The following is a 226,718-nucleotide window of genomic DNA, read 5'->3' as shown; positions in this document are numbered from 1 at the left end:
ACGTTGCTACGCTGTCAAGAGGGAAAGCCTGCAGCTGAAAGGATCAGATCCAGGTGATTTAGGAAGCTGAAATTCAAGCGAGCTCAAGCCCAGGAGGTCCCTTATCACCACGAAGTAGATTCTTGAAGACCCCGAGGGAAACAACTTCCTTAAGTCTTTCCTGTCCCCAGTTAGGGCCTCTATTTCCCAACATGTAAACCTTCGCGGTGCCCAGGACAACCGTTGAACAGGAATCGGCTCCCGGTCGTTCACAACCTCCCGCCCCACACCACCAGGGTTTAAGGCTTCAAAACCGCCATCTCTCCTCTGTCTCCATGTAACATTCTGGCTCACCCCGAGCAGCCCAAGGGTCACTCCCATCAAGTTCCTACTCAAATGGGACCTTGCAGGGTCCCATCACCTGCGCTGGGAAGTCAGCTTTGGTAGAGCAAAGGCCTGATGTGTAGGGCTGGCTCCTGGCAGGAATCAAGCCTTTCCAGAGGGAATAGAGTGTCAGTAGCACTGGAGAGCAGCAGAAGGCCTGTGGAGATGAGGTTTTCTGAACTTGCCACCCAGATGGAGGAAGGGGCCTGCTGGAGATTCCCAGGGGAAGGCCCGCTCATGCAAAGTCAAGGCAGGCAGGAAGTGCGGCCAGCTGCTGCCCTCAGCAGCTTCCTAGCTCAGAAAGCTGAGCTGCTGGAGCAAATGAGGAAGTCTCACTCCCACCCCAGTCCAGGGTTTTAGAAATAGCTTGCTGCAACCACATTCAAGTGTAATTAAAAACCTTTCAGTTGAGTGGTGAGGTTTTTGGTTGTCAAATGATCCTTCAGTGCTGAAGTATCGTCCTTAGCAGTTCTCAACTAGTTGGGCACCCCGCTGCACTGCCGACACCACCCTTGGGGTCAGCGCTGCCGCCCACGGACTGGGCAGTCCCTAGGACCTCTTTAATGGTTCCAGAGAATTCTCTAGCTCAAGACTGGAGCTCAGTCAGGCACTGTTGACTATCTCATCAAAAGTGAAGATTTGGGTTGGACTTTACGTTTTTCTGCTTCTGTCTCTTGGCAGTTCCTTGAGTGCTCTGATCCGGGCAGCTGCAGAAGGTACGGCCGGGACCTGGGCTTACCCTCAACAGTTCTACGGTCATCCTCAGGCCCTGCCAATCACTGGCTACCTTGACAATGTCATCACCGACCTTTTTGGTGACAGGAGGGCGAACTGACAAGGGGCCAGGGCAGACGTGGTACCCCCACCAGAGCACCTCAGGTATAGGACTCTGATCTCGCTGGGGTTGAATTTAGGCAGCATGGTGGAGGTGGCTGCTGCGGGATGAACCCGGATTTGAAGGCAGGCACAGATGGGCCTCTGAGCAAAGAGCCAAGAGGGAGAGCGGTGAGGTTCTTTTTTTTTTAAGATTTATTTGAAACAGATAAAATGCGTGTGCAGAGGGAGAGAAACCCTCAAGCAGACTCCCGCTGAGCATGGAGCCCGGTGAGGGTCTCGATCCCACAACCAATATCATGACCTGAGCCAAAACTAAGAATTGGGACACCCAACTGAGCCACTCAGGCGCCCCGAGAGCAGTGAGTTCTTCAAAAACTACAACTATCACAGAGCAGATGACAGATCTGGTCCCCCGAGAGAGAGAGGTCTGAAGACTCTAGCAATGGGAAACTTTTTTTTTCTTGGGTGGGACCCAGTGTTCCCTACATCCAACCGGTTTCCCCGGGGCAAGAACGGACAATGTGGGAATCACCTGAATGTTTACCCGAAGCTCTGGATTTAGCACCACTCTGAGTAGGGAAGGCCCCGGCTCCCTTTCAGCTGCTCCTTGGGTGACAGTGCCACCTAGTGACCGAAGCATGCCCAGGGGCACACGGCGGCCACCCTTGGAAAGGAAGAGGCTCTAGTTCCTCATCAGTTGACACTCCCACCTCTCCCGTAATTCAGGCTCTAATCCCTGCCAGACAACCACCTCTGGGTCATTCGGCAAAAAAATTACAAGGACATGACAACGTATAACCACGCCCAACTGGCTTGTTTTATTGGAGAAGGGCACGTGGAATTAACAACGTGAAGACAGCTGGGACCAGAGGTCGGGGAAGAACAGCCTCCCCTCCCCACACATGCCCACTGCCCAAATAAAAAATAACCAACTATGGGAGAGCAGCTGAGACGGCGACTGAGGGCGGGGAAGGGAACAGGGAACCCGAGGGCAGCGGAAGAGACCATGCGTGTGCTGGGAGGGCCCAGAGGCAGCGGCGGTGCGAGTAACGCGAATACGAGTCTCTGTATCTTCCACATAGGTCTATATAAATATATAGAGAGAAGCTGTTCACTTTCCCCTGCTCTCCCCTCTGCTCCGCGCTGCTTGCCGCGGTCCCAGCTCCTCTTTCCACATGAGGGCAAAGGGAAGGGGATGATGAGCAAGTCATCACCGAATTGCGATCAGACCCACATCCATCAGCTTCTGGATCTTCTGTGCTATTACAGGATTCTTTAAGTGTCTAATGAACAAAAAGCAAAGTTATTAGAAACAAGACTTATTAACCTTATTTGCCCTCGGAGCAACGCCAACGCAAACCCCGCAAAAGGCCCAACAGAAGGCAGCCGAGCAGGAGTCCTGCCGAAGACCGCTTCGGGAAGGCCTCGCCCGCAGGCAGCACCGTGCCAGTCCTGCCCCGCGTTAACCCGCGGACACAGCTTGAAGCAGAGGTCGCTCTCCGAGCAAAACTGGTCTTTCCAAAACACACTGCTCAAGCGATCGTGGCTAACACAGCAACAGCCCCTCCAGCTCACCACCTGCGGCCCGCCTTTTCGGCCCTAAGCAAGCCATACAGTCACCCCCCTGCCCCTGACCTCGTGCCCCCTTGCTGCTCGCCTTCGCCTCTTCCATCTTCCCAACTCCACTTACTCGCTGAGCGCCTGGGGGTCCTTCTGCATCTGTTCCAGGATGAGCCGCATGGCTGGGTCACTCATTATCTGCTGCACCTCAGGGTCGGCCATGGCCCGTCGCTTCACGTCTTCGGGGCTGTCGTGGCGGTTGTACTGGGCCATCATACAGCGCTGGTAACCGTCCGCCGCCTCCTGCATCCCAGCAAAGGCCAAAAAGGAGGCGTTAGCATTGACCGGGTTCACTGCTTCAGCAAGACCAAGGTAAGAGAGGGAACTGAGAAGTGAGCAGACAGGCGGACAGAGAAACAGGCAGGAGAGAAGAGAGAAGAGGAAAGGAACATTGATTGAAAAGACCCAGAGGAGAAACAGACGCAGGGGAGAGGCCCCAGGAGGCCAGAAAGCAGCCCCACCTTACAGTTGGAGTCCAGATCTAGGGCCTTCTGGTAGACGTCCATGGCTTTCGTGTAGTCCTTCATCGCCTCCAGGGCGGCTGCTTTCCGGGTGTAGCCCTTGACTGCAGAGAAGTGGGAAAGGTGAGGCGTCATCAGAAGGCAGCTCTGCAGGCCACCACTTCCACCTTCTCACGGGGACCGCAACATCCGTCACCCCCGAAGACGCTAGCTCCTAAACGCTACCGGCCCGAGACACAGGAGCGCAAGCATGTCCTTCCCCACTCTCCATCTCTGCGCCAGTATCAAGGGACAGGGGACGGGCGGCAGAAAAGCACTTACTGAAGGTCGGCTCTAGCTGGATACATTCCTCACAGTCCTGGGAAGGAGAGAGGAGAGAAGAAAGTGAGGCTTGTTCCTTCAGATAAGCTATTTGAAAGCAGACTGGTCATTTCGAATGACCGAATGTTTCGCCCAGACCCGCGACAGTATCCTTGTCTTGCACCCCGAGCTTGTTAATTCGGGCACCCAGGCGCTTTCACAGAAGGCCCCGCAGAGGAGGGTAGAAGAGCAAGTCAACTGAAACCATGAGGGCTGACAAATCCAGACTACAGACCACCCCATGGAAAACAAGTGGCCCGGACTCTTCAAAAAGCTGAGGTTATGAAAAAGCCCACAGAAGGTGGGGAAACTTCTAGTTTGAGAAACAGAAGAGGACACACACGCCAAGCAGATGAAACACATGGGCCCCGATCCTGAGAGCTCTAACTCGCAGCGCTGGCTAAGGGGGAGTCCGAAGAGCCCCAGCACCCGGCCTTACGGCCTTCGTTCCTCTGTTATCAGGTGCTAACGACACATCAGGAAAAGCGCACTCAAGAGCTCAGACGTGGAGTGCTGCCACACGTATCCCACTTCCTTTCACAAATGGTTTGCCAAAAACACATCCATGCTTATCGCTCAAAGAGGTGGAGGACACACAGGTGTTCAAGTATTTTTGTTTGAAGCACTTACAAAATGGAAAATTCTGGAGGAAAAAAACACCACACACTATCATTTCATACCAGGCCCACTTCCCCACTATTCAGGCAAAAAGCTGGCCCAGAAACGTTTGGTTCGTAGCTAGGGAAGTACTGCCCTCCCTCATAGGGGACCGCTGAGGCTGTTCTTCACTTGGCAAACCGACCTGGCTTTCTTTGATGTCGCCCTTGTACCACAGCAGTGATGTCTCTAAGCCAGATACGGGCCCAGAAGAAAGTGGCATCAACAAAAAAAACTACGATGGACTCAGGTACTGGGGTCTCCACAAAGGTCACATTTTGTCACCTTCCCATAAGGCGGTCAAGACTTGGGGCGCCTGGGTGGCTCAGTCAGTTAAGCGTCTGCCTTCGGCTCAGGTCATCATCTCAGGGCCCTGGTCTCGAGCAGTACAGCTTCCTGCTCTGCAGGGAGTCCTGCTTCTTCCTCTGCCTCTCCCCCCTCAAATATATAAAAATTTTTGGTAAGATTTTATTTACTCATTTAAGAGAGAGACAGAAACAGCACAAGCAGGGGGAGAGGAAAAGGGAGAAGCAGACTCCCTGCTGAGCTGGAAGCCCGACAATGGAGCTCTGGGCTCGATCCCAAGACCTGGATATCATGACCTGAGCTGAAGGCAGACGCTTAACCATCGGAGCCACCCAGGCACCCCTCAAATATATAAATAAAATCTTACAAAAATTGTCCAGACTTGGACATTTTAAGTCATCTAAAGAACTGTTTAAAAATTGCCAATAGAAGTAACGGACAGCTTGCGTTCAAGAGAATGAACTCCCTTCTCAATGTCGACAGAATCACACCTGACCACATTCAACGCGACCGAGAACAGCACACCTGCTAACTGACCTCATCAAAAAGTGAGGGCAGATGGCAAAGCCGCTGTGGGAAATACCGCGGTTCCTCAAAAAATATACATATAAATACAAATTAAAAAATTAAACCTTGAACTACTCAGTGACAGCACTTCGCCTAAAAGAACTGAAGGTGGGGTCCCCCCAACAGATGCCTCAAGCCCCTGGCCATGGATGCAGGACCCCAGCAGCCACAAAGGGGAAACCACCAGGGCCGCTGACGGAGGACGGAGTGGGGTGGACAGGAGACGGCGTGTCCGTGTAACTGAACGGCACTCAAGCGTTCAGAAGGAAGACAACACGGCCGCCAGCTACCGCAGGAGCCCCCGAAGACATGGTGCTCAGGGAAATGAGCCTGACACGAGACACACATCGGGACAGAGCAGAACGGTGGCTGCTGGGGGCTGGCAGGAAGGGACCGGGGAGTCTGTTTAAAGGGTGCGGTTTCCATTTGGGAAGAGAAGGTTCTGGAGGTGGGTGGTGGTGAGGGCTGCACGCAGTGTGAACGCACTGGTTACCAGTGACCCGTACACTTAGAAGGTTAAAATAAAGAAGGGAAGGGGGAAGGAACAGCAACAGGAAGGAGAAAGAAGCCATCATCAGGAAAGGTGGAAAAGGATCCACTTTTCTTTTAAAGATTTTACTTCCTTGAGAGAGAGTAAGCGAGTGAGCAAGTGCACATGCACACAAGGGGCTGGGGGCACGGGGAGGCGTGGAGAGGAGGGCAGAGGGAGAAGACGACTCCACACCGAGCAGGGAGCCAACTCGGGGCTCGATCCCAGGACGCTGGGATCATGACCTGAGGCAAAGGCAGACGCTTAACCGACTGATCCACCCAGGCGCCCCCAGCATCCACTTTTCCAAATACTCCCGATCACTAATATAAACTCGACGGGCCAAGACGGAGCAGACTTCAGTCCTGTGTTTTACAACCTCACACATACACCACTGCCTCGACTCTAAAGTAAGAACATCAAGCGAGTGTTGATGCAAATTCGGAAAGAGGAAACACCGCATTCCTCACGTACAGGTTAATTACAACAGGGGCCGCCGCACATTCCCATCCCTGCCCACCTTGAGTGCCAGCTGGAACTCCAGGAGTTTGGTGTAGCAGGCAGCTCGATTGCTGTACAACTTGGCATCTTTTGGATTCCGTTTGATGGCTTCTGTATAATGTTTCATGGCCTGGGGATAGTCCCCTGGATAAGAAAAAGAGAAACTTTTTTAGAGAGCAAAAGGCCACCCTTCCCCGCACCCAGGACTACTGAGCACAGGGGCAGCCGAGGCACGGAGGACAGGTCTGGACCACTCTTATCCCAAAGCTCCGTCACCGTGGCTGTAGCGCACCTTTCTGAAAACACTCATTGCCTTTGTTCTTCTCCTCCAAGGCCAGGTCAGGGTTTATATAAGCCAGCCGCTCTTGCTCCTTCAGAATTTTCTCCGCCTAAGGAAAAATAATTCTTTGGATGATCATTTAAACTCTCATGAACATAAATATTGCACTAAAAAAATCCTGATACGGATTCGGATTTCCAGAAAGTACCGTGGGCAACACTTTAGCTTTTGTTCAAAGAGCATCCAACTCTTGATCTCAGGGTTGTGAGTGTAAGCCCCACGCTGCGCGCAGAGATTACTTAAAAAATTACACATTCCTCATTATCAAGGTACACTGTGGGCTGCCTGGGTGGCTCACTGGGTTAAGCGTCCAACTCTTGGTTTCAGCTTCGACTGGCTGTGGAGCCTGCTTAAGATTCTCTCTCCCCCGGTCCCTCCTACCTCCCCTCACTCAAAAACAAAACACAAAAAACACAAAAACCACACAAAACAAAAAAGACCAGTAAGGCCCTGAAAATGATCCACGTATCAATAACACAATTAATTTTCTGACCAGTCTTGGGGCACCTGGGTGGCTCAGTCGGTTAAGTGTCTGCCTTGTGGCTCAGGTCATGATCCCAGGGTCCTGGGATCGAACCCCGCCTGGGGCTCCCTGCTCAGCAGGGAGTCTGCTTCTCCCTTTCCCTCTGCATCTTTTTCCCATTTGTGTGGGTGCTAGCACTCTCTTAAATAAGTAAAATCTTTAAAAAAAGTCCGACCAATCTTTCCATGAATACCCCCCCCCCCACAGTTTATTTATGACACGGGCACAACACTTTGGTTGCGTAAGGTAAAAAAAAAAAAAAAAAAAAAACAAACCCTTTAAGTTACAGTAAGAACCATAACACTCAGTGCACTGACCCTCAGCAAAAGGTTAATAAAATCTTAGCCAATCAAAACTACAGCAAACTACCTGGGTTACTCCTTATGTGCTGTCAAGTGGCAAGAACGTTACGTAAAATGACCAAAAACACTACTTAAAAAAATGTAAGGTTCGCTATTAAGTAACTGCAACTATAAGGAATAAGAATTTAAGAAAACATCCCCATTCTTTCCCTACCCACCTGTTGGCATTTCTTGAGCACATCTGGGGTTCGGTGCTCTGCCAAAGACTTGTTATAGAAATGGATGGCATCCTTGTACTTTTCTTCTTTAAAGTAGGAGTTGCCAATTCGAGCGTAAGCTCTGACAAAAACAAGCAAAAAAGAATTTGCTAAGGGCAGGGCCTGGACTAGGTCAGCTCCCTGCAAAGACAAGACATCGGCAACTAGGAACAAGGCCCCCATCACTGCTGGGACACTACGCCCTCCAAACACCTTTTGTCTCGATGCCTGCCGCTTCCTCTCCAGCCCACTGTTAACAGCAGGTTGTGTGGCCAGCAACCCTCCTCCCCATGCAGGAAAATTTAAGTCTTGGACATCGACCCCTCCACACCACTCGAGGTACTGCCGAAGGTCGCGCGTACTTGGCAATCTGGCGATAGTCTTCTCGGTTTTCTCGCCCCACTTCGATGGCCTTCTCACAAAGCTCCCGGCATTTACTGTAGTCGCCCTTCTCGAAGTACACGGCTGCCAGGCAGGATGGTTAAGAAGAGTCAGCCCTTGTGTCTCCCCAAGACCGCCTGACAACGCACTTACCCCTTGGCCTGGACCTCACCTGCTTGATTGGTCATGTAAGTCATGTTGGTGGGGTCCAGGTCCTTGGCTCGGTCATAGTGCTTTAAGGCTGTGTCAAAGTCTTTCTTCTTGTAGGCCTCATTCCCCAACTCCTTCTCTTTCAGCGCCTGGTGAAGTGTGGAAGGAGTACTGAGCAAATCTAACCCAGATGGCAAAGAGAGCAAGAGCTTGTGACCTGTCCCAGGTCCCACACAGCACGTACGGCCAACAGGTCTCCACGTCTGCCAGCTTCTTCTCAACCAGCTATGGACTGAAAAATGAAAGGCTAACTACTGGAATGGAAAATTAAAAACTTTCATCTCCACTTCCTCTGAAATGCCCCCCTTTTCATCTACTCTCCTGGATTTTGTCAGAAAGCAGAGCGCTTCTTCAGGAGAGAGAAAATGCCTTTAGCCTGCACCAACCTCAAAGAGGACAGCAATTCTGTGCCTGGTTTTACTGGAAGAAGCTGTGCCAAGTCAGTTTCTGTCACGCGGCCATACTGGGGTCTCAGTTGGCAGGGAATAGCAGCAGAGGGGTGGGGAAAGGATTAGAAGGGGCTGGCCCGGTGGCAGGAGACTTCAGCATAGCTCACTACCACCCACATCATAGGGCCCTTTTCCAGCTTTGAGACACCCTGAACAACCAACGCTTACCCATCTGAAGGTGCTAAATTTGGCAACAATCTGCTGTTCCCATTTATAAGAAGGGAAATAAAATCGTGTAAGCACATGCCTCCTGCTCTGGATGGCTGCGTTGCTAAGTGGACAACTTTCAACTACACACCACATCCAACCAGAAAACAGGAGCCTAAATTAGATGGGTGTAGACAACATTCCTCTGGGTCCCAGCGAGGACAAGGATCACACTCATAAATTTACTGGCCTGCCCCAACCAACATGCATGCTGCAAGTCTCTGAGATACACCATTCTTACGAAATCGCTTGGCAAGTCAACCTTTTCAGGTTGGCAAGTCAACCTTTTAACATACTGACCGTTCTGATTAATGACGGCAACCGGACGCTCACAACAGTTACGGCCGCCCCGACCCACAGTGCTCCTGCCTGACGGGGACTTCCGGCTGACTGGGTTTAGGAATGTGTGACAATAAGGAGGAAAAACAAGACCTGCTTCTTATTCTCTGGAAGATCTTCCTCCATTGGCTCTGGCTTGGTGTCCTTCTTGGGAGGAGGCGGTGGGGGAGGTGTTCCAACTTCCTCCTCCTCATCCATACTGCCCAGATCGACTCCCAGCAGGACACTGAGAGTAGTCATGATCCGGGGATCTTGCAGTTTCCTAGCATGGGTAAAAGAAAGGGAAACAATTATTCTTCCCCACAACTGATTTTAAACCCCCACTGACGGCTAAACCTCAGATCCCTGTATATGAGAGCTGTCCTCCACAGAAAAATTGCTAGATTCTGCGCTATCCATAGGTAGCACTGGGGAATACCCGACCCTCGACAATCCATCTAAAATGAGGGAACAGCTGTCAGATTGATTCCTTGAAGGCAGCAGATACACAGGGGAATGAATTATAGATATTCTCCATCTCATCTCAGAAGTCACAGAGAGTCAGGTAGTCACAGATACCAGTACGACTTAAAAAACACATCTTTACACCTGACGCTCTTCTCAACCACAAGTTTCCACTCCGATGTACCAAGAGACAGCATCTGGTGTGCACGGAAAGGACAGGGTTGGTGCCAGATCAGAATTAGAGTAGAGCAGAGAACAGACATGGAGACTTAAGAAAGAAAATTCCAAATTATTCTGATGTATGTCCCCCTTGACTCTTTCTGGAAGCACAAACTACAAACCAACAAATACCTACCGCTAACTAGAGAAAAAGCAAAGGCAGAAACCCTGCCGTCTGAATGAGGGACCCCCTCCTTCCCCTATGCTGGGCCATAAAACCCCAGGAAGAAAGCACAACATTCACGTCCATTTCCAGAGACAAACCGTGCTGCCTTGACTTACGTGCCCAGGTCAGATGGCTTGTTTCGTAGTTGCTCGATCAGCTCCCGGTAGGTAGGATCAGCGAGCAGCGTCCTGGTCCTGGGATCACTCTCCAACTTCTGGTACAGATTGGGCATGTTGAAAGGGTTCATGAATTTCCGCTCTGCTCCGAACAAAGGAAAGCACGTTACTAGAAATCGGTGCCCTTGAGCCATGATGCCCCTGTATAGCCTAGAAGCCTGATATTTAGGCGGGGAGCCTCAAAGTTAACCCCCTTACAAAAAAAAGAAACCAACAGTGTATTGGTGCCTACCTGCCAACCGGGCCTCCATATTCTGTAAGCCCTCCTTAAGCTGAGGGTTATTTGCTTCATGTTTTAAACCCTCTTCATAGGTTCGCTTGGCTTCTTCAAATCGGTTTAAGAACTCAAGAGCCGCTGCTTTCCGCGAATAGCCCTTAAACCAGCAAAAAAGGATACAAAACAAAATAAAGGACGCCTAGAGGTAAGTCCAGAAGATGCACTCCAAGGAATCTGTTCTACATCTCATGGGACAAAACAGGTTATTCCCGCGAAGGCCAAAGAACAGGAGGAGGAGCACATAATGCCAAGATTGAGAACCAAGAATCCAGCCAAATATCAAAGATGCTCACCCTCCCCACATCAGTTTATCTTACGACCCAGGGCTGTCCCTTTCTTCGGCAGCATTTTCTCTCTCAGCAGTACAAGAGATAAGACCCGTCTCAACACTGGGTGGTATCTCAGACTTGGGAGAGCTGTGCCGTCAGTCTGAGGAACACACTCAGGAGGAGAACGGATGGGCAGTCAACGATTCGTGTACAGGGACACACCACTAGCTAGGCCAGGAGGGCCCACTATTTGGAAACGGCATACCGGAAGGCACTTCTGTAAGTCCCAAGAGCCCCGGCGCGCCCAAAGCTTACCTTGGCCCAGTCAGGTTTCAAGTCAACGGTTTTGCAGCCATCCTCGTAAGCCTTCTGGTAGTCGCCCTTCTTGGCGTAGGCCGCTGAGCGGTTGCTGTAGAGCACGTGGTTCTGGGGGTCTAGCTTAATGGCCTCAGAGTAGCATTGCAGCGCGTCATCGATGTTGCCCGCGCTCAGGGCCTTATTGCCCTTCTCTTTTAGCTCATTTACCTGAGGGGGAAAAAAAAGCCAATGTAGTTTTTCTCTCCATAACACACTTGCCTGGTCCCAGTTTTCTAAGTGACACTTCTACTTGTCTTCAGTTATTGACAAAAAAGTTACTTTACAAACCAAAAGAGAGAAATCATTAGTGAATTCATTTACCATCTCCCACACCTTTTGGAACCAACTAGAACACAGTAAGTAACCAGGAAAAAAAGCCTGATCCTTTGCTCTCCACCAGCTCCAGTGTGAATTAGAATTCCAGCCACTCTTCCAAAAGTCTCTATTTAGGGCTGATGAAGGACACACTCTAGGACACACTCAGGAAGTCCTTTCATAGAAAAACAAATTCATTTGCCATGATAAAGCCAAGAAGCCCAAAAGATAAACCAAACACAGGCCGCGTTGCTCCTCATGGAAGAGGGAGTCACGAAGGAAGTGAATGGCGTGCGCTCGGACACATGCTCCATCCACGACTACAGGCTTCCCGCCGGCTTCCCTGGGAGCAGCAGCATGCGCGCCCATGATCAGAGAAGAACCTATTTCCATTCACAGGTGTGCTGACAGGTCACAGCGCGGTAGGTCACTGCTCTGCCCCTTAGTGAGTAAAGGAGAGCTAGCCCCCCCAAACCAGTTTTTGCCACCGTAAAATATTATTATATGAAGTACGCACGAAAATGAAACACTATTTGTGGTTTAATCTCCCATCCTCTCAAATATTCAAAACATGGTACTAAATTAGAGAACTTCTCCTAACCAGGGATGCCCTATGAGAGAGAAAGGGCCGTATCTCAACTGCAAACACATTTGGTGAGATCAAGCATGTCATTCAAGTTACTAATCATTCTCTCTCTGAGTCTATCATCCAGCTGTGACCCAGTACATACTAACGCAAGTGATTCTGGAACCCTGAGGCACACCAATCAGGAACCTTCCCTCCATTAACTAGAGATATTAGAGACACAACCTTGAGAAGAAAAAAGTCAGAGAAAGACTGCCAAATCCAGCAAAGGATAAAAATCTTAGAACCCAGGAAGGAGACCCCAAAGCAAAAAGTTAAAAACTCAGCTGGTATCAAGATGCAGCTTAGAACTGCATGAAGTTCTTGCCTATCCTACAAAGCATCATTTGCCAAACTGAGTACTGCCCCGCAGTAGGTCAAGAATTCAAGTCTGTAGGTCGTGACCAGCACTTCAAAAGTAGAACAGAAAATACCAGCCCAGGACGCTCACAATGGCGAGCGCAATTTTGTTAAATGTGTTCCACGGCTGCATCTCTGCACTGGGTCTAATGTAAAAAGTACTTTACCCCAGGATTTATTTGAAAGGTACTAAAAACAATGTGTGGACCGTCCAATCTGTCCAACCTGAATACTTCTGAAAACTGAAATACAGCTCTCCCAGTTGAAAATGAAAACCAAAGGCAGAGGAGTCACATGGTGAATGGATTCAGGAGTACGTTCGGACACGCCCGAGTTAAAACGCCAGGCGCCGCCACGCCGGTCCCCAACGCAGCAGCCCTGAGTTCAGTCATTCATTCACAGAGTACCCGCACATCCGCTCCACCTACAATGGGCAGCTTGACTTCAAAAAGTTTTTTCCTATTTTGATAACAGAGGGACAAACCCCTTTCTTAAATTTATAAATAATGTTTTTCTCATTCCAGAAATCTTTTTCTTGTCCCTACCGGAGCCTTTTTAATCCCAGATACAATTTAATTATCCCACGTGAGCAAAAAATTTATCCATCCCTCCACTTCCACTCTTTTAATTTACTAAAAAGGCTCCAGATTTGATCAAAGCAGCAATGGCTTTACCTGAAGAAAGCAAAACTAGGCTTTGCAGATCACACGGAAAACAAGGGGCCAGTTTTTCCTCCCTGATGAATCGCTACACTTCAATGACAGCTTCTGACTGAATAAAAATCTCTCCAGGCCATTCAGAACCTCCAGGCCGCCGAGGATATAATGAAGCCGCTGAAAGCAATCAGCAGCAGCTACAAACTCGGTCCCCTAAAAATGCTGAGCCGAGACAAATAACTTACTTCTTGCTGCTTATCTACATAGCCTAGATTTTCTACAGCGACCAATTCCTCCTTGTGTAATCAGAACCCAACCTTCCAGAAATATAAGTATGCAGTTACTCTCGAATCACATACACACAAAACCGAAAAGAAAGAAGAAAGGGAGGGGCGGCACATACATCTGTAAGACACTGGTAGAGATGAAAACCGTTCCAAGGACTTTGCGGCACCGTCCCTTTCCTGCATCAGGCAAAGTCGGCCCGCCGCTTATCAAACCTTCACTCAAGGCTGTTCCATTCCGGCCCTTCCAGATGCAGAAGAGTAGTATTTCCCCCAACTGGCTACTTCCAGTGTATTCCCGTCCCTGGTCCCTGCATTCCTCCAAGTTAACTGTGGCCAAGTCCCGGGTGGCTTCTCCGTCGGCAATCCCCGCTCTCCCAGCTGGCGAGTCCCCCAGTGTGGACCCGGTCCCTCCCGCCTCTACCGAAGCCCCTCGCCCACCTCCATCCCTCCCAGCGCCCCCAGCAGTGTTCCCCCAGCCCCTCTCCGCTAAGCCGAGAGCCACCTCCCGGGAGGCCTCCGGGGCCCAGCCACGGCCTCTCTTCCCGCCGCGGGTCGGACTTAGGCCGAACTGTCGCCGGCCCCCCGGCCCTCCTCGCCGAGCCGTCAGGCGACGGACGCTGAGTGGACCGGGCGCTCCCCGCGGCCCAGCCTCACCACACTGCTCACCTCCCGCCCGGTGGGCCGCGGCCCTCACGCCCTCGCCGCCGCCGCTGCTCGGCCGGCCCCAGACCGCCGCCCGGCCGCCCCGGACGGCGCCCGGCCCCGCCCCACTCCTCCACCCGCGGCCGGACCTCGGCCGGTGTCCGAGTGGCCCCAGGGCCTCGGCCCGCCCCTCCCCCTTCACCTGCTCCATAGCCCGGCCCGGAACCCCGTTGAATCGACTCCGTCCGCTCCGCGTTCCCAACCGCACGCGCCGCCTTCTGGAACCTACTAGAAGCTGCCGGGACCCCCGGATCCCACCCCTTCCTCGCCTGCTCACTGGTTGTGCTCCCTGAAGGGGCTTTCTGTGCTTCCCTACTATTGGTTTGAAGTCTAGCCCATCATTTTTGCTTCTCTGTCATTGGGCAGTTGAGAGTAATTCCCTCAGCCCTGCCTCCCCCGCGCCTCCGGATTGGACTCCTCCCTACAAGCCCCACCCACCCCAGGCTCCACGATTGGACGGAGGGGCCAACTTCTGCGACAGGGATTGGCTACTTGGTCCGCCAATCGTGGCCTCGCTGGCCGCGCCCATTGGTCCCGTTCTTTCTGGAAATTTCCACCTCTCCCATTGGGTTGACGGACTCCGTGACCGCACCTCCTTCAGGTTAAAAAAAAATGTCGATTGGGCGGAGAGTCCCCGCCGCTGTGCTCTGATAGGTTTAAATGGCCGCCCGTCAAAAGGCAGTGTGGAGTTTTGCCTCTGCAGTGGTTTATGGGAATCGAAGGCCGCAGTCGCTCTCTGCCGCGGTGGTCGTGGACGCAGCGGGGCCGCCGGGCAGCCGGCCTCCGGGCCGCTTCCCGCCTCCGTGAGCCGCCAGTCGTTCGTCCCCGGCGGCACAGAGCCGCATGGGGGTCCCAGCCGGTAGGGGTGACGTCCGGTTGGCCCTCGGGAGCGCGTCCTGGCCTGGACGTCCCCAGAGCCCGCTTTCAGGCGCCGAGTGGTCAGAAATAGCGAAGGAGCTGGGCTTCGGGTGGTACAGACCGGGATCTCAACGTGGTGGGGCCCGTGACTCCCCGCGTCCCCTCGGTGGAGACGCACGTTCTCTGCGACCCCCTCGTGTCAAGCGTTTGGTCGTCTAGGGCCGTGGGAGGTTTCCCATCGTGCAGTCGCGTTTTTAGACTCCCAGTGAGGGGGAGCTGCCGCCATTACTCGGAGGTGCAGGGGTGGGACGGGGAACAAAGACTTGCCTGAGGTCCCTGCCCGCCTACTGGCGGTGGTGGCGGCCTGGGAGGGCCTCGCCGAGAGGCAGGGCACGTGCGAGAGCACCCGGGGATGCGAAAGGGCCGAGGGCGTGGAGGAGAGAAGCTGGTTTTCCCTCCTGGACCCGTGTGTGTTTCATGGAGCAGACAAGCCGCCTGCCAGGTCTGGAGAGGGCTTGGATGAGGGTCTTGGGGCCCCCGGTGTCCTTGCTATCCTCCCATCTGGGTAATTGCCATCCCTGCCCAGGGTTTTAAGTGCCCACTCCCTGGCAATAGCTTGTCTCCACAGCTTCCTTTTCCAGCCCCACTGTCCCTGATCCTTCTTCAGCACTGCGACCAGAGTCACTGTGGATCCCCGTCCCTTTCTGAAAGCTCTTGGAGGCTTTAGATTGGGCCTCAGGGCCCGTCTCATCTGGCAGGTCCATTTTACTCCCTCTTTCCCTGTCGTTCGTCTTCAGCACCAAACTCCAGCCTGCTGACATCTCTGTTCATTAAACGAGGTGGGCTCCTTCCCTGTGGGCCTGCCTACAAACTGATCACTCTGCTGGGTTCCCCCTTCCACCAACTCCGCCAGGTTAATTTGGTCTTTCAGGCTGCCCTTAGCAGCCAGGGTTCCTTAACAGTCTACCTCCAACGAGGACACTAAGTTCTACCCACCCGTTACTTGCTTTTTACTGCACTCTGGGCTATACTGTGTGGGCTTTTACTGCACTGTGTGTCCAATCACAAATTAAACCAGCAACTCTGGTATTGCCACATTTGTCAGGTCCACAGGGCCCTCGTGTCCGTTTTCCTTTATCCTTTTCTTCAAGGTGTGTTACACAGCGTCTGGCACACAGTAAGTGTTCATTAGTCTGTTAAGTATGATTGAGTGTGTCAGATGCGATGGTGGGCTCTGGAGAAAATGCAGTGAACAAACCCGACAAAAATCACCTGGTGCTCATTCTAGTGACGAGACAAGCCAAAAAAGTTTATAGGGTATATCTGCTGAAGTGTGGTGGAGAAAAATGAAGCAGAGAAAAGGTTAAGGAGTGTTGGGTGAGGGGCTGGTGTTGCATTTTTAATAAGCTGGCCTGGGCAAACCTCAGTGAAAAGCTAAGATTTGAGAAAAGACCTGAAGAAGTAGGGGAGTGAGATGAATGGAAAATCTGGGGAAGAGCCTTACAGAGGGAACAACACATGCAAAGGTCTTGGGGTGGGAGCTGCACTGGGGTGGCCAGGATGGTGGGAGTAGGGAGGGAGTGGGAGAGTGGGGCCAAGAGGAAGCAGGGGCCAGGTCAAAGCCAGGGCCAGGTCCTGCAGGCCAGAGGCCATTGTGTTCATGCCAGCACGTTTTGAACAGAAAAGGCACATGATCTGATGTAGTTTTATGAGGACCCCATTTGCCTGCAGTGTAGTTGACCTCTCAGGACGCTATTGCCGTCTTCCAAGAGAGCAGTGACAATGCTGTGGGCCAGAGTGGGAGCGGAGGAGGACTGAGAACAGTTGGGTTCCGACTTTTGGAGGAGCCAACAGGATCTGTTGATGCACTGGACTCAGAACAGGAAGGAAGGAGGTGATTTCCAGGCTTTTGGCCTCTCTTATTCATCTACTGAATTAAACCTGTCCAGAAGACCTTTCATTTCTCCTTGGTACCGTCTCCAGACCACCACACTCTTGCCAGTCCCACTGCTAACCCCCAGAGGAGCTCTTCCACCGTCTTCTGACAGCTTCTCTCCAGGCTTCTTCCCATTCCTCCCTCTCTGTAACCTGGTCTCATCATCACTGACATCTTTTATATAGTCCTGCTACATGTGACACACTACTCTGGACGCAGGGGCTCAGCAGAGAACAAGAAGGCTCAGAGAGTCAGCTTCTGCTGTCGTGGATTTTGTCTAGAAGACAAAAGAGATAGATAATAGTTCCCCTCATCAGCTGTGTGACTTCAACCTGCTTAGCCTCTGTGTTTCTGTTGTTTCCGTTTTAAAATGTGGGTGAAACAGTTTTGATGTCCGGGTAGCTGTGAGGATTAATTTGTTATTTGTAATGTACTTAGAACGCTGTCTACCTACAGAGTAAACACTATATGCATTTGTTAAATAAAAACATGCAGAAATGAAAATAACCCCAAAGAGTGGTGAGTGCTATTAAAAAAAAAGAAAAAAGAAAACAAAACAAAAGGTAAAGGGATAGAGGGGGAGCAGGGAGGGAAGGAGCTCCTAGAGGTGGGTGGTTAGTGAAGGCCCCTTATACCTGGAGTGAGAAGAAGCCAGCCAAGGACAGGGTTCCAGACAGGACAACAGAAAGCGCAAAGGCCCTGAAGTTAAAACGAGTTTGAAATTTTCAAGGAACCCAAAGAAGGTTCTTCTATGCTCTAGTGTCCTTGCCTATAAATGGGGATGATGACGTGCCAATGACTTCCCAAGGTTACTATGAGCGTTGAACAAGATCATCCATCCTCAAGTCTCGTCAGCCCCAAAACATAAAATTTGGAAAGCCCTCCTCTGAAGAAAGAAAAACACAAATTAAAAAAGATCTGGACCTTTAGAAGGGATGTGAATCGGGGACCCTAAAGCTTAAGCTTATTCAGGGTTACAGTAAAGCCACTCCTGGACATTCAGAAACGTTAACTCTTAGACTTCCCACCAACTTGGGCTTCTTCAAATCACTTTGTAGACTCTGAGCCCCCTGGAGTGGGACAGGGAGGCGGTGACGTGATGGCGGCCGGCCAGTGTCCCCTTCCCCAGATCCCTGGACCACAAGCAGAGGCGCCGCCGCGGAAGGTGCCCTGGCCCCTGCATTACGTGACAGTTCCCGAATGATTCATGCTGCTATTTCGGTCCTGCTGCTGTCAAGGGTGGGGAGCAAGATGGCCGAGGCTGTGTTTGGTGTCAATCTGAGGTCGTAGATCCTGGAGCAAATGAGAGACTGAAGGGGTAAATGTGTGTGACCAAATTCTCTGCAGAACAAACCCCTGGTTTTAAAGTTCCCCCTATATGAGAAAAAGGAAAGCAGCTGGAGCTCGGGAGACTCAGGGCGGGAGTGTGGAGCCTGGATTAGGGAGTGGTCGCGGCTCAGAACTCGTGTCTGTGGAACATGGAATTTCGTGCTGGTCAGAACTGTCGCTTTTGGAGTGGGATTTTAAGACAGCTTGGTTTTCCTTCTGCAAGTGATAGCAAATTTCCATTCTGGGTTCTGGAAAATTCCTAAAGAATATTTTCATTCCCACTTAACTGAGAGATTCTAACTACCTGCTATCCTGCTCAGGTAGCTGCTAAATCCTGGTTAGCAGGGAGAGTGTGGGGATGAGTAAAGTGCCATAGTGTTCTGTTCCTTCTGTTCCATTCAGAGAACTTGTACGGAGAGCCAGGCACTGCGCCAGATGCTTCAAGAAATAAAATGATGGTAATTATTATCTGATGATTATTCATTGGCGAGCCCCAGAGCCCAGCCTGGGACCTCACCATCCGCACTCCCTCCCAGGGTGATCTCAGTCAGTCTCGTAGCTATAAATACCACCTCAGGTGACTCCCACGTTTTTATCTTCAGCTCAGATCTTGCTCCCGAGTTCCAGACTTATCTACCCAGCTGTCTCCTTGATGTCTCCACTTGGATGGCTAATGGACTTCCCAATGCGTTCAGATCGGAGCTCCCAACAGTCTCCCCCCAGATTGTTCCTCCCTTGACTTCCTTCCCATCAGTGGCCTCCTTATTCTTGGACTGGTTCAGGCTGAAAACTTTGGAGGTTTCCTTCACCCCTGTCTTTCACAACCATATCCAGTCTGCCAGTGAATTCTGTGAGCAGGACACAGACCCACGGACTCTCCAGCCATCTTCTAGCTTGGACTGGGAAACTTTGAGTCAGTAGGCGACCAGAGTCAGAGGGGACAACTTTGCGAGATGCACGTGAAGACCCCCAGGCTGTGCTCACAGGCCATGAGAGGTGCAGGGTTGGGGTGGGGGTGGGAGGAGAGCTTCTTTGTATTTGGGGGACCACTGAGGTGAGCCCAGTGAGGACACTGACAACAGCCATGGTAGTGGATTGGAACTCTTCCTCGGGTTTAGGGCACCACACACTCCCCCCCCCCCCCCCACCTATCTGAGATCCCCTGGACGAGAATCCTAGCTGTAACTGGGGTAAGATTTCCTCACTGCTGGGTAGGATGGGGGCTTGGAGTCAGAATGAGTTGGTCCCAAGGTTCCGGTTCTCAACCTGGCCGATTTTGCCCTGAGAGAACATGAGGCAGTGTCTGGAGACATTTTCGATGGTCACAACTTGGGGGCCGGGAAGGCTGCTGAACATCTGATAACGTGCCTCCTACAGCTCCCTGCAGTTACGTGGTCCCAGATGAGTTGAGGCTGCGAAACCCTGACCTAAGGAAATGGATGACATCATATTTCTTGCACTACTAAGCTTGGCTGAGGCTTGAGAGTGAAACCTGCTACACGACAGGCAGGTTTAAATTGATCATGGGGGAGCGCCTGGGTGGCGCAGTCGTTAAGCGTCTGCCCTTGGCTCAGGGCGTGATCCCAGCGTTCTGGGATCGAGCCCCACATCAGTCTCCTCCGCTAGGAGCCTGCTTCTTCCTCTCCCACTTCCCCTGCTTGTGTTCCCTCTCTCGCTGGCTGTCTCTGTCAAATAAATAAATAAAACCTTAAAAAGAAATAAATTGATCATGGGGGCGCCTGGGTGGCTCAGGCCGGTAAGCGTCTGCTTTCGGCTCAGGTCAAGATCTTAGGGTCCTGCAATCGAGCCCCGTGTGGGACTCCCTGCTCAGTGGGGAGCCTGCTTCTCCTTCTCCCTCTGCCGCTCCCCCTGCTTGTGCTCTCTCTCTCAAATCAATAAATTAAAAAAAAAATTGGTCATGGCCCATCATATGATACGCAATGCTATGAGAAGGCCGTCAAGGGGCACTCTGGGAGATGAAAGATAAGTGCACGTTCACTGACACCCCCCTCATTGAAAGGGGGCCATGTCCACTCCCCTTAAATTTGGTGGCCTCTGAGATTACTTTGGCCAGTGGAATAACTCGAAGTGTCACTGGGCCAGTTTCTGAGCCTTATAAAACTGGCAGCTTCCTCCTCCTATCTTTCGGGACACTCCCTCTCGAAGCCCTGTGCTACCAAGTCAGAAGCCTGATTGCCCTGAGGCGGTCAGGTTGATGGGTTGAGGAACCCCAAGCTAGCCACACGGAGAGCCCCCGCTATTCAGCCAGTCTGGCCAAGATGAGGGAAGCCATCTTGGGCCCTTCAGCCCAGCCTCATCTCCTGCTGAATACCACTGAGCGACCGTAGTCAAGGCCACATGGAACACAAGAATCGTCCAGCTGAGCCCCGACCCACAAATCATGAGATACAATCAAAGAGCTGTTGTTTTCAGCCATCAAAACAACATAGGTTGTTACACAACAGACAACCAGAGGACTCACCCCCAAGGGCTGTTCCCACGCTTTCGTCTTTCCTGCTGAGGCTAGAAATCCTGCTGCTACAGTGCTTGTCCCATCCGCTTCCCCAGCTCTGTCCCAACTGCCCGTGCAAGTGCCATTGTCTCTAAGGCTGCCAAGAGGCACCCTTTAAAACTCAGCTGGCCCTCAACCTTGACCAACACCCTCCAGAAGTGCCCCAGTGTATGGAACCCAGATACCCCCGTGGCACTGGGTGCTGCCTCCCCCTTTCTCTCTGCCTCCCCATGCTTCAGCCATTCCAGCCCTTTGCTGCTCTTTGAACTCATTCTTTCTGCAGCTCTAGGCACTTCCTGAAATGACATGTACCTGCCGACTTGTTTGCCGTGTGTCTCCCACACTAGACGTTTCCACAGGGGCAGGGCCCGTGCTGTGTTCACTGCTGAGTGCAGTCCGGGCCGGGGATGTTGCATAGGCTTGTAAGCATGTGGCAAATGAGCAAATGAAACCTGTCCCTCTTCTGCTCCCCCTGCGTGTCCCTCAGCCTCTCCCAGAGGAGGGGCTCTCTGGTCTTTCCCCTGGACTTCCTCACCCCCAGTTCTGCTTACATTCCCTGGGCCAAGTGGTTGGTTCCCTTCAGAGCTAAATGTCACCACCTCACTACCTCCTTTCCACCACCCGTTTCTCGAGAACCTCCAAGTGGTGGAGAGGGTGAGTGTGGGGGAAACTGGCCCCTGCATACCCTGTTGATGGGAAGGTACACTTAGCAACATCTGTTTAAAATGCAAAAAGCAGGGGCGCCTGGGTGGCTCAGTTTTTGGGCGTCTGCCTTTGGCTCAGGGCGTGATCCTGGAGTCCTGGGATCGAGCCCCGCATCGGGCTCCTCTGCTGGAAGCCTGCTTCTTCCTCTCCCACTCCCCCTGCTTGTGTTCCCTCTCTCGCTGGCTGTCTCTCTTTCTGTCAAATAAATAAATAAAATCTTAAAAAAAATAAATAAAATGCAAAAAACAATTCCATTCTTGGGAATTTGTCCCACAGGTAACCTCAGCCTGGTGGCACAAGGATGTCTGTCACAGCCAAAGGAATGGCACCCATGTGCGTCCATGGAGGACGCCAGGAAACACCACGCTGCCTCTTGCTTCGGACTGAACTGTGTGCCCCAAATCCTCATGTTGAAGCCCTCAACCCCCAATGGGATGGTAGTGGAGGTGGAGACTTGGGAAGGCAGCTCAGGTTTAGATGAGGCCATGAGGGTGGGGCCCTTGTGAGAAGATTAGTGCCCTTATAACACCAAACACCAGAGAGCTTGTTTTCTCTCTACCTCGGAAAGACAAGCCAGCAAGCGAGGCAAGAAGGCAGCCATCTATGAGGCAGGTAAAGTGCCCTCCCAGAACCTGAGCACGCTGGCACCCTAATCTTGGACTCTCAGACTCCACAACGGTGAGAAAATAAATTTCTGCTGTTTAAGCCAAAAGGAAAAGAAAAGAAAAGAAACCATGAATGCTGTCTCCATAGGACGAAATATTTGTGAACATTAAAAAGAAGGTGCGGACTCTGGAAAACAGTATGGAGTTCCTTAAAAAAGCTAAAAATAGAGCTACCCTATGACCCAGCAATTGCACTGCTAGGTATTCACCCAAAGGACACAAACATAGTCATCTGAAGGGGCACCTGCACCCCAACATTTATAGCAGCCATGTCCACACTAGCCAAACTATGCAAAGAGCCCATGTGTCTGACAATCGACAGATGAATGGATAAAGATGTGGTGTGTGTGTGTGTGTATATATATATATATATATATATATATATATATATATATAGCATTACTCAGCCATTAAAAAAATGAAATCTTGCCATTTGCAACAATGTGGATGGAACTAGAGGGTATTATGCTAAGCAAAGTAAGTCAGTCAGAGAAGGACAATATCTCATGGTTTCACTCATATGTGGAATTTAAGAAACAAAATGGAGGATCATAGGGGAAGAGTGGGAAAAATAAAATAAGACAAAATCAGAGAGGGAGACAAACCATAAGAGACTTTTAACTCTAAGAAACAAACTGAGGGTTGCTGGAGGGGAGGGGGTGGGGGAATGGGGTAATGGGGGGGATGGGCATTAAGGAGGGCACGTGATGTGATGAGCACTGGGTGTGATATGCAACTGATGAATCACTCCCTACCTCTGAAATTAATAATACACTTTATGTTAATTAATTGAATTAAAATTAAATTTAATTTAATTTGAAAAAAAAAAGAAAGCTTGGGCAGATACTGACGGGGAAACATGCCCATGATGTACTATGGAATGAAGAAAGTTGTGGAACAGTGTGTATGGCCAAATGCTATTTTTGTAAAAAAAAGAAAGAAAGAAAAAGAAAGAAAGAAAGAAATTGTATGTGTATATCTTCACATATGATTATAAATGCACGGAAACAATCTAGAAGGATGCACAGCTGGCTACCAAAATTGATACATACCTCTGTGGATTAGGGCTGGGGAGAGGGTGTTGTATTAGCTTGCTAGGGCTGCCATACGTAAATCCCACGGATTCGGTGGCTTGAACAACAGAGATTTATTTTCTCGGCTCTACAAGTCCGAGATCAAGGTATTGGCAGATCTGGTTTCCCCTGGGGCGTCTTTCCTCAGCTTGCAGATGGCTGCCTTCTCGCTGTGTCCTCACGTGGGCTTTGTGTGTCTCTGCGGGTCCAGCTTCCTTCTTACAAGGACACTACTCAGATTGCGTGAGGGCTCACCCTAACTGCCTTGTGTTTTACTCAATCACTTGTTCAAAGGCCTTGTCTCTGAATACAATCACATGCTGAGGAGCCGAAAGTTGGGACTTCCACCTATGAATCTGGGGCTGGGGGGGACATGATTCAGCTCATAATAGGGCTTTCTTTTCATTGTGTTGTTTAAATTTGTCATAATCGGGGCGCCTGGATGCTTCAGCTCCTGGAGCCAGTGACTCTTGATCTCGGGGTTGTGGGTCTGAGCCCCAGGTTGGGTGTAGAGATTGCTTAAAAATACAATCTTAAAATAAAAACTTGTTGCAATAAACATTACTATTCGAGGTTTTTATATACTCAAGCTAAGTGTCCTCTGAACGTCCACCTTCTTCCCAGGCCTTTTCTGAAGTCGGAGGAGGGACAGCTAATGCCTGCCCGGCACTGGGCCCTTCCCCAGCGGAGGCCCAGCAGCCCTCTCTCAGGATCACGGACCTGGTCCTCAGACCCGCCCGGAGAGGAATCGGGGGAGGGGCGCCCTCTGCTGCCCAGGCCGGTGATTTACAGTTATGCGCGGGCCAGACACTTACTACCTCGTAACCCACTCTTCCCTTTCACGCCTCCCATTATAATGACAGTACAACACTGGCCAATGACACAGAGTAAAATGGAACACAGGCAGGTGATAAAGTAAAATATGAAGACTGCATTACAACCTGGGTGAAGGGAGGCTCAAAATTGCGATCACATAGTGAAGACGTCAGGGGGACCTGCCAGGCACAGGAGCTCACTCACCTGTGTTGAAGCAGTAAAAAGAAGGACCGTGTCCTGGTAAAAATGGGGTCAAGTTGAACACTGTGGGACTCTCAGGAAACAGAGACGCACTGGGCTCTGCAATTCGGCTCCTGGAGAGAGGAATGGGCTTGGGGGGGGGGGTCCCTTTAGACCTAGCAGAATTCTTCTGGGTCCCACTCTGCTCTTAAAATCTCTGACAGTAGCAGGAAACCTTCACTGTACTGTGGTCCCAAATCCCACTGCACCTCCAGCTCCGCTGTGATGGGGAATCCAGTCCTCTGGTGGCTTTGCAACCCTGAAAGGTGTGGAAACCAGCAAAGCAAACCCAGCATCTCGGTACCAGTTCAGGAATAAGTTTTGTGACATTGTGCTAGTATCAGAGTGTTTACTTAAGGTTTTCAGACACTTAAGTCAATCTGTCTTATTTGGTTTGTGGGTTTTTTTTTTTTAAAGATTTTATTTACTTATTTGAGAGAGCGAGAGAGAGCACAAACTTGGGGGGAAAGAGGGCAGGGAGAGGCAGAGGCAGAGGGAGAAGTAGACTCCCTGCTAAGCAGGAAGCCCGACGCGGGACTCGATCCCGACGCGGGACTCGATGCCAGGGCCCTGGGATCACAACCTGAGCGTCAGACAGAAGCCCAACTGACTGAGCCACCCAGGTACCTCTGTGTTTTTTTGTTTTTTTTTTTAAGTAATCTCCACGCCCAATGTGGGGCTGAAACTCACAACCCCGAGATCAAGAGTTGCATGCTCTTCCAACTGAGCCAGCCAGGCGCCCCTGATTTGTGAATGTAATTAGATAAAATGGCTGTAATAATTCCTCCCACCCCTGTATGCTGCCTTTGCAATGAGATTCGGCTGCTCCTCCTCCCATTAAGAGTTCGAGTCTCTTTCTTCCTGCCCTCGAATCTGGGCTGACCTTGTGACCCACGTCAAATGACAGAATGCAGTGGAAGTGATGCAGGGTGACTTCAGAGTCAGGCCTCAAGAGGCAGGGCAGCCTCTGTGGTCACCCTCTTGGAGCAAGTCCTTGAGACCAGCATGCCGTGAAGCTGCCCCCGTCTAGTGTATGGGAGGAAAAGAGGCCCATGGAGCAGAGCCCAAGGGCCTGGCTGACAGCCAGCACCAACTGCCAGTCATGGGACTGAGGCCATCCCGGGGGTCCCGGCCCCAGTTAGGTGGTCAGATGCCTGCAGCCACAGGAGGGACCCAGACAAGACCAGCAGATGAAACTTGCAGCTTTATCCCAGACCAAGCATTTTAACTCTTTTCCCTGGTTATTAGTTTAGGCCAGTAAGTTCTCATGGTTTATTACAGAGCAATAGACAACTGAGACAGTACAAAATGATCTAAGTTTATAAACAACATTTGAACTTTTAAGAGAATTGATTTACCATATTTACAAGTGTAATCTATTAGCATTTAAGAACTGCTCAGCTGGGGCGCCTGGGTGGCTCTGTTGGTTAAATGTTTGCCTTTGGCTCAGGTCATGATCCCAGGATCCCGGGATCCACGCATCGGGCTCCTTGCTGAGCCTGCTTCTCCTTCTCCCTCTGCCTGCCATCCCCTTGCTTGTGCTCTCTCTCTGTCAAATAAATACATAAAATTTAAAAAATATTGCTTAGCTGATTAGAAAAAAATATGCTTGGCTGGGGAGGACAGAATGAGGTGGGGGGCAAGAGTGTTCTCACCCCCCCACCCCCTCCCTGTTTGTAAAGAAAAAGGAATAAAAAAGAAGATAAAAGCCTGTAGGATGTTGAGTTTAAGGTGTTCGAGAAGACCAGCTATCTCATCTCTGTAACATGTAGTTTAAAATCTATTAGGAAATTTAATTACCTAGGTTTGTAATTGGCTTTCATTTTTAGAATTTAATCTGTTGAACCTATGAGTTAATTAAATATGCATCAAATAAGTGAAAGTAATTGTTCTTATTTTTATACAAAAATTAGCAGATTTATAAATAGAAAACTAGATTTGCAAGTTGCACTTGGATGTTTAAGAAAAACTAGTTCTTTCTTTTATTTATAAGTTTAATAAATGCAGTATTCATTTAAACACAAGCAGCAGTAGGTAGCTTTTCTCTGCACGAGAGCCCCTCTGCAACATTAGAAAGCCTCAGCTGACAGTCTCCGACCACGCTATAGCCCCTGCTGGAAGATTCGGCATTCCATAGGCTACCATAGTTTTGCTTCGGGGCATCCCTCTGCCTGGAATGACTTTGACCCACACATACACACCTTTGGAACCTGGCAACATTTTACCTTTTTCAAAAGATCCAACTCAGACTCTGTGAGGAGGTCCTGCCTTGCCCAGTCAGAGCTGTGCCTGCCTGCCCACATCCACCTGTGTGTGGGGCCCAGGCCTCTCTTAGACTAGACAGCAGAGGGCTGTGAGCTGGAACCTTCTCTCTCCTGGCGGCCATGTGAGAACAGAGATGAATCCCAGCAAAAGAATCAGACGGACTGGTACAGATGCCCAGAGTATGCAAGGGTGCTTCAGAGGTCTTGCTGTGGGGGATGTGGATTTCGTGCTCTGTGCAGAAAGGCAGCCTCCTGATTGGGCACCAAGACTTCCTATGGCTGGGGCCCCTGCCTTTCCCTTTATCCTCCTCCCCAGACCCTGCCAGGAGGGGTATAGTAGGCAGAATAATGGTCCCCCAAAGATGTCCACATCTTAGTCCCAGGAGCCTGCAGATTTAATATGTTACATTACGTGGCAAAGAGGAATCAGGGTTGCAGATGGAGTTAATGTCACTCATCAGTCAACTTTAAATCTGGAGGTTGTCACGGATTACCGTGGTGGGGCCAGCAGAATCACCAGGGTCCTTGAAAATGGATAGGGATGTGGAAGAGAGTCAGAGGCAAGGGCCGCTATGGAAAAATTGGTCGGGCAGATGCCAACATTGCTGGCTTGGAAAATGGAAGAAGGCTGCCATGAGCCAAGGAGTGTGCGGGTCTCTGAAAGCTGGAAAAGGCCAGAAAGAGCCTCCGGAAGGGAACGGAGCCTAGCCGACCCCTTGATTTTAGCCCCGTGAGACCCGTGTCAGGCTTCTGTCCGCTACAAAACTTCAAGATAATACATTTGTGTAATGGAAGCCACCACATTTGTGGTAACTTGTGACAGCAGCGATAAAACACACACAGGGTCATCCACACGCTTCATTTCCTCCATCAGTGACATCTGAGCAATTGCTTTGCAGACCACAGATAAGAAGCAACCAGGCCCAAATCTGGGCTCCGACCCTCACAGGCTGTGTTGTTGACCTCCGGCACGTTCCCGCCGCCCATCGTTACCATGGGGCAGAGCGGCCTCACCTGGCCGTTGGGAGCACGTCACGAGTTAACGAGTTAACGAAGGTGGAACAAATGCAAGTAGAGAGCTTAGTTCAGCCCCAGCTGGCAGCCAGTGTCCTGTAAATGGCTGCTGTCCTGGTTGTAGTTGGCAAGGTCCTTCTTGTCATGCTGAGTTATAGAAGTGGCACGTGGTGAAGTGACCTCCAACCTAAGGCCGGACTACCACATCCTGAACTCAGCTTGCTGACCCTTTTGAGGAGAGGGTGCAGGCCTTCCTGGTGGTCCTGGAATGTGGGGGACCCTTGGCCCTTCCTTCCTGGTCCCTGGCTTCTGGTTGTCCCTCTCCACCCTCATCCCAGGCTCATCAGTGCCCTCCTCCCTGTGGCGGGTCTGTGCTGGTTCTTTCTTGGACTTTCCCGTGGCGCCAGCTGCATCCACACTGGGCCCTCTGTGATCCTCCCCACAGCCCTGTCTCTGGTTATTGCCACACCCAGCACCAGAGAGGCCTGGATTACACGGCATGTCTGCAACCAGCCAGATCTGAGCCCTGTTGTTTTTTTTTTTTTAAGATCTTTATTTATTATTTATTTGAGAGAGAGGGAGAGGCAGGGAGAGAGCACAAGCATGGGGAGCTGCAGAGGGAGAAGCAGGCTCCCTGAGCAGGACGCAGGTATCACCACCTTAGCGGAACGCAGACGCTCAACCGACTGGGCCACCCAGCTGCCCCTGTCTTATTCTTAATTTACAGCTCAAAAAGTGAGTCTCAAGTGGCCTGTGTACCCCAGGGTGGCAAGCTGGTACTGGAATCTTCTCTGGGACCCAGGCTCCTCCTCAGGTTATAAAAATACCCACTATTGTATTTCTCAAATAATATTAATAATGTAGAAAAACATAAACATACTTATATTTAAAAATCTATCTTCATAGTCTCCATAAAAAATTACAGCAAAATATAAAGGAAAAAAAATCACGCCAATTCTTCCACCAGAGAACGCCTCTTGGAACTGAAATTTTCTGCCTTCAAATTCCACGGTTTGCACTCTTGCTTCCAGTCGCGTCCCCGCCCGCCCCCGGGGCTCAGCTGCTCAGGGAAAGTCGCCGAACCGGACGTACCCGATCGTTCGCGCTGCTTGTCACCTCCCCGGGACCCGCCGGCCGGGAGGGACCGCAGCTCCTGGGGACCGGGGGCGGGATGGGGTTGCGGGGTGACGCCGCGCCCGGCGCTCCGAGTTCTGTACGGAGCGCCGAACGCCCGGGACGCAGGGCAGAGGCGGGCCAGGGCCGCGCCGCGGGGAGGGCGGCTCCGCAGCCCGGGAAGTTGGCGCCGAGCCCCGAGGGGGCGCCAGGCAGCTTCGCGACCCTCGGAGAAGCCGGAGCCTCGCGTCCGACGCGATCCCGGGCGCCTGGAGCGGGCGGAGTCCGGGCGGGGCGCGCACGTGTGCATACGAGTGCGGGGGCCCATCCGGCGGCCGGGACTACAAGTTCCAGGGTGCCCAGCGGCGCGCTCGGGGTTTCTGGCCGCGCGGCCCGCCAGCTCGGAGCCGGTCGCCGCTAGCACACACCGCTCGGTCCCGAGCGGATCAGGGAGAGACGCCCAGCACCGTAAATAGAGTCCAAGTGGGCGGGGAACTGCCCCCCACCGCCCGCTCATGTCTTTGAGGAGCCAAGTGTCCGGCCGCCTGGCACAGCTGCGCGCGGCGGGGCAGCTGCTGTGCGTCCCGCGCCCCTGGCCCGGCCCCTCGGCGGGTGCCACGCGGACCCGCAGCAGTGCGTGCGGTTCCCCCGGCGTCCCCGGGCGCGGACAGCCCCGGCGCGCGGCCCCCAGCGGGAGTTGGGGCTTGGGGGGCGGCGGCGGTGGGGCGGAGAGGACCGCCGGGGTGCGCACCTGGGCCCCCCTGGCCATGGCGGCGAAGGTGGACCTGAGCACCTCCACCGACTGGAAGGAGGCAAAATGTAAGTGTAAGCAGGAGGGGGGCTCGAGGGGCGAGGGCGGCCCCCCGTGGGCCTTCCCCGGCTGGACAGCACCCCACCAGCAGCCTCTTCCACCCGAGAGACCTGAGGAAGTTCAGGCCTCACACGCCCGAGTGTGGACCCCTCCGCTCACAGCCACGCCCCCCGCGTGCCCAGCCCCACAAACCACTTCACTCCCTGCGAGGGCCAGGTCCCCTGTGGGGGGCAGTGTGAGGAGGACGCCCTTACCCCGCCGGCACGGGTCACAGGGCAGCCCCAGGGGTCATCCAGGACCTACCACCTCACTCCGTGGTGCAGGAGGGAAAGTGAGCTGAGAAGCCAAGGTCACTGAGAGTTTGTGGCAGAGCTGACGGTAGGCTCCTGTATTCCCCATGCTTTGTGCAGTAGGGTTTCTAAAGCGGTGGCATTTTAGGCAGAGTGGCAGGAAATGGACTGAGGGGACAGTTCTGGGTCTGGTGTCCCACCTGGTAGGATCAGATAGCCCCGCAGAGTGGCCTCTCTGGGCAGGCCAGTCCCACCTCCACCCCACCCCTGCCCTGAAGGCCTGCTTCTCTGGGCCGGTCATCTGGTGCCCTTTTGCCCTCATCCCTGGCCTCTGGCCACTTGTGAACAGTTTCTGCCCCATTCTGGGACACAGGGCTGAGGGGCTGCGGGGGCAGGGCAGAGACAGGGCATTACGTCTGTGCAAACAGTGACACCTTGCACCCCCAGGAATCAAGCCATTTCCTCCCACTCTGGGATGGGTCATGAGTCCTGGTCCGCCATGAGTCCCAGGGCTGGACTCTGGGCTCCCCCACAGAACAGGGAAGGGAGGGAATCCGGTCTGCAGAGCCCCAAATAGTCTGGCCGGCTGCTCAGCCAGCTGCCCCTGCCCTTCAGAGCGTGCTCCCAGAGCTCTGGTAACCATTCCTGGCTGGATCCCCTTTCAAAAGCACAGGGGAAGTGGCTCATTGGCTGGGCGTCTGTGGTGGAGTGGGTTCGGCCAATGGGGCTGGGAAGGCAGGCCTGGGTCTGGCCGGGAGGGTGGGGGTAAAGGGAAGGAGTCCTCAGAATTAGAGGTAGAGTTCAAGATGACTTTACCCCTGTATGAATGGTATTCCTTCCCCCAGATCTTCAAGCGTGGGCAGAAAGCACTTGACTTGACTTAATGCACACACAGAGAGTGCGTGTCATGCCCTCAGCCCAGGCCGTAGAACCCTGGTTAGGGCAGGGAGTGGGGGGCTGGCCGAGATTCCTGGCAGGGGGACTGTCCCCACAGGGAGCCTGCCTCCCCTTCTCTGTCAGGAGCAGAAAGCAGCTTGATGGGAAAAGAGCTAGGGACCCAGGGAGGCAAGGGACCCAGCCACGTGCTCCTGGATCTGTCACTGTTTCTAGGATCCAGCTCCCCACCCCCTCCCATTCCTTGGTGCCCCTGAAAACTTCCAGACCTGGTGAAGCTGACAGGCCAGGGATTCCCAGGCTACTGTGGTGTCTCTGCTTGGAGCTGGGATTTCCATTCATTCATCCATTTTTTTTTTAAAGTTTATTTATTTTGAAGTAATCCGTACACCAAACGTGGGGCTCGAACTCATGACACTGAGATCAAGAGTCACACGCTCTTCAGACTGAACCAGCCAGGCGCCCCTCATTCATTCATCTATTTTTACTGAGCGCCTTCTGTGTGGCCAGCACCGTTCTAGTGCTGGGATTCAGCCGTGCTTGAGACAGGCAAGGGGCCTGCCGTCATGGAGCTTCTTCTCTAGGGGAAGGAAACAGTGGAAAACGTGGTCAAGCCAGGGGGGCAGTGCCAGGCAAAGGCCAATGCTGTGAAGAAACCATAGCAGATGGGGCCGCCTGAGCTCCAGGATCCAGTCAGGGGGCAGTGTGAGGAGGGCGGCCTGGCGACCCTGGGTGTGAAGACCCCCGCAGGCTTGGCGGGGTGATCTGTGTGTTTCGGTGATCTATTGTTGAGTGACAAATCCCCCTCAGATTCAATGGCTTGAAACAGCACACGTTTAGGACCTCACAGTGTCTGAGGGTCAGGAACCTAGGAGTAGCTTAGCGGGGTGCTTCTGTTGGACTCGGCTACGGCTGGGGGGAGCCATTCCCAGGCCGCTCACTCCCGTGAAGTGGCTGTTGGTAAAGGCCTCAGACCCGCCCTGGGGGTCTGTCCACAGTGCTGCTTGAGTGTCCTCACAACATGGCGGCTGGTTTGCCCCCCCCCCCCCAGAGCACGTGACCCGAGAGAGGGAGCGGGAGGAGACCGAGCGAGAAGCCACAGTGCGTTTTTGGGACCTAGTGTTTAAAGTCCCACACCGTCTCTTCTGCTTTGTGCTGGGGCTTAGGATGGAGTCATGGAGTCTGGCTCACGTTCAAGGGGAGGGAAGCTACTCTCCACCTTTGGAAGGGAAGAGGATCAGAGAATTTGGGGCGTGTTTTTAAACTGGGGAGCTGCCTTCGCTGGACTCTGCTTCTGATTGGGCTCTAAGCTTTGGTCCTTGAAGACCCCCACAGAATTTTCTTCCTTCTGTTCGGTTTACACTTGGAGCTGACTGAGGGTGTGCAGTGAAGTACGTTAAGTAGACAGACCTCAGGTGTGCGTGTGGGCGGTATATTTGTACACACACATCCAGTTCTGGCCAATGGGTTGCCAGCACCCCAGACGGTTCCTTTGAGCCCCTTTGCAATCCGTACCTCTTACTGCTTCTCGAACTTTGTATGAACAGAGAGGCATACAGTGTGTCTAGCTCCTTTTACTCACAGTCGTGAGGGTGATGTGCATTATTGGGTGTACCAACAGTTTGCTCTTTTTATGGCTGTGTAATGTTCCACGGTGTGGCTGTACCACATTGTGTGTACTCGTTCTCCTGTTGATGGGCATTTCCTTTTCCAGTTTGGGGCTGTCGGGAATAAAGCTGCTCTGATTATTCCCGTCCATGGCTTTGATGGGCATGGGCTCACCTTTCTCTTGGGGATAGACGTAGGCTTCCAAATGCCTGTCTGTGCCCGGGATGATCCTCTCTCAAAGACTGGCACACAGTAACCAAACTCATAAGAGCCTGATGTAGGTCAGAAGATTGATGTGCAGCTCGCAGTGGGAAATATAGTGGTGGGTCTGGAAAGGGTGCCTGGGCAGGGCCTCCTCTCCCTGTGGAAAAGCCACGTGGAAGCCAAATCGTAGTCCTAAGTTTACTCGGCAGCATGTGTTCTCAGCTGGAGGGCTGGCTGAATGCTTTTGGAAGCGGATCCTGCTGCCCTGGGCAGGCTGGGCAAGCTTCTCTGCAAGGGGCAGACCTACCCACCAAGGATCCTCTTCCTTGGATGGCTGCTCAGTAGTTCAGTCCCGCTGCCCTGTTGAGTGCCTGCTCTGGATTCTGGGTGTAGAATGCCTCAGCTCCCGGCCCAGTGAGTCCTCTGGACACATGGCCGGATTCTGCCTTACTCTGGGCATTCCCTTTCTCCCTCTTAAGCTGACTGGCCACTCCTATAGACCCATTCTCCCTCTGGGGAAGTAAATACCACCAGGCTGGATCTTCCTGGCTAGAAGACAGTCAGTTCTTTGGGGAGATCTCCGTAGTGTCTGATTTACTGGCCAGAGGATTATTTCTCTAGCTGTCTCCGTGGTGGGGAGCCTCATTATCCCCGCAGGTGGTGCCTTTTTATCATAAGACTGTGGAAACAGTCATACTCTAAAGGCAGTTGGGCACGAGGGGACTTAAAGTTGGGCACTGGGGGGCATCTAGGGGCTGTGTCACCACGGGGGGAGGCACAGACCCTCCTTCTGACCTGCAGTGGGGGCAGAGCTGTCTGCTAAGAAGAGGATGGGCATTGGTGCCGTCAGACATGGGCCAGCCCCAGCACCACTGCTTCCCTGCTCCCTGAGCCTCAGTTTCCTCATCTGTGAAACGGGATGAACAGCACCTGATTTGTAGGTTGTGCTGGGATCACATCAGAAACCATTTTGTATACGGTGGTGTATAAAAGGCCTCTACAATGGGTCCCCAGTGACCTCCTTTCTTGTCACCCCTCGGGCCCCCTCCTCTCTCTGCGCTGTTTTGGCCACAGCAACACCGGGCTTGTGTAAACTTGTCTCCCTATGGTCTCAAATGCTGGAGCCCGTGACCTGAATATCCTGAGCCGCGTTTCCTCTCCCTGGTGCTATAAGCCAGGGCTCCTGTGTTCCAGCCTCCCTTTGCACTGGGCAGAGACGAGGACTCCTTTCAGCCCCCGTGGGGTTTCATGCAGAGAGGGTGGTTTCTCTGGTTTGATTACCGAACGGGGCGGTGGGGGGCACCTTGCAGGCTCACCTGGGGGGGGAAGGTCTCCTCCCACCTGCCTTCTGGGGAAGCAGCCTTGGCACGTCCCAGTGCGGGCGGAGGCAAGGGGGCCTAGGGAGAGCAGGAAAGCTCTGAGGTGCCTCATGCTCTGTCTCCCTGTGGCTTGGACCACGGACTTTGACGAGACCCCGCTCTCAGGGGGACGGTGAGCCCAGGTGATTAATGCCCCTGCCGCTGTGTTCCCAGAGCCCCGCTGTTATCAGCCCTCCCCTCCCCCCCCCCCGCCTTCTCCAGAGGAAGAGCCTCCCTGTGTGCCCGCCTGCCCTCACCTTTCTGAACACCGTCTAGCAAAGTGCCATAAAGACACTTCTTAAAACACATCATTGAATTCCCGTTCGCCCAGTGCACTTTATGGTCCTGGCGCAGCCCGCTTCCTCCAGCTCGGCTTTCGTGCCCAGGAGCTGCTGAAAGCTTCGTCCAGGGTCAGGCCTCCCCATCAAAATTTACTGCAAACATCTTTTTACAACACCTGTCTCACTGAGCCATGAAATACTCTCGCCTTTCCAAAAAAGAAAGAAAATTAAAACGTATGTTTTACATCTTTTATAAGAAAAATAAAACTCGCTTGTGCTTTAAGTCTGCATCTGTCCTTCTGGCAAAAGGAGGTAGAAAATGTTATAAATGCGTGGGGTCTATCTGACAGATGGAGCTGAGGCGATGAGGATGACCCTTGGTTCCTTGGAGCCAGGGAGAATCGTAATTGGCATCTCCTTCCCCATAAATCAGAGACCCGTGCAGTGTGTAGCTCCTCAGGGGTCAGTCAGGCCGCTGCCTCGCTCTGGAGATGAGGACATGGCGCCCCACATACTGGCTTCAAGACGTGTGTGCCTGGGGATCGTGAACTGGAAGGGACAGGCTGACAGATGTCCCCAAGGTCAGCGCCCAGTCAGCTGGTGGCAGAGCCAGGAGTTCTGGCTGTCTTCCTTCTCTGGGAAGTGGAGCCATCTTTTGGACTCTGCTGGAGAGAGGGGGCTGTGCAAGCTGTGGGCCACTCAGAGCAGCCCTCGGATCCTGGGGAGACAGCACAGGAGGGAGCCGTGAGCTGGGTCCCGTCCTGGCTTGCCTGTGGCCACGGCATACCTGTTTCTTCTGGAAGGCAAGGTGGTGACCTCCGCCGGATGGTGTCTGCTCAGGAACTGTAGCCATTTCCAGGCTCCCCAGACTAGTCCCATGGGGTGCCTGGGGCTTACCCCGCCGGAGGGACTCTGCGCACGGGAGTCCTGTGGGGCTGGCCTGGGTGCTGGCTGGCCAGTCCCTGCAGCGTCTCGGCAGGCATGTTCACTCTCCAGCCCTGGGTTCATCTGGCTGGGAGAACCCACACTTGGGCGTGCCAGGGCGCCTTAGGGGACTTATCTTTGGTCTCAATTGTGCGAGAGACAAATACAGGCACCCAAATAATTAAAAAAGCTCCTCTACCTACTTATGCCTCCTCTCCCCAATTTGGCCTTGTTTCACCTGGCCGTCTGAGTCTTTGCTCTCAGGAAGGACCGTGGATCTGCTGTATATCTTGCACTTTGCTGCCTCCGGATACTCTGACAGTCCCTTCTCATTCACGGCAAGGCTGCCCAGTTCCTCTTCTAGAGATGAGGAAACTGAGGCTCAGAGAGGGCGAGTGCCCTGCCCATGAACGCGATGTCAAGAGCTCGTGAGCCCAAACCTCGTGGGACCAGGGAGCAAGAGGGATTGAAACCACAGTAGCCGCCTGGACCAGCACGTTCCTTCCAAAGGCTCCGTTCCTCAGATGGGAGACAAGCCGAGGTGGCTGCCACAGCCTAGCTTCTGCTCTCGGGTCCAGCCGTTCTAGATTTCTCTCCATTTCCTCACTCACATGCTCTCTTCTACTTCAGGGCTTCTGCGTGTGTTGTGTCCTGCACCTGGACGACTCTGTTCTCTTGGCAGACATGCCCCCAACATTCAGGGCTCAGCTCAATCATTCATCGATTCATCCCGCAGATGCCCGTGGACGCTCACACATGCATGCACTGGGCCAGATGGTGGGAGTCCAACGTAAACACCACAGAGCCCCACGTGGCCAAGGCCAAGTGAGGAATAAAGCCTAGCCAGTAGGGGAGGGGCTGCTGTGGGAGTGGGGAAGGCCTGTAGAGGAAGGTCAGGCCGAGGGTAGGGCAGGTACAAAGGCCCTGAGGCAGGGAACACACCTGAAAGGGGACTAATATGCGTGGACTGCAGAGCTGTAGGAGGCAGAGCCTAGTTTGTGGGGAGACAAGCAGTGGAGGAGGCGAGGGGGAGAGGCAAGGGTGTCACGTGGGCCTCGTGGGACTCAGTAAGGGCTTGGACTTTGGGGGCGCCTGGGTGGCTCAGCTGGTGAAGTGTCTGCCTTCTGCTCAGGTCATGATCCCAGGGTGCTGGGATTGAGCCCCATGTTGGGTTCCTGCTCAGCAGGGAGCCTGCTTCTCCCTCTGCTGTCCCCCAGCTTGTGCTCTCTCGCTCTGTCAAATAAATAAATAAAATCTTAAAAAAAATAAAAAAAGGACTTGGACTTTGAACTGAGCTTTAAACAGAGCTTTATTTTTTTTTAATGTTTCAAATAATAGTTTTTTTTAATGATTTTTTATTATATTATGTTAGTCACCATACAGTACATCCCCGGTTTCCGATGTAAGGCTCGATGATTCATTAGTTGTGTATAACACCCAGTGCACCATGCAATACGTGCCCTCCTTACTACCCATCACCGGCCTATCCCATTCCCCCACCCCCCTCCCCTCTGAGGCCCTCAGTTTGTTTCTCATAGTCCATAGTCTCTCATGTTTCATTCCCCCTTCTGATTACCCCCCTTTCTTTATCCCTTTCTTCCCCTACTGATCATCCTAGTTCTTATGTTCCATAGATGAGAGAAATCGTATGATAGTTGTCTTTCTCTGCTTGACTTATTTCACTTAGCATTATCTCCTCCAGTGCCGTCCATGTTGCAGCAAATGTTGAGAATTCGTTCTTTCTGATGGCTGAGTAATATTCCATTGTATATATGGACCACAACTTCTTAATCCAGTCATCTGTTGAAGGGCATCTCGGCTCCTTCCACGATTTAGCTATTGTGGACATTGCTGCTATGAACATTGGGGTGCATATGGCCCTTCTCTTCACTACGTCTGTATCTTTGGGGTAAACACCCAGTAGTGCAATGGCTGGATCATAGGGTAGCTCAATTTTTAACTTTTTAAGGGACCTCCACACTGTTTTCCAGAGTGGCTGTACCAACTTGCATTCCCACCAACAATGTAGGAGGGATCCCCTTTCTCCACATCCTCTCCAACAATTGTTGTCTCTTGCCTTGTCTATTTTTGCCATTCTCACTGGCGTAAGGTGGTATCTCAGTGTGGTTTTGATTTGAATTTCCCTGATGGCTAATGATTTTGAACATTTTTTCATGTAAACAGAGCTTTAAATAGAGAGAATTCTGCCTCTAAGATTCCTAGGCTGCTGAGTGAGGCACAGAAGATTGGGTGGACATGGGGAGTCTGCTGGGTGTAGAAGCCTTCTAGGTGGTACTGGGGAGTGATGATAGTGGCTTGGCCCCTGGCAGGGGTGAGCAGAGGGCTTGGTTTTGGGGGGATCGTGGGGATAAATCCAACAGCCTGCAGATGGATGGAACTGGGGGACTAAGAGAAAGGATCTCCCTCCCTGTTTCGGGGTCCTAGCAGAGTCTGGGGCTGTTCATTGAGAAAAGAAAGAATGAAGGAGAGAGAAACCACATTTGTGGGGAAGGAGTCAGAAGTTCAGTTTTGCACACGAAGAGTTTGGGGTTGAGACTAGGCTGTGGGCCTTGGTCCGATGCTCTGCAGGGAGCTGAGGGGCTGGAGGTGTAGCCCCCGGACCCAGACCATCAGTTGAAAGAGGGTTTGGAATGCATGGGGCTGATGTGAAGACTAGGGGGAGGGTATAGATTAGGGAAAAGGGGAGGCAGCAAGGAGACAGGAGGGCCAGTGAGTGGGGTGAGATCCAGGAGAGGCGGGGTCCTGAGGGGGAAGAAGGGGTGGGGTGCGCTGAGTGCATAGGGGAGGACAGAAGGACCACTACATGGGGCCACGTGGCCGGTGTGGCGGTGTGGCGTCTCTGACCTTGGCCTTTGTGGAGAGGTGGGGCAAGACCGGTGAGGGCTTGGGGGAGCACGGGAGGGAGGGAGTGGGGGCAGTGGGGGAGGGAGACAGAGAGGAGGCCACAGCCGCGGGGTGCGGGGTGCCTGGTTGAGGGAGGCTTCATGACCTTGAGACATGAGAGGGTGTTTGAGGGCAGACAGGACAGTCGGTGGAGTTGGAGCTGTAGGAGTGAGTCCTCCGGGAAGTGAGCAGGCGGCCTGTGCCCAGGGAGGGAGGGCCAGGCATGGGCGGTGGTGTGGGGGGGTTCCCAGCTGGCGGGAGGAGGCAGCATCTCACTGGAAGACAAGTGGGGGAGGCTTGGGAAAGGGGAGAAGGGCAAGGGGAAGAACTCCCCAAGCAGCAGCTGGAGGTGCCTGGCAGATGGGGCCGCCATGGGAGGGGATCAGGAATTCAGAGGGAGCCTTCTGTTTGGTGATGGGATTTTTCTCTGGAGATTTGCAGCCTCTGGGGGCAGAGCCGAGAAGTTAGAGGTCCCTCCTCCAGCAAGCTGTCCCTCTGCCCCTCTGCTTGGTCAGGCCCTGGGACCTCCCCTTGCCTCCCACCTCCAGGCTTGGTGCCTGGCAGGTGCTCAGTAGATGTGCTGACTGTTCTGGATTCAGACTGCCGGGGAGAGGCAGAGGCTGGAAGGAGCCTGGCCTCCCCTCCATGGTCTCTGCGCTGTGGTACTGTCTGCCAGCAGCAGAGTGCTTCGCTGGGAACCCAGCTAAGCCTGTTCTGCTTCTCATTTAGAGATGAGGGAGCTTGCTTTATCACCCCCCCCCCCTTAGAGAAGAGGGTAGTGAAGGCTTGGGGAAGCACTCCAGCTCTTTCCAAATACCAACACCCTCCCCCAGCACACAAAGGAGCGTGAAAGTGGGAACCCTTGGCCTGTGACTCAGATTGTGCAAGGGGTCACATGTCCAGTGGGGAAGGTAGCCTCTTGAGAAGGGGGAGCAGGGAGATGGGCTGTGAGCATCAGGACACACTAGTGACAGAGGGGGCCATCCGCACTGGGTACCATCCACGGTAGGATAGCCTTCGCCTCTTAGAACGAAAATGGCGCTGCTTGGGGTGGGGGTAGTTTTTAATCTGTATCTGGTGAAAGCATTTTTTAAAAGTTATTTATTTATTTATTTATTTATTTTCGTAATTTATTTATTTGAGAGAGAGAGAGAACATGGATGTGGGAGGGGTTAGAGGGAAAGGGAGAAGCAGACTCCCTGCTGAGCAAGGAGTCTGGTGTGTTGCTTGATCCCCGGACTCCCAGGACTCCGGGATTATGACCTGAGCCGAAGGCAGACGCCCAACCGACTGAGCCACCCAGGCGCCCCTGTGTATTTTTAAGGGGAGTATAGTTGACATACAATACTGATTTTAGGTGTATGACATAGTGATTTGACATATACGTTCTAAAATGCTCACCACGGAAAGGGGTAGTCCCCATCTGTCACCACACATTGTTACTACAATATGATTGACTGTCTTCCCTGTGCTGCGCTTCTCATCCCGGTGACTGACTTACCTTCTAACTGGAAGTTTGCACCTCTTAGTCCCCTTCACCTGTTGTGCCCATCCCCGTGCCCCTTTGCCCTCCGGCAACTACCAGTTCATCCTCAAAACAGGCTGTTCCGGTTTTGTTTTTTAGATTCTACATGGAGGCGAAATCATGTGGTATTTGTCCTTTTTTGTCCGACTTATTTCACTTAGCATAACATTTTCTAGCTGCATCCGTGTTGTGGCAAATGGCAAGATTTCATTCTTCTTTATGGCTCAGTAATATATCCTCGTGCAGTCTGCCATGTCTTCTTCATCCGTTCATCTCTTGGTGGCCACCTTGGTTGCTTCCATCTCCCGGCGATTGCAAATAATGCTTCAGTGAACATAGGCGTGCGTGGATCTTTTTGAATTAGTGCTTTCATTTTCTTTGGGTAAATACCCAGAAGTGGAATTACTGGATAGTATGATATTTCTTTCTTTCTTTTTTTTTTTTTTAAAGTAATCTCTGCACCACTGTGGGGCTCAAACTCACAACCCCGAGGTAAAGGCCCCATGCTCCACCCGCTGAGCCAGCCAGGTGCCCCTGGTAGTTGTATTTTTAACTTTTTGGGGAACCTCCATACTGTTTTCCATAGGGGCAGCCCCTATTCACACTCCCAGCAGCAGTGCACGAGGTTCCCTTGTCTCCACATCCTCGCCAACCCTTGTTATTTCTTGTCTTTTTGATAGTGGCCATTCTGACAGGTGTGAGATGGTATCTCACTGTGGCTTTGATTTGCATGTCCCTGATGATGAGTGATGTTGGGCATCTTTTCATGTGTCTGTTGGCCATCTGGTTGTTTCCTTTGAAAAATGTCTATTCAGATCCCCTGTCCATTTTTTAATTGGATTGTTGGTGTTGAGTTGTATGAGTTTGATAAAAGCATTTTTTTAAAAAGATTTTATTTATTTATTTGAGAGAGAGAGAGAGCACGAGCAGGGGGAGGGGCAGAGGGAGAAGCAGACTCCCTGCTGAGTGGGGAGCCCGATGTGGGGCTCGATCCCAGGACCCCAGGATCATGACCTAAGCCGACGTCAGACGCTTAACCGACTGAGCCACCCAGGTGCCTCCTGTGAAAGCATCTTTAATCTGATTCAGGTGCCCCTGGGATGAAGTCAGTCCTTAACAGATTGGGTGGCTCCGCAGTGGGCCCCCTTCCTCACAGCATCGCGCCCACCCTGTGCCGGCCCTCAACCCCACACCCTGAATTTCACTCATCTAGGACCTTGAACATACTGTTCAGATGGTGAAACGCCCTTCCCTGCCCTGGCTACCTCCCATTTCTCTTCTGAGTCTCACTGCAGCCCCTGGTGGGGGAGTTCCTGCTGCCCCCCCCCCCCCAGCATCTGTCCGAGGAGCTTGGCTGGCTAGCCTGATTGTGGAACGCCCGCTCAGCCTCCATCTCCTCTGCTGGATTGTGGGTTCCCCAAGGGCCAGAACCACGTCTGCCTTATTAGTGAGTCTTATGTCCTTGTACCATATGCAGGACTTGCGCGTCGTAGGCGTTTGTGCGAGAGGGTGGGAAGCAGCGGCCAGAAAGTGTAATTCTGGCTTGAGCCACAGTTGACGCAGATTTGGGGTGCTACGAGCCTTTTATATTCATCCCAACCAGAATACTGGGCTGGACTGTGAGCCGGGCCCTTTCCCTGCTCCTCGTGCATCCTCGGGGATGGAGGCTTTGGGTGGACTGGATTCTGCAGGGCACAGGGCATGTGTGGAGGACCCACCTGTCTCTTGAACACCTGCGGTTTGAGGCCTTTTCCACAGCAGGCTCCAGGAGGCAAACCCTTCCTCTCCCACCACGTCCCCTAATTGCCCCCCTCCCCCTACCTCTGCACATTTTCTGATGCTTTTCGAGTTCCTTGGGTGTGGCCTTTGCTGTTTGTTACCCACCCCCCAACGAGTGGTCAGTGAGGTCCGCTCCATCTGGGCAGCATGTGGTCTAGGAGAGCAAGGCCAGGCTGAGAGCCTGGGTGCCTGGTGGCCTCGGGCCGGCAGAGGGAGCCCGTGAGCCAGAAGCCTGGACCGCCGTGCTTGTGGGAAGCCTTGGAAGGGGGCTCCGTGCCGCCCAAAGGGAAGACCAGGTCCAGGGAGCAGGGCCAGAGCAGGGAGACCAGGCGGGGTGGACCCAGAGTCTGTGAGCAAATGGGGGGCTTGGCTCCCTACTCACCAGCTGTGTGACCATCCATTTCCTCATCCGTAAGATGGGAACAATTCTCGCTGTTCCCTGGGTGCACACCAGGAGAAGCCAGCCGGGCATCTGTCTGTGGGGAACTCTCTGCCACTGCCGGGAGGGGGGGCGTGCGCGGTGGGGAGGGGAGGGTGGCTGCGAACAGGCACCAGATCTGCTTGGCTCTCTGGCTCTTTGAGGATGTTTGTCCTGTCCCCCGTGTCCTGCTGCCTACAAATAACCATGGTGATAAGGTCACCCACTGAGGATGGAACCGATAAGATAACTCGTCCAGTGCCACCAACCTGTTTTCCTTATATGCATTGAGTAAGCGTGAAATTATTCCGCAAGGGGCCTCTTAATCCCCATTCTATACATGAAGAAGTCAGGGGCCCAGAGGTGTGGACATAGCCAGAAAGTGGCAGAGTTGAGTTCTGAACTCAGGTCTGGGGTACCTGAGAGATGCCCTCTGTCTCCCTGGGCCTCAGTTCCCCTCCTGAACAAAGACGGCCGGACAGGAGGGTCTAGGGGCCTCCCGGCTCTAACACCCCCCCCCCCCGCGCCCAATATGCCTGTGGGAAGGGTGGACGTGGAGGGCTGGCTTGCATCCTTGGACGAGGTGAGAGTCCCGGTGAAGAAGGGAGAGATACAGGGGGTGGGGGAAGCCCCCAGACCGCTCTTCTCCCTGCCTGCCTTGACGCTCCTTCCTGCCTGCCCCACCCCACCCCTGTAGCGTTTCTGAAGGGCCTGAGTGACAAGCAGCGGGAGGAACATTACTTCTGCAAGGACTTCATCAGGCTGAAAAAGATCCCGACCTGGAAAGAGACGGCGAAAGGTAGGCCGTGCACCAGGGAGGGGCAGCTGGCAATTTGGTGGGTGTCCTCTTCAGACTCGTGTTGTGGGAGCGTCATACCAACCGGTCCAGGAAGAATGGCAGCAGCATTCAGGGGGTGCTTGCTGTGTGGGGGGCACTTTAATTACGAACCCGATCTGAGGAGGGTTCGGTTCTTATCCCCATTGTACTGTTGGGAAACTGAGCCCCAGAGTCACGACCGCACGGTTGTGGGGACCCCTGCGCATTGCCGGCCTGGCAACTCATCACCCGGGGCAAGTCACTTCACCTGCCTAGGCCTCAGTTTCCACGTCTGTAAAATGGGGATGGATAACTTTAATGCTGTACCTGTGCTTAAGCCGGGGGAGATTCAAGGGCCCACGTGCATGCCTCGAGGGAGAGGCGCCCACTCATCGTGGATGGCTGGTGCCCGCGTCACCAGTCCCCTGCCTCTGGAGGTGGAGGGGGTTGGTGGAGGCGCTCTGTAGTGAGGGCCTCTCTCTGACCCCCACCCCTTGGCTTCTGCTTGTCCAGGGGTGACCACGAAGGCGGAGGAGCCGAAGTACAAGAAGGATAAGCAGCTCAACGAGAAGGTCTCCCTGTTCCGCGGCGACATCACCAAGCTGGAGGTGGACGCCATCGTCAACGCCGGTGAGTGGGGGCTTCTGGCCGGCCGGAGCCAGAGACCTGGGTGGCTGCCTCGTCACCTTTGCTCCAGTCTGCTGTGCCAGGCATGGGTGGATGCCACCTGGCTCCGGTGAGGCTCGGGCGGCCGGATGAGGATGGCTTGCTGGCGCCACGGGAGCCCAGTGTGTTGGCTGCGCGACTCCTTTCCCTTGAAACCCTGACCTGCCGTGTTGGGGGTGCCTTGGCCGAGCTGCCTTGCAGCTCTGAGACCCATTAGCGGCCGGGAAGGGAGAGAGCTTGGCTGGAATTGCACTGGGCGGCCCTGCCAGGAAGGCGGAGGCCAGAACGGGGTGGTCTGACCTCAGGGGCTGCAGACGCCCCACCACTGCTCTCCCTCCTCTGTGTCCTGCCTGCTCTGCCCCCCTCCAGACCTGGAGCAGGCCAGGGAGTTTGTCAAGGGGAAGGGCGGCAGAGGCCCCCGTGCCCTGGGCTCAGCTTCCTGCTGTGGCTCTAGCAGGCTTGGTGATTTAGTGTGCCCAGTGGAGGAGCCTCCTGCTTCTCTCTCCTCCCGGGGGTGGGACGGAGGTGGTTGCTCTCCTCCCAGGCTATGGTTGTCTGGCCAAGGTCAGGAGTGGGGTGTCAAGGGCAGTCAAGTCCACCTGGTACACAGGCGGTTTGTGGGACAAGGACCCGTGGGGGCTGAATCCCAGCCCTTGTTCGCCTGCTTACCAAGCTTCACGGGGAGGAGGAGCTTCCTTAGAGAAACTTTTGGAGACGTGGGCAGAGCCTCTTATCCTGGGAAACCTTGCTGCGTGGCCACCTCCCCACCTGTCCAGTCTCAGGCTCCCCCCCGCCCCCCGCCTTTCCCTGAGCATCTCAGATCTCCTCCCCCTTGCCCCTGGGCTTGCAGCCATTGTGTCTGACCCCCGTGCTGGCTAGGGGCTGGTGTTGGTGTCCTTGTCATTGTTGAGTGCCCCTGGCACATGGCGGGCTGATGCTCTAAGAAGAGGTAAGGGGCTGGGCTTATGGGACCTGGGGAGAGGGAGCCACTCGGCCTGCTCCAGGCCTGCTTGTCGTGATTTGGGTTGCGTTTCTGCTGTGGCATTGCTCTGTGCATCTCTCTGCCTGTTTGTGAGGTCACACAGGTGTCCCCTTTCCCCCACATTGCCCGTCTCGGTGCACAGGTAACCAGTGACACAAAGGCAGGAGTTCCAACTTAGGGCAGAGGGAGCTCGGTCCCCTTTGGGTTTCTACTGGTGCTTCTGCTATGTTTCTCTTGGGGCCACTAGGACGGGATGGGGGGCTGCCAGCAGGCCTGCGTGTCCATCTGGGGGGACGTGGGGTTAAGACAAGCCCCGCTGGGTTGGCAGATGTCATAGTGACTTGGAGGAGAAGGGCCTTCTTGCTGCCTGGCCCCAGGAGGGGATGGTCTGGGGTGGAAGGATGAAGCCTTGGGGCCGTGGCTGAGGAGTCCGTCCCGCAGGCCTGTGGGGCTGCTCTGCTGTGTGCCTGTGGCCCTGCCCGTCACGGGCGGGGGTATGAGAGTATTGAGGGATCCTCTCATACCCCCACCCCTACTCTTCTTGATGAGCTGCTAAGTGGCCAGAGGGAGAAGTGGGGCATCGTATCAGCCCCTTCCCAGCCAGTTGGGTAGTTAACAGGCCAGGAGAGAGGGGTGGAGACCCAGGGAGGGTGTTGGTGGGATGCAGTTGGAGCAGGGCGGGGGCTCCGGAGGCTGCCTGTGGGGCTGTGGGCGTGATTCATGGCTTTTCTGAAGTGTCCTTGAGCCTGGCCAGACTCCTGAGTGCAGTGCCTGTCAGCCCCTCTCGCTCTCAGAAGAGCACTTTGGTCCTGGCTGCGTTCGGCGACACTGGGTTGGGGGTGGGAGCGTTCGCTGCCTCTCTCTGGGGACTCCTTCTCGGCGTAGGTGCCTGGGCTCCCGTCTTCCCTTCCGCAGGATGTGGGTGGTAGAAATCCCCCCCGCCGGGTTGTAGGGGGCATGAGGGACCTCAGCTCGTGAACGGCGATGCTCATGCAGGCCCTGGCATGAACCAAGGCCTCACCCCCTGTCTCTGTCGTTGGTGCTAGAACCGATGCCCCCCCCCGCCATCATCACTCTGGGTGTCAACCCAGTCCCAGGTATGCCGAGGGATGCCGGGCACCTCCCACAGAGGAGCAGTTTTCGTCGCTCCCTGCTTGCCTCAGTTTATCCAACACTTCCTGATGTGTTTTCCTGGGATCTCCCTTTTTTCTAGAGTCTCACAGCAGGGAGGACCCAGACCCTGCGTGGAACCACAGGGAATGGCCGAGGCAGGCCCCGGTCATGGGGCTCGCACAGAGCCGGCTTCCCCTCTGGGTCCTCCCTGCAGACCTTTTCCCGGTATCAGTGTTCCGGCGGCCTTGCCACTGGTCAGACCCCAGGGGTGTTTGGTGATCTTGGCCTGGAGCCCTACACTCAGTGTCCTCCGGCCTCCTCCCTGCCCCACCCCCCATGGCCTTGGCTCAGCCCCCGCCTGCCGCCCACCAGGGGGCAGCAGAGATCGCGGTTTTCGCGCCCGGTGGCGCCCGTAAATCAGCCTGTTTATTAGTAGAATAAAAGTCGCGGCAACGTGGGGCTTTTCGGGGCTGCATAAATCTGGTCTGTGCCTCGTGAAACCCATATGTGCTTAATTCATATGTAAAGTTTCAAGCAGGAAGAGAATACGTGTCCATTAAATTCTATTTGACTTGATTATAATCATTAGCCATGAATAATTGCTTCTCAGCGCCGACCGCGGAGCCACCACAATGGGGAAAAGGAGCGAGCAATTATAGCGGGGTGGGAATTTTTAAATTTTTATTTTTGAAGCGAAGGGCAATGTTGGTCCCGTGGGGAGCGGTGCGGGTAGGACTGGGCTGGGGACTTGAGGTCAGCTTTGGACTTCCTGGATTTTGTGTGTGTGTGGGGGGGGGGGGGGTGTCTTTTTTTGTCCCTATTGGCCAGATGGGGGCCCGCACAGGGAAGGTGCCATCGCTGGCTGGGCCTCTCTCCAGCTGCAGGGACTGTGGCGGGGAAGCTGGGAGGGACCTGTGAGGGAAAAGGGGGGTTGGGATCCCTAGAACTCCCACCATCCTGCAGAACTGTGGGCTTGGGGTGTCTCTGGCCTGGCTGCAGGCTCCCTTGCCACCCATTCAGAGGACCCTGGGGGATTGTTGGGGATGGCAGGGGCCAGGTGTCCCCCGTGCCTGCCCGCTTCCTTCCCTCCCCATGGAGCCACTCTGCCCATGGCCTCTCTCAGGACTTTGGGAAATCAGACTGTTTACCAACTGGTCCTCTGGCTTTTGAAGTCCAGGCCTGCTTTTTACCCCCCTCTGTTGGTATTTGAGACGTGATTGGAGCGTGTGTGTACTATGTGTGGTTTCTGTGATGGTGGGTGTGTGTGTGTGTTGTGATGAGAAGTATGTTGTGTAGTACGTGGCGGGGCGCTGGGGCAGAGAGTCCAGTGGGGGAATGCCGGGCAGGTGGATGCCAGGGCTGGAGGTCACAGGGGCAGGACCAACCCCCCCCCCCACGCACCCGGAGGCAGCGCAGGCAGCCCCGGGCCCTCCTTGGCTGTGTTTTTACGGGCTGCTGCCGAGGCTGCTTGCTCGGGCAGTACCCAGAGAGTCTCAGGCTCCCGCCATCTGGTAGCCGGCCATGGCTTCTACCCACGGGGGCACGCTGCATCCATCTTAATTAAATTGGGCTGCCATGCTGGCAAGATAAACCAGGGAGCCCCCTGCAGGCCCCTGTTCTGGAGCAGGAGATGCTCAGGGGCAGTGCCTGCTGCTCCAGGTTGGCCTACGGCGCCCCAGGCGGTGGCGGGGGAGAGCCGTGCCTGGCATCTCCTCCAGAGAAAGCTCAGGTCTGGGGGTCTCCACCCTGGGAGGGGGGGTGCCTCAGCTTGTGGAATGCTTCCATTTGCTCATTGCCGTTGGGGGGGATGACCTTGACTGGGCCACCTCCTTGCCCTTGAGGTTCCCAGCTCACCAGACCTGTGCCTGTGGGTTCCTAGTTTTCAGTAGACAGCTGAGTCCCGGGCAGGAAATGTCCCAGCACAAAGAAAGACCCCCATTCTTGGCCAGCCCCGGGGTCCGGCTGCCAGCTTTGGCCTTCAGGGCACAACGGGACGGAGCAGGGATGAGTGTGATGTTTTGTGCCGACAGAAGGAATCTTTCACTTCAAAGCCATCCCAGGCCAGTGAGTCAGGGCCGTGGGCACAGAGGCCAGGAGCGGATTGGAATCCCAGCATTCCTGCTGGTGGCACAGTGGCCTCTGGCCAGGCAGCTCGAAGCCTCTGTTTGCTCATCTGAAAAATGGACCATCCTTGGCCCCACTCCGGCTGGGCATGAGGAGGACACGAGTTCAGGCCCACCCAGTGCCGGGCCCAGGGCCTGGCACAGAGCGAGCCCCTAGTACATCGTTATCGGGAAGTCAAGAGCAAGAGCAGCTAAGTAGAATATAATGTGACAAAGCCCTGAGAGCGAGGTCTGAACAAAGTGCCACGCGACGCCGCAGGGACCAATTAATTCTGCCAGGAGGTGGCGGGAGGCAAGGCAGGTCAGTGAGGCCTTTGAGGGGCCTAGGCATGTGGGCCGGGACGTGCAGAACGGGTGGGAACCCATGTTTCACCGCGACACGCTGGCCTCACTGGGAGTTTTTAAGCCGCTTATTTATTTAAAATAAGGCATGAAGTGGCGCTCTGTTTCCTTAAGTCTTGGGTCTTTGATTTGTGAAAATCTGCCAGCCGCTTATGGCCCCCTCCTCCTAGTGAGCCAGCCACGTTCTCGCTTCATCCCTTCCTCCACTGCCTCGGGGCCGAGGAGCCCAGCCCCAGCCGTCCCTGGACCACCGCTCAGAGTCATGATTTAGAGACCGCCTTGATGGACTAGCAAGCAGGAGGGGCTGAGGGACGCCGGCTGCCTTGTGGGAAGTGATCTGACGCTAAACTGTCGCCGTAAATCGCTTTATCTGTCACTTCAGGTTTAAATGTGTTTGCTGAGGCTTGCCGGCTGCCTCCGACGGCAGGCAGCAACCTCTCTGCAGTGGGCAGGGAGGGCGGGTGCGGGATAGCCTGCGGGTAGCCGGGCTCTCGCTGGGCCCTGGGGCCCCTGGGGGCACACGGCGAGGACCCAGCACTCCCTCAGCGCCCACCCTGTGGCACTGACCTCGAGGCATCCTTCAGGCAGGCGGGACTGTGATCCCCATTCTCAGTGATCAGACCAAGACAGGTGACTGAGTCGGAATTTGAGCTTGTACGTGGCCTTTCCTTCATTCAGCAGACTGTGTGGCGGGCCTGTTTTGCACCAGGCATTGGGGAAGGCCCTGGGCTACAAAAGACATGCTCTCGAATCCCAAATGTGAGGTGAGACCCCTGAATGGGAAGGGATAGCAAAGTATGTGAGGGCGGTGAGTCCTGCCTGCAGGGCGGGGAGACAGTCAGGAAGGCTGCCTGGAGGAGGCAAAGTGGAGGTGGTGCTTGTGCTAAGAAGGGAGCGCAGACTTTCTCTACAATAAATGAATAAATCTTAAAAAAAAAAAAAAAGGGTGGGCGCCTAGGTGGCTCAGTCAGTTGGCCGGCCGGCTCTTGATTTCAGCTAATGTTATGATTTCAGGGGCCCTAGCCAGGCTCTGTACTCAGCGGGGATTCTGCTTGAGATTCTCTCTCTTTCTCTCCCTCCGTCCCTCCCCTGCTCACGTGCGCACTCTCTATGTCAAATAAATAAATAAATCTTAAAAAAAAAGGGGGGGGGCACTCAGAAGTTGGAGGAGGGCATTCCAGGGGCAGAGGGGGAGAGCCCTGGTAGGAAGGGGTGAGGCAGGGTCAGAGGGAACACTTGGGGAAGCTTTGAAGGGCTTGGAATGAGCCACGACCAGTCCTGAGCGAGGGTCTCCCTCCAGATCTAGGCTGTATGCATATCCCATGCCACCTCTCCTGGCCTCCTGGTGTTATATTAACCCACAGTGTCAGTAGGGGAAACTGAGGCTCAGAGATGTGAAGTAACTTGCTTAATGCCATACAGCTAACCAGTAGTGGTGCTGGAAGGGGAGATTTGCCAGACCCTAGAGCTTCCAGGAAATCCTTGTATTTTTTTTTTTAAGATTTTATTTATTTATTTGAGAGAGAGAGACAGAGAGAAAGAGCATGAGCAGGGGGGAGAGGGAGAAGCAGGTGCCCGATGTGGGGCTCGATCCCAGGACCCTGAGATCATGACCTGAGCCGAAGGCAGATGCTTAACTGGCTGAGCCACACGCAGGCGCCCTGGAAATCCTTGTATTTTTGAGGGTGGGTGGAAATACCTCGTCTTTGTTCCCTTTTCTTTTCTGGTCAAAGAGTAGGTATGCTGTCATCTGCTCTCCCTGCAGGGAAACTGAGAAGTGGGGTGGGTGCTTGGCACAGGGGGTGGTCAATGCAGAAAAGGTGGTCCTGACATCTCGGTCTGGGTTTGTTGGCCCTGCGATGGGCTGTAGCTCCTGTGGTCTGCTTGGTGGACCTGTTTCCCAGCCCCTGCCCCAGCTCACCCCACAGAGCCCCTGCTTCGAGGCTGGGGGCAGCTTGTTATTCAGTGTCTGGGCCAGGGGCGGCCCCCCACATCGCCTCGTTTCTGAGGCAGGCATTAGTATTTCCCCTGTGTTACAGGTCAGGAGACTGAGGCACACCTGGGGTCCTAGAGCTGATAAAAGACCAAGCGAGGAACCAAACCCTCACCTTTCAGACTTGGGGCTTAAGGGGGATGCTTAGAAGCTCCCCTTTTCTCAGAAGCCCCCTCTGCTTCTAGTCTGGGGGTGAGGGGCAGAGTAGATTGGAAGGCCAGCTGGGAGGCCTGGGGTCCAGTTGGCCCCCTCCCCAGGACACCCGAGACAGTGCCAAGGCCTAATTTCCACCACTGGAGGAGGAGGCCGGCTCGTTTCCACAAGGTCGAGAAGTGGTTACATAAATTCATAAATGATGGATCCCTCCTGAATTATTGAGATTCCCTCGAGGGCTCACAGGGCCTGGTCCAGCGAGCTGAGCTTGGCTAGTGGGCAGGCCTCGAGGACCCTGGAAAGGTCCTTCCACCCCAAGGTCTTCTGCCAAGTCTCCTGTGTATGAGCCAGATCCTTCCCGTCCTTCCACGGGGAACATCAAGGCGGACCATGGACCTTGGACCCAGTGACCCTTTGTCCTGGGTTTCAATGAAAGTTTGTTGAATAAATGATTGTTTTTTTTCTTTTTTAAAGATTTTTTATTTATTTATTTGACAGAGAGACAGCCAGCGAGAGAGGGAACACAAGCAGGGGGAGTGGGAGAGGAAGAAGCAGGCTCACAGCAGAGGAGCCTGATGTGGGGCTCGATCCCACAACGCCGGGATCACGCCCTGAGCTGAAGGCAGACGCTTAACCGCTGTGCCACCCAGGCGCCCCGAATAAATGATTGTTTGAATGCCTTTGAGAGTGGGTCAGACAGAGGGAGGGACTGGATGTGCCAGGGACCCCCTCTAGGCCTCCTCCTCCTGCCCCAGCCCAGACACCACTCTGCCCCTCCCGCTGGTCACAGATGCCAGGGCTGGAAGGGGCTGAGTGAGTACACAGTGTGGGCTGCTTGTGAGGTTCCTGGCTCTGTGTGAGGCTCTGGGTATACGAGACTCGATATGACCCGGTACCTGCCCTCAAGGCATTTGCAGGCTTGGACAGGAAAATGGGAGAGTATCTGAAGCCCAGAGGGGGACGGTGACCTGCTCAGGGTCACACAGCAGGAAAGTGGCAAAGCAGGCCTCCCTGACTCCCAGAGCTGGGCCCTTCTTCCTTGTCTTTTTGTCCTCCCCATCACGACAGACACAAGGTCAGGAGACATACGTTAGGGCTCTGCGGCCCGCCCACTCCCCGCTGAGCGGCCCCTCTCTGTCCTTGAGGCCGGCTGGCCCCAGCACTCGCACCTGTGTGCCTGCCTGTGTTCCCGGTGTGCTCTCGATCTTGAGCACTGAGCTGAGGAGGCCGGAGCTTGTGGGAATGTGTGTGTTTTGAAATTAATGGGGACCATTAAATTGGCCAAGCATGAAAAGGGCTGGATCTGCAGCCCTTGGCTTGCTCTACCAGAATGATCCGCCAGCGCCTTGGCAAGAGGCTGCCCAGCCGGCTTCAGCCATCTCCAGGAGGCTGTGGCTTGCCTGCCTGTTAATCGGATGGTACCCTGTGTCCCTAGAAGGTGAAGAGGTCTGGAGGCAGCACGTGGAAGCCACGGACCCTCCCCAGGGACTAGGGCCCCTTCCCGTCCTCTCCACACCCAGCTCTGTGCAGCCAGCGCTGTTTGCACGGTGATGGGTTGAAGCTGTTCCCTCTAGGCCCCCCGGGTGGGCTCATACCTACTCCCAGCCCTGACCCTGGGGCCTCCTGGCTGAGGCCTGGCCTGGCCCCGGTGTGGGGAGGTCTCTAGCATGTAACATGGACTGAAAGAGAGTCCAAAGCTCAGCCCTGTCTCCTCGCCCTCCACTTCCCAGATGGCCCCACCTGCTCTTGCGGCCCATGGGAGGGCACTGCAGGGGGAGTTGCCGGCCTGGGTATGGGTCTCGGCTCCACGGGGTGGAAGCTCTGGGACCTTGGGCCCGTCACGTAACCTCTGAACCTCAGTTTTCTTGTCTGTATCATGGGAAGAAGAGCACAGTAGGACCAGCCTCCTCGGGCTGTTGTGAGTTGGAAAGGAGGCAGCACAGTGTCTGGGATAAAGTAAACCCCCAGGAAATGCCAGCTCCCTGGCTGCTCGTCTGGGAGGGCTGTTCTGACCCGCAGGATGGGGCCTGCTGTGCTGCTCAGCGGGGCTGGGGACGGGATGGCTGAGGCTACCTCCTTCTTGTCCTTCCTGTGCTAAACTCCTTCCAGGACAGGGGTGGCTGAGGCAGGGGCCCTTCCTGATTTGGGGTTTCCTGACCGTAGGGTACAGGGCCAATGGGCCAGGCTCCCCCTCTCTTGTGGCAGGACCATCAGTGGGGAAGCGTGTGTGTTTTCCCTGGGAACAGCCTGTGCGGGGCCAGGCTTGGGGATGTTGTTCCCAGAGAGGCCGGTGACCGAAGTGCTGTCCCTGTCAGAGCTGGGTGGCCATGCTGAGCCGGACCTGGCAGAGCTGAAGCCACCCCGAGGGCCGCGCAGCCTCCAGCCTTCCCTTCCTCTCCCTCCTCAGGCTTCATGTGCTTCAGAAGCTCACCCTGCTGGTGGCCGCCTATGTGTGGCCCTGTCCCAGCCTCCCTTTCCCTGCTGGCTGGATCGATTGCCCGTCGAGAGGGTGCAGCTGCCCCTGCGGAGGGCGGCCAGGCTGGGGCTGGAGGCCAGGGCCGTGGTCACTCATGAAATAGACCAGGGTAAAATCCGGGTCCACGGACCACTTCTCCCAGCCTCTGTTCCCACAGGTGTGCCCCGTGGGAGGGGAGGAAAATGGATGAGCGCCTGTCATGCCCTAGGGGCTCGGGGAAAGGTGCTGGTTGTTCCTAGCAGTGAGATACCTTACTTCTCCACTAGACGGAGGTGGGGGAGCGCCTGGGGGGTGGGTGCCCACTGACCCCATGTCTCCATCCCCAGACAGGGCTCTGCACGCCGCGGTGCCCACCTGTGGCAGGGGTGGCCCAAGGATGCCTGCACGGTAGCTCCCTGATGACCGGTCGCGGCCAAGGTCCCCTAGGCGGAGGCAGGCTGCCCGGGCTGGGGGGACCCCTGCTCCCCGCATGTGCCCCCCCCAGGCCAGGGAGGCAACACAGCTATTTCTGTCCTCGTGGGGTGTCAGGAGACAGAAGCCAGTGAGGACTCAGGTTCGGGGGTGTGGAGCGGCGTCCCACAGGGCTCCCGGAGGGTGGCGGCCGGGGTGGATGCGGCTGGCCTCCCTCTGCCGGGGCGCCCAGCTGGCATCGCCCACTCCGCTTCGTTCAAACCCCACGCGCTGCACCCCGCTCCCAACAGCAACAAGTGGTCCTTGTGCGGCGGTCCCCACCCTCCTCCTCTCCATCGCTGCTTCCTCCCCCTCTTCGGACATTGTAATTGCCATAAAAATAGGAGCTTAGCTGCGGAGTAGCATGTGGGAAGAGAGAGGCCCGGCTGTCAGCCATTCCCCTGCCAGCAGGGCTCGCGTCTGTTTTATTATTGCCGCCTGGCTGTATTTCACGTACGGTTTAAACATCATCAAACACCACATCCCTTTTGAAAAGCAAGAGCTACCTTGCTGAGGATGTTGAGGAGAAACAGGAACATTAAAATCTACGAAGCAAATGGCCCAGAATTGACATTTGCAACGGGAGCTTTGCAGCTTTGACTGTCAAAGGAGCTAAATCGCGTCTGGCAGCCGGCGGGGAACTTTCCTGGTGAGGGTCACGGGAAGGTGGGGTGGGCTGTGGCTGAAGCCTTGGGACTTGGCAGAGAGGGGACCCAGGAGCCGTAGGAGGGGTCAGGGGGTGATGGAATTCTGTGGGTCACCTGACTGTCTTTCCCGCCTTCCAGGCCTTGACCTTGACTCAGCCTTGTCTTCCTGCTAACAGGGCAGGGAGGAAGCCCCCCCTGCCCCTCCCACCCACCAGGTGCACAGAGCAGAGTGCTGGGCTCTGGGGCTCAGGGGTGGAAATGGGGATGTGCCAGGGGACAGACCGGACAGGGCTGCCACAGCCACTTATGAGCTCTTGTGACCTTGACCAGGATACACCTCCCCTTTGAGCCTCAGTTTCCTCATCTGTAAACCCAGGAGAGTCACATCCCCGCTGAAGGTGATGGAGAGGATGGAGCAGGTGCATGTATGCAAATGTGACAAGTCGTTGGAACTCAATAAACGGTGGCTGTTATCACCGAGGAAGTGGGCGTTTGAGCTGGAATTGATTTTTTAAAAATGTTTAACCCACCTATTTCCACTGAAAAATAGATACAATAAAACTAGGAAACCGTTACAACAGAGATAAACAGAAACAAGGGACACAGGAGGACACTGAGCCCTGGGCTCTTGGCCATACCTGGAAGCCTTTGGCCTGGATGCCCTTGGTGCGTGCTTTCCACCCTGCTAGCCTCTGGCCCCCTGCCTGGTTGTGGGCCCCTGTTCAGCCCTAGCACCTGCCACTTGATGCTGGTGTCTGGTCTACCGAGAGACCACGATTCATGCCCACCCTTCTATTTCATGCTTTTGGGGGTTGCTTGGGGCAGCTTGGCTCCTGGCACCTACCCTGGCCCTGCCTGGATGACATCTCAAAACTAGGCTGAACAAGTCCATTGCTGCTGAATGTGAAACGGGGCTTTGAGCTTCCTGGCAGCCAGAGCAAGACGGGAAATAAGATTTATGTTCTGTAACTTCACACTTGGAATCAATTTATACTTTAGCCTAATGCCCCTTTCTACGCTCCCTTTTGCTCCATCCTCCCACTCTGTCACCCTTAATGGTGGCTCTTTATTTCCCCATGGACACTCCGTACCTTGCTCAAGAGCCCAGCCCCCAGCCTCGCTCTCCAAGTCTCTCTGATACGGCTTTGCTTCTGACTCAGAGGCCCCCTCTGCCCTCTTGTTTGTCACTGTCCATTCCCATGTCAGCCGGCCTGGCCTCTGGGCCTCCTGCCTTGCCCGGGCCCACTGGGTCTGTCTCTGCGATTTCTCTCAGATGAGCCAGTGACTAATAAGGGTTGCCCCCAGGGGGCCAGAAAAATCTTTCCCTCCTTAATATCAGAGTTTAAAAATGTGTCACCATCGATTTGAAGAGAAGACTTGTTCCCGCTGAGAAAAGCGGCCGGAGATTCGTCTCGCCTCCGGAATCACACGGGCAGCTGCATAAATTCCAGAGCCACCAAGTGCCCTCCATGCAAATGCTGCCTCGCAGCCCCACGGCCAGCCCCAGAGCCCCTCAGAGGCCACCCCCATGCTCCCATGGACTGGCACCCCGCTTTCCCGCCCCTCTGGTGCCCCGCAGAAACTCCGGGGCCCCTTTGCAGGGGGGTGTCCCTGGTTAGAAGATCCTCGCTTCTCTCCACATGCGGTAGTTAAGCCGGAGGCTTAGCTCATTCCACGTCGTGATGTGTTTTTGATCCTGGAGGAGAAAGAGGATGAGTGGCTTCTGAGAAGGGGCCCCCACAGGCCCAGGGGGTCCCTCGCTTCCCCCTGTCTGTGGATCTGTGGGTCGCACAATGGATCTTCCCTGAAGGTGGCTCTTTAATGCCTGAGCCCTGTCTCCCGCACTTGCTTCATCCTCACCTGGAAAGACCATTGGGGTCATTTGGTCCTTCCTGCTGCCTGCAGGTGGGCCCTCTCCTCTGCGTCTGCCCCTCTGTGCTCTGCCCTCATCCCTGACCTAGCTTCCTGCCCCCCCCCACCCCGCCCCAGCATCAGACAGTGGTCCCACCTTCACCCGGCAGCTCTCTGAGCCCAGGACGATCATCATCGTAACGATGAGGTGGGGGAGGGGGCTTTGGTATCCCCTCTTTTCAGGTTAAGCAGCTGCAGTACAGGGCTGTTGAGTGACTTGTCCGCAGGCTAGTCAGGAAGCTTGAATCAGAGCTCGCTCTGCATCCTGTTACTTTCCCCTGTGTCCCATCACCCTTGAATTAATGAGTGAGTGAATGAATGAAAGGGAATGGGCACGTGGTAGCCACTTAGAGTTCTGGGTATCTTTCTGGTTGGTGGGCATGTGGTTAGCCCAGGACAGAGGGTGTTTGGAGAGCTTGGCGAGGGGGAGAGCTGAGCTTTCCAGGCCCTCGTAGGGACCCCACCCACCTTGTTATCCAGGGGTCATGGTGGCTGCCTTTATGGTGGTATTGTTTGCCCTCCGGAAGGGCTCGCCCAAGCGTGGTGCAGAGCAGGATGCTGGGCTTGACCGCTCAGGCTGCACACCAGGCCACCCTCAGCAGGGGCGTTCTAGCCACTATAGCGGGGTGACCTTAGCCAGCTCTAGACCGTGGCCCGTAATCTGCAGTCTGGCACTTCTGCCAGGTCCTTCGTGGAGGATGAGCGAGCGGGTGGCGTGGGGTGCCATGGAGTCCTCCCAGACTTGTGGGGAGCTGGTGTAGCCATGGGCAGGGGTGTCAGAGAAGAGGTGAGCTGGCAGTTTGCAGCCGCCCCAGCTGCTGTGGGCCCCTCGGAACATGTGCCGAGTGGCCATTTACCACCTGGTTCGAGGAAGCGTGTAGGCTGGTCCCGTGCTGTGCCGGCCCCAGCTGCAGAAGGGGCCCCATGGGCGCTCCTGGCAGCCATTACTCCAGGAAAGGAGGGGCCTGATTTTTCCTGGATCCCTAAATGTTATTGCCTTTATAGGCTTTGGAAATCAAGCCTATATGGGCTGCGTTTTTTGTCCGCTGAGACGTGGAAGGCACTGGGGACAAAAGAAACCATGGGGTTGCAGGTCAGGTGGCAGAGGGCAAGGGGGCAGGGCTCAGAGGTGTCCTCTGGGCCTGGGTCACTCTTTAGGAACTGTCACAGCTGGAAGGGGTGCAGGGATGGGGTCTGCCAGAGGGGGCCCTGGAATTCTGGTGGGAGGGCCAGCCTGAGGCTTCAGGACCTGCCCCTTTGGTTGGATGGCCCCCACTGACCTGGCCTGGAATGGCAAAAGTCATCCTTCCCTCCTCCGTGCCTGGCTACACCTGCTGGCTCCCCTCGGTGCCATTAGGAGCACCCTGCCAGCCACTGGCAGTGTAGGCTTCTCAGTTTCAGTAAAAAATAAGCCCTTCGGGTTTTGCCAGCTGAGATGCAGGCCTGGCAGGGACTCCCACCTGCAGAAGGTGCTTCATCTTCTGACAAAGTTGGCCGTTTGGGAGCTGGATGAGTGTACAGAGTCAGGAGGCCCATCCAGAAACCAGGCGAATCTCCCTCCCTTGCCTGGGACCGAGAACCCTTGAGGGAGGCCCTGAGGGTCTGCCCCAGGAGAAGGCTGCTTCTCTGCTTCTCTCTGAATATGTGAAAAGCACCTACAAATCAATAAGAAAAATGGGGAAAAGATGGAGACTAGCAATTCCCGGTAGGAGAGAAACGAACGGCCAGTAAACAAGCGAGAAGATGCAGAGCTTCGCTAGTGATCAGGAAAAGGCTAATTGAAACGAGACACATCATTCCTCACCGCCAGAGAGGCAGAGGCTGGAAGTGCCGAATCTCGCAGGTGTGGCGCAGCGGCGGCAGGAGCCCGGCCCTGTCTGGGGCTCACCCCTGGCGGCTTGCACCAAACCAGCGCGTAGTAGGAGCGTGGGAATACTTGCTCCGAGCCAGAAAACACGGACAAGTCTCTGCTCCTGTTAAGTCTCAGTGGGGTCGTCACCACTGCCTTTGTGTCCCTGGCTCACCCTGCTTGCTGCTGGAGATGCTCCTGTGCGGGGTTGGCTCCCCCCCTCGCCTCCACCCTCTAGCTCCCTCATCCCGGGTCTTTGTGGGCCGGCCCCTAGTGGGGTGATGCTGCTTCCTGCTGCTCAGCAGAGCCTCTGGTTGCGGTGCTTTCTGCAGCCTCTCAGCCGGTACCAGGGCTATCCTGCATGACACGGTGGAGGGTACTCATGGGGACCCCCAGAGTTGGGCAGCTTTGGCTGTTATCATGGCCTCTTCCAACGCCCTTGGGGTCCTCAGCTTGGGAAGGGTCTTGCCCTAGGAGCGACCTTGGCTCTCTGGGCATCCTGCCTGGGTCACCCACATCATCTGGCCCCAGAACCTTGCCTGCCTTTTCTGGTTTCCTCTCCTACCCTCCCATGCTTTGGGGGCTCACGGCTGTGTGTGCTCTCACACCTGCTGGCCTCTGCACGGGCTCCTCCCCCCACCAGGAGCACCCGTTCTCCCACTTTCACTGGGCTGACGCTGGTCATGCTCCCGGTCCAGCTCAGATGTTACCTCCTCCAGGACCTTCCCCTGGCCTGGTTTAGACTTCCTGCCTGTGTGCGCTCTGTAGACGATGCTTCATTCAGCTTCGTGCTCATTCATTCATTCAGCAGGCGCTAGGTGCTGGGACTGCAAGGGAGATGTGGCTTAGGCGGCGGTCACCTGTGGTGACCCGACACTGGCTCTGACCTGTCCAGAGGGTCAAGAGAGGGAGCCTGCAGGAGCACCCCAGACCGGGGCCTGGGGTGGCTCAGCTTGCTGCATTGGGAGCAGGGAGGCCAGGGGGAAGCTGGGGGTGGCCCAGACGCCCTTTCTCAGCCTGCCCTGCGAGGGTGGCTCTTATCTGTAGAGCGCAGCGTAGCCGGACCACAGCAGAGCTGCCTTTGATGCAGAGTTGAAGGGGGAGAGCACGAGTCGTACTTCAAACGGCTTTGGTTCGGGGAATCTGGGTCTCCGAGTCCTTGAAGCATCCTCCCACCCACCCATCCCTTGTTCACCTCCCTGGGCAAAGCCGGCCAGCAGGAGAACCCGGGCCCAGGAGAGACAGCAGCCTAGAGCTTGGCTCCCAGGATCCTTCCCTTCCTCCAGAGGCCCAGGATCCTTCCCTTCTTCCAGAGGCCCAGCCTCCTACCAGGCTTTTCTTTCTGGTCCCCAGGCTGAAGCAGGCACAGCCCTCCTTCCTTCATTCAGACAGCATGGGTAATGAAGACCCAGTCCCTGCCTCTAAAAGGTGCTCAGTGTAGAGGCACCAGGGTTACAATCCAGGCTGTAAGTGCTTTGATGGGGAATCCAAAGCGCTATGGGCTGGTCAGGGAAGGCTTCCTGGAAGAGGCATGCATGGGGAGGCCTACTATCTGCTGTGATTTCTGGTGGGGGCTCACTTGTGCCTTTTCCTCCAGGCTCACAGACACCGCCCCTCCCCGACTCAGGCCTCCTCGAAGGGCCTTGTGGGCCAGAATTTGGGGCAGTGGGAAGAGCCTGGACAGACCTGGTTCCAATTGTAACCTCTCCCACTGTGGTCTTAGGCAAACTCCTTAGATCTGGACCTCAGTTTGCTCACTTGAAAATGGGGATAAGTGAGGATGGGACACAGTGACAGATGTCTGGTCCCTGGCACCGTCCGGCTGTGCTGCCTTACCTCTCACAGATGGGCGCCCCGTTAGGAAATCCCCCCTAATTATGAAGTTTCAGATCTGGGCGGCCACCCGGGAAGGAAGCAGATTCATTAGGAGACCCAGGCACACAGCCCGGCCGCGCCAAGCGTCTTTCCGCGCCAGCTCCCGAGGACCACGGCCTCGCCGAGAGCGCACATCCCGGGTCTTCCTGGTGACAGGTTCCATCTGCCAGCCCCTGGGGAGTCGCCGACTGGGGAGGGCCTGCTCAGGGACCCGCCATCCCCGGTGATGGGGCCCCCCCCAGCCCTTCACCCCAGGCTTGTAATCTCAGCTTTAAGGAGGATTCCAGTCCCTTTCTCCCGCCCCACCACAGCTAATCCATTTGCCAGGGCCCCGATCCAAGAGAAAGCTAATTAAAGAATTTCTGCTCTTGGCTCAGCCTGGACTTTGAAGATTCCCCTTGGTCTTCCTGGAGTATCTGGAAACAGGTGGAGAAGGGGGTGTCAGAAAGGGCTTCGGATAAGCCCCCAGTAGCCTGCATAATAGGCTTAATCCCCCCAAAGCCAGCAGGCATCGAACAACCCTCCACCCAGCACTGTGGAGAAGGGGCTCAGGGGAGGACTTGGGGCCCTTCGTGACCATGTGAGCCCCAGACCACAGAGGGCTCCCCGTCCTCGCTTCCTCGGAACGCGAGGCCGTGCTTTCCCCGAGTTTTGGGGGCCAGGGGAGGGGCAAGGCAGGGCAGGAGCCCCTCACTGCACGTGCTCCAGTGCCGTGAGGGGCACAGGTCAGTGAGACGGAGCCGGCCCTGCCTGTAGGCTGCTGCAGCCACTGGCCCTAGCTCAGGAACACTCAGAAACGTGGCTCCCTCCCTCCCTGCCCCTTCCCTCTGGCGCCGCCACATAGGGCAGGGATCTTTGGGTCCCGCTCACGGCAGTGTCTTCCACTTGGGCAGGGCCGGGCCCACAGTAGGTGCTCAATAAAGACTTGATCGTGGGGTCGGCTGTCAGGTCCGGAGACAGAGGTAGTCTCTGCTCTCACAGAGCTTATACAATTGTTGCCTACGGGGTATTTGGGGGATCACTGGGCTCCCAGATGTGGGGTGTGGCGTCTTAGAGCCTGTCTTCCTGTCACTCTGAGCTTTGGCCAAGCCTGGTGTGACCCTGGGGAGAGTCGGGGCCGTCTGCTGCCACTCCGGCCCGCACCCTCACCCCCTCACCCCCTCCCAGGCTCCTGCTCCCCATTTCCCTCTGCAGCGCTAGGGGGCAGGGAGCATTTAGACCCGCAATTCCCTGTGTAGGGACCTCGGGGGGCACTTGCCCACATCACGGAAATAAAAATGATAAAAACCTGCCACTGAATTCTGGGTGGCAGTAAATTACTTAACACCTGAAACAGGTTGAAATGTGGCCACTGTGGCTTTTAATAAGCCCATCTCTGATGCAGCCGCTTCCGCGAGGAGCCGGCCGGGTCTCTTCTTGAGGCATAATTTCATCGCGGCCCAGGCTTGGCAGCAGTGCAAATAAGATTTCACTTCCCCTGTAAATCTCTGAGGGGGAGCTCCAGGATTTCATTTGTGCTGTCAGTTAGTGGCTCAAGAGAGCCTATTTACTTTGCCGCGGGAGGAGAGGGTCCTTCAGAGGCGCTGGGTGGTGTGGCCGGCCAGTGGGGAGGCAGGTGCTGACAAGCAGGCCTGGGGCATGGCGGGGGGTGGGCGAGGCAGCCGGCGACAGGGCCGGGCCGGGAGCACGCTTGGTTTTGGGGACCCAAAAGTAGATGAGCAAGCTCCACCCAGACCTACTGAGGGAGTATTTTGGGGTTGGCTGGGTGTCGCCTGCTCCGTCTGGGACCTCCTAAGCAGGGTGCTGGGAACTGGCCACAGGACTTGGGTGTGGGGTGTGGTTTGGGGTTTGATTGCTTCTTCTCTGGGATACTTGGTGAGGCCCCAGAGCCCTCCTGGGAAGTGGGGACACAGGAAGAGGGAAGCTTCTGGAGCCTGGTGGTGGCCAGCTAAAGGCAGGATCCAGGTACAGGGGTAGTGGCCACCGTTTCTCTGTCCCATCTGACCAAACAGGTGGAGTTGGATGTAAGAAGCTGGGGCCCTGGGGGCGCCTGGGTGGCACAGTGGTTAAGCGTCTGCCTTCGGCTCAGGGTGTGATCCCGGCGTTCTGGGATCGAGCCCCACATCAGGCTCTTCCGCTATGAGCCTGCTTCTTCCTCTCCCACTCCCCCTGCCTGTGTTCCCTCTCTCGCTGGCTGTCTCTATCTCTGTCGAATAAATAAAATCTTTAAAAAAAAAAAAAAAAAAGAAGCCGGGGCCCTGGGTCTTGGGGTGCCCCTTGGGGTCTTATGCCATACCTGCCTCAGTGTATGTGAGTCCTGAGATGTCTTTGGGGAGGAGAGGTCCAGAAGCTGCTTGGCTGGGGCAGGGCAAGGCAGGTGCAGAAGTCGGGCGCGGGGTGGGGGGGGGCATCCCGTCTCCCAGGGTCTGTTCAGAGACATGATAGGGAGACGGGCTCTTCAGGGTCAGTGGGTCCCCTCCACCACCCAGAGCTCATACCCCTTGAGGGACCGGCTGCCAGCTCTGCCTGCTCTCCTGTGAGGACAGGGCTCACTGCCTCTCAGAACACCTACTCCTCGTCAGAAAGGGTTAGTTCTGTGTGGAAGGTCTTCTTTCCATTGACCTGAAAGACAGATCCTGGAGCCTCCCCCACAGGTCCTGGTGAGTCCCTCCTGTGACCCAGCCCTGTCTGGGTTTCCCACCTCGGAGGGCACTCATTAAAGCCTGAGGTGCCCCCTTGCCCTCACCCTGTCCTCCTGAAGCCAGAAGCTTGGGTCAGCCTGACAGTTGCCTCTAGCAGGTTTCAAAGAGCAGCTGCAGACTTCGGCTTGATCGGTCTCTGTTGGGGGGTGGTCTGGGGAATAGGCCGCATCCCCTTTGGATGCTTTTCCTCTGTGTTGCTGAGACACCTGAGCTTCCTTGCAGGAAATGCCAGGGAGCTCAGTTGGGGGGCAGGGTTGCTGAATAAACCCCGGGGCGTATGCCGGGGTTGGGGGCCTGCACTCCCTGGACAAGCGGAGGGGACCCTAGCATTCTGCACCCTCCAAGGAGGCTCCAGCACACATTAGCAGGGTCGATGCCGTCGTGATGGTAAAAGTAGGAGCAGTGAGCTCTTACCATGCACACATTTTACAGAGGGGAACACAGAGACGCAGGAGTAAGTGGTATAGCCCAGGAATCTAATCCACTTCTGAGGGATTCCAAGGCCCTGTCTGAGGAGCCCTCCAGAATAGCAGTGGCATTAATCCAGTTGTTCCCAAATGCATGTGACTATGAACTGTCCTTGGGCAGAAAGTTTATTAGCTCTAGGGGCTGAGGAACACAGTTTGGGAACCCTAACCTCCTGCCCCGGCTGGAAGAGAGCGCTGTGGGCGCGCGGGGTTTTGGCACTGCCATTGCTGTGTACAGAGTAAGATGAGCTGGGGGCAGGCCCATCTGTGCCTCATCCCCTGCCCCCAACTCCTCTGCCCCCCTTGGGAGGAAAAGTAAAACTGTCAGATTACTGGAACGCCGGTAAGTGCTGCCTCTCCTGGGACCCAGCATTGATCAATGGATCTGATGGTTGATTGATTTACTGGTGTTTATCGACTCATTCCTTCACTTCACATTTATGGATGCCTCCCTCCTGCATACCAGGCAAGTGCCCTCTGGGGACCTGAAAGGGTAGCTGGTGAGACCAGCCAGCAAGGGGGCCCCAGCGAGGGAGGTGCTGGAACTGGTCACCTGTGCAGTGTGGGGCCCAGCGTGGGGCTGGAGGGGACAGCGTTTCCAGACACGGTGCCCAAGTGGAACCTTCCAGAGCCTTCAAGGGCACCTGAGCCCAGAAATCAGCAAGACACAGACCAGGAGCCCGAGTCAGGGCAGGGCCTGCCTGGGGAATTACTGGTACGCGGTGTGGCTGGGGGCCAGGCCTTACTGTGCTTATGGAGGAAGCAGGGCCTTTGCAGTGGGAGGCCCAGAGCTGGACCTGTCTTCCTGACCCCTGCCTCAGGCCTTGTCTCTTGCTCTCGCTCCTCATCCAGGGAAACACCCTCAGTGGAGACATGGCTCCCCAGAGAATGGGCCTCACGTAGGAAAGGGCCGGGTGGCTCTCCTGCATACTGTGTGGGCTGGCACCTAAGCAGGGGTCGAAGAACAGACTCGGCCCTTGCCCAAAGGCCACAACATGTGCTGCTCTTTGGAGTGGTCTCTCTTGGCTGGCTCCTACCGAGGTGGGAGGTGAGGACTAAGAGATGAGGAGGACAGGGATGCCTGGGTCACCCTGGCCCAGCCACCCGCCACCAAGGCATGTCGAGAAGTAACTTTGCGTCCTTGGAATATGAGGAAAAACTCATTAACCCATATCCAGATACACAATCAGATCTAAGGCAGAAGTAATGAGTTCTTATTTTATGTTAAATTTAGCAGAAACTGCTATTGTTCTCATGGAAAAGAATCTTTTTTCCTTTCTCCCCTGTTGGGGTATGAGAGATCACATAAAGCTCTGAGAGTTGTGACTGTGGGGGTGCATCTCGGGGACAAGGGTCGTCTGGGCGGGTGGGGAAGAACCCAGGCTGGCGTTCGCCAGGTGCAGCAACAGCACGTGTCCCCAGCGCACATACCTAGGTGCCCACGTGGTGGCCAGAGCTCTTACGGGATAACCCACAGCTCCCATGAACACACGGCCACTCTTGGAGTCGGCCTTCAGTTGGCGGTCCACCTTCCCAGGGCCTGTGGGATGGGGTCAGAGGTCCCTTTGCCTGGTTGCAGATGCTGATTCTGAGCCTGACCATGCCCCAGGGGATTTACTGCAGAGTCTCCATCCCACCTGGCCAGCACTCTCTGCAGGGGGGGACCCCCACAGCAGAGCTGAACCTCAGATAAGGGGGGTGCCTGGGGAGGGGCTGCAGACAGCTGGCCCCTGGGACGCTGGACCCCGAGCCGAGTCAGCAGCCGAGATGACTGTAAAAGTTAAATCTTTCTATTTATTTCAAGAAAGGACAGGAAAGTGGACTTGGACATATTATATGAAAACAGACAAACAGAAAAAAGGACCAAATAGTTAATCACATTCATCTCAACATTGAAGTTTCAAGGCACCTACAGGAAGGAGGCCAAAGGGCGGTTCGCAGTGCACTTTGGTTTGTGTTGTCGTCGTGGTGGGTGTTTGTGTGTCTCGGTTTCCCGAAAACCCCTGTCTGGGGGTGAGGTTGGGGAGTGAGGCAGGCGGGCCTGGGTCTCGGACGGCAGCAGGCAGCAGCGCGAGGTGTCCCGTCACTCAGACCCCTAAGATTGCTTTACCCTTCAGAGAAAGAGGAGAAGAGACAAGGAGCAGGTGGCCGCGTGGCCTCCCGGGGCTGATTCTGCAGGTGAGGAAGGTGCGGCTGCAGCCGAACTCAGGGTGATGGCAGGAAGGCAGAAGGGGCCTCGGTCATGGGCCACCCTCCCTGTGCCCTCGTGTGGCTAGGAACGCGGCCTTCTGTAGCAGAGGGACCCCCCTCCCCCCGCCACCCTCCGGGGTCGGCCAAGGATCCCTCCCTGGCCTCCTCCTCCTCAGATCGCTGGAAATGGATCCCACGGAGGGAAGCGCCCGGTGGCTCCAGAAGTCTTTACAATACCAAATGGGATACGAACAACCTGTTACCATTGCTGTCGGTGGCTCTTAGAAAACATTCACTCTGCAGTGCTGATGCGTGGGGTTTCTTTTAGTTTACTTTTTTCCTTTACCTTCCTGTTCACACCTGCCTGGTGACATTCATAATTAGCAGGCGTCCGCTCCTGGCCAGCCGTACCGCGCAATGGCACCATAGCCTTGGCTCGCTTGTGTTCACAGCCCCGCAGCCTCCCCCAACCTCCAGCGCCATCTCTCTCCCTCTCAGACGACAAACTTCCAAGGCTGGGCTGTTTGGCTTCCTCCCCACGGCTCTCAGCATCTCTTCATGAGCTGGAAGGCACCAGGGCCCTCCATCCAAAGAATCCCCCCATGCTGCAGCCTGGCACTCGGCCCTGGACGCCAGGGTGGGTTTCTCAGCAGGGTTGGGTAAAAAAAAACAAAAAAACTAAGGCCAGTTTCAGGGTTGTGTGTCTTCCTCCTGGGTATCCAGAACCTTTTGATAACTGGAGCAGCCAGAGTTGGGTAGGACAGCTGCAAACACGTGCCCTGCGTGGGGCAGGAGAGAGGTGCCCTGGACGGCCGGGCTCCAGGGAGGTGAGCACGGCAGGCCTGTGTCTGTTTCAGCTTTGGTTGTCGGGCTCCAGTCGCACTGGTTTTCCCGTCCCGAGGAGAAACCTGGTTAGTTCCTCCAGGTGGGGTGGCTTGGGGGCAGGGAGTCCGGACGGGAGCTTCAGACAAGGTGAGACACCCAGGTCTCTGCCCTCCTTGTCACCCACGTGCGGCTCCGCTTGGAGAGAGGAAACTGAGTCACCCATGCTGGCTGTTAGAGCTCACCCAATGGCTAGATTTCCCCCTCAGGCTCACAGCTGGTGACCGGTGGGTCCAAGGGACAGCAGAGTGAGATGCTTCTAGGAGGAAAAGCTGTGGAGAGGGGCCCCTCCGCGTGCTGGCTGCCGGCAAGGCAGGTGCAGGTGGGAGAAAGGCCGTTGCCAACACATCCGGCTGGGCCCTGTACACGAGCCCAAGGGGGTAGATAGCAAACGGGGAGGACAAGAAGCAAAAGGAGGCTCTGAGAAGAGAAGACGGAGCACGTGCTCCCCCTGTGTGCCAGGTGCTGTGCTGGGCCTCAGTGACCCGGCACGGAGGAGTACGGGGACCTGGCATCTCGCCAGAGCGGCCGCTCACCCTGATGGCCATAAAAGAGAGTTAGAGGTGGTGACAGCAAGGACCTTCCTGCAAGGACTCTCCAGACTCCAGCTTTTGGGTTTTCAGGTGGGGGTGGGTGGCGGCGTGGGTAGGTGTGGGAAAGACAGGGGCGAGGGCACCGTGGTGGCCACAAGTGCCTTAGAGGCTCACTTTGCTAGGAAGGGGGGGCCCGGTAAGGCCTCCGCCCTCAGGACAAGCCAGGCATTTTAGTAACAGAGCAGGAGGGGCCGGTGACAATGGTCTCAAAAAGCCCAGGGCCTGCCAGGCTCTTGAGTGGGGAGCAGGGCAGAAGCTGCCCCCAGACTGAAGGTCAGCCCCCTGCACAGTGTCTTCAGAGGTGACGTAGAGAAAGGGCTGGCTTGGCCCCCACAGCATCAGGGGTTTGGGGGACACCTGCACCCCCACTTAGGGTGAGAAGCGGGCCTGACCGCAGTGACAAGAGAATTTCCGAAACAATATATTAAAAATGCAGAGGTGGGGGGAGTGAAGGGAGGTGGGGTGGGGGGGACTCAAGAGCCAAAGGGATCTTTTTGTGAGTGTTTTTAAAGAAGCAAGTGTGGGTGTTCCAGGCAACTACTTGGACCATTTCAAAAGAAATGGTAAATGCTTAAAAACACAGAGTGAAAAATGCCCCAGGCAGCCGTCAGCCTGGCTGGGAAGGATGGATGAAGCCGGCAGCACTGAGTGCGCTGAATGGGGAAGGGAGCCAGTGGTGGGACAGCGGAGGGCGCACAGTGGGCCAGGGGCCCCGGCTTGGAGAAGAGCTCCGGGGGGCGGGGGCAGCCTGGGACCAGCCGCAGGGGGCGGGTCACCCTCCAACCTCCAGGTCCGGACTCCAAGATGGAGCAACTGTGTGAGAACTTCCTCTCCCGGTGCCTCTTGGACAGAGTTTCGCAGCCTTTCTGGTGGCGCAAGCCGCTCCGACAGGGCTGGGTGGCCCGGCTGCGGGATGGCCCCGACCTGGGATTTTCAGGGGACGCTGGTCAGTTTGAGCAGCACAGTAAACATCTCTTGGTACGTTCCTTATAGGGTCCTGAGGAATGATAAAGTCAGGGTGGAAACCAGGGTCTTCTAGTCAAAGAACCAGGCCTTGGCTTAGGGAGGAAAATATTTGCCATATCCCCATCAAGTGCTTGAATGCTCCTAGTGACGGAGAGCTCACTGTCTTATTCCTCTGCTGGCCAAGTTTCTCTTCCCTTCTTCCCTGACCTTCAGTTTTCCCTTTGCGGTTGGCCCCGCTCCCCTTCCCTGGCTACAGGGAATGAATCACAGACCTACCCTGGGACAGAAAGGAAGCGGAAAAGCTCATGGCTCTGGAGTCTTACTCTCTAAGTAACTAGACCAACTACTTCACCTCGCTTTTCACCCCTGAAGGCAGATGGAATCTGGAGGGCAGGGGTGGAGTCTCTGCTGGGGGCGGGGACAGCTTCTGAATCACCTCTGTGGGCCGTGTAGCCTACCCTGTCCGGAGGCCCGAGCACAAGGCAGGCCATGAAGAACTGCGTTCCCTGAGCAGCGCTTGAGGCCAGTCTCTGTCCAACCCAGCCTGTTTCTGAGCACTCTGGTCTGTGTGGTGTCAGCCCTCGAAGACCCCCAGCTCCTCCTGGGGCTGTGCAGGGGCAGCCTGAGAGCCAGGCTGGAAAATCCCTGCTTTGCACACTGCCACTGGGGGCAGGTTCATAAAATGCGAAAAATCCCCCTTTCCCTTCACCTCCAAGGAGTTTTAATCTCTTCTAATCAATTTAGCAGACTCGCTTGGTTGTAAACGGTAATGATTTGCATTTTTGAGCCTTTTTATCCCTCCTTAAGAAAAAAGATGCCTCCTCTGTCTGCCTTCTGGAAGGCCTGTGCAGGGCTGTGAATTGCTTGTTAGCACTCACCCTGGCGCCCAGCCAGCGCGAGGCCTCCGCCTATCACCTGCACTGATCCGAGCACAGGCAGGGTAGAGGGGCGCGAAGGGCGCCCACAGCTGCCCCTGGCTGTGTTCCTGGCCCTGACAGCAGGTCCAGTCCTTGGGGACTCAGGTCATTGCACACCCCAAGGCCCCGCCTTCCGGCAAATGCCCTAGCTGTCTCCTAGTTGCCTCCCCAGCTCCGCTGCTCCCTGTCTGCTGCATCCAATTTTCCTTGTTGTATTTTTCATAAGCGCGAGGCTCAGAAGCCGAGTCCTCCTCCCTGGTGTGTTCGGCAGGAAGCAGATTTCCGGATTGGAGTGGGTTGGCTTTGGGACTTGGGCTGCCGTTGGTGGGGTTGGGGGGGGTGTCCTCTCCTCCTGCGTCAGCTCCAAGCAGGTGAAAGAGGGAGGCTCAGGTGTGTCCTGGGCACGCTGCCCGGCACTTCTCCAGGCCCATCAGCCACCTCAGGCCCCTCGGGGATCCTCACCTGGCCTGTCCCTCCCACTCTGGGCCCCGTCACCTGCCGTGGATCAGCTAGAACCTTCCAGAATCGGTGGAAGGGAGGAGCCCTTACTTGGCCGTTGGAGCACCCAGCTTTTCTTGGTGAAGCCTGACTCCTGCCTCAGCCCACTCTCCACTTTGCAGAAGAGGAAACAGAGGCTGTAGATTTACAAAACACACTTTCCCTCCACCTCTCTGGAAACCCTTCCTGACCCCTCCCCACTTTCTGCTTCTGGTAGGCATCCCTGAACCCCTAGGGGAAAGGGGAGGAGGGAGGGAGAAGAGACACAAGGCAGGCATGGGCCTGGCTGCCTCCCCCCCCCCCCCCCGCCCCCGCCCAGCCACCACCACCTTCCTAGCTGCTGTCCCCTCCCCTGCCAGTGTCACTCAGAGCCGGAAGGGACCAGTGATCCACCTCCTGCCCCCAAACCTGGCATCCCAGCCCTGGGTGGGGAGGCCCTCTAGTCAGCCACGTGGCCGCCATGTTCCTGTGGAGGCGGCCCAGGAAGCCGGAGCCAATTTAGAGAAGATGGAGGCTTCCTCAGGGAGGCCGCAGGAAAAGGGAAGGAGAAAAGGGAAGAAAAGAAGCTTTTGATGCACGTCATGTCTGCAGAATTGAGTATGACTAATTAATAGATTTTATTCTTAGTAATCTCTTAAGCATTCCATACGTTGGGCCCCACGCCTGAGCTGAGCTTACAAGAGGCCTCATTCGCAAAATGCAAATACCTCGCCTGGCCCTGCTGCCTCTCCTGCCTCGCCTTTTCTCCCCCGCCCCTTTTTTAGGGGAAATTTAAAGGAAAATTGCCATGTAATAGAAAGGAGATTCTAATCACTACATCTAATTACCACGAAGGGTAAACCACTTAACCAGAGAAGTGTCATGGGCTCTTTTTTTTTTTTTTGACTTAAAACCTGCTTTTTAAATGCCACAAAATGCACTCATCAATGCTGCGGCCAATGAGGTGGTTCTGGCTAGTTGGAGGCCGCAAGGGTCAGGTCGGCGCCCGCAGAAGGGAGATTCGAGACAGAAGTGGTAACCTGGGGCCTGGGCTTGTCCTCCCAGGCCCTGTGTCCTCACATGATGCTAGCGGCTGGGGGAGGCTGGGCTGTGTTATGTTATGAGGACACTCAGAGGAGTTGGACCAGGAGGGGACAGGGGTTCAGAGTGGACCTGGCTTCAGGCGCCCTCCTCCACTTGGGGGGCTGTGAGGTGGCAGACATTCGGGAGCTTGCTCTCAGAAAGGACTCTGGGAGGATATCTGATGCTGAGGTGAGGGAACGTGAGAGCAGGCCCCAAGGCCTGGCTGGTGAGTCTCCACTATGCTCAGCACTTGCAGGGCAGGAAAGTGCCTGCAGTGAGCCCTTGGCAAGCCCCTGCCTGAGCCCCCTGGGGAGCAGGAGGCCCACGTGTCCTCAGGCCCAGGTGGGACCGGCCTGTTTTGTGCTGTAGGGGAGGGAAGCTGATCACCCAGGCCTGAAGGCCTTTCTGATCTCACTGACTCAAGGGCCACCTGCCGCGTTCCCCAAATGCCTTCCTAACCTCTAAGGGCGTGATTTGACCTCCTCCTGGTGTGGTTGAAGGGAAAGGAGGCCCCAGAGTAAGATTGGGGGCCCAAGCATGCTGGCAGTGGGGACTCTGGGGCCATGGGGAGGCCAGGGCCTGGGACACTGGCAGAAGGCATGAGTGGTGCCGTGAGGGAGGGGACCTCACTTCTGAAACAGCAGGGACCTTGGGCTTCTGTCCCTTCCCCCTCTTCCTGAGCCAATGCCCCACATCCGCGTGCACCCTCTGCTCCTCCCCGAGCAGCCTGAAGACCTGTGTCAGGGGCGCTTGAGGCCAAAGGGAGGGCGACCTTCACAGAGACATGAAATTAAGGCTTGGAAAAATCTCTCTCCTGATCTCTTTGTATGAGAAAATGATTCAAGTGGGCCAAAGAAGGGGGGAAAGGCTTAGTTGCAAGTGGAGCGTGTCCATACCCTGTGCCTTTCCCTAGGGCTGGGGAGCCAGACTCCCCGTGGTGGGATGAGACCCTCCCTCTGGCCTGGCAAGGGAGGGCCGCGCCTCTCCTCCACCCCACACAGCTGTTGTGGCCATTCCTTTCAACTGCCTCTTCACTGAGGGGGCCGGTCACATCTTTTCACAACCCATGAGCGGCTGGCCCCTGGGCCTGTCCCGGCAGCCCCGAAACCGCCGGTCAGCATCCTCTTCCTGCCCTTGGCTTTTGTCAAAGCAGTTGCGGCCTTTTGAAACCACCAGCACCAGGAGCCGGACACGTCCTTGACCTCTCCTGCCCTCGGGCCAGCGTCTCTCCTCTGACACGGCTCTTCCCCGGCACAGCACCGGGGGCATGCTGACAGGTGGTGGCCGGAGCTCCCTGAGGGCGGGGGCATGGGAGACCGCGGAACCCTGGGTGCCACTCCTCCCTTCTCTCCAGCTTTGCTGTCATTCTTTCATTATCGTTTTAATCTCATGGCTCACCAGACCGCACTGCCAGTTGATAAATGATGGCAACCCGGGTTCCGGGAGGGGGGGCGGAAATAAAACCTGAATTCTTCCGAGGGCCGCGGTCAGTACCCTTTTGGAGCTGGCATTTCTGGAGGTCTGGTCTTCCCTCTCCAGAGCAGAGTGCCAGGGGTGGGTGCGGCCGTGTGCTCTGCGTTCGGGGGGCTGCTGTCTCCCAGGGCTCTTCTGAGAATGTTCATGTCTTTTTCTGGGCTTTGTTTGAGCAGCCATGGAAACCATTAGGTCTAATCAGCTGATAAAAAAAAAAAAAAAAAAAAAAGCCCCTGCGCCAATTACCTGTCCCGGGAGGAAGCACACAGCACAGAGGAAAGAGAAAGTCGCTGTTGAGGTGACTGCGTCTGTGTGTCTGGGGGACGGTGGGGAGAGAGACGAGGACACTGGCCATCAAAGAGCGCTTTTCTCTGTATCAGAAGAGTGCGGCCCGGCTCTGGCCAACCTGAGATAGGGTTGAACTGAGGGCGCCCCTGGCCCGGGGTCTCCCTGGCCACCCGACCGGGACAGATACACCTCCACCTTCAGAAACAGCATTGTCCCCCCACCCACCCCCACCCCCAACACGCTTTGTCTACTTACTCAATGATTTCTAGGAGAAAGCAACATTTTCGTGACTCTATTGTCTCAGGAAATTGTACGAACTGACCCCAGAAGTAGGAAGGACCAAATACGAGGCTCTGTCTACCCATCTGTATTGAGAGACACGACATAGAGATCGACAGGTAGATAGGCGCACGTCCGCGTGGCTGGGAAACCACAGCTCCCCCGGGGGCTTCCACGGAGCATGGCGCGCAGAACTGAGGAGGGTTGCGGTAGAGGAAAAAGAAAGTTTGCTTTTTAATTGACTACACCATTGTTCAAAGAATGCAGTGAAAGACGTGCTCTTTCTGCAAATCTGTAAAGGAAATGGTACGGAAAGAACCAGGGAAGAGGTTTCAGGACAATATCTCCATAGCGAAAAGATCTTTTCTTCCCCCTCTCCTTTGTGAGGAGCCTGAAACCCTTCCATCGTGTCGTTGTCGCCAGCGAGCAGCCGGCAGCGAGAGCTGCGTGGGGGCTTCGCGTGTTGGCTGTTCTCTCTGACGGTTCTTTTGTGACGGCCCTGAACAGAGCACGAGGCGTACGCAGGCGCTATACAGGTAGTATCTTTCCAGTTCAGGAAAAAAAAAAACAAAAACACCTGACCCAACCCTTCCTGCAATATTATTTTTAGTCCTTCCCTCCCCAACTGGCATAATTTGGTATAAATTATGTCTTCAGCAACGTCAAATCCCCCTCCTACCTTCTATTCTTTAAAAAAGAAAAATCTTTTTTTCAATGTTGTGTTCTATAAAATCGTCAACCCTTCCCCAACTTTGCTCTCTGCTGGGAAAGTCATCGTGGAATTCCTTTTCCTTGCGCTATGGGATGGCAGCAGGCTGGGCAGAGCCATGCCGTCGCCAGGCCGGGAGGCGGCGGGAGCTGGGGCGGAGGCGGCCCGCGCGGCTGGCATCATGTGTAGGTGTAATCTATGTCAGGGATGCCGCCGTCCCGGTAGCCGCGGGTGGTGCCGTAACCGATGGTGTGCGTGCCCTTACAGAGGCTGCTGCCGTTGGAGGGGAAGATGGTGTGGACCACGTACTCCTCTTTGGCGCGGTAAGGGTTGATGGGCAACATTTGGAGCCCGGGGCCCCGGATTTCCAGGATGGAGTTATCCTTCTTGGTCCCGGACTCCATATAGTCGTCCTTCTTCCGGCTGCCCCGATTGTAGGCCCGGTCCCGGGTCAGCAGCTCCCCAGCCCGGTGCACGTACCAGCAGATGGCCCCCAGGACCAGGAAGAGGAAGACGAGGGCCACGGCACCACCGATGATGCCCGCTAGGGGCAGGCCCGCCATGGGGTCTGCGTTCTGCTCCTGGTTCAGCGTGGTGGTGGGGCCGTAGCTATCTGCCGTCTCCGCCTTGGCGCACACGGGTGTCTCGTCAGCCACGTAGGTGTTGCCGGTCTCCATGGTGACCATGCAGATGATATAGGTGGACTTGGGCTCCAAAGCCGTCAGCAGGTACTCCGTCTTGTCCCCCTGCACCAGCGTCTCCGTGATGGAGCCCACGGCTGGGCTGTGGCCCAGGCGCAGCCAGCTGAGCCGGAAGGAGGAGGCGGGGAGCGTGGCCTTCCAGGTGATGCGGATGGAGTCGGCTGTCAGGGGCTTCACGTGGATGACCAGGGTCTTGGCGCCGTCGCCCGTGGCCATGGGGTAGTCAAGGTTGGAGTCGGGGAGGCGCAGCCCTGGCCTCTTGGCCTTGAGGGTGAAGAGTGAGCCCTGGGGTGTGGTGGCAGAGGCGTGGTTGCTGGCTGTGGTCTTGGCAGCAGCATTGGCCGCGCCTCCCTGTGACCCCGTCTCGAAGCACTCGTCCATCTCGCTGGTGATGTCCTTGATGGCCATGCCCCGGACCTTCTCGGGGCCCTGGCACATGAGGCCTCGCACGTTGACCACGGCCGCCCGTGCCTTCACCCAGTCCCGCAGCCACATGAGGTTACAGCCGCAGAACCAGGGGTTGTTCCGCAGGAGCAGCTGGGCCAGGTTCTCCAGGTCGTCAAACAGGCCACGGGGCAGCGTGGTGAGGTTGTTGTTGGACAGGTCCAGCCGTTCCAGCTCGCGCATCTTGGCCAGCGTGTTGTAGGGGATGTGGCTGATGGCGTTGTCCTGCAGGTACAGCTTCTGCAGGTGGGCGCTGGGCAGGTGGAGCGGGGGCGCGGCCAGGGAGTTGCGCACCAGCGAGAGCTCGGTGAGGTTCTGCAGGCGGCTGAACGTGTCGTCGGCGATGCGCTGGTTGGCCAGCAGGTTGCCGTCGAGGACCAGGCGCCGGAGGCTGTTGAGGCCCTTGAAGGCGTGCAGTGGGATGGTGGAGATGCGGTTGTCATCCAGCCGCAGCTCCTCCAGTGTGCGAGGCAGCCCTGAGGGGATGCTGCTCAGATGGTTCCGGCTCAGGAAGAGCAGCTTGAGCTGCTTGCTGTCGGCAAAGGCGTCCTCCTCGATGCTCACGGTGGACACGGAGTTGTCGTCCAGGTGCAGCTTCTCCAGCAGCGGGATGCGGGCCAGCGAGTCCCTGGCGATGGTGCGCACGTTGTTGTCCTGCAGGTGCAGCTCCCGCAGGGAGCGGGGCAGGTTGACGGGGAACTCGTCCAGGTCGTTCTCGTACAGGTAGATGACCTGCACGTTGACCTTGGTCTTGAGGTCCTGGGGGATGCCGGCGTTGTTGATCTGGTTGTTCTGCAGGTAGAGGGTGGTGGCGTCGTCGGGGATGTCGGCGGGGATGGAGGTGAGTCCCCGGTCGTTGCAGTAGATGAAGCCGTTGTCGCAGCGGCACACTGAGGGGCAGGTGGTGCTGTCGATGACCTCCGTCAGGAAGGCGATGAGCCCGTAGCAGAGGAAAAGCCAGTCCCGCAGGTCCATGGTGGCCGTGGTCATCACGACGGTGGCTGTGACAGTGGCAGCGGGTGTGGTGGTGGCGGGGGCAGTGGGGTGTGCCACCACCATGGTGGATGGCTGGGGGCGCCCGGCCCCACCTGATTTGGAGCCTCAACACCTGCAAGGAGCATAAGACACATGCGGTGAGCGCGAGTCCCGGCGCCCACCCGCCTGCCGCTGAGGGGTCGCTGCGGGGTCGCCACGGGGCAGAGGTCAAGCCTCGAGGCGCACGCCCTGCGGCCCCTTCTGTGCCAGCCTTACGTCACAGGCGATCCCTCGGGCTGAGGTCAGACTCTAACGACATCCAGCTGACGTGAAATCTCATCAGGAGCGAAGACGTCTGTGAATTAGGCGGCCACAGTCTCGGCCCTCCCGGACGGTGCTTTCGAGCCGCGGGTGAGGTTAATTTAGTGAGAGCCACACCGCGATTTCTGTTTCTTCTTTCGAGACTTCACGCTAAGCCCGTCTTTATGGCTAATGCTAAAAGTGGCTGGTCAATGTTGATGGGATGGATTTAAGGTGTGTTTTATGGATTCAGAGCCACCATTTCTCACTGGAACGGAAACTCGCATCCCTATCTGGCTCGTACCCAGGGTCTGAGGGAGAAGCTCGTTTCTGTGAGCTCACAAGGGGGTGGGGGATGTCAGTAGAACCCGCAGAAAAGAAGCCGCCGGATTGCCACTGGTGAGCAGTGGAGAGAGAGGAGCTTCATTGTCTAGTGTTAAAACATGTCCCATTTGTCCCTGGTGCATTTTATAGACAGAAGAATGAGGTGTCAATGGGGTCACGTTCTTGTGTGTTTACAGAAAACCCTTTTTGTCCGAGGTGCCCTCCCTAGCTCCGCATTACACGTTGTGTGGGAAATTATTCCACACCTTACCCCCTTCCCAAATCACGAAACTTTCAGCTATTTGGAAAAAAAAAAAACAAAAGAAAAAGAAAACATGTATCTGTTTTCTTGCATTTGAAGAAATAACACAAATAAAAGGAGGTCCATGCTGAGGGAATCAGCTGCAAGGTGTAATTTCAGTTTTCACAAATGGAAAAATTGCAGCGTAGATTTTTCTCATATTATTTTGCTGTTCATAGTGGTAAAAAATCAATTAAAGAGAAATGATCTTTCAGCCTCAGTTGGGGAGGTGTCTTCACGCAGCCGGCAAAGCTCTGCCATGTAACTCTAGTTCAGGAGGGCTTTTCAACAGTGGGACACAGTCATTGCCTCCCCGAGTCTGAGCCGAGGTCCCAGCCTAAAGCCGGCCCAGCCCGGCGTGCAGAGCAGAATCAGGACCTGGTCACCAAACGAGTCCATGGGGACCTCACTCTCATGCCCCGGGGACTGAATAAGCTTCTCCCTTGTCTGTCCCTCTCTACCCCGGAACCGCTCCTCTCCATCTAGCAAACTGCTCTTCACATGTCCCCTCCTCTGCTAGGCCTTCCCAGCAGACAGAGCCTCCCTCTGCTCCACCCACACATCCACTCATCTGCCCACTCGTCCATCCACACATCTGTCCGTCTAGCCGTCCAGCCAATGTTTGTGGAGCGCCCCCCACGTACCAGCCCGTGTTCTAGCCACTTGGGATCCCATTCTGGTGGGACAGTAGCTCACACTGTGATAAAGATTGCTCCTAGAGTTCCATGAGCATTTAAGCCATTTAATCCTTCCAGCAAACCTGACGTCAATGCCCTTCTTCTTCCCACTTAACAGATGAGAAAACTGAGGCTCCGAGGCATGAGTGTACTCAAGACCACTTGAGGAGAGGTGGGGAGGAGCCCAGGCCAGAACCTTGGCCACTAGGCTCGTGGTGCCCCATCTCGTGTCCATCTCTGAGGGCTGTGGATTGCATCGTTAGGGGGTTGTTATTTTAACATCCCTGACTAAATTTTAGGTACCCAAGGGCAGGGACTGTGGGCTTTGGAGGCCTGGTGTGGCTCAGCATCAGTGACCACCCGAGGTGCTGAGCAAGGCGGGAGTGCCTCCAGTCGCTCCCCTTACACACTCATGCCCCTTTTGCATGTATCGGGGCCTCTGGACAGACAGCCTCGCCGCCCCAGGGCCTCCTGGAACGAGCTCAGGCTTTCCCTAGGTTAACGCACCAGCCTCGCCTGCGGCCCGTGAGAGGCATGAAGCTTCATCCGTGAGGTGGACCCAAGGCAGCTCAGCGGCCGGCAGAGGACAGCTGCTAGCAGCTAAGTGAGGCCGAAGGGGAGGGGTGCACGGGGTCTGTGCACGGAGCCAGAGGGGACAAGGCCTTGTGGAAAGCCGGGAGAAAGAGGGCCTGATGAGACCCTGCCCAACACTCTGGGCTCCCGAAGCCAGCTTAGGCCCCCTTCTGTGAGCACCTCTAGCCTGAGGGCTGAGGACACTGCCTGCTTATTCCTGGCTGCTTCCTTGAGCTCGTCTCCCAGCCCTGGCTCTGGGTCCAGAGCCCACTCACAGCCCCTCCCTGTGGGACCTGGAGTGGGTCTTTGCGTCCTGCACTTGAGCTTGCTCTTGGGGGATTTAGCTGTCAGCTTTGTTTCCCTGACCCAGCTGCCCTGACCCGCTCCCGTCCTCTTAACCCCCCGCAGAGCCCCGCACCATGCTGGTCAGCCCTCCTTCCCTCAGTGTCAGCCAGAGCCACCCCGTAAAATCCGGCTGGAGCATGGGCATCCCAGGCTGCCTGGCCCTTACCCGACCGCTGATTCCCTCACCTCTCATCACATCCAGGACTGAGAAGGGCCCTGGCCCGAACTCTACAAGGAGACAGGCTCAAAATGGGGCCACTACATAGACCTGGACATGCCCTCCTTCGGAGAACAGCGATAAACCCAGGCACAAGGGGACCGACCAGCCAGGTCTCACCCAACCCCCTTCACAGATGCATTTGTACCTGTGCCGGCCCGTCACGTATCCAGGAAGGTTATGGAGCCTGCATATCCCGTCTCAAGATGCTTAGGAGCGAAGAGGCAGGGCTAGGGCAGGTGCAGGGGACAGGAAGGCGCAGGCCTGCTCAAAGGCCACCTTGCCTCGGTCTGAGGTCAAGTCGGAGTCCCTCTGTCCAGGGCCCCAGCATCTGGCCAGAGGACACACACCTTCTTTGACGTGTCAGCTGCTGAGACCTGGCACATGGGATGTGGGTGGCCACTGGGTTTGGCCGTTTGGGGATAATGTTCTGAGCAGGGGGGCAGACCTGTTAAGGCCAAAGCCAAGGCCAGCCACCACATTCTCTGGCACAGACATCAGTTCCCGGTGCCCGCTCAGCTCATGGCCACAGCCCTCAGCCTCCAGAGGCCGTGGCATCATAATAGAGTCTAAATTGCACCTTTCAGAGATGTCTGATGGATAACCAAGAAGCAGTTGGGAGGCAGGGACCCAAGGCCTTTCCCTTCCCCTGTCTGCGGGCCTCATCCATCTTGCTCGAGCTTCCCCTTGCCGCCCCTTCCCCAAGGCTGCAGCGCAGGGCCGGGTCTGGGGGTGGGGAGGAGGAGAGCATGCCTTCCTGGAGGACCCTTTAATTGCCCGGGTGCCAGGTGGCCTTTTTATTCCTCTGTTGTGTGTTCGACGGTTTATGTGGCAATCAAATTAAACCCGGGAAATCGCCCGTCTTCTACGGGGTCACTTGTTGTGTGGATTCCGCAGACTTCAGCATGATGGGACTTACAACCTGCTGGCTCCGTGACTGACAGCAGGATCCTTACCTGGGGGGCTGGGGAAGGGAGCAGGGAGGTGGCTCACGCTGGACGGATACAGACCCCCATTTGCCAAGGGGGACCCGGGGCATCATTCTCGGGGCTCTCCCTCAGTCACTAGCTCCTGTCATCTTCCAGGACAGAGAACCTGGGTTTGAGTCCTGCCTCTGCCACTTCCAGGCTCCCAACAGGGACTCCTTGTCAGTCGCTGTGATGCTGGGTCCCCTCCACCTCCACTTGTGCATCCCCAGTCCCACACCCCGAGCTATGGTGGAAACACTGATCCTACAGCTGGGCCCTCCTGTTGTGACCCCAGGCTGCGCCAGCCTCTCTCATGAGGAGTGGTCCAGGCCCAAGGAGGAGGTGTGAGTGGCTGGAGTCCATAGCTCAGCTCTTGCCTCGGTCCCCCTGGAACTCTGAGATGCAGCCCATCCCTTGTTCCTGAAATCCCTGACCTCCCTTGTGCTCCCTCTGGGCCTTTGCTCCGTGCTGTTCCTGACCCTCAGACACCCCTCCCCTGCTCATGCCTTGCCAGGCCAGCTTCCGCTCCCCCCCCAAGACCTCAGCTTAGAGCCCCCTCCGTGAAGCTTTCCCTGACCCTCTGCAAAGCTGACCCCATGCTGGCCTTGCTCACAACCACTTCACTGGTGGGAGATATTTATCTGCCAACTGGATGGAGGTGCTTCCCTGTTGGAGACCCCTGGCCTGGTGTCTTCCCCAAATCCCATCAAGCTGGGGCTGCCAGAGGCCCAGGGACTTCTGGGGGCTCCCTTGGGAGGGGGAAGGCCGGAGGGAGGGCAACACACAGGGGACAGCTGCAGGACACAAGGCCCAGCGCAGGCCCTGGCGTGCCGAATAGGAGATGGGGGCTGCTGCTGCAGGTTTGGGGCACAGGTAGACATGAGCACACCAGGGGGCTGAGCATGTTTCTGGAAGGAGCTAGAGGTCCCAGGCAGGAGAGGGAAGGCAGGGCAGACCTCCTCCTGTCCCCAAGCCCTGGCCTGCCTTCCTCTTCATTAATGGAGGCAACTCGTGGTGGGGTGTCCTGACGCTGGGTCCCCCGAGGTCAGGCACAGTCTCAGTCCCCACGTTAGGCGTCAGAGAACTCCAGATGGTGCTGACCCCAAGAAGGAGACACGTGAACTAGAATCAGGGAGGGGACAACAAAGCTAGGTTCAAATCTGGCCTCACCAGTCCCCAACTGTGTGACCTGCAGCAACACGTCTCTGGGCCTGTTTCCTCACCTGTAACGTGCTGCTGGGAGGATGACAAGAGAGGGGTTGTGCGGAGTGCCCCGCACAGGACCAGGTGGTTTTAGAAAGAAGAGCTATTTCACCCTGCCCGGGGGAGGGACCCCGAGGTGCTGCTATGACCCACTCAGGGCAGCTCTCCACCTGTCTTGGCGGAGCTTCCGAAACAACTGAGCCAGGGAGCCCCTCGCCTTCCCCTTTCCTATGCCCCCTCCAGTCCGTCTCTTCAGCAACAAGAATTCATTGTGTTTTCCCTAAACCTTGCCAGGCCCCCAGGTCCTTCTCGGAAGAGCAAGGCCTAGGCAGGAACAAGGCATGTAGGGCAGGTTAGGGATGGAACCCGTTGCTCAGCCCAGATGGGGTAGGCAGGAGACTCTGGCCCCAAAAGGAGCCTCCGTCTCCCCCACCAGGCCGGGTGCTTCACCAACACAAGATCACTCCACACCTGTGATGAGCCCTCAGCAAGCCTTTGTTTACATTAATGAGCCCCCCCCCCCTTCTTCCCCACCAGCCAGCACTGCCTCTCCAGCTTAACTACAAGCTAACACCATAGGAGGAGGGCTGTGAGGCCGGGGGCTGGGAAGAGCTCCCCCCCACCTCCGGGAACCCCCCCCCCCCAAAGAAGGCCCGTAGCCCAGGGGGCCTGTCTGGGCTCTGTCCAGCGGCTGCACCTACGGAGGTGGCCTTGGCTCTCAGGCCTTCCTCTGTAAGGGGACCCCAAATGATCCACCTCCCTGGGTCTTGTGAGGATAAGCTACGGCTGTTTTCAAGCCTGAGCAGAGGGCCTGACGCAGAGCGCCCTACAGAACAGGGGACCATGCCCATCTTAGCAGTAGACAGCGCTCCGCGGCAGGTCCGGATGGGAACTGCGGGCCACCGGGAGACCCTGGGACTTCTGGGTGAGCGGGCCTCTTCCAAGCCCTAGTTCAGGCCCAGGCCCGTCTAAGCCCACGGGAGGCACTTCCTTACGGCTAGGGGGCCGGCTGCCATGACCCTCAAGGCCCTTCCAAGCCTGCCCTGCACAACTCTGCCCCTGCTCTCAGCCATGGGTGCCATTGAGAACTCGTAGTAGAAGGGGGGGCGGGGCGGGGGTGGTGGTGGTGGTAGGGGATTCTTTTAAAACCTAAAGTTAATTATTTTTCTAATTTCATGCTGCATGCATTATGCATCAGCTGTTATCACTGGCGGTAATTGCAGACAGGTATGCAAATCCACTAAAAATGTACCTCGAGCTCACCTCACCGCGTAGGCCGTCTGGGCGGTGCCGGGCGGCGGGATGTCCTGAACTTCAGAGAATGAAAATCCCTTTAAAAAACAAGACTTTAAAATTGTGTCTTAGGAGGTTAATTATATTGATAACAGTGTTCGATATTAAACTATTCAGGGCCAGGAGGGGGTGGGGGGATGAAAGGAGACACGTGTAATTTTGTTTCTCCTTCTCTCCCCGCATTATTTAATAAGCTACTCCTGCACCTGATATTTCTGTGTGCGCGCATTTTTAGTACAGCTGCCTAGACTAAGGCTTCATTCCTTTGGGGAAGGAAAAAGGAAAGGGCAGGGGAGTTTCAGAAGGTAGAAGAGGGGCTTGACGGCCTTTATTCTGGGGGGGCCGGAAGGAAGAGAGGGGGCAGCGGGGAGGGAACCCCAGGGTTTGTAGGATCAGTGCTGCTGGCCTTCTCAGAAGCCAGCAGGATCCTGGCAGACAGGGGAAGAAAGAGAGAAGCAGGGTGACCGGGAGAGACTGGGTATGGCGATGTTTATTGATCATGAAGCAGAGGCTGAGAGCTGGCCGGGGACAGGCTGGGGGTGCCCCCCCCCCGGAGCTGTGTGGCATCCCCCACATGCAGGCCCTGCCCCTGGAGAGATCCCCCCTCTGTATTTATCCTGAGTTGACTGTCCAGCCATTCCCACTAGAATGTAAACTTCTCTAAGTCAAGATATGTTCTGTCCCATTCACCAGCCTAGCACAGAGCCTGGCATGGGAGTGCTCGTAAGCATCTGGTGAATGAGTGAATGAATGAATGAATGAATGAAGACACCAAAAGGAAGGCCCCCCAATCTGAAACCTAGAAACAGGCGGTGGGAGAAAAGAGGGAGGCTGGCCCCTCTTCAGCCCCAGCCCACGAGGGGTAACGACTCAGCACGGCAGCCCAGAGAGGAAGGGGGACTGACCGGTCTGAATTGTGCTGCTGGTGGTGGAGGAGCTGGACACAGACCCAGGCCTTGGACTCGCTGTCCAGTGCTCTTCCCTGCCCTCTCGGCTGCCAGGGGGTCCCTGCCCTGCCCAAGGAAGACCTCTGGCTGCCTCTTGCTCGTCTCTTCTAATATGGGGAGGCTGGCCTGGCACTGCCTGACCACAGGTCTACCTCCAGGCCAGCCTCACGTTCTTAGAGTTGGTCCCCTCCCTCCCACCCCACAGAGACGCACAAGGGTGGACCTCACCCTCAGGACTCCGGAATTGGGGAGGCACGGGACCTTGGAGATATCTGCCTTTCACAGGGGAGGAAAAATTGAGGCCCAGAGAGCAGAAGGGTTTGGTCCAGCAGCCTCGGACACTCCTCCCCCCGCCCACCTTCTCCAGCCTTGGCACTGAACTCTCAAACTCTTTCCCAGAGGATTGGCAGAGGGAGGGTACACAGTGTCCAACTCACCCAGGGACTCGTGGGGGCTGCCTCCCCCGCCAGCAGGTCTGCAGACCCCTCTGGCCCAATGGGGTGGGGCCCATTAGTGGCAGTAGCTGGCCAGGGGAGCGCCTGCGTCATGCTGGGTCCTCCACGACCTCCTCTCCTCTCCAGCTGGCCACTGCCCTGCAGGGCCTGTGCACCCACCGCACAAAGGGGCACACGTTCATGGAGGGGAAGGGATGTGCCCAAGGTCACACTACTCACAACAGGAGGGACAGGGCACCAACCCATGTCTGCCTGGCCCCCCAGTTTGGTTCTCTTTGCTTTCCTGCCTTGGGACGGAAAGAAGCTCCACAGCTCACCGGAGGCAGAGCTCCGCTCTGAGCAGATTCTGCGTAAATGTTAGGGGTGCAGGCCTGGGGAGCGGCCACGGGCCCCAGGAATTGTCCCCCAGCCCCTTGTAGGGGCTGGGAGGTGAATAGGGACCACTGATAGGGCAGTGAGGGATGCGTGGTAGGGATGAGGAGGGGAGGCCAGGTGGGCAGGGGCCGAGTGCGGGCTCCCTGAGATCGTGACGCCTGTCGGCCCCGCTGCCGGGCTGGCGCGCCTTTATAATAAATAACAGCAAATAGCCGATCTGCAGGGCATCTTTCACGCCGGTGGCTAATAACACGGCTATTAATGCCCCCGCAGACGGCGTGCGCGTCGCACCGCACTGACGAATGTCCCGGGCCCTGGCACAGTCATAAATCAGCCCCTCTCTGGGGGAAGCGTGCAGAGAAGTGTCATTTTCCATCTTGGTAATGAATTGGGGCTTCCCTGCCCTGCCCTGGGCGCCACTGCTGGAAGTTGCCTGGGATTTGTGTTTGGGGAGGCACAAGCCCTCCCTTCCTGGCCTCTGGGGAGCCAGGAAGAGTGGGCCCTCCCCGCCCAGGCAGGACCGAGCTCTCCACCTGCCCAGCCCTGGCAGTTCCACAGCTTGAGTGAGGACAAGGGGTGCTCGGGCCTGCTGTGCGATCTTGGGACGCTTACTGCCTGTCCCTGGGCCCCCAGCATGCCAGTCTCACCAACAGAGGGGCTGGACTAGAAGCCAGAGCAGTGATGCCCCAGGGCCGGCGGACGCAAGATCTTGGGTGGTGGCTTTGGCTCAACCCCACCCTTGGTCCTCCCGGCCACGGCAGGGGCAGGACTAGATGGAGGGACTCCCTCCCGCTGGAGGGCAGCAGGTGCCGTGCCCAGTGTCACCAAAGGCCCTGCCTCCCCCAAGGCCTCACAACTGCCCCCTTTGGGCAGAATTCAGAGGGGCTCAGAGTAAGACCCCCACGGTCTGGAGCAGCAGGGTCCCCACGGTGGGCAGAATTTTACTCCAGAAAAGGTTTATACCCTGGGCACACCCACCCTGGGGTAGAACACGGCCCCCTGGTGGCCAAAGACCCCTCCCTTGGCAAGCAGAAACTACCGGTTGCCTGACTGCATGTGTGGGGTGGGCGGTGGGCTGGAGCTGCAGGCCTGGGGAGCTCTGTGATGCCCCAGTGCAACCCAGCTGGCAAGAGAGCACGCCCCAGCTGTGTCAGGCATGAGGAGCCCCTGGGCCTTCCCGGGCCGCCCAGAACCCCTCTGCAACTGCCTTACCTCCTGAGCCGCCTCCTGGAGCCTGCTGGGTCTGGCTAGGGTCTCTTCTGGATGCTTCCGGTCGACGTGGGTCTGGACACACTCACATTCCGACCCCGCGGCCCTGGCACTCAGGCGCAGGCCACAGAGCTGGGGTGTTGAGTGGAGCTAGGGGCACCCGGGGAGCGGGGAGGACCCCCTGTGCTCTGCTCTGCGGGGCTCCTGGTGCTCAGACGTGGCTGAGGGGCTGGAGAAGCATGCTCCGTCCCGTAGGCTCCAGGCGCTGCTGGCCTCTGCCCTCGGAGTGAGGGGCGTGCATGAGGGGCCTGCGGAGGCACCCCTGAAGCCCCGGGGCTCCTGTGCACAACCTGAGGGTGTCCTGGGCCCCTGCTCCCTAGGCATGCCCTAGAGCCTGGCGTCCATCCTGTCGAGGTGGCCTCTCGCTGTCCTCTTTCAACTTTTGCCCTTTTGTCTGTTGGCCGCCACCTCCTCTGAAAGGCCTCTGCGTGGCTTTTACCCCCTTTTCTTCACCAAGTTTTTTTTTAATCCCTTTAAGTCACTTGGCAGAATGGGCTCCGGTGCAGAGAGCGTTCTTGCGTGACAGAGCTAAGAGGGAGCCACTCTCCAAAGACTCGGTATTCCTGCCACTCAGGCTGTGTCTCCGGGGGGAAGGAGGGGGTCCATTACCCCGCTGAGGAGTTCAGATGTTCACCGCGGGGCTGGAGCTGCTGACATGCGCCGCTGAGCTGTCAGGCCCCACATGCCTCTCTTTGGAAGGATGTTGGGGGGGGCGGCGCTCCGTCCTGCTTGGCTTCTCCTGTTTGTCGAGAAGGTTTTCTTGCTGGGGAGGTGGGGGGAGGGGCGAGTTATTCCTGCTTCACCCCCTTGGTCTTGTCTGTCCAAAAAGGAGTCCTCACCCACTCCCTGCCTCCTCACCTGCCAAAAAACAATACAAGCGATTAAGCCCAGGGAAATCAGGAGCCACACAGGGACGGGCGGCCTGCGCTACGACCCCCTCTCCTCCCATCCCTCTGGAACCCGCGTTCTTGAACACGGCTCTGCAGTGAGGCGGGAGGGGGCGGGGATGACTCCCCATCATCTCCCTTCTCTTCTCAAATCCAGACAACAAACAGGGGGCCGTGCAGAGCACCCTCCTCAAAGCTCCCCGGTTTCCTTTGGCTGGGGGTGGAAGGACCGGAAAGAGAAACGAAGTTCTGAGGGCTCCTGGCCGCGCAGGGGCTGCCTGCCCGGCCCAGCGCTGGCTCCGCTTCCCCCAGCACCTGCTCCTCTTGCGAAATGTCATTCAAAGGATCCAACTGGGCCACCGCGGCCTCGGCTTCCAGAAGCAGCACTGCCTTTCCTCGCCATGGGAAGCAGGAGCAGCGGGGAAGCGGGGAAGTTGGGTCTCCCTCCTGCAGCCGCCCCACTTCCTAGGCTGGGGTCAGGGCTCCACGCCCCTGTGCCCTCGAAGGCCATCCTCCCCTTCCACAGAGACCTGGGGGGCAGGGGCTGGCCGGGCCTCAGAATCCAAAACAAAACCCGAGCCCTCCGATCGCCTCTCATTAGCGTGGCGTGCCGAAGCCCTGCGGTGCCCCGGTGTCCGAATTCCCCCTGCAGGAGCCCCTCTTTGGAAAACGGCTTTTATTACACATCTGAGAGTGTTAGCTCTGGTTTGAAATCGGATCCAGATGGGCTCAGCTGCATCTGGGCACTCTCCTTTGTCGGGCCGAAGGTGGCTGATTTGAGAAATGCTTGTTGTCTGGGGCTGTTACAAATAAAAACAAGCATCTTTAGGGGTGCGTGTTTTCCTAAGCCCAGAGCCCAGACTGGGGCGGAGTGCACTGCCCACTGGACGCCCAGCCTGGCAGCAGTGCACAGGGGACGAGGGGTGGAGGGCAGGCAGAGGAGGACGAGGCTGACAGGATACGTGCGGGTGTCTTGGGACAAGCCTCCCCAGGAGGAAGGAGGTGTGAGACCAGCAAGCCCCATGGGTCCTGCACGGCCAGGGCCTGCTACGTACCCGAGGTGCAAGTGGCCAGGCGGGGTGCAGCCCCTCCAAAGGTGGAGGGGGGTGTTGAGCAGGAGGGGAGGCGAGGACAGTCCCTGTGCGAGGGGTGACTGCCGGGCTATGGCGTGGGTTCTTACTGCTATTACCCCCATGTGATTTCATCCAATTATAAATTGTAATTTCTATATGAAAGCGAGAGATGGAAACAGTCCAATGAGGTCATCTGCCTCCCTGGCCAGGACGAGGAAATTGTTTTGTATCGCTGGTGGGGGGAGCGGAGGTGGTGGGGCCTCCGTATTTCGAGAGGATGGTGGCAGTGTCCTCGGAGCCCAGAGGCTCTGGCCAGCCATGGCTGCTGATCCCCCACGACAGAGAGAAACCACCTAAGAACTGTTTTTGAAGTTACGAATTGAGGAGGGCAGCTTCGTCCTGCCGCATTGGGCCCTTTTCCCAGTCCTCGGGATAAAGGCAAGGCCCCTACGCAGCCACTGGAGCCCCTCACAGCACGGCCCTGCCGGTCCATCGGTGTCCCCGCAGTGCCCAGCCGGCTCACTCCAGGCCCTTCCCCCGCACCGTCCCCGCTCCTGCAAGAGTCCTCCCAGCATCACCCCTCCACTCCTGCATCGGGTCGCCCTCCTCCTTGGGGGGCCTGGTCACACAAACCCACAGTGTCCCACAAGGAGTTGTCTCCCTGCTACAAGGAAGGGACTGGTCCTGCTTGTCTGAGGCAGATCCCCCAGTACCTGGCTCCGTGCCTTGCACACAGTAGATGCTTCATAAATGCACCCTGTGACCTCCCCACTCTCCTTTCTCATTTAGAAAAATGGGTCTGAGCAAGGCTCTGGGTGGGGCCGTCCGACTTCGTCCATCCTGGATCGGCCTGGCTGGCGGTGCCTGGAGGTGGGAGCTCTTCCCACATGTGGGTGCGTCATGCTGATCGTTAGTAGCCCCCTGCGCTCACGACATGAAACAGGGCCCAGGAATAAATAGGTCAGTGGGCCCTCCTGGCACGGTCCAAACATCTACCATCCCCAGTGGGTGCACGATTAGAGCGAGTAGGCTGAGGCCACGCACTGCAAAGTGAGTGTGGCATGGTGGACCTTCTGTGTGGTCAGACGGAGGTAGGACAAAATGGATCTGTGCAGTTCAAGGGTTCCGTCACGGGAGCCCCTCTTCAGACCTAGGCCACTTTGGCCAGCTCATAGATGCGCCCCCTACAGGACATTCTCTGCCCAGCACCCCGTGCCACCTTCCCTGCTCCCACAGGCTCCCGGTCTCTGCTCTGCCAAACGAACCATTTTTTGGGTCAACATAATAAAAACTTCCATTTGTAAGTACTTGAGATGCTTACAGTTTTACTTTCTGTTATAAATAATAACATCATAACTGTATTAAAAGAAATTTGAAAGGGGGAAAGAGAGCCAAGTGCACGATCCTGCATGTCTACACCACTCCACTTTGGCTGGATCTGCCCGTCCGTGGACATCGGCTGCAGGGGGACAATGCGCCTTCGCCTTTTCCAGGTCATTCTGCTTTGCATTCTCCCTTGAGCCTGGTGACAACCCAGTACAGCTGGCAGGGCAGGGAGAACCATGACACTGAGAAGGGGGCACGTGTCCAAGTTCACACAACCTGCATCACAGCCAGGGCCTTGAACTCTGGGCCAGTCCCCCTCTGTCTGCATGACACGGAGTCTCAGTGCAACAGAAACATGCCATCAACCAAGCCTACGGTGGCCCCTGGGCCCGTGCCTGGAGGGAACTTGGGTTTTCCTGAGGCCCTCTAGTGCAGTCATCCATCCATCCATCCATCCATCCATCCATCCATTATCTACATATCTCTCTATTCATCCATCCCTCTGTCCATTCACCCACCGTGCATCTGTCCATCCATGCATCAGTCCCCCCTCTCCCCATCTCTCTGTCCATCTATCTCTTTCCATCCGTCTGTCCCATCTTTCCATCCATCCATGCATCTGTCAGTGCCTCCTTCCTCCATCTCTCTATCCATCCATCTACCTGTCCATCTTTCTGTCTGTTCATCTGTCCATCCATCCATCCATCCATCCTTCCCTCCCCCTCTCCATCCAGCAAACATGTTCTGCCTCCAGTCATGTTCCTGGTACTGTACAAGACACTGGGGTCCAAAGAGGAGCCCCTGTCCTCCAGGAGCTCGAAGTCCAGTGGGGAGGCCATAGGTTTGCAGAGGGCCGCAGTATGAGACCCACACAGGGCCCCATGGGAGCAAAAAGCCCCCCTTGCCCAACCTGGGAGGGTGGATCACTAGGAGCCTCATGGGGAAGGTAACGCCGTGCTGTGGTTCGGGGGTTCCCCAGACTCCCATGTCATGATAGTCACATATGAACTCAGTGGCAAGCTAGAGGGGGGCAGATGTGGCTGGGTCTCCCCAACCACCTACCTATCCTGTCCGTCTTCTAGGGCCCCGGCCCCACCTTTGGACCTCAGGGCTCCCCCGCACCCCCGCCCCCACCCTGAAGTGGAAACACTCTCCAGCTTTGCAGTTCCCAGCTGCCCTGAGGATCGGTTCTCACTGATATTAATTCCTATATTAGCAATTAGCCCTCCTGCTTCATTTCAACCTATGGCTCTTAGGGATGGTTATTATGTGTGTATCATTAATCAGACGCCTGGTATGTGCTGCTGGAAGCCCAGGTGGGCTTTCTGGTTGGTGACTTAGGTCGAGTGGCATTTTAAATGAACAGCACACCTGCCCCCCCTTCCCAGGCAGAGCTGCCCTGTGGCACAGAGGGCAGAGTTTAGGTCATCGCAAGCAGGTCAAAGCTGGCGCAAGCTAGGAGACCCAGGGTTTTCCTTTATTCGGGACTTCCAGGCTGAGGTCAGCATCTGTATCCGACCTGTATAGATGAAAAGGCTCTTTGTGACTCAAACCCAGAGTTTGTTCTGTGGCTGCTGACTTCCTCCCACCAGGACAGCCATCCACAGGGCCTGTTTCTCTTCCCCTACAGTGACCACAGAGTGTGGGTCACTCCTCTCTTGTGGCAGCATGGACCTGGGAGCTGTCATGGCTGCGTCCCTCTCTCCAGGGGCCGGAGGGCTGGGGGCCGGGGCCACAGGGCAGGGAGAGCTTTTCCATTTGGGAGTATGGACTGCTCCCATAACAGAGACTTCACAGTAGGGCATGGGGCAGGAAGGGCACTTCGGGGCGAAGGGAACAGCATATGCAAAGGCTCAGAGTGGGAGGGCTGGGTAAGAAGGCTGGTGTCCCAAAGCTCTGAGTTAGTGGAGGGCAGGGATCTGCGCTGAAGTGGGAGATGGGATTCTGTCCTTGGGGGGAGTTTTGAATGTTCTGCTGCGGGGCCTGGTCTTTATACCAGGGGCAGTGGGGAGTCAGGGAATGTACTCAGGCAGGGGGAGGCGTGACCAGACCTTCCTGGAGAACTAGAGGGTGTTGGGGTGCATGAGAGGGACCCAGTGAGAAGCTGGGATAGTGTCCCCGGGAGCAGGGGTGGGGGCCTGGGGTGGGGGTAGGGAACAGTGTGCGCCAGGGGAAGGAGCTTGCTGGGCAGTCTCCCCGAAGACGGGCCTGGAGGCTGAGTGGGTTCCCGCCCCTTCTGCTCCTTGATAGAAGGTGGTGAACTGGAGCAGCACCGGGCACGGCCAGCCTGTTGTGGGGCTCAGAGCCAGCCGGAGCAGGGGCTGCTTCTGGGTGCCTGGGCGGGGACAGCAGGCCTCTCCAGGGGGCGTGTTTGGAGGCTCCGGCTCCTCCCTCTGCACTGAGAGACGGCCCCACCCTGCCCCCTTCTCACTCACTCTGGCCCCCAGGCTTGGCACCACGGCATGGCACCCCATAGCAGGTGAGAAGAGGCGGAGGCGAGAGAGCCGGCATTCGCGGCGCGAACCCCAAGCCTCCACTCTGCTAATTAAACCGCTTCCTGACAAAACCCAGACTTTGGCGGGTGGGTGTGGGAGCAGGTGTGGGAGCCTGTCTGTGGACAGCTGCAGGAGCCCTTGCTGCCTGGCCAGCAGGCCTGGACTGCTGTCAGCACCCACCCTCGGAGACAGACCACTGGGGGAGGGGGGTGAGGCGGGTCAGAGGGTGGGCAGTGCCCAGAGCAGAGAAGCCAGTAGCTCTGGTATCCCAGAGGGCTGCTCGTCTAGGACAGCTTCTCGGAGAAAAGACGTGGGACTTCCTCCGTGGGATGTCCTGCCCTCCCTCCCTGCCTCCCTCTCTCCCTCTCTGTGTGTGGGCTGAAGCCAGGACCTGGGGAGCAAGGGCAGCTGTGGCCAGAGGTGGCCTAGAATTCACTCCCGTCTCCTGGTGCTGGGCTGGCAGAGCAGCCCAGGGACCAAACTAGCCCAGACTGTTGGCCCCTGCTCGCTGCCTGCCTGCCCCACAGAGCCTGGCAGCCGCTCCCCTGCACCGTCCAGGTGGTCTGGAGGCCTGGCTCTACCAGGCCCCCGCAGTGCAGCAGAGCAATGGGGGACCTAGAAAGGCCGCCATGGGGGTATCTCATCCTTGGGTGGCAATGAGACAGAAGAGCAGGCAGGCATCTAAGGGGGCCTCCTGCGCCTGGAGGGCTCGTGTGCCTTGGAAATCTCCGAGCAGGGGCGGGTGGCAGGAGGGACCCCTGTGCCCACCAGCCTCGGGCAGCTAGACTCAGTGGGCTCGGGATGGCTGCTCTCAGCCTCTGGAGGGGGAGGCTTAAGCAGGGCAGAGGAGGGGTGGGAGCACACGGCCCTCCGCAGGCCTGCCTCTCTGCCTACAGGGAGAGGCACAGTGGCTGGAGCCTGCCAGCACATGACAGGGGATGGGAATGGAGGCCCAGGCCTGCTTGGGGCTCTTTGTGCCCTGCCCACAGGCTCCCAGGAGGGAGGCTGCCCGCTGGCCTGGTCCTACCCAGCAGGCCTTGTTGTAACTCAGTTCCTACACACAAGGGTCTGTACCCAGCCCTGGGGGGTCCCGGGGGGATGATGAGCTTGGTGCTGCCAGCAAAGGCCAGACGGTTCTCAGGAATTGGCCCGCTTTTGTTAGCAGAATAGCGGCTGTGCATTCCCCCACCTGGGCCCTCGGCTGAGGTGGGCGGTGCAGTCTGGAGGCAGAGGACCTGATTCCCCCCCAAAACCCCCTGCCCCGGCCACCAGTGCCTCCCTGTGCTCTCACACGGGGCCCCTGGCCACCCTGGCTCTGAAATGGATCCTATGTGGTCTACCTGCGGGCACTCTGGAGCACCTGTTTGAAGCAACACTTTGCTGGTGTATCTGGCAGGCATGGGGCCTCTGGTGGTGGTAGTGGTGTGTGTGTGGGGGTCACAGCCACAGGCCCCCCAGAGAGAAGGCCCCGGAGCTTTCAGAACCCAGGCTCTGTTCAAGGGGTTGTCAGCTCCCCTCCTCCACCCCCTACTTCCCTCAGCCCACTCTGCAGTCTCAGATTCCTTCAGGAGCTCTGTGCCATACAGAGGAAGGGGCTGTGGTCTCCGTCTCCAGCCGTGGTATTCAAATGCCAGTTCTCCAGGGGCACCTGGGTGGCTCAGTTTGTTGGGCGTCTGCCTTTGGCTCGGGTCATGATATCGGGGTCCTGGGATTGAGTCCTGTGTCGGGCTCCCCGCTGAATGGGGTGTCTGCTTCTCCCTCTCCCTCTGCCCCTCTCCCTGCTTGTACCGCTCGTTCTCTCTCTCTCTCAAATGAATAAATAAAATCTTTTAAAAAATGCCAGTCCCGTGAAGACCTCCACCACTGACCACACTGAAAGCCACAAGCGAAGGATTCCAGGCCATGCACTTGGGCCGTCCAAGTTACCTGGGTGCAGCTGGTGGAAACTGCCTTTTCTTCCAGAAGTCTCCACTTCCCTCCCTCCAGCTGTGCCAGCCTCCAGCCCCCAGGGACAGGCACCCTTTCGCCTGGCTCCCCTGGCTTTCCCATTTCCCTGAACCACGCAAGCCCGTGCCAAGGGATTTTCATCTCCGTGTTGGAAATCTCCCACCCCTCCCCTCCTTCCCGTAAGCACGCTCTCCGGCCGAGAGCAACACTGCGCACCCCAGCCGCGCGGCCAGACTTTGTTAATATTTACAGCGAGTGGCTCAGAAAGCTATTAGCTTCCTTTTCTTGTTAATTGAAAGAGGAGAAAATGGTTGTAACACTTCAAAAGGGCTTAAAGCGCAGTCTGAGAGACCCGCTGAATAAGGAGGAAGGGAAAAAAGAGAGACCATTTAAAATAAAGGAAGAAAGGGAGCCCACACCTCACGCGCCCCACGAGGGTGGACTGGCGCTTCTCTGCCTCGGCAGAAGCCTGGCTTTCCTCCGAGGCTTCCTCATTGCTGCTTATTGTATACTTTCCTTTTCATTTGGGAGCCTGCCTTAAGGAGAGAAGGAGGAAGGGAAAGGGTTCGAGGTGCAATTTTGTTAATAAGGAGGCTCTTTGAAGCTGTGGCTAACGAGGCCCCTGGCCCCTTTGCTCCTGGAGCCCATGGGGCCTGGCCTTGCCCAGTGGCTGCAGGCCCAGGGGCTGCCCTGACCTGTGGCCACCAAAACACATGCCCTTGCTGCCCGGGAAGGAGGCCCAGCTCGGGGGGGCATTGGGCTAAAGTCATTCCCGGGCCCCTGTCTTGGGTGTACCCTGGGGAGGCACTTGGGCCCCAGTCTGTGCCACCCAGGTGCAGGTGCCATGGTCACGAGAGGGGTGGGTGACTTTCTGAATCCTGGCAGACAAGGAGCTGGCAGTCCAGCACTGCCAAGCCTCTGCCCTCTGGGGTCAGCCTCCCCGGGGCCACTTTTCCTAGAAATAAATGATCCTTCCTTCTGCACCTGCACGTTCAGCTTCTGGAGTCGGCCCCGCAATGTTAGTAACCAAACAGCTCTGCCAGGCTCCCTGTGGCCGGATGGGGGCAGGCTGGGTGACTCAAGAGGTTTTCACTCGGGAGCCTGCCTTTCAGCTCAGGCTGACAAGTGTCCCCTCCTTCAGGAAGTCCCTGGCCTCTCGGGCTCCCCTGGCTCCCCGCTCTCCATCAGCCTGGCCTTCTCTGTGTCTGCAGAACAGGTGGCTGACTGGAGCAGCCACGGAGGGGCCCAGCTCCTGGGCCTGGACGGGCTGCCTTAAAGGGAGGACAGACGGTGCATTGAAGGACATGCCCACCCTGCTCCTTCCCTGCTTCTGCCCCCATCAGACCAAACAGGAGCCCCGTTCGGTGCTGGGCCCCACAACAAGCATAGCCACATTGCAGGGCAGAGGCTCAGGGGGAGACAGGGGCCGCAGGATCTGGGGCAGGGACTGAGGGGCTGTTCAAGGAAGACAGCAGTCTCCTGTCCTTGGCTTTCTGGACAGCTGACCTAAAGAAGTAAGACTAACCTGTCCTGGGAGGACCAGGATCCAGAAGGACCAGGAGGAATGTACTGGGAGGGATTCCTTCCTTAAGAAATCGGTAACAGAGATGCCCAAAGATGGCCCAGACCACTGCTGAGAGGAGGCGCCAGGCCTAGGCTGGAAGACCCCTCAAGGGCAGGGAGGCTGGCTGGGGATGAACACGTCTGGCAGGGCCTGGCCACCCAGGCCTCCTTCCCCTGAGGCCTGCTCCTGCGGCCACGCGGTCACCCGTCTGATTGACCCCCGCTCAGCGTCAGTCCTCCACGGGGCTCCCCCCACCCTGGCCCTCGCACCATGCACCCTGGTTTCTAATTGGCTTCCCCCCTTGGCTGTGAGCTCTTAAGGGCACAGACGGTGTCAGCAGCGACAACAACCTGGCTAGCTTGACGGAGATCTGTAATGGCCCTGGGCACACTGAGCTAAGTGCTTTGTGTGGATGATGCAAAGCCTGTATGTAGTCCGAGGCGGACAGCATTCATCCACCACCCCCCTGAACCCACAGGTCCTGTTAGGACCATTCCGATTTTCCACCTGAGGAAACAGAGGTATTCCGGAGCCTGCCCAGGTCACACAGTGGGTCCACCGTGGAGCCCAGGTGCACACCCACTCTTGTCTCGGCTCTGTGCCCATCCTCCACATCCACACCAGCATTTCCTGGGTGGCCAGGGACTAGTGGGCTGTGCTCAAACCAGTGGAGGCTACAGGCTGCGTGCCCTCCCCAGATTCACAGGGCCATGAGCATGTCATTTATTTTTTTCTAATTTATTTATTTACTTAAGGGGGGGGGCGCCTGGGTGGCACAGCGGTTAAGCGTCTGCCTCCGGCTCAGGGCGTGATCCCGGCGTTATGGGATCGAGCCCCACATCAGTCTCCTCCGCTATGAGCCTGCTTCTTCCTCTCCCACTCCCCCTGCTTGTGTTCCCTCTCTCGCTGGCTTGATTCCTCAGGGCTTGATTCCACGACCCTGAGATCATGACCTGAGCCGAAACCTACAGTTGGACACTCAACCATCCGAGCCTCCCAGATGCCCCCATGAACATGTTAAAAGCTCTGAGAAGTCCTGCTGCAAAGATACCACTTTAACTCTGCTCCAGCAAATACCTGGTAACCTCCCAAGATTCATGTGTTCTTCAAAGCACGCTTGCATTGAACCAGTCTTTGGTGAGTGCCTGCTGTGTCCCGGGTAGTGGTCTGTGCCAGGGACATGCAGTGGCTAAGGACACGTGCGTCCCTGCCCTCTGCCTCCCAGCACCTAGCTCAGTGCCTGGCACATAGGAGGCCCACACACATTCAGCACATGAGAGCCAAATGAGAGGGAGAATGGATGGGGTAGAGGAGCTGAGCTGGGGCCACATATCCTGGCCAGATAGTCTCTGCCCTGAGCCACCCCCATATTTCCTCCTCCTCCAGTCCTGGACCCGCTGCCAGCCCCACAGGCCACGCTAGCCTCAGCCTTCCCCATGATAAGGGCATCCAGGCAGGCTAGAAGCGGCCAGCTCCTGGAAGGCCCACCCTGCCTCTTGGGCAGGTCGGAGCCCTCAGCCCCCACCCAGGGCCCCCACCAGGCACAGCCCCTCTTCCCTTCCCTACCAGCTCTGTGGCTCTGGCCTTGACATTCTAATCACATCCCCCAGCCCTGCCTGGAATACTAATTCTCCCAAGATGAAACCATCCGTGTTTAATTTTTTTTAAAAGCCAGGCAGAAAGACAAGACAAGAAAAGGGGAGGCTTCAGTGGGTGGAAGTTGGAGCCCTCAGAGCTCTGCTCAGAGCTTCAGAGCGGCTGGCCTGGAGAATGTGCCATGCCACCAGCCACCCCGGATGGTCACACAGCCCCTGACGAAGGCCAGGGAGGGGGCTGGTCCTGCTCGACCACACCAGCCACCCCCGGGCCATCCCCTGCCCCAACATAGGCCAAGGAGGGGGGTGGTCCCACTTTCTGGTGAGTGGGGAGCCGAGAAGGGGCCCAGGCCGGCCTTTAGAAGCACCAGGGCTTGCTATTGGCCCTGACCCTCCGGAGGGAGCCCCTTTAATGAAGTGTGGGCAGCCAGGCAACCTCTTGCCTGTCCATTGCCTGCAAGTTAGGTTTCTGCCCAGCTCCTGTCAGAAGATGGAGCCTGAGGCCTCCCCAGGTGTGGCTGGGGTCAGCCGGGGACAGACGACGGGCTGGAGAGGCAGGAGCAGCATGGGAGTGCCCAGAGCCGGCTCGGTCTGAGAGAGGCCAGAGGCCATGCAGTACAGGGAAGAGGGGCTGGACAGCGGGGACAGGGACAGCGCTTCAGTGCGGGGTGACCTTGGACGAGCCCTCCACTGCTCTGGGGCTCAGCGGCTGTCCTGGGCACTAGGGTGGGGCACTAGGGTTAGGAGGGCTGTTCCTGGAGGACTAGGGGGTCAGCAGCCTGGAGTCAGAGGTGGGGAGTCGTGCCCCTCCTGCAGCGCCACCCGCTGTGTTACTGGGGACCCGTGTGTGAGATCTCCAGCATCCATTCCCGGATCCACGAGGTGGGGTCATGAGGGAAGCGCCCTCACAGTTCTGTGGTGAGGACCGCGGGCAGCACGAAGGACGAGCCTAGCACTCCGCGCACCTACATAAGTCAGCCGTCGTTACTGTCACCCGCGAGACGAGGGCACTCAGTAACGCTGCCTCCCCCGCCTGCCCCCGCCCCTCGGTCCCCACACCAGCCCGGCCCTGCGACGGGAGGCTTGGTGCCGCCTCCCCACAGCATCCCACTTTCACGTCCTAATGTCCCCAGAGGGAAGAATGAAATTGTAACGGCAGGAAACATGACAGAACATGAAACATGGTGAAATCAGCCACGTAAATTATGAACTCCAAATCATAGCCCTGCTCCTTCCGCAGCAGGGTGAATGCTGCCAAATGCCCTGCAGGCTGGAGGCTCTTCGTGGAGGCCACGGGGCACCCTGCAGCCCCTCCACGGGGCGCTGCGAGTGTAGGCTGCGGGTGGCTTCAGCTGCCCCACCCCGCGCTCTCCCCCTCCCCCACCGAGCAGGGTCCCCAGCACAGACCCCTGACTGGCCCAGGGGGTCAGAGGCCGGGCCCTGCCTCTGTGAGATACTACCCTGCTTTGCTTTCGACTCTGAGTCTTCCGTGGGTGAGACTCTGGCCAAGGCCACCGCCGGACGGGTCCCCGTTCACCTCCCCCCTTAGCTTTTCCCTGGGAGGCTGGACACAAGACAAACCCCGAACCGCATCGGGGAGAGACCCAGTGCTTCTCCCCACCCCATTTTAGTCTCACGATGCCCCTGCCACGGAATGTGGGCCTGATCAGTGGTCAGGGACAAGGCCTGAGGCTGCAGAGCGCCTCCCCTCCGGTGAGGCCTGCAGCCGGCTGGCCCTGCCCAGGGCCTCCACCATCCCCCTCCTCCCCAGTCCCCACTCCGGCCCTCACAGCTACCTGTGAGCACGCAGCTGGTGCAGGGAGGGGGACTCCAAGCACACGTAACCACGTTTTGGCCACCTCCCCTCCGCTGCGGGGGCTGCGACATAAATTATTATCGACCCGATGCCGGCTGGGGCTGGAGACGAGATGGGGAAATAAAGCACTGGGCTCAATAATTGTGCCCTGCTGCCTGAATTTACTTATTTGTGGTTTTCCTACCCACCGGGAAACGCGACGGTGAATTACTGCTGACTATTAGGCCCCCGGATGGAAAAACACCCTCGGATCCATTTCCCGAGGACAGGCGAGGGCTGGAGACCCGCACGCTCATCCCAGGGGCCCTGTTGGGTCTGCTTTGATTTTCCCAGGACCTCTCCTGTGTTGAGTCCTGGTCCCACTCCAGCGGCTAGAGGGCTCCTTCTCCATGTTACAGATGAGGAGACTGAGGCCCAGAGATGGAGGTCGCTGCAGGCCCTGGTTTGCCTGTGACCTTCCCGGTTTCAGCACAAACCCTGGGCATCCGGACAGTCAGCCACCTCACCCCGGTCTCAAAGCTGGTAAACAGCAGAGTCAAGGCGGAACCCTGCACTTTCTGACCTAGAGCCCATGGGTGCTCTCAGCCGACAGGAAAGGCCACCCCCTTCACCGTCACCCACCCACTGTCATTTGTTCTGAGGCCCGCGGGACTTCAAAAGGCTGTGCCTGCTGTCCCTTCACGTCACTCCCCCGCTTGCTGTGGGACCAGGCTGGTCACCTGCGGACTCCCGCACCCATGCCTTCTGGCTGCGTCCGGCCACGGGGAGCCCCAGCGGCTCAGGGAGGGAGCCTGGGTTTCCTGGTTGCTTCCCCTCTTTTTCTGGGTGGCCCTCTGGACAGCTTCAGCTTCTCTCTCTGGGACAGCTCCCCACCGGCTGGGGCCAGCCTCACCCTCCCTTGCTGATTTCCCTGATGCTGCCCGTGACTTTGTGAAGACGCTCTGATCCCGAGTAATAACAGAATGGCTGCTTCCACCTGCTGAGGGCCTGCTGCATGCCATGGACTCATGTTCAGTCTCTTAGTGTCTGCATGGACTCGTTTCATACTCTTAATGACCCTCCGAGGAAGCATATTGTCCCCATTTCACAGACAAGGCATCTGAGGCTCATAAAGGTTAAGGGCTGGAAGGCCTGAAGCCACAGGGACGAGAGGCAGTGATGTTACCAGCCAGACGGTGTGCAGCCCCTTTCAGGTGTCCGAGGGCATGGGACACAGTGCTGGGCCCTGTGGGTACAGAGGCCACGGGGCTGCACGGAGGTGCCGGGAGCAAGTTGGAAGCTGGAGGCTGTGCTGAGCCGTCCAGGGTGGGGAGGAGGGACGTGCGGATGCCTCCCAAGAGCCCCTGAGCTGGGAGCACAGGGACAAAGGCAGCACACAGCTGCACAGCTGAAACCTTCTGCTGTCCGGGATGAGCAGGGGAGGGAGAGGCTGGCTTATCTGCTCCGGCTCACGTTCCCCCCTACAAGGAGCCTCTCTTTCACAGGTGAGGAATCTGCAGCTCCCAGAGCAGCCATGTCCAAGGTCTCTCTGCCTTGGAGGGGCAGAGCAGAGGCTGGGCCCCGCCTCTCTGCCACCGGGTCGCTGCTGCCCCTCCCTCCCCAGCCCTGCCTGCCAGCTGAGCCTCTTGACACACCCGCCCTTCCATCTCTTGGCTACAGCTCCCCAGGGCGCTGGCCTGGTCCCTCCCCAGAGGAGGCAGCAACTTCTATCGACTCACCTTGGAGAAGTTCCCCAGGCGGCTCAACTTTATTTTTGCCAAGCACTTTCTGAGTAACAGAGTCCCTGGGACCCTGGGGTGGGGGCAGGTGATTCACCGAGGGCCCAGGTGCCCATGGGAGAAGCAGAGGAGGAGGCCGGGAGAGGCAGGCGGTGATGAGGGCAATGGCGAATGGCAGACCTCCCCGTGTAGTCACGCTGGGCGGGTGACTTCAGGCAGGACCCACCCTGGACCCTCCCTCCCCAGCTAGCAGCCGAAGAGGACTGGACTCCCCTGCCCACACGATCCGGCCTTCTCCCACCACTCCCTTGCACCAGAAATGAGGAGCTAAGCCTTCATTCGCCCTTGCCTACCCTCTCTTGGCTTCCAGAAACGCCCAAGGAAAGTGGTCAGTGGATCACCATAGAGCAGAGAAGGCCTCGCTGGGCCAGGCGTCCAGCCTCCCCTCCAGCCTGAAGCCATCCACATCCAGGCTGGCTTGACACCGTGTCCATTCCACCAGCTACTGTCACCTCGGGGCATCTGCGGCAGCACCTGGCAGCCCAGGACCTGGGTCCCCGCCTCCCAGCCTAAGCTCCAGCAAGGGGTGGTGAAGGTGGGGTGTGTGTCCAGCTTTACCCTGCCTGTCCTAGTTCCTGAGAACACAGTCCGCTGGATGGGAGCCAGACACACCCCAGGGGCCCCTCCCTTGGCCTAGGCCCTTCCCTGTTGCCCTAAGCGGGAGCTCTGGGGAGAACAAGGGCACAGGTTGTGGGGGGCTAGGAGGCCTGGGTGGAAAGCTCCGTGAGGTGGCAACTCCCCCCTCCCAACCTGCCCCCACATTCCCTTCCCAGGCAGCAGAAGCAGCACCCCCCATCTGGGAGAAGACAGCAGCAGCTAATTCCCCTTCTGTGTCCCTGGGGGCCTTGCAGAGGGCCCACTCTGGGCACCGAGATGGGGTGGCGGCCCCAAGGAGACAGGAGGGCAGGCTGTGTGGGTTTCCTGGCCCGCAAGCCCTGTGCAGGTGCGGTTCTGCCAGGCCCGCAAATCTCGGTCTCACTTAACTGCGGCATCATTTATGCTAATGCCTTTGTGGTCCACATTTGGGTGCGGGTGAAATACGGCCCCGCATCGTTTACTGGTGGGAATGTTAATTGCGTGCCGCTGGCGGAGGACAAATGTGCATTTGGGGGGGTGTAGATTACCGTGGCAGCCGCCCCAGGAGGTGGTGGAGTGGCCCCCGCGGAGGTAAAGGCACAGGAGGGGGGACCGACGGCAGGGCCCAGGGGTTGTGAAGGGTGAGGAAGGAGTCTGGGGTGAGCCAGGCACCCTGCATTAGGACTAGACGTGTTCCAGGTAGGTGACAGCCAGGAGATGGGAGTGGGGGGACAGGAATAGGGGCCTCTGCGTGGAAAAGGCTTCCCTGGTCTCCCTCTTTGTGCCCCTGCCATGGAGAAGAGAGGATGGTGTCAGCCCCTGCAGGGTCAGGGAAGGGTTGGTGGGCTCCTTCTTGCCGCCATCCTTCCCATGGGCTGCAGAAGTCACAGGGTGGGCAGAGGGCGGGGTTGCAAGTCCTACCCCGGCTCCTATGCTGCCTGGGCCCTGGGCATGTCACACCCCCTTAGTGCTCACCTGTGCTGTGGCCCTGACCTCCTTCCCTTTCTTTCTTTCCTAAACGTGGATTGAACATGTATAATTGATTCCTAAAGCATGAGCAGGAGTCGGCAGGCGGGGAGAAGGCTGGCTTTGTGCAGGTACTGAGAGAAGGCCGGGGGCGGGGGGGAGGGTGGGGGGGGTGCAGTCATCTGGGGTCACATGGGAAAAGGGCCTGGACTTCCTCCTGAGGGCCTTGGGGTGCCACAAGAGAGAATGGAGGGGGAGAGACAAGTTTGGCTCGAGAGTAGAAAGCTGGGGGAGGGGATGTCTGGGGCCACAGAGGAATGTTCTATCCTCTGAGTGGGAGGTGGTCACATGCATGAGACGCGTACGTAAAATTCCCCAAGCTGTACACTTTGGTCCGTGTGGCTGACTGCATACCTTATACTTCCGTAAAACTGCGAATAAACAACGGAATCTTCCTACTGGCCCTGCCTGGGGGCCCGGGGCAGGGTGACCAGCCCTTCATTCCCCAGCCCAGCCCTGGGGGCTCCCAGCCAGACCCTTCTCCAAATGCATGCCCCCCAGTGCTCTGGGGGAGGGGAGCCGAGGAAGGAGGCTGCTCCTGCAGCCTAGTGGGGGCAGGGGCTGTTGGCACTGGCGGGGGCACCCAGGCCACCTCTCTGATGGGGCCAGGTGGGTGGTGGCCCCTGAGAGGAGCCCACCTTCACTGGCCCCAGAGCTTTATCTGCATCACCTCCCTTAATCCTCCCCACAACCCTACCTACAAGGGATGCTATTCTCCCCCCACGGAGCAAACTAAGGCCCCCAGAAGTTAGGAAACTGACCTAAGCTTGTCCTGCCTGGCGAGACTTGAGGCTGTAATTTGAACCTGGGTGTTTCTGACAACGGAGCCCACCTAAGTCCCCACTGAACCCTAGCCCAGAACCAAGCTTCCGCCTGCGACAGGCCCAGCCCGAGTGGCTGGTGCCAGTGGGACCCCCAGGCCTGTGTACTCACTACTGCCCCTTCTCCGCAAAGCAGGCAGGCCCTGCTGTCCCACAGCCACACACAGCATCTGACTAGGCTGCCCCAGGGCCCGCCCGGCTACGGCTTGTGGTAGACCCGGCGGGTGGGGCCGGGAGGGGGGGTGCCAGGGGACCGACTTGAAGATTTATGAGCTGGGTTAAAATTTAATTTGGGTGGAAGATCCCGGCCGTCCAAGCCAGCCGCCCCAGACAAATGGTCTCGTCCCTGCCAGCTCCCGCCCACTAGCCCTGCGGTTGGGCCTGGTCCTGGTGTCATCCTTCCCCTAACTTTCCCTCCCCGGAAGGCAGGCCGCCGCCCGCAGAGAAATCACAGCACCGAATTTGATTTGGGGTGGGAGCAGCGGGCGCTGAGCCTTGTTTGCACTTCAGCTCCAAATTGAATAGGACAGAATTGGCTTTGGGTGGGAATTGCCTCCGCCGGGCCTCCCTGCGTGCCCAGGGACAGCACTGCCTCCAAAAGAGCCTCACTGCACCCACCAGCCCCCAGCTGCCCTCTGTCCCTGGCCCCCTGAACCCCCCCTGCCGTGCACAACCCCGTGTCCTCCTGGCTGACTCCCCCCCCAGGGGCCCTGTCACCGTTCTCACCCCACCACCACATGTTGGAGCCCTCCTTGGTGCTCTCCTGAGTAAGCAATGTGTGCCCATTTTACAGATAGGAAAAGTGAGGCTCAGACAGATGAGGAAACTGCCCAAGGGCTCTATAGAGGTCAGCAGGGATGACCCAAGCACAGCCCCTTTGACCCAGAGCTCACAGTCCTCCCACTGCCCGAAGCAACTTCTGCCACCTCCCAGCTCCTGTCTAAGGTACACACACACACACACACACATGCACACGCACACGTGTGTGCGCACGCACACACACACACACACACACGTGCTGCCACTGGCAGGAATCCAGGCTCGGAAATAGCCGTGTCACCTTCTGAGGCTGAGTCCCTTTGGCCCGGAGAGGAGGCTGGGGGAGCAGGAGGGAGGCTGCAGTCATCTCGAGTTGTGGAAGGTGCATGTGCTCGTACACACACGTTCCTGTGCCCGCACATACCCGCCCCCACGCACACACTCACATATGCACAAACACCAACAGGTACACGTGGGATGGGGAGAGACAAGCTTCAGATGCCACCATCCCGGCCTCACCTCTAGCCCAGCCTCCCTGCGGGAGCGGTAAAAGTCAGGCCTGAACCCAGCCCCTCTCCCCTCCAGCACAGCAGTGCCCTGGGGCCACTGTGCACTGAAGAGCGGGTTGTCCACAACTCCTGGCCAACACTGGACCTTGGCTGGGGCTGCCCAGCGCTCTGGCACAGAGAACTGAAACCGTGGCGTTGGAGGCGGCAGGGTACCCCTAGGGGCCTCTTTTATGGGTTAGTCACCCCCCCCCCAGCACACTGGCTCCTTTCTTCAGACCCCCCTGGGATCGGGGAGCCTGGACTTGGCCTCCCTCCAACTGCACCAGCCATTCCCACCCTGTGCTCCAGTCTGGGCTGGATGACCCTGCGTCCTCATGCTTGGAGACTCAGCTCTGTCCCTTAAAAGTGCTGAGCTAAACCCTCCCAGTGTGGAAGGCTCAGAGGGTGGAAGGATTGTGTGTCAACATATTTGCATGATAACAGGGTCTGGACTCTGAGAAGTAAGCAGCCCTGTGAGGAGCCAGGCTCTGCTTCTCCCAAACCCCACATACTGTGCGCACGCCCCTGCCAGTGGGCCGCGCCCCTGTCCTGCCCCCCCCCCAGGTGTCATTGAGCCCCTGACTCACCCTTGACCTTTGCAGCCCTAGTCTTGGGGCTGGGGGGCCTCGGGAGCTCCCTGTCTTGCACACACACTGGCAGAAGGGCCTGGAAATAGTCCTATCCACACTGCCTCCCGCTCCCGGCTGTGACCGGTGCGGGCATCTGGCTGCAACCTCTCATTATTTACTTATGTATTTATTTATTTATTCCCATCTCGTCCTAAAGGATTTGCGGCAGCTTACAGAAATACAACCTCATAAGAGAGGATCAAGAGAAGGGGATTTGGTGGGGTGGAAAATGCCAGGCTCTGAAGCAGGCGGGCTTGGGTTCAAATCCTACTCTTTACTTATTTTTGATGTGGAGTCACTTCACCTCTGGGCCTCGGCTCCCTCACCGGTCAGCCGGGGGAGTGATGCCCGTCTAGTCCAGTGGGTTGTTAATGGGATGAAATGCCAAAAACGCCAGGGAGGCGGAGCCGGCACTCAGCACCTGGGAGGTACAGACAGCACATGGGAGCTCTGGCATCAAGGAGAGAAGAGAAAGGGAGAGAGGTTGGGGTGAGGACAGATGGCGGTGAAGGAGGAAGGTGGTGCGGAGTAGTGGGCGCAGCATGGCCTCTGAGTGCTGGTGCTTTCTGAGCTGAGGGAAGAAGGCCTGGGCTGGGGTCTCAACCTTCTCAAATGCCCAAGTCCAGGAATCCCCCCCCAATCGATTCCTCTCAAAGGGGAAGCCCCTGAGTGACATCCCAAGCCCCCACCTGCCCCACATGGGGTGCCCAGAGCTACAGGGTGGAGAAGAGCAGAAGTCTAGGGTTCCAAGCCAGGGACCTCACCCTCCCACCTAAGTGCCCACACCCAGAGGTGGGGTCTTTATCCCCTGACCCCTGAATCTCACCTGAATCTGAACCCCACTTTGGCTTTGGGCTCTGATTTTCATGGCCTTCTTTCACTCCCCAAGACTGGCTCTTGGCCCCAGCCCGGCCTTTTAGTCATTTGTCCTGGCTCCCCACTGTCCTCTAGCCCCAATTATCACCTCAGCCTACCTTGAGCCTGGCCTGGCTTCCTCCAGCCATCACCTGCTCCCGGCCCTCCATGCTCTTCCCAAATCATCTTCCTCCTGACTGGGGCGGGTGGGGGGTGGGGGGGGGCTCCAGGCCTGGCAGCCAGGAGGGGCCTGGGGAGACGGGCACAGCTCCCCTGCTCCACAGGCTGGCCAGGTCCCTCTGGGGTACACATTGCAGGCAGAGATCCCTAACCTTTCCTACACCCCCCCTCAGCCCCTCTACTCCAGCCTGGGACACCTAGGAGCTCACACTTTATAATGTTTCTGGGAAGTGGTGCCAACTCTGTGAATGGCTGATTTGTTGACACAGCTATGGGGACCGCATGGCCATTAGAACACACCACATGGAAAGTGGTGCCCAGGAGAGAGCCTGGAGTCCAGTGAGATGCAGAACTCCCCACTACTGAGCCCCCAGCTCCACCAAGTAGCCCCTGGAACTGTGGCCTCAGTCTTCCCATCTGTGAGTTGGGGAGAATGGACCCTGTGCCTCTTTCTGGCTTCTCAGCTGCTTGAGGAGGAGGCAGACGGGGAGGCACAGGCCTTTCCAACTTGCTTGGGACCTTGAGGTCAGGGGTGCGGAGCTGCCAACCCCCACATAGGAACGGCTTCGGCCACCCCCTGTCCTGTTGGGTCCAAGTGGAGAAGCAGGTAGGAGGCCCGCACGAACACCAGACACAGTCCAGCCTCTAGGACCACGGTGCTGTGATGTCTCTGAGCGTGTCCAACAAGCAGGACACCCCAGGAAAAACGGATTCGTGGCAACTGAAAAAGAATGACGAAGTGTAGGCCTTAAGTAGACTGTGATAACGTTGGTGCTGGGACATGAGGAGAGTCGGGGAGCCCATCAAGGTCTCCCCCACAGGCTGTGTGCTGTGACGGGGCTGATGACCCCACCATGCTCCCCTGCTGCCCTTCCCTGGGGGTTCTGCTGTCAGTCTGACCGTGGGGCCACACCCAGCTCTGTGAGCAGGCCTGGAGCCCCCTCCCCGCTCCTGCTTCCTGTTTGCCCACTCCCGGGTCCAAGTGGTCCTCACTAGTCTGGGTATGACAGCCACACGCTGGCCCCTTTCTGCCTTTAAACGTGCTGCCCCCCCCCCCACACCGTCTTCTCCTGCCCGACTGCCCCCCAAGCCTGGCCTGGATGTTGCCCCTGCATGCCCCCTCATTGCTCTCCCCTTCCCGCTGGTGGGTGAGCCCCTGCTCCAGATCTGTCTCCTCTGTCAGGCATAACCTCCCGCAGGGCAGAGCCAGTCTGTCTGACCCCGAGGCCTCCACAGTGCTCGGTCGCACACACCAAAGGGCGCAGAGCCCCTGTGACCACCCAGTGCCGCGTGCGCTGGTGGGTTTTTCTGGTGGGAGCAAGGAGAGGCCGTGGGGCCTCCGACACCCCCATTCCCAACACGGTCACCAGCAAATCTTTGCAGAACAACTTCTGTCCTGTTCACCTGCAGCTCCCACCCTGCCCCGAGCACCCCAAACCCATCCGGCTCTCCCCTGAGAACAGAGCTGAGCTCCGTCCCAGTCTGCACGAGACCCCTGTCTCCCCATCCACCGCCTTCCAGCGCCTCCGAGCCTGCCTGATCCCTCCCCACTCTGGGCTCTTGCCCCTCCCTCTGCCCAGACAGCAACACCCCCCCACCCCCCGCCCCGGCTGGCCTCAGCCTCGGTGTCACCTCCTCACAGGGTTCTCCCTCCCTGCCATCGCCGATCTGAAACCGTCTTTAGGCTTTACTCTCCGTCTGTCTTCCCAGCTCCGGGGTACCCTCCCTGAGGGCAGAGCTCCAGCTCTCCCTTCACTGCTGGGTCCCCGTGTCCAGATGAGGCCGGGGCAGCTGGAAGCTCCCAGCTCGGGAAGCATTTGTAGGGTGATGGATGGAGGACTCTCCCGCCTGGCTGGGAGCCGAGAAGCATCTCCACAGCCCCATGGCTCCCCTGCCAGCAGGAGCTGCGTGCACCGGGCAGTCAGTCCTGCGGCCGCCCTGTGGGACCCGGTGGGGCGCCGCTGCCCACCCAGACAGCTGCCCCTCCTGGGCATCCCTACGTGGCTGCCAAGGGAGGCCGGGGTGGAATAACCAGATTAGCCTAAGCGGCTCCTCTTGTTTCCTGGCATAATTGGATTGAGGCCATGTTTCGGTGCAGCTGCATTTAATATCGTGAGTCTGAGGACGCCTCACCCCCAGAGAGTATCGGCCAACAGATGCAGACGGGACAGGGAGGGGCTTAGGGCTGGAGAAGGGGCCAGAGCCAGGGGTCTAACCTCTCTGACCTGTGCGGAGCCAGTATGCCCATCTCCTGGGGGGCGGTGTCCTTCCTGCAAGGGGCACGACCGTTCTTCCAGCGTCTGTGGGCTGGGCAGCGCACGGGGCATGAGGAGGGGAGGGAAGGACCATCTCTGGGCACTCCCGGAGCATGCTCTGTGCTCACCTGAGGACCGCAGGCATGACTGTGGGGCAGGCCTCCCCCAGACAGAACATGGCACCGTCCAGGCCTGGGGTGTTGGGGGGGGTCCCTGGGACCCCAGCTGAGGACAGACTGGGGCAAGGAGGCCAGGCACAGGCCCACGGAGGCTCAGGCAGCTTTAGGCCACTGTCCTCAGCAGGTCCGAGAGTCTAGACATACATGCTTGTTGCCACCGTCGGAGCCGGAATCGTCTCTTGCAGCTCACCCACTGCCTCGGGAAGCCCTTGGCTCCAGTGGCTGAGTGGCAGCCTTCTTGGGCTCCTGGGCAGCCAGAGGCCCAGGCCAGCCGTGGGTTGTGGGGTCCTCCTTCAGGAAGGCTGGCCCAATGCTAGGTGACTGTGCAGTGACCAGAGTGACACCAGCTGGAGCCCCAGCACCCAGAGTGTCTAGAGACCAAGGGAGCGAGTTGGGTGTGTGCATGTCCGTGTGTCTGTCTGTGTATGTGTGCCCCATCCGTGTGTGTGTGTGTCCCTCACTGCCTGGGCTGAGTGTGTACGTACGTGTGTTGAAGGGAAGGAGCCCCTGTGCCCCCCACCTTCCCATCTGCAGCCTAAAGCCCAGCCATGTCTCTACAAATTCCCAACAACACCTGGATCCCGAGGCCAGGCAGATGGGTCTTTAGAAACCAAGAAGCTAGAAAAATGAAGACCAGGGTCCAGCCGAGGAGGGGAGCAGGCAGGGCAGCCCTATACCAAGGTCCTTGGTTCCCAGACGTGGCTGCAAGCCCTCCTGCATTCAGACACTCCTAGCTGCTCGCAGGGGCACCTGTTGGCCGGATGGAATCGCTTGGCCTGTGGCTGCTCGTGTGGTCCAGGTGCCTCCCCCAGGGGCTCAGATTCCGCTCTGAAGACCTCAAGCACACAGCAGCTTCCCCTCTGTCAGTGAAGGGGCTTCAGGCCCACACAGGGCTGGGGAGTCACCCTGGGGACCAGGGCCTTGGCGAGGAGTCTCTGGACCCCTCCCCCGGGCCCATCCCCCCCCTCACTGCCATGCCCTGCGCTGGAGGGCCTGGCGACAGCTCCCATCCATCATTCAGCCCTATTTTTAGGAGGTGATAACCCAACTGTGAAAATTCACTCGGTGCAGATCCCTCCGGTGTGCGGAAGTCTTAGCCCCAAGCCGAGGAGATGAGCAGGGGTGGAGCATGCGGAGAGGGACGGCAGGAGGGTAAACAGGAGCCCTCAGGCTGGGTGCTTTTCGGCTTGTAGCAGGGAGAGGGTTGGGCGCAGCCCTGCTGAGCTTTGGGGAGGCAGTGACACCAGGCCTGGACCCCCGGGGCAGCCCACTGACGAGGACGGACAGGAGTCCAGAGCCTGGCTCCCGCCTCAGCTCCGTCAGTAACAAGCCTCGGCCTGCTCTGCACCTCAGTATCTCGAGCTTCGAAGTGGGGCGAATCTCACATTACAGCCCGCCTCTCGCCTCCTAAGGGCCCTTCTACCTCTTAGAAAGGCTGGCACATAAAATATAGGAACCCACTTAAATGTATATTTCAGACAAACAACAAATACTTTTTCGGGTATAAGTCAATCCTAAAGATCACATGGGATATACTTATCCTCTAAGACTGATTGGTTATTTCTCTCTTACATCCAAATTTCATTGGACATCTGTTCTTTTTATTTGCTAAATTTGGCCCCTCTGTCTCCTTGGAGCAGGTCTCTCTCCCCCTCCCTGCCTCGGCCGGTGCACCTGCTGATGTGGGAGAGGCCAGCGGGTATCTGCTCGGTCTCAGCCTCTGCTCTGGTACCCAAGACACCCTCGTCATCCCAGTGTTCGCCTGCAGCAGACAGGAAGGGGCCCCCCTCTCCCAGCCTTGGGACCTTGGGCGATTTCACTTGGCTTTTGGCTGCCTCCTCTGGAAAATGGGGATAACAGTTGTGCTCACTGCATAAGGCTGTGTGGGAATTAAATGAGCTGGTAGTGTCCCAAAGCCTAGAGCAGTGACACCAAAGTCACTGGACCCTCAGTGCCAGCACAGGGCCCAGCACAGAGGAAATGCTCGTTCATTCTTCCTCCCGAGTACCTGGCCCAGGCGCTGCTCTGGGCATTGGAGACAGATCAGGGAGCAGAGTGCTAGGCTGCCCTGGGCACCGGGGAGCCTCCGGATCTGTCCTGTCCTGTCCCACCGTCAGAGCTGCTGCACCAAGGTGCAGTGAGGGGCGTCTTGGGGCCCTGGAGGTGGAGGGCCCGGTGGCATCTTAGTGGGGGGCCTTGCTGAGGAAGGAGAAATCTGCAGGGTGGGTCGAAAAGGGAGCAAGGAGCATAAGCGTGACTTATTCAAGGGGCACAGGGAGAGTGGGGGACAGGCGACTGGGTCAGGAGCTGGGAAGGTCACTGGGGCTCAGGGTGGAGGCCCTCTGCAGTCTCACCAGGGCCCCAGGGCCGCGGAGGTGACCGGCAGGGTCAGTGCTTTAGGAAGATGCCTCTGTTTGTGAGCGGGGGGCACCCGTGAGGAGGCAGCGAAAAGAGTGAGAACAGCGAGGAGCAGGACTTCTGGGCAGACCCTCCAGCTTCCCTGCAGCCCAGGGCCGGGTTTGGGACCCCCCCCACCCCACCCCTTCCTCAGAGGAGCACTAGATTGCCCCTTCAAATCAGGATGGAACGGGCCAAGAATCCAGCCACCCAGGGAGGGAGCAGCAGGGCCAGATGATCTAGTCAACCTCTGCGGGAGCCTCGGTTCGAGCCTGCCTGGGACTTCGCCACCGACCAGCCAGGTGGCTTTGGGCAACTTACTCAGCCTCTCTGAGCCTCACTGTCACCATCTAGAAAATGAACACAATAGTGGATTGTGATTGTGGCCCACCCGGATGAGGTGCTCCAAGTGCCAGACTTGGGATGGTAGCCTGGGAATGGTTCAGAGCCAGGAGAGCTGCCAGGGGCAGGGCGGGTTCTGCCAAGACCCAGTGGCGGGGGCTCACCAGGAGGGCGGGGCCCAGCCTGTGCAGAGTGGTGCAGGGTTTCTGGGGAGGGCCCTCCAAACTACCCTGTGGGCCAGCTTCACCTCCCATTTTCTGTGAGTAGATGAGGCCCAGAGAAGATAAAGTGCTTTCTTTCTGGGGCCGTAGTGGAGACCAGGCTTCCCCAAGGTCAAGACCTTCGGGTCCTCGCACCCCTTCTCGGTCCAGCAGCTGGCTAGGGCAGTCTTGGATCCCACACCTCCCTTTTCAGCCCTGGCGAATTCCGGAACCCTACTGATTTGATGGGGAAGTAACCCCTGGGCCCCAGTGTGGCATCTCCTTTGACCATGCAGGAGGCTCCCAGGTGGAAAGGGGGGTGTTTGGGATCCCAGCATGAGGCCGGAGAGCACTGGAGTGCCTACAGCCTTCCCCATCCCAACCTCCGGGAACTTGGGAGTGATTTGATTCGATACCCACAGGGCAGTTTAATGATGTCTGGCTCCTGGGAGAAAAGGGGTCTGACCATCTAGACGCACTGGAACGGCGCGGGTCCTGCCTTGAGGACAGCCCAGCGCAGGGATGTGAGAAGGGCTGCAGTGGAGTGCGTGCAGAGAGGGAGGCTGAGGGCACAGAGGTGACGTCGGAGTTGCTTGTCCACTCCTATTTGCTGTGTGACCCTGGCTGGAAACTCAACCTCTCTGAGTTCATTTCCTCCTCTACAACATGAGAACAAGTCCTCTCTCGCAGGGTTGCTCTGAGAGTCACATGGGATCCTGTGGGGCAGGGTGGGACACACAGCTAGGGCTCAGCATAGGAAGCTGACATGGGGCGCCTGGGTGGCTCAGATGGTTGGGTGTCTGCCTTCGGTCATGATCTCGGGGTCCTGGGATCGAGCTGCGCGTTGGGCTCCCTGCTCAGTGGGGAGTCTGCTTCTCCCAGTCCCTCTGCCTCTCCCCCAACTCGTGCTCTCTCGCTCTCTCTCTCAAATAAATAAATAAAATCTTAAAAAAAAATACAGAAAGAAAGCAAGCAAGCTGCTGTTATAGACCTCAGAGGTGAGAGTGCAAGGATCAGGAAAGTTCTCCCAGAGCTGGGGTCTTGAAGGCTGCATAGGAGTTCACGAGGTAGAAAAGGTGAAGGAATCACCCCCATTAACTTCACCCTCACGAACTCAATTCTGGGGCCTTGGGAAAGTCCTTTTCTCCATGCCTCAGTTTCTCCATCATAAAAGGAGACCGTTGCCCTATGCTGGCTTCACGTCTACTTGTGACATTCTGGATGACTCTTCCTTGGGCGAGGCAGGACTGGAGTGGGAGGGGGTATTTCCCCCAACATCCCTCTGACTGGCTGGCAGACAGGTCACCCCAGGTGTAGTCATGATAGGAATGTGGCCCTCCCCTCTCCCTGGTGCCTGGACCTCCAAGGCACTCCCGTGGTTAGGGCCCCAGCCTCCCTCCCGCCGACTCCCAGCACAGCCAGCCCTCCAACCCCAGAGCCCAGAGGCGGCCTGGCCAGACCCAGGTCCCAGCTGCAGCTCTGGCCCCTGCAAGGTTCGGGGGCCTTCGGGGGCTCCCCTCCCTGAGTCTCCTGGGCTTCCCCACGGGAAGCTACAGTGTTTACCCTGCCAAGGCCCAGCTTTTACTCCCTGAGGAGTGTGTTTAGGAGGCGAGAACCCACGCTCACACACGCACTCACACACCATCTGACGTGCCAGACCACATAGGCTCGCAGCCCAGCCGCAGATGTGCACCCCCAGTGCCGTCTCGGGGCTGCCGCCTGTACCCAGGCCATGGCTGGGCGGGCACGGCTGCTAATTTAGAATTAATAAGTTAGTAAGCGCCCCACAGGACCTCGGTGAGTCCTCCCCAAGCCTCCCAGTTCTGTTCTGTCCATCTCACGGATGCCCAGACTGAGGCTCTAGGCGGCTAAGTAACCTGGCCAGAGCAGAAGCAGAAAGTGGCAAGTAGGATTCAAAGGCAGACCTCTGGGACCCCTGGCCTGGGCTGCCTGTGAAAGGAGTGAGGGTGGGTGGAGGGGCGGTGGGCGTCCGCAGAGACCACGGGACAGTGGCCGGACATAGCCCACCGGTCCCAACCAGACACCATCTGCACACAACAGGGGCTCAACATCAGGTACCCGGGGGGGGTCTGTGTGAGGGGCCCATGCCCTCAGAAACCTGCAGTGGGGGGGGGTCTCTGCCTCCCCCCAGGCTCCGCATGTGGCTGGGCATCCTGGAGCAGATGTAAGTGGCTCTGAGCCCCCAGCAGCCGGGCCTGCCACCTCAGCCTCTGGCTGACCGTGGGCAGGGCTCTACCCCCTTCTGGGCCCTAGAACCCTTCCTAAAACGGGGCAGTTGGGACAAATCAGGGGTCTTCACTTTGGGGGGGCTCGCCTTGATAATCTGATCTGCCTCCTGGAAAATATGAACCCTCCCAGACATTTACACGGGAGTCTTGGGGTTCACAGAGCCTCAGAAGACCAGGTGTGAGAGTCCTGGGCCACACATGGGGTGAAGCTGCGACAGGAAGCAAGGAAGAAATAAACCCCCAATTCTGGCAGCAGTTAACTCTGCCTGTGCTCCTGATGCTTCAGGACATTATTTCATCCTCAGAACAACCCAATCACCAGGGCAGGGTGGGGTGCTATCACCCCGTTTTATGGTTGTAGAGACCTAGGCACAGAGAGCTAAAGTGACACGCCCAGGGCCACACAGCAGGAAGTGGCGCGGCCGGTATTTTAACCCAGCAGTCAGGGCATTTAACCACTGGGCTGAATTCGCGTGGCGGGTTCCGAGTGTGGTTTATCATTACGCTCCGTAACTTATAGGCATGCCACGTGTATGTTTTCGTATTTATCTGAAATTATGTAATTCTTTTCATTAAAAACAAAAGAGCTGGATCAGCTGACCTCCTAATTTGAGCTTCTGGGATTTCTGCACTTTGGCTTCCAAAACCTCGGTCCCCCAGGAACCCTGCCCAGATGCCCCTATGCCTGACTCCCAGGGACCTGATCCGAGCGCCATGGGTGTAGGTGCAGCCCCTCCATCCCGGGGCGGCGGCGTCAGGACGAACTGAGGCCTCGCACCCCACCGCTGCCTCCTCTGGCTGCCGGCCGGCCGGGGCTGAGTGGGTTATGAGTTCAGCAGTCGATTCGGGCTCCCATCATCTTGTCTGCCGGGAGGATTTAGTACTCGGCAGTTGGTCAATAGCGCGTTTGTTTTGTTATTGACCCGCCAGTGCAGTGCAGGAGCCGGCCGTCCCCCTTGGCTGCTCAGGCCCCTTCGGGCCGTGGAGCCCGGTCCTGGACTTCCAGGGCACCGGGCAGGAAGGGGACCTTGAGATTCCCTCCCAGGCCTCCTGCCAGTCCCAACCCCTGTGCACAGCCAGGCCTGGGCGAGTCCCTATGCAGGCCCCCCACCAAAGATCTGTGTCCCCCATAGTCTTAGGTCCTGCCATGCCTGACCCTTGGGCCTCCCACTTGACAGAGGGTGGCACTACTCGTGGCAACACCACAACCCCTTCACAAATGGGGAAACTGAGGCCCAGAGACGTGAAATGACGCAAGCCATAGCTGGAGGAGCAGGAGTTTCCAGGAGCAGAGTCCCTGATGGGGATAGGCCCCAGGCTGGCCCCAGGCTGGCCCCAGGCCAGTCCAGGAGTAGTGGCCACCTGGGAAGCTGGCAAGGGGACCCTTTCCTTGGCCTCTGCCCGGCCCCAGCCTCTCAGCCACAGGTTATGGGGAAAGGTAGACAGTAAGTCTCCGCCCTTGACTTTCACTCACTCGTTCATTCAGCACCTGTTGCCAGAGGGCTGCTCTGTGCCAGGCTCCAGGAATCCTGGTGTCTGGGAGCCCTGCCCTGGGTGGAAGATGAGGGGGGGCTCCCTGACCGAGGCGGTGCTGATGGGGATCTCAGGGGGGCTGGATGAATAGAATTTTGAAGAGGGCAGAAAGGCTCCCCTGGTGGAGGTGCAGCAGGGGCAAAGGCCTGGAGTTTCTGACAGGTGCACAGGGGAACATAAAGAGGTGGGTATGGCCAACATGGCAAACTCAAAGGTTCAAGGAACTGGAAGAACTGTGCCTTTGGAGCAATGAATAGAGACAGCGCTCCTGGGTTTACTTAACCAAGCTCTGGAGGATGTGGACCCCTGAGCACCAGCTTCCCCGACAGTGTCCCAGACGGTCCCCGCCTCGCTCCTCCTTCCTCCTCTCCACCCGCCCCCCGCCCCATTCCAAAATGAGAAAGAGCAAAAAAACTATTATTGTTCACGCCTCATCTCCCACCAAAGTTATTAAATTTCATTCCACGAACAAATAAATCCATTTTTATTGCAGCGGGAGGAGAGGGCAGCCGTTTGCTGTTTTACCTTTTTTATTTTTCAAAGTCCTGTTAAATCTGCCCCGATCAGCTGGGCGGCCTCCGGGCCCCAGCAGGCCTGCCCAGGTTAGAACCACATTCGCGGCTCCTCCCCGGGGAGTGGCAGCGGGTGGGGCTGGAAGCCGCCCCACCTGCCGTTGGCTCACCTCGGGTGGCCTTCCAATTGCCTGCAGGGAGGGTGGAAGAAGCTTCCTGCCAGCCTCCTGTTTGTCTGGCATTTCTAGTTTCCCAAACACTGTGCCTGTCTCTTCCCCAGACCCAGCCCTGCGGTTGCTGGCCGCTCCACTTCGCAGGACAGGAAGCTCTGGCTCTGGCTCTGGGAGCCTTGGGGACTTGCCGGAGGCTTCCCCCCACCCCGCTGTGGCAGGGACCCGGGCCTGGCCCCGCCTGCTGGGGGCTGGAGGGGCTCTGATCGCCCATCACAGCCACCCCGCTGAGTACCCGTATGTCACCCACCGGCTGTGGGACCCGCAGCTCACCACCTGGCCTGGGAAGGCCTGAGCCGCCACATCTGTAGGAGGGATATAACGGTCACCGCATCTCCGTCCCGGGAGGACCGAGATGCAGGCGGGGCTCAGCGCAGAGCTTGCCGCCACCCTCCCGGAGGCCCCCAGCTTCCAGCAGGTCCCCCGACCCCCCTGACCCGCTCCCCTGCCGAGGGACATTGATCTGGCCCCGGGGGTCGGGGTGGTGCGCCAGCCTTCGCTGCTGAGGTCAACATAAATCCTCATCACGGCTCTTTTTTCTCCCTAAACCATTTGCTAAAGACTTAATGACTGTCAATAAGAAGCCTGTTGAGTCTGTCCTCAGCACCGCCAGCCCGAGGAGCTTCCCAGCGAAGCATTTAGGTGAGGCAGCTGCCCCAGCCAGGCCCAGGGTGTCACTGCCCCCCCACACACACGTGAGCGCCGCCTGGGGCCCTGCAGGGAGCGGACTGCCTCCCCCAGGCCCGGGATGGGGTCAGGCCCTGGCCCCCCACTACAACTGGCCACCCCCATCTAGGGGAACTGCTAGGGCCTCCAGGGGCTGTGCTCACCCTGAGCGCTGTCCCCTCCTCTAACTGGCCTGGTGCACCCAGGGAGGCCGCTGCCCACCGGGCTCTGACAGCTGACAGCCCACACCTCGGCCAGCCCTGGCAGTGCCTTCCCCTCACTTCCAGAGCTGTCTCGGGTGTCAGATGGGCTTGTGGTTCCAGGTGACGACGTCCACCGTGCCCCCTGCCACACACACACACACGCACGCGCGCGCGCGCACACACACACACACACACACACAGTGCTTTTCTGCTCTCTCTCTCAACCTGCAATCCCAGGCTGGGGGAGGGGCGGCTGCCTGCACCTTCACACCCCCCCCCCATCTCCTCGGCTGCATCTCCTGCCCCATCCTTCCTCACCCCTCCCTGCCACTTCTCCCTGGGGATTCCCTCTTCTTTTCTTTCCCAGACTGATTAGCACATGGCACTATCAAGAAAGGCAGCTCCAGATAATGTTCCCAATGCTGTCTGTCAGCACCTGGGGCCACTCCAGCCCCGGGGAAAGGGGGGGGAGGGTCACATGGGTACCTACCTCCTGCCAAGCCCCCTCCACTTCTGAGCACCTTCCCCGAAGCTGAGAGGCTGACCCTGCCCAGGGTGGGAGGGCTGCTGGGTAGTGGAGGCCCGCGGTGCACACAGGGGCGGGGGATCCCTATAAGACTAGAGCCGGATTCTGAGCCCATTATCTGGGCACCAGGCTGGCAGCCTGCCTAGCCCTGGCTTCTCTGCCTCTCAGCGGGGAGAGAAACCGAGACACAGACAGAAAAGTGACATCAGGACCCTCCCTGCTGTGTGAAAGATTCGAGGCAAAGGCCCCTCTGCAGGTGGAACCCTTCTCATCCTGCCTGTGCTCGCCTGGCCTCCGTTTATTTGTCAATCAAATGGGAATGCAGGCCCTGCCAGCTTTGCAGGGCTGCTGTGAGAGCCACTTAGCAGTAAATGTGGGTGACAGCCATCACCCTAGGACTTCCGCCCTCACGGTGGGCTCCAGTCCCAACCAGGCCCTAACATGCCCGATCTCCTTTATTTCTTGCTGCCATCTGGGACGGCAAGTGCAGTGGGCACCTTTATTTTTACAGCTGCTGGGGCCCGTCAGGAGCCAGGCTGGAGGCAGGGAACGAGCCAGCCAGGGTCCCTGCCACAGCTGGTAGACAGGATTGTCCCAGAAGGTGGAATGGAAGGGTGGGCGGCCAGGTGGGCCCCGGGTGGGGTCGGCGCAGCCTTCCCCACCCCCCCAGCTCCCCGATGCCTGGCACCGAAGGGGTTTCTGGCACTGCCTGGAGGCGCCACGTCACCTGAACAGAAGGCAGAGCCCTTGCCAATGCTCCCCGAGCGTGACTCTTGCCAATTCAAACGCTATATCTCAACGCCATTAATTTACATTTTGATTCGACTTTCTTAATTTTACTTCAACTTCGCACGACTCCAGTTTGAGAATCATTTTAATGTATTTATCTGTGAGGCAATTTGTTAAATAACCCCCAAGACTCGGCGGTTTTCCGTTCTGAGCTTTTATTGCAAGGCTGTTTTAAATTAAATTAGTTGTCAGGGTCCCTGAGTGCATTGTAACGGGGATGAGTTCACCGCCAGCCCACTCATAAAAGTGCAAACCGCTGGCTAAATGGACAGGAGCAGGAAGTGGGCTGCCCAGCTCCTCCCAGACCCCCTTGGTGCTGGTTTGGGGAGCGCAGGGCTGGCAGAGCCACCACAGTCGGAAAAGCAGACAACTCTGGAGCCTCCCGGGGCTCCCGAGCCAGGCTGTGCCTGCCAGGTCCCCCGCAGGTCGGGTCCTAGATGGCCACAGGCAGGGGCACCCCAACCCTTCCACCGCCTGCTCTGGGGGCCCCGGGTGGTGTGTGAGAGTCACGGCACGTCTGTGCTGTCACCCCTCTGAGGGACAGCAGAGGGGCAAAGCCTGGTCTCTGCTTTGGCTCCCTGTGCCCCAGGGAGAATTGCTGGGGAGCTGGGGATAGGATGTCCCCCCACCATCTGTTATCCAAGTCAGTGTCCTTGCTGGCTGTTACCTGGGCCGGAGGGGGGAGGCATGTTTGAGAGCTGAAAGCCCCAGGTATTGAATCTATGTTTCACGTTCACATCAGCAGCTGCTGTTTGCCCAATAATGGACTGAGGCGGTAGGGAGGGAGCCAGGGGTCCTGTTCCTGACATTGCTGTGCTGCTCCCCTGGAGGGAGTACCCCGAGCAAGACCTCTCCCCTCCCGCCTCCTAGAGCCACACGGTCCTGCAGGTGGGCCTCCCAGCCCCCCTGCAGCACTCAGCCAAGCCCGGCCTTCCATTCTGCCCTTCCAACCTCACGTCCCCTGGGAAGCTGCCCAGCCCCTGGCAAACGGACCAGGGGGTGCACAGTCACTGGGAGTCACTGGCCACCTCCTGCAGTCTCCCCAGGGACTTCCCAGCATGTGGGAGGAGGCGGGGATGCTGGGGGGGGGGGGGGCTTTGGCACCTCCTCTACAGCACCTGGCAGGGGCCTGGCACACAGCACGCGTTCAGTATAGAGCTCCCCGGTGTCCCAGGGGCAGTGTGGCATGCCGGTTACCAGTGCAGGCACTGGAGCTGGATGCCTGGGTCTGAGTCCCAGCTCTGCGACTTTCCAGCTATGTGACCTTACGCCGTCTCTACAAAATGGGGTCCTGAGAGGAGCACTTTGAGACTGACATAGGTTCTGAGTGCGCGGAAGCACCCGGAAGGTAATAAGCCTCACTGTGTTCCCACCTTGGAGGCAGAGATCTCCTAAGGAGAGGAACTCTTAAATACACCTTCGCAGCCATTTGGCAAGCTCCTATTCACCCAGTGATGCCTTCCCAAAGGCTGCCTCCTCTGGGAAGCCTTCTTGAGGCAGGATTAGTTGTGTTCTCTTCTGCATACCCCCAGCCCACTTGGTGCTGGGGTGAACCTTGCTGCACCCTCTTCCTACCCAGCTGGCTAGGCACTCAGGGGGGCGGGGGGCGCTCTCCTTTTCATCTTTAAACCTTCTCTAGCCCAGGACGAACACACACCCTGCCACGCTCACTGCAGCCTTAGTGAATATTTGGTTTTGGAGGGGAGGATGGAGAGAGGGAGAGAACTCTTTGTGACACCCTGGCCTGAAGCCCTGCAAGGCCTCCGGGCACCCCTGAACCAAGCACCACCTCCAGTGTGTGGCCTGCTGAGCCTGTCGCCCTCTACGTCACCTCCCTCGTGCTTAGCACTGCCCCTACCCCTCCGGCCTCTCCTACTCCAGCCGTCTTCCTCAGACACTGGCCCACACCCCTTCCTTGGCCACCAGTACCTCACTTCCAGGCCCATGTCCTGCCCATTTCTGCCGTGGGAGTCTTCTGAGCCCCCAAGACTGGGACAGGCAGGCTCCTCATCACAGCCCACGTCCCCAGCACTGTCATTGCCCCATGTCTGGCCTGCCTCCCACCCCAGACTGCACTCACGGTGGAGGGGCAGGACCTGGGTCTGTCTCAGCGACCATGGTGTCCCTCCTGCCTGTCCTGTCCTAAGTGAGCTCTGCACTCAGGAAATGAATGAATAAACAAACGGATGATTAAGGTCCTTGTGGAACTCTGGGCTCCTGGCCACTGGGTACCCGAGGTGTTGGCTGGCAGCCCCCTTTCTGCCAGCCTTCGCTGGGTGGTAGGTGCCAGGCCTGGCTGCTCTTGTGGGGGGGCTGGGGACGGGGATGGGGAGAACCCAGAGAAAGCCCCCCTACTCTGTACTATTTAATGTCTGGCCAGAGGCCCAACCCACTGCATCCTGCTCTCGCGTCAGGGCACGCTCCGGGTTTTAATAGGGCCAGAGAGGAGAAGCCAGATCCCAGCAGCCAGCACGCAGGTCTCAGGGGAAGGTCGTGTGTCATGCACACACATACCTGGCCCTGAACGTCCAGCCAGCGCTAGGCCTGAGGCCTCCCCCGCTTTGGCCAAGAGTAAATCGAGCCTGTCTGTCCCAGTGCTGGGAGGAGTCCAGGAGCCAGGATCCCAGGATCCCAGCCCAAGCGTAGGCCGTGCTCAGCCTCCCAGACCCCATGGCGCCCTCTCTGGGGAACCAGAGGCATGGGGTGGACTCCCCCAGGTGGGACAACCACCCCAACGCCAGCAGGGCTGCACACGGAGCTGCCACTGGGCTTGCTTGCTGTCTGTCCCCAAGCCCCGCTATGCAGTTTGGGATTTTTTCCCCCCTTCACTGATGTTTTATTCATGCAAACCCAGCCTGCATCTGTCCTCAGAAAATGAGAGAGAAGATGCAGGAGAGAGAGGGAGAGATAGAGGGGCTCAGAGAGACTGGGGGGCTCGGAGAGGAGACCTCACTTATGTATGGGTGTTGCTGTTAAAAGCCAGATAACCTGGAAAGATCCACGGAAGATGCGCTCTCCTCACAGCCGCCTGACAACAGGAGCCGTCATTCAGATGCGGCTCATCGCTGCCTCTTAGTCTATCACTGGGTCCTTCGCAGACCTCTCCACAGCTCACGGGGAGGGCCCCGGCTCTGTGCGTCCTTCTCCACCCTCTCTGGGGCCAAGGAGGAAGGGGAGGCTTTGTCTGTGCTAATTGCATTGTTAGACCAAAGGTGCTTACTTAGGCTCGCTGTCTAATTTGGGGCCTTTATTAAACATGATTGCTGTCTGACAGCCGGTCGGGAACCAGCCGTGGCTGCCGTGGGGCGGGGGGAGGAGCTGTGTGGGGGCAGCCGCGTTTCTGCACACACTGAGGTGTGTCCCCTGCTCCCCACCCCCGCCTTCCTGCCCCTTCCAGCACACGCACCCACATCACTGGGAGCTCACTGCCCTAGAGGCCCTTTTATCCCCACGGTAGGCTCAGTGAGCACAGAGGGAAGAAGCTGCAGGGAGGGCTGCTGGCCAGCAGTGGAGGCTTCTTGGGGCGCCTGAGGCTGCCCCCTCTCCACCCCTTGACGAACTCCTGTTCATCCTTCAAGAAAAGCCCCACATCACCTGCTCCGAAGTCCCCCTCCTCTCCCTCCTTCATGCTCTGGGTTTCCCAGCACCCAGTATGCACGGTATACACGTAGGCCCAGTTTTCAGCGGCCGTCCACGTGCAGAGGGCCTATTTACAACCTCGATTCCTGTAGCCCAGCGTAGCCCTATGCAGAGCACACGGCCCTCACTCTCTCTGAGGCTCAGATGCGGAGCATGGAGCAGAGAGGTTAAGCAGTCAGCCTGAGGGCACACAGAGCTGGAGTTCACTGGCTCCTGCGTCCTTGCCCCTGCCCACCCTGCTTGGCCTCTCCACTGCCCGGTCTGCTAGAAGGAGGCTTCATTCCTCTGAAAACTGCACCGGAGCGATTAAACCCTCACACCCTACCGTCACCAGGCCACGCGGCTTTCCCTCCAGTTATTTCATTTAAAACCTTGCAGCTGGGAGGCTAGGCAGGAATCTGTCCTGTGCAGCCATGGGGTCCTAGCCCCAGGCCAGGCCGGAGCACAGGAGTGGCTAAGGGACCAGGTGTCTGGCCCGGAAGGGCTAGCCTGGGAGTAGGTATCAGGATGGAGGGCTGCTCTGCCTTCCCCACCGTGCCCTGCGGCGTGGGACCTGCAGGCACACAAGCCCTCTGTGGCCTGGTTCTGGGGTGGCAATCTGGGCCTTGGGCTGGGTCGGGCCCCAGAAGGCAGGGCAAGTGCCTTGAGAGCCTTTAGCACAACGGCTCTCCTGAGGAGCTTCGCTACGGATGACACAGAGCAGGGCTCCTTCCCTGCCCGGCGGGGATCTGACAGCCTTGTTGAACGTCAGCATCTGTCCGTGCGGCTCCATCCCCAGAGCCAGGACAGTGCCTGCACAGGGTGGCTATTCAGTAAATGCTGACTGAGCTGTTACAACAGCCTCACGCTCACCACGGTCTGGGCGCCAGAGGACAAGGCTAGGCTGGGCTGAACGGGCTGAAATCTCTGATGCTTCTTCCAGCCCCGTATGTGGTGCCCCCCTCCACAACCAGAATGCCCCGTCTGACTTGGCAGATATAAGACTCTGGGATTTGGGAAGACCTCCGCCCAGCGCTGGTCAGCGCACAAACTTGGGGCTCTCTTGGGGGAGAGGAGGCAGTCAGGGCTCATCGCTTGCACACTCATTCATTCCCCTCATGTTTCTTGAGTACCTCTGTGTGCCAGGCACTGTGCTAGGCGCAGGGGGCTGCTCAAAGAAGTGGGGGGGGGGTGCAGCCCTCAGAGAGTGGCAGGACCAGCCTCCTGTGTAAAAAGACAACTGGGGGTCCAGCCAGAGAAGTGAAGAGGAGGGACTCCTGGTCTAGGGAAGTTCAGGAAGGCTTCGCAGAGGTGGGGGCATTTGAGCAAGGCTGAGTGGACATCCCCCAGGCAGAGGCCTCGACAAAGTCTCAGAGACATGAACAAGACAATATTTGTTTGGAAAAGTAGCCCACAGAAGCAAGTGGAAATGGTCAGAGAGCAGGGAGGGCCACAATACAAAAGTGTCGCATTTTCTCCTTTGAGAAGTAGAGCTGGAACCTGATATTCCACAAAGGGCTGTCCTAGGATGACCGCCTAACTTGGGGCCAGAAGGAAGCGTTTTCCAATGCAAATAATCCAATCCAGCAAGTCGGTGGTAGTGGCACCCAGAACCCTGCATTTTGAACAAGGCCCTGGCGTTCAGTGCGGACGGACACGGGGGTCAGAGGCAGGTGACTCGGCTAGCCCACGCTGTCTGGCTTAGGAGGGACCCGAAGGCACCGGCGGCTGGCCTGGGGTCCGGGCAGGCCTGGCCCATTCTTCTCCCCTGGCAGAAGGGCCCTCACCTCCAGCTGGGGGCGGGGACGGAGGCGCAGCGTGAAGGAAGGGCAGACGGCGGCAAAGTCAGCGCGGCGCATCCATCTGCCCTGACAGCCAGCAATTACACCGCGTGATCGCCAGATTACTCCAAATGCATTTATTACAGGGGTTAGAAGCGGGGGACTTATTTACTGGCAAATCCATACTCATTACAAGACTCAGCCTAGCCTAGACTGAAAACAGCTCAACTGAAACAAATAATTACCAAAGTCCTTCCAGTGCGAGGCTCTCAGGTGGTTGGGGTGCGGGGTTGGGGGTGGCGCCCGGCCCTTTCCATGAAGAAAAGGGAGGAGGAGGAGGCCGAGGGTGAGGATGCTAGGGTCGGGCAGGGAGACACCGCCCGGCCGCCGCGGTGCGCATGCCCGCCTAGGTCATGAATATGCAAACGAGCCCCGCGGGGCGGGGGCTGACACGCCCGGTCCCGAGGGCTCTGGCCACAGCCCACACCCACCCGCTGGCGGAGAAGCCAAGCGAAACGAGGGCGACCTGGGGCCTGCAGGGTTCCAAGACTGGGCCTTTGAGAGGCAGCACCAGTCCCGCATTTTCCAGGGAAAGAAACACTGGCACGGAGCACAAGCTCCCCAGTTGCTGAATGAATGAAAGAGCCGGCGAACTGAAGTATAGCCCAGACAGACCTTGCCCGGGGCCGGAGGAGGACCCACTCTCGGTCCTCAGGCCGGGGCGCTGGAGGGGCTCCCTCCCGGCGTGTCGCCGGCCTCACAGGCACACACAGCTGACCCTGTAGCCACAGAGCTGACAGAAGCTGGGCATCCTGGGGGCGTAAACTTGACGGGCGCGGAGAGCACAGACTGGGCTCTCAGGCTCCAAATGTCCCCACCAGGGACTCTGGAGTTCCAGAAACAAAATCAATCTTTGGTTTTTTAGGACTGACAGAGCTGGCCGGGTCTCCTGGTCCCATTTTTCAGATGAAGCAACTGAGTCCCTGCCAGGGGCAGGACCCGCCGCTGTCCGCTTGTTCACGGTGGAGAGCTCCCGGCCGCGCCCTGCGCGCTCGGGATTCCTGGACCGCGGTGGCGGCGATCAATGCCCGCGTGGGGAGCTGTCAGGCCGATTGAAATGTGGGCTCGGCCTCTCTGCCCGCTGGGCAGATGCTGGCACCGCCACCCGCGCCTTAAATATTCATTCACTTGACAGAACACTAATTAAACAAAGTAAGGTGCATTATTACTTGATTAAATTTTTTATTGGCAGCTTAATTGGTCTGTTAGTTGCCCCTTAGGGAGTTGTTCGTCCGCCCCCCCCCCCCCCCGCCCGCGCCGTGTGGGAGAGGGCCCCTAGCCGTCCCTGCGTCGCCCTTCCCCGCCCGCGGGGTATGTGGGCACTTTGCCCGCACCCCCCAGCCCGAGTCCTGGTCTGGGCCCGGGGCTCTGGATCCCCGCCCCTAGGGCCCTAGAGGTTCCTCTCCTGTCGGGGCAGGGTGAGAGTTGGAACCAATCAGCACCTTGGGGCGGGCCTCTCGAGGTCAAGAGGTTCCACCTCAAAATGCACCTCGGGAAGGGAATGGACCCAGACTTGGAGAGAAAGGTGGGGGATTTGACACGGCCTGGAGAGGCTGGGTGATCTACCCTCGTCTGGCTCTGGACCTCCATTTCCCTCTGCACCACCACAGGGCTGGCCCCACAGGCCCCTTATCCAGGCACAGACACCGTCGGAGTCCTCATGGTCCGGACATGAAAGGGCCTGAAAATGCCCTCAGCAGGTGAACCCACCTTCCTGGTGCAGCTTCCCACCTTGGGGGGCACCTCCTCCCGCCACCCCTACAGGTAGCAAGGCAGCCCTGGCTCTGCTGCACCCCTCTTGGGATAGGTGCTCACTCTTCCAGAAGGTCAGTGGCTGGACAGGGCTACCCCAAGTGGAGCTGGAACCTGCACCTTCCCTGCTCCCTCTGCCTGCTCTCTCCAACGTGCTTCTGGTGATGGGAGTGATGGGGTGATGGGAGTCTGGAGCCAACATCAGCCCTGCAGACAGCTGGCCCCGTCCCGCAAGCCTGTTCTCTGAGGTTGCAGCGAAGAAGAGCCAAGGGCCATTTCATCCTTCCAGCAATAGCCAAACCCCTGTGTGAGCCTCAGTTTCCCTAGTGCCAAATGGGTGCCTGTCCTCATCCAATGAGCAGGATTTGAGTGTTAGCACAAAAGGAGGAGTGTGTCCTCTCCGCTGGGCAGACTGCTCACTCTGAGGTCCCAGCCAGTCCTCACGTCTATGCTGCAAGGGCCCTGCCCCATCACCCTGGTACAGATGAGGCAGGGGTTCCCCAAGGGCTCAGTGACTTGTCCAGGGTGTCATACGCAGAAGGCGAGGGGAGGGCAAGGCTGAGAAAACTGCTGGAAAACCAGGGGTGGGCAAAGCTCCGTTTGTCTGTTCTGTTCACACACCCACTCGCCAGCTCCTCAGCCCAGCAGCAGGAACCCGTTCTGGGGTTGGGGACAGGAAAGAATATGGGGCCTTCCCAGGGTGGCCTGGGTCCTTGTGTCACACCCCTACCTCCAGCCATGCCCCGTGCGAGGTGGGGGGGGTGCAGGGGCATCGCTGGCCCTACTCACCCTGCTGCTGCCCTGTCTGCACCCTCCCACCCTCCAGAGAGGATCCAGGCCCCACCAATGACAGAGAAATCGTCTGGCCACCCCAGAAGCCGCCGCTGGCGAGCAGGAGGCGAGGTAATTGGCATCGCCAGCCGAGGGAGCAGGAAATGAGCGGCCGCAGCCCTTGTAGAGCGGGAAGCTGTTCAGTGTCATCGGCCTTATCTGGGAACAGGCTGCCCAATTACGGGGCCGTGCCCGCTGCCCTCAGCAGCTGCTGGCTCTGCTGCAGCCCCCTCCCCGTTGTCCTCACGGCGTCTCTGGGCCTGGGGCATCTGCTGCCCCTTCCAGAAGGCACAAGGCAGTTGCCCGGAGAGAGGCCTGCCCTGATCCTCCCCTATCCAGGTGTGCGGCTGCAGGAGCTCTCCCCAGCCAGGCCTGGCATACGGGGGAGCAGCTGCTAGATCCCATCCCCCACCCCCCAGGCCCTGTCCTCCCAAAGGTGACTGTCCAGGCCGAGCCCTGCCCAGGGCTGCCTGTTCTAAGTATCCCTGCAGGGAGCTGGGATGAGCGGTGAGGAGCACACAGGCTGGCAGAGGTCTCCAGCTGCCCAGTCCCAGGCCCCCCTCAGGGCAGGAGGGGCAGGTCACCCTGCTCTGATGCCCCACCCCCTCTACCAGCCACCGAATGAGAGGATTAATAATTCCGTGGGGGGGAACGCTCAGAAACACAGTGCCGTGGGGGCTGTGATAAGGTGTCATAGATTAGGAAAATAGGACTATAATGGGTTTGCAATTGTACATAACGCAGCCAGATATTAGCAGGTCATGCTGTGGCTCACAGATCCGAGAGGGGCTGGCTGTCCCAGCGGGGCTGAGCCAAGGGTGGGGCTGAGCCAAGGGTGGGGCTGGGCTGCCCTTCCGGACTAGAAGTGAGGACGCATGCGGCAGAGCTGTCTGGGCAGCCACAGTTCAGGGGTGGCACAGTGCAGGGATAACCGGCTTTGGGATTGAACCCACCTGCGTTCAAATCCATGCCTCCATTTCCCCATCCGTAAAGTGGAGGGGCAGCCATCTGCTCAAGGGCCGTGAGAATTCGGTGGGCTCGTGAACCTAATGTTCCATAAATCCCCGTCCCCTTCCTCTTCCTTCTTCCTCCTTCCACAAGGCTCCAGCATTCAGGCCTCTATCCTCGAAGCTGGCACTGAGGGGTCACTGCCCACGAGGTAGGGCAGGTGACACTGCTTACGTGAACAGGGCACATGAGGAATCCTGCCATCTCTCTGGTGTGAACACAGGAACCCCGTGTACTCTCAGTCCACACGTGGGGGAGACTGGGCTGTCCCCTCCCCTAAATCCAGCTACCAGGGCCATCAGGTGCTAAGGAACCAGGTGAGACTCTCGAAAGCCCTGTGTAGTGATGACAGGTGTAGAGCAGACTAGCCTGCAAGGAGAGGCTTCTTGGGGGAGCAGAGGCCAAAAGGAAGGCCAGAGCAGGCCTTGGGCCGGGCAGCGATGCCAGGGAGGAAGGGAGGAAGGGAAGGGGCTGTCTTTGTGGCGGCGAGCCTGGGGTGTAGACCAGCCCCAGGCCTGAAGCCTTGGGGAGTACAGATGTGATTTCGAAGACAGGCTAGGGTTCTTCCCAGGGGAGTGGGACAGGCCCCTCCCCAGTGCCTCAGACCTTGGCTGGGGTTCATCCCACCCCTGCCCACCTTATGGAGACCCCAGGACTGGCCTAGCCCCCCCCCCACCACTGGGTTCTCAGCTGTCCCCTGGGGAGCAATGCTGGTGGGCAGAGCCCCTTACTCTCCCAACCTGTTTGCTCCTCACTTGTCCCACAAGCAGCCCGGCCTGCTGCCACCCAGACCCTGCGCTCACGATCCCAGCTCCCCAGGCCTTGAGGGCCAGCTAGGCTGCAGCAGGGCCAGTGGCCCAGCTGCCCCCCCCCCCCGGCTGTCTGTCGGCTGTCAGTTACAGATGGGTCCCATCTCTGTCTGTCCACTTTCTGGTGGAGCCTCCTGTTCCTGCAGCTGCTCCCCCTTCCTCACCCCCTCCTCCCTGCAGACAGCTTGGCTAGGCTGCGGGTGTGAATTTCCACCAGGAGGGAGGGCCTCTTCCTTCTGGCACTGGAGCAGAGCCTGTGAGGGGTGGGGGAGTGGGAAGCTTAGGGGGGAGGATTAGGAGTGTGGGAGTGGCTGTGCCCTGCCACAGCTCCTCCGGGAAGGCATCCAGGCCTGGATGGCCCGGAAGACTGATAGCAAAGTGGGCTCTGGTCCCAACTGCCTTGGCTCCATATGGGGGAGGAGGGGGATCAGAATAAGCTCCTGAGCCCCTTTCCTCTTCTTCCTGCCTTCATACACCCTCCTGCCGGCAAGGACAAACTGCTCCCATTTTGTGGATGGAGGCCTGAGGCCCAGAGGACTGACATGGTATCTTGGGGGACTGTCACTCGTGAGAGCTCCCAGAGTGCCTTGCCCACATGGCTCTCAGCAGGAGCTAGTGTGGCCTCTGTCCCTGCCTGCCCCAGCAGCCCAGAGGGACAAGAGTGCACCCACAGTCACAAGTCAGGCCTGGTCCTAAGAAGTGTATCCAGAGGGAGGCTGAGCCTCACCAGTGCCCTCTGTACAGAGGGGAAACCAAGGCAGGACAGAGAAGTGGGGAGTGCACCCCACGGCCCATCAGCCTCCATCCGTAGATACTCGTTGCTTGCCTCGTGTGCCAGGCCCTGGGGACAGAAGGGAGATGAGCTTCCTGCCTCCACAGAGCTCACTGCCTGGTGGGGACAGTACTACAGAGCAGGTCACATTGTGCTCCGTGCTGGGGAAGGACACAGGTGAGAGGCTCCCCAGCTCCTCCCAGGCCCTATGGGAGGGGAGCCATGGAGGATGGGACAGGCAGACCCTGCGTTGCCTGCCCCCCCCCCCCAGCTCCTCTGTGCCTCCCAGCCCCTGGCCTATGGGAAGCGCCTGTCTCCCGTGGTTCCGGCTAATGAAGGGGAGCTCCACCCGCCCAGAAACTGGTCTGCTTCCAGCTGGTATTTAAAGAAGTGTCTCTGAGTTTGATGATGGCGTTCCCATTCCTGTCTTCCGCCTACCCTACAGTGTCCCTCTCAAAACGGAGGCGAAGCTACTGGCTGCTCTTCACCCCGCTCTGGCCCCAGAGGAGCGCCTCGCTCAGGCTGGGCTTCGCGCCAGGCCCTGTGCTGGGCACAGTGAATTCAGAGACCCGCTGAGGCCCAGGCCGGCTCTTAGGACACATTGGTTGGTTGTGATGAGGGTCAACCTCTGGGCCAGGCTGGGGAAGCGGGGCAGGCTTCCTGGAGGAGGCAATGTCAGCACAAAAATGGAAGGAAAAAGTGGGTGGGAGCCAGACTGCAGTGGGCTGGGGAATACCAGGTGGGAGAAATTCAACTGTGAAGGGGAGGAGTGGAAGACAGAACATAGTAGCTGGAGGGGAAAGGGAGGCTGGGGGGGGGGGCAGTTATAGGAAACACTAGAATGTCCTTAGAAGCTGATGGGAAAGTACCACCTGAGGCGCTTCAAGAAGACAGGATGAGTGACAAAGAGAGGATTCATCAAGGCAGGAGGGGGCTGGCCAGGTGGGGACGGAGACCCAGAGCAAGAAAGTTTGTAGGTTAGACAGCCTGGTGGAGGGGAATTTCTGTCTTCCCTGGGAAGTGAGAGATGAGGGCATCTCCCTCTCTCCAGGAAGCACTCGCCCATTTAGAAGATGAGGAGACTGAGGCTCAGGAAGGTGCTGTGGCCTGCCCTGGTGTGTAGGCCAGTGGTCCCCCCTCTGGGCTAATATGGCATGAAATGGGTGAGGGCCCTGAGCGCATCCTAAGGAGAGTCAGCACCCACCGGCTTGAGATCTGCTGGCAGAGCCCCCTTGACTTCATCGAGCGGTGTTCCTGAAACACGCCGATCAGCCCCGCTGCCTGGCGCACTCAGTCTCCCGGGAAGGCGGCTCCTGCCTGCCTTTGGAAACTTGTTAATATTCCCCGCTGTCAGGCAGTCCTTGCTCTCTCCTGTCACGGCTGAGCCAACTATCTCTGCGAGGCCCCGCCATCCTGGAGCAGGCTGCCATCTGTCCTCTGGCCCGGGGGAGGCCCTCCTCACTCCTATGCCCTTTGCTAGGCGCACTAAGGGCAGGCGTGTGTTTAAGGCAGGCAGGTCCCTGTCTCATAAAGACGTCCCCAGGGAGCTGGGGGTCTCCTTGGCCTCTTCTGGAGGTCCTCTCTGAGTCCCTCCTTCTGGCCCTGGTGAGCACCCAGCTCCTCTCTCCTGTCTGGTGGGAGAAGCCTGGAGCCAGGCCACGCACTGGCTGGGACACCTCCTGCCACCCAAGGCCAGGCCTCCCTTCCTGAACTGCTCTGGAGACCTGAGTCGTGGCATCACCCAGCACACGTTCAGCACAGTGCCCAGCACGCAGGAAACACTTGGTAAAGAAACCAACACCAGGCCACGGAGGTGGCGGGCAGAATGGCATGGAGGGAACCCGGGCCGTGGCCTTGAGTGTGAGCCCTGCCACTAGCTCTGGGTGGCCCTGAGTAGACTGCTCCTCCTCCTCTCCAAGCCTCTTTCCCCATCAGCCCTGGGGCAGGTGGCCGTGCCGTGCCGAGCCAAGGAGCCCCGGGGTCCCGCTCCTACAGGGGACACAGATATCCTGGCCCAGTCTGACCCAGCACCCCAGCCCTCTAGGACTGGAGGCTTGGCCCGGCAGCCACCTCCCAACCCCAACCTGCAGGAAACCAAGCGCTGCAACAGCCCTGTTTGCAGAGCCCAGCCTGGTTAATCTGCTTCATTAAAGGCACTAATTAATTGGCTTAATTAAAAGGGTAACCTGGAAGCCAGCAGAAACACCTCCTAACGAGGCACAAGGCTATGCCGAGGCAGCCCTGCAGCCGAAGAGGGGAGCCCCCCGCCTGCCATCAGCATGCCCATCCAAAGGCCCTGGGCCCAGCCCTTGGCTTCAGGCAGGCCCCAGCCCACCTTGTGCCGGTGACTGCTGACCCCCTCCCCGGCCCACGTACCCCTCGGGCAGGCTCTGTGCGCCAGCGAGAACCGGAAGTCCCGCATTCACAAGCGCCGCTTGGCTGCAGTTAAAAGCCCAGAATGTAAACAGCCGTAATTAGACCAAGCACAGGCAGGTTGCAGCAGATAAAGGTTAACAGGCCAGGAGGGAGAGATGGCATAGTCAAGAGGCCGACCTGGCCACCCCGCGCCAGTCCCACGGGGAGCTGTCACTGTGGCAGAACCCCACCTGGGCAAGGAGCCCCTGAACCGCAAGCTTCCATGACCACGATGCACTAGGGTCAGGAGAAGAGGATTTAAATCCCACGTCCACCTCTGGGGGGCGCCTGGGTGGCTCAGCTGGTTAAGCGTCTGACTCTTGGTTTTAGCGTCTGACTCTTGGTTTTAGCTCCGGTCATGATCTCAGAGTCGTGGGATCGAGGCCCCCATCAGGCCCCGTGCAGGGCGTGGAGTGGGCTTCAGATTCTCTGTCTCCCTGCCCCAGCTCGCTTGCTTACACACACACGCTCACTCTCTGTCTCTCTCTCAAATAAAACAAATCTTTAAAAAAAAAAAAAAAAAAATCCCACCTCTCCCTCTGGAGGCTGGGTGGCTGTGGCAAGCTACTTTGCCTTCTCTGAGCCCTCTTCCTCATTTGCAAGACACCTGCCAGGGCTTCTGGGCAGCTTCCCTTCCCAGGCAGGCCTTTCCCGGGCTGGGATTGATTAGCCATGTCTGCCCAGGGCAGTGCGTAAGGAGCGGAGGCTTGTGTGCCACTCTGGTCCCGCCCATCCTGCCAGCCTCCGCAGAGGCTACGTCTCCGTGTCAATGTTTCAAACCTTCCCCACAGCGTCAGGAAAATAATTCTCACAACTCCTCACAGCTCACAAAGGTGTTCTTCCAGACAATATTCATTTGAGCTTCCTGTCACCCTTCATTGGGAACCCAGCATCCCTGGTTTAGAACTGAGGCTCTGGGTGGCTCGTTCTGAGGCATCCTTCAGGGAAGGAATTTGCTGTGGTGTGGGGACCCTGCCCTCCTCCACCCCACACACTCCCCAGGACACCAGCCAAGTTCATGAGCAGCCCCCACCTTTGACCCTGACAACCTCCCACCTCAGCAGCAATGGCATAAATGTGCGACACGGAGCCCAGGGACCACGGAGCCTCAGAACATCCACTCACCACCCCTCTTAAAACCCCAAGAGAGGAAAGACAGGACCCCAGAACAGGCTGAGGGTGGCCTCCAGGATCCAAAGGTGCCCAGTTAGGCCCTGGTGTCCTTGGGGGGCAGACAGGGGTGAGACCAGATGCCACAGGCACACTAACGTTTAGGGTACAGAAGTGTGAGAGTGGGAGGGTCTGGAGCCCCAGCCCGGCCCCCATGACGGGTGAGGCCTCAGGGCAGTCCAGCCAGCCTGGGGCTGGTGGACACACAGCTGTCAGCTCACAGCCCTCTCCCACACTGAAGCCGCAGTGGCGGCTGTCAGACCGGACAGATTTAGTCTCCCCACGAACAGCTGTTAGCCTGCTCGTCGACAGCTCTGCCGCCGCCTGGGAGCCAGGAGTGAGGTTCCAGCGAGGGTGCCCCCGCCCCGTAATCATGAGACTCAATCAGCACCGGGCCCTGGGGAGGGAGGGGCTGCCACACGGCGGTCACCACCGGCAATGTCAGGCCAAGCCGCCACAGTCCCCTACCCCACCACCCCAGCTCCTCCCAGGCTCGCGGACCCACGCACCCACGCCGTCGCCCACCTGGGTGCCCTAAGGGCTGTCAGTGCTGGTGTCTGCCGAGACCTGCCTCACCAATGGGAACCAGCCCCTTCCCTCCTCTGACTGGCATTGACAGGGGACGAACTTCTGCCCCCACCATCCTATCTCTGCAACCCTGGCCCCATATTACAAATAAGGAAACTGAGGCCTACGGGGGTGGCTAGGTGAGCCGCCAGGGGGACCAGAACCTAGGACTCTGGGGGCTGCACCTAGAGGATGGCGTCCATGGGGTCCACTCCCCCCACAGGTGGGTGGGCACAGTGCTTGGGACTGAACCCCTGGAGTGCCTGGTGGGGGCATCAGGCTGTTGCCCCGGCAAGGCTGAGTGAGAAGAACTTAGAAGGGGACAGACAAGGCCGCCTACAACAAGAAGGCCCTAGAGATGGGACAAAAGCAAGGCAGGGAATGTGGGAGGCCTGGCTCAGGCAACGGGCCAAAGGATGGTGGGCCTCAGCTCTCAGGGCCCTTCGGGTCCGCCTACGGGTCAGAACCTCTCCTGGGGCCTGCGCAGAGCCCGTAGGCCATCTGGACACCGAGCCACAGCTCTGCCCTCAGCCCCACTCCAGCACACATGTGCGGTTTACCCTGGGCGCCGCAAACCTGCCTGTCTTCCCCCGTTCAGATCCTCGGGTGCAGGGGGCGGGGGGCTCAGTGCGGCCCGGGAGGGAACGTGCTCGGAAAACATCTGTTGGCTGGGGGATGCTGACCAGCTGCTGTGAGGCTCTCCCTGCGCCGGGTTTGCACGGAGCCCCATGAAGGGGGCCGTGCTTGCCAGGTAACCCGTGGGAGCCAGAGCCTGAGTGGGCAATGCGCAGGCACGGGCACGTCCACAGCCACATGGTCAGGAAGCAGGAGAGCGGGGACCAGAGTCCAGGCGGTCAGGCTCTCGGCTGTGTCCTACCGAGGGCTGCACCGGGCTCCACCCATGGGGCAGCGGATTCCCCGGGGGGAAACTGCCCCCGGGGCAGACCGCACATTTCTAGAAGAGTGAGTAGGGACGGTCTTGGATTGCTGTTTAATACCTCCAGGCCTGTGATCCATCGTGCAAAATAAGGCAAGCAGCCCCCACCCGCACCCCACACTGGTGTGAGGGCCCAGGGAGGGAACTGTCAAGGTTGAGGGGCTGGTAGCCTGACACCTGCCTTGCCTGTGGGGGTCACCTGCGCCCTGGACAGGAGGCACTGCGGCCCGAGGGCCCAAGGGAGGGCAGATGATCACCCTCATCATTTCGCCAGGCCGCTTGTTATGAATATTAATAGCATTAATTATTTCTAATCCGGCATCCAGGCCTGGGCTGGCCGTGAGCGATCCCCAGGCCACCAGGCTCTGAGGGAGGCTTGACCTCCTCCCCGGGGCTGTAGGTTCTGGGACAGATCCTTTCAAGGGCAGAGCTGGGAGGGACACCTGGGTGGCTCAGTTGGTTGAGCGTCCGACTCTTGGTTTTGGCTCAGGTCGTGATCTTGGGGTCATGGGATCGAGCCCCACATCAGGCTCCATGCTCAGCACGGAGTCCACTTGGGGTTCTCTCTCTCCCTCTCCCTCTGCCCCTTCCACGCCCCCGCTCTTGCATGTTCTCTCTCTCTAAAATAAATAAATAAAATATCTGGGGGCGGGGGCAGAAAAGGCAGAGCTGGGAGAGCGGGGGTCTAGCCCAGCACAGCCACAGCGATAAGGGAATCTGCCGACAGGACTTGACCTAGTGGTTCTCCTACGAAGGGGCTCACAGGGTGGGCCCCCAGGTCATAGATGGTGAAATGGCTCCAGCTTGGGATGAGAAGGCAAGCTCAGCAGCAGGTTTGCACCTGCCTGGCCCCACCCCCAGCCCCGTCCCTCCCTCACAAGCCCCTCTGACCCTGAGCCATAAGGATGTCTGTACCAGGGGTCAAGATCCTGTGGGGGAGGGGGAGGCTGGTCAAAGCGGCTGAGCTAGGAGACCTAGACTGCTTGGGGAGTCTGACCTCAGGGGTGTGGCCCGGGGACAGGTGCCTCAGCTTCTTTATTAATATCATAGGGATAATAATGATGCCCCCTTTATAGGGTCCTTGCAAGCATTAACTACTAATTCAGGTAAATGCTTCGTACCCAGCCTGGCATACGGCAGGCGCTTACTTCACTGGTATCCCCCCCGCCCAATCCAGGTCCAGTGGTGACCAGCAGAGCTGGCAGGCCCGTGTTCAGTCCCCAAGGCTGTGGGACTTGGGCCAGTCCCCTTTCCCCATCCTGTGCCTCAGCTCCCCTGACAGCACACTGGGAGTACAGCCCCATGGCCTCTGAGGCTCCTTCCAGTGACTATCGGAGGGGGCAGCTCAGCCCCGCTTCCTGAGGGTTCCATCACCCCCTCCACTGCTCCCTCCCGCTGGGACCTTTGGGCCTCACCCACAAAGTGCAGGCAACCATCCCACCCATCGGAGGGATAGGGACCCGGCGGGGGAAGCTACATGTAAGACACAGTCTGCTCAAAGCCACCCTGTGGCGGGCCCCCTCGTCATCTATTGGGGCGTCCATTTCCTTGGCTCCAAACTGGGGTAATGGGGCCTCCCTCATACAGGACTGCAGTGCAGGTCAGTGAGGCCGCTGGGGGCTCCGCGGAGCAGGGCAGGCGGCGGCCTCTGCACACGCTGGTGGTTATGCAGGTATGGGGGCGGGGTGGGGGTAGCTTACAAACAGGCTCTGGAGTGGGGCCCGGGGCTCCTTAGAGTGATGTGACCTGGGACGATGTCCTAACCCGCCCCAGAGCCTCAGTTTCTTCGTCTGTAAAATGGGGCAAAGAACTGTCCACAACTTGTAGAGCTGCTTTGAGTAATCGGTGAGGTGACACAGGCAGGTGCCTCCCAGCAGACACACTAAGAGTGCCCCGCGTGACGGCAGGCCCCGTGGTCACTGTGTTTCCTGCTGACGCTCCAGCTGCCACACCCCTCCCCAATCCCCCTCCATGGTTGGATCTGTGAGCCAGGAGGGGGCTCCCAGGACCTGGCAACAGGGACGACACCCATCCTAGGCCATCGGTGGTTCCAGAGCAGCCCCTCCCCAGGGAGGTCCCCGGCCTGTCCTGCAGACAAGAGCCTCTGTCCCGCTGACCCCAGGTCAGGGTAGGGGCAGCGCGCTGGCACAAAGGCTGGGCTCTGTGTGTGCCCGCAGCGGGGGCAGCTGCCCGTGAAGGGCCCTCCTGCCACAATGAGGCCTTTGAGCAGCTGCCGGCGGGAGCCGAGCTCTCCTTGAAGGCCTGGCTCTCATAAGCCCTGTCTGTCTGTGAGGCCACCCGGCCAGGGAGGCAGCTGCTGTGGGGGCAGGGCCCGCACCCCCCTGCTGCTGGGCACACTCCCTCCCTGGCCTCTCACCGGAGGATCCCTGGCCAGGGCAGGCCGCAGCCCAGAGAGCCAGGTGGGGCCTCGGGGGACGGCGCTTGCCCCCATCCCTGCTCCGAAGTGACGGTCCAGGCCCCATACACAGAAAGCCCCTACTTCCCCTTCCCAGGGCTCTGTGAAGCCACTGCAGGCCTGGGGCTCTGCCTCCCTACGTCCCTACCTCTCTTAGCCTCAGTTTCCTCATCTGTAAAATGGAGCCTCCAAGCACATTCCCCACCTGACCCCCAACCTCCGACATCTGCGTGAATCAAACAGGATCTGTGTTTAATGCTCTGCTGAGGGCTCAGGGAGTGCCAGCTGGATCGCTACCCCATCACCGCTCCTGCCTGGGACCCACTTCCTCCCCAGCTCAGCCTCTGACTTGGGGGGTGACCTTGGCCTGGTGACCAAACCTCCCTGAGTCTTGGGTTTCTCCTTCGTAAAATGGGCTAATGCCTGTTTGCAAGGCTGCTGTAAAGAGAGAGACATTTACCGATGCGCCTCTGGCTCAGGAACCCTTGGTTGAATGAATTCATGGATCCCAGAAGCAGCAACTCCTAGGGGGGCTGGGGAGGGGATGGAGGAGGAATGAGGGTGGGCGGAGGTGGGGCAGGTATGTAAACTGCAGCCACCCATGGGGTCATACAGGTGCTGGGGGGATGGGAGGCAGGCCGGGCTGGTTCCTCAGGTCAGTCAGGGAGGGCTTCATGAGAGAGGCAGCATTTGTCCAGTGTGGGGAGTGAGGGTGGCCTTCCCCACACAAGAACAGCAAAAGTGTGAGCCACGTCATCCACAGGCCTAACGGGGGAGGGACTGGAAGAAAGGCAAGTAGGCCAACCTGGACCGAGCTGAGAAGGTCTGAAAGGCCAGGCCGAGGGCTTTGGACTCAGTTTTTCAGGAAATAGGGAGCAGATGATGATCTCCAAGCCAGTGACTAGATTGAGTGTGAGCTCTTTAAACGTCTGGCAGTATCTGTGCTGGACGGACTGGGAGGGGGAGGCCCAGCAGCCCATCTTTCCCGCCACTGCAGGTCAGACAGCCAGCCAGTTGGGAGTGTGTGCAAAGGAGATTCGGGCCAAGCAAAGCCACCCAGGGCCTGACCCTCTGTGGGGTCCTCGTCCCAAAGCCAGCCCTGCCCGTGGCTGCCCCAACATCCTGGGGCACAGAGGGGCTCCCTGCCGCCCCCCTGGGCAGACCGGTGCCCAGCAGAGGGGAAACTTCAAGAACCCAGAACTAGCCTGGGTTCAAACCCCACTCTGCCCTACCTCTGTGCAAATGGGGTCACCTCTCTCAGCCTGTTTCCTCATCTGTAAAGGGGGGTTAAGGACGCCTGAGCCCCCCAGTGGCGCTGTGAGGATTAAGTTGGACACTCGAGGGTGTCTGCAGGCAGGGGACCCCTGTTCTCTCTCTGGCCTTCCTCACCTTGGAAGAGGGGGACTGGGGAGCAAGGGGAAGCCAGGTCTCCATGGAGCCCCCACTGGAGGCAGTAACACTGCTGAGAGAGGCTAGGGTTCAAATCCGACCCCTGCTCCTGAGAAGCTGTGTGACCGAGACCCTCTGTGCCTCAGTTTCCTCACATGTAAGAAGGGAATAACAGCTGGGCCGCACAGAGGTGTTGTGAGGATGGAGACACTGCCCGTGAACCGCTCAGAACAAAATGTGAGCCCATCGTCAGAAGCTGGCTCTGCGTTCCCTCCCAGGCCCTACAAGGCCAAGGCCACTTCCTGATTTAGGGTGCCTGGGGGTGCTGGGACTTACGCAGCCACACGGCTGGCCCACATGAGCGATGTGGGGCCTCCCAGTCACTCCTTTCTGGCAACTGGCTTCCCCATCCCAGCCGGTAGACCCCAGGCCTCCCAGTCACTCCTTTCTGGCAACTGGCTTCCCCATCCCAGCCGGTAGACCCCAGACTCTGCACCCTCAGGACCCAACAAGGTTGCCACTGCCCCCAACTCATGCCAAAGTCAGGGCAGCAAGAGGCCTCAGCCACACACTTCCTCCCAGTCCATACCAGAGTCTGGGGCTGAACAAAGCTTTTGGGGGCACCCCCTCAGTTGCAGGTCTGGGTCTAGGATCTCTGATTCTCAGAACCTCTACCCGTCCCCAGAGGACACCGCATCACCTCCCCAAGGCCTGCCCCGGCCCTCTGGCCACCCCAGCTGTGCCCTCCCAGAGCCCTGCACCCCCCCAACCTCCTGAACTGGGAAGGGATGGTGCACCCCCCACTCCAGCTGCCCCACGGTAGGGCCCATGCTGCAGAAAGCCGGCTGAGTAAATAATGACATTTCCTCCTCTCTCCTGTGCTCTTCGCCCCCTTTCCCTTCCACAAATAAATTATCAACATGCCCAGGTCCCGGCGGAGCGGAGCATATCGCAGGGAACAATGAAAAAGCTTTTAATAGGATTCCAGGAGCTGCAGCCACTCGCTCACGGGCCCTAATGGAGATTGCTCCGTGACCGCGGGCCGCTCGCGCCCTCCTGGGCCCCCGTGCCGGCCGAGCTCCTCCCAGGGGCACGGGGTTCTGCGAGGCCCAGCTGGGCCACCTACTGACGTCACAAGCCAGCATCTGGGCCTGGAGAGAAGCCCTCGGTGGCGGAGGGACAAAGCACATGCCCACCGCCCAGACTGCTCGCCCTCAGCTCATTGCGCCACCCCGGAGGTGGACCCCTCCAGGAAGCCCCCCACCCACCTCCCTCCAGGGCTCAAATGGCACCTCTGCTATGAGCCCTTCCCTGACTCCTCCTACCCCATGTGTGCCGAATGACGTCACGGGTTGGCAAAGGCCTGCAGGTGCCTGCACACAGTGGGGCCCCAGGAAGCGCAGGCTGAGGGTAGAGGCAGGGAAGGGCGCTCCAGGAGGCCTAGGCTCTGAGGCCAGAGGGGACAGCCCGTGGACCTGGGCAGGTCCCCCGCTCTGGGAGGGGCATGGTCCAGGGAGAAGCTGAGACGAAGCTGAGGCCCTGGGAACCTCGGGGTTACCCGCCATCTCTGCGCCTCAGTTTCCCATCTGTGAGAGCATGTGTAAGGACCCAGATGGAGCTGGGTCATGTCCGCCCCCTATGGCCGCCCCTCCTCGGTGTGACCTTGGCCAAGTCACTTCACCTGTGTCTCAGTTTCCTAGGGAACAATCGGGATAACTATAGAGCCTACCCCAGAGGCTCGTTGTGGGGTTAATCCAGTGAATACCGATGGCGCGTAGCCAGCACAATCCGTGTCCTCTCCTGCTAGGACGATGCCCACCATCTCCCATGCAGTCATGTGTTCGGGGGCTAACAGGGTAAGACGCCAGGTCCTAGCTGTGCGACCTTGGTCCAGTCACTTTATCTGTCTGGGCCTGTTCTTCCTTCTGTGAAACAGCGGTTGCGAAGCCTCAAGGAGATCCCACACGGGTAGCATGGCTCCGTGACAGGCGGTGTAGACAGTAAACACTTAGTAAAAGCAGCCATATGGCTTCTCTGCTGCCCTCATGGGAGGCAATGAGTCCCACTGGTCCCCAGCCTGGCTTCCACCCCGAGGCCTGACACACAGGAGGTCCCCAGTAAATACCCAAGGGGGGCCCTGCGTGACCCCATCCTAGAGGACCCAGCCTGGGCAGAAGGTGACCTATGAGACCCGACCTTTACCTGGTGAGGGGCCAGTCAGGAGCGGAGCAAACGCTTTGAGAGCCTGCCTGCCGGACGGGGTAGGTGGCCCTGAGTGCGGAAGGCTAGCCCCTCCCCAGGCCCTGAGCTCCTTGGAGCCCAGGGACAGGGGCAGTATCCCAGCCCTGGACCTGGGGGACCCTGTCCTGTCCTCCAAAGCACGGGAACCCCAGCTTCCCACAAAGCCCTTCCACGGACTCCATCCCCTGTTGTGTTCATACTGACCCTGAGGTGCACTCTGTCATTCCATTTCACGGTGTGCAGACTGAGGCAGAGAAAGGGATGAGGTGTCCAGGGGCACCCAGCTGATAAGGATCAGAGGTGGGATTCAAACCCAGGTCCATCAGGCTCCAGAGCCCAGCTCTTTGATTCCCCACAGCCCGGCTGCCTCACGGTGATCCCCACTTCCGCGTGGCCTTGGACAAGGCATTTCTTCACTCTGTGCCTCAGTCTCCCTACTCTCACAGTGGAAAGAAGACAAGCCAGACAGAGCTGGTCGGGCAGAAGGCCCCAGAAGGTGGGGCCTGGCTCTGCCCAGCCCTTTCTCGATGTCCCAAGCCTGGCAGAGTGCGGGGGGGGGTCTCCAGGCTCAGAGTCCTGGAGCCGTGGTGTTGCTGGGCCCTTCAAGACCTTGTGGTCCAACTCCTAGGCTGGCAGTAGTGGGGAAACTGAGGCACAGACCGCCCTACTGTGACTGGGAGGGTAGGGGAGTATGTGTGGTCTGTCTCCCTGGACAGGTGGGCAGTCTACAGGGGGTGCAGCCTCTGTGAGGAGGGGAAGTGCTTCCGAAGCCCCCACTGCTCCAAGGAGCCCTCTCTGTAGCCACAGGCCAGTGCCGAGCACGGGACCAGCCCCCCCACCCCCTACTCTGCTGCTGGCTCCAAGCAGGGGGCCCTGCCGAATGGCCACCTGAATGCTGGGCTCCCTCCCTGGGATCAGAGGTCAGGCCGCAGACCTGACCCTCTCCATGTCTCCTCAGTTGGAGCAGAGCTGGGGGAGGGGGCTATCACTCCGGCTATTTGTTCCTTTGCACCCACCCAGACAGGGGCCTGGGAAAAACACATGGGTGACAGACGGTGCCGTCCGGAGGGCAGGAGGGGCAAGGGGCTGAAGAGGAAGGGGCCTGGGTCCGGTAGCACTGCCACCTGTGCCTCTTAGCAGAGATGCCCTGGGGGTAGGGGTGGGACGTGCGGCTCATTCACTCACAGCCTGGCTCAGGCAGGGTAAGGGAAGGCGGGTTAGGTGTGAGCCTCTGGGTGCAAGAATGTGTGTGTGAAAGCTCACGTGATCGAGAGGTGTGAGCATGAAACACTTCTCTCCCTCCGTCCTGACGTGGCCCTGGCAGGACTGGGACCGTGGATAACTCCTCTGTGGCCAGCTCCAGGCCAGGCCCGCCACGGGCAGCTTCTCTGAGAGAGTGAGACCCCTGCGCCCCACTGAGCCTACGTCCCCCACTCAGGACAGGGCAGCCCAGTCCAGGAGCCCAGGGGCTGACCGAAGCCCACCCTCTGCCTTAACTGAGACAGGCGTCCTCGGGGCCATGGCCAACTCCCAGGATCCTGGGATGGCGACTGACCCACCAGCAGCCAGATCCCCTGAGCCAGAACCAGACCCGTCAGGGCTGACCACAGAGGAGTGTGTTTAAATCGAGGTCATCCCAGAAAAGCCAGCAGGCGGCTGCTGGGCAGGATCTGCAGGGAACCCTGGTCAGCACTTGATCCAGGACCCAGGAGGGCATGTCCCTTGAAGGCAGCTCAGTCCAGTGGCTTTCATCCCCAGGAGGTCCAGCTGGCAGGTCAGGCCCTCTGCGGCCACCCATGCCAGCTCCTGAGGGGGGCACTGAGTCCTGGCTCACCAGTCATGCACCTGTTCATTGACCCCACACTATGCTTAGCACCTACTATGTGCCAGGCCCCATACCAGGCACAGAGGTGCCCCAGTGAACAAGACAGAGAGACACAGTCCCTACCCTCAACTATCCTGGCTGCACACCCAGCCTCTGACTCCTCCCCCCCAGCCCTGCCATCATTCAGGACCAGACAGCCAGGGGTGTCCCCCCACACCCTCCCCAGTGGCCCAGGATGTCCCCTACAACCCCCTGAAAACTCAGCTCTCCCCTCTGCTGGCCATACCTCCACCAGGCAGCCCTTGGCAGGCCACCCCCAGGAAAAGCCCATCCTGGCGCCAGTACCCAGCGGCATTTTTGAGGACATTTTCCTGGGCAGCATTTCCCAAGCATCACCAGGGATGGGGAGTGGAGGGGCGATGGGGGACGGGTTAGACAAGAGCAATTTGCTTCTGTAGATAAATGCCGGCTCCTCTCCAAAGCCAGTCCCCCCTTTCTTTTCTCTCTTCCTAGCTAGCACGCTTGCTCTCTTTCTCTTTCTTTCTTTTTTTTTTTTTTTTTTTTTTTTTTTTACAGTTTGCTAAATCTGTTGTAATCTGGTGCCAGCGATTAATTCAGGCAGAAGGAGGGAAAGGGGAGTGAAAAAAACACTGCCACGGAGCTGCTTCTCGAGGGCAACGCAGGCGGGAGCAGCCAGGGCGAGTGCCTCAGCGACCCCAGTTTTAATCCCGGTTTTTATTAAGTACAAAGCCATCCCCCCCACACCCCAAAGAGCCCAGCCGCTGCCTCCCTGCCAGCCAGGCCCCAGGAGGCACAGCTTTGCAGCCCCTGGGCCGCCGGATGCCTGGGTCCTGCGCTGTGCCTGGGAGGCAGTGTCCCCTAGTGGTTAGCTGAGCCCCGTGCAGCCAGGTCCTGCTGCCTCCCTCCCTTCTTCCTCCAGCCCGCCCCTGCTCTGCCGGTGCCCCATCCCTGTGCCGGGGCACATTCAGACCCAGGCGAGGGTTTCTAAAGAGACCCCTTCAGCACTCGCAGCCGTCAGTGTACACAGGAGCCACTGTCCCATCACAAACAAGCCCGAATAGTCTCCCTCCCGGCCCATCAGATGCGGGGTCAGCCTGCCCATGCAGGTGGATACACAGCTCTCGGGAACAGGGACCCTGCGCCCTGGGCCCAGGAAGCCCACCTTTTCAAGGGCCCACCCAGGAGGACTGGGCAGACGGTCCATAAGGCAGGCCCAGAAGAGTCGTGCAGATGAAGACGGACAGGCCGGCAGAGACCCAGGAGACAGACCACGGTCCCAGATGCCTGAGGACCCTGCATACCCCGCCCCCAGCTCCCCACACCTGCCAAGGGGTCTGCGCACACACAGCCCCTCCTCCTCGTTCTGGCTGCCAGGCCCATGGTTCCTGTGCTTATCCTCATTGACTTCTGCCCCCACTTCACATCCGGGCTCAAGCACCTCCTTCCACGACCCCCCAGCGGGCTCCTCTGTCACCCGGCCTCATGGGGCTCAGGGGGCTGACTTCCTGCTGTGTGGAAGGGAAAGTTTCTGATTACCGTCTGCCCCTACTCCCAACTGTATGCTCCCTGAGGGCAAGACTCAGGGTTACTTTCATTTCCCTCTAGTTTCCCAGAGCCCAGCACCGTGCCTGGCCCATAACCCGTGCTCAGCACCTAGCTCAGGAATAAGTGAATGGGTGAACGAAGGAAGGAACCCATAAATGAAGAGGCAAGGAAGGAGGGAGAGAGGAGACCGGGGTGCCGGCTCCCCCCCACACCTGCCACAGCAATGCCTATGGCCCGCCTCCCCCCTCCCCCTGCCCCACATCACGGGCCCCAGCTCTGTGGGGTGGGAGGCAGCACAGGCAAGCTGACGGTGGGAGTTCAAAGCCCAGGGCTGTGGTGAATCCAGCAAACAACTTCCACAGGCGACTCGAGGCCCCCAAATGCTGACGTCATCTGCAGAGCCGCTGACCCCAGGGAGCAGCTGGGCTCTGGGGGCCCACAGGCAGCGGTAAACAGGCATCCACCCGCCGCGCAGGCAAACACAGGCCTGCACAAACGCAGCCCCTCTCTGTGGAACCCTCTCCACTCCAGCTGCTGCTAGAGAATGGCAGACTGGCTGGTGGGGGCAGGCAGAGCTTGCCAGGGGCACCCCGGGGTCACACTGTCCTTCCCCTGTCTCCTCCAGCCGTCCGGCTTGCTCCCCACCATGCCGGCCTTCCCAGGGTGACTGCCCCAAGGGCCGGAGCAAGCCTGAACTTTGTCTCAGGGAGAACAACACAGGTTCTGGGGAAGGGACGCCCACCCCAACCCCATAGAGGGCTGTGCATCCAGGGCCTGAGGCCTTAGCCACCCCTGCCTTTCCATAAACCCGGCAGCCGCCCCTAAGGGTAAGCATCCACCCACCTCACTGTAAGTGTTTAGGACCTCCAGCCACGTCCACACCCCTCACACCTGTCCTGGTCCCTACATCAGTTCATGGCCCACAGGCCTCATCCTGTGAGGCCCCCAAGGCAAAAACCCCTCAGCCTCACCCTGTCCTTCCTGGACATTCTCACTGCCACTTGGGGCCAGGTACTGGAGCTGGCACCCCTATCGGCAAGTGGAGGACATCCCACTGGAAGTGGGCTTCAGTGGCTGGGGTGGGGGCCGAGTCAGTCTTTCCTGTGACCCTCGGGCCAGAAGCCCTTCATGAACCAGGGGTAGAGACCAGCGGGGCCCCACATTGCTAGGCATAAACTCTGGCCTAGGAGCTCCATATGCATCATCCCGGAGTGGGGCTCCCAAGGTGGGTGCCGCTAATACCCCGCCTTACAGAGGATGATATCTGAGGCCCCACAAGATCTAGTCACTTGCTCTAGGTCAGCAAGCCGGGCAGAGAATCCCTTCCAGGAACCACAAGTCCCTAGGACCCTTGGGCACAAGGGCTGGCCTAGCCACCACCCCCCAGCACCGCTTCAGACAGGTCCTGTCTCTGGGATCAGGACATTTCTCGGCCCTGACTCCAGGGCAGCCTGGCTGGCCGGCTGGGGAGGTGGCCGCCAATAGGTCCCCAGTTCCCAGAGGACACACAGTGGGGCCAGGCACACTGCAGGGCAGGGCATTCACTCGCTTAGCTTACTCTACTCCGGAGCCATCTGCCCCTTCCCCTGGCCCCGCCCAGCACCAAACTCCCAACCTCCTGTCTCCACCCGATGCCTCTGTCCCAGCTGACCCCTGGGCCTCATCCTCCCCTGCACCAGGGCACCTGCTTCCTGACAACCACCGCGGCTCGAGGCCCCTATGGGCAGTCAGCTGCTTCCAGGCCTGCCTCTCTGTCCCTCGACACCCGAGTTTCAGGTCCACGTGGACCACGCGTCTATCTCTCCGCTCATTTGGAAGCGAGTACAGACACAGCCTGCGTATCTTCTGTGCATGGCCTTACCCTGTACTCGAGGTGCCCCCTGCCATTCTCATGAAGTGGGACAGCCACTGTATCCCCCTCTGCAGGCAGGGAAGCAGCTTCCCAGAGGCTGCAGGCCTGGGGTCACCCAGCGGGTGACACGGCCTCAGTCACCAGGCCCCAGTCTGCATGGAGCTGCGTCTCGCTCCCCCTCGAGCGCTGGCAGCAGGTGATGTGAGAAGGTGGCAGCACCCCTCCCCACCGCCTCCTTAGACACAAACTAGGTGCGCCTCCCAGGGGCTTTAGAGAGGAGGCCTCGGAGGAAGTGTGAGGGGGATCCAGGGAGGGTGGTGCTGCTGCTGACGGTCAGGGTCAGGCTGCAATCCACCAACAGCCCCCTGGCGGGGAGGGAATCTGACCCCCAAGCCCTCCAAGGCCTTTTCATGTGCACTTGGTACTCAGGGACCCCTTCCGCCCAGGAGCGGGACATCTGTCCATCTCACCTCATTTTATAATGTAGTCCCAACCCCCCCAGGCTCAGCCTCAGGTGGAAGGGACAGTTGACCCCATTCACCAACAGGGGAAACTGAGTCTCAGAGAGGTGGAGGGACTTGCAACCCGTAGGTAGGAAAGCAAGGGCCCACCACCGACCGCGCGTGGTCTAGAGGAAGACGCCGTAGTGCAGCAGCCCCCGGGGCACGCCTGGCTTAAACTCGCGCTGGGGAGGCTTTGCACGGAAGTGTCCAGTCTCTGGGCCTCTGTGAGATCATGGGGCCAGGGGGGCACATGTGTTCCCCCCACATCCACACGTTCCAGTCTGCCTTCCTCCCCTACTCTCAGACCTGCCCGTGGCTGGCCCTCCAGCCAGGATGTGACAGCCCCTTGGCTCCTCGAGCCCCTCAAGCCTACCAGGGCCGCCTCGCTGCCTGCCCAGCTGGGCAACGTCCCCTCCTGGGCGCTGGCCCTGGCAGCTCAGGCCATTTCCATTTTAAACCTCTGAGGAAGCCCTGAACAGTCGCCCACGGAGTCGGCACCAGCTGACAGGTGATGTTTGTGCCTCTCCTCCTGGGGCTGGCAGGAAGAGATGCAGTTGGCTTTCACTCCGGAAACCTGAGCCTGGAGCCCCTGAGTGTGGCCACCTTCTCCATGGCTGCTGGGCAGAGGGGCATGCCACAACCCACCTCCCTCTGCCAGTGGCATCCTGCATCCTGCGGGGCTCTGTGCCCCCACCCCGGCAGCCTTCTCCCCAATTCCTAAGCCACCTGGGGTGGGGGACCGGAGGAGCTGTCCTCTGTGCTTCCTGAGGATGCAGGGGCCAGGGTGGGGCAGGGCAGTGAAGGACCCAGCCATCCCGGCCCTCTGCCCCCAGCCTCAGCTTTATTTATTCACATCAGGGCTCTGGCTGTGGCCACAGGGGCCTGGCATACCTCAGCTGGGCTGTATTCTCTTAAAACAACACACCCCAGAGAGCCTGGAAGCCCTCAGGCTTGGGAAGCCTGGGGCAGCCCCCTGATATCCCAGCTCCACAACTTTCTCCACCTGGGAGAGCTCTGATCAGCCACGTTCCCTGCAGCTGGGCAACAACACTCCCCAGCCTTTCACCCCTGGGCCTCCAGCCCCAGGGAGGAGGGGCCGCGCCGGGCAACCAGCTTGGGGGGGCACCCCTCTGCCCCCCGCCTCTAGCCCGGCTGCCCCCCAGCCCGTTCCACCCACCAGGTGCACCGCCCAGGCCCCCGGCCCCACACAGGGTTGACAGTCCACAGCGCGCATAGGGAGGGAAGTTGGAGCTTATGCCCCCCTTGAAGTCGTTTTAAAAATAAAACCTCGCTCCAACCGTGACTCACGCGGATGGTGGGGACGGGAGAGGCGCCCGGGCCGGCCGGCTGCCTCTCTCCGCGCGCCCCTAACCCTCTGGTTCCCGGGTGTGGGGCCGGAGCCGGAACCGGCCAGCCCAGCCTAGCGCCCCCTGCGAGCCGGGCCGCCTCCCTGGGGGCGCAGCGAGGGCGAGGGCTGGGGCTCCCATAGAGCCCCCGCCCTTTCCAGCCTCTGCTCGGGAGAGTGGAGCCGCCGGCCGCGCACCCCGCGCCTCCCCGCGGCGGGACCAGCGCCGCGGGCGCTCGGCTGTCGACCCGGGCCCCCCACCCCAAATCCCAAAGGCTGCGCGGCTCCCGCGGCGCCCGGGCAAAACGGGGTAGCCCGACCCCGCAGCGCCTCCGCGCACTCCCGGCCCCCGCCCCGCCGGCCCCGGCGCCCTGTCCCGCACGCGCGGACCCCGGCCCCCGCCCCATGCATCCCTCCTTACCTGCGCAGCGGCCGGGGAGGCGGGTCTCCTCGGGAAACTTTGCGGCGACGGCTGAAGCCTCAGGGGTTATTCCAAGGAGCGGGCGGGAACCGGAGCCGGATTGCGCCCAGGGGGGCCCGCGAGAGGTGCCCCCGGCGCGCGGCGGAGCGCGGTGGCGGGCCCGGGGCGGGGGGCGCGCGGCGGCGCATCTGCCCAGCTCGGGCGCCCGGCAGAGCCGCGGGGGGCGTGCGCGAGGTGCGCCCGGCGGCCGGGGTGCGTGTGCCCGGGTGGGTGCGCTCCGCGGGGCGAGGGCCAGCAGCGGTGCTTGCGCGAGTGACGGCGGCGAGCAGGGCGCGGGGAACCAGGCTGTGCGGCCGCCTCTCCCCTCGCGGCGGCGGCAGCGGCGGCGGCGGCGGCGGCGGCGGGGGCCGTGCGTGCGAGCGCGAGCGGGGAGGGAGGGGAGGGGGGGAAGCAGCAGGCGGGGGGGGGGGGCAGGGGGGAGGGCGGGGAGGAGGCGACGGGGGCGGGGGCACCGCGCTGCGCACTGGCCAACGGTACCCGGCGCGGGAGGCTACGCCGCCGCGCAGGGACTCGGGCCCAGCCGGGGAGGAACGGCCTCCGCGTCCTCCTCCCCCTGCCCTCGGCTAAAATGGCTGGGGGCGGGGAGGGGGCTGATGGGAGGAGGTTGGGGAGCTAACCCGCCGGGGGCGAAGAGGGAGGTTTCCAAAGCCAGCCTCCAGCTCCCGGGCGGGGCCGGGGAGAGAAAGGGGTTCTCCCTCACGTGCCGCCTCCCCTTACACCGCTCCTCCCTGCACCCACTCATTCATCCATCGTTCCAACCACTCATTCATTCATTCATTCATTCATTCATTCATGTCCACCGGTGCATTCATTCACAAACAGGTACCCACCCCCTACTCTTCCTGTCAAGGTATCCGCTTCCTCCCTGCCCCTTCCCCATGGGGAACCCCCTCATCTGCCTTGCTCTAAACACCCGATCGGTCCCCCGTGGGGTGCTCCACGCAGCTGCCTAAGTGGGGAAGTGCCCCAGTCTGATCCCAGCCCCGCCCTTCCCCTCACTGGCAGTTTGTGACCTTGAGCAAGTTACTTAACCTCTCCCAGCCTCAGTGTCCTCTGTTGTAAAATGGGAGCATTAACAGCCTAACCTCCAAGAGTTTCTGTGGGGCTTGAAGGAGACCTGGAATGGAAAGGTGGGGAGGGCAGTACCTGGCACTCATTAGGGACTCGGGAAATGTCAGCACCTGTTGTGTGTGTGGGGGGGGAGGTCTGGTGTGTGTGTGGGGGTGGGTGGACCAGACCTCCCTCCTCTTAGTCTGGAAAGTCCCAGCACTCTTGGCATTCTGTAGGATATTAAGGAACTCTGCCTCCCCAGCCTCAGGCCTGCTCAGACCTTGTCACCAAGCTCCGTCATCCCGTCCTGCCATCCATTTCCCTGATGGGTTGCTCTGAGTGAGCCCCTGCCTCTGCCTAGATACCCCCTCCCCCAAGGCCCCACTGCAGGCAGGTCCCCGCCCAGACTCCCCACAATCTGACTGGGACCCCTCCCCCAAGACCTGTCACCGTGTCTCCCATCCACTGTCCCAATGCCAGGCCCCTGTGAGATGCTTCCAGGGGTGCATCACACTCTTTTCTTCGCTGTCCTTCCAGGCCTAGCCCTGCCACCCCTCCTCTGGGATGCCTTCCCAGATTCTCCCTGAGGGAAGGTGTCTATAAGGGATACAACCCCTCTCCCCACTCCCCCCCACCTTCGCCTCCTGTGCTCTCCCCTCCCCCTTGCCCACAGCCCAGGAGCAGACGCAGGCCTTGCCTGAGGCTGTCACTTCAGTCCTCAGGTGAACACCCCTGCCTTTGCCCTTCTGGCCTCTCCCGCCTCACCTCTCCCTCGTCATTTCCCTCCCCTTAACTCCCTCTCTTCCTTGTACTGCTTTCTGCTCAATTCACCAAACAGCTATTTTTTCTCCCAATTTTTATTTATTGCCCAAACAACATTAAACCAACAATAAAGGAAAGAAAAATCACCCACAATGCCACCGCCCTGTGGCGTCAACAGCCCCATTCCTCCGCTCCCTTCCAGGCTTGTCCATGCACTGTCGGCTGTGATTTGTACAGAGCTGTGGTTTCCGTTCCGCCTCCCCAGACCCCCAGATGGACCTGGAGCCCCGGGGCTCCCTCGTGCCTCCATCCGGGCGCATAGCCCGTTGCTTAGGAATTAGGTGCCGTGTCTCCCCCCTCTTCTAAACTGAATCCTTTGTAGGAGGGGCCCCTTTCCACTCAGTGCCTCCGAGTGGAATGGGTGGGATAGCTCTAGCTCTGTCTGTGGCCGTTAGATATCAAAATACCATCTTCGTAATTGTGGTTTTAATGGCTGCATGGTATTCCGCCCAGCCGATGTACCATCCCTTGCTCAGCCGTGGGTGGTGGCCGCACACAGTTCAGGGAATATTGATGGAGGTCCGCGGTGTGCTGGGCACTTTGGAGGCACCAAAGACCAAAAGCGAATTGCCCTGCTGGACCCTGCCCCCCCCCTCAACCAAGCTGGAAATACAGCAGGAGGGCTGGTCCCCCGGACAGTGACGGCTTAGCGGGACCTTGCAGAAACACAGCACAGGGGCCAAGTCAGCTGCAGCATCCAAGGACAACTTCCCCGAGGAGGTAGCTCTTGAGCTGGGTCCTGGAGGGTCGGGTGGAATGTTCTGGGCAGACACCAGAAGCTCATTCCACCTTTGTTCCCAGGGGCTGTGACACGAAAGGGCCCGGGGTTTGGAGATCAGGAGTTCTTGGTGGGAGCTGGGGAGAGGGGGCTGGGGGCCGTGGTGGAAGAAAAGATGACGGGACTGATGTCATCCAGACCTGGGGGTGCGCGGGGCTTTGAACGAGCCTGGGGAGTCTGGCCTTGCTCCTGAAAGGAGTAGGGTGCCAGGGAGGCGTGTAAATACAGCAGGGACACTACCAGTCATGAGATTCTGAAGGGTCACTTGTTCATTCAACAGATGCTTCCCGAGCCCCCCCGAGCCCTCCCCCATGTGCTGCGGGGCTCTCTGAGGGCACAGTGGGTGGTGCCTGGGATGGGGCCCTGGCCCCGGAGGACTGCACTTGCTTAGAACCACGCGCTCTCAGACGTGGGCTCAGGGGCTCCTGGGCTCAGCAGGAGGCGGCACAAGTCACCCAGGGACGATTTGTGGCTTCAACCTTGGCTCGCCAAGCCCCAGCTCCTCCATTCCCAGGATGGCAATAACCCCGGGCGGCGTCCTCAGCCAGGTGCGGCGGGCCCCACCACTGGGCAGCCAAGGTCACCCCAGCCCTGCTGGACGCACCCCTGCCTCCTGCCACCTGCCTGTGCTCTCAGGAGCCCCCAGACCTGGAGTCTGCTCACCACCTCCCCGCTTACCCGCTGGAGGCCCTGGGCATTATCCCTGTGCCTCACTTTTCTCCTCTTGTTGGGGTCATCCCAGACCTCCTCGGGCTAGTGTGACAGGTGGTGAGGTCCCAAGAGGGGAGTGCCTTACACACCGTGAAGCTGTGGCCACAGGACTCACCGCGGTTAGACTGTCGTCACCCAAGGATGTGCTATGCTGGGTGCTGTTTGGGCCTCTTCTGGGCTGGGGGTGGAGGAAGGGTTGACCTGACTCTTGGGGGGAAGAGAGTGGCCCCACTGGTGGTCAGGGGGCATTACCCTTCGCCCCGGGCTTTGTTCTGGTTGTCTGGGAACAAAGGCCCACAGGGTAGTGGTCAGGGGTCAGCGCCACTGGGAGGGCAGAGAGCCGATGCTCAGAAGCTCAGCTTCCCCCACAGGCCACAGTTGGGGCGCCATCTTCAGGGAGGGGTGGACCTCCATCCTCCCACTGGAGTTTCTGCCCCCTCTCTCAGACCTGGAATCTGCTCATCCGATGTCCCGAGGACAGTTCTTGGTCTTAGAGATCACTGCCCTCCAAGATCCCATGGTCCTCTGGGTCTGGGGGCACTGGAGCGGGGGGGCGCAGAGAATCTGTCACTGAAAACCTGTCCCGCCTGTCTCCCAGACTTTGGCCCCTGCATGACGCCCCATGAACCACAGGCACGTGGCCTAGGGGCAGGCTGGCTGCACACACCTGGCCAAATGGACCAGCCCTCGCCAGAAAGTTCCATCAGCTTCTTGGACTTCTCTGATCCGTGTCCTGATGCCACCAGAATCCCCCTCTCACCACCGTGCGCTAAACCTTCCCATCCTGCACCGCACAAAGGTGGGGGCTTCCCCCCATGTGTACAGGAGTGACGCCGTGTGCCCCAGGACTGAAGTTCAGGAAGAGCAAGGGGGCAAGGCCCCTAGCCCTTGAGGATGTCCTTGAGAGGGCGCCCCCGGGAGTGGGCACAGCGGAGACAAAGCCAGTGGGACAGAGCCAGCATCTCCTAAGGACAGCAGTGGGAGCAGGTGGGCCAAGGAAAAGTCTGGGGAAGCTGCGGGCCAGGGCAGGAACTCCCCGCTCCCTGCCTCACTTCCCTGCAATTGTCCACCTCTCCGGAGGTGGGGGGGGGGCAGGGGGGGGCAAGCCAACTGCTCCTCACCCCTCAGTCCAGGACCCCACGGTCCTGTCCTCCCAGACCCCCCCCCAGCCGAGCCGAGCCCCTCCTTCCCTAGTGAGGTCCCCTTGTTCTCTCTGCCCCCTCCACTTCTCGGCGGGGGCACTTTGCCCTGTCTGTGCTCATGTGCGATGTGTGGGCCTCCGTTCTTCATCTGCTGGACAACACTGACATCTCTGCAGGCGGGTGTGGGTGCGGGCTGGCCGCCTGTGTGCTGCCTCGAAGAATCTAAGCTAATACGAGACGGCGTTCGCTGATGGGGGCCTTCTGAGCGTCTGTCTCCCCAAACCGACTGTGAGCAGCTGGAGGCCGAGGCCTGGGTCCCCCACGGTCCTGAGTGTCCCCAGCACCTGCCGGGCCTCAGGCTAATCCAAAACAGCCCAGTAAGGCGATAGTGACAGAGCCGCCCAAGGCCAACTGTGATCCCTCAAACTGGCAACAGCCCCCGAGATGGGAGGGGGCCAGACACCCTTCCAGCCAATTGGACAGAGGGGAGAAGGGTGGCGAGCCGGCTCCCCCTCCCCAGCCCTGGCAGGACCGAGGAGGCTCGTCTCTGATGAGCCGGCTCTCCCTTGGGAGCCTCCTCTTCTCCCCACAAATGACATCACTGCCCCCCACCCCTCGTCTCTGCCAGACACCCGGGGCTGCTTCCCCCTCCCTCCCTCCCCAGCTATTATTCCCAGCAGAGGTAATGCGTTTTATGGTGATTTGAGCATTTCTTGACTCTGGCTATCATTCACCTGTTACACACATCCCAAGTTCAGGAAAGGAGAAGGGAATTGTGTCTTGAAGGGCGGTCCAGGTGGAGGGAAGGCATGCGCCAAGGTTGGTGGGGGTGGCTGGTGGCTGGTGGTGGAGGGCAGAGGGTGTGGAGAGGCGAAGCAGAGGTGAAGCTGGAAGTGCAGGCCTGATCAGGAAGGAAGTTGTGGGGGCAAAGGGAAGGCACATGCCCAAGATTCAGGGAAGCCAAAGGGCCTGAGGACGGAGAAGGGGAGGGCAGGGTGGAGGACGGAGGGGTGAGAGAACCCCCACCTAGGGTTTTGAGATTGGAGCCTCAGACACTCCTGCTGGGACCCTTGCCCCCAGTGACACCCCTACTCCAGCGCTGTGTGTCTCCTGACCCCCTGCAGAGCCCCTTTTTAGGGGCTCCAAACTCTGTCCTCCTCTTCACCTCCCCCTTCCCCCACCCCCTGGCCCAGTCCAAGTTTACTGCCTCTGTCTACTCCACCACACAGGGGCTCCTGGGGCCTGATGCCCCTGCAGGCCACCTCCCGGGGGACTCGGACAGCTCCTGGCCCCTTCCTCTTGGGTTCTCTCTGTCCCTCCAACAGGCTCCAACACCTCAGGGCAACTCCAGCCACTGAAGATATGCGGGTGGGGGGGGGGTACCAGTGGGAGTGTGCAGATGGGTGTCTTGAGCTCGGGGCCCCCTCCCCGAGTCCTGGTGGCCCAGGGCTCCCTCACCTGCTATCCACAGGTGCAGCCAGGCCTGGCAGGTTCTGAGCTAAGTGTACTGCTGAGATGGGGTGCTGGGAGGAGCCGGAGAGGGGGGAAGGGGAGAGGGCACCAGCCATGGGCTGGGGGGGAGGGGGGGTCGTTGCCCAGCAACCACCACGCGGCAAGGAGGGATTCTTAAAGAGCTGAGCAGAAAGGCTGGGCTTTGGAGGGGCTGAGGCACGGCCTCGCATACCAATGGCTGCTACTGCCATCCTCCTCCCCTTCCTTCCTCTCCTCCCTCCTAGGAGTGGAGCCCCAGCTGGGAGAGCAGGAGGATGGAGAGGAGGGGCGATGGCTCAGCCCAGAGCGGGCCTGAGGCAGCCAGCGCAGGAGTCAGGCTGGGGTCCTATCTTGTGCTCACAGGATGTGGCCTGGGGGTGGGGAGATGGCCACCCTGAGGCCTACAGCACAGGGGGCGCCCTGGGCTCCCCAACCCTCAGGGTCTGGGATGGGAGACAGCAAGGACTCCTCACCCCCACCCCACCTGGCCCTGCCAGTGAGCCTCCTGGCCTCCCGGCCAAAGGAACACCAGTTTTAGAGCCAGATGGAACTGCCCCCTGTTGGGGCGCCTGGGCAGCTCGGTCAGTTAAGTGTCTGCCTTCAGCTCAGGTCAAGATCCCAGGGTCGCGGGATCGAGTCCCACAGCGGGCACCCTGCTCAGCAGGGAGCCTGCTTCTCCCTCTACCTCTGCTTGTGCTCTCTCTCTGGCAAATAAATAAATAAAATCTGAAAAAAAAAAAAAAAGAACTGCCTCCCCTTGGCTGAGTGACCTTGACTGAGCCACCTGCCCGGCCTTGTGGCCTGAGAGTCACAGAGGGCGGAGGCAGGCGGGACTGGGCTGTGTCTGGTGGGTAAAGTTTCTAAGTCCCTCCTGGTGTCTAACTCAAATTCTCTGTGCCGCGAGCAGTAGCTGCCTCTCTTCTGAGAAGGGGATGTCTGGCCTCCGTCCAGCCCCTAATATCCCAGAAGTGACAAGGGTAAGGACCCAGCTGTGTGGTCTTGGGCTGGTTCCTCAGTTTTCCATCTGTACGGGGAGGGCCTGCGCTAGGCCAACGGTGCCTTGCCAGGATCCAAGGAGGAGCCTCTGATTTCCGCTACCCTCTCTGAAATCATGGGGAGGGCCCCCTCCCAGCTTCCTGCCATGGCGGAAGGGGGGCATCAGGAGGGTGGGGGGGGCCCCCACTGTTTCCTTCCATTGACCCAGTTGCTCCATATTTGGAAACCGATCCCATGCCCGATCCAATCCTGTCTCCCACGGTTCTCTAATTAGTCCCTGTGGGTTCAGCATTACCTCTGCTGGCCCTCTGTCTACCCATCCTCAGCCACCACCACCCTCCCCCAACCCTCCCCGCTGCTCCTGCCTCCAAGACCACCCCCGCCAGTCTTCTCCCCCTCAGCTCTGAGGGGGGTCTTTCTCAAGTGCAATCCTGAGTTTGCTGCTTCCGGCTCTGCTCCGGCACCTGCCATGGCTCCCCACCGTGGGAGATGGATCACAGCCCCCTGGGTCTGGCTGACCCTCTGCCCTCAACTTGACCACACTCCCCTCTGCAGAACTGCCTCCCCCACAGCTCACCCTCCCTAACACACGGAGCTCATTCATCCCTCCGGACATTGTGACAAGAGGACAAATCAATGTCTATTGAAGGAATGAATGGTACTAAGGGTAGGTCTTCGGTGCCAGGCCTGTGCTGGCCTCTGGGGCCCAGGAATGAACAAGGCAGACTAGGTCCTCCCCATAGGCTGCCATGCTGGTAATAAAACCAGAAAACAAATTCGTAGACAAGATCATGACGGGACCAAGGTGTGGTCTCCAAAATAAACAAGGTGAGAAGCGAACTAGGGCGGGAGACACTTTAGTTGGGGGGTCAGAGGAGGCCTCTTAGGGGAGATGCCATTTTCACAGAGACCTGAACGATGAGAAGGAAGCCAGTCTGGAAAGAGCTGGAAGAGTGTGCGGGGGGAAAAAGGGAGCGGTATGTGCAAAGGTCCTGGAGCATAAAAGAATCAGATCTATTCAAGGAAGAGAAAAGAGGCCAGGACACTGGGGCGGGGGGGTGGGGGTGGGGGAGTGTGGTATGCGGCCATGCATTTGTGGAGAGGAATATGGATTTCAGTCTAAGTGTAATAGGAAGCTATTTGAGAGTTTTAAGCAGAAAAGTGACATGATCTAATTTATATTTTAAAACGATCATCTGAACAACCACTTTGGAGAGCAATTTGGCAATAACTAGTCAAGTTAAAGATGTGCATCTCCCACAACCCCTCAGCCCCCCCGCCAGGCATATGTGTGCAGGAGAGAACTTGCGGCGGGCGTGTCTGCGGGGTGGCAAGATGCCCCCCAGGACAAACCCGGGTGCTCCTGACTGGTGGTCAGTGGGAGGATGGTGGAGCAGGTGGGCCCGCCGGGGCCCAGCATATTACACAGCAGTGAAGACGGACGCTGGAGCCCCGTGGCTCTGCCTGGGTGCATCTCCCAGGGAACCCTAACAGCCGATCCCAGAAGCTCCCCTTTTTAAAGACAACAGACCAAGGTCATGTCTTGCTGAGGGGCATACAGAGTAAAACTCTAAAGAAAATACCTGCCAAATTCAAGGCAGCGAATTCTCCTGGAGGTGGGGGAAGGGCTTGATTTCTTCCGTGACGTTGTTGTGCTGGGGGAGGGGGCGGGCTGGGTGCGCCTGCCGGGGGCGGGGCGCCCGGGCACGTGCCTGCCTAGCTTTCCCGCGTCTGAAGTCAGTAGAAAAAGGGCGCCTGGGCTGCTCAGTGGGTTAAGCATCGGACTCTTGGTTTCGGCTCAGGTCATGATCTCAGGGTGGTGAGATCGAGTTCAGAGACTTGATCTCTCTCTCCCTCTGCCCTTCCCCCCACGCGTGTGCGCACTCTCTTCTCTCTCTCTCCCTAAAAAAAAAAATAAATACGTCTTTAAAAAAAATAGAAAAGGATCAGGAGAGGACGGCCTGGAGGGGGAGGGGCAGCCCAAGAGGGCGGGGTCCGTGGCAGGGCCTCCTGGGGAAGTTAGAAACAGGGCTCCAGTCGGCCTGCTCAGAGCCAACACTCTCTCTTCTTCTCCAAGCCCATGGTTTGCGTGCTGCTTGAAAACACCTGGGTTTTCTCCTTTCAGGAAGAAAACGGACTCTCAGAGAGGGCAAGGGGCTGCCTGGGGTCACCCAGCAAGCTGGGGACGGAGGACCCTGGGACCCTGAGGCCTGCTCTCCTGGGGCTGAGCAGAGGGGTCAAGGCTGCCTTGGGGACCTCCTCACACTGATCCCAGCAGTGGAAGAGGGGCCTCTTACTCCTCCCCCACCCCGGACACACACACACACACACACACACACACACACACACACATACACCCCGTTATCCACCCTCCCACCCGCCAGGGCTCCCTCGGCCCCAGCCCCTCATTCCTGCCGAGATGGAGACTGCACCCGGCTGGCTGGGGCCCAAGCCATCTCCTGGTAATTGGGTTTCAGGGATGCTCATGGTTATGCTAATGGTGCGGCTGTGAGCGCCGGTCCCCTGGCTCCTGGGGGAGGGGAGGCCCAGGCAGCCGGGGTCCCCCCAGTGCTGCAGCCTTCGGCAGCCCTTGCTTAGAAATCGAACTGCCAATTTCAAACCCCGGCTCCCCCATCTCCCAGCTGCGTGACCTTGGGCAAGTCACGCCACCTCGCCCTGACTCTCTTTCCTCATCTGTAAAGTGGGAAAAAGAATAGTACCGTCTCGCTGGGCTCTGGGGGGAGGGAAAGATGAAAGAATCCACTGGAAACACTTGGCCCAGTGCCTGGCCTAGAGAATTTGCTCGATAAATGCGTTATTAACTATTTTTTGTTTTTCTTTAAAGAGGTCCTGCAGGAAAATATGGACAGGGGCTATAGCTGAAACTGCTTGATGGGCTAATGGGTGACTCACTTTCTTTTGCTTTTTGTTTATGTATGTTATCCAATTTGGGGCAATCAACATGAATGTCTTGTATAACAAAAATACCAATAAGTGGAAGTCGCCTGGGAACGGGGCTTGGAGAGTGGGTGTTGAGGGACATTGAGGCTCCAAGGGCTTGGGGTCCAGCTTGCGGGCGGATGGCTGGGAGGTTGGGTCTCCAGGAGCAGAGCCCAAGAAACCCAGGCAGGAGGGGGACAAAGAAGAGGCGCAAGCCCGCAGGAACCACAGCCAGGGCACCTGCTTTGAGCTTAAATGACCGACAGGGTGGCCTTTGTAGGCAGAGGTGTGGGGGAGGGCCACCTGGGGTAGATCTGGAGGTGGGACCACGGATGGGGGCCAGGAGGTGTGGGGCAGGACTGGGGGAGTCCCTTCCAAGGTTCAGGAGACATGGCAAAGGGAGCCTGACACAGGGCCAGTGGGAAAGGGAAACCCTGGAAGGGGGGCCCAGCTTCGTACGGCTCCCAGCAGATTTACGGAATCACAGAGTTCCTCTCAGAGGAGGTGGAGTGGGGGCTCAGTGCTGAGGGCAGACAAGCCAGATCTGGCTGAGTGGCCCAGGCTCCAGGCAGGCCAACAGGATTCAAACCCTCTGTCCACCACCCTAACCTGTGTGGCCTTGGGCCACAGACTTACCTGAGCCTCAGTTTCCCCATCTGTAAATGGGAGCCACACAGTCTGCAAGGCCCTCACGGCTCTCCCCAGGCAGCTGGTGAGCAAACCTTGATAAGAAGAAGCTGCTGTTGAGATTACTAATCCAGCCCGTTAGCAGGCTGACCCCCTTTTCCTTGGCTGACCAGGGACCCCAGCCCCCATAGCCGCTGCCGCTGTGAAGTCCTGAGGATATAACGATTTTACAGGCTTTTTTTTTTTTTTTTTTAAGAATTTATTTTTAGGGGCAACTGGTGGCTCAGTCGGTTGTGTCTGCCTTCGGTTCAGGTCATAATCCCAGGGTCTTGGGATCCAGCCCCGCATCAGGCTCCCTGCTCAGCAGGGAGTCTGCTTCTCTCTCTGACGCTCCCCCTGCTTGTGCTCCCTCTCTGACAAATAAATAAATAAAATCTTAAAAAAAAAAAAGATTTTATTTTTAAGTAATCTCTCCACCCAACGTGGGGCTCGAATTTACAACCCCGAGATCAAGAGTTGCGTGCTCTTCCAACTGAGCCAGCCAGGCTCCCAGTTTTATAGCCATTTAAACTCTATCATCTATGCCCCACAAGGGGCTCAGTCAGCTGATCTCTCCACCCCACAGATGAGGAGCCCGAGGCCCCAGGGGACCCAAGATCACAGCTGGGGGTTTCAGGAGCAGATTTGCAAAGCACAAGGATGGTGGCTTCTCCTACTAAGGGTGGTGGCCTTGAGCAGATCACTTTGCCTCTCTGTGCCTCAGTTTCCCCATCTGTCAACAGGGTGAGTCCCCATCTGTCAACAGGGTGTGTCCACATGTACTAGACCTATGTTAAGATGATCAGCAGAGGTCCCATGTGAAAGTCTGCAATGGGTACTGATAAATGTGAGCCCCCGTGCCCCCCATAAGTCCCCTGCCCCCCAGCCTGGGGAATGTCCAGTAAGCCTCACATCCCCCGCCCCCCCCACCCCCGGCAGCCCCACCTCAGAGGACAGTGACCTTGGCCTGGGGGACAGAGTCTGTCAAACACGGCAACTGCTTTCACAGCTTGAGATGCCTTTGAAGTCTCTTGTTTTATCTTCAAAAATTCAGCACATGTCACATTTTATTCCATCTGCGGGACATTTCTAATCTAAAGCGTGTTTTAAACAACTCACCCTCAAGTAACACGGATACCCACCGCAGGCCTGCAGGAAGTGGGGGCAGGGATGGCGCTGGGGTCCCAAGAACAAAGCCTGTTCCCCTAAACCTCCGGGCAGGGCTGTGGGGCTACCGGCCAGTCGGCGGTCTGGTGGTCAGCCGTCACCTTGGCGGCACCAGGCGCTGTGCCGGACTCTGGGGTACTGGGGGGCAGTGGGGGCTCAGCCAGGCACGGGGTGGCTGCAATGGAACGGTAGTGATGGGACATGCACAGGCATTGGGGGTGCTCCAGGCCTGGGGGGGGAACACCTGCTCAATGCAGTAGCCTGCAGGTCCCCATCATGCCCACCCTGAGCCACTCTTGCCCCCATCGCCTCTGACCTTCTCTCCTACTTCTCTGCCCCCACTCACTCTGCTTCCGCTACAGTGGTCTCCTCACTCTGCCTCAGGACCTTTGCACAGGCTGTCCCCCCCCCCACCTGGGGGGTGCCCCTCACAGCTGGCTCCTTACCTTCAGCAGATCCTTGACTCCTTCCGGATCATCCCCACCCCACTCCCACTCGCCGGCCAGCCAGTCTCTCCTGCCTTCGTAACCTCTCACACAAATGGTAATCCTTGTTCGAGTTCATTCCTGTCCTGTTGTTTCTCAACTGTCTGCCTCCTGGATAATGAGCTCTGTGCCCGCAGAGCCTGGCACATAGTAGGGGCTGGATGTGTATTCCTCGAAGGGTAGGAAGTGAGATCTAGCCTTCTGAGGGAGGGTGGAGGGGAGTGGGCTGAGGGGCTGGGGGTTGGGGGAGCAGCCCCCACCTCCCCGCAGGCATTGGAAACCGGACAAGGTGTTTGGAGCAGCGGTTGCAGCAGCCTCAGCACACAGAGGGGCTGTGACCGCTCAAAGTCACCGCCCCGCCCGCTCACCCAGCCTCTCCCCGGCTCAGTAACCTGCTCAGCGCTTTCCTCGGGTCACTGGGTCTCCTCTCTGGCAGCCCAGCCCCCGCACAATGCCCCCTCGCCTCCCACACCCTGGGCTGGAGGATGTGTCGGGATGACCCGGGCAGCTCCTCCGTGGCCTCCTGCCACTGCCCTTGGACAAGTCCTGTCACCTGCACACCCCCCACCCAGGTCCTGCCTCCGGAGGGCCCCTCCGGTGGGCTCTTCTGCAAGTCCTGATGGCTGCAGAGCCGGGCAGACGCCAGGGTGGCCTGGCTGAGTGGCTCTGGGCATAGCCCCTAACCCGGTGGTTCAGTCAGTAAATTGTTGGGGCTCGCCTGCTGTGCACGGAGCTCTGTTCTGGGAGCCGGGGACAAGTGTGAATGACACTCACAGCACTGGGGAGGTCAAGCAGCAAGCACTGACCTGGGAGGGAAAGAGGCTGGAGGCAGTGCTTTGTGGCCCAAAGGAGCCCACGGGGAGCTGGGTGGGCCCCTCAAGCATCACTCTCGGGGTGGGGGATGTTGGAGGTCTCCTCCAGGCAGAGGCACCAGCCCATGCAAAGGCCCTGGGGCTGGAGGAAACGGAGCCAGTTTGAGGACCCGGAGTGTGGCCCAGGGGGAGATGCAGGGAAGGGGAGGAGGGGAGGAGCCAATGGGCCCCATACTAGGGGTCAGTCCTTTTTTTTTTTTTTTTTTAATAAACACTATCCCCAGCGTAGGGCTCGAACTCATGATTCATAGATCAAGAGTCACGTGTTCTACTGCCTGAGCCAGCCAGGCGCCCCTAGGGGCCAGTTCTTCATCCTGAGAACACAAGGGAGCTTTGGGAGGGTTTCATCAGGACACCGGAGGGTGGGTAAAACAGGAGATGCTCAATTTTGCATTGCGAGAAGATTGTTCTCTATGGCTCAGCTTGGTCATCTGTAAAATGCGTTGGTAACATGCCTTCCACACAGGGTAAGGGTTGAAAAAGTCAGTGTGAGTCGGAACTTACCCGGCCTAGGCCCCGGCACGTCTGCCGTTGTGGGCCCTTTCTCTATCAAAATATATTAGCCAGAGAACCACTTAAATACATAAAACAATTAATACCAAACATTACAAAAATGTATGTTAGAAGCTGATTTTATGAGTTTGTTGGCATAAAGACAAAATATATTAACGTTATATACTAAAAATAATTTCAAACTCAAAGTTCATTTACTCTTCTGATTTTATTTTTAATTTTTTTAAGATTTACTTATTTATTTGAGAGAGAGAGAGAGCTCACGCGGGGGGGGGGCAGGGGGGCGAGAATCTCAAACAGACTCCCCAGTCAGCGGAGGCGGGACTTGATCCCATGACCCTGAGATCCTGACCTGAGCCGAACCCAAGAGTTGGACTGAGCCACCCAGGCGCCCCTCCTCTTCTAATTTTAAAAGAAATTACATTTTCAGGGGTCACTAAAAATATTATGGGCCCCAGCACAAGCCCGCTATGCCATGCCTGGCCCTCAAAGTGGGGGCCGTTCTTTTAACAAGGTGCTGCCCGACAGGAGCAGTGGGGGTGGCCAGGAAGAGGAAGAGGTGTCTGTGTGCCCCAGAGACTCCACTCGGACCCCCCCCCCCCCCCCCCCGCCAGCATCCAGCTCCACGCCCTGGCTCAGTCCAGTGCTGGCCCTCGCTCCAGCCTGCTGAGCGTCAGGCAGAGCCAACCTCGTCCTTCCCCAACCCCGGCAGCTCCTCACCCTGCCCCAGGACATGCTCAGACTCCTTAGACCTTCCACAGTGCCTGCCCGTGCCCCTCCCGTGCCCCTGCTGTGCCCCTCCCTGCATGCCTCTCCTTTTCTCTGAAGCTGTGCAGCTGCCTCCCTCCAGCCTCAGCTCAAATGTCACCTCCTCTGTGAAGCCCTCCCAGCCTCCAGGCCTCACCAGATCTTGTACCTCCCTCGCCCGCCCCAGTTAGGCCTGGGAGCTCCTGAGGTCCAGGGACTGTGTCTTGTTCATCTCTATGTACTCGGTGGCACGCGGCAAGCGGTTGGCACCCAATTAAAATGCTTCGTGTAGAGAGTGAAGAAGGGGCCAGCCAGGTCTGTCTGTTTCCCCCCCCCCCCCCACCGGGCCTGCCTCTGACCTGTAATGACAGTGGCCAAGCCCTCAGGGTCTGGCCTTCTCCTTTTTCCTGCACAGTGACCACACGCCAGCCCCTGACGTGGGTCGGATGCTGGGGCCCAAACGGGGGAGCAACTCCACCCCGCCCCCCGGGACACAAGTGCTGGGGGGCAGGGGAAGGGTCTGGGTCCCCGAAAGAGGTGCCCTGGCCTGAGAAGGTGTGAAGCTGGCCCACCTCACCCTGCCGTGGGGACCAGTAAGCAGACGGGATGGCGGCATTGAGGAAAGGCACCCACAGCTCCCGGGGTGCACGCTCTGGCCCAGGAACCCACACCCCCCCCCTCGCCAAAGCCAGAGCGGGCCTCATGCCCCTTCCCACATCCCAGGGCGAGGCCTGAGCTCAGCTCACTCGGCCCCTCAGGAGCTCAGAGACCCCTGCTTTGCTGCGCCATGTTGGGTCCCTGGAGTGGGGCCAGGTCATGAGCCCTGGCTTCAGTTGGAAGTCCAATGCTTGTCTCCACAGCACGCGGCTACTCACCCATCACCCCGCCTCAGCAAGAAGGCATTGGGAACAGATGAGGGAGCGCGTAGGGGTTAAGAAGGACGATGACTGGGGCACCTGGCCGGCTCAGTCAGTGGAGCCTGCAACTCTTGATCTTGGGGTCGTGAGTTCGAGCCCCACGTTGGGTGTAGAGATTACTTAAAAAAATAAAATATTTAAAAAGAAGCAGGAGAGGGGCGCCTGGGTGGCGCAGTCGTTAAGCGTCTGCCTTCGGCTCAGGGCGTGATCCCGACGTTCTGGGATCAGGCCCCACATCAGGCTTCTCCGCTGGGAGCCTGCTTCTTCCTCTCCCACTCCCCCTGCTTGTGTTCCCTCTCTCCCTGGCTGTCTCTATCTCTGTCAAATAAATAAATAAATAAAATCTTAAAAAAAAATAAAATAAAAAGAAGCAGGAGAAGGCACGCTGACAAGCAGCCGCCCTGGGTCCAGCACCTCCCCTCCCTCCCCCATCTCTCTGCGAGCCTGTTTTCCCATCTGAAAAATGGGCTCATGACCAGTTGTGATTTAGAGCTTAAACCGAACTGAAGGGAGCATGGTGGCGACAGCAGAAGGGGAGGGAGCCAGGGACTCGAGGGCATTGCCTGGGTCGGGGGAAGGCTGGCCCTGGGCCCGGGAGCAGGCAGGCCTGGACCCACCATGCTTCTGATGGGAGGCTGGGCCACACCCCCTTTCTGCTTCCCTTTCTCCCCAAGCCTCCAGGCCATTCTCTCAAGCAGCCTGGCCCACCTGTGAGCGCCTCGGGCAGCTTCGTGGGGCCTCCCTCTGGGGGCCAGGCACTCAGGCCCCTCGGGGAGAGGGCCGCCAGGGGCTCGGGAGAAAGAGGAGGGTGGAATTGGGTGCAGACCCCTGGGTTGCTGTCCTTCCCCTGAACCCCCACCCATGAGACCGTCAACCTAGTGGGCTGGAGGAAGGGGACATGCCAACCAGCCTCCTAGGACATCCACTGAGTTTGGGGACAAGCTGGTGACCAGGTCCTCTGTGCAGCCCGAGACTGAGCCCCAGTGCTAGTGCTGCCTGCCTGTTCCCACCTGGGGCAGGTGACACCACCTAGACCCTGGCCCACCCTTCCACTGGCTCAGCCCTGTGAAATCCTTTCTGGCCCCAGCCCACCTCCCTCCCCAGCCCTCGGTGTTCCTGGCCCTGGGGGACATCGGGGCAGCTCACCCCAGTCCTTGACCTGGGCAGACCGACACATGGTGGGGTTCAAGGGATACCAGGCAGGTGGGGGTTGGTCCCTTCCAACAGGGGCAGGTCAGCGCCCCTTCCCCTCCCGCCCCTTCGAGGCTCAAGGCCAACACATTTGGCACAGAGCCCTCTGGGAGCGGGAGCCAGCTCGTTCGTGGCCGGTGTTAATTAAGAGAGAGAGAGGTGACGGGGGAGGTGGGGAAGGGCCTCGGAGGGCAGCTTCCGACAGCTGCCAGGACCGCTCTGGGCCAACCCAACAAGCCCAGGCCCCCCCCTGCTGCCTCCAGGGCAGGGCTGTCCACAGGTCCAGCCCCCGCCCCACCCCTGCAGCCTGACCCTTGGGGTGGGGGTGGAGCCACACTGCGTCTGAAGGGCCTACTGTGTGAAGAGTCAGGCCCCAGCCCTGGCCGGGGGCGGGGAGAGGCTCCCTGCGCTGCCTCCAGGTCGGCCGGCCCTATGGCTTGACTACAGAGTCAGACCGTTCTGACCCTGCCACCACCACTAGGCAACTCGACCCCCGGCCTCGGGCGCCTCATCTGTAAAATGGGAGCCAGAGCACCTCCGGTGAGGCTCTGTTCTGCTGTAAGTGGGGTCAGTTGTGCACAGCACTGCCCGGCGGCACCCTCCTCCGGAGCCCGGCGGGAGCCCAGCCCTTCAGCGGGGCATCTGCCCGGCTGTCCCCGCCCGGTCCTTCTCCTGTTCGGGCCCCCGCTCCTGGCTGCCTCCTCGCCCGCTCAGCCGGCCTTCCTCCCACGTTCCCCGCAGCCCCCAGCCGCTCCTCGCCTCTCCATCTTAATTAGCTGCTTGTAGTAATCTCGCAAGTAACGTGGCAACTTGCAGCCCTGGGTTTTCGGGCTGTGGAATTAATTATTCCCCAAGCGAAGAGCTGTCAGCTCTGGGAGACCAGCCACTCGGAGCCGCCCGACACCACTTAGCAGGGTCCACAGCGTCCGCACGGCACCCCGGGCGGGAGGACTGGCCAGCCGGGAAGGGGCCCCCACTCCCGGCCCAGGCTCTGCTTCGTGTCCCCCTCCTACAGAGGAGCGGCACCGGGACCCCAGAAGGTAGGTGGGGTGCGGGAGCAGTGGAGGGACAGCAGGCCAGGCCTGGGAGCCAGGGCTCCTGGGACCAGAGGAGCCGAGGCACAGCTGGCCTCCCCACCTGGGCCGCACCTGCCCCGTCTCGCCCATCACTTCCCCTGATTAGCACGAGCAGTTAACACAGAGGCAGCTGCGCGGCCGGGTGCCGGAGCCGTGGCTGGTGAGGGGCACTGACCTGCACAGCCCTGACATGTGGCCCGAGAGGCTGCCAGCTTCACCTGGCCCTCACATCAGCCCCCTGGGGAAGCAGGAGGGGGCAGCAGGCCAGGCAGAGTGAGATGGACAGGTCAGCCCCAGCAGCCGGGGAGGGGGCTGGAGCTGAGGATCCCTCTCTCTGCCTCGGCTTTCATTACCAACCCTGGGAGATGGTCTCCTCTCCCCGGGGGAAACTGAGGCACAGAGCAAGGCGGCTCAAGTCAGCCGTCTGTGGAAGCAGCTACGGTTCCAATACCAGTACTCTGTGCCCTCACTGTGCTGCCCTGGGATGGGGTCCCTGCCGTCTGTTGGGTGCCCCCAGCCCTGGCTCACAGGCTCATGTTCTTACCCCGCACCCTTCCCCCCCACAACAGGTACTCGTTCCCTGGGCAGGACTCAGCACAGTTGCACAGAGAGTTTGTTTCCTAGTAGCTTCTAGTTGTGTCCCATGGGCTCCAAGGGCAGGGACCAAGCCTGGCACAGATGGGCCTCGGGAGACGCTGGGGCATCAGAATAAATGAATGAAAGGATGCACGTGGCCACAGGTCTGCTGCCGCTCCAGACCCCGCAGGGCCCCGCCACCCTGCAAACCCCAGGCCCCTCAGAAGCCTCAGCAGGAGAGGAAGACCCCGCCTCCCCCACCTCCCCCTTCTCTGACCCTGCCTCAGAGAAGATCCTGTGCCCAGAGTCTGAAGCCCCAGAGCCCCGGGCCCGCTGCTCAGACCCACCTGCCAGCCCCCCACCTCCCCTCTGCCCAAGCCGCTGGCCCACCAGCTGCTCCCCAGCTGACTGGCCTTTCTCTCTCTCTCTTGCAGCCAACAGCTCCCTGCTCGGAGGCGGCGGCGGTAAGTGGACCCTTCCGTGGCCCGGGGGTGGGGGGGGCGGACGCGGGCTTGGGGGGTGGGGGGGGCGGACGCGGGCTTGGGGGGTGGGTTCCTGAAGTCTCTCCTTCCATGGCTGCTTCTCTCCTCTGGGCCTCCTTGCCCACCGTGCGCGTCCCCCTGCAGCCCTCCTCGTCATCCCCACTGTGCGCCCACCCCCATTTCTCTATCTCTGACCTTTTATGACACCCACCCCCTCGGCCTGGCCTGCCATCACTGGGGACAAAGCTGGAGCCCTGGATGGCAGGCCTGGCCCCCTTGCTGCTGGGTGACCCGGCCGGTTCCCACCCTCTGAAGAGAGACCTCCTGGTCTGTTACTGGGGGGCGGGGGGGGGGTGCAGCGGGACACTTGAGGGTTAAAGAGACTGGGCCTAGGACTGGGGGCTGCAGGTGTGGTAGGGAAAGCCCAGGCATTTTGGCTTCAGTTTTCCCACCTGGGAGGGCAAGATGGTCTGATCTGCTCCCCTCTAAGACCTCGAGGACGGCCCCACAGCCAGGAGAAGTCCTCGCAAAGTCAGGGAGCATTCTGCCGGCTGTGACGCCCCCCAGAAAGCGTGCGTGTTCACTGTCGCTACCCACCGGCAAGCAGGCGCTCCAGCAGCGCCAGGTGGGCGAGAGGGGGAGGTCAGGGTGGGCCCAGCCTGCAGGGACACAGCCTACATGCTTGGCAGGTGCCAAGGCAGGGGCAGTCCCTGTGCCCCCCTGTGCCTGCCTCCCCTGGCCAGCCCTGCCCAGGCAGGCCACACCAGCCCCCCGGCCCCGGCCCCCGCCGGCTGGGCTGCCCGCTGTCTGCGCAGGCAGCAGCATGATTGGTGAGCTAGGGGGCAGGGGTTAATGCGCCGTCGGATAAATCCCGGGGGCCGTGTTTACAGCAGCAGTGGCGGGGCCCAGGCCAGGTTTTAAAAGGGGGAAAAATAAAAGGGGCATTAAGGTCAGGAATAAATAAGAGCAGTGCTAAGAGCTGTTGGTGACCGGCCAGGATGCAGGAGGTGTGGGGGGATCTGTTTGTGGCTACAGATATTTTCCCTCCCTCCCTCCCTCCCCCACTTCTCCTCCACTGTCCCCATGGAGGTCACAGCTATCCTGGAGGCCTCACAGAATGCGGACTTCCCTGGGGCTGGGGGCCCAGCTAGGACCTTCTAGGACCTTCTTCTGAAGCCTGTCCCTTTGGAGGACTCAGGGGCTGTCACTGACCTGCCACCTGCCATGCTCCACCTTCAGATAATCCTCTCCTTTGTCTGTTTTTTCATCACCCAGTAACTGAGCACCCACTGTGTGCGCAGCCCTGAGCTGGGTGCCAGAGGACCAGAGGTCCCTGCCTTCTCCGAGCTCACAGTCCACATGAGACCCCCCAGGGTGCTCGGTGTGGTGGGGGAGCAGGGCTCCTGGAAGAAGGTGACACCTACACTGGGACCTGAGGGATGGCTAGAAGACAGCCAGCAAAGAGCGACGGGAAGGGTGTCCTGGCCAGAGCGAACAGCACAGGTGAAGGCCTGAAGTGAGGGAGAACATGGGGCATTTGGGGAGACTTAGAAGATTGGAGCAGTCGCAGCCCCGCCAGGGGGATAGAAGGCAGGAGATGATGCAGGGGCCGCTCAGAGCCCATGGGGAGCTAGACTTCTACCCATTCAGTTTTGGGAGACAAAGGACCCCGAGTGCCTTTTAAATCCTAAGTCAGGTCATCACCCCTCTTCTGCTGAAAACTCTGCTAGGGCTCTTCCCTCACTCAGAGCCAAGGCCAAGTTCTCAGGGCCCCAGGCACCTGCCAGACTCCCTGCCACTGCCCAGCCGTCCCTCACTGGGCACCAGCCTCCCTGCTGCTCCCGCCCCAGGCCTGTGCATGGGCTGTCCCCTCGGCCGGGAACCCTCTTCCCCAGCTGGGGGCTGTGGCAGCTCCCTTCACCTCTGGCCAGGTTTCCGTGCTCGCCGCCTTCTCAGGGAGGCCCACCCCGACCCCTCGCTGAAACTGCGGCTGCCTGCTCCCACCGCAGCCTGCAATCCCCAGCCTGGCCCTGCCTGCCCCAGGGCTTCTGTGTCCAGAGCCCCGCATGTCAGGTAACTCACTTGTCACGGTCAATGCCGATCGTCCATCCCCCCGCTGAGAACAAGGCTCCAGAGGGCCCTGGTGGATCTCCCGCAGCTAGAACTGAGTCTGGCACGTAGGATAGGTGCTCAGTTAAATGGTTGTTGAATGAATGAATGAACTACAAAAAGGCAGCAATGGCCTGACGTGTTCTGCGAAGGACTTGCTGGGGAGGGCAGCGGGAGCCACTGGGGTTTGAGGCACGGTGGGCAGGGAGGGTCTCATAGGTGGCTGGGCGACCTCACTCCGAAAGGTCACAGGGCACATGCCCTGGCCAGACTGAGTGCAGAGGTATTGAGGGGGTCCTCCAGCTCCCCTTCTGGCAGCACTGAGGGGGAGAGGAGGCTGGAGCAGGCCCCAAGTGCTGTCTGCCCGACGCAGAGATGGATGGGGTGGGCCAGGACCCAGGAGGAAGTGGGCCTGGAGTCCAGCCTTTTAACGCCGGCTGAGATTTATGGAGCCGCCTCGAGTGCTCACTGGGGCTGTCACTCTGCTAATGTGATGGGAACAAGGTGGAGGTGGCAGGGAGGGGACCGTGGTGGGGGTGAGGCTGGAGCTGTGGGGGCCCAGTGCCTGCCTAGGGCTGGAGCGGGGATGGGCCCAGACCTCTGAGATGTCCGCCACCCTCTGCCACCTGTGCCCTCTGCCACCCGCTATTCCATCCAGCCTTAACCCCCTGCCCCCCAGCTGCCCGGGTGGGAGCCACAGGCAGCAGTGGCCTGGGACTCAGTTGTCCAGGTCCCCACCTGGCTCTGCCCAAACCCACTGATGTCCTCCCAGGGCGTCACATGAGGTTTCCTCCTCTCCTCCAGTGTCCAACCCCATGGGGGTTCAGGCCTCTACCCACTCCCCACCCTCGTATCACCACCCATCCACCTGCCACACCCCCACCTTCCATCCCCCCTCCACCCATCCATCTACCCCCCATTCATCCATTTACCCCCACCCCTTTATCTACCCCCCACCTCTTTATCCCCCTCCACCCATCCATCTACCCCCCATTCATCCATCTACCCCCACCCCTTTATCTACCCCCACCTCTCCATCCCCCCTCCACCCATCCATCCCCCATTCATCCATCTACCCCCACCCCTCTATCTACCCCCCACCTCTCCATCCCCCTCCACCCATCCATCTACCCCCCATTCATCCATCTACCCCCACCTCTCCATCCCCCCTCCACCCGTCCATCTACCCCCCATTCATCCATCTACCCCCACCTCTCCATCTACCCCCTCCACTTATCCATCTACCCCCCATTCATCCATCTACCCCCACCCCATTATCTACCCCCACCTCTCCATCTACCTCCTCCACCCATCCATCTACCCCCCATTCATCCATCTACCCCCACCATCAACCTTCCTTCCCCAGCCACCCGTCTACACCCTCACCCCCCACCCACCTGCCCCCCATCCATGCAAGCATCAGTCAGGGGTGGCCTGCCCTGGCCACTCTGAGTTGGGCTGCAGGCCCCAGCTGACCCTCTCCCCCTGCTCTGCGGCTTTTCCCAGAGCACGATCCCCTTTTAGCGGACCTGTATTTTCTGTTTGCTGTTATTGCTCATCTCCCCGCTAGAGTAGAGGAGAACGCACTCTCCTCAGGGACCGGGTTCAAGGGGTTTCCAAGTTTATGGGGCGGGTCGTTGCACCCTCTGTATGCCAGGCCCGGGCACTGGGGCAGGGGGAGGGACAGCAGGCAGGAATGGAAGGGTAGGGGGTGGGGACAGTGATGGCTCAGAAGGAGGCCCTCAAAAGGAGGCCTGGGGCCTGGCCTGCAGGGCTTTGGTGAAGCGAGCCCAGTTGCTGGGTTACAGGTGGGGGAGGCCTGTGGCCTCTCAGGAGCAGGGAGGGGAGTCTGTGGGTGCCTGTGCCCTCAGCGAGAGCCCTGGGGGCTACTGGGCCACAAGGACTTAACCCAAAGAGTGCAGGACTCTTGGGCCAGACTCATTGTGGGGCTGGGTCCCTACCAGGCCCTGAGGCCAAGGTAGTTGGTTCTGGCAACACTGTGAGTCTCTGGAAGGCTCCCCCACGCCCCCATTCCTCCCCAGGGCTCCCTCTGAGTGTGGGTGGTGGTGGGGACGCAGGACTCCGCTCTGCCCTCACGGAGACCCAGTTTGGTAGGAGGCTCCCCAGCAGAGGGGGCATCTGACTAGAGCCCTGAGGGATGAATAGGAGTTCCACGGGTACGGAGGGCTAGAGAGGCCCAGCAGGTGGAGGGCTCGTGCCTGCGCTGGGGAGACTGGGAGGGCTGGGGCAGCCTCCGCACTAGACCCTCAGACCCCGCCGCCACCACGGGGGCCACGCCTGCTCCCCGCCTCTCTCCTGCAGAGACTTTCACTGGCTCGATAAACATTTAAAAAAAAAAAAAAACAGAGCGCTCTCCTATTGTATGGTAAGAAGGGAGGCGGGCCCTAAATCAGGATGGGAATGGACAGGGCCCTGACTCGTGTCTCTCCTGTTTATTGGGACTGAAATGTTTACTCGGCGATAAGGAGCCGGCTTTCTCGTGGAGATTTGTGCGCTCTTTTTCAATTACCCCTCGTCTTTCTCTGCCACTTTTGCACTAAAGGGATAATAAATGTATCGGAGCGTTTCAATTATTCATCTAAATCATGACTGCGCCTGCCATGGCCAAGCTTTAGTGACAGATTAATCCAGGGCCGCCTTCTGCTCACAGGGCCGCCATCTCTGCTCTCGCCTGGCCGGCTCCCCAAAGGTCTGGCCCGAGGGGTGCACCGGCCCGGGTCAGGCAGGGTCCCCCGACAGCCGCAGGCAGGCAGGGCCGGACAGAGCCCCGTGCCCCCCGCGCACGCTCGCTGCCAGCGAGAGGTCAGCGGTCGCAGCTGCCCTGCCTCCCTGCCCGCCAGGCCCGCGCCGCCCCTGCTCCCTGTGCCCACACCCGACCCTAGGCGCGCAGCTCCTGCTCCCCGGTGCCCAGGCTTCTGCCACAGCCGTCTCCTGGCACAGGGCCTTTGCACGTGCTGCTCTTGGGCCTACGGCTCCTCGGCCTTCCTGCCACAACCGTCCTGCCTCCTTACCTCACAGTCAGAGCAGCCCCTCCCACCACCACCCCTTCTGCTCCATTCACTGAGGGCTCCCCACACCCTGTCACTGTCGTGGGTGTGGGGACGCAGCGGCCCCTGCCCCTCGTGGGCCAGCATTCTGTCGCGGTGGTAGTCAGACTCCCATTTGTGTGATTATTTAAGTACCAACTGCCTCCCCGTCAGACTCCCCTCCTATGGGACATGCCCGGGGTGTCTGTCTGTCCACCTCCTGGCCAAGGTTAGGCGCTCAGGGCGGACCTGTCTGTGGACCAGCTGTGCCCAGGGGCCCCCTGTGTGTGCCCGTTTGCACCCCAGCCCTGGCCCACCACGGCAGCCCCTCCACTTGAGCAGAACACCCCCCCCCCCGCCTGCCCTCTCCTCTCCACGCACAACTCCGAGGCCCTGGCGAGGGATGTGGCCCCACCCCCTTTCCTCTCTCCTTCCCTCTCCCTCCATATCTCGATTTTTCTTTCTGCCTCTCTCTGCCTCTATCACTGTCTCTCTGTCTCTGTCCCTCTCTGCCTCTTTCTGTCTTTGCCTCTCTGTGTCACTGTGTCTATCTCTGTGTCTCTTTCTCTCTCTCTCTCTCTCTCTCTCTGTCCTTCTCTGCCCCTGCCCTTGCTTGCTCTTTCTGCTCTCTCTCTCCCAGCCTCACGGCATCTCTGGCCTGCTCCCCATTTCTCTTGCTCATGCACCCACTCTCCATTTTTCTTCCCCTTGCACTCTCCCCGCTCCCGCTGGCTTTCCTCTGCTCAGAGCCAGGCAGGCCTGGGGGATTAGCAAAGCCTCGGAGCATCAGAGCATCATCCGGGCCTCCCCTTCTGCTCAGTGGCTGCCCACGGCCATAGCCACGGTCAAGCGCAGTGGACAGACAGGGTGGCCTCCGCACCCCCCCTGGACTGGGCTGGACTCAGGGGAAGCAGCGGCCCTAGGAGCTGAGCACCCAGTCCCCAAACTAGTCTGGAGCCCCACTGTGTGCGGGGGCGGGGGATGAGCGGGATAGGCTGGGGCAGGGAGGGGGGGGCTCTGGCCTGAGCTGAGCAGACAGGGGAGGACCATTCAATGGGGAACAGCAAAGCGCCCCCTCCCCCCCCCCACATACACCCAGAGGCCGGCCCCGGGCCACGCCACCCCTGCTCAAAATTCCCAGGGCAGCAACAGAAGCAGTTCTAGCTTCTTCCACCAGCCCCGCAGATGCAGCCCTCCCCTCCCCCTTCCCCCGCCTCCCACTCCCCCTCACCCCCAGCCCACCCTGGACTCTCCCTTTGGCCTGCCCAAGGCCCCCGCCTGAGCCCTCCTCCCCCAGCTTCCCTAAGCCAGTTTTTCTCATTGCTGGGGGCTCTGATCAGATGCCACTTCCTTAGGGAAGCCTTCCCAACTGCACACAGGGCCAGCAGCTCCCACCTCCTTTCCCTCTTGTCCATTTTCTCCCATTCCAGGGCCTGCAGTGAGATGGAGCTCCGGGTCCCCTCCCTGCACCATCGGCACCTGGCAGGCCCCCTCCCCCAGTTGGGCAGGTGGGAGAGACCACAGAGGCCGGTCATCGCAGGGGGAGGCTGGGGTTCCCTCCAGCCTCGCTCGGGGTGGAGGTTTTTATTTCATGGACTCGTGGGAGCCGTGGGAGGTTTTAGGAGCAAGGGAGTGACGTGTCCTCCCCAAGAAAAGGCCCTGGGTATCCCCACCCTTGCCCGGAGGGCGCTGGCGTTGGTGGTGTGAGCCGCACGGTACTCTACTGAGCGCTCGGGGCATGGAGCCGGGCCTCCTGGAGCCTCTCCTGCAGGACCCCAGCACCCTCACCACAGCGCCGGGGGGGAGGGGCGGGGGGGTTACCATTAATGGCTCCATTTTGCAGATGACAACACTGAGGCACCGGGTCCCTGGAGCGAACGGTGTTCCCCACCCCTAGCCCTGCACAGGTGGGAGGGACAGAGGGACTCTAGCGGAGGCCCGGCAGGCCCCTGGGGCCCGCACCCCACCCTCGGTGGGCAAGATGCCACCAGGCCCCTTCCTGCAGCTGCCAGGGGGGTTTTAATAATGGGAGTGATTTTCGTGTGATGAATGAGGCGCCGCCATTGTGTACATAATGAAGCCCTAATGTTTTCAAATCCCCATTTAAGGAGTTGATCTCAGCCCGCAATGAATTTCACATCACGTTGCGGAGCTGTTGTCCATCCATCTTCTCCCGGGGGTGCCCACCCGCCTTGGCGCCATGAGGCCGGGGTCTGGCGAAGGTGTGCTCTGTCTCCCCCGGTAGGCCAAGCCTCATGGAGCTGGGGCTAGCCGGTTTGTTGACCCGGTGCGTGCGGGCGTGGGCAGAGGCCGAGGCGGTTCTAGCAATGGGGCTTCCCATGGGGTCGTAGCTCCTGAGGCCCAGCCGGGGCCTGGGAGGAAGCCAGAGACTAAGACAGGGAGTATAGGGTGGACAGAGGGAGAAGGGGGCACAAGGCCCCTGGGGTGGGTCGTTTCTCCAGGCTTCATGGCTGGGCTTGTCCTCCTCAAGGTCTGGGGTTTGGAGGCATCTGCCCTGACCCTGCTGGTACCCTCTCGGGGACTCAGTTTCCCCAGCCGCCCAGTGGGGCCTGTCCCCTCTCAGCCCTGGCCCTGGGGACCTCTGCAGGCTGGGATCGCTGCAGGCTGGACCTCGGCGGCTGGAGTGGGGGGCCTCTCCTCAGGCTGGGCTCCCAGCCCTGGGACCTGCGGGGGGCGATGTCTGGGTGGGGAGTGGTCCCTAGGGCCCAGGCCCAGGTGCCTTCCTGCGCTCAAGAGGGGCGCCCCTCCCCCAGCCCCCTCGGGCCTCAAGCTCCCCCTCTCCATCCCAGCCTTCTCTGCCCAGGCTTTTCTCAGTGACATCTCTACCTGGCAGCCTGTCTGTCACTTGGGCACAGGAGGCCCCTGAGAGCCGGCCGGGCCGAGCAGCCTTCTGCCTCCAGGGTCGGTGACTGGGCCTTGGTGTCCCCATGGAAAGCGGGTGACACGGGGACCGCGTGTTGAAGTGCAGGGCACTTTGTCAGTCTCTCACCGAATGCTCGTGCCAGATGGGGTGGGAGGTGCCGTTACCTGTAGAAGGGGAAACAGAGGCACAGGGAGGGGAAGTGACTTGCCCAAAGCCACCAGCAGGCTTGTAGGCTGGAGAAATCCCAGAAGGGGGCACACAGGGGGCCAGACCCACAGGGCAGTGGAGGGGAATGGAGGAGTGGGGGGCCGGCCCAGGGCCCGTCGGGGTCTCTTGCCCCCTGGCAGGGACACAGCTGCCCCCCTCTCCCCCAGGCCACAGGCAGCCTCGTGTTCCTGTAAATAATTAATTAGCCCCTGCTCGCTTGTTTGTTTAGCATGAGGAATGCTCCCCCACTGAGACACATTTATTGCTGAATAAATTTAAATATCTAATCTTCCCTTCATGAATATTACAGCACCCTAATAGCGGCCAACATCTCCTAAGCGCCTTGGCAAACGGCCCCATCGGGAGCCTGCCGTCCGTCCGCCTCTGTGGGCTCCGGGAGGGCCTGGCTCCAGCCCCTGCCCTCTCCCCTGGCCTCCTGATGCCCCCCAACCTCCTAGGAAGGGGTGGGGTGTGAGCTGAAGCCCCAGGCCCCTTGCAGGTGTAGAGGCTGCACCAGGCCGGGGTGGAGGAGTGGGGGGGACATGGGAGGGCTGCGGTGAGCCCTGCAGCTGAGCTGGCTTAGGGAAAGAGCCTGGGAGCAGGGCGGAGCGGCAGGGTCGGAGCTGGCGGGGGACAGACAGGGCCCCACCCCACCCCGGCAGGTATAGCATCTGATGTGCTCAGGCCGGGACAGAAGAGGTCCGGGAGGCAGGCGGACGGTCTCCAAGGCAGCCTTGCTGGACAGAGGGGGCTAGTGGTCATCTGCACTGGGCGGGGGGGCTCTGAACAGTTATATGGGATAAGGGACCCCAGACCATGGAGCAACCAGAGTCCCCAAAGTCCCTCTGTAGGGAAGGTGATGTGTTGACATGAAGACAGGGACAGGAGCCCTGCTGCAGGGAACAGGGGTGTGCAGATAGCAGGCCAAGTTTGGGGGTTCAGGCGAGGAGCCAGCCAGCCAGGATGGGAGGGAGCTTGGGGGGGAGAGAAAGCCTTCTGTGGTCCTAGAGGAGGTAGAGCTGTCCAGCCATGTGACCCTGGGCAAGTCCTCCGTCTTTGTGCCTCAGTGTCTTCTATAAAGCTGGGGAAACTGTAGCACTCCTAGGGTGGCTGGGAGGACCCGCGAGGGGGGATGGGACCTGCTGAGCGCTGCGGGGGTTCCAGAAGAGGCTGTGTGGCCTGGAACTCAGGAGCCAGAGCCCAGAGCCTGGAGCGGGAGCAGGCGGGCGCTGAGGGAGGAGGCAGAGCGGCCCTTAGGGCAGGCTTGCGGGGAAGGGGCGTTCTGGACCCTGCCAAGAGACCTCTGAGGAAGGTGCTGCCCCCCCACCCCCCGCAGATGTGTCTGTCTCCCCAGGAGGGACCCCAGGTTATCTGCTGACTTGGGATGGAACAGGGGTTGAGTTGGAGGCTTGAGATTTGTTCCAATGTGGCTAAAGGTCCCGGGGAGGGGATTGAAGGTGAACTGGTAGGAATTGGGGTCATCACCCTCCCACCAGGCAGCCCCAGGGTCAGGTGGAGAGCGGGGAGGAGGGACATCTCCCTTGGATGGGACCCCAGGAAGCCACCTCCTGCGGGCTCTAGAGTTCAGCTTCCCCCCACGTAAGAGCCAGGACAGGGCCGAGGAAGCAGAGCCGGGGAAGCTGCAGTTCACACGGAGAGACAGGGCAGGGGTGGCCCTTTGGACAGCAGGCTGTGGGTCCCCTCTGGCCCGTGGGGATGGTACAGTGACCAGGCTCGTGTGTGGACGGGGAGGGGGCCAGGCAGGAGGGGGTGAGTCTGTGCTCCAGCTTGTTGGGGAGAGGGTGGGGCCGGACTGGGGACCAGGGCCTTATCCCTCATCTCTGCCTGGCATTTGCATGGCAGTCACTGAGCCGTGGCCCTGTCCTGGATGAGGCCGGGGGTGCTCCGGCCCAAGGCTTCTGCGAGCACAGATTCCCTCCTCCCCCTCATGCCCCCAGGTCAGCCCCAAGGGCTTGGCTGCAGGCCTGTCCACCTCTGCAGGAAACTTTAAGTCCCTGAAACACAGAGCTCGCTGAGCTCCACTTCCGCGCAGCGTCCACAGCAGGCCAAGGTCGCCTGCAGGGTGGACGGCACCAGGAGATGGCAGGCAGCCGGGTGCCAAGTGGTTGACACCACTGGGGTGGGGCCGGGAGGCCCTGGGGAGCGCGGGCTCAGACCCACTCCTATGCTTAGCCCAGTATGTCCTGAACGCGCTCAGCCCTGCCTGGACACCCGCACGTCCCCTTCACCCAGGCCAAGCACTGGCTTAAGCACCTTACAGAAATTAATTCCTTTAATCCTTCCAAAAGCCCTGTGAGACGGAGGTCTACTATTACCTCATTTTACAGATGGGGTAGTTGAGGCCCAGAGGGGTTAAGTGATATGCTCCAGGCCAATGTCTGTGACTGGCAGAGCCAGGACTTGAACCCAGGCTGCCCAGCTCCCCAGTCCCTGCTGTTGCACACGTCACCTGGTGGTCACCTGGCACCTCACCCAGAACCCACTCACTGTGCAGGGACACTGTACTGCAGGCTGAGCGCCCCCTGGACAGGTAGCTCAGGGACCCTGCCTTGTGTCCCGCTCTCTGCCCCCTCCCATGGGCCAGGGTTGCCCTTACCTTCCCCCTGCACAGGAGAGGAGGGTACGGGACCCAACCCAGAGCCCCTCGCAGGGTTCCCCCAACTCCTCCACCCTATGCGTCCCACCCCCGGGATGCGCTGGGAGATCGCCTGGTGCCAGCTCCAAGAGAAGTCACAAAATTAGGTTTAATTGGGCCCCACAGGGCACAGAAGAAAAGAGAAGAAAGAGGGGGTGGTCCAGCTGGTGTCCCTGGACCTGTGCCAAGACACTGGGGGTGGGGCTGCGATGCGATGACGGAGGAAGGGCCTTGGTTTGCGCTTCTGCAAAATGGAGACATGGGGATTCCTTCCTGCGGCTGGGCCTTGTGACCGCTGCCCAAGGAGCTCCTGCACGGGCCTGCGGGGCCATCGGGGCTAGGGAGCTGCCAGAGGTGGGTCACGTTCTTCCTGCCAGCGTGCCGACCCCTCCCCTGAGGAGGGGTCACTGTCGCTTTTCACAGATGAGGCAGTGGACTCTCAGGGGAGCGGGCTTGCGAGTGGGGCCCCCTGGCGCAGCCGACGAGAGCCGAGCCCGAGCCCTGCCTTTCCTGCCAGGGCCACTCGGGCGGGCTCTGGCGCCTGGCTGAGATCGGGCTGAAGGAGTGTCTCCTCCGCGCCTCCCGCCGCGCCCGAGGTGTTTATCTGGGCCCGCGTCCCCAGGGTCGCTGCCGTGGGCCCCAGAGCCTCCCTCAGATAAACAAGCCCAGGCCCGCCCCAATTAAGCCGGAGGCGCTAACGAGGCAGCTCGCTAACGAGCAGGGGCGCGCGCCCGGATCCACCTGCGCGCCCCGGATCCGCTGCCCCGTCCACCTCCCCGCGTGGTGCACGGACGGGGCTGGAGGACCCAGGCTCCGGGCCTGGACCGCACCTGCCACTTGTAATTGGGTGACCCCAGTTTCTGCATCTGTAAAGTGGGTCTTAGAGTTTGCCGCGGCCGGAGGGGCCTCGCCTTGGGATCGGATGCGCGGTGCCTGTCGGCGCTCCCGGGCTCCTCGGGAGGAGGCGGCCACAGGTCGCGGGCCCCGCGGTGCGTCCAGGCCAGAGCCGGGAGGGCGACCTTCCCCTTGGCCAGGCTAGAGTGGCGGTTCCTGCCGCCGCGGACACCGACGAACCGAGCCACTCCGGCAGGGGGAGGCCCCTGCCCCGCGCGCGCAGCTGCGGCGCGGCGGGGGACGAGCAGGGTGGGCCGGGCGCGCCCCCTGCCGGCCGCCCGGCGCCGCCGCCCGCCTCCGCCCTTGGCTTCTCCAGATGTGGAACACGTGGGGGCGGCGGCTATTGCGAGCGGCTGGAGGCCGCGGGAGGAGGCGCGGTGCCGGGTGAGCCCTGGCACAGCCGAGGGGATTGGGAGTATTCTGTGCTTGGGCCTCCGCCTTCTCTTCTGTAAAACGGACTCAGGCGTGACGCGGGGAGCCCCACGGTTCATTGCCCCCTGCCCTGCAGTGGACGGCTGCATCCACCGGGCCGCCGGACCCCTGCTCACCGACGAGTGCCGGACCCTGCAGAGCTGCGAGACCGGCAAGGCCAAGATCACTGGCGGCTACCGACTGCCGGCCAAGTGTGAGTCCCGAACCCCCCCCCCAACTCCTGTGGGGCGCAGCAGGGCACCTTGTGTAATTGTGCGGGTAGGGGAGCAGCCCCCACGGAATTGCTGGAGGCCTCCTCAGGAGTCACTTCTTAACCTTTAGTGCCGGCCCCTCCTCGCACGCACCGGGAAGCGGGTGGCGGGAGGGGAATGCGTGGAGCCGGGGAGGGGAGGAGCTGAGGGGGCCGTGCCTTCGCTCACCCACTCCGCCCCACGTCTCAGCCGGGTCCCTACAGATGTGGGGACCAGCGCGGACCTGCCTGTCTCTATGGAGGAGCACCTTTGAGCTTGAGGGCACACCTGAGCCCCCACATGGGTGGGGTCCTCTCCGGGGACTCTCAGAACTTGGGGAGAGGGCCTGTTTCCCGTCCCCTCCAGGGCCGAGGCCGGCAGGGGGAGACAGCCTCTGACCCCCGGGAGACCCCGCCGGTCTGACCCCGTCGCCTCTCGTAGATGTCATCCACACGGTGGGACCCATCGCGCATGGAGAGCCCAGCGCCAGCCAGGCTGCCGAGCTCCGCAGCTGCTACCTGAGCAGCCTCGACCTGCTGCTGGAGCACCGGCTCCGCTCCGCGGTGAGGGGGGGGCCGCGCGCCGGGCGGGGGTGGGCTGGAACTGGGGGAGGAAGGCCCCCCCGGAGGCGGGCGGAGAGTGACCCTGTCCCCAATTCCCTCTCACCTCCCGCGCCCGCCCCAGGCATTCCCCTGCATCTCCACCGGCGTGTTTGGTGAGTTGGGGCGGGGGGCGTGAGGGGAGGCGGTGCCAGGCCAGAAAGTGGGTGGGCCCAGACGCAGGGAGAGGCCTGGGCGGCGGGGGGAGGTGGGTGGGGCAGAGCCGGGTGGGTGGAGTTGGACGGGTCCTGGGGCGGTGAGGGGGCGGGCCAGAGCGCCGGCCTCACTCCCGCCCCGCCGGGTCCCCAGGCTACCCCAGTGAGGCGGCGGCGGAGGTAGTGTTGGCCGCGCTGCGCGAGTGGCTGGAGCAACACAAGGACAAGGTGAGTCCTGGGCGCAGTCAAGGGGAATCAGCTGGGCGGGGGGGCGCCCCCTGGCTCCGCGGACCAGCCCTCGATGCATTCCCCTCCCCTTCCCTCGGGACCCGTTTAAGCTCCTGAGCCCAGGGCGGTGGAGTGCACGCCGTGAACCCCTTCTGTGAAGGGTCTTTGGGCCCCCCAAGAGCAAGGCAGGTGAAAACCTGCACAGGTGGGGGCAGTGATAAGACAAGGCAGCCAGGGCGTGGGTGGCCCCCCTCCCGGGCTAAGCAGACCCTGGCACAGGTGGACCGGCTCATCATCTGTGTGTTCCTGGAGAAGGACGAAAGCATCTACCTGCAGCGGCTCCCCCACTACTTCCCAGCGGGTGAGTAGCCTTCCTCCCCCCCCCCCCCACCGGTCAGCCCCTGCCCCTCTCCCCCATCCACCCAAGGGCAGGCTCTCACTGTCCTCTGCCTTCCAGCCTGACGGCCCCCGCCGCCCACCCTGCCCAGGACTGGTAAGCAGGGCCTGGCCCGCCATGTGGCTGTCCACTAACCTGCCCACTAACACACGGGCTCACCCCTGCCCCCCGCTCACCCCCATGCAGGAGAGCCAAGAGGGCAGCCTGGGAGGCTGGGGGAGGCCCACGGCCCACACTCCCTGACTGTTCTGCTCTGCCCACAGACTCACCTGGGCCTACTGGACCTCGCTCCCAGCTCTAAGAGGTCTCCGAAGCCTGCAGCTGGGCCTGGGCACGCCATTCTTTCCCTCAGCCCCCTGCCCCTCAGGCGCCTCCTAATAAAGACCACCCTTGTCGCAGCGCCTACTGTCCGAGTGCTGGCCGGGGAAAGAGGCGGACAGGGGCCTCGGCTGACGGGGGCTGGCGAGAGCGCTTGGTGAGCCGGGCGGGTGGAGGCACGGGCCAGACGGCAGAGGTGGGCAGCAGCACTTCACATTTATTGAGGGCCTGCCCCCAAGGAGCTCACAGCCTGGGGGCCAAGACCCCACATGTGCTGGGGTGGGGGAAGAAAAGAGGTGAAGGCAACAGAAAGGCAATGCAGAGACACGGTGGCCCAAGCAGAGGGGGTGCGAAGCAGGCAAAGGCAGGGGGAGGGGTGGGGGAGGAAGGGTGGCCTGGCAAAGCCCTGCCTAGACCTCGGGACCACGGACCAAGCACAGGCTTGAAGGCTGCCCCTCCCCGACCAGGTTGGGGGTACACTGGGGGGCCCCAGCTCCTCCACCTGCCCTGAGCTAGGCCCCACAGTGTCCACTGTCTCCACCCGGGACTGGACCATGCAGACCCCGGCTGGGAGGGCAGGCAGCTCAGGTCTCGGGCCCTGACCAGGGCAGCAAGGTGGAGTCAGGGCCTAGGAGGGAGCAGCTTGAAGCCTGGGCAGTCCTAGGTCCCTGGGCAAGTCCCCAAGGAACCTCCAAGATTCTCGTGGAAGCCCCTGGTCCAGCTAAGGAGGGAAGGGGGATGGGTGCCTGGAGGAAGGAAGCCGGTAACCAGGAGGGGTCTCCAGGAGGCCTAGCCCCCTCAAAACTGCTCCTGGTGGGGAGGCTTGGGTGTAGACAGGTGGAAGGCGAACAAGAACCCACCTGGGGGTTGGGGGGGGCAGGGGGACAGCCAGACACATAGCAGCCAGGCAGGCAGCAGCAGAGCAGGGACACGCACACACGCGGCTCACCACCAGCATCCCCTTTAATAAAATGTGGAAGGTTGCGTGACGGGGGTTGGGGGGGGAGTGAGATATGACCATTTACAACCACAAAAAACCTCTGTACATGTCTAGCGCCTGGCAGAGGGGAGGGCAGGCAGGGCAGCGGCGGGCCGGGGCCAGCCCTATTTGTAGAGGATGTCGTAGTGTCCAGGCCGATAGAGGAGGTACACCTTGGGCTCGGAGCCCTCAGGGAAGATGTGCGGGTTGGTGGTGCCGCCCTCGCCGCGGTCCATGTACTCCACCTGGATGGAGACGCTGAGGGCCTGGGCCAGCGCGATGATGTGAATGTGGTCGCTCTCCTTGCACATGGGCTCCACCTCCTGCAGCACAGGCGTGGGGGGCGGGGGCGTCAGGGCCCAGGGTCAGCGCCCCACCCCCGCGTTCCCCACCCGAGGCGAGAGAGAAGGGGCCGCACCTGCTGACAGAACTCCTTGACCGTCCGCCCCCCCTCGATGAAGTGCTCGAAGAACTTGCTCTCCCGCTGCAGGTAGCCCGACGTGAGCAGTCGCAGGTAGACCACCAGGTAGTCCGACGTGCTCTGGTCGTTGAAGGAGGCCAGCAGGTCGGCCACGGAGGTCTGCTTCTCCACCTGCTCGATCAGGTCCATGAACTGCCACCGCGGGGACAGACGGCACGACGGGAGGAGACGGGTCAGCCACGGCCAGGCCACCCCACCTCCACCCTGGCCGGGAGGGGGGCGGGGGGAGGGGCAGCTGGGCTCACCGTGTTGTGGAAATCCTCGATTGTGAACTCGGTGAAGCCCTGGGACACCAGGTCCTCTTTGCTCTTGGCAGACACGGCCTTAAACCTGCGGGCGGGAGGGCAAGGCAGGCCGGCGTGGGCTCGCCGGGCAGCAGAGAGGCAGGCCCAAAACTGGGGGACCGGCCAACGCGGGGGGGCCCCGACCCCCAGCTCCAAACAGAACACTGGATCGGGAGCCCGGCCGGCATCGGGCCTTAGCGGGGACTGCACCGGCTAGTCCCCAAGAGCGGGAGGGAGCCCTGAGTGCGGGAGCCCCCCGTGGCCCTCCTGGAAGCTCCCGCCGCGCCCAGGCGCCCCCCGCCTCACCGCTGTAATTCCTTGCTGTCATCCAGCAGCGCCTCCAAGTGCGAGAATCCGAAGGCTCGGTAGAAGCAGTTCCCGTCAGGCCTGGTCTTGCGGATGTACGAGTACTTTTTGTGGAGGTCCTGCAAAGAGGCAGCCCCCGCCCGCCCCACCCCATGCCCGTCAACATCAGGCCAGAACCAGGGTGGGCCAAGGGCACCCCCCTGGCCCCCAACAGAGGTCACACCACAGCGGGGACAACGGAGCTCCCAGCAGCCACCTGCCATCCGTGGCCGCTGACTCCAGTGACGGGAGTCACTTTGTAACCCGCTGGCCGAAGCCCCAGCAGCCTCAGGGCACTGGGACTTAGGTGCACGCTGGCTGCTGGGGGCACCGCGTCGTCACCAGCCCCGGGGCATGCCATGCTGCTGGGCCTGCGGGGCTGTTTCTTCCTAAAAATGGGCAAATGAATCTGTGCTGGTCCAACACAGCTTTTCCAGAGAGCGGTCTTTCAAACCGTGTGAGTCCAGGGCAAACAAACTCAGATGGGGGCGCAGGGCTGGGCTCCACACTGCAGCCCCCGCTCACGAACGTCTACCCGGTCTCCTGCACCCTGCCCTGCCCACTCGTGGGCCCCTGCTCTGGTCCAACTCTGCTTTCCTCCCCTCACACGATGCTGTTGCCCCCGTCTGTCCAGCCTCCCCACACGCGTGGGGCCCAGTGCTGCGAGCCGGCAGCCCTCCCGCCCCTGGGCCATCTCCTGCCTGCTGTGCTCTCTTTCCCCCCTGCCCACCTTCCCAGTGACCTCGCTTCCCTCCTGAGGACGGTCACCGAGGACCCCCAAGCCTCGGCCAGCACACCTGCCGCAGCCTTCTCTCTTGCTCCCCGGAGGGGCTGAGGCTGCCACCGGGCCGCCCCTCTGGTCCACCTCAGAGCCCGTCCCCTCCCTTGGGCTCAAGGACATTGTTCGAGAAAGCCTCCCCCTCCCTCCTGCATCATCAATTTTTCTCTCCCTACTGGTTTAGACTCAGCATACAAACACAAGGCTAGTTCTTGCTTAAAAAAAATCCTCTGCTTCACATGAATTCCTTTCCAGCTACCACCCAATTTCTCTCCTTTACAACGAAACCGCTCTGGATGTCGTCTGCACTCAGTCTGCACTTCTCCCTCTAACAACTTGACCCAAGCAGGCTTTCCTTCTAGTCAAGGCCTCGCCTGCTTTTCCTCAACCGAAGGGCCAAGCCCACTCCTCCCCAGAGCGGCCACTCCGCAGCATTCACCACGGCGGGGGGGGGGGGGGGGATGGACACCCCCCCACCACGCGATCCCATCCACCCTACCCCCTCCTCGTCCCTACTGTCCTTCACACAGCTCACAGGCCCTGGCCTCGCCGTGTCCTCCTCCTTGTCCTTTCAACCTGTGAAGGTCAGGGCCGCCACCAAACCACACAGCGCCCTTCCTCAGACACCACGTGCCACCTGCACGCCACGCCCCCATGCACGGTAGCTGCCGTGGGAAGGGCACCACCCTGCTCAGGCGTGGGACAGCTTCCGTGGGTCAACAACGCTCACTCCCTTACCACCACTGCTCCTGGGAATCCAACGGCCCCAAATGTAACTCTTCGCCCTCAACTCCCATTTGACTCGCATCCTAGTGCCTCGCCTGCCTGTCCTATCTGAGCTGCCCAGCCCGACGGGCACGTCCTGACCCCCACAGGCACCCTCTCCTCACAGCCCACCCCTTGGGCAACTGCAAAGCGCGGCCCCTCAGCTGTTCAAGCCAAAACCTCTGTCTCCACCCCCCTCCAATCCAACGCAGACCCAAAGGCCTCCATCCACCCAGTCTCCTCTCCTCGGCTTCTCGCTACCCTCCGGCACTCTGGTCCCCGGCGCTCCCTCCTCCAGGCCTCCTTCCAGATGTCCCTGCCCCAGCAGCCAGAGGAACCAGAGAAACCTGCTAACACTCCTCTCTCCCTGGCCACGTGCCCATCTCCCAGCCTCTCCTGCTGCCCCCGCCTGCTCCAGCCACCCCGGGTGCCGCACCCCGGCCTCAGCCTGCCCCACGCCGCCCGGCGCCCACAGCCTGCTCCCCTGTGGCCTTGTCTGTCACTCCAACGCCACCCTCTCGGCAAGGCCTTCCAGCGGTCCTCCCACTCCCTCTCTCCCCGCTTTACTTTTCCGCAGAGCACTTACCGGCTCCTGCCATCTACCCCTGAGGCACCTGCGCCTGATCCTGTCCCCACTGGGACACAAGGCTCACGGGGGCAGCAGCGTGTCGTCTGCGCTCCTTGCGCTGCCCCCGGTACCTAAAACAGCGCCTGGGCCACAGCACGTGCTCACAAACGGTCAATCACAGCACACGATGCCTACGAAGGGCCCAAACCATCGCAACTATTGGAAAAGCTACTAGAATCATTCCAAGCACGGAGCCTGCGCCAGGCCCTTCGCTGACGGCTGGTGTCACTAAGCTAAACCCTCAGAGAGCAGCACAGTCACCCAGTCTGCTTGCGCTCTGCTGGCCAGGCTTCGGATCCTGCCAGGGCGGAGGCCGGCGGAGGCCCAGCAGAGTAGGCGTGTTGGGGGCACTAAGGCAGACTCCTGCACAGACAGCACACAGTGGACACTCGAACATCTGCTGAAGGACTCAGCGGGAAGAACAACAGAGACTCCAAGAAATTCAGCGCCTTGCCAAAAATCACACAGCCGGAAGTGAAGGCAGAACATGAACGCAGGTCCATCAGGCCACAAAGCCAGCGCCTTCCTCTCCGCACAGTCCTCCGGGGTAAATCACAAACACTCTGAGCAGAGGGTCAGAGTAGACCGCAGGTCACACACCGCTGGTTCTGGCCTGCACCTGCGCTGTTTGGACCACATAACATTTTACATTTGAATTAGCTGCCTACTGTTGGAAGTCCGGAGACTCATATAAAAATCATTTCTGGCTTGTTTTGGAGAAACGATCTGGAAACAATGGAGTGACAGACACAGACACTCCTATTAGCCCTAGGGGCTTCCGCTCCCCGCTGCTGGCTGACAGAACTGTGGTGCCCTGACACCACCTAACCAGTCGCCTTCCATCACCTACCTCCCCCCAATATGGATAACCCCAAAGGCCATTCCTTTCAGGTGGAAGCCTCTTAAGAATCTCTGATCTTGGGGGTGGGGGTGGCAGGGAAATAACATTTACTAAGCTCCCAGGCTGTGCCCACTGGCTACTATTTACACACACCCACTGTCCTGGCTCCCAAAGAGAGCGAGAGGTTAAGGGTCTTACCTCAGGCTGTGCAAGAGCCAGGCCTTGCACAGGTCTCTTTGCCCCCTGCTGCCTATCCCTCCACAAAGATCCCAGAGGCAGGCAGCAGGGCGTGTCCCTGCCAGGACCGTCCTCGCCCAGTCGCTCAGCCCCAGGGCGAGCAGCAGGAGACCTCAGTTCCTACCCAGCCAGCTCCAGGCCCCACCGGCATCATCTCCCTCAACCCCCGCCCCGTGGGCAGCTACTTCATTCTGACTTCACAGCGGACGACCCCACAGCTCAGAGACACGGAGAGACCTGCCGAGCTACAGCTGCTGGATGGCAGAGTCAGGAGTTGAACCAAGGTCTTATTGATTCCCACGCCTGCACACTTGAGAACCAGCAATCAGAGGGCTACCCCAAAATGCTACCCTCTCTGAGGCCAGGCCAGCAAGGAGAGGGTCTGAAGCAGGCACACTCCTGCCCCTACCCCCAGGGCTCTTCCTGCCCCCTCAGCCAGGCTCCCACCTTGATCTTCTGTTGATAGATGTTGTCATCCTCAGCATACTCCTTGTACAGGACCGAAAGCTCCAGCCGCTCCGAGACCAGAGGGTTCTGCACAGCAATCTGCAGGGGGGGAGAAATACATCACGCTCTGGCACGCGGGTGGAGCGACCCGCACCTAACAGCCAGAACACCTAGAGGAGGAGAGCTGGAGGAATTACCCAGTGGCACCCCGCCCCACCCCAGCCCTCCACAAGACATCCAGTACCTAGCACAGCTTGGAGAGGAGCGGACTTCCAAAGTAGAGATAAACAATAGGCCTGAGGCCCAGGCTATGCTTCCCCACAACAGGGCCACTGGCCACAGCCCCTCACCTCTTGCTGAATTCGGTCCTGCTGAGCCATGATGGCTTCATCGTAAGCAAGACAGTTAACACCTGGAAGAAGGAAGCAAGCCAAGGATTACCGTGGGCCCTAGCTATCTCCACACCAGGCAGCTGGGCCAATGACAAGAGCAGCCAGGACCAGGAGAGCAGGCACGGACTCTGCAAGTTTGCATTTAACACTCTGCTCTACCCCAACGGTGTGATCTTGGCAAAGTCCTTTCCCTCCCAGGCCCTAGTTTTCTCATCTTTAAAATGAGGGGGCAAAGGTGTGTCCTGCCCCAAGTGTACTCATTCAGCTCTACCACCACCCCCGACCCCCACTTTCTAACAGCAATTCCCAGCAGCCTGAGAATGCTGTGGGGCCAGGCAGGGTCTCCTGGGGAAAGTAAGATGAGGAGGCAGAGCTCCGGGCTGGAGGAGAGCTTCCCGTAAGCCTGCACTTTACTCGATCACACCCTTCCTCCTCTGCTGTGCTGGGTTTTCTTAATGCCCGTTTTACAGACAAACGCAGACAGGTGAAGTAACCTGCCCAAGGCCGTAACTAGAAGACCATGCTCAACCCAGGTGTGCCGAATTCTAAAGTCTGAGCTCTTCACCACAATCTCTCTCCTCCGCTCCCTCACTGCAGAGGCCCTTCCTCAGCTGTAACACGGGGCTAATACCACCACCTTTCTCCCCTCACTGAAATGACAAGACGAAGCGGTGGCACCTTGACGGCCTATTGTTAAGTGTTCATCGGTGAACCTGTGGACCCCACCCTCAACAGCCACTGGTGAGGAGCCAGGAGACCTGAATTCTGGTCCTCGCTCGCTCTTATGTGATCCTGAGCAAGTCTCTACTGGGGCCTGCGTCTCCCAGCATTCAGGCTCAAGTGTGCGGTTCGAAGGGGGGCTGTGCGCTGAATGACTTTTAAGGTCAATCCTTTTGAGCCTGAGCATCCCGGATCCTCAGCCGGGCCCTGACCCATCCCTTACACCGCCCTGCAACAGGGCTGTCCCTCCCATTCAAGTGACCTACTCGGTCCCTGCGGCCTAACCATGGGTGAAAAGGGAGAGGGCGGCACCGTTTTGAAAGGTCCACCTCCAGAGGTCTAAGAAAACAATGCCCAGGCAGGCGGAAAGGGGCTGCAAAGCCAGAAGAGGGGGCTCTACCGGAAACGAAGGCTGCAGTCCTCAGGGGCACACACCGCGGCCGCTCACAACCCCCGGCCGCCCGCGGCATCCCGAGCGGCCCGCCCAGTCTTTTGTGCTCCGCGGCCCGGCGAAACTCGACGCCCTACAGGGCGCGGGCTGCTCTGGAGAAGGCGGGCGGCCAGGCCCCGGCCTGACGGCCCCGGCCTGACGGCAAGGACTGGGGCGGGAGGGCTCGGACCCCGGAGCCCGGCGGCCAGCGCGGAGGGGCTGGGCGGGGGGCGGGACAGCCCAGGCCCCGCCCCGGGCGCGCGCGAAGGGAAAGAGCCGCGGGCCTGGGCCCGCCCCGCTCGCTCCCTCGCTCGCTCGCCCTCCGGCCCGGCAGGCCGGGGGTCGCGGCGGCGGCGGCTCCTTCCATTGTGAGGGGGAGGGGAGGCGGCGGAAGAAGGGGCAGTCCGTGCGTTTCGCCCCCGGCCGCCGGCGGCCCCGCCCCCAGCCTCCTCGGGAACCGGCGACCCGGCATCGCCCCTGCTAGCCCGGGCCGGAGGGCCCTCCCCGGGTCAGTACCTTCGGAGTCGCTGCCGAGCGGCTCCTGCTTCTGCTGCTGAGGTTCCTCCGCCGCCATCTTTAAACAGCGCCGCACTGCCGACCGCTTCCGGGTTAGCAGTTGCCTTCCTCCCGGAAGGGAGCCCCTCCTCGTGGCCCCCCCTTAGCAACGCCCCTAGCGACGGCATCCCCTCGGGCGTCGTCACCTGTGGAGCTGGCAGTCAGGTGTGGCTGCCGCCCCGCCCACCCTCCACCCGCACTCTCGCAGGGCTCAATCTTCCCAATTCTCAAAGTTCCCTGTGATAAGAGCCTCTCCGAGCCGATTCAGATTTCTCTTCGCTGGAGCTTGAAGCTCTGATTGTATTACCGAGATGAGTGGCAAGGTTCGGTTAAAATCCCCGGAGGCGGCAACTGCCAGGACTCCTGGCAACGATTGCAGTGGGGGAGAACCTGGCGGTGGAGACGGAATCGTGCTAACAGGGGAGCCCCAGGACGTCACCGCCCCGTTCCACGGGGCCTCGCTTCTGAGCTGATTTTGGTGTCCTGTTCTGGCGGGGAGAACATGTCCCTTACTGTCAAGGCCAAAGTCTTGGGACGTAACTTTGGGCTCCGTACCTTTCTGGTTATGAGAAAAGCAGCCGCCCCCCCCCCTTTTTTTTTGAGTTGATAAAAATGGAAAACAGATTAGTGGTTGCTAGAGGTTAAGTGTGGGGGCTGGAGGGAAGTGGATGCGATTATAAAAAGGATGCGGGAGGGATCCTGGTGGAAATGGAGATGTTCTAGATTTTTTTAAGATTTTATTTTTAAGTAATCTCTGCACCTGATGTGGGTCTCAAACTCACAACCCGAGATCCAGAGTCTCACGCTCCACCCGCTGGATCAGCCAGGTGCCCCACTTTTTTTTTTTTTTTTTTAAGTAAACTCTACCCCCAAGGTGGAGATGGAACTCTCCACCTGGAGATCAAGAGTTGCATGCTCTACCTACTGAGCCAACCAAGTGCCCCTGGAATGTTCTGTATCTTGACTGTGTACGAACACTCGGGTGTATGCTGTACTATCGTTTTGCAGGATTTACCAATGGGAAAAACTGGGTAAAGGGTACACAGGATCTCTCTGTGTAATCTATTAAAATTGCCTGTGAATTATCCAAAAATAAGCTTTAAAAGTGGCAAGGCGGGGGTGCCTGGCTGGCTCAGTCTGTAGAACATGCGACTCTTGATTTTGGAGTCGTGAGTTCAAGCCCCATATTGGGGATAGAGTTTACTTTTTAAAAAAAAGAAAAAGGCGGCAAGCCTTAGATGCTAGGGATGCTGTTGTTTAGAGAAGCTACAGTCTGTGGCTCAGCTTCCCAACTTCTTCATGACAGGACAAGTGTTTTAGCACCAGTCAGAAGCTGTGCCTGAGTCCCACTGGGACCCCTCAGTTAGTGACAGTACAGGAGTGGCATATGACTGAATATTGTCCTGGGGCAGGTGCAGGTGGTGCCTGGGCTCACCACACAGCCCACAGCGGCCTTCTCACAGAAACACTACAAATGCCAAGTCTGTATTCCAGCAACATCCCAAATTACTATTCACTGGATCGGTGAGCCTTGGGGTTGCTTCTAAGCTCAAGAAAGCAAAGGGTCAGGGCACCTGAGTGGCTCAATTGGTTGAGCGTCTGCCTTTGGCTTGGGTCATGGTCTCCGGGTCCTGGGATGGAGCCCCACGTCGGGCTCCCTGCTCAGAGGGGAGTCTGCTTCTCCCTCTCCCTCTGACCCTCCCCACTGCTCGTGCATGCTGTCTCTCTCTCACATAAATAGAACCTTTAAAATAAAATAAAACTCATTAAAAAAAAAAAGAAAAGAAAGCAAAGGGTCCACCCTGTCTGGATCTGTGCTTCCCAAACTGTTCGTTCCTTTTCCCAATTTTAACACCGAAACCGGTGACTGCTAGTGAGATCTTCAGTCAGTATCCCAAATGAAAAGCTAAGATAGTCGATGACAGCAACGTGATTTTTATTTGGCTTTTCAAAATCTTGAAATCTGCTATAAGACCACGCCACCTCCACTCCCCCATACTTCGACTAGGAGTCCATGAGGCAGGCAGGGACACAGCAGAAGCTGGCGTTGGGACGAACAGGACAGGAAACACAGCAGCTCCGACGGGTGAGAAGGAATCCCAGTTGTGACCCAGTGCTGGACCACAGCCAGGCTGCCAACACTAAGTAAACACCTCCCTGGGGGGGGGGGGTGTCTTGGGCTTAAAAAACAGACCTGTCCCTTTGATATACAAGAGGACCTGTAAAAAAAGGTCCTCTCTCCTACCTGCTCCCCAGCCCTTCCCCTCTTAGGCAGAATGGGAAGGAGGGGCCACTGGCGGACTCAGTTGGTGGAAAGTACGATTCTTGATCTCGGGGTCGAGGCTTTGAGCCCCATGTCGGGTGTAAATTACTTAAAAATAAAATCTTAAAAACGGGGCACCTGGGTGGCTCAGTCGGTTAAGCGTCTGCCTTTGGCTCAGGTCCTGAACCCAGGGTCCTGGGATTGAGGCTGGCTTGGGGCTCCCTACTCAGTAGGGAGTCTGCTTCTCCCTCTGCCTCTGCCCCTCCCCCTGCTCGTGCTCACGTGCTCTCTCTCTCAGAATTAAATAAATAAAATCTTTAAAAAACAAAAACAAAAAACCTTTAAAATCTTAAAAAAAAAAAAAAAAAAAAAAAGGAAGGAAACGGCCAGAGGGAGGCTTTGGCTCTTAATCCAGCCCAGCATGGTCGTCTTTTGCCCTGATCTTCTGTATGCTGACTTATTTGGCAGTTAATAACTGTTCTTTTACCCTCATTCTATCGCTTCTATTATTTTTACCATTTTACGGTGTTTTTTTTTTTTTAAGATTTTATTTATTTATTCGACAGAGATAGAGACAGCCAGCGAGAGAGGGAACACAAGCAGGGGGAGTGGGAGAGGAAGAATCAGGCTCATAGCGGAGGAGCCCGATGTGGGGCTCGATCCCGTAACGCTGGGATCACGCCCTGAGCCGAAGGCAGACGCTTAACAGACGCTTAACCGCTGTGCCACCCAGGCGCCCTATAGGGTTTTGATTCTCCATCCTGAAGCATCTGAAATCCCACTACACGTTTGTCAGGGGTCACTGGCAGAGCGCCAGGCATTTCCCTCTGCCTCCAATTTGCCTCCCAGGAACAGTGCAGCGCTGCTGGCCCTGACCGTGAGCCTCGAGATGAAATAGCGCTGGCACTTGGGTTCCGACTGCCGCTGAATACAGTCACAAAGCGGGCAGGCAGCAGAGGGCTTCACTGCCCATTGCACTGACATGACAAATGCCTCCTCGCAGCCCTGCGGGCACACGCCACTTCCTGTCTGAAGGACTCTGAGGTGGAGGGGAAGAGACTCCATACCAGGACTCAGACTCAGAGCTCAGCCCCAGAGGTAAGTTTACGAACAGCACAGAGGCTGCAGGAGAGAGCTTTCCAGAAGCCTTCAAGGTGGGCCAAAGACGAGGGCCTGGCAGTCCTTCCCAGGGCAGGCTTGGGAGTCAGGCATCCGCCCAGACGGGAGGAGTTGGGGCATGCCAGCCCCCAGGTGAACCTCGGAAGCTCTTGCCACAGGAACCCAAGATGGTCCACAGGCAGCCCGCTCCCAAACCATGGTCTAGAGAGGATTTGTTGGTGCAGAGGCCAGGCTGGTGAGGCTGAACGGGGGCTACAGTTTGAGGAGGCTGGCTGGGTTGATACTTGCCTGCAGGGTCCAGGCCGCCTGAGGCGGACAGCAAGTGGAGAAAGGCTGGAGATGGCCAAAGGGACAGCCCCCCACTGCCCTCCGCCCAGACCCACAACACCCTCACTCCTCACCGGGGCACTGTCCTTCTGTAAACGTCTCACATTCCAGTTGACTTCTGTCTGTGGAAGATCCAATCCACCGGAGCCAGCCCCTCCCGAGAGCCTCATAGCCGGGGGAGAACAACGCGGGGGTTTCCTTGTTGCTGCCATACAAATCACCAGCAATCTAGTGGCTTAAAACAACACGAATGTGTACTTTTACAGTTGTTGAGGTCAGAGTTCTGCTATGGGTTTCACCAGACTAAAATCAAGGTATCTGCAGGCTGCGTTCCCTTCAGGAAGCTCTGAGAACCGCTTCTACTCATGCAGGCTGTTGGCTGAGCCAGTTCCCTGCAGCTGTAGGCCTGAGGTCCCCATGTTCATGCTGGCTGTACACTGAGGGCTGTCCCCAGCCTCCAGAGGCCACTGCATCTCTTAACTCATGCCCATTTTCACGATCTTCAAAGCCAGCAGCCGTAGGCAGAGTCCGTCTCAGGGGCATCTCTGAGATACTCCTCACCGGCTCTTGTCCACCGTAAGGACTCCGGTGATTACATTGGGCCGACCGGATCATCTTCCACTTCAACATGCCTACCATGAATCACATCTGCCAAGTCCAAGGATGAGGACATGGACATCTCTGAGGGGGCGTTATTCTGCCTGCCCCATCGCTGTCACTTCACAATCACGAAAATGGAGGCTCAGAAAGGCGATGACTTGCTCAAGGTCATGTAAGAAATGGCCAAGCCAAGCCTCAAACCCAGGCCTCCTGACTCTACACTTTTCTTGACATTCTAGCATCTACCATGACTACAGCCTCCCCGGGCCCCGTGCGCACTCCTGGACAGACACCTACGCCTCCAGACTCGGGATCTGGCAGACACCCACAGCACGGACTGATTAAGACTATCTGGGAGTACAAGGAGCCTTGTTTTCTCTGCAGGGAATGGACCCAGGGCCCCAATTTGGTTAGGAATGAGATAGGGACACTGAAAGGTGACCAGATGTCAAACCTAGTGGCCACACTGAGGACAAAGGGGAGGACAGGGTTCAAGCGTGACGGGTGATTTGCACTCCGTACTCTCTCATCCAGCCCCACATGTGCTGCAGGACCCAGCAAGCTGGGGGATAGAAAGAGTCAGAGTTGCTGATGGGCTCGCTTTCTCAGACCAGGACCCTGAAGGACTTGCCCTGAGCACCGGCTTCCCACCAACCTGAGCAGTGGCTCGAGATGCACAGCTTTGGGCTGGAGTCGTTGTCCTGGGACAGGGGGACCACTGTGTCCCTCTGGGCTCCGGGGGCATAAAAATGGGGAACAGCCAATACGAAGCCTTGTGGGGCAGTGGAGTTACCATAGAAACGCTCTTCTGGTGTCGCATTCTTGTTTCACAACAAACCTGAGCCAACCAGGAGCCAAGCAGCTCGGAGCGCTCTGCTCAGGAAGCGTGAGCAGGAGAGCCTCCCAGAGTGAGGCGTGAGACAGAAGCCCCCTGTTGTTTGGGAGGACAGCGCCAGGAGGCCCCTTCCCCCGAGAAAAGGGCTCTTGAGGTACCTGCCGGTGACCGGTGGATGCCCCTTGCTCAGCTAACCCTGCCTGGCCCTTCGGATCCTACATGGGCTCCCCTCTCCCCTGGCCAACGGCCCAACCCGCACAACCTCCCGGCACTCTAGGCCCTGTCCCTTTAGGCCCAGACACAAAGGCTGGTTTTCGTGGAAGGAAAGCCTTTTAGGAGGCAGGCAACCAACTCCCTACCCCTCAGGGAAGCAGCCACGGGCAGGAGTTGGGTACTAGGACCCATGGGCAAAATGCGGGCTCACAGGCATCAGCAGACGCCACACGAAAAGGCCAGGAAAGACTAGACCAAGGGAAGGAGGGCAGGATCCACCTTCAGCTTCTGTTACCCGAAGCCAGGAAATACAAGCCCTGCAGCAGAGGGGCTGGGGGATGTGTGCTGACACTGGGGCCTGCAGTCAGCCACACCATAGCGCCTCAGCTCCACAGGGACACCGAACCTCTAGCTGTTCGGGAATCACTCCTGTCACCCCAGCGGAGCTGTGTCCTCCTCCAAAGGTGGGGCCAACAGCTCTGAGCATTCTTCCCAGAATCCACACCCACATCCAGCTCAGCATGGAGCACTTCCCATGCATCATCCCCGCCAGGGAGACACCCCCAGCCTCCCCAGGATCACTGAGGAAGGGCCCTGGGAGTGGAGGAGCGGCAAATGCCCCAAGCCAAGAAAGGGAGGAGGCAGGGAAGCAGGCAGGGAGCACACAGAAGCCAGTCAGTCCATACGCATTTGTGGATATAGTCCTAAAAGGGGCCCTGCGGCTGACACGAAAAAGCAAGACATTATGAAGCGCCCCACCCTCCATCTAGGAAGGACAAGCAGCTCCTGAGAAATGGCTGGAGCTCACAACCGAGGAGCAAAGGGGAGGCTGGCCCCCTAGAGAGGGCTTCCAGCTGCAGAGCCGGCCCCAGCGAGAAAGGCAGACACAGACGCATGCACAGCACGGCCCTGAGCTTGGCACCACCAAGGGAGCCCGATGGGATGAGCGAGAGAGGCTGCCCAGTGACAACAGCATTTGTTTCCCCAAAAAGCCAAAAGACATTCAAACACAGGAAAGCATGCAAAGGAAGCACCACTCCCAGGCAGCGAGCACAGCTGAGCATGCACGACCTACCACAGGACAGCCAGCCAGCAGGGACGTGCAGCTGGCCAGGCCCTCTTCTCCACACCCCCGCCCAACACCATCCTCAGCCGAAGTGTGGAGGCAGGAGCCCAGGCCGAAGACACGATGAGTTTCTGAAGCAAGGTTTAAATAGACTTTATTGTTACAAGGAGGGCCCTACTGAGCAGAGCCTTATAAACCAATATATGTGGTCCCAGGACGTCACCATGGAGAAACTGAGAGGTCATGCTGCAGAAGAGGTCACTGTAATTGAAGGACTTGATCCGGGGGAGGCCGGCCGGGAATGTAGCAGACATGATCAGGAAGAGGCCAGGGGTGGTCGGGTCATAGGGTGAGGGACAGGACAGCTCCCTTCACTCCCGCTTCTTGTAGCTCTCCAGATGTGACAGGACCCAGCCCGATGGCAGGAGGAAACACAGGAAGCAGGAGGTGAGCCCAACAGCGACATCCTACAGAGCACAAGAAAGAAGGAGCCCACAGAATAAGGATTCCCCCCAGGCTTCCCGTAGTCTGAGCAGTCTCCCCAGGCAGCAGAAAGCCCTTTTCAGGGGAGTCAGGATTCAGGCTCCAGAGGAGGGACACAGCAGATCCAAGGCCCACTCTAGGGCTTGAGGTAAAGGGTCAGATATGGTGGTGGGGACCAGCCTGGGTTAGGATCCACAGAGAAATCCACCATGAGATGACAAAGTGAAGGGACGGGAATGAGGATTTAAACCGGCTTGGTCTGCTGGGATCCAGAAACCTTGCACTGGATGAGGAGGTAAAAAGGTAAAATGCACCTCCCCTTCTTTGCCTTAAAAACCCCCCTTTTAGGGGCGCCTGGCTGGCTCAGTCAGTGGAGCATGCAGCTCCTGATCTCAGGGTTGTGAGCCCCACACTGGGTGTAGAGATTACTTAAAAATAAAATCTTAAGCAAACAAAAAACCAAAAGAACCCCTCTCTTCCCATCTCCTTTCCAGGACTGCTATTCAGCCTTTGAGGCTTGGGGTAAAAGACTTTTCACAGCCACGTCCATATTCCTGAGAGCAGTTAAGATCACAGTACAACTTGGGAGTTAGACTGGAGTTCAAATTACTTCTTTGCTACTGAAGGTTTGACTTCTGACGAGTGAATACAGTGCTCCTAAATTTCGGATCCCTCACCCACGAATTAGAGATGATGGCCCTTTGTTCTCAGGGTCCCAGGGACCAGTGTGGCAGCCTTGGTAGTGCCCAGCACGCAGGAGGCACTCAGCAGATGCCAGCTGCAATTAGGAGCACCACCATTTCCTCAATCACAGCGCTCTTCAGGCTCTGCTCCTAACTGGGGCCCGCTGACTTGGATTCTCACGACTGGCACTCAAGGCCGAGTTCGGCCTTGGAGGCAAATGCATAAAAGCGCCAAACAGGTGAAAGTCATTAAGCGTTAAACTCTCCCACATTTCTGGAAATTACCAAGACCCACCTTCCCTAATAATGAACAGCGGCAACAACCATTATTGTCGCTGACAGTCGTCACCCCCCCCACCCAATGAACCGATGAGAAAACAGGGTTAGAGAGAGGGCTAAAGGCTCGAAGCTGCACAACGTGTAAGCGACAGGAATGGGACTGGCAGGATCTGACCCGAGATCCTGGGGTTGACTGGGCCCCGACTGAAGCCCGGGCACTGTCCCTCTCGTTCGCGCCCTCCAGAGACGCCCAAGCCAGCACTGCCGCCTCCCGCTAGGCTGCGGGCCGCGAGGTGCAGGGCACTCTCAGGGCCGCCGAGGTCCAGCGCGCCAGACCGGCCTCCGAACTCGCCGTAGGACCGCAGTCTGGCCCGCTGCATCTCCTGTGCCCTTCCCGCCCCACTCCTCACCATGGTCCCGAGCTCCTCCCGCGGAGGCTTGGAATGGATCTGGGCACGCTGCACGGGGAGCCTCCGGGTGAGACCTGTCAGGCCCCTCAACAGCTGCGCCGCCGGCAAAGACATGACCGCACGGAAGGACTACAGACAGTGGCCAGCAAGAGCCCAAGGTCGGGAAGTCAAAATGGCGATGCCAGCCGGAAATTCCGGCGCCGGGGAGGCCGAGAAAAGGCGTCCCGGAAGTCTCCCGGAAATGACGCAAGGACACACCTCCTGCCCTCCCCCGTCAGTTTTTGGCGCGTTCCTCGAAAGAGCCAATCGACGCCATCCCACCACCGACGGGCGGGACATGAAGGGGGCGTTTCTTTTAGTTATGCCCCGCCTCCAGCGCGGCCTATCTTCTTAAGTGACGTCTAGAGCCACCCAATCACATAAGCCAGAAGCGAGACGGCATTCTTGACTCCTCCCTCCATTCATATTCTTAAATCTCTCTATTCAGAAATCCTCCTTCACCGCCAGGCTTGCGTTATTTCTGGCCGGAACCAACGCCTGGCACTAACCTTATAATTGAATTCTTATTAATGTTACCCTTTCCAATTCCAGTCTCCATGCAGTAGCAGCAGGCGTCTCATCCCCTTCCTTTCTTCTTTCCTTCTTGGCTCCCTCCCTTCTTTCCTTCTTTTTTAAACATAAATCTAACCAAGTCATACACCTACTTAAAAAAACCTTCAGTGGTCTGGGTGGCTCAGTCGATTAAGCATCTGCCTTTGGCTCAGGTCATGATCTCACGGTCCTCGGATCGAGCCTGCTTCTCCCTCTCCTCCCTGCTTGTGCTCTCTCTCGCTGTCTCTCGCTCTCAAATAAATAAATAAAATCTTAAAACAAAAACAAAAAAACCCTTCAATGGCTCCCCACTGTTTAAGACAAAATCCCAATTCCTGGATGTCAATCTCCAGCCTCATCTCTACTTACTCCACACCTTCCACCCGGCTCCTTGATCCTCCCCACCCCCAAGCCTTTTGCTTCTTTGTAGCTTATGCTGTACCCAGAACACTTTTCACTTACCTAGGCTTTATCTTTCACATCCTACTTCCAGGCCTCCGCTTACTGATACTTTACTTTATCCCACAAATATTTACTAGCCCCTACCTTATGCTAGGAACTGTTCCAGACAAGGTGGACAAAGACTCCTTTATCACAGAACTGACATTCCAGAGGGAAGGGACGGACAATAAACAAGCACTTAATGAGAAGCTATCCAAAGTGCTATGATGTGATAGAAAGTGGCAGGGAAGCCCTCCATCAGGAAGCCTTTTCCACCTTTGTGCCCAGCAGCCCGTTTAGCACTACTCACAGGGTCAGTCTCCATCCCTAGACTGGGGGCCACAAGGGCAGAGCACGTGTCTGGTTCACCACTGTCCCCAAAGAGCCTGTCACACATCACTCTGAAAACATTTAGGCATTGCAGGAGACTGAACAGTATTCAAACGGAAAGAGGGTGAGGGGCCAGCCACTGAGCCAGGTCTTATCTGCAACAATTTCATTCCATCTTCACAACAATGTCATGAGGGAATTGCTATTATTTTTATTTTTATTTATTTTTAACAAATGAGGAAATAGCTTAGAGAGCTGGATGATCTGCTCCAGGTAGTGCAGCTACAAGGCTGCATAGCCAGGATTCCAGGGCAGGTCTATCTGCTCTAAAACCCATGCTTCTAACCGTCACACAAGCTACTGCAGAGGGTGTTTCCAGAAGTTCCAGTTTGGACATCGTGGTCAACAGCATCAAAGACTGTGGCAGAGGGTGGGGGTGGGGTAGGGTGAGATGGCAAGATGATGAGGTAGGGAAATTGAAGGGACTCCATTTTATTTTATTTTTTTAATTAATTTTATTTTTTGCAAGGGACTTTTATTTTATTTGTTAATATTTATTTATTTACTTACTTATTTAAGAAAGGATCAAGACAGAGAGCATGAGTGGGGTGGGGGGGGCTCAAAGGGAGAGGGAGAAGCAGACTGTCCGCTGAGCAGGGAGCCTCACTCAGGGCTCAATCCCAGGATCCCAAGACCACAGCCTGAGCCAAAGGCAGGCGCCCAACTAACTGAGCCACCCAGGCGCCCCAAGGGACTTCATTTTAGAACAGCTCTATCTTGGGTGTCTGGCTGGCTCAGCAGAGCATGCAACTCTTGATACCAGGTTTGTGAGTTCAAGCCCCATGTTGGGTGTAGCGTTTACTGAAAATATATATATTAGAAAAAACATAGAATGGCTCAGTCTCTGCTGTTTTTCTTTTTCTGCTAGGCCCCATTTCTGAGTAAGCCCAAGAAGCCATGTTCCCACTTCAAGGGAGAAACAAGAAAGTTAATCATTCTCTGTTTTGTCCTAGGTCCAAAACACCTGGTAACACCTAAGAGCCAGATCCCAAACACGTTCCAGGCCATTAGCTTCCAACAAACCTTGGCTGACACTGGCATCAATACCCTTAGCTTTCGTCATTTATGGGATAACACCTACTGTTTGCCTGCCACTAGCCTCTGATCGGACCCTACCCTGGATTCCTGAAGGAACACGTACTCCAATATAAATTCCTATCCCCAGCTATGCCAACACTTACTCTCCTTTCCAAGTCTCCCAGACACTCCATCTGCTGGTCTCTACCTGTCACTTACACTACTCAGTAAACTGTTTCCAACTTCTCTGGCTCATGTTTGATTTCTATCCTGCGTGAAGCCAAGGACCCTCTTGGCTGGTTATGTGGGACCCCCACCCCAAGCCTGCCCCCAGCCTGCCCGCATCAAAGAGGCTGGGAAAACAGGAGCTGTAGAGGAGAAACCTCAGCCCCATGGGGGCAGGGAGTGGTGGGGGGGCTCACGTAAGTCCCTGAAGTGCAGACTGTGCCTGAACTTCTGGAGGGATGGGCTCCCAGGCCCCGAGCCTACCCAGGAGCCTTCTGCACTCCTCCCTACCTTCTTCACCCCTTTGTAACAACTGTTAATGTCCAGTAGTCTCAGCCCAGGCCCACCCCCCGGCTACCAGGCCCCTTTCCCTCACCCCGCCCTGGGCCTTGGCAAACAGCCCAGGACAGACGCTTTTAAACTTTCCTCCACCACCTCCACTCCAAGAGGCACAGCCTAGGGGCATCAGACACTAATGGCTGTCTGCCATTGAGAGAAGGAAGGGGCAGGGACCTCCCTCCTGCCCTACTGGCTTTGTCAAGCCTTTGTCCTACAAACAAAGTAATAATGCCCAGATTAGAGCCCAGCCAGGCCAGAGGCCCAGAGACAATTTAGGAGGAGACTTTCTGTGGTTCCCTGGGTTACTCCCTGCGGAACCACACATTCACCTTCTTGACCGCTGGCTGGAGGCAAAGGAGCAGAGTTTTGTGGAGCGGGTCCATCTGTGCTCCGTTCCAGGGCTCTGCCCTGGTCCACCGGCGTCTCTCAGAGACAGAGAGCAAGGAAGACGCAGGTGGGGCTTAAGTGCTGCAACAGAGTCTACACATCCCAGGGCAGGGTTTGCACTTAGGTCTGACTTTCAGATTCATGCCAACATGTCTGCTTTGGCCCCAGCCCCCCCAGGGACCCCTCTCCCAAGCCAGGGACAGACCCACGTGGTGCGCTGGTCCAACAAAACAGTGTATAGAGAGCAAAACCCCAAGCAAACCACAGCCACAGCATGGATGGCTCCCCCAGACATCATGTGGGGCAGAAGAGGCAGATCTGCAGAAACACAGACTGTGTGGTCACAGCAGGCAGGACTAAGCTGCTGGGGAGGGGCGCAGATGTCAGGTAGTGGGAATCCTGGGGGGAAGAGGGAGGGCACAGGGTAGTGGGAATCCTGGGGGGAAGTGGGAGGGCACAGGGTCGGGAGAGGCCTGCTGGGATTTCTGGGTGCTGGTGACAAAATCGTGCTCACTCTGTGATAATTCCGAGTGGCTGTACACTCACGACTTAGCAAATTTCTGTATGTCTGCTACACTTCAGTTTAGAAAGTTCAAAACAGATAAGAAAAAAGCAAGGAAAACAAACGTGTGATATGATCTCGCTTTTGTAAAACAAAGAAGAAATATCTAGAGAGATAGATAACACATAGATAAAAACCTGGGAGGGGACGCACACCCTCACATTGTTGGAAGTGTCTCTCTCCATGGGGTAAGGCCTAGAGGTCCCAGCCTGGGTCCTAGTTCTGATCCCAGGGCCCAGACTGTTCCCCCCAAATGGGGCAGTAGGAATAGATCCCACGTCTCAGGGATGGGGAGAGGCGCTGGTCCCTACTCCTGAAACCAGCTTCACAATCCAGGCCCCCAAGGTCTTGATGGTCATATATGGGCTGAGAAGACACTGGGGGCCCATCTCAGAGCCGGCCCCCGGCCCCATTGGCCATACATGGGCTACAGAAACACCGGGTATCCCCCACCTCAGGTCTGGCACGCTATTAAAGGTGCCGGCCCAACAGCTGCTCTGTCCAAACATGGAGCTGGCGAGGCCTGGGGAGGGGGCTGCACCCTAGCGTGCAGGGCTGTATGTATCACCCCTTCAGATGCCCCCTCCCCGCACGCCTTCTGGAGTTCACCACCTCCCTGAGCACCTAACCCTAACCCGGAGCCGGTAAGAACCTGGCCCAGACTCTCCTCCTGGCATGTGGGGAGGGCATTGGGCACCGAACCAGGGGCCGTTAGAGGGGAGGGCTGCGGGTGAAGGGGCCCACCCCCGGGTTCTCACTGAGGGCAGCCACAGCAGCCTCTCTATAGGCCTGGAGGTACTGTCTCCCCAGGGTGGGGTGGCAGCAGAGGCCCAAGTAGAGTCTTAGGAAGGATCCAGCGTCCGAAGGAGGAAGGCTCAAGAAGGGCGTGCAGATCCAAAACGAATTCGCTGGGTTACCTAGAGAATGGCCCTTTCCCTACCCGGGCCTTAGGGGTTCCCCTTCTGCAAAATGGGGGCTTTCCTGCAAAGTACAGCAGGAGAAAGGGGCAGGAGGGGTTGGCCTCACCAGAAGGCAAAAGCTGACTTGGGAAACCTAAGCTGGCCCCGGCCCAGGCAGAACAGGGAGTCACTGGGGCGGGTGTAGGCAGAGTCCCAGAGGGACATCTGCTCTTCCTGGGGCACAGCTGTCAGCAGGCGCCAGACACTCGGGGGGAGCTGGGGGGGGAGCAGACACAGCTTGGGGAGGGAGGTGTAGAGCAAAAAGGGGGTGCGGAGGTAGGGGTGCTGCTCTCCCCAGTGGAATGCAGCTGTCCTGCCCAGCACGCCAGGGGTGTGGCAGCTGGTTGGAAAGTTCCAGCCACCACCTGCCCCCCCCCCACCAGGAGCCAAGTGGCGGTTAACCCCTTCCGGCCCGCAGCCCACAGCCAGCAACCAGGCGTGACGAGGATAAGATCGCCATGCTCACATGCTCCGTGCTAACAGCTGCTCGGGCTTGGTGAAGTCCAGTGGCGCTGGCGTGGCAGGGGCTGCCCACACCCCACAGCTGACAGCCCACGAGACTCCTGGTAGGGCCAGGCAGTCAGGTCTGCAAGCTGCTCCGGGCTCCGTGATAGAGTTGGGTACACCGAGACTAGAGGAGGGGTGCAGCTGCTACTGGACCACCCCCCAAGCATGCCCAAGGCCTTCCGCCCCGTCTCCCCAGGGTGTGGTGGTGGGCCTGGGCCAAAAGGAGCATCCCGTGCTGCTCGTGGAGGCCCCAGTCAACCTCAAGGCCAAGAGGGAAAAGATGACCCAGGTCATGGTAGAGACCTTGAACGTTCCTGCCAGGTACGCGACCACCCAAGCCTGTGTGCTGCTGCCATATGGCTCCGCTGGTCCAGTGAGGACCAGTGTACCAAAGCCACCAGCCTCGCCCCTTATCCTGCTGTGACCCCCAGCCTGGACCCCCAACTCCTAACCCTGAGTTTCTCTCTCAGCCACGGGATCCCTGACCTCTTCTCCATCCTGTAGTCCAGGCAAGTCCCCTATTCTTTCTCATTGTTCTCGATACCCCATCTCTCAGCCAGGCCTCCAGAGGGCCCTAAGGCCCTGCACCCGACAGCCCCATCCCTGGACCCCCACACCCTTCCAGCCACTTGCCCTGTTGCTTCCCACTCCCTGTATCCACCATTCGGACACGGGCTGCCCCAAGAGTGCAGGCCCCCTCTTTGGTCCCCCTCTCAATCTACTCCCCAGGCATCAGCCCGGACTCCCGGGATGGGGGCACTCACGCTGTGCCCATCTGGGAGGGCTATACTCTGCCCTTCACCATCCAGTGCCTGGACCTGGCTGGCCGGGCCCTCACCGGCTCATGAAGATCCCGCTGAAGAAGCCGCACGGCCACCTCTTTGTCACAACTGGTGGAAGGGGAGGGGTGGATGAGGCCACCCCCCAGGCCTACTCCCTGCAACCCTCTACTCCTGTACCAGGGCAAGACCACACAGCGACACGGGGCCTTCTTCCGCTCCAGGGCCCCAGAGCGAACAAGCCATCATGGAGGACAGCCGGACCCAGTCCCCCAGGGCAGCGGCCGCTCCAGCTTTGCTCCCTCGCCTTGGCCCATGGCTGTGGCGCCCACACTCCTCGAGAGCCTCCGGGCCCTTCTCAGCCTGGTTGCTTTCCTTCAGGGCCGTCCCTCTAACCTCGGGATGGTCTACACTAAGCACAGGGCAGTGTGGTCAGACCTCAGCCCCTGCATGGCAGCGCTCCCCCTGCCGGCCCACGGCCAGTGTTCACCTTCATGGAAGTAAGATCTCACAGCAGGGACAATATAGGTTGACAGGCTCACCTTGTCCACTTCCACACGGGTGCCTCCAGGAAACGTGAACCCACGTGTGCGCACAGGTACGGTGGGAGGGCTCGCACAGGGGCTGCTCTCCGGCCTGGGAGGCGATGGCAGGCCCAGGGCCCGAGTCCGAGGGGATGGAGCACCTGCAGGTTCTGAGGCCGGGGCCTCGGGCAGAGCTCTGGCACAGCCTGCCTCTCCTTGAAGCCATCACCCCTTCTTCCCCGTCCAGTGGATGGGGCAATTGCACGGGGCATCCAGGAAAAGCTGAGGTAGGGAGCCCTACTGTGAGGACCAGACGGCTATGGCTACAGCTGCTTCCTCCTCTCCGGAGAAGAGCTACTGAGCTGCCTGACGGATGAATCATCACCACAGGCCACAGGCGCTGCTGCCGTCCCAACACCCTCCTCCAGGCCTCCTCTGTGGCAAGCCTGTGTCCCCACAGGATGGCCACGCCTCCACCTTGGCCTTCTCGACCCTAGTCCCCATTTTTCTCAACAGCCCCCTGCATGGGACGGAAAGAACCCCTCGGGAAAGGCTGCCCTGGCAACAGGCTGGCGAGAGGACGGGCCAGCTTTGTTTCTCTAGGCCCAGCCCTGAGACAGAAGACAGGGTCTTGAGACCGACAGGTGCCAGGGTCCACGCGGCGACCTAGAACTCCATCACCAAGTGTGACGCTGACATCCCCAGAGCCCCGGGCGCCGCCATGTACCTGGGCGTTGCAGACTGGATGCAGAAAACCATGGTCCGGGCACCGTGGAGATCAAGGCTGGAACCGACCACCGTCAGCACCTGCTAGTGGAAATCACCGGGCGACCAGTTTGCTTCCGCAGGCGAAACACAGTCCTTTCTAAACCAGGTCGCGCTCTGCCTGAAATGGAAGACTCGTCGGGCGGGCATGGTGCCCCTTGCAGCACCTGCTCACCGAAGGCCCGTGCACAAGTCCCACTTGAGGGAAGAAGCTTGTTACAGCTGCAGGGAGGGGTGCAGGCAGCCACTGGAGGTCCAAAGAGGGGTCCGGGCCCCTCGAGGAGGTGGGCACAGACCCCAGGCAGCAGGGGCCGAGGAAGGGCCCCACACCCTTCCAACGCTGGCCATCTGCCCTGTGGCAAGGGGACTATCATTCCAGGGAATTCCTGCCTGGGATTAAAACAGCCTGCAAGGAACGAAGAACTTGGGCCGGGGCGGTGGGCGGGGGGGGGGGGGGGGGCGGACAGAAGTTTGTCACATGGGAAATGTTGCATGATTCGCCCAGTGAAATGCTCTCTCCCTTCCCAAGGATTGTGATGCCTTTCTTCAATAAGGCAACAGCACAAACCATCCCCAGGTGGGATGACACCTGGGGATGGTTTGTCACACCCACACCGACACCCACTGAACAGTTATTAGCGCTGCTCCCCCTTCCCCAGATCACTGCCCTGCCAGGGCACAAACATGCCCTGTGGCTTGGGGCTCCACCTGCTCCCTCCCAGCAGAGAGGATCACCAAGCAGCAGCACAGCAAGGCTGCCCCCACAGCGTCCACAGAAAGGGCTTCGGAACCCCAGCTCCTAGCCTACTTCCTGCCTCGCCTCCCAGCTCACCCTGGGCCAGGGACTGGCAGGAGGCCTGCCTGGGAGAAGCTGCATAGCTCCATCTGTCACATGCCAGGGGCCGAGCCTCTCCCCTCTCCCAGCTCTTAACTTTCCTGTCCTGTCAGGCCTGACGAGTTACCCCTTCCTTTGAGCCTTTGTCTTTTGTGAGTGGAGGAAAGAGGGCTTTGGAATCTTTTTAAGAGAGAAAGAATATTCTGAGTAACCCAATAAAGTAAGAGGGAGGAAAGAAACACCGGCACTCTCAATCTGTTCAACTTCCACCCAAGTGCACTGGCATTTACATTTAGCCAAAGATGTCAAATGTCCCGCTGCCTGGCTTGGGACTGTCCGAGATGTAATCAGGCGTCCCTTGCAAGACCTTTTACCTCTACTCAGGGCCAGCGCGAAACGGCACAAAACACGCACTCCGTCTCAGTTCCCACCACTGGCTGTTCGCCCCAGACACCCTAAAGCTTCCTCAGGCCAAGGCTCCTTTCATAGCAAGGGGTGTGGGGGCCTCACAGCTTCGTGCCTCCCAGGGTTCCGGCCCAACACTGGGACAGTGTGGAGGTGTCCCCTGAGACCACACTGCCCACGGCACCCAGAGTTAGGACACGATCCCAGCAGCTGAACAAAGTGTCTTTTATTTGTGACGTACAAATACAACCAATGCAAAAAGAGATCACTTTTCCCTTTGATTCCAGTGATAACAAGTTGCTAAAGAAAAAAAATATATATCAAGGAGTTTACCTTCAGTTTCCTCTAAAAAAACCAGAAAGGGTTAAAAAGAACCATACACATGTCATATACACATTTGACATCAACAAAAATAACCTGAAAGAGAGTGGATACAACTAAAAAAAAAAAAAAAAAAATCTTGAAAAATATTTTAACATGCCCCAAACAAAACACACACAAAAAAGCTGGGGAACAAAAGGCCTGCTCTGTTTCTCAAAAACCAAGACCTGGGAAAGTGGAGAAAGACATGTTTGAGTGAATGGGCTCAACACCGAAACAGAGGGAGCTGCTGGTCTCCTGCCCCAGCGCTGCCCCCCGAGCCCCCTGCAGCAGACGGCTGGCAGAGGCTGCGAGCGCAGGCTGCGGCACCAAGCACTCCATCTACCCGTGGGCTCAGCGGCAGGTGTCCAAGGAGTGGAGAGACAACATACACTGAACTCACCTTATGAGGAATTTACAGCGGGGTTCCTTTTGATCCCTTGAGTGGGAGGTATCAGAAATCCATGATCTAAGACAATAAATATCTACCTGTTCTGTGTCAACAGACAGGGATCAGAGGAAAAAATTCCTAAACATGCTTCTGTCATTCCATGATTCTCGGAAGGAGCCCACCAATGGCCTCCTCCCAGCAATTTAAAATTCTCCCCGCCCCTCCCCACACAGAGACCCCGGGAGCCGGAAGGTAGGGGCAGAGGCGGGCTTACTCCAGTGTAGAGCTGAGAGGCCCTCCCCGAAGAAGTGCCACGTCCGCTGGCCGCGGCGGGGTCAAGAGCAACACAGAGCACTCTGAGGAGGGCCGGGCTGGGTGGAGGTGGCTGTGTGCACAGGGCCCTGCAGGAGCAGGAAAGTGGGGAAGCGAGATCAGCTCCAGGGAGACCCGCCAGCAGAGACCACCTGAGTCAGGGCAGACGGTGGGGTCTGAGCAGACTCTGAGGTCAGAACAGACAGACCTCCAAGAGAGCAACTTCACAAAGGCTAGAACCTTTAAGACACTCCCTAGAGCAGAGCTCAAGGATGTCCAAGGGGAGGTGGCAGGTGCTTTTTCCTGGATAAGGATTTGGTCATTGTCTTCCCTGGAAGGGGCACAAGGCCCAGAGATCAGGGCGAGCATAAGCTCTGAGCCACAGCCTCTCTATCCTGTGAGAGAAGAGGAAGGTCGTCTCCCCCTGCTCCAGTCCGCTGCCACAGGGTGACACTGGAGAGAGAGGAAAGCAGCGGTTCTGGCCACTGAGAGGCATTCCCGCTGCAGCCGGAGCTGCCAGCCAGGGCAGTGGCACCAGGCCTCACTGAGGCAGCAAGGGGCAAGGCTGGGGAGTGCAGGCAGTGGGCCTGCTGCTGGCTGGGGGCTCTCTGAAAAGGGAGGGTGGCCCCACCTTCAGAGAGCGATCAGCACCAAGATATGAGAGGCAATAGCACTGAGGAGGCCAGGAACGAGGGGTCCTTCTGGGGGAAGAGGAGGGGGTCCCTAATGTAATTCTCCCCCTTGAGAGTAAGAGCAGAGGTATCGGGTGAGGTGAGCTGGGGGAGGCCAAGTGGCGAGGGGCGACGGGGAGAACTGGAAGGACCTGTGGCTTGTTTCTGTGAAGGGAGAACTCGAGTCGCTGCCAGATCAAGAGGTTCAGCCAGGATGCAGCAAAGTCCGAAAGCCCAGAGAGGCAGCTCTCTTCCCAGGGGGCCGCCCCCGCCCACACCTTGTTCCTGGTCCTCTCATTCTCTCATCAACAACGAGGCAGAGAGGGATGAAGCCTTCCTCCTAACGGCCAGTCCCCTGGGATGTCTCCACACTAACTGTGGGTCCATAAAAGCACAGCTAGAAGAGCTCCCTTGCTTCCCAGTGTCGTGGCACAAAAGACCTTCCCGCAGTCTCCATCAGCGCATTCGGCTACGAAACAGGACTCTCTCTGAGGCCTATCTCTACGTCCAGCTCTTGCACTCAGTCCATTCCTCCTTGGGGACCAACCAGACCCCGACCCAGGGCTCCAGACTTTTATAAAGGTGGGTATAAAACACCCCGTTTGTCCAAGTGTGTGTGTGGCAGGGGAGGGAGGGGGCCTGTCAGGAATCCACCTGCAGAGAAGCCGGGGAGCCTCATGCTCACGGGCACAAGGGCCGCGCAAGAAGGCAACCGCTGTGAGAGGGTCCACGTCCTGCCCGGCCTCCACCAGCACCTCCCTCGGCACCCTCTCCTCTCTGCTCCTTCAGGGCACTCTGTTCTTCTAGGAGAGCGGAGGACGGGCAGCTCGGACCACTCCACCCCAGGGTTCTGTGCTCTCAGGCTGCAGCCTGGCACGTGCAGGGCTAAGGAGGCCACAGCTCTGAGGGCACTTGGCCAGCGGCGTGAGCCCAGGGAGAGGACAGGCCTTGGAGAGAGCATTCTAGCTTGGGAGCTCAGTGGCAGCAGCCGCCACAGTGCCCGCCCGCATGGGAGTGCTGGCTGTCCCCGAACTTGGTCCTCCGGCTCAGGATCTCGTAGGAGCAGTCCTCTCCACAGCAGCCAGACATGCTGGGGGAAGAGTCGTCGATTTCAAATCTGCAAGAAAGGCAAGAGGAAAGGCTGGGCTGCCAGTAGCTGACTGTCTTCCTTCCCAGCCTGGGAACTTTTCTACCCGCCACGTTCACAAGAGCCCTAGGAGTGAGGGCGCGGCCAGAGGGCACGCCACGCCATCTCACCAATCCCCGGGTTACTCCCACGGACCACCGGACCAGGTGCTCAGCCTTCAGGATGAATGAGCTCTGGGACCAGGAAAAAGGTCCTGGGGCAGGCCCCCCGTACCACCCAGAGGGTCCCACACCAGGGCCCAGCTCCTTACTGCAGCGCTTCTCTGAAGAACTGGTAGGCGCCATGATTGTGCTTAAATACAGTTAACATAACTTTCTTCATCTGTGTGCTGGAAAGAAAGCAGAGAGAACACCTTCCAGAAAGAGAAACCAATGCTAACTCATGCCTCCTCTTTTGTGTCTCTGCCTGCTGTGCTCCATTTGCTCCTGAGAATCACCCCCTGAGCCCCAACTCTAGCGTCCGTGCTGGCCACCCACAGCACCCCGTGCTTCCGTTATGGGGCGATCAGACTGCACGGGCACTGGGCCCCCACCCGACTGGCTTCTTCTCCACTCCCTCTCTGCACCCCCCATTCAGGCACAACAGGCATCAGAAGCTGCATTGAGCCGCATGTACAAAATCTGGAGTCACAGCAGGGCGAGGAGTATTTTTACTGAGAGGGTTCTAGATGCCTTTCTTCCAAAACATTCCTATGAGCCTGGTCCTCCACGGAGGCTCAAAGAACCGTGGATGGCTCAGCAGCAGATCCTTCCAGTGGAGCGACAGACGCGGCGGGGCAGACGCCCTTACCTATTGGCCATGAGCTGCAGGATCTGTATGAGGAACTTCCCCAGGCCTTTCCGCCGCACCTTGCTTTCCAGCTGCACTTCGTAGCTGGACGAAGAAAGCGCAGTGAGCACGGGGAGGCAAGGCCCGTCAGAGGAGCCTGAGGCCCTGCAGCCCGCAGACCCAGACTGGCACGGTGGGCTCCACCACCCGCTGAGTGCCTGCAGCAGCGCCCACGTGTCCTCCCCACGGCCTCTCCCAAGCTGGGGCGCCTACCAGTACAGGACTTCATCCCCGCACTCCACGTCAAACCGGAAGTGAGAAAAGGCAACAGGAACCGAACTGCTTTCCCAAGCAATGAGGTACCAGGCTCGGTCATCCGTCATTTCCTCCCGTTTCTCTCGGTCCTTCCAGCCCCATTCGCTTTGCTCGTACCTGGGAAATGTGGGGGCAGTCAGCAGTCAGGGTGGGGAAGCCAAGAAGGGGAGGAGTGAGGCTCCCCTCCTGTAGGGGTGTGCTTACATGGTCTGCATGTTGGTTTTGGTCAGGTCGAAGGCCCAGGCCACGGTGGCTGGCTCCAATCCAGACACTCGCTTACACTCAATGGAGACATTTAACCTGAAGAAGAGGGAAAGACGGCGTGTGGAGCCGGCGGCAGGCTGCGCAGGGCAGCAGGCCTGGTCTGTTCTACAGAGAAGAGCCGAGCCTGCACCCTGCCTTCTGGGACGTGACTACGCAAGGTGCCGCTGAGGGAACGAAGCCTTTCGGGCTGAGATTAACAACTGTCATCGCCAGCCCACCACCCTGACCACAGTCTCATTTCCTGCCTGCCCTGCGAGGCCCTTATCAGCCTCGGCACTCTGTAAACTTCTCTCTCCGCTACCTCTTTGCTTTCTCCAGCCTCTCTTCTACGCTTTGCTATGAACACTAGAGTCTTCTCAGCGCCTTTAGTTCCCGCCCTTAGGCATTTAGTCTCTGAACGGACTCCTCACCGGGCAGCCCTGGCACCTTGAAAGTGGCTGGGTCACCTCAGGCCCTTTGAGAAGACCATGGTCCGGAACCCCCCTGGGGAGTCCTGCCTGCCATTTCCTTTGAGGACACGGCGGGTGCTCTCGGCTGACCCAACAGGGTGGAGCGGGGTCCAACCCCATGCTTGTTTCCCTACACTAACAAACGCTGTAGGCATTAAGGTACCGTCATCTATTAACTTCTACGGGAAACATTAGTCAATCACAGTTCAGCTCCTTGGCCAATGTGGAACCCCAATCTCCAGGCAGTGCCACATTCTGACAAGACTGAAGTCAGTGACTGGGGCGCCTGGGTGGCACAGCGGTTAAGCGTCTGCCTTCGGCTCAGGGCGTGATCCCGGTGTTCTGGGATCGAACCCCACATCAGGCTCTTCCACTATGAGCCTGCTTCTTCCTCTCCCACTCCCCCTGCTTGTGTTCCCTCTCTCGCTGGCTGTCTCTATCTCTGTCGAATAAATGGATAGAATCTTTAAAAAAAAAAAAAAAAAGACTGAAGTCAGTGACACACAGTCCTCAGAGAGGCCCCGGGTCAGGACCTTCCAGTGGCCCTTGACACGACCCCTCAGAGGACGTCCCCACTGGCAGCGACTGTCACCTCTGCTGTCTGGTCCACCACATGAGCTGCACGTGTGCTCAGCCTCATACATTCGGAACTTCTTGGCTCTGAACAGTCTTCCTTTCTTCATAAGTAATGACCACGTTGTAGTCAGAAATGCCTCAACACAGCCTTCCATCTGGCTCAGCCGTGTATTTTCCAAAGGTCGGTCTGGAGGTATGAATTCTCCACTACACTGAGTTCTCTTTCTTTTTTTTTCTTATTTGAGTTCTTTAAGTACATTAAAGCAGGATCACAGCCACACAAAGCACACAAAATTCCAGGCACCAAAGGAGCCCAGAGTCAGCTGGCAATGCCGGCGTCAGGGCTGTTCCAATATTTCTGAGAGTCATAGGAATGTGAAACATAGAACACTAGAAGACATCACAGTAAGGGATCTCTAAACTGTGTCAGAGGACTTTCCAGACACTGAATGGCAAGGCTATTCAGCGGAGGAACTGTACTCCGTCTGACCACACACAGGAAGGACGGGGTAACGTGATACTATGCGATTCTGACAAAGCCACGGAGAGCAGCTACGATGTCACCTACTGAAGCGTTCGTTTCATAATCTGTATGCTTACATCTGTCTATCTTGTTCACTAAAATACTCATACCAGCTGCTACCTACAGAACTGTATACCACGCTCCTTCCTCCTTAAAACGACCTTACAAGTTTGGCTTCATCACTCCATCTAACAGACCAAAAAAGGAGGCTTAAGGAGTGTGGCTTGCCTGAATACAGTTCATCAGAGGCACAGTTCTGATTCAAACCCACAGCTGTGATTCTCTAAAACTATAACCCCCGTTTTCCCCTAAGCCAAGAGCAGCTCTGGTAAGACAGATTACGCTTCCTATTTTATAAACCAAAAGGACAGAAAGGGGAAGGGGGCTTTCACCCAGATCCTACAGCAGTAAATTGGATTAGTAACAATAACGGTAGTAATAACGGCCAACACTGACCTAGGTTTTGGTAAGCTCCAGGCACGAGCACTTTATACCTAACCCTCCTGACGAAACCATCTATTTTTAGACCCACTGCTGATTAAAAAATGGAGGCACAGGGATGCGTGGGTGGCTCAATCAGTTAAGCATCTGCCTTCAGCTCAGGTCATGATCCCAGAGTCCTGGGATCGTGTCCCGCATGGGGCTCCTTGCTCAGCAGGGAGCCTGCTGCTCCCCCTGCTTGTGTGCTCACTCTTTCTCTCTCTCTCTGACAAATAAAATCTAAAATAAAATAAAACAAAATCTAAAATAAAATAAATAAAATAAAAATAGAAAATGGAGGCACAGAGAGATTACGTCCAGAGTCCAGGGTCACACAGCCAGTAAGTGGCTTTTAAGAATTACACCATACACTCTAGGAAAGAGCCCTAGATCGGGAATTAAAAGCCCCCTCAGCAGCCAGGGAGAAACGCCGTGGCTCAGAAAATTACACAGCTTCTCTGGGCCTTGGTTCCCCCTTGCATAAAAGGAGGAAATCAGCCTAGATGATTTTTCAAGTTTGTTTCAGCTTCATGATTCTTCACTTGGAGAGAACATCAAATCGTAAAGAAACATCAGTCTAAGATTATGCGATCTTTGTTCATTTATGGATTCCTTTGTCACCCAAACCAGGGGCTTTTATATCAACAAGATACTCGCCATAGCTTCTCCTTTTTGTAACAAAGAATGAGAAAATTTGGGTTGGAGGAAGCAGACTCTGGGAAAGTGAATTCCTTCAGACACTCAAGGAGACAACAGGTAGGAGTGCTGAACACTTACCCATTTCGATCATATTTCTTGAACACTGGGAAAGCCTCCAGAGGATCTCCAAGCTGTGGAGGGAAAGACAAGAGCAGTAGCACAAACACACGTGTGGCTCTGCCCGGCAGGGGGATGGTGTGCAGCCCCACACTGGGAGGCTTAGCTCCCGGCCCAGGAGCAGCCCTTAGACGCCGCTCCCCCTGCCTCAGCTTGGAAATCACACGTAGCGAGGTTCTAGTAAGGAGGTCCAAGAGCTTTAAGTCAGCTTCATTTCACAAGGTAAAAAGAGACTCTACTAGCCTAATGCTAATACTGGCCTGTAGGTCACCTGACTCAAAAGAGAGAGGCCACTTCATTTTTTTTTTTTTTTTTTAAGTAGGCTCCATGCCCAGTGTGGGGCTTGAACTCAGGACCCTGAGATCAAGAGTCACCTGCTCTACCAACTGAACCAGCCAGGTGCCCCATCCACCTACATACTTCTTCTTCTTTTTTTAACATTTCTTTTCTTTTAAGATTTTTATTTATTTTAGAAAGAGAGAACGCACATGCATGCACGCACAAGGGGAGGGGCAGAGAGAGAATCTCAAGCACACTCCACACTGAGAGCAGAGCCCAACACAGGGCTAGATCTCACAACCCTGAGATCGTGACCTGAGCCAAAACCAAGAGTCGGACTGCATACTTCTAAGAAGCCCTCAACTAACCTCACCGGGTCAAAACCCAAAATGGCACAATCATGTCAGTGAACCACCTCCTTATAAATGTGGACTCTTTACTGGGTGGGCTAAAAGAGTCATAAAAGAGACGCCTGGGGACGCCTGGGTAGCCCTGCCTTTGGCTCAGGGAGTGATCCCGGCGTTCTAGGATCGAGTCCCACATCAGGCTCCTCCACTGGGAGCCTGCTTCTTCCTCTCCCACTCCCCCTGCTTGTGTTCCCTCTCTCACTGGCTGTCTCTCTGTCAAATAAATAAATAAAATCTTAAAAAAAAAAAAAAAAAGACGCCTGGGTGGCTCAATTGGTTAAGCATCTGCCTTAGGCTCAGGTCATGATCCCGGAGCCCTGGGATCAAGCCCCACATCAGGCTCCCTGCTCAGCAGGGAGTCTACTTCTCCCTCTCCCTCTGCCCCTCCCCCTGCTCGTGCTCTCATTCTCTCTCAAATAAAATCTTAAAAAAAAAAAAAAAAAAGAGTACCAAAAAATTGGGGCGTCTGGGTGGATCAGTCAGTTAAGCATCTGCCTTAGGCTCAGGTCATGATCTCAGGGTCCTGGAATCAAGCCCCACATCAGGCTCCCTGCTTAGCGGGGAGACTGCTTCTCCCCTCCCTGCTGCTGCCCCTGCTTATGCTCTATCAAATAAATAAAATCTTTAAAAAAAAAAAAAAAAGAGTAACAAAAAATGGGATATGAAATGGGAGCAGGAAGGATGACCAGAATCTCTTCAGTTCTGTTTGAAAGCCAAGCCTGCTCTTAGTGGGGCCACCTGGGTGCTCAGCTTCACAGCTACTCCTTCCTTGCCTGTGGCCCCCGGAACCAGGCTGTTGCCCCCTGCCCTGGTGCCAGCAGAGCCTTTGGTACTTCATAGTCAGTCAATAAATATTTGAAGGAATGAATGAGAAAACTATACCACATTTTACCAGGAAGGTCTCCTCTCCAAAATGCAAAATACTAACAAAAATTCCTCTAGACCCTCTTCGACTGGTATGGAAGGAGACCCACAGAGAGAACCAGTCATTTCTACTCTTTTTTTTTCTTTCTTTCTTTCTTTTTTTTTTTTTTTAAAGATTTTATTTATTTATTCGACAGAGAGAGACAGCCGGTGAGAGAGGGAACACAAGCAGGGGGAGTGGGAGAGGAAGAAGCAGGCTCCTAGCGGAGGAGCCTGATGTTGGGCTCGATCCCAGAACGCCGGGATCACGCCCCGAGCCGAAGGCAGACACCCAACCGCTGTGCCACCCAGGTGCCCCTTTTTTTTTCTTTTTTAAGATTGTATTCATTTATTTGTCAGAAAGAGAGAGCACAAGCAGGGGGAGCTGCGAGCAGAGGGAGAAGCAGACTGCCCGCTGAGCAGGGAGCCCGATGATATGGGGCTCAATGTGGGCTCAATCCCAGGAGCCCGGGATCATGACCTGAGCTGAAGGCAGATGCAACGACTCAGGCACCCAGGCGTCCCCATTCTTTTTCTTTTTGTAAGTAGGCTGCACGCCCAGTGTGGGGCTGGAACTCACGACCCTGACATGGAGAGTCACACGCTCCGTTCCACGGACTGAGCCACCCAGGCGCCACAGCCACTTCCATTTGCATCCACATTTCCCTGCACACCTAGGCCAACCTCTGACCCTTCTGGCAACTCTCCTGCGGCGCTCATTTCCCTCAGCTGGCCAATAACAAAATGCTGCCACAGGGTGGCGCCAAAAGAAGTCAAATGAAAAACGGAGCTGAAGTTCTAGGAGCAAGGGACTTGGGAAGGAGGGGAGTCACCCTGTTGGCAGCATCCACTTTGGCACAGACGGCATCCATGGCTGCTCGTTCCTCCAACCGCTTCTGCTTCTTCTCCTTCGCTTTGCTTGACTTCCTCTGCAACAGGGAAAAGCAAAGTTGGCTGGAAGGGCTGTGGCCGACCAAAGACTTGACTTTCCTTTTGAGGAACCTTAGAGTCAGTCCCCGAGTCCACAGCCTGGCTTCAGTGGCAGGGACTTCCAATCCTGGGGGCTGCACACTTGGTGGGTTGGGAAAGACACAAGCGTCTTCTAGTCGTGGGAGCTTGGGAGCATCACCTGACTTCTCAGCTTCCTTGTCAGAAGAGTACTGACCCTCAGGACTGCTGGGTCACTGTGAGGGCCCAGTGAGAGCACATGACAATGTCTGCAGCAGAGCCTGGCCCCAGCAGGTGCCTAATAAATATGCGCTCATCCATCCCTCCTAAGGAAGCAAGGACTAATTCTAGATGCATGCAGGGCAGGTTTCAAGGAGGAGATGGCATCTGAGGTAGACGCTGACAGCTGTTCCTAAGTATAAGTTTATTCAAAGCCTTCTCAGTGTCTGCCAGCTTCAGAAGACAAAGATCTGGTCTGGGGGAGCCCCTCTGGGAGCTGGGTCCCCTTTCTAAGCTAAGCCCAGGGCGCTCTGGCTTAAGGAGCCAGAACCGTTCCCCAGAAGCACTGCTCGGCCAAGGGCAATGAGCGGCAGGCACACTGCACACCTAGTGCCGACAAGGGTGGAGTCAAGGGCCTCAAGGGGTTCACCTGGGGACAGAGGCCATGCTGACACATGGTCAGGGGGGAGCAAAGGGAGAGTGTCCTTGCACAGAGGCACCCATAACTGCATAAAGAGCAAATCCCGTTTAAAGCTCACGTGGGGTTCTCTCAGGCCTACGTGGACCCTCTCACTCTGTTGTAAAAAGCTAGTAACACAGGAAAAAGAGCCCACACTCTGGAATCTCACAGACCCTACCCAGAGCCTCTTCCTGCTTTTCAGAGTGGTGTTCAGGTAACAGTCAGTCCTTCTCTGTGTCTCCTTCCCTCATCTGATGAATGAGGTGAGTGAGGCTCATAACACCTTCTCTGAGGTAGGAGGTCGGGGAGACTGACTCCGGCACACGCTCAACCAACGCGAGTTCTCTTTCTCACTCCCAAGGAAGACCAGGGCAGCATATGCATCCAGAGTTGTTCACACCCTCCCCAGCCCAAATCCAGAAGGCACCCAAAGGCACTGGAGGGATGGCTCTGCTTTTTTACCCACCTCACTGCCTCTTCTGACTCCACCTCTCGGTTTCCTGAGCTCACCCGAGAGAGGCTGTACTCCCTCCAGCTGTGCCGTAGCCCCGACGCTGGCACCAGCAGAGGGCGAGTCGAAAACCAGATGCTGGAAAAGTTTCTGGGATAAATTCTACCTTCGGCCCTCCAAGGAATGCCACTGCCTAACTCTTATTTCAAGGGACCAGGAGGCGAGAGGTCAGACACCAAGAACTCACACGGATTGCTCTTCTAGGTGTAAACTTGCCAGCACCAGCTGTTTTAGCCTGCTGAGCACTGTGCCGGAAGCCCGGCTAGATCCCATCCTCACCTCCCTCAAGGAAGGAGCGAACAGAAGAGAACACACTGTCTTCATAAGGCTGGGACTGGAGTGGACAGAACAAACCCCTCTCGACCACACACAGGTTTTAGGGCACCCACCGTTTTCTCTGGGAATTTGAATTTCAAAACAACATTGCGAGATACACTCAGCTCGAAAAGTACTTTCGCAAACATCTGCTTCAATTCTCAGGGCAAAAACCAGCACCTCCATTCCCACGCAAGGCAACTGAGGCTCAAAGGGATGGTGTAACTCGTTCAGAGTTCCCCCAAGAGTAAATGGTAGTGGGGGACTTAATCCCAGGGGTTGGGTCCCGGATCTAGTGTTTGTTCCACCAGCCCTGCTGTCTCCCAATGGGAAGGCTGACATCGGTGTAAAAGACCTTCCTTCTCAGTCCTGCCTGAGAAGTTCAGACCTCAGGAGCCATTAAGGTAGCCACTCAGCAATTCAGTTCTCATCACCTTTCTTCTGGCTTGGTGACGGCTGACGTGCCATGCGAGCACAGTGCTGCCCTAGGCCCTACCTCTACACAGAGGGAGGGGTAAGGAAACCCAAGACAGCCAGTCTCCAGGAAAGAACATGAGCCCTGACATCACTCAGGCCAGGCCACTGCTCCTCCTGCCGCCCCTGCATGACCTGTGAAAGCAAGTCCATCTCTGGAAAAATGGGGACACTAATGCTGGCCTCACTGAATAGCTGAAAGGACAGGTCAGAAGTCACTTCTACAGTAGAGGCAAGCGCCCCTCCTCCAGCCTGCACACTAGTTCTCTCCTCACACAACACAGAGCTGAAAGATCAAAGGTGCTGGAAGGAAAGTGTGACTCCCGGGACCCAGAAAGCACTGAAACGTGGGTTCCCTCCACAGCATCTCATGTCTAAGACCATGAAGTAAGTAATTCCTAAGCACAAGCAGCAGGAGGGCCAACCCCAGGCCTCCAGGAGATTTACGGGCTCATTCATGCAAGGGAACAGGCCAGCCAGACAATCCTCAGAGCGAGGCTCCAGGCTGCCACGGCCCGAGACGGCAGAGAATGAAAGCGACCCCTAAGTGCTTCGCTGCCTGCACATGGGCTATGTGGCTGCAGCAGGCCAGGGCGGACAGGCAGGGGCTCTCCCCCAAACCCAGCACACACGAAGAAAAGTGGTCTCCTACTGTTCTAATTAGCTTTGCCCTGCCTTGTGGAGGTAAGGCTATCCTGCAGGGACACAGGAAAATTCTCCTAATTAAAATGGGAAATAAGCACAGTGAACAGTAAAGCTCATTGTGGTTAAGTGTCTTTCCCAAGGGAGCTTTAGATAATAAAAAGAGTGTGGGATTTTGAGTCAAGAGACTTGGATTTGATTCTCAGCTCTTCCACTTAGTAGCTGTGTGACTTTGGGCAAGTTACTTAATCTCTTTTTAGCAAGTTACTTAGTTTCTCTGGATCTCGATTTCAGCCGTAAAAGGGAGCTAACAACGTCTATACCTCACAGGGCTGTTGTGAAGACAAAATGATACAATGTACTAGGTATAAAAATACGGACTTCTGTTTACGAGGACCTACTAGCGCCCCGCACTCTGCTAATGCTTTAATAAAGAGGCTTCACTGTAATCTCTGTAATAACAAGTTATGTGTGTCCACTTCTTTGATGAGAAAACGGAAGCACAGAGACGTGAGGGAACTTTTAGGGTCACAGAGCCAGTGAACAAAATTCCCAAAGAGGTCTCTCCCTGCCACCCCCTCCCTCCACTCACACCGGACTGTAACACCCCATGAGGTAGAGGTCACACTGGCTTCGTTAGTCAACGTACACCCAGTGCTCAGCAAACAGTAGGTACTAAGTCCATACCTGTTGAATGAATCACCCAAGATTCAAATCCAGGTCTGAACCCTAAAATCCATGCTTCTGCCACAACATCAACTACATTTACCCAGCACTTTTTATAAAGTGTGACACAAGTGTCTTCACGCGCAGCTGTGAAACCCCTCCCCCTGCTATTCCTCTCAAAGTAGTATCTCCACATGCAGTTAGGACTACCAGGCCACAGAGAAATTCAGAAAACAAGCACACAGATGGGGGCAGGAGGCACCTTTCAGAAGAGAGATTTGGCATCTCTTAGATTTTCAGTGTCAGTACCTTCACCACACATAGCATCCAGGATCCAGAAAAAAATCTCTGTTTTTGATGAAGGGAGCCAGAGATGTGCATTCTAATTCCTAAAAGGCAACACGTCTGTGGCAGCAAGAGGGAAAGAACTCTGAAGGGAACGGTGCTCCATCTGATGCTACTCTCTCTTAGCCTGAGGTTATCTGTCAAATGGAGCAGGGCCCTCCCACAGACGGTGCCTGCCACAAACACTGACCTTCCTGACACTGAGGTGGGGAGTCCACAGGCCCCACCCAGGAGGAATGAGGATAATGAGAGGGTTCCAGCATCGTTTCAGGGACTTTGCTGCAGTGAGTTGTAGGCCAGAAGAGACTAGGCAGGGGCCGTTCTGAGAAACACATCTGTAGAGTATGAGTAATAACATGGAGGCCCCGAAGGAAGCAAGGGTCGCAGTATCTCTGAGTCTTGTTCTTTCAACTCAACCAATGAGGAAGCGTTGAACCAGAATGGCACGTGATGCTTCTTGTTTGCTGCTCAGTCTGTAGCGGCTGGTGCTGCATAGACACTGAGTGATACTACGCACACAGATTTTTACCTCGTTTCAACAAGAGTTGGGGTTTGGGACCTTTCACCAAAACCTGGGTTAAATATGCCTAAGGTCTCCAGACTTGATTTTCCACATACCAAGTACACAGTACCCCAAATTCCTTGCTGAAACAAGATGAAAGTGTTTTGATGTGGATTATACAAAGTGCTTCGACATGGATTAAACGACTATTTTTATCTAACAAGTTGATTTGTTCAGTCAATAACCACTTGAGTGAGAGAAAATCTAGGTTAACAACAGGAGGGACAAACCAATGGGTTAAAAATAGCACACATCTATTTTAGGTAACTACAATACAGGTGAGAATACAAGCAAAAACAACAGCCACAATTTCACGTGGCTATCTGCACCCACTATCTCATTTAATTCTCACATCTATGGGGGGGCGGGTATCATCATCCACATTACATAGAAGAGGAAATTCAAATTCAGAAAGGCCACGTCACTGGCACAGTATCATGCTACCAGCCAGTGAAGATGGGGCTGGAACTGAGGTATCTCTGGCGCCCCAGTCAGGGCTCCCTAAAGATGGTGAAAATTCCGGGTAAAAACTAATCTACACAGTACTAGGGAGGGCCAGTTCCATTTTCAGGAGAGTGCCTGATACTACTCTAACTGGAACTTAGGAAGGTGAACTCACACAAATATTTGAGTAACTTCTGCCCAGCCCTCTATGGGCACATGCCAGGGAAGGGCGCACCTCCCGGTTGCCTCACACAGAACAGGTGGTCACTACCCATCCGCGGCTGGAGCCATCAGTGCTCCCCCCATCAACACCCTCCCTGCTCACCTTCTGCACCGCTCCCGCATGCAAAGCCACCTGCAGCACTTAAGACTACTAACGACCCCAGTAAGAATCAAAACCACTCTGGTGTATCTGGGAGGCCTAGAAGAGCAGGCCTCCGTTGGAAGGGAAGAGGACGTTTTAGGAGCAGGAGGAACCTGGTGGAGAGGTCTGGAAAGAGTGTAGGAGAACCGGCTTCACCGAGAATCCGGGTAGCGGGAAGCGCCGCCAGTGGCCGAGGGCTGGGGAGGCCCGAGGCAGGGTCTGGCCCCTGCTCACTGCCTGTGTGACCTTGGCTGGGTGCCTCTTCTCTGGGCCTCAGTTCCCTGCAAGCCGGGGACGGCCTAGGATGTGGGAAGTCGCGAAGCCCGTGACAACTAGGTGATGGGTGATCCCTGGGGGCGGGGGGTACCCGAGGGACCGCGCGGGGGTTAAGGGGTGGCCAAGAAAATAACAGGTCAGCCAGGAAGGCGGGGGGGGTGGGGGCCGCAACGCGAGGGGCGGGGGACACCTAAGGGGGTGGGGCTCGGAGAAGGGGACTCCCCAAGGGATCCCGGGCTGCGCCGAGTGTGGGGACGCTTAGAATGTGGGAGTCGGGTCATGTGGGGGTTGGGGGTCACGTGAGGCCGGAGGGGGTCGGGGTCACGTGAGGGGGGTTCAAGGAACAATGGGGGCGCAGGGGTCGAGGGGACCGGGGAGCGCTCCGGGCCCTCGCGTCTCCTCTCCCTGCCTCACTCACCCCCATAGCGGCAACGGCGGCGGCGGCCCTCAGCTTCTCCTTTCCCACACTTGCCGGCAGGGAGGCGGCAACGGCAGCAACGGCGGCGGCGACACCAGACCGGCGGCGGGCCCCGCACCGCGCATGCGCCTCGCGGGCTCCCCTGCGCGCCCTGGCGGGCACCGCGCCGGCGCAGAGCGGGGGAGGGCGCGAGCGGGGGAAGCGCGCAGGTGGAGAGCCAGGGAGGCGGGCCGAGGGTCTCGCACCCGAAAGAGGCGGGAGGCGCGGAGCAGCGTCGCGCTGGGAATGACGTACTCCCGGGCCCGCCCCCTCCTCTCCTGGCTGTGTCTGTAGCTATGGCAACGGCCGCGCCTGGCCGGGAGAAGCGCGCTGCCAGGCAGCAGGGTGTGTGGCAGCGCTAACCGCTGAGCTCCTCTCCTCCGCGGCCGGCCCCGCCCAGGGCCGCCGGCGGAGCAGCCACCTTCGCACAGGACCAAACGCGTCGTGACCTCGGAAGCCCCAGCCGCTCTTGCCACCCTCGGGCACAGGGGGAACTCTTTGGAAACGTTCCCACCCTCGAGATCGTGAACTCTTGAAATTCCTTCTCTAACCGATGTCCCGTTATTCATTCATCCGTCTTCTAACTATTCATTCACCCTCCATTCATTCGCTCTGAGTCTCAGTAAACATTTACCAGCGTCTACGCTGCGCTGAGCCCGGGGGCCCCACAGAGAAGCAGTCCAAAACTTCACTGTTTAGAGGGGAGACAGACATGTAACAACTGTTTAATGGAGAGCGGGTGGTGCTGTGGAAATCAGACCTCAGACGTGCCGTCCGTCCCCGCAGACCAATGTGACTCCTTGCATCACAGTTCCCTGGGGAGCTGTGTGCGCTGTACACACCCTACGCCCTACCCCAGGATCCAGGATCGATCTCCAGGGGTGGAGCCAGTCTCCTGAGAGCTCCCCAGGAAGGGTCCTACTTGCGAAAACGAGACAACCGCTGCCCAAGACTTAAGCTTCATAGACTTTGTCAGGTTTTGCTCATGATCCCATCTTCAGTGCTCAGTGCAGCGGTGGCCCCCAAACGGGTGCTCAAGCGATATTTATTGGGTGCCCACCATAGGCTAGGCACTGCCCCTCCCCCACAGCAAAGAAAACAACCTAACAAACAAAGTTACTGCCTTCACAGAACTTGTATGCTAAAAGGAGGAAGCAGATAATAAACTAAAATTTATAGGTAAAATTTATAATAAGGTAGATGATATCAGTTCTCTGGAGGAAAATAAGCAGGGAAGGGGGATAGGAAAGGTCAGGAGTTTGTGTTTTAACTAGGATACTCAGGGAAGGCAAACATGAGATAATATTTGCATCGAGGAGCAAGTCATGGATACCTGAGGGCATTCCAGGCTGGGGGTACAGCTAGTGCATAACCCCCAAGTAGGAACATGATTGGGATGTTTGAGGAACTGCGAAAAGTTAAGTGCAGTGTGGCTGGAGCAGAGTGAGCCAGTGGGAAATTAGTAGCAGGTAAAAATCAGACAGGCAGGGAAAAGATCATTTATAGGGCTTGTACATTTTGTTTGGTTGTTTTGTTTTTGTTTTTTTTTCTTAAAGATTTTATTTATTTATTCAACAGAGATAGAGACAGCCAGCGAGAGAGGGAACACAAGCAGGGGGAGTGGGAGAGGAAGAAGCAGTCTCATAGCGGAGGAGCCTGATGTGGGGCTCGATCCCATAACGCCAGGATCACGCCCTGAGCCGAAGGCAGACGCTTAACCGCTGTGCCACCCAGGCGCCCCGGTTGTTTTGTTTTTTAAGTAAGCTCTGTCCCCCCAACCCCCCCCCCACGTGGGGCTTGAACTCACAACCCTGAGATCAAGAGTCACATGTTCATACTGAGCCAGCCAGGTGCCCTAGGTTTTGAAAGACTTTGGGACTAGAGCGGGCTGGGACACCACTGGAGGGTCTGAGTGGAGCCTTTTGTGCTCATAGGACCACCTGGCTGCTGGGTTGAGAAGAGAGTATAGGGGCAAGGTCATGGGAGGGTCTATGCAGGGGCCACTGCTCCAGTCAAGGTGAGAGCAATGAAGCTTGTAGCAGGTGAACAACAGAGGAGGTGGGAGAAGCAGTCAGGACCTGGTGTGTATTGAAGGTAGAACAAACAGGCCTTGCCGGTGGACTGGATGTGTGGTGGGAGGGAAAGAGAAGAGTAAGATACCTTTCAAGTTTTTTTTTTTTTTAAGATTTTATTTATTTATTTATTTATTTATTTATTTGAGAGAATGAGAGGGAGAGCATAAAGTGGGGGGATAGGGCGTGCAGAGGGAGAGGGAGAAGCAGACTCCCCACTGAGCAGGGAGCCCTACATGGGGCTCGATCCCAGGACCCTGGGATCATGACAGGAGACGAAGGCAGATGCTTAACCGACTGAGCCATCCAGGTGCCCCCCTTTCAAGGTTTTTAGCTCGTGCTACTGGAAAAGTGGAGCGGTTTCAATGGAGACACAAGCAACTTTGGAAGGACCAAGATGAGGGCAGGGCTGGGGAAGATCAGGAACTCAGTTTTGACCATGTCAGGTTTGAGACGTCTTTTGTACGTTCACATAGAGATGTGGAGTGATCACAGGGTCTGGAACTCAGCAGGAGAGGTCCAGGCAGGAGACACAAATTTCAGCACAGCCAGCATGTGATGGTATTTCAAGCTGGACGAGACTGCAGAGGAATGTAGGGAGACTGGAATGAATGAATCTTTCAGCCTGCACCCTATTCCTCCGTCAGAAAATCTGCTTGCTAGGGGCACCTGGCTGGATTTCCGAAAAGCATGTGACTCTTGATCTCAGGGTCATGAGTTCCAGCCCCACATTGGGTGTAGAGATTACTAAAAATAAAACAAAGAAAGAAAGAAAGAAAGAAAGAAAGAAAGAAAGGAAAGAAAGAAAGAAAGAAAGAAAGAAAGAGAAAGAAAGAAAGAGAAGGAAGGGGAAAAGCAGGAAGAAAGGAAGGAAAGAAGGAAGGGAAGGAGGGAGAAAACCTGCTTGCTAGCACTCTGGGGACCAGAAGAGGGAGCTAAGGGTGGGAGGAGGGTGGAAAAGGTGGGAAGAGGGGACGTGCGAACTTGCCCTTGAAGGAGGAGGCGGCAAGGAGATTCCAGGGGAGGGAACAGTATTTGCAGAGCCAGGGAAGCATGAAGGAGTGGGCAAGAGTGTTTACAGAGGGAGGAGGGGCAAGGTGGGAATCAGGTTCAACCCCCACCCCAGAGCAGTCCCCACCCTATTTCGGCTTCTCTTGTCTCCTTAGCCACTTTGAACTTCAAGGTCAGCTGTTTCGGGGAACAGATACCTGCCATCATGATTGCCTTGTGCCCTGTCTCTTCTGCCACTCCTCGCTCTTGGGTCCACCCTCCCCCAGGCTGCTGGAATTTGCTGGACACCTGACAAAGCCTGGGAGGTGAGCCAAGCAGTCCCTTGGGGAGGTGACGTCATCTGGGCCCCTGAGAGGCCTGAGAAGGTCCAATGCCCTACCCCTGCCCTACATCAGTATCCTTCCCCCTGATTATGCGCTCTTCTCTGCTCAGGGCTTCCTTGGTCTCCTTTGTTGGTGGACCAAGCCTGCGTCGCGGTCAGACCAGCCTGGGTTTAAACTCTCTCTTGGCTACATAGGAGCTTTGTGACTTTAGACCAAGTGCCTGAAGAATCAGAGACTCAGTTTCCTTATTTCTACAGTGAGACTACCCACAGCAATCATCTTCCTCATGGTCCCATCTTCTCCCGGGCAGCTTGGGAGAATTACAGGAGATTGAATGAGATGGGATGCAGGAAGGCACCTGGCATGGCCTGGGGCAGGAAAGGAATTCCCTCCCAAGGTACAAAAGTTCAACTCCCCACCCCATTCCACCCCTTCCTGCCTCCCCTCCCTGACAAACCTCTGCCCCCTTAGACCAGGATGTCTGCACGGCCTCCTAAGTCACTCCCGGGCAACTTTCCTGCTCTCCCCTCACACCCCTCTGCACAGGGCCACTGTCTGCTCCTCTCTCCCAGGCCCTGCACCCCTCCCGAGTGCTTCCTGGACCCTTCTTCCTCCAGCAACTCCAAGACAGCCACTCCCCCAAACACTGCGCTTGGCCCTCCCTAGGGCCCTCAACTGCTCCCAACTAGTCATTCATTCATTTGCCCAGAGGAGGCACGGAGGCTGCGTGGGCTCCGGGAACAGTCTCGGGAGCCAGGATACCAGGGGCCGGTGTGTCCCAGCACAGCACAGACTTTATATAGTGTCATCACCATGCTGAGGAGAGTCCCAGGATTTCCCAAAAAGAATCTGAATGTGCCCCACCCTCCCCTTCCTGCCACCTGGGGAGTGAGCCTCCTCCAGGGCGAGACCTCCCAGGGCCTCAGCCCCTCAGGGTCCCTCCTTTCCTTCATCCCTTCCATCCCTCAGTCTACCTCAATCCCTCTCTCCCGCTTTTAGGCCGCTCTCCTTACTCAAAAACTTCTGGAAAAAGTGGCCTACCTTATCTCTACCTTCTTGCTTCTCACGCTGCTCCTTCCTCAAGGCTCTTTCTTCGACCCAGGCCTCTCTTCCTACCGCCCCACAGAAGCCTCTCCCTGATGTTTGTAGCACTTTGCCAACGGACAGGCCTCAATCCTTATCTTTGTGGACCTCCCTGCAACATCTGGTCTGTTACTCCTTCTTCCTTCAAACACCGTTCTTTGCTTGGCCTTTGTGATACCACGCCGCCCTCTTTTTCTCAAATGCCCATCTGGTCAGGCCAGTGAAACATTCTGAGGTCCCAGCCTGCATTAGGGGTTCAGGGGGCTGCATGTTTGGCCCCTGCCCCCCTGGCCAGGGCCCCCTCTCCATGCCAAGACTCTGGCCCTGCTGTTCCCTTCACCAGAAACCTTCTTTGGTCCTCACCCCTTGGGTCCCAGCTTAGATATTAGAAACCTTCTCTCACCCTCACTGATGTAGCCTGGGTACACTTCCTTGGGGCTCTCCCCATGCCTGTTCTCCTTGTCCCAGCATCTAGGCCCCTTGCTGTCACCATCTCCCCCAAAAGACCCTGGGCTTCCTGTAGCTGGGGGCTGCACTTCTCTCTTCCACCGCCACTACGGTCGCCAAACACAATACAGGCGATACTTCAACTCACTATATCTGAAATTCCGATTTCCCTGGGGTGTCCTGTATTTTTTGTTTTCACCCCCCTCCCCGGGTGTCCCATATTTTTGTATACTAAATTTGGCAACCCTAACGGCTGTGCCCCTGGCGCCCAGCTCGGTGCCCGATGTGGCGTACGTGCTCAGTAATGTTAGCTGAAGGAACCATGGCGGCAGTGATGGCGGCGGGCACAGGTGCTGTGGGGCCCCAGAGGTGACAGGCTCCCTAGAGGTGACACCTGAGCCAAAGCAGATGGCGATGGTAGGTCATGGCCTCAAGCAGCCCTTCCACAGAGATGCCTCCTGTAATGGGTAGAACTGTGTCCCCCAGAAGATATGTTGTTGTTGTTTTTTTAGATTTTATGTATTTGAGAGAGAGAGAGAGAGAACCTAGAGAGAGCAAGCACAAGTGGGGGGCAGAGAGAGAGGGAGAAACAGGCTTCCTGCTGAGCAGGGAGGGGGCTCCATCCCAGGACTGTGGGATCATGACCTGAGCTGAAGGCAGACGCTCAACTGACGGAGCCGCCCAGGTGCCCGAATGGCTGGTATCCTATATGAGAAAGGAGAGAGGGTTTGAGAAACACACGGGGAAGGTGGCCGTACGAAGACAGACAGGCAGAGATTGCAGTGATGAGGCTACAAGCCAAGGAGTGCCCAGGATTTCCAGGGGCCATCATGGAAACGATGCTCCGTCAGAGCCTCTAAAAGGAATCAACCCTCCCAAGACCTTGTCTTCAGACTTCTGGCCTCCAGAACTGTGAGAAAGTTCACTTTCTGTTGTTAAAGCCCCCCAGTTTGGGGTACGTTGTTAGAACAGTCCTGGGAAACGAATATGCTCCTTAAGCTCCGTCTTTCCCAAGCACCCCCTGTCAGACTTCTCATGACTCTTGTCCCAGAACCCTCTACGGTACCAGAGCTCTTGTCCACCCTGTGGCAGCCCACTAGCAACATGGCCCCACTAATCCTTACCTCCTGGCCTCCATGCCCTTAGCCAGTCCCCTCCCGCATTGACTGGGGCGGACTTATGTGACAATAAAAAAGCTGTACAAGTGATGGGTGGGATTCCCAAAACTAGGTGATGAAACTTGAGACCAAACTTCTGCCTGGGTCTCTAGGATTGCTCCCTCGGGGCAGGGGCTCCGGGCGGGGGTGGGGGAGGATGAGGGGGGAAGCCAGCTGCCATGCTTTCCTGTCACACAGGCGGCATCATGGAGAAGTCCCTATGGGGGAGAACTGAGGTTTTTCACCCACAGCTGGTCCTAACTTGCTAATCAAGTGAGTGAACCACCATGGAAGATAACTGTCCCACACTAGTCAAGACTTCAGATGACTGAAGCCCCAGCCAGCATCTTGATGGCAAACCCATGAGAGACTCCAAGGCAGAATCACCCAATGAAATCACTCCTGAGATTCTGACTCGCGGAGGCTTTGGTGTTCTTCATGTTCACATGGCATTCTCCCTATATGGCTTTTTGCATCCAGATGTCCCCTTCTTACGAGGACATCAATCATATTGACCTAAGACCCACCCTAATGACCACACTTTAATTTGGTTGCCTCTGTAAAGACCCTATCTTCAAATAAGGTCACATTCTGAGGTACTGGGGGTTAGGACTTCAACACATGAATTTTGGGGAAGGCACTATTCGGCCTATAACACCCCAGGACCCTGTGTTTAGGGCCAGGGTCTTTCTGCCCATAACTCACTCTATTTCCTGGCCTCTTTCCTTCTCTCTGCCTCCCTCACCCATTCTGTGCTCAAGGCAGACATTACTGGTCCCTCTTGGCATCCTTTCTGTTGAAGCAAAGTGCGGACTCGGAGTCCCCTCATCAGACATCTCCAGGCAGCCTGCCCACCATACAGACTTCACGGAGGAGGAGACAATGGCCAATCAACACTTGTTGAATGAATGACTGGACACATCTAACTACAACAGTTCATAAGCCACCACTTCTCTGCCTGTTCCAGGTTGTCTGTCCCTGCGGACTCACCATGGGGCCCCAGGAGCCTGCTTTCCATCAGGAGCCACGACCCCCTTTGGTAGTTCTCATCTTAGGAAAGGTGGGTACCTGGGGGCCATGACTTCAGGTCCAGAGTCCACGTCTGCCAGGAAAGAAACTCCGTCCCCTCTTCCTTTTGTTTGGAGGTCAGCCAAAGTATTTCTGAATGCTGTAATAGAGAAGGTGCTGTGCCAGGGGAATGGGGTAGGCAGCGGGGGGTAGGATGGGGTGGAGATTGCCTCTCTGCATCACAGCCGCACCTCCTCCTTCCTTGCTAACAGAGCCCCAACTCTGCTCAGGTAAATGGGTGGAGGCCCCTGGATGTCATGGCATTTGTGCTAGAGCAGAAGCACCATGGGTCTAATCCAAGCATTGGAATCCTTCACCAGGGATTGGTTTAAGAAGCATCGGCCTGCTCAGGGATCCCTGAAAAAGGTTTTTCTCCCTGATAAAGAAAGATGCCAAGGAGAAAACCCTGGCCCTCTGGCTCTCCCCTCCTACTCTGGAAATTGTCCTCCAAGAGTGCGATGCTTGGAGCAGCTGCAGCTGCCCCGTGATCATGAGGGGAAACCTGACGCATGGAAGAGCTAGAGCCGAGAGATGAGAAGCCCCTGGAGCTTGAGGATCACAAAGCCCTGGTCGTGGTGACCACTGACCTCCACAGCACCATTAAAAGGCTATTCCTCCTTTACAGGTGAAACGGGCTAATTCATCTTAACTGAAAGGATGTGGACACGGGGATATGAAAACAGGGCTCCAGCATCCGCTGGCTTGAGGTCGGTCCCAGCTCTGGCACTTTCAAGCTGTGTGATCTTAGGCAGGACGTCTTCAGAAGCCTCAGTTCCTCACCTGTAAAATGAAGATTACTAGGGGCGCCTGGGTGGCTCAGTCAGTTGGGCGTCTGTCTTCGGCTCCGGTCATGATCCCAGAGTCCTGGGATTGAGCCCCACGTCAGGCCCCCTGCTCAGTGGGGAGCCTGCTTCTCCCTCTGCCTCTGCCTGCTGCTCCCTCTGCTTGTGCTTTCTCTCTCTCTGTCAAATAAATAAATAAAATCTTTTAAAAAAAATCAAGATTACTAGAATACCTACCTCATGGGGCTACTGTGGGGGAACGTGAGAGAAACTAGGTAAGGCATTTTGCACACAGTGGCTGGTACCTATGAGCATTCATTTGTTTATTCATTTGTTAATTTATTCGACCAATAGTTCTCGAGCATCTACTATGCACTTGTATTAATCTAGGATCTGGGCACGTAGCTGTGAACGAATAACAGGTAATCAAATAAGTTGGCTGTTATATTACTATAAGAAGTTGGCTCTCGCTCCTATTGTTTTTTTTAAGTCTTTGCCTACAAGGAGCTCCCAACACAGCAGCAAAATCAGGGGAGATTTGGTAGAAGTGATTTCCCAGGACCTGTGGAGTGAGAGGGGCTGGGGCAGTCAGGAGGGCTCCCCTGAGGAAGCAGTGCTTGGGAGATCTGAGCTGGTTCACTGAGCGGCTGTTTGCAGTGTGCTGGCTGGCATGGAGCTGTGCGAGGAACTGGGGATGCACTGGTGAGTAAGACAGATGCCGGTCCTCTCTGAGCTCACAGCCTCAGGGAGAGAACAGACAGGTAAACGGGTAGTTGGAGACATTAGCGTGCTATTTACATGGGGCGGAGGCAGATGTCCTAGACAAAGTGATATCTGAGCTTCACTTTCTCCAATTGAGGAATTGGTCAACAAGGAAAAGGAGCAGCATTCCAGGTATGAGGAACCACACATATGAAGACTTCAAAAGAATGGCAGGTTGTCAAACGAGACTAAAGTGTAAGTTCCAGTCGGGGTAGTGTTGACAGATGCACTGTTTCAGAGGCCGTGGTTGCAAGTGACAGAAAACTGAAATCAACCAGGCTCAATCAAGGGAATGTATTGACTCTTACGACTAAAACTTCAGAGGTTCAGTGGCTTCA

At 58.0% G+C, this 226,718-nt stretch overlaps 6 protein-coding genes across 7 annotated transcripts; 1 reads left to right on the top strand and 5 right to left on the bottom strand.

The window, feature by feature from the left end:
- Positions 1 to 1,993: 1,993 nt before the first annotated feature.
- STIP1 (stress induced phosphoprotein 1) lies at positions 1,994 to 14,339 on the bottom strand. The gene is made up of 14 exons (XM_026483383.4): positions 14,205 to 14,339; positions 11,076 to 11,285; positions 10,447 to 10,588; positions 10,155 to 10,296; positions 9,303 to 9,471; positions 8,177 to 8,303; positions 7,986 to 8,088; positions 7,585 to 7,705; positions 6,494 to 6,590; positions 6,221 to 6,345; positions 3,603 to 3,639; positions 3,282 to 3,385; positions 2,891 to 3,063; positions 1,994 to 2,483 (listed from the first exon to the last, which is right to left on the bottom strand). Exons 1-14 carry the CDS (start codon positions 14,211 to 14,213, stop codon positions 2,411 to 2,413), a joined length of 1,632 nt encoding a protein of 543 aa, XP_026339168.1. The 5' UTR covers positions 14,214 to 14,339; the 3' UTR covers positions 1,994 to 2,410.
- A 14,628-nt stretch (positions 14,340 to 28,967) lies between these two features.
- On the top strand, positions 28,968 to 177,525 carry MACROD1 (mono-ADP ribosylhydrolase 1). Its single transcript, XM_044378492.3, is given in 13 exon segments — positions 28,968 to 29,231; positions 29,233 to 29,316; positions 29,319 to 29,406; positions 42,281 to 42,382; positions 42,914 to 43,030; positions 163,242 to 163,271; positions 175,595 to 175,711; positions 176,190 to 176,311; positions 176,433 to 176,463; positions 176,657 to 176,730; positions 177,010 to 177,091; positions 177,188 to 177,223; positions 177,391 to 177,525. Coding segments are annotated over 12 exon segments (981 nt in total). The 5' UTR covers positions 28,968 to 29,102; the 3' UTR covers positions 177,193 to 177,223; positions 177,391 to 177,525.
- Positions 71,925 to 84,199, bottom strand: FLRT1 (fibronectin leucine rich transmembrane protein 1). The gene is made up of 2 exons (XM_057317116.1): positions 83,317 to 84,199; positions 71,925 to 74,259 (listed from the first exon to the last, which is right to left on the bottom strand). Exon 2 carries the CDS (start codon positions 74,208 to 74,210, stop codon positions 72,186 to 72,188), a length of 2,025 nt encoding a protein of 674 aa, XP_057173099.1. The 5' UTR covers positions 74,211 to 74,259; positions 83,317 to 84,199; the 3' UTR covers positions 71,925 to 72,185.
- Positions 177,526 to 177,642: 117 nt separating the features above from the next.
- OTUB1 (OTU deubiquitinase, ubiquitin aldehyde binding 1) lies at positions 177,643 to 185,377 on the bottom strand. The gene is made up of 7 exons (XM_026483387.4): positions 185,289 to 185,377; positions 183,581 to 183,642; positions 183,231 to 183,329; positions 179,496 to 179,614; positions 179,151 to 179,235; positions 178,843 to 179,037; positions 177,643 to 178,747 (listed from the first exon to the last, which is right to left on the bottom strand). Exons 1-7 carry the CDS (start codon positions 185,344 to 185,346, stop codon positions 178,550 to 178,552), a joined length of 816 nt encoding a protein of 271 aa, XP_026339172.1. The 5' UTR covers positions 185,347 to 185,377; the 3' UTR covers positions 177,643 to 178,549.
- Positions 185,378 to 191,887: 6,510 nt separating this feature from the next.
- LOC113244192 (cytochrome c oxidase subunit 8A, mitochondrial) lies at positions 191,888 to 193,799 on the bottom strand. Its single transcript, XM_026483389.4, has 2 exons — positions 193,606 to 193,799; positions 191,888 to 192,217 (listed from the first exon to the last, which is right to left on the bottom strand). Exons 1-2 carry the CDS (start codon positions 193,717 to 193,719, stop codon positions 192,122 to 192,124), a joined length of 210 nt encoding a protein of 69 aa, XP_026339174.1. The 5' UTR covers positions 193,720 to 193,799; the 3' UTR covers positions 191,888 to 192,121.
- An 8,743-nt stretch (positions 193,800 to 202,542) lies between these two features.
- NAA40 (N-alpha-acetyltransferase 40, NatD catalytic subunit) lies at positions 202,543 to 217,888 on the bottom strand. 2 transcript variants are annotated; one of them, XM_026483390.4, is made up of 8 exons: positions 217,637 to 217,888; positions 211,826 to 211,921; positions 209,365 to 209,417; positions 206,500 to 206,595; positions 206,254 to 206,412; positions 206,002 to 206,085; positions 205,463 to 205,540; positions 202,543 to 205,182 (listed from the first exon to the last, which is right to left on the bottom strand). In XM_026483390.4, the coding sequence occupies exons 1-8, from the start codon at positions 217,640 to 217,642 to the stop codon at positions 205,041 to 205,043; spliced, it is 714 nt and encodes a 237-aa protein (XP_026339175.1). In that variant the 5' UTR covers positions 217,643 to 217,888; the 3' UTR covers positions 202,543 to 205,040. The 2 variants fall into 2 exon arrangements, with proteins under 2 accessions (XP_026339175.1, XP_057173098.1); XM_057317115.1 differs by lacking the exon at positions 209,365 to 209,417 and having other exon boundaries at positions 217,637 to 217,839.
- Between the last annotated feature and the right edge of the window lie 8,830 nt (positions 217,889 to 226,718).

The sequence above is a fragment of the Ursus arctos genome, unplaced genomic scaffold (assembly GCF_023065955.2).
Source record: "Ursus arctos isolate Adak ecotype North America unplaced genomic scaffold, UrsArc2.0 scaffold_23, whole genome shotgun sequence".
Classification (NCBI taxonomy): domain Eukaryota; kingdom Metazoa; phylum Chordata; class Mammalia; order Carnivora; family Ursidae; genus Ursus; species Ursus arctos.
This window is presented reverse-complemented; position numbering and strand designations above follow the sequence as displayed.

What these genes read in the sequence shown, in the direction of transcription:
- STIP1 (XM_026483383.4), bottom strand. An exon ending in TATGGAGGCCCGGTTGGCAG is followed by an intron (nt 10,297 to 10,446) that starts GTAGGCACCAAT and finishes TGTTCGGAGCAG; the next exon opens with AGCGGAAATTCATGAACCCT. An exon ending in CAATGAGTGTTTTCAGAAAG is followed by an intron (nt 6,346 to 6,493) that starts GTGCGCTACAGC and finishes TTTCTTATCCAG; the next exon opens with GGGACTATCCCCAGGCCATG.
- FLRT1 (XM_057317116.1), bottom strand. Translation starts at nt 74,210, where the DNA reads ATGGTGGTGGCACACCCCACTGCCCCCGCCACCACCACACCCGCTGCC.
- OTUB1 (XM_026483387.4), bottom strand. Translation starts at nt 185,346, where the DNA reads ATGGCGGCGGAGGAACCTCAGCAGCAGAAGCAGGAGCCGCTCGGCAGC. An exon ending in AGGACCGAATTCAGCAAGAG is followed by an intron (nt 183,330 to 183,580) that starts GTGAGGGGCTGT and finishes CCCCCCCTGCAG; the next exon opens with ATTGCTGTGCAGAACCCTCT. An exon ending in TCAAGGAGTTCTGTCAGCAG is followed by an intron (nt 178,748 to 178,842) that starts GTGCGGCCCCTT and finishes CCTGTGCTGCAG; the next exon opens with GAGGTGGAGCCCATGTGCAA.
- LOC113244192 (XM_026483389.4), bottom strand. Translation starts at nt 193,719, where the DNA reads ATGTCTTTGCCGGCGGCGCAGCTGTTGAGGGGCCTGACAGGTCTCACC. An exon ending in GGGAGGAGCTCGGGACCATG is followed by an intron (nt 192,218 to 193,605) that starts GTGAGGAGTGGG and finishes TGTGCTCTGTAG; the next exon opens with GATGTCGCTGTTGGGCTCAC.
- NAA40 (XM_026483390.4), bottom strand. An exon ending in AAGTGGATGCTGCCAACAGG is followed by an intron (nt 209,418 to 211,825) that starts GTGACTCCCCTC and finishes TTCCCTCCACAG; the next exon opens with CTTGGAGATCCTCTGGAGGC. An exon ending in AAGAAATATGATCGAAATGG is followed by an intron (nt 206,596 to 209,364) that starts GTAAGTGTTCAG and finishes CCTCTTCTTCAG; the next exon opens with GTTAAATGTCTCCATTGAGT.